We start from the raw sequence: 211759 nt of genomic DNA, 5'->3' as shown, positions 1-211759 counted from the left end.
TCTTTGCTATCATAAAAGCATATATTTTGGGACATTGTTGGTTTTTTTGGTTTTGTTTTTCTTTAAAATTTTTAAAAATAATTATTTATTGTTGAAAGTATTACGTATGTCCCACTTTTTCCCCCATTGACCCCCTCCAGCCTACCCCTACCCTCCACCCAAGGCCTTCACCACCCTATTGTCTGTATCCATGGGTTAGGGGCATTGTTGTTTTTATACCTGATAGAATCCTGGTCTCTTGGAGAGGATGGATTGCAAATTCACAAAGCTAATTTACATTGGCAGACATTCTCCATACTCATCTTAAATTCCATGTGTCCTCTAGGAACCAAAGTTTTGGGAATGTCAGGATGAGTTTATCATCTGATAAGGTATGGAAATAAAAACAAAAATTATAAAGTCAAAAATGGAGAACTGGCTTAGACTGAGGATCTCTTGAAGTTCCTTTCACCTCATGTACCCTGATAATAGAATGGAAAAACTGACATTTTTGGGTATCTACAGAGTGCTAACCAATGTAGTGCAAACTTTATAATTGTTTTCCAGTTTATCCTCACAAAACTCTAAGAAGAAGATAGTATTAATCTCATTTTACACTTGAGGAACCTAGCCTTTCAGGAAAGTAAAGGATTTGCCCAAGGTTGTACATATTACCAAGGCCTGGATTGAAATTCATGTCTGGCAGACAACAGAGCCCCGGAATTTTCCACTACACCACCACAAGGCCTCTCAGCAAGAAGCTGTCCCTTCTCCAAAGAGTTTTATAATCCAATGATGACAAATTTCCCAACAGATTTATTTTCAACTTAGATGATAAAGTGGATCATAAAAATCTGTGGAGAAATAAGTGATCTCTCTGTTTTGAAATTTCCCCCTATGGAGGCATTAGTATTTTTAAAAATACTCTCTAGATACTTCTGATAACCTCCCCACCTGCCTTCCAATGCTCTTCTCCCCCCTCTTCACCTGGTCAATTCTTACTCATCTGGACACAACTATGGTAAATATCATCATTTCCAGAACTTCTCTGGCTGGTTAAATTACCCTCTTCACTCTTCCTCATGCATGATTCCATCAATGAATTCATCACAATGTTTTATGATTACTTATTTATGTGAGGTTTTCCCCCTTTTAGACTGTGGTGAGCTTGTTGAAAGCAAGGACTCTTTTGCGTTGCCTTCAGTACCTAGCACAAGGTCTCATACAATAAAATGTTTCAGAGCACTAAATTAGTTTTAAAAAAAAATTCAGAAACACTTGTAAGTAGTTTAAGAAAAATAATCAAGTTTGTTTTATTGTTCTTTGCACCCAGGGGATTAACTGAGTAATTCAATAAATATTAAACCACAATACAATTTTTATATGTTCCAAGTGTGAGACATCATCCTTGAATGCGGAAGCCCCCAAAGAAAACTACATTTCCCGAAATCCCTGAGCCCGAGTCGTAGTTGGTTTGCTGACTGTTGTTGAAAGCCAGTCGCATCAACCAATCCTGGGATGAGAATTTCCCTAAACGGTGCAGAATTCGGCCAATCATAAAGAAGAGGGCGGGCACTTCTGAATTGGGTTGGAAAACCCCGAGTAGCTCTTCTGCTGCTCCTTGCAGGACCCTTAGGGGCGTGGAAGTCAGGAATCCGGAAGAGTGTCCTTCCTCCCAACCCCTACCCCACGAAATAGAATTAGTCTTTATGAGCTTCCACATTTCTTGGTTTCCAGTTTTTCCACATTCTTCCTAGTCAAATACCTCTGCTTCCCTTCTACCTTTCTTGTTGAACGCACTCTCTGGGAGGGTACTTGCAGCTTGAATCTCTCTCTACCTTTTCAAACTCGAAGCAGACATTTGTCTCCAAGCACCCGAGCGAGATTGTGTGTGAGAAGCCGCTGAAGGATCTGAGCGAAAACTTCATCTTTCCCTCCTCGCCCTTGCAAGAGTGGAGAGAGAAGCTGCTGGGGATTACTTAACGAATAATCAGTATTAAAGGAGATTGAAGGTTCTGAAATGAGTGACAGCTCATTGTTTACTTGCACCCTCATTCCCGCCCCCATCCACACCCACCCTTGCGTGCAGACTGGATCCAGGGGTGGCGGCGTGTCACAGGTCGCGGCAGACACCCAGCCCTGGAGCGGTTCCCCTTCGGTAGCTTATTCCATTCTAGCAGCTACCAGCCAGGGCCACGCTTTCATCCCACCGGCAATTTCAGGAAAGAAATGATTCCCGCCCCCCGCGCCCTTTAGGTTTATCTCCTTTCCTAGTACATTTAAAAGTCTGCCATCCTCTTGCCACATAATCGTTGTCAAGTCGCTCTTTTTCAAATACCAAATCCAAATCTATGCAAAACCAAGACCAGCAATAAAGTAACAGCAATCATATTGCAGCCAGCAGCCGGGGAGTGTGTACCTCTTTAAAGGGTGAGAGCCTAAACCCCGCTTTAAAGACCGAATTTGAAAGAAAGGTTTCCTGCTGCTTTTTAATCGTCAACATTTTTACTATCCCAGCTGCAGGGGCAGCAGCTGCATACTCTAGCGGGGCGACTGGGGCGGGAGAAATGTAGCTGTGGTCTGGGATTTTAGCAGAGGATAATTTAAGCCCCAGCTCCACTCCCGCGGGGGGGGGGGAGGGGGGGCGTGCGCATGCTCAGCAGCCCCGCTCCGCGGAGGCCCAGCTGCCGCCACCGCCGGCGCCGTAACCGCGGCTCCGCTGCTGCTCGGGCGGGCGTTGGTGCCGTGTGCCGAGGCTCCCAGTCGGCGAGAGGGAGCGGCCGGGCGGGAGCGCGGGCGGCACGGGCGCCGGAGGCAGGCAGCCGGGCTCTGAAGGAGCGAGGGCGGGACGGTCCAGCGGCGGACGGGCGAGGCGGAGCGAGGCGGAGAGCGCGGGGACCCACCCCGGGCGCCCTGCGTGCGATGCCGGGCGGGCAGCGGCGCTGAGCGGCGGGGAGGCCGAGCGGCTGCTGCGGACAGAGAGCCGGCGACCCCCGGGAGGAGGAGGAGGAGGAGGAGCGGCGGCCGGAGCGAGAGGCAGCGCCGAGGGACAGCGGGCCGGGGCGGGCGAGGAGCGGGGGCCGCGCGGGCCATGGACGCGGCGGCGGCGGGGGCGAGCCGGGGCGGCGGCGCGGCGCAGGGTCCGCCCGCGGCCAGGTGAGGCCGGCCGAGCGCTCGGGGCGCCGCCGCCACTGCGGGGCCGCCGGGCCGCGGGGCGAGGCGGCGGCGGCGGCGGCGGCCTCGGAGGCAGAGGGTCGCCGCCTGGGGTTCTGGCGGCCACGGCTCTCGCGCCGTCGCAGTATTTCCTGTTTGGATTCTCTCTTGCTTCTCCGCAGCTGCCTCCTTCCCCTCACACTCCCACTCACCCCCGCTCCTCCTCGGGCTCCTCCGGGGAAGCTGCCCTCCGCCCGGGCTCGCTCCTCCCGCTCGGGGACGCCCCTGGCCGCCCCTCCCGGGCCGCGGGGCCAGCCCCGCCGAGACCATGAGGAAATTCAACATCAGGAAGGTGCTGGACGGCCTGACCGCCGGCTCGTCCTCGGCCTCGCAGCAGCCACAGCCGCAGCAGCACACGCCTGGGAACCGGGAGCCCGAGATCCAGGAGACGCTCCAGTCGGAGCACTTCCAGCTCTGCAAGGTGAACGGAGCGTGCCGCCCGCGCCATCTGGGGTCCTTTTCTGGGGGCAGCTCGGGCTTCGCAGGGGCAGTGCTAGGGGACGGAGCGCCAGTAATAATCATGCCTCCGCCAGCAAACATTTGCTTGATGGGTTTTTTTTTTTTTTTTTGGAGATTTACATCATCTTACACCTTTTCCTTGATATTCCTTCCCCCCCGCTGTCCCAGGCAGCAGTCATTCAAAGGCGGTTTCCAGCCTATTATACTGATCTTTAATCCGTATTCTTAATTAGCAATCTTACTTAAAATTCAGGCATTTTGATGTCATTCACCAACTTCGAAGTTTCCCTTGGAAGCAGTGTCCGATGCATGTTGTTTGTCAAAAAGCCAAACCTGTTCAGCGAGATATTTGCTCATCACTTTTCTCCCAGAATATTGGTAGGAGGCTTTAAGGTGTGAAATCACAGGGTTTTCTTATGTTTGGTGAAAAAGTTAGTACTGTGATTTTTGCCTGTTAATGGCACGGCAGTTGCCATAGCGGTCTGTAATTCAGAAAGAATGATGCAGCGAATTAATTCAGCAGCTGCTCAATGAGAAATACAAACTTGTCTTGGTGTGAATGCCTGCCTTCCTGATAAATACCGTGCGATCAAATGCTCGAGTTTCTTAAAAGTGTGTAGGAACATTTTTTTAGCCATATTGCCCTGAAATGAGTAAGAATTTAGTAGCAAAATGCAAAAGTCTGTCTTCTGTTAGAATTGCAAAAATGTTGGGATAGATGTTTGAGAATTGCTTTACTGAATCCTTGACTAGCTTATATGACAGCTTTTCCCAGAAGTACTTGCATTAGCATTCAAATAAGCTAATGATGAAGTTATCACACTTGAAATAAAACATGAATTGCCTTTTTAAATGAATTTGCAGAATTTTTGACCACTGTGAACTTTAATAATTTGGTCTCAGATATAATACTATAGACTATCAGTAAGAATTTTTTTTTTCAATAGAATATCAGTATTATGGAAAAGCAGAAATTAAAGTGTAATACTGGGATAGATTTTGTTTCAGGTTCTACATGAATAAGTTTTGTTTTTTAGTGTACATTTCCTAGTTGTTTTTGTTTTTTTTTAAAGGAGTAAGTACATGTATATGTGTTTTTGCATCTATTAAAATTGGTTTTAGATTCTAATGCCTTTATTGACTTTTCTGTTTTTAAATTTTGCTTGCTGCTTTGGTTGGTGTGATGTCACTTGCCCATCCCTAGACTGTTCGCCATGGATTTCCCTATCAACCCTCAGCCCTGGCCTTTGATCCTGTACAGAAGATCCTAGCAGTGGGAACTCAGACTGGTGCTTTAAGGCTGTATCCTTTAACTTAATTTCATTTTTTAAACTTTTATTGTATTCTCCTCAGTCTTGCTGTGTTGCCAATCAGTTTTTCTTACTGTTTAATTAAAAAAAAAAGATCTGGTAGATATTATGTGAAATCGTGTGTGTTGGCTTTTCTCTAGATTATACATATATTCAGGTTATAGGTTGCTGTGATTTTTCTCAGCTCTCAGTTTATAGTAGCTAAACATGTATCCATCCATATAGAGTTCTAAAGTTTTAGTGTCTTTGCAAAGAGATAGAAGTTTTTAAGGGGACATATATTTACTTATACTACTAGTCTATTGAATGGAACATGTTAAAGACCAGGTTTAAAGACAGTAGCACAGGGTACATTTTTAATTGCTTTTCAAAAATATTGTGCGTGGTTGATATTGAACTTATGACCTATTATTCTAATGAATTAGAGTTTAAATTTAAATTTGGCTATTCCTGACTTGTCCCTCTAGAAAAATGATTGGAAGACAAATGTCTTCACTTTATATAACTGATTATAGAAGGTTGCTATTTCCAGAAGTTTTAGAGCATTGTCTTCACATAATGCAAATAGAAAAGTACACTCTTTTGATGTTTTCCTTTTGTAGTCTGCATTTATTATATCTATGTAAAAACTGTTAGGTTAGCAGAATTCTGAAGTATTTGTATAGAGAATTATTTTTCCTGGTTATGTATAAACTATAGTAGAAGTTTAGTCATAGCATATTTTTTAAGTACCTACTTAGTCGTTAAGATAATTTTTTTTAGTCTGAACAATACAGAATACCTCTCATTTCCTCTTTTAAATGATTTAACTTAAAATAAAATTTTGTTTGCTTTTACTATGACATTAAACCATCTTAACCTAAATTCCCTTATTTTAAAAGTTAAATGTAACGTTTTTTAAAAGAAATGCTGTGTTCGGTCATCTGTAAGATACTTGCTCCCTACATATTATTGAAGTAATGTGTTGGTAATAAGTAGATAGAAAATCACTAGACATAACTATCATCAAAAACAAACAAACAAACAAAGAAACGGAGGAATGGGAGCTTTACCCCTCACATCTGGCTCCTGATAAGTGGGAGGGGAACTTGCATTTGCTTTTTCCTTATCATTTTTTAAAATCTTCATTTCAAGGAAGTACGATATATGGTATCAGGATATGCCTCAAGTTTCATTTGATATTAGTGTGCAATCTTTAAAGTGATCATAAAAGTTTTTTCAGATGGGCCATTGAACTCTTACTAAGTAAAGTCTACCATTCATAGTAAATATCAGTAATGCACTCATACCTATTAAAATGGTCAAGTCTGACCAGCCAAGATCCAATTTCTGTGAATTTCTAAATTTTTTGTATAAAGGGCTCTTGCCCAAATATCTGGATAGTTCAGTCTAGAATATTTTGGGCTTCAGTTGTCCTGAGATTTTTACTCCTAAACACAATGATCAATTCCTTCTAGTTTAGGGTTGATGGGAATAGAATTAATTTCTGACAGTGTGGGTGTTAAGTGTTCAGTAAAACTCTGTATAGTGACAAGAATAGTGCTTTGTTGGATCTAGATGCATTGTTTAGAACTGAAAGCTGATTTTTTTTTTCTCAAAAGAGTATCGTCACTGGACTAAAAAAAAAGTTGAATTAAATCAGTTATTTTTAGATTATTTTGCTTTTCTTTTAAAGGGGTTGAATTTTAACTATTTTCCCAGTACACTCTTAGTTTTCTCATGGTAAATAAATTATTTTTTTTTAACAGCCAATCTGCTCCCTTTTGTAATTTAATATAATTACAAGGAGTACTACCAGCAAGGATGAATTTTATAAAACGAAGTATTTTTCTTAGACAAGACTTTTGCCCCTAATGAATTTGAGTAATTAGCAAGTTGACACAAGGGAGGATTAAAAATATTAGGCCTACAGCTAATTGCCAAATAAAAGCAAGGATCAAGTGTCCAAAATCATTACTTGTGTATGATTTTTGCTTATACATATTTTTAATAGTTAAATACTGTATGAGTGTAAATAAATCTGTAATTATAGTTTACAAATTAGACTATAAATTTTTTTTAGAACCTGTTTTACTGTATTTAGAATGAAGTCTGGAAAACTGTTTACCAAATATATTTCTATTTTCCCTTTTTTTTTTTTTAGGTTTATATGAATGGTAAATTGGTGTGTCTACCAGTAATGCCACTTAATCATTCCTTCTGTTAAGTTTAAGTAGCAAATCAGCTTATGAGCTTTATTTATTATGGCTTTGACTTATAGGAAATGACTAAGACCTTTTTATTTTTACCTAATTTCTGCATATGTGTTTTAAGATGTTATTTTCTCTGAACTTTATTTTCAAAAGTAGGTTAAATTTTAGTTCCTAATTTTACAGCTTTACATTGATATAATATGCAGACTTATTACAAATTAATTCTGCTGCTCTTGCTCTTTTATATTTTTTACTGAAATTGTTTTTTTTTTTTTAGTCCTGTCTTTATTTTCTCCTCATATTAGACACTGGTAACCTGCAAAATATTTGTCTTAAAAGGTATCTTTAGAACAGAAATACACTTCTAGATAAAGTCTTTCCTTTACTTGTGGAGCAGAAAGTAGGAGATATATTCAGAAGTAGAATTAGGCTATTGGAATTTGAAATGTATATCTGATTTGAGTAAAAGACGGTCTTCCTAAATGTTGGGGGACTAAACTATACTAATCTACGTTGAAGTTAAAAAAAGAAAAACAGATGAAGAAAGTTACATATGATATCTCATATATTTATAGACAATTAGTGAAAATCTGAATCCTTATATAATATCTAGTAATGAGACAAGATAAATTTATGTATTTGCTGCATTAATATATAGCAAATAACTGATGATGCCACTTATAAACGCTTTATGTTCAACCTTCTTGGCTTCTGGAGAGAATATGTGGTTGGAATGTACTCATTGATAGGAAGCAGGAAAGCATATTTTATATAATACATCATATAGTAGTGATGTGATTTAATTATATTAATTCTCTTTTTGCCATATAGAAATAGCAACAGTTTGATTTTTACAAGTAATCTAGAGATCAAAACTATTGGGATAATGGGTAATATAGTCAATATTATTGTAATAGCTATGTATGATGTCAGATGTGGCTTGTGGGGAGATCACTTCATAAGTTGTATACCTGAGACTAATATAATATGTCAACTGTAATTGAAAAGAAAAAAAACCCAAAAAAACAATAAACTATTGGGATAAAATAATCTTAATTATCTATTCTCATATGAATAAGTAAAAAGGGTAAACAAGGTTCTAGCTGAAGAATGAAAGTGTTTCTAGTAATGTTCCTTGGAGTTTGTTTAACAAGCATTATTAAGTGTTAATATCAGATTACAAATTGTGATCTGAATTCTGGTTCTCGTCACTAAAGAATTATGTGTTCTTGAATTAGTTTTTTTCCCCACTTTTAAAATGAAGGTACAGCCCTCGCCGGTTTGGCTCAGTGGATAGAGCATCGGCCTGTGGACCAAAGGGTCCCAGGTTTGGGGTTTGATTCTGAACAAGGGCATATATCTTAATGCAGGCTCCTCCCCAACCTGGGCCCTGGTCCAGGCTCCTGCAGGAGGCAACCAATTGATGTGTTTCTCTCACATAAAAAAATTAAAAAATACATAAAATAAAACAAAGGTGCTGCTCATGATTTCTTCAAGAAATAATGCTGTGATTCCAAATAGCTCTATTATATTGGTCTATGTGAATATTCAGAAGAAAAGATTATGTGATTTTTACCTTCAATAAGTTTCTAGTCCTAACTGTAGGACTAGAACTAGATAAACGTAATTGAAGTTAAAGTATTATTTAGAGGTCTACTGACATTACACAAAGTTACATTACAGGTAAATTCATTGTATTTGATAACATCTACACACTAACAAGTATTCTGAATAGCAGAGAAGAAGGAATGGGAAAATCATTCTAGGCAAACTGTGTTGTCAAAAGTAGAGAAAAGGGAATTATCATGGTAATTTAGAACAGTACTAAAGAGACTCCTTGAAATAGTGGTTCTAATTGAGTTGGGGGGGAAATAAGGAGACAGTTGGTGGAGAACCTTGAAAGTTACCACTGTCTGAGTGTTGTTCAGTGAGGAATCGTTGTAGTTAAATAAGGAGATGCTGACAGGAAGACAGTATGATTTTTAGGATGATTAATGGGGTGGTGGTGCCAAGGAGGAAAAGAATAGACTAAGTGAAACTTCATATGTAACTATTAACCCATATAGGTAGTAAATTGGATATAAAACAGGGGTAGTAGAATGGGAACTAGAGAAGGACTTGATGACTCCTTTCTATAACATCTTGGAGTAACTAAAGATGATTATAAAGTTTTGCAAATATACTGAGGCAATTACAAGACAAATGGAAAACTTGGTAAAGAGGGTGCCAGAGTAATGTTTGCAAGTATGTCATCTTTTTTGTTATATTGCCATTTTGAAAAGGTAACCTAGACTACTTACGTTAGTATGAGAATTTGATAAGCTTTTATATGTGATTTTCTTTTGAGTGGGTCCTGGTGATTTCCTTGATTTTGTTATTGAATCAAACTAGTTTAAAGACACTATTAGCTCTTTGGCTCTGTCCATTTATCCTCAGTAAGTGTCTCTCAGTAGTGGTATAGCATTTTGGGCTGGATTATTCTGTGGGTTTGTCCAGCACATTGCAGGCTATGTAGTATCCCTGGCTCCCACCTACTAAATGCCAGGATTGCCTCAGCTGTCAGTGTAGCACCCCAAACTTCCCCAAAGACTTCCAGGAGCTCCTGGCCGAGAACCACTGCACTTAGCTGTTACAATTTTTGAGTAAAAGGTCTTAAAAAGTATTGGTTTTCTCTTAAAGTGTGTCTTAAAAATGGTATCATTCTCAATCACAAGTTTACAAAATTTCTATTTAGATGTAATAAAATCATATGTGTGAAAGTTTGTTACACATAGTAGATGATAATGATTGTTTAATGATTTTGCAGTTGTAAGATAGCATTAGAATGTGTGAATGCTGCTTATTTTATTTTAGAAAACAATTAAAATAGAAAAAAGATTTGGAAATATGATTCTTGTTCAAAGTAGTTAAAAGTGAAACAATTAATGTGGCTTGAATTTAGCCAAATTTTTAATCTAGTCTTCTTCCCCACCATTCTTTTTGTTCAGAGAAGAATTCTAGTCATTTGGAATTCTAGCTAAGACTTTGCATTACTTTTACTTTTCTATTCTTAGTTCTTCATTTAAGAGGGCTTTGAATAAAAGGAAAAAGAAGTACTGTGTCGCTAAAGGTTGTGATTCTTAGCATGGATTACTGCAGCAGGAGGTGAGGGTTAGACACGTCGTACTCGAGAAACCACCAGAAGTAATGTCTGTGTGGAAGCAGTTATTTTGCAATGAATTTCTTGTGGAGGGAAACAATGTGTGATAGAATCTGAATGGAATTGAAAAGGTATATGTTTGTTATTAGGGAACCAAGTCTGTGCTTAATAAGCCTTTCTGCTTTAAGTAAAATGAGTTTTTATTTCTGCTTGGCATTCTCTTCATTTTTTTTTTTCAGTATAATTTGCTTTTAAAATTATATAACCTAACATTACCATCCTGAAGGGAAAAGGTAAAAAGATTTTGGAAGGATTACTTTGACATTAGATGATTTGTGTTCTAGTCTTCAGATTAATTTTGGATAAGTGAAAAATCTCGGGGCTTTTGTTTCCTTTCCTGTAAAATGAGGAAATTGGGATGACTGATTTCCAAGAGTTCTGACATCTCTGATCTTGAATTTCTTTTTCTGAGAAGGGTTTGGTATGCTCTGGACCATCTCTGTCTAGAGTAGTCTTTTGATTGGTTGTACTGAGTACCTGTTAAAGAGGATGAAGTATTGGACTCCTTCCCACTGTGGGAAGGCCCCTTTCCTTTGTGTCTGTTGACTGCATTCATAATCCAAGTTAGGTGCACAAGTGTAAACCTTGGTTTATAAAAGGGAACAGGAAAAAGCATGTGAAAAACGCATTTTTTGTTGTTGAAATAGCAGCTCACATTGAATACTAAGATGATGGGCTGTTGCATTTTCTTTGCACAGTAGTCACCACTTATGCATAAGAGATGCATTCCAAGACCCGTAGTGGATGCCTAAAACTGCAGATCATTCCAGACTATACTATGTTTTTCCTATCCATACATACCTATCATGACATTTAATTTATAGATTAGGTATAGTAAGAGATTAACAATAATAACTAATACTAAAATAGAACAGTTATAACAATATACTGTAATAAAAGTTAATGTGAATGTGGTCTTTCAAAATAACTGATTGTACTGTACTTACCCTTCTTTTTATGATAATGTGAGATGATACAGTGCCTAGGTGATGAGATGAAGTGAATGATGTAGGTATTGTGCAAAATTTTATCACATTCCTCAGAACAGTGCACTATTTAACATTTATGAATTGATTATTTCTAGAATTTTCTATATAATATTTTCAAACCACAGTTGACCATGGGTAATTGAAACCATGTAAAGTGAAGCCATGGATAAGGGTGTACTCCTGTTTAATAGAAAAGGTCTCATTATGACAGGAAACTTGGGAGATTTAAATATAATATTAACCAGAGTTTTCTTTCTTGAGTGTTAATGGTCAGAATATCAAATTAAAATGAAATTACTTACAAATAATACGTACTGGGTTTCTAATCACTTGATTTTAATAATTTTGATGTAAGAGGTTTAGTATTGTAACTATCTTTTTTGAATTGACGGTATATGATTTCATGCTAAATTTGGTAATTGTATAATAACTGGAATAGTAGTAACTGGCAATGCACATGTAAATAATTGGTCTATAGGAGTGAGTATTACTAAAAAAAAAAAGATAAAGGCAAATAAAGACAAAGACAACCAAAGCTTAACTTCAAGCATTGGAAGTGACACATTGTTTACAAGAAGAAAATTAGTAACCGGAGTGTCAGTATCGATTTGTTTTGTAATATTTAAATGAGAATTGCCTGTCCTGGTTTGGCATGTCATTACTATCAGAAAGTATCAGTATTTTAGGATTGCAGATTAATGAAATGTATTTGGCTTGACCTAAACAGATGTCTCTCTGTTTAAAAATATAACAAAATGAGATAGAGAAAGGAGCATTTTACTATGTACTACCTTGTATATTTGAATGCCTTTTGTTAAGATAGGTTTTAAACATAACCTAGTACTACGGAACTTTTTAGGAAGCAAAACAAAGTGATTCTTGATTTGATTGAATGGTACTTGATACTTCTCTCTTCCCTTAGTCACATGTGAAGTAGGTCGTTCTAAGGAGAAGAAATAGTGTCTTCCTATTTAATTACTCAGACTTCTTCCTATAAAGATACTCAGGTTTCTATATGATCATTTCGTATGTTGGTTTGAATCTATTTTTAAGTTTTATTTGCCACAAAAAAGACATTTAATGATCTTAATATATAATGTCATAATTTTTAACGTTTTTGAAGAATTTGCTATCAAGAAATTATCCACTTTTGGATTTAGCAATCCCGTTTGCTTTAATCTTTCATTTTCTTGTGTTTCATTTGAAAGAAAATTTGGATAATAGTTCTGTTTGTTGTGTAGCCTTTTTTTCTTCTTTATGGAATATGTATGGAAGGTAGACTGAGGGAGGTGGTAGAGGAAGAAATTGTTGACATAGTTTTCTCCTCACTACTCAGTGTCCCACGTCTTTAAAGAGATTTTCTTAAGTCTAGAATACATTTTTCCCTGTTAAAATAATTCTCATCTAAATCCCAGTGCCTTTGTGATGCATTTTTATTTGAATTCCATCCCTACTTCCACCCATGTGGCCATTTTTTTCTTAATTTAGCTTTTAAAATCTAATATATTATTCTTTATAAATAATATCACAGATATTAAATAGCTAAAATTAGATCTTTTAGAAATTATAGCTATAATATTGAGTGGTATTTTAAAATGAACTGTTAGAAACATTACAGCATATGAGAAGATGCAATGCAACTTCAGAATCAACCAGTATCCTCTGCCGTGTCAAGAGTCCAGAAACCGGACAGTAGTCAGTATATCATTATAAAATCAAAACTAATGACTGCAGATTCTTAAATGATCAATTAAATATGTCCTCTACTAAAGATCATATAGACGAAGGGTGGGCATGCTTTTAAAATAATGAAGATCTTAATCTGTAGTTCAGTAGTCGGCAACTTTTTCTGTAAAGGCCTAGGTAGTATATAGCTTGGCTTTATAGTTTTTGATACAACTATTGAACTCTGCCAGTGTACCACAAAAGCAGTCATAGACAATAATGTGAAGGAAGGAAGGCAGATAATTTCAATAAAACTTTATTTATAAATTCAGACAGTGGGCTGGATTTCACTCTCAAGCTCTAAATTTGTCAATCCCTGCTTTAGTTTACCAGTTTGTGTTGCTTTCTTGAGTGTTGTATGGAGTCCTTGCCGGTTTGGCTCAGTGGATAGAGCCTCGGCCTGTGGACTGAAGGGTCCCAGGTTGAAAAGTCCCAGGTTTGATTCCAGGCCAGGGCACATGTTTAGGTTGCAAGCTCAGTCCTCAGTGGGGGGTTTACAGGAGGCAGCCGATCAATGATTCTCTCATCATTGATGTTTCTATCTCTCTCTCCCCCTTCCTTCTTTGAAATCATTAAAAATACATATTTTTTAAAATTGTGTGTGGAGAAGAAAGCTTAGGAAGGAATTACTACTGATACATTTATAGTTTCATAAGTTACACTTACACATCAGTATAAATTTAACTTTTCTCATAAATAGAAAAATATTTTAAATAGAATCAGTAATTTCTTTTTTTTTTGGTTAATCTTCACTGGAGGATATATATATATTTTTTCATTGCTTTTACAGAGAGTGGAAGGGAGGGAAAAAGGAGGGGAGAGAGAGAAACATCGATGTGAGAGAGACACATTGATTGGTTGCCTCCTGCTCCAGCCTTGACCGGGGCCTGAGATCGAACCTGCAACCCAGGTACCGTCAAGGGCCAACTAACCATTGAGCAACACCAGCCAGGGCAGAGTCAGTAATTCTTCATGCTACATACTACCACTGTATACCAAGTCAAAATTTCCTAAGTGTTTTTTGATCCTGTTAAAGGCATTATTTTTGTGTGTGTGAATTCTAATTAGTTTAATAATAAATTTGGTTAGTTAGGCATTCTTTGGAAGCAGTTCAGTGATTAATTCTATTATTGAATTATTCAGTTTGTGACCTTTACTTCCTAGTTTTAATTAAAAATATATTTGTATTTGTAGATTATTCCTAATATTTTCATTAATATTACATAAAGATATGCTGATCTAGTTATAATTCACTTTCATCTTTAAGTAAGCATTTTATTAAATCATTGTGATTTTTTAGATTTTTGCAAATGTTGATAAAATAATTCATTTTCATTTGTAAAAGAAATTGACCTGAAAAGTAAATAATATATTTTTTAAAAACACATAAAGCGCCTAGAAACAAATTCAGGCACATGATTACCTTCTTTAGAGTCAGATATATTGCATTTCCCCTTTGAAATGAATGTGCATGGTACTTTAATTAGAAACAAATTATATCCAGTTTTTGAAAAATTTTTATAGTTGTTCACTGTTTGCATCATTTTCCAGTAGCAGTAAATATAGATACAATTTTATTCAGTAGGTAAGGCTAATTTCTGCTTGATTCCATTTCTCCAACTGGTATTAGTCCTTTTGGAAGTTATATCCTATCTAATAAAGAGGGAATATGCTAATTGACTGCCATGCCCTCAAAGATAGCAGCGCCCACAGCCACAAGATGGTGGCACCCAGTCCCCTCAGCTCCTCAGCTGCCCAGGGCCGGCCCGAGGCACAGGCAAGCCTTGGATGTCGGCTGCCCAGGGCCGCCCTCGGCTCAGGTAACGAGGGACGGCCGAGGCTTGCGCTGCTGGCAGTGGCGGCAGCAGAGATGTGATGCTGGTGTCGCCTTCCCCTGATTGCTGGGTCGCCTCCCGCCCCTGAGGGCTCCTGGACTGTGAGAGGGGTCAGGCCGGGCTGAGGGACCCCCCCCTCCAGTGCATGAATTTTCATGCACGAGGCCTCTAATAAGATAAATAAATGAAAGATGACATGCTGAGCATATCTCTTTATATTTATTGGTGCTATGATTTAAAAAGAAGCATTGTTCTACAATAACTCAGATTCATTGAAAATAGGGGTGAATATAAAGGTTTTTAAGAATAGCTGATATTTTTGTTTTTATAATCATCTTCACTTGAAAATTAAGATACGCTTAAAATAAGGTGTTATTGGCAAAACATGTAGTCTTAGAAATTATATGGTAGTTCTTGTTACATACCAAGGTTTTGATTTTTAAATTAGGGATTTTTTTTTTTATAGTACTTTCTGTTCATGTGTTTCTTTCAGCAAATGCTATCTAGAACTTGGACGCTTTTCCTGGTGAAGTTGTCTGTTGAAGAGTGATTAATCCTACCCTTTCTTGAAAGTACATAATCTTTTCTTGTAATAGCAGTACCTCTGCTTTTTCATGGCAGTACCCTGCCAAAGGTGACTGTAAATCTAGTGGCATCAGCTATTACAGTACTTCTGCTAAATTGCTTTCCTTTTGTATATTTTTCCTTTTTGTCTTTTGAAAAGGAGAAAAAGTGTTGGAACAGATTTTTTTCATTTACTCAGTCTTTAAACTCTTATTTTTTATAAAGTGTTGTATTTTTCTTTTAAAATTCACTTTATTATTCTTGAGGAAAGAGCTTAGCCATTAGCATCTGAGAGTGGACGCTGGGGTAAAAGATTGTTTTTACTTGACATGTGAGAATGTATGTTCCTTCTTGTATCTTTAACCCAGACCACTGTTGTTTATTACTGTATTTCATAGTAGATTGAGCAAGTGGTTTATTTAAAAGTATATTTATATATCAAAAGCCATTCTAAAGAATTGCCAGCAATAAATATAATTCATTTTGATCCCTTTAATCCTAACTCCAAAATTGTAAATAATAAGGTTTTTCAACTATTCTTAATTTATTCATAAATAATTAAAAAATCTTATTCAAAATAATAGTGGAAGAGGTAACTAGAGGCCTATTTCAACCCCGTTAATATTATAATGATGTATCAGTCTATATGCTGCAGTTACTTTTTTGTTTCCATATTCATTTCATATGCAAAGAGAGCAGTTGATTGACATAATTTTAGATACCATTGGGCATTTACTATTGAATGTTAAAATTGTGTTGCATTAAGGAAGTTTTAAATGTTGACCTATGCATCTTTCATGGTTAATTTTAGCATTTTGCTAAATTTTTACTGCAGAAATAGTGCATGTTATAGTTTTGCTTAAATAGCAGACTGGTAGAATGTTAAAATTGTGAGTCAGCAATAAAAATTAAGTATGTCCACAGCTAGATTCATTTCTTAATATATTAATTTTTAATGGACTTTATTTTTTAGACAGTTTTGGGTTCACAGCACAGTTGAGCAGAAGCTGCAGAGATTTCCCATATATCCTTATTCCCACTTGTTATAGTCTCTCCCATTATTATCATTCCCCACCAGAACAGTGCATTTGTTACAACTGATGAAACTACATTGGCAAGTCATACCCATTCAAAGCTCATCATTTACGTTAGGGTTCACTCTTGGTATACATTCTGTGGGTTTTGAAAAATGTATAATAGGTATCCACCATTGTAGTATCATACAGTATAGTTTCATTGCCTTAAAAAACCTCTACTGTTCCACCTATTCATTCTTCCTTAACTCGTAGTAACCACTGATTGTTTTACTGTCTTCATAATTTTGTCTTTTTTACAAAGTCATATAGTTGAAATCATAATAGTGTTTAGCCTTTTCAAATTGACTTCTTTGACATAGTAATATGCACTTAAAAACCTTTGGGTTTTTTCATGACTGATAGCTCATTTCTTTCTAGTGCTAAAAAAATATTCAATTGTTTGAATGTACCACAATTTATTTGTCCATTCACTTGCTGAAGGACATGTGGGTTGTTTCCAAGTGTTCACATTTATGAAAAATGCAACTATAAACATCTATGTGAAGGTTTTTGTGTGGATATAAGTCTTCAACTCCTTTAGGTAAATTTCAAGTAATGTTATTACCAGATCAGATAGTAAAAGTATGTTTAGTTTTATAAAAAACTGCCAAATTGTCTTCTAAAGTAGCCATACCATTTTGCATTCCATGAGCAAGGAACAAGAGTTCCTATTGCTCTACATCATCAGCAGCATTTGGTGGTGTTAGTTCTGGATTTTGACTATTCTAATAGGTTTGTAGCAGTATCTCCTTGTTTTAATTTGCATTTTCTCAATGACATATGATGTAGAACATCTTCTCATATGCTTATTTGCCATTTGTATATCATCTTCGGTGAGTTGTCTGTTAAGGTCTGTGGCCCATTTTTTAATTTTTGGTTTGTTTTCTCATTGTTGAGTTTTAAGAGTTCTTTGTATATTTTGGATGACAGTCCTTTATTAGTTGTGTCTTTTGCAAGTATTTTTCAAAGTCTATGGTCTTTTCATTCTCTTGGTACTGTGTTTTGCAGGACATAAGTTTTAAATATTAATGAAGTCCAGCTTATCAATGAATTTTTTTCATGGATGGTACCTTTGGTGTAGTATCTAAAAGGTCAACAAGGTCGTTTAGGTTTTCTCCCATGTTATCTAGTAGGAGTTTTAAAGTCTTGTTTGACATTTAGGTCTAAGATCCTATTTTGAGATAATTTTTTGAAGAGTGTAAGGTCTGTGTCCAGATTCATTTTTGGTGGTAAACTATGAGTGGAGGGTCAGTGTTCTATTGCCTATTACTAGGTTTTATTCTTGTAGTGAGCCTGTGAATTTCACAACTGTTTCTCAGTCCTTTCCTATCCCTCCCTCCAGGTGAGTTAGGATGGCTAGAGTAGGTTGGAATTGGATATTTCCTTTCCACCAGGTTAGTTACTTGCTGATAAATCCCTAGCAATTTAGACTGTGGTTAGTTTCTCCTGAGGGCAGATCTTGTTAATAACAGAATGCTCTTGTATTTAAAAATGTTTGTTTTATTCCTCCCCATGCTGGAAGGAGGAGGGGATTTTTCTCAGATAACACCTGGTGGAGCTCATGCTGTAAAACTCAGTAAAGTGTGGGTCCCGCTGGAGTTTCTGACTTTCAGATTTCTCTTCTTTAAACCTCCAGCAATTCATTAATTTACAGTTTAGATTTTCCTACCCATGCATTGATTCCTGTAGCAGTATCTGCTGGTTGGTTTATTTGGGTAAGCTATGAGTATTTGTATTGGCCTGTCTGTCGTTGCAATGTGGGGGGGGGGGGGGGTGGGCAATGATTTGCTTTGTGACCTCACTATGGATTTAAAAAGAGTTGCTGATTTTTAGTTTGTCCAGCTTTTTACTTATTGTTAGGATAGCATGACAACTTCCAAATTTCTAGACCAGAAACTAGAAGTCTAATTAATTTTTATGGCTGAAAAAATCTTCAAAATGAGATTAAAAGTTGATGATTGTCAAATAGGGGAAACTATAGAATAGGGGTGCTCAACTATAAAAGTATAAATAATTGTTAAAGGGTTTGTATTGCAAATACATTCATAAGTTATAAAGTACAAAATGAAATACTCTTCACTATGTGAAATTTTGGTAATGACTTAAGATCTTGTTTTGAGCACATTTCTATCAAGTTAATTAGAAGCTAGTTCAGATAGAAGCAGCAAATTATTAGAAGTTTGGAAAACAAGACCTATGATATTAAAGAGATTCATGATGGTTCTATTTAAGAAAGATAGTCTGAGAAATTATTAAATGAAATATATATATATATATATATATATATATATATATATATATGTAAATACATTTTATGGAAGGTAATGCTTAATTATTCTTATGCCTATAAGGTTTTCCAGTTTTTTCTCAGCCATGGCTATACATTAGAATAATTCATGGAGCTGAAAAACAAAACAAAACATACAAATAATGCCCAAACTTATACTTGGATTTCTTCTCTAGATATTCTGATTCAGAGAGTCTGGCATGGGGCTTGACAAATCTGTAATTTCTTTTTATATTAAATCTTTATGGATGCTAATAATGTAGAACCAGAATTGAGAAATATTGGGTAATATTCAACAGGCAGGGTAGCACTATTCTTAGTGTGGCAGATGGTAGATAATAAGCATGTTCAATACAATTTGTGCAGAGAGGGTGCCATTTTAAAGTAAATCATAACATCTTGAGAGGTGGTACAAGCTGACACTTTGCTCTGCCATTACCTTTAGAGACAGGGCTGTGAAACTGATGTTTGAAATACAGTATATGAAGATGGAAAGAAAGAGAAGTTCCAAGTTTGAGTTATGGTGTTTTCCTTTCATAGCAGTGTATCTATCACTGGATATGAGAACGGGCAATAAAAAAAATGACCATGTTGAAGTCTAATTAAGAGGTTGAAAAATCTAGTTTTAAACTTGTAGGTGATCCTCACAACTGACCAGGTGAAAGAAGCAGGTGAGGCATTTCACAGATGAGAAAACTATAGCACAATGCATTGTCTTAGTTATCACAGATCATTTTCCATATTTCCATTTTTTTTTCCTGGTAATCTGCTACTTTAGCTATTTTTTTTTTAACAGGCTGTATTATCTTGTGTAGGATAAATAAGTTGGTTTGAGACTAAAGCCTATCCTCTTTTTATTTTAAGAGTGCTTTCATCAGTATTTCTTTTTATTTCCGTTAACTTTTTTTATGTAAGTATAGTTGGTAAATAATATTATATTAGTTTTAGGTATATAATGTAGTGGTTCACATTTTTATACCTTACAATGTGACCACTCCACTAATTTGAAAAGATAATGCACCCCTATGTTCATTGCAGCTTTATTTATAACTAGAGGCCTGGTGAGGGAAATTCATGTATGGGGGTGGGGGGGTGTCCCTCAGCCCAGCCTGCACCCTCTCCAATCTGGGATCCCTTGAGGGATGTCCGACTGCCTGTCCACTGGGATAGGGCCTAAACGGACAGTCGGACATCCCTCTCACAATCAGGACTGCTGGCTCCCAACCGCTCACCTGCCTGCCTGCCTGATTGCCCCTAACCGCTTCTGCCTGCCAGCCTGATCACCCCCTAACCACTCCCCTGCCAGCCGGATTGCCCCTAACTGCCCTCCCCAGTAGGCCTGGTCGCCCCCAACTGCCCTCCCCTGCTGTCCCAGTCACCCCTAACTTCCCTCCCTTGCCAGCCTGGTCCCCCCCCCAACTGCCCTCCCCTGCAGGGCTGGTCCCCCCCATCTGCCCTCCCCTGCAGGCCTTGTCCCTCCCAACTGCCCTCCCTTGCTGGCCCGGTCACCCCTAACTGCCCTCCCTTGACAGCCTGGTTGCCCCTAACTGCCCTCCCTTGCTGGCCTGATTCCCCCCCACAACTGCCCTCCCCTGCAGGCCTGGTCCCCCCCAACTGCCCTCCCCTGCAGGCCATCTTGTGTCCACATGGGGGCTGCCATCTTTGACCACATGGGGGCGGCCATCTTGTGTTGGAGTGACGGTCAATTTACATATTACTCTCTTATTAGATAGGATAGCCAAAATAGGGCAGCAACCTAGGTGTCCATTAATAGATGAGTGGATAAGTTTCCACTGTGACATATCAGTATTCTTTGACCGCATCGTGGTAGTATTTAGATTTTAACTTTGATATTGAAAAATAATTACATTATGGCTAAATCTCCTGAAGACTTAAGCCATTCTATATGTATAAAAGCCTAAGCGACCATTATGACAGAACGACCAGAATGACTGGTCTCTATGATGCACACTGACCACCAGGGGGCAGATGCTCAACGCAGGAGCTGGCCCCAGCCCGTAGGCACCGATCGCTGATGGGGCCTACTGGCCAGTCTCCTGGTTCCTCCCCCCAGCCAGCAGGCCCTGGTTGGTCGGCCACCCGCCTGTCACGGTGGCAGTTGGCCCCTCCCCTGTGGTGGCAGCCCCTCCCCCTGGCCAGCAGGTCCTGATCAGGGGTCGGGCCCCGGGCTGGGACGGGGAACTGGGGGTGGGTGGTGGCGGATGCAGGTGGTGAGGGAAGGAGGAGGCAGGGAGTTGGGGAACCTGATCGGCCCTGATCTCTGGCCAGGCCTAGGGACCCCACCCATGCACAAATTTCATGCATTGGGCCTCTAGTTAAAAATAAAAGTCATTGATGGACCTTTTATTCAGAGTCATAAGCCACTTCAGAGTACCAACACCTTGAAGGTTTACTAGAATACTTCGATGTGAATTACCCTGTTTGCTGAAAGTATAAGAATGTTCTAAAAGAAATGATAACAGAAGTTTTTAGGGTGTTTGATGGATTAAGATTATGCTCTTGAGTTTACTATTTTTCTTTTTTACTGAATCAGAAAGGACCAATTAATAGTCTTTCTTGGCTATAAGCGTGTTCAAAGAAAGTTACTTTCACAGAATAGTATGTGATTAAATGCTTAATACTATTGTGTAATTTATCAGTCAGTTATCTATATTCTCATCTTTAAACTTTGCAGTATATAAATGTATTTGCAGAAACTGCACAGGACATCAAGTTCTTCAGGTGTTTTCCATTTTATATGTACTCCAATCTTCCATTTCTAGGTTGGAAAATGGAAGAATATGTCACTTCTCTAAAGGTTGGAATAATGTTAATACTTTGCCTTTTTACTTGTGACAGGAACTGAACAGATTCTCTGAGAAAATATATAATCTTTTAAAAATTTAATAATTCACTAAGTATCTACCAGCCTTCATATTATCCTTCATAAAAGTACAGATTGTCAAAATATGTGTATAATACACAATGGTAGTGCAACAGTTAAAACTTGCCTAGGAGTTATACTTTCAGAACTTACACTGCGGGGGTCCCATTGCCTTCTTTTACTATTTTTTTAATTCTACCTTGCTGACAATACAATAGAAATCCAGCAGGATAATAAGTAATAAGAGGAACTATTGCTGTGATTGTAATACCAACCTAACAAATGATTGGAAGGTAAAGTGACAGGCTAGAAAGCTAGATTCATGGAATTGTAAGATATGTAATGCACACCAGAGACAATGTAGTCCAGTGTCCTGATAGAGGCAGAACTAGAGCATCTTTCTACTACGCTGTACATGTTACTGGCTTTCTGGGAATTGAGCTAATTATTCCTAAGAAGATATGACTGGACATGTTTGGATTTTAAGCCATGCGGTAAGGAGTGAGCAGGTGGGTGGTTAGGAGCAAGGAGTTCCGAATTGCGAGAGAGATGTCCAACTGCCAGTTTAGGCCCGATTGAGGGGTCCCTGGCCTGGCTGAGGGACCCCTTCCCCCTGCACAAATTCATGCATCAGGCTTCTAGTATGCATATAAGTTCTTTGGTTAATCTCTTCCCACTCCTTCTCTCCACTTACCTATGAGTTTTGTCAGTCAATCTGTTCCATGTTTCTATGCCTCTGATTCTATTTTATGCATCAGTTTATTTTGTTTATTAGATTCCTTGTTCATTTATTTTGATTTTTAGATTTAATTCTTGATAGATACGGATTTATTGCCATTTTTGTGTTCATATTTTTTATCTTTTTTTCTCCTTCTCCTGCACCTATTTATCTGTCCTGCATACCTTCTTCTGATTATTCTTGATTGCTAGTTTCATTATCTCATTTTTCCCCCTTAAATATTTCTTTTCTCTGTGTTGCTTACTTAGAGGATCCTGTCTAAATTCAAAGACTTGAATTCAGAGACTTCACTCCTAGCCTGTTTTATCCTTGCCTTCTGCAGCTCCTCTTCAGAAGTTACGATGGTGATTGTCTGGACAAAAACCATGAGTGTTAGTTGTGTAGGAAATATCTGGCATATGTTGTGGGTCAGATAAACTAAAATTACTCTAGAGACAAAATTGGTTAGTAGGATTAGGTAGATACCATAGCTCTTGTAGGTTAGTAGTAGAAAAATTCAGAGTAAAGATAACTAAGATAGAAAGATTGCACCATTTTTGAAATAATGCATTATTGGAGTTCAGAATTAGAAAGTAAGATACATTGACAGCAAGAAATATTCAGTGTACCCTTAAAATTTTGGCTTTGCCTTGTAATTGATTCATGCATATATAAAAGAACAGACATCAGAATAATAAATGAATATTTCTCCATTTAGCAAATACCTTTGCATAATTGCTCAATGTGTAATCTTCTTTCCCTTTGGATTTTCTTTATTTTAATTTCTGATCATTTGTATTCTCATTTAATTGTGAACATGGCCACAATAAATGGGAATCACTTACCAAGCAAAGTTTTATTAATTTTTGATCACCCTATATAATAAAAGCCTAATATGCAAATTGACTGAATGGCGGAATGACCGGTCGCTATGATGTGTACTGACCACCAGGGGGCAGATGCTCAACACAGGAGCTGCCCCCAGCCCGCAGGCCCCAGGCCAGCCATGGTGGGTGCCAGCAGGGGCCCCCCGGTTTCCCCGCTGGTTGCCCCACAGATCAGGCTTGATCGCCAGCCAGGCCTAGGGACCCTACATGTGCACGAATTTTGTGCACTGAGCCTCTAGTTTTCTAATAAAACTGTTAACTCTCAGTAAAGACAGTATCAGGAAGAATCATATATGCAAGAGGCAATAATCATAGGTATGAAAGGATATGAAAATTTGCATCTATGATATACTATTTTGTAATCTAATATGGTCAGAGTTGTTATTTTTTTACATTATGATATATCCATTGTATGGTAATGTTAGTTTTTGTTAAAGTAATGAATTTGGACAACTGTAAACCTACAGTTGCCCTACCCTGTATGGGTAATAACTACCTTTCAGAGTTACTCTCAGGAGTAAGTACAATTATGTATTTAAGACAGTGCATATTACTTAGTAGATATTCAGTAAGTAGTTCTTATATGAAGAAAATATGTCATCTTAGTAGAAATAAAATGACTATATTAATATTAATGTCATAAAAAAGTACAGTTTTGTCTGGAATAATGCCATACATAGAGTAAGAATAAAACTTTTATTGACCGTCAATGTAACTGAATTTCTGCACTTTACAGACACTTTTCATTCTCTTTGAATAAAATGTTGATTGATGCCCATAACATACTGGAGTTTTAAGAATGGTAGGCTATTTCCCAGGAGTCCCAAATTAGTACAGTTGTTTGCTTATTCTTTATTTACCAATAATAGTTTTGTGTATTTCCAAATCTGTTTGTGTTTAGTATATTTGATATAATCAAGTAATTCACTTTAATAGTATATAAGTTGATGAAATATGAAAGTAAAATGAGAGTTTCCATATATAAAAATCTCCAATGAATACTTTGGAAAAAACTTCATGAAAGTCACTTAAAATTTCCTGTCTGATGCTATGTGGATAAAGTAACAGTAGATGGTTGGAAAAGAAATAATAAGACTACATGAATGCTCTACTTAGATTGCATTGCCAATATCTTTAAAGTTCCATTTAAAAAATTAAATACAAATCTTCTACCAGGTTATTTATAGTTATGTTTTTTATTCAAGAAAACTAGTTCTGGCCCGGCCTGCATGGCTCAGTGGTTGAGCTTTGACCTATGAACCAAGAGGTCATGATTCAATTCCCAGTCAGGGCACATGCCCAGGTTGCAGGCTTGATCCCCAGTGTAGGGCGTACAGGAGGCAGCTGATGGATGATTCTCTCTTATCATTGATGTTTCTCTCTCTCTCTCTCTTGCTCTCTCTCTCATTCTCTCTCCCCCTTCCTCTCTGAAATCAATACAAAATATATTAAAAACACACACACATAAAAACCCAGTTCTGAACTCTAGTTTATTAACTAAAACACATTTAAAGAAAATGTCTTTAGCTAATATAAGATTAGCAAAGTTACGTTTTATGTAAAAATAATATGTTAGGTAAGTAGAATTTTTATGATTCTCCACAGTGGCTCACATTTTTTATGAACTTAGTTATCAGTCCCGATCTCGTCGTATAAGAGGAGCTTTACACCTATTCATATAAAATGGGTATTAAAGAGTGTGGTAATTGGTACCAGAAAGAATAATTTATCGGGGAAGATTTGAATTAGACTCACTTTGCTGACCAAAAGGGCAAGGTCTTTGCTGTCATCTGAGAAAAGAAATGATGAACAGAAATGAAGACATTTCTTTCCTTGGCCTACTAGATACCACCGAGGGCCAAAGTAACAATTTGAAGACTAGTTTTCTGTAGTCGCGTTTGGGTAATTGGTATAGCAAAAATACTACTGTTGATGATGACAATAATAATTTCAAGGTGTTAAAGAGTAGGGTACTATTGGCTAAACAGGCTCAATTAGTCTATTTATAAAATAATAAAAGAGTTAATTATTAGTAATAAAATGCAAAAAAGTCCATGGAATGTAAATATTACCTAGAAATATTTCTAGAAGTCAAAAGAAAAAAATGGATAGAAAATGAAAATTGTTGCAATTATTTCTAATTAAGAAGAACCCTAGGACATGGGTCAATGGAATGTATAAATAGTCTATACACCTGAATGTGAATTTGTATAAAGAATGCTGTAATTTTATTAAATCCTATCAAATTTGATTTTTAGATTTGACTTTTTTATGTCCTATTAATATTTAGTAGTGAAAAGTAGATTAGTATAGCAGCATATTAAAATGTCTAGCTTCTTATTTCAAGGTTATGAAGGTTAAAAGCATAAAACAATGTCTGGCACGTAGTACATTCTATAAGTATTTGGGATTTTTGTTTTGTTTGTTCTTTACACAGCATACCTTATTAATGAAGAGTGTAGACTGGAGCCAGAGTGCTTATTTAGATTCTACCTCTGCTACTTTCTAGTTGTGTGACTTGGGGCAAATTACTTAATTTCTCTGTGCTTCAGTTTCTTATCTGTTTATATGGGGTGAGACTGTATATAAACTATATAACTTGTTTAATATAAAGCCTTACACAAAAATGCTGTATGTTTACAGTTATTATATGCAAAGTCATAGCAGTTTGCATTTTAATCTATCTTCAAGCCTGATGTAAAAATTGATACATTTATTAATGATATAATGTCATGCCACAATTACCAACATAGTTATGTGGCTCTTCATTATATTTTTAGTGTAAACTTTTAAAATGACATTACAGGAATGAAAAATGCCTGTAAAAAGATTATTTACGAGCAGTATTCCAAAATTAATTTGTTTGCTTTTCAGATTTGTTTGCTAACTTAGGCAAAATTGGAAGCTCTACCTTTATTCCTCTTTTTAAGTGAAAGAAAAAACTTGGGCCAGGTGGAAAGTATATATTGTCTTGGTTCTGTATATTGCTGGGTTTTGTTTTTTTTAGTACTGTTATTTCTTTTAGACCTATAATTATTGAGCATTCTGATTTTCAGCAGAAACTACCTGATTAGGTTGATGTATAGTAAACCTAATGCTAAATCTCGACCTCAGTATCTAGCGTGTATTGAATATCAGGTCATTGGAATATTTATGAGTCTGTTATATAATTTACCAGTTTCTATGAAAAGCCCACACATAGCATAAACTCCTTAATGGAATTAATGACAGCTTTGGTCGTCCAGGAGTAGAATGTTATTGCCAGCATGACAGTGGAGCTGCAGTCATCCAGCTCCAGTTCCTGATTAATGAGGTTAGTGAATTGCTTTAATATCTCCTACTTACATACGAAATAGGGCCACATCTCGTCTTTCAGATTTCTTCATTTATATTGACATATGTGAACAAAAACCAATTTCTTATAAGTTAGAGATAATAGTAATTCACTCTGAGACAGGAGTGGGGAACCTTTTTTCTGCCAAGGTCCATTTGGATATTTATAACATCATTCACATGCCATAAAAAATTATCAACTTAAAAATTAGCCTGTTATATTTGGTCAAACATTTAATTAACTCACCCTAATGCTTTGGTAGGGCCAGACCAAATGATTTCGTGGGCCTTATACGTTCCCCACTCCTGTGTTAAGGCATCTTTGTGGATAGTTACATAAATAATGTAAGATGTTTCTCAAAACAGTGTTACAAATAGAATGGTATAAAGTAAATCTTTTCAGTACAGGGTGCTGCATTTAAATTTTATTTTAGTGATATTGAAAGTTATAGAACATAAAAATCTATATTGAAATATTTTTTAAAGATGGAGCTTATTATAAATAACAAAATGTACTTCTTGAACGAGTTGTTTTGAAATACAACCAGGAAACCAAAATACATTAGAAACTGGTTATTGTCCAAAGTTCTTGTTGTGTCACTTATTGGTTGAAGTAATTGGTGATGCCTTTCTCTTTGATAGACTTTGAAGTTTAGAAGGAGCTAGAGAAACCAAACCCCATTTTATCAGCAGAGTAAACAATGTGTTTGCAGGTTTTAATGTATGCAGTCTCTGAGAATAGTTGTTTTCTGGAAGTAGGGACAGGCAGAAAAAGCTGGTCATAAGAGGAAGAAAGAGACATTACTCCAGAAGGCTCTGCTATCCTTAGATAGAAGGATAATTTGTGAACATTATTTTTGCCCCTAAATTCTTAAATGTGTATGAGAGACAAAAATTACTCAGTACCTCTGGCTTTTGATAAATGTTTTTGTTCATATCAGAGGATTTAAAAAGGCATCATGGATGCGGAGATCTAAAGATGACAATAGAAAACAGCAAAATTATGATCCAAATAATATGTAATTGTGTAGATTTTTCAGGGTCAAGGAAGCATGTTTTTGCTTGTTTGTTTTAAACTTCAGGGTTCTACATAGATCTGCATTATAAATTGTTTAAAATAATCATAATATAGAAAGTTGCCAAACCCATATATGAGGACTCAGATTACTTTTTCTTTTTAGAAAAATTTTTATCTGTAATATTAAAACCATAATATGCTAATTAGACCAGACGTCCTTCCAGACAACCTTCCAGAGGAAGCCGGGGCTGCAAGGGAAGCCCAGGTCCTGGGTGCCAGAGGGAAGCTGGTGCCGGCAGCCGGGGGAAGGAAGGCCTACTCTAACTCAGATTTCGTGCATCAGGCCTCTAGTTTTGAAATAATTCGACTGGTTTTGATTCAAAATAGAGAGGCCCGGTGCACAAAATTTGTGCACTATGGGGAGGGTTGGGTTCCCTCAACCCAGCCTGCTGCCTCTCACAGTCTGGGCATCCTACTGATGGCTTAGGCCTGCCTGCTCAGTGGATGTCCTACAGACTGCTTAGGCCCGCTCCCCTGCGATAGGCGACCGGGCTGATCAGGGGAAGGCGCCACCCCCATCACCCCACTGCTGCTGCCACTGCCGGCTGCCGCAGCCGCCAAGGTGTTTTCATCAACACGGACTCCAGTCCCTTCACCATGAAAAAATGACAGCTTTCTTTAGGCATTTTCAAGATGTCTCTTTCATAGGATCTGACATTTCTTTTTTTTATCCTCACCTGAGGATATTTTTCCATTGATTTTTAGAGAACGTGGAAGAGAGAGGGAAAGACAGAGAGAAAAATCAATGTGAGAGGGACACTTCACTTGGTTGCCTCCTGCATGAGCCCTGACCTGGACCCCGGCCAGGGAGGAGCCTGCAACCTAGGTACATGCCCTTGACCAGAATCAAACCCGGACTCCGGTCATCAGGCCGAGGTTCTGTCCACTGAGCCAAACTGGCTAGGGCAGGATATGACATTTCTTAGCCCCATCCAGCAGCGGACCTTTGTTTTTTCCTCCAGGTGTGAGGTGGAAAAACCCTAGATCACCTTCTTGGATTCTTATTACCCAAGTTACCAAGAACACTGTGAGAGGTGTACAGAAGCTTAGCCAATGAGCGGTCAGAAAAGGTGTTTCCTCTGCAGCTCACGCACAGAGGCAGGACTGCTGGCACACAGTGGCTGGAGCAGCCCCAGGCCCCCCTGTCAGTGTTGGCTCTGGGGCGGCCTGAGCGGGCACGGCGACTTGGGCAGGCCCCCCTGTCTCTGTCTCCGTTTCTGCTCTGGGCCTCACCTGCGTGCACAGCCTCCTCCTGACTGGTTGTGACTGTTACCGTGTCCTGGTCTAATTTGCATATTATCTCTCTATATATATAGATAACAGTAGTATAATATTAAACCTAAAAATGACATAAAAAACAGTACTATTGAGATTACAGAAGACCTTTAGATTTCATCCCCAGTTTATACATGCACTTGTGTGTGTGTGTGTGGTTTCCTGCCATTTTAACACACAAATAGACTCATGTAATGACCACTATTGACAAGGTACAGATCACTTCCACCACTGTAAAGGAATGTCTTCAGGTTCCTCCTTTATAATCACACTCCCTCCCCTCCTGCTCTCAGTCCCTGATTCCTTGCAACTTCTCACCTATTTTCCATCTTTACACTTGTGTTAAGATTATTTGATTATTTTTCAAAGCAGTACATGAGCCAATCTAAATAACATATTGCAAATTGATTACCTATACACATAAATTTTAGAAATCTTAAGTAGTTTATGCTATCATTATTTATATGAAAAGATTCTTTTCTCATCAATAGGATTTATCACAGTTCTGTGATATGACTTTTGTTTTATTTTCTATGCTTAAATGCTATCTTTAAGTACTTAACATGGCATTGTTTTAAAAAATGCTTAGTAAAACATGAATATTTAAATGAGTATGACTATGGAAATCTGACAGTTGGGAGTAGCTATTTGCTTTTAGTTTGGGAAAATTATAAATAAAGGAGCCACAATAGAAGGAGGTCAGCTGTTATTGCCATTTTGACTCTGCATCTTCCCTTCTTCCTTGAGATTTTAAGATGGGACTAACATCTTGAGAAAGAAGATGGCATAGTCTTAAACTACAGTGGAAATAAGAATGAAGATTACAAATCTTTGATAATTTGCATCCTTTGAGTTTTTCTGCTTCATAGTGATATAGATAAGGGGATGCTTTCTGGTGAAAGTGAGAGTATGTGGACTTTACGTATTTCTGCTTTCCAGTAGTCATTGTAGCACTAGGAGTTACACAACAGAGTAGCCCTCTTAAATTCCAAATGTGGAAGAGGATTTGGAGAGATCACTTAATGTAAAGTTTGTCTTCAGAGCTATTTTAATTTTCTTAGATAAATGAGAAACTCTTCTAATTTTAAGAAGAAGGTTTTAAGATTTCTCAATAATCTGAAGGATTTCAATTACAAATCTTTTTTGAAGTTAATATAAATTCTTCATGTTGCTTCTTTTGTCTTATTCTCTCAATATAGAACAGTATCTTACTCTTTTGAGGAAAAACATATGTCTTAATAAATCAGTCTAAGTCTATTCACACATCAGAATCACTTCTGGAAACTTTTAAGAAAACTACACCTGCATAGGTACTTGCTCTAAAAATTCTGATTTGTCAGATCTGGGATGAGACTGAGTGCCCTGCATGATCTTCATATAATGCCATCGAATTTTTTTCTCCATACTTAATAGTATTTAATAGTACTAGATGTTTTAACTTTCTAAATTAGTTCGCTTTTTTTCAACCCTTTGGACATTGAAATTACAGTGTGCTGAATGCAATCTTTATTTTCCTTATTTTAGTAGTAGAATTATGATCTAGGCATAGTACATTCATAGGATTTGTCTTAAGCCAAATAAAACTGGGAGGTTACCTCATATCATATTTTGCTCTTTCAGTCAAGGAGATATGTATAGTAGTGACCAAGTAACTTATAGTCTGGCCTCTAATTTTATATAACTAGTAATAAACCATAATATCCAAGTAGATCCTACTATACTTTTAGTTTGCAAGATAATAAGTTATACTTTATTGAAGAAGTTAAAACTTTTTTTACACATATTGTGTGCATAAGTACACAACACACAGTTTTGCATCTGCTGTTTAGAATTTGAGTGAGGCAAATGTTTGTCAGAACTAAATCTATTTGCAGAAAGTTTAGAAATTTGGGAAGGAGATTTTTTGGCAGCTCCTTAGTACCTTTAATATTTGTAAATTGTGTTCTATATAAAATATATTACACTTTATTTTTAAGGGAGCTCTTGTGAGTGCCTTGGCTGATGATACGTTACATTTATGGAATTTACGTCAAAAGAGACCTGCCATACTACATTCACTTAAATTTTGTAGAGAAAGGTAAGAATCTCTGTTTTCCTTTATATAGGATATTTGTTATTTTCTTTGAATTTTATTTTTCTGTGATGGACTTGACGCACAATCTAAAAAATAATTAAAAACTTCAGAGGATATCCAGTAAAAACAAGTTGGTTTTTTTTTCCCTTTTCAGACCCATCTTCCTTTCCAGAGGCAACCATACACATTTCTTTTGGGTCCTTTTAGAAATACTGGCAGTCTATTTGCATAAGCAGAGATGTCTGTGTAGCTTCTGTTTTTGCATAAGCAGGAAGATATTGTATATTTTTTCTGTAACTTTCTCTGATTGATTGTTTCATATTGGTACATTTAAATCTTCCCTAGTCATTTTATAATTGCATGATACTCCATTTTATGGAAGTACCATAAGTTATTCAGTCAATCTTTGTTATTAGTGGATTTATATCATTTTCTGTCTGCTATTTATTTTGCTGTGTTGCAATATTGTTACATATAAGTATTAATCCACATTTATGAATATATCTATGAGATACATGTAGAGTTGAACAACTTGATCACAGAAATCTCTCATATGACTTGTGTGTTTGTGCTTTGACTAGCATGTAGCTTATTGTGCCAATTACTAGGTTCTCTCTCTCTCTTTTTAGGTTTATCTCTTATTAGGGATTTATCTGTTAATACAATTTAAACCATAAGAAATAATTTGCCAGTAGTAGTAGCTACATCATCTAAATCCTCTGCAACATTGGAGGCATGGCCTTTACTGCCCCATCCCCTGTTATAGATTGAATTGTGTCCCCCAAAAGATGTATTGAATTCTGAACCCCCAGTACTTGTGAATGTAATCTTATTTGGAAATAGGGTCTTTGTGGGTATAAGCAAGTTAATACGAAGTTATTAAGGTGGGCCTTATCTAATATGAGTGGTGGCCTTATAAGAAGAGGAGAAGAGAGACAGACACACAGGGAGAACACTGCAGGATGACAGGGGTAGGGATTGAAGTGATGCATCTACCAGCCAAGGCAATACCAGAAGCTAGGAGAGAGGCATGGAACACATTCTCCTCCCTGAGCCTTCAAAGCCAGCGTAGCTCTGCTGACACCTTGATTTCTGGTGGCTACCCGCTGGAACTCGAAGAGAACACATTTCTATTGTTTTAAGCCACTTAATTTGTGGTAATTTGATATAGCATCCCTAGGAAACTAATATGTATTTCCCTCCTTGTTGCTTGATATTGGGGAACCTCGTTATTATGCACTTTGGGTTTATACCTGTAAAGAAGAGGTTGTTTATCTATGTTGAAGTTTAGAGTTTGGCAAGCAAATTCTGTCTGGTTATTGCCTTATTAGATCATGCTTCATTTGGCTACTACTTTATTTTTCCCTTTAAAGGAAGTTTATTTGGGAGGAAGTCATGGGTTAATAAGCACCTACAACTATCTGCTAGTCTTTTTTCGTTACCTTGAGTTAGAATGTTAAATTTTTGCATAACAGTTTTTAAATAACAATATATGAAGCATTTGAAGGCTGAAGACTTAATTATATATGTGGGCTTTCTCATTTAAATCCCACTACTATACTCTGATAATTATATCTCTTAATTATGTAATTCCTTATTAATTATAAAGCACTTTCACATAAATTATTTATTCTCAGAGGTCAAGAAAAATTTCTCTTTGTGCAATATCAGAGAATAGAATTTTTTCACCATAAATATGTTAGACACCTGAATATCTGAATCTACATTGAAATTAATATATTCATTTTAAGGACAAATATTTTTCCTTTATTCTAACCTTGATTTGCAGTTTATTTATAGTACTCTGATTCACAGCTCTTTTATTTGATAATAGATAATAGATATAACTATTTTAGCCTATCTAATAAAAGAGTAATATGCAAATTAACCATCACTCTGCTACACCCACAAGCCATGCCCACTAGCCAATCAGGAGCGAGTATGAAAATTAACCCAACCAAGATGGCTGCGGCCACGGAGCGAGCAAGAGGCTTGGGTTTCCCCGGCAATGGAGGAAGCCAAGCTTTCCACCTCCCTGGCCTGCCTTGGCCTCCGCTTAAGGCCACAAAGTTTCAATTATAGAAGATAAATAAATCCCAACAAAAATGGTGGCAGCCCCAGAGCTGGGCTCCCCATGCCCCAAGGGACCCCCCACCCTGATCCGGGACACCCTTCAGGGCAAACCAGCTGGCCCCCACCCGTGCACCAGGCCTCTATGCTATCTAATCTAATCTAATAATAGACAAATATGCAAATTGACCATACCTCCGACACACCCAGAAGCCACGCTCACAAGCCACGCCCACCACCCAATCAGAGCGAGTATGCAAATTAACCCAAACCAAGATGGCTACAGCCACAGAGAGCAAGGTTTCCTAGGTAACGGAGGAAGCCAAGCTTTCTGCCAGCCGTTGCAGGCCTAAGCCTCCACTCAAGCTACAAAGTTTCAATTATAGAAGGTAAACAAATTCAAACAAATGGCAGCAGAATGGAGCTCGAGAGGGCAGGCCAGGGTTGCAGCCGGCAACAGGGGAAGCAAAGCTTTCTGCATACCCTGGCCGGGCCCACCCGCTTAAGGCAACAAAGTTTCAATTATAACCCCAACACAAATGGCTACGGGCCTCGGAGGGAGCCCCAGGCTTGGCCCTGCTCCAGACTACAAAGTTTCAATTGTAGAAGAAAAATAAATTCCAGATACCAGGGCCTCTGCTTGCGTTGCCAGGGGGTGTGGCCTGCCTGCAAACTACCACAGGCCCCTCGCTCAGGCCGCCCCCACCCCAAGGGAACCCCACCCTGATCAGGGACACCCTTCAGGGCAAACCAGCTGGCCCCCACCCCTGTACCAGGCCTCTATCCTATCTAATAAAAGAGTACTATGCAGATTGATCATCACTGCAACACACAATATAGCTGCCCCCATGTGATCAAAGATCCTGCCCCATGTGGACACAAGATGGCCACCACAAGATGGCCAGCAGGAGAGGGCAGTTGGGAGGCACCCGGCCTGCAAGGGAGGGCAGTTGAGAAGGATCAGGCCTGCAAGGGAGGGCAGTTGGAGGTGATCAACCCTGCAGGAGAGGGCAATTAGGGGTGACCAGGCCGGCAGAGGAGGGAGGTTGGGGGCAAACAGGCTGGCAGCAGAGTGGTTAGGGGGTGATCAGGCTGGCAGGCAGAAGCAGTTAGGGGCAATCAGGAAGGCAGGAAGGCAAGCAGTTGGGAGCCAGCAGTCCTGGATTGTGAGAGGGATGCCCGTTTAGGCCCGATCTCAGGGATCGGGCCTAAACGGGCATCGGACATCCCTTGAGGGGTCCCAGATTGGAGAGGGTACAGGCTGGGCTGAGGGACAACCCCCCTCCGTGCACGAATTTCGTGCACCGGGCCTCTAGTAAAAGAGTAATATGCAAACTGACCATCACTCCAACACACAAGATGGCTGCCCCTATGTGGTCAAAGATGGCTGCCCCCGTGTGGACACAAGATGGCCAGCAGAGAAGGGTAGTTGGGAGGGACTAGGTCTGAAAGGGAGGGCAGTTGTGGGCCGATCAGGCCAGCAGGGGAGGGCAGTTGGGAGGGACCAGGCCTGCAAGGGAGGGCAGTTGTGGGCCGATCAGGCCAGCAGGGGAGGGCAGTTGGGAGGGACCAGGCCTGCAAGGGAGGGCAGATGGGGACGATCAAGCCTGCAGGGGAGGGTAGTTAGGGGTGACCAGGCCAGCAGAGGAGGGAAGTTGGGGGCGACTGGGCCTTCAGGGAAGGGCAGTTGGGGGGGGGGACCCAGGCCTGCAGGGGAGAGCAGTTGGGGGGACCAGACCTGCAGGGGAGGGCAGTTAGGGGTGACCAGGCCTGCAGGAGAGGGCAGTTAGGGGTGACCAGGCCTGCAGGGGAGGGCAGTTAGGGGCAATCAGGCTATCAAGGGAGCAGTTAGGCATCAATCAGGCTGTCAGGGGAGTGGTTAGGGGGTGATCAGGCTGGCAGGCAGAAGCGGTTAGGGGCAATCAGGAAGCCAGGCAGGCGAGCAGTTGGGAGCCAGCAGTCCTGGGTTGTGACCATTTAGGCCCGGTAGGATCGGGCCTAAACGGGCAGTCGGACATCCCTCGAGGGGTCCCTGATTGGAGAGGGTGCAGGCTGGGCTGAGGGACACACACCCCCATGCACGAATTTCGTGCACTGGGCCTCAAGTTATATAATAAAATGAGCATGCATGCATCATGTACTTATGATTAAGAAAATACAATATTACATGGAATACATTAGTGATCAAAATTACATCCTAATTAATGAAGCATTAATGTCCAAAGACCTCTTAAGAACAAAACTGTTTGGCAAATGGAGCACTTCATTCAGATACCTACACAGCAGTGGGGGAGTTGGTGCCTACTAGTATAAGGCACTTCCCTGGCATCAGATTTTCTTAGTAGCATAAATAAGTTAATGTAGGAACAGAAACTAATTTATTCCATTATACTCTAATTATAATACTACCTAAATATTGTACTTTGCATATGTATGAAGCTTATAATTTGCACAGTGCACATGAATAGAGCATAGCTGTAAAAAAGTATTTGGCTAGATACCAGCCCTTAGCAATGTATACAGGTCTTCCCAAGATTTTGAATTAATTCACTGCACATACTTCTGTGCAAGAAAAAAATTAATCATAATATTGAAACAAATCAAGAGACCTAGAATTACAGTTTTTGTGCTAATTGAGTCACATCAGCAAAATATTTTTCTTTGAAAGCAGCGTAATGACAAGTGTACAAGCATTAGACATGAGAGCAATTTGGTGGGAAGAGATTCAAGTCTGGAGCACAGGAATAGAATGGTTTCCAGGCCTGGTAGGAAGGTAGACAGAGGGATCTATTTCTCTGGACCTAATTCTAATCTACAAAGATAATGGGTTGGTGATATGGAAATGATGAGTCACCTTGGGAATTCTAAGTGTAGAGAACCATGCACTGAGACAAAATTTAAAAAGAAAAAAAATTCTGTGTTTGAGGAAAGACAATTGTGATTTGATGACCTTGAGACTGTAAAAGGAAAGATGGTTAGGAAATGTTCGATAACTTCCTAGAATAAAATTATACGTAACAACTAAGCAATTCTGACAAGGAAATTGGGAGAGACATTCAAAGAGATTAGTCTTGTTGCACAAGGGCCTTAAAATGTACTCAGGTATAAAAGGGTTATATGGAAGGAGGGGTTATATAATCAAAGATGAATATAAGAGCAATTTAGCTCTGCCTGTCAACAGGAGCTAAGGCTTGTGAAAAACACTAAAGACAAAGTAATGAATGGAAACACTTTGTTTTGGGTAGGAAAACTAAGTATATTAATTTTAAATAGAGGTAGGGCATATAGGGCTGGACAAAAGTAGGTTTAGAATTATAATAGAAATAAATCATATAACAATGATAATATAAGAATAAACTGTGTTGCATGTACCCACAACTGTAAGCCTACTTTTGCCCACTCTTATATTTTGTTCCTGTAACTGTATTAATGCAATACTGGCTCAGACAAATTATGTCTTAAACTGCTGAAAGGAATATAAAATCATTGGTTGACTTAGGAGGAATATGGAATGGAAGCAGTGCTTCACATTTGGAAATGAAAAAAAATTTAGAAGGTAAATTCAGTTCACCAAACATGGGATATCTTCTGTGTACCAGGGATTATGATAGGGATTGAGATAACAAAGATGAAAAAAATGCTTGAATAATTTATGTTAAAGCAAAGAGCCAGACATATCCTATCCTATATAATAAAAGTCTAGGTGGCGTTATGCCCTCGCGCAACGAACTCGTGTGACGTCATCACAAGATGGCCTCCGTGACGATGTCACAAGATGGCTGCCACAAGATGGCCACCACAAGATGGCCGGCAGAGGAGGGCAGTTGGGGGCGATCAGGCCGGCAGGGGAGGGCAGTTGGGGGCAAACTGGCCAGCAGGGGAGGGCAGTTGGGGGCGATTGGGCTGGCAGGGGAGGGCATTTGGGGGTGATCGGGCCAGCAGAGGAGAGCAGTTGGGGGCGATCAGGCTGGCAGGCAGGCAAGTGGTTAGGAGCCAGCAGTCCCGGATTGTGTGAAGGATGTCCCAGATTGGAGAGGGTGCAGGCTGGGCTGAGGGACACCCCCTCCCACCGTGCACGAATTTTGTGCACCGGGCCTCTAGTAATAACTATAAACAATATGGATGGATGTCATTTTAGAAGTTTATGTTAAAAACACATGATAGAATAATTAACCCCATCTTTTTCAACATTTTATTTTTTAATATCCTGGCTTCTTTTAAAAGAAGACAGTAGTCATCAGGAAAATGCAAACTACTAGACACACTAATATCCATCAGAATGGCAAAAATGTTGGCTTGAATGTGACACCACTGTAACTTTTCATAACCTACTAGTGGAAGTTTTAAGCACTATAATCACTTTGGAAAAATTTTTGGTAGCATTTACATATATCATTACAACTCAACACATCTATTCCTAACTATATATGTGTGGTAGGCTGAATCTAAAATGGGTCCCAAAATTTCTGCTTCTGGTTATTCAAACAAACACTAGTCTAAAGACATTTTGTAGATTAATTGAGGTCTGCATTAGTTGACTTTAAGATTAGGAGATTGTCCTTAGTGGGCCTGACTTAATCAATTATGCCTTTAAAAGGTCCTACTCTCTTCATGACAAAGGTTCAGAGCATGAGAGGGATTCACAGCAAGGAAAATTCAGTCTTACAATCTCAAGAAATTGAATTTGATTAGAAGCCTGGATAAGTTTGAGAGCTGATTCTTCCCCAGATCTTCAGAAAGTGACGCTGGTTAATAACCTGGATTTCAGCCTTTTAAGACCCTGAGTAGAGAACCCAGTCATGCTTGAACTTCTGACCTACAGAAACTGAGATTGAAAAGGGGGTGTTGTCCTAAGCTATTAAGTTAATGGTAATTTGTTATTCAGCAGTAAAAATCTAATATAGATTTTGGTACCCAGAACTGGGATGCTGCTGTATGAAATACCTAAAAATGTGGAAATCTCTGCAACCAGGTCATGGCTGGAGGTTGGAAGAATTTTGAGGAGCATTACAGAAAAGCCTAAATTGCCCTAAATTTGAACAAGTGTTTGTAGGACACTTGACATGGAGATTGCTGCCAGTGAGAGCTCAGAGGGAGAAAGGAACATGTTTTTGGAAACTGGAGGAATTGGTTCCTTGTTATGTAGTGGCAGAAAGTTTATCTAAGTATTTCCTGCACAATATGTAAGTGATTAACATATTAAGATCTCCAAGGAGAGGGTTGAAGGTACAACCTGAATTTTTCTTTTGGCTTTATAATAAAATGCTAAAAGAGAGAAAAAATTGAGGGAAGAATTATTAAAGGATCTAAGACTTTTTATAATTTAGGAAATTCTCACCCTGATCTATCTCGCAAAAAGATTGCTTCTGAAAATGTGGCATAGAGGAAAACATGAGTGTGTGGCCGTACAGTGTTTTACTAAAAATCTAAAGACCAAAAGGTCAGAGTGTTTAGTCACACAAAGGACTCTTTTAAGAGGTTATGTGTGTGCCTCCACCGATCTTCTCAACCATACCAGAGAGCCTCTAGGAAGCTTAAGAATATCAACCTTCAGGTCTCTCAGTAGGAGACAACATACAGAAGAGATTATCTCAGGAAGATTTGTGGGTGTGATTTTTGTCTAATAGAGTAAAACCCAGTGAAATTTAAGACTCACAAGTTTCTTCAGAAAAATTTATAGCAGAAACATTGCTAACTCTGGTTTTAAAGAGCCAGAGAGAGAACAAAATGAAAGGAGGCTGCTACCAGGTGCAGGCTGATAAAAGTCCTCAGCTGCAAACAAATGCTGCCTTTTATGAAAAAGGAAGGATGATTAAGAGCATGGAGCTGAGAGCCACACAGGATTATTCCCAGGTCTTGAAACCTAATTAAGAAAAACCCAACATTTGCCCAATTTTATTTCAAAACCGTTATGGACCAGTGACTTCTTTTTACTTTCCATTTTTCACTATTTTGAACAGGAATTTCCCTTCTCTGTCTGTTATGAGCCTCTACCCCTGTAATCTCCAGGAAACCAACCATCTGTTTCCTGTTACAATAGATAAGTTTGCATTTTCTATTGCATATAAATAATATATAAATGGAATCATGCAATACATCCTTGTTTTTCTGGCTTCTTTTAATTATCCTAAAAATTTAGAAATTCATCAATGTTGTTGCATGTATCAGTAGTTTTTTGTGTTGTTTTTTTTTTTAACCTGTGAATAGTATTCTAAGTATGTAACACAGTTTGTTCACCCATTTACTTGTTGATGGACATGGACATTTGGGATTGTTTTCAGTTTTTGGCTATTACAAAGCTGCCATAAACATTTTTATATGTCTTGTTATAGGCATTTGCTTTCCTTTCTTTAAGTAAAGACACAGGAATGGAGTGGTCTGATCATATTGTGGATGTATGTTTACTTTTTAAAGAAACTTTCAGTGGCTATAGTTAATAATACTGTATTGATATATGAAAGATGCTAAGAGAATACATCTTCAAAGTACTCATCCCAAGCAAATGTCTAACTGTATGTGTGATGATGTTAGCTAGACTTATTGTGGTGATCATTTCACAATATACACATACATAGAATCATTATGTTGTACATTTAAAACTAATATAATGTTATATGGAAATTATATCAATTAAAAAATAAGCTGTCTAAATTTATATCTCAAAAATGTTCACTGTTTATGAGATGCTAGCCCCATATTTAGTAATATATAAAATATGGATTATGTACCTTTCTAAAATCTAGAAAGTTCTGAATTCAGAAACCTAAATAGCCCTAAAGTTTTCAGAATGATACTGTGAACTTACTACTTTGTGAGGTAATAAGGTACTATAAAATTATTTTTCGAGTCAGTAGGCATTTCTGTGCTCTGTTAAATATACATAAGTCCTTTAGAAAAATGACTTTATCTTATAAAACATCCAATAGAAAATAGTTAACCTTAAGTATTTATTTAAATGAGCAGTACCTATAGAAAATAGTGAGACCATGAGTTGCATGTATGTTTATTTGATAAATGTTTTCACCTAGAAAATTCTTAGGAATGAAATTGTGTGTTAATGGGAACAGCAAATCTTCTGTATGCTATATCTTGCCTAATACCTAGTCTGAGTATTAACAGTCTAGCAGTGATTATTATCAGTGTCTTATTCTAAGTGCTATTCCATCGAAATTTAAATAGTCTATTTTGAGAGACACAATTAGATTCTGAAAAGATGAGCATTATATGGTTTCATAACATACTACCCCTTTTTTGAAGTACTACTAAAAAGACAAGATTGTTTCCATTCTTTGCCTTTGAAATCAAATGAGCTGATATAGAATATGTTTTAAATTGTTGGGATGATGATAAAATTTAATACATGCATGTAAATTATTATAATTTGTCAATGAAGTCCTCTCATATAATTAGGACATAGGGGGTGATTGTTCAGATAGTATTGTCTCAGTCTGATCACAGAGGATATCTGCCCTTCCAGGGGCTTACAAATTAGTGAAGAGAGTAAACCCTCTTACAAGGCAAGCCTGATGGACATGGGGAAATATTGGGATATCAATTTGAGTGAAGGTGGTATTTGAACTGAAGAAAAACATGGGAAGACCATTTTGTACGGATCCTGAGAGATATGAGTGTTTAATAACTCCTGAGGAATATAGTAGTACGTGGGGGTGATGTGGGTATTATACTGATAGTTTGTTGCTTAAAGGTTACATCTGGATGTGCCTAAAGTAGCAGTTAGTGGATGACGTGGTCAAATTTGAAACATATAGTTGGCCCTATGTATCCATAGGTTCTGCATCCACAGGTTTTACATCTGCAGATTCAACCAACCGCAGATCTAAAATATTCAGGAAAGAAAAAGGCCTACAATGGTTGTTGCATCAGTACTGAACATGTACAGACTTTTTTTCTTGTTATTCTCTAAACAATATGGTATAATCGCCATTTACAGAGCATTTGTATTGTTAAGTATTATAACTAATCTAGAGATGATTTAAAATATACAAGAGAATTGTGTAGGTTATACACAAATGTGCCATTTTACATAAGGCCATCCATGGATTTTGGTATCCTCAGGTAATTGGTTACAGGATCCTCAAGGATACTGAGGGATAACTGCTTTATCTTCAAAATTTGTCTGCTTTCTATCATGCCATGCTGTCTATTTACTGTAAGGCCTTTGACTAAGCATAAGTTTAATTAGCATAATTAAATATTAATCACAATGAGTAAATTTGATGTTTTATCATAATATAATTAAATATTAATCACAATGGTGTATCATATTTGCTTTTTGTAAGTTACATATATCATGATTAACTCTTTAATACAATTAATAAAATATACCAGACATCTTTAAAACATTTTTTTAAATCTATGTTCTCTTGCAGGGTTACATTTTGCCATTTGCCTTTCCAGAGTAAATGGCTCTATGTGGGCACTGAACGAGGTAACATACATATTGTCAACGTGGAGTCCTTCACACTCTCAGGCTACGTCATTATGTGGAATAAAGCCATTGAACTGTGAGTTTGAGCAAATCTTATGTATCTAAAAGTATAAGTACCATAGATGATATTATATAATAGCTAATCATTAAATTAATATTGAATTAAATATCTGTCAGACCTTCTTGATATTAAATATAGATTAGTCTTTTGTAAGTATTGTCCTGTTGGTACTTTGTACATTTAAATGCTTTATATACAGGGGTGGACAAAAGTAGGGTTATAGTTGTGAGTATATGAAACAAAGTTTATTTCCTTGTATTATTATTTACTAGAAGCCCAGTGTATGAAATTCACACATGGGGGTTGGTCGGTATCTCAGCCCAGCCTGCACCCTCTCCAATTCGGGACCCCTTGGGGGATGTCCGAATGCTGGTTTATGCTCAATTGCCTGTCTGCCTGCCAGATCGCCCCTAATCACCTCTGCCTGCCGGCCTAATGCCCCTAACTGCTCGCTTGCCAGCCCGATGCCCCTAACTGCTCGCCTGCCAGCCTGATCACCCCTAACTGCCCTCCCCTGCCGGCCTGATCGCCCCTAACTGCCCTCCCCTGCCAGCCTGATTGCCCCTAACCGCCACCGCCCTGCTGTGTGGGTCCTGGGTGCGGGTATCCGGCTCCCTCCTCCCTCCTGTCAGAGTCTGGGGTGCGCCGTGGGACCCAGAGTCAAGTCCCCCCCCACCTGCTCGTGCCTTGAAATCATGCGAGACCCAGACCCGGCCGGCCCCACCCCCATCAAGCCCCGCCAGCATATCATGTCCCTGGCCGGTGCTTGGCGGGGACACACTTATTATATATGCATGTGTTCACATATGTATAAACTGTAGCACAGATTTAATGAAAAAATTATTATTAGGTGAAAACAGTCTTTTTTTTTATATATATATATATTTTATTTCTTTATTGATTAAGGTATCACATATTTGTCCTCATCCCCCCCATCCTCATCCCACACCCCTCCCCACACATGCCCCCACAGTCTTTTTTTATCTTTTTTTTCCATCACCATTTATCCCCTCTGCCCTCTTGCATCTCTACCCAATCATGTCCATGTCCATGAGTGCTCTGTTTTTTTAATCTTGTAATTCTTTTTATTTCATATGCTTGTCAGGCCCCACTAAATTGATTTTATGACTCACTAATGCATTGCCACCAGTGTTTGTAAAACACTGATCTAAACTACTACTGGATATATTTTAATAATTAGCAAATGTAGTCTAAATATTTACCATGTAACATTACAAAATTCACTTGACAGTTTTCCTTAATTTTGATATAATGATGATTGTTTTCTTTTTACAATTAACAACAACAAAAACTGGATGAGCTCAAGGGCTGTAAGGATTTTAACTTTTAGTTCTAACTTTTCACTCTTGTCTTAGAATCTTATCTTTGCATCTTATCTGTTTTGTTCTTACATAACTTAGACATAAAAATTTAAGAAAATCGGCAAGATTCATTTTCATTTTGTTTTGTTTTGTTTTTCTTTTTAAATAAGTAGATCTGAATTTTTATACTCCACAACTTTATATCACTTTGACATGGTGATAAATTTGTGCCATCTCTCTTAAGTAGTGTGTACAACTGTAATAGCATATCAAGCTTGGTTTTGATTTTTGTGACAGGAACATTATTATCATACTAGAGGCCCAGTGAATGAAATTTGTGCATGGGTAGGGTCCTTAGGGCTGGCCAGCAATCGGGGCTGATCAGGTTCCACCTCCCCACCTCCCTGCCTTCCTACCTCCTTCTTTTCTCATTGCCTGCGTGCCACTGTGCAGTTCCCTACCTCCCCACCTCCCCGCCTCCTCCTTCCCTTGTCACCCTCGCGCTTCTGCCACTGCACAGTTCCCCCCGCCTCTCTGCCTCCCCTCCTCCTTGCCTCACCACTCACGCACCATCACCACATGATTCCCCCCGCCTCCCCACCTCCTCCTTTCCTTGCTCCCTCAGCGCCCTGCCACCACTGCTGGTCACCCGCCATGTTCTGTGCCAACCCCTGCTGATCAGCGCACATCTAGGCGAGCAATCAAACCCTTGGTCTCATGGTTGAACTCTCGCGGGTACACTTTGCATATTAGCCTTTTATATATATAGATATCAGTCCTTTGATACAAGGTGTGGGTTTTCTTGGTCTGTTGTTTGAGTTGATCACAGCATCTGGTGGGTATTTCTGGTGTAGGTGTCTGTGTGGTTTCACAAATGTCTCTCATGAAGTGGACTGGTCTTTTAGTCTATTCAGTTTATGAATAGATAAGTGCTTATTCATGCAGTATAAGCCTCAGTTCAGCTACATTTTTATCTGCATGACTTATTTTTTTCTGAGCAAGTATGGTGGCATTACTTTTGTAATTTGTTTTTTAAGATAATACAATTTTTTCTATTTTTTGCGTGAACTATGGAACTGGATAAGATGCCCTAATTGGAGGCTAGATTTAAGTAAAACAAGATTGCAATATTTTAGATGCTGCTTTATTTAAAAATATCAACTCTGAGAATTCTACCATGAGAATAGATTTTCTGTGCTATAATACTAAGTTGAAGGTTCTTTTCTATAAACAAAGTACTTACATTTATCCAAATTAATTAATTGTAAGTTTTGCTTACTTGTATCAACTTAACAGTCACTATGTTTTTCTGATTTCTTTTTTGATTCATATTAAGAGCTAAATATCTGTAATTGATCACTTACTGAAACATTTATATCTTTTAAAAATATATCTTTATTTTTCATTCATTATTTTTATTGTGATGAATATATAATTGTATTGAAAATTTTAGCTGACACAAAAAGTCTTACTAACTTTTCTTTTTTAGGTCATCTAAGTCTCATCCAGGACCTATTGTCCATATAAGTGATAATCCAATGGATGAAGGAAAGGTAGAATTTTTTCTAAAACATATATTTATTAACCTAAATGTATGAATTTTGGTATTTTTTTAATATACAAACTATTCAAGACACACCTTGCAAAGTTGCGATTACTAACAAAGGTTATAGCCCTTGTTTATACATTATGAACAACAAGTGAAAGAATTGGAATCATTTACAATTTTAAAGAACAACAATAAAAGAACCCTAAAACAAGTTAAGTTTAATAGAAGCAATTAAAAGTTATTAACTTATTTTTGACTTATTTAAAATATTTTCCCAAATTTTCTCATACTCCTCACAAAAACTGTTTTCTTTTGGTTTTGAATTCTTTTTAGCGCTTTAGTTATACAGTTTTTGTAGTAGTTACTATAAAATCACATGTTAGAGTTGTTTCTATATCTTATCTTCCCTAAATTTTTCTTTATGAATAGCTTAGATTGTCTGTGGTTGATATCTCCCCTTCCCCCCCACCCTCCCCTGCCTTCCCTATGAGGTTTGATGGTCTGATCGATGATTCTCTGTCTTTAGATCTCTTTTTATTCAACAGTTTATGTTGTTCATTCTATTCCACAAATGAGTGAGATCATGTGATATTTGTATTTCTCCAACTGATTTATTTCGCTTTAGCATAATGCTCTCCAGTTCCATCCATGCTGTTGCAAAAGTGGTAGGAATTCCTTTTTACAACAGCGTAGTATTCCATTGTGTAGATGAACCACAGTTTTTTAATCTACTCATCTGCTGAAGGGCGCTTAGGCTGTTTCCAAGTCTTAGCTATTGTAATTGTGCTGCTGTGAACATAGGGGTGCATATATTTTTTCTGATTGATGTTTTTAGTTTCTTGGGATATATTCCTAGGAGTGGGATCGCAGGGTCAAATGGGAGTTCCATTTTTAGTTTTTTGAGGAAACTCCATACTGTTCTCCATAGTGGCTGCACCAGTCTGCATTCCCACAAGCAGTGCACGAGGGTTCCTTTTTCTCCACATCCCCTCTAGCACTTGTCATTTGTTGATTTGTTGATGATAGCCATTTTGACAGGTGTTAGATGGTACCTCATTGTTGTTTTGATTTGCATCTCTCGGATGATTAATGACTTTGAGCATGTTTTCATATGTCTCTTGGCCTTCTGTATGTCTTCTTTCGAAAAGTATCCGTTGCCCATTTTTTGATTGGATTGTTTATCTTCCTTTTGTTAAGTTGTATGAGTTCCCTGTAAATGTTGGAGATTAAACCCTTATCGGAGATAACATTGGCAAATATGTTCTCCCGTGCAGTGGGCTTTCTTATTGTTTTGTTGGTGATTTCTTTTGCTGTGTAGAAGCTTTTTATTTTGATGTAGTCCCATTTGTTTATTTTCTCTTTAGTTTCCATTGCCCTAGGAACAGTATCAGTGAAGAAATTCCTTCGGCATATGTCTGAGATTTTGCTGCCTGTGGATTTCTCTAAGATTTTTATGGTTTCCCGTCTTATGTTTAAGTCCTTTATCCATTTTGAGTTAATTTTTGTGTATGGTGTAAGTTGGTGGTCTAGTTTCATTTTTTTGCATGTATCTCTCCAGTTTTCCCAACACCATTTATTGAAGAGACTGTTTTGATTTTATTGTATGCTCTTGCCTCCTTTGTCAAATATTAATTGAGCATAGTAGTTTGGGTTGATTTCTAGGTTATCTATTCTATTCCATTGGTCTTATGTCTGTTCTTGTGCCAGTACGAGTGGCTTTGTAATACAGCTTGATATCTGGTATTGAGATCCCTCCTCCTTTGTTCTTCTTTCTTAGGATTGCTGTAGCTATTTGGGGCCTTTTTTTATTCCAGATGAATTTTTGGAGAGTTCGTTCTAGGTCTGTGAAGTATGTTGTTGGTATTTTAATGGGGAGTGCATTGAATCTATAGATTGCTTTGGGGTGAGGGCACCAGCGGGGTTGGGGGGCGGGTGGGAAGGGTAATGGGAAGATAAGGACACATATGTAATACCTTAATCAATAAAGAAAAAAAAGAAAAAAATTTCAATTGACTATACCAAATTAAAAAAAAAATTGTGAGAAGAAAAAAATAGCTTAGATTAATAATGTAGAAATTTTAAAAAATTTTACGTAAGTTTTTATATACAGAAACCAGTTTTATGCAAGCAGTATCTAGCTATTGTTAATTTAGTTTTGTTAAATATATTTAAAAATAATAAAAATTCCTTTTCCATGATTTCTACTTCCTAATCCAACCAATCTTTCAGATATTTCTATTTAAAGATAGAATGTCTGTGTATATAAATTTATGATGTTAACCTATGTAAATACCAGGAAATTTGTCACTCTCAGAAATCAGTGAAATGAAATTTAGAAATTTTGTGAAGCACTTTACCCAGGTTTTTCCGTTCCTCAATTAGTGGGAGTAGTCGAGCCTATAGGTTGTTTAACACTGTTCTCTTATTTGTCACTGGGAAAACAAAAGGGTAGCTGTACTATTTAGAGTTAGCTTATATTTATATATAAAATTGTATGTTTTGAGAGAAACTACATGAAACATGTTACAGTAACCTGTATCTTCACTTTATTTTCTTTGGTACAAGATACTTGTTTGAAAGGTAAGCCTTTAGGTGAGAGGCAGGGTGGGAGAATTGAAAACTTTCCTTCCTTCTACTTTGAATTGGTCACTAAATCATTTAAATTTTTCCTTTGCAGTGTCTCTTTTTTATTACATAGTATTATGGCCAAGGTAGTTAAAGGCATTCTAACTCATTCTTGAATCATTTCCTGATCAGTCTTCCTCGAGTGCCATTTTAATCTTTCTTCTCTCCTGTTCAAAAGCGTTCAGTGGTTCTACAGTATCTAACAAAAAGAGTTTCTTCAGCTGTAGCTTTGGGCTTCATTATCTTTCAGAACTTCTTTACCGGAATGCTATACTGAAGCAAATAATTATTGTTTCTCATTGTGAGTGCTCTTTGCTGCCTCCATGCTTTGTTTATGTGAGTCCCTCTGTTAGGAATTCTTTTAGGTAGTTCTATTTAATGATATTCTCTCTCCAATGAATTCCTACCCTCATTTAAAAAAACATTTTTTTTATTATCAATGATTTTTAGAGAGAGAGGAAGGGAGTGGGAGAGATAGAGATATCAACAAGAGAGAGACATCATCATTGGCTGCCTCTTGCACGTACCCCACTGAGGATCAAGCTTGCAACTGGGGCATGTGCCCTGACTAGGAATCCAGCAGGCTACCTCTTGGTTCATGGATCAACACTCAACCACTGAGCCACACTGGCCGGGTCCTACCCTCATTTTAAGACTCAGATTAAATTTTTTTTTTCATGATATTTCCCCAGATAATTCTGAAATAAAATGCTTTCTCCCACTTCTAAATTCGCTAGCACCTTATTTGTGTATGCTTTACAGTATTTACCACATATTGCTTTGTATTAGAAATGTGTGTATATGGAACTCAAAAAAGCATGAACACAGAGGTAATATTTATGCGGATTTACATTTCACATCATACTCAGAATACAGCAGGTCCTCTGGTTACATCGGAGATCCATTCCTACGGCGCGATGTAACACGATTTTCGCCGTAGGTTGGAACCCACCTACCTACATAAGCACCTACGTCACTCACATGGAGCACATACAGTACACAGCAGTAATGAAGTGAGACAGTAAAAAAAAATTAAAAGAAAGATAACAATTCCTGACCTTTACTTGTGGTAAATAAATAATAAAAAACATAAAGCACATATGTACATACGTCGAACTGACGGAACTATTTTTTTTAATAAATAAATGGGATATGGCGACATAACCACGAAACACCGTACATCGAGTCTGATGTAATCTGATGGCTTTTTGTACAGTATGAATAGTAACTGCTCAATATATTCTTAATTCACTGCGAAAATAAATTATGTATAACTGTTTATATCATCCTCACTTTTTGAAACTTGCATTATATTAATTCTCCTTAGTTCCCAGAGTTAATCTCATTCAACATCTTTGAAACATTAAGATGTTAGGATAGATTATATTGACTGCCATTTATTGAATTTTACTTTGTGTCAGGCACTATATTGACACATTATATACACTGTTTCATCTGATCCTCTCAGCATATTTTAGTGAGATACCTTTCTTGTTTTACAGATGATCAGGCAGAGACTTGAAGGTATTATGTGGTCAAGAAATACAAAGTTAGATATTGGTGGAGCTGGGATTTTGAACACTGATTTCTCTGATTTCAACTCCAGAGTCCTCTCCATTGTACTGTATTTTCTCTGTAAGATATAGATCAGTTATTAATGTAGAGAGCTGTATGCGTAGTCATTATATGCACTGATGCTTTTTATGAGAGAACTAGAGGCCCAGTGCACGAATTCGTGCACCAGTTGGGTCCCTCGTCCTGGCCTGCGGGATCGTGCCGAAAACGGCTCTCTGACATCCCCTGAGAGGTCCCTGATTGTGAGAAGGCGCAGGCCAGGCTGAGGGACCCCAGTGGTGCCGATTGGGGCTGGGTAGAGACATGGGAGGTTGGCCAGCTGGGGAGAGACCGCCGGAGTGCTCCAGGGCATGTCCAGTCTGTCTCGCTCAGTCCTGATCGACCAGACCCCAGCAGCAAGCTAACCTACCAGTTGGAGCGTCTGTCTCCTGGTGGTCAGTACATGTCATAGCAACTGGTTGACCGGTCTACTGTCTGCCCCCTGGTGGTCAGTGCACATCATAGCAAGTAGCTGAGCGTCCTTAGCATATCATTAGCATATTACGCTTTGATGGGTTGAATAGCCGACCGGTCGACTGGATACTTAACATACTAAGCTTTTATTATATAGAATAATTAAAAGGAAACTAGTCAACACTACAAATAAAGTTTAAGTACTGTACTTTTAAGTTAGCCCCTCTATTTTTTAATATTTAGGAAATGATGGGGATTAAAGTCTAACCAGTTGGCACAGATTTCTTACTTTCTTAGGATGTTAGATCTGACTCGAAGGGTTAAAGTTTACTATAACCCTTTAATGCTTCTAAGACCTGGAGGGGTAACATTATTAAAGTTACATGGCCACTAAATGGCACATCTAATAGCTTAGTGCTGAACAATCCAGTGTTGTTTACACTGTACATCAGTTCTTAAGTTTTATCTTTTTTCGTCTCTTTTTATTTATGAATGGTTATCAACTACCTACTAATTATGCATTTATTAAACAACTAGTTGAGTGTCTAACATTTATTAGGCCGCTATTAGAGACAGATGAAATGCATGTACTAGTATAGGAGTAGTTGCATCTCTGTTTTTCTAGAGGAATTGGGTAGGCTTATCCAAGGAAGCAACTAAACTGATACTTAAAAATGAATAGAACATTCTTTAGTAAATAAAAGGGGGAGGAGGTTGAAGCAGAGGAAATACTGAAATTTGGAAAATACTAGGTGGACAGCAGATGTTGGATAAGTGGCGGACAGTTTATAAGGCATGAACATGCATTCCATTCTAAAATTTATTCATTTACAAAGATTTATTAAGTATCTACAATGGATCAGTCCTTGTGTCTTACATTAGAAGTACAGTGGTGAATAAGATAAAATCAATCCTTCCTTAAATAGACCAGTGTCATTGTCTGAAAGAGAATTCAGATAAGACAAGGGCCATTATTATATTGTGTGGTGACCCTTCAGATTAAAAATAGTACAGAGTACCGTCGGGGCACATAGGAAAGGCATTGACTTACATTTGGTAGGTCAAGGAAGGCTTCATAGAGGAAGTGAGTGATAGCTCAGAGGATATCTGAAGAGTTAGTAGGATTAGTCTGGCAGAACATGACATTCAAGTAGAGTGGCCCAGGTAGAAAGACAGCATGTGCAAAGGCTCCAAGGTAAGAGAGAGCATGAATTAAAAGATGGACTGGTGTGTATTGTGTACTGAGTGTGTGGTAATGGATAAAGCTGGAGAGGTAAGCAGAAGACAGACCAGGATGAATCTTGTAAATCATATTTAGTTTGGACTTCATCCTAAAAAAGTTTTAAATAAGAGCACACATGACATGATCAGGTTTGCATTTTAGAACTATTACTCTAACTACAATATGGAATGGGTTAAAAAGGGGGGCAAGACTTGGAATCAGGGAGAATAAGAGACCAGAAAAGAGATCTTTGTGTCTTGTTTTCCAGTTATAGTTGACATACAGTATTATATTCATTTAGTTTCAGGTGTACAACATAGTAATTCGACTTTTACAAACATTATAAAGTGATAATCCCAGAGATCTTGTGTCTTGGAGTAAGGTATTGGAGGTGGAGGAAAGTAAGTTAGGGAGATGATAGAATGTAATTTTAAAATTATTTGATGATTTTACCTGATGTGCGGGGGAGTAGAGGACCCAGAGTTAACATGACCCCCAGGTTTTTGCCTGAGCAACTTAATGAATGTTGAGATAAAGAATAGTGAAAGAGACACTGCAACAGAGAATACCAGAGGAGGGTAGGGAAGAAAATAATGAATTCACTTTGGAAACACTTACTTTGAGATTCTTCTTGAGTAGATAAGTGGAGATGTGGCCACTGAAATTATGAGTCTAAATCTCATGAGAAGGATCTAGGCTGGATATAATTTAGAACTAATTAATATGTAGATAAATAAATGAGATTACCTGATAATGTGTTGAATTAGGAAAGTTTGTGAACTTTAAAGCACATAAAAATGTTAACTTGTATTACTAATTTATTATATTAATTAAAATGTACACTGAGGACTTCAAAATGGTAGTTTTCTCTCAAAAAACTTGTATGATATATATTGAGTCCCTAATCATAAAAGGCATGTAAATATGAAATATAGTATTCTCATTTGTGATCTGTGTGATTAGTAATTAGCAATGCAGATGTTTAATTACATTATAATTTTATATTAGATGCATATTAATGATAATTGTTATCTTTCTTGTCAGAAAATAAATGCTTCATATGATTACTACTATTCCTAGGTAATGTGGCATTTTCTTTTATTACAGCTTTTGATTGGCTTTGAATCTGGAACAGTAGTTTTATGGGACCTCAAATCAAAAAAAGGCGACTACAGATACACATATGATGAGGTAATAACATTTTTGTTAATCAAAAAATGTTGTCATTTCTCTAGTTCAGAGCAGCTCTTCTAAGAACTTAATTGCTGATTTTAGTTTAGGCAACCTTTATAGCTGCAATAAAATACACCAAATTTTTTCCTATAATAGATAATATATTTACATAGCTCAAAAGATATAAAAAAATCTCTTTTCCACCCCTGTCATTTGGCCATCCAGTCTCTTACCCCAGGTACTAGTATTACCAATTTTTCATGTATTTTTGCAGTTATTCTATACATTTACAAGCAAATTAATAAACATTGTATTTTTATCTTGTACAAATGATCGTAATATGCTGTAGACCAAGCATGTCAAACTCAAAGGCTAACATGAGCCAAATAAACAAGATTTAAGTTTATGTGGGTCGCAAAAAAACAAAAGCTTCAATTTTAAAAAAATATATATATTTTATTGATTTCAGAGGAAGGGAAAGGAAGAGAGAGATAGAATCATTAATGGTGAGAGATAATCATTGATCAGCTGCCTCTTGCACGCCTCCCACTGGGGATCAAGCCGGCAACCCAGGCATGTGCTCTTGACCGTAATTGAACCCGGGACCTTTTGGTCCTCGGGCTGATACTCTATCCACTGAGCCAAATTGGCTAGGGCAGAAGCTTCAATTTTCATAGAAACATAGGTTTATTTCGATAGAGACATGCTGTATACATACACAGGGCTGAAATAAATGAGTAATCATTAACGTAAAATAATAGATCATTTTAATAAAAATTAATATTTTTTCTTGAACATTAATTTACCAGACACTGAGTAACTGCACAAATTAATAAGCGTAACGCAAATAAACCTATTTTTCTTGTTCTCAGAAAGCAAAATATTTCCTGTTGCGCACACCAAACAAGTCAGTACAAGGCTAATGATTTGGCAGTCAGCTGCTAAAATATTCGCTGCTAGTATTAGCGGAGAGAAAGGGTGTGCTTGCGTGTAAGGTGCATAAGGGAAATGAATGCAACATGATTATAGTAATCAGTCATTAGCGAACTTTGTAGTTTGTTAATAACTAGAGGCCTGGTGCATGGATTTGTGCACTGGTGGGGTTTCTCGGCCTGGCCTATGGGGATTGGGCCGAAACCAGATCTCCAACATCCCCGAGGGGTTCCAGATTGCGAGAGGGCGGTTCTTGGGTGACACACCCAAGAATCGGCTCCCTCCTCTCTGGTTCTGGGTGCATCACCCAAGAACTGCAGCTACCAATTCACAGCAGCTCGGCAGCTCCTGCATTGAGCATCTGCCCCCTGGTGGTCAGTGCACGTCATAGCTACTGGTCGGATGGTCACTTAGGTTTTTATATATATAGATTATGTATAACAGGATATTGTAAAAATTAAGTTATGAAATTTTTATTAAAATGTTTCTTACATACTGTTATAATGGCTGGGCCATTTGACATGCTTGCTGTAGACATTTATTGTTGCTTGTTTTAAGACCCAAATATAGATCAATTGTGATTGATTGATACACCTTTTAAGTCTCTTTTAAACTGTAGACCTCTTCTCTCTCTTTTTTTTTTAATATATTTTTATTGATTTTAGAGATGAAGGGAGAGGGAGAGAGAGGTAGAAACATCAATGATGTGAGAGAATCATTGATTGCTGCCTCCTTCACGCCCCCTACTGGGGATGGAGCCTGCAACCCAGGCATGTGCCCTTGACTGAAATTGGACCTGGGACCCTTCAGTCCACAGGCCGATGCTCTATCCACTGAGCAAAATCAGCTAGGACTCTTCTCTTTTTTCACTTCCTTACCTCATTTCTTCTTTTTTGGCCATTTATTTCTTGAAGATAGTCTCTCAAAGAATGGATTTTTCTGGCTGCATTCTATTGTGTTTAACCTTTTTTTAACCCTCATATATCCTATAAATTGGATAGTTTACTGAGACTTGATTAAATTCAGGTTCATTTTTCACTTTTAGCAAGATTACTTAATAGATAATGCTGTTGTTGTTCTATCTGGTGGAATGTTAGTTTGTGTGATGTTAGAAGTCAGTGACATTCAAGGTCTAGATATATTACTGCAGAGTGGTAATTCGTGCCTATTTAAAATCTTAATAGAGAAAAAAACTGTAAATCACTTAATGTTCAATATGTAATAATTTTATCAACTATCTTACAAAATGTATTTTTCAGTAATTATCTTGTTCAATTATACAGTATTACTGTTGTCTCCCATCTGTAGTGGAAGTAATATTAAAATGTTTAAAAGTTAAGATACTAGGGCCAAAACTATACAATTTAATGGATTATTCATAGATTCCAGAAATAATTCATTCAGTGCTCTAAGCATTTACCTTATTATTTAATTACATGAGAATAATAAACAAAACTAGAGTTTTTCAATATTGAAATCAAAGTCTACATAATAAAATTAATTCTTTTTATCATTTTGTTCATATTTTTCTAAGGGTTTTAGTATATAATTAACACTAGGAATCAACGTTGCTTTTGAATTGAATATTGAATAAATTTTATTTTCTAGGAGAACAGAAATTGTTTTTTGTGTAAGTCTGCTAAAAATGTTAATCAGTATATGTATAATGTAAGACCAGCTATACCATGATATATAAAACTTTTAGTGTTAAGTGATTCTAATAGTACTGATTAATTTTCACAACCAGCAGGTAGGGAATTTATTTAATTTTGCCTTTATTTTGAATTAGTGAGTGTAAAATTTGATAAATAGCCAGTTCTCTTTCTAGAATATTATTTTTCAAAATGCCCTCTTATTTTATACAAATAGGATAAATCATCATATGTACTACTTTTATCAAGCCTAATAATTAGGTATTACTTTTTAAAGAATGTTTCAGAGTAGATAGTTCTTTTTTTTTTTAAATATTATCAAGGATAAAAACACTGAGGTTCTTAATTTATTAACTGCTTCATGAGTTTTTTTATAGTTAAGATTTTTTTTTTTGTTAATACATCTTTTAAAGAACTTTTGGAATTTTATATACTGCTCCTTTGTGGCTTATTCCAATAGCTATATCATCTTACCTCCTTCTCTCCATTTTTGCCCTCTACCCTGAATTCATCTTTTCCAACAACTTTTGTACATCTCTCATTTATTTGTTCTTCTCCTTTCCATTTATTCTGCACTTGAGCTCTTTCCTTATCCATTGATCTTAATCATCTCTACCTCTAGTTTTCTATTTTATCTTTTCAAAACCAAGTTACCTGCTTAGAATCTCCTGGAAATTTTATATTCTCTTGGAGAAAAAAAAAAAAAGCCAACTTACACACAAAATTCCTCAACCCCACGTAATCCTTTCTACTTTATATCTCATATCTTCTCCAATGAATTATTCAGATTTGCTCCAAATTAATCTTTTAATTCTGAATATGTGACAGATTTGGTTAGTGAGATTTGTTGTTTCTACTTTGTTAACATAGATTACTACCTAATTTTTCTAAGAACACTAATGAAAAGGTATAATTGTATGATTTATACATATACAAGAGCCCGGTGCATGAATTTGTGCACGGGTGGGGTCTGGCTGGCCAGCCCCTGATTGGAATGGGAAAGTTGATCAGGGCCAGGCTGGCTCGGGGGGAGGGCCCATGGGAGGTTGGCCGGCCCTGCCCCTGATTGGGGTTGGGGGCTGATCGGGGGCCGGGCCGGGCCGGCCCAGGCGGGGGGGGGGGGGCGTGGGAGGTTGTGGGGGCCGATCCAGTCCCCCGTCGGGCCGGTTGGCCACCACAGTGCAAGTCATAGTGACCAGTTGTTCTGGTCGCTTAGCTTTTATATATATAGATAATTTATGTGGCATTTATTGTATACATATACTTTGTGTGTGTGTGTGTGTGTGTGTACTTACTCTATTAAAATCTTAATAGAGAAAAAAACTGTAAATCACTTAATGTTCAATATGTAAAAATTTTATCAACTATCTTACAAAATGTATTTTTCAGTAATTATCTTGTTCAATTATACAGTATTACTGTTGTCTCTCTCTCTATAATATTACTGTTATATATATTACATAAGAATATATAATAAGTCCTGGCCAGTGTTACTAAATGGTTGGAGTGTCCACTCCCAGACCAAAGGGTTGAGGGCTTGATTCTAGGTCAAGGTCATGTACCTGGGTTGCAGGTTTGATCCCCAATCCCAGTAGGGGCCCATGCAGGAGGCAACAAATTGATGTGTCTCTCTCACATCATTGTTTTTCTCTCTCCCCCCTCTCTTTCCAGCCCTCCCTCCCTCTCTTCCTCTTCTCTTTCTAAAAAAATCAATGGAAAAAATATCCTGGATTGAGGATTAGCAAAAAAAATAAATAAAATAATTTAAAAGAACCCTAGCTGGTTGCTCAGTGGATATAGCGTCGGCCTGCAAGACCCAAGGGTCCCAGGTTCGATTCTGGTCAAGTGCATGCACCTCAGTTGTAGGCTCCTCCCTGGCCCGGGCTCTGGTCAGGGTACGTGCAGGGGGCAACCAATCATTGTGTTTCTCTCACATTGATATTTTTCTCTCTCTGTTTCCCTCTTCCACTCTCTCTAAAAATCAATGGAAAAATATCCTCAGGTGAGGATTAAAAAAAAAAAATTAAAGTAATATATAATAAAAACTTATACATATACTTATGTACATACATATGTAACATGTAGTATTATATATAATGGCATTAGAGCAAGAGTATTAGAAACAATGAGATCATGTATCAAGTTGGATTTGTATTTAGAAAATTGCAGAAATAATAGAAAAACTTGTTCAGGTTTATTGCACATAAAGTTCATTTTGTTTTTTTCTTTAGTGGGGTATTTTCTATAATATTTTTCTCATTGTTACTCAAAATAATTGGGAACCACTTGTCCCTGCAATTAGTATTTATTTTGGAATGTTTAATAATTTACTGTCTTAATAAATAAAAAGTACTTTTAAATAAAGATGTACAGTAGGTCCTTGGGTTATATTGGAGATCTGTTACTACGGTGCGACGTAACGCGATTTTCACCATAAGTCGGAACCCACCTACATAAGCACCTACGTCACTCACATGGAGCACATACACAGCAGTAAAGAAGTGAAACAGTAAAAAAATTTAAAAGAAGATAACAATTCCTGACCTTTACTTGTGGTAAATAAGTGATAAAAAACATAAAGCACATATGTACATATGTCGAAATGACGGAACTTTTTTTTTTTAATAAATAAATGGGAGATGGCGACGTAACTACTAAACGACATATGTCGAGTCCGACATAACCTGAGGACTGCCTGTATTTTGTTTTCTTTGGCAAGTTAAGAGTATTAGTTTTCCATCTATTTATTTAAAAGCCTAAGCGACTGTTATGATGGAATGACCAGGATGACCGGTCGCTATGACGCTCACTGACCACCAGGGGGAAGATGCTCAATGCAGGAGCTGCCCCAACCTGCAGGTCCTGATCGCCGATGGCGCCTGCTGGCCAACCTCCCAGTCCTTTCCCCTGGCTGGGCCCATGGGCTGGGACGGGGAACTGGAGTGGGTGGCGGCGGATGCGGCCCCTTTTCCAGGGTGGTCAAGGGCCAGCTCCCTCCTCAGGGCTGGTGGCCATCCTCCTGGGTCCCACCTTCTGTCCCTCCCCCGGCTGGCAGGCCATGATCAGCCCGCCACCCGCCTGCTGTGGTGGTGGTTGGCCCCTTTTCCCGGCCGGCAGGCCCCAATCACTTGATCGGGGCCTGCCAGCCAACCTCCCAGTCCCTCCCCCCGGCCAGCAGGTCCCAATTGCCTAATTGGGGCTAGGCCCTGGGCTGGGACGGGGAACCGGAGGTGGGTGGCAGTGATGTGGGCGGTGAGGGAAGGAGGAGGGGGGAGTCGGGGATCTGCGCAGTGGCAGCGCGCGGGTGGCGAGGAAAGGAGGAGGTGGGGTGAAAGGAGGAGGTGGGGAGGCAGGGAACTGCACGGTGGCGAGGAAAGGAGGAGGCGGCGAGGGAAGAAGGAGGTGGGGAGGCAGGGAACCTGATCAGCCCCAATCGCCAGCCAGGCCTAGGGACCCCACCCATGCAGGAATTTCGTGCACTGGGCCTCTATATATAATATGTTTATGAAAATGTACATATTAATATACTAGAGGCCCGGTGCACAAAATTCATGCACTCAGGGTGGGGGTCCCTCAGCCTGGCCTGTGCCCTTTTTCAGTCCTGGAGCCCTTGGGGGATGTCTGACTGATGGCTTGGACCCACTCCCGTGAGCCTGGCTTCTGGCTGAGCAGTGCTCCCCCTGTGGGGGCACACTGACCACCATGGTGCAGCTCCTGCGTTGAGCATCTGCCTCCAGGTGGTCAGTGTGCATCATAGTGACTGGTTGTTCTGCTGTTCAGTCAATTTGCATATTAGCCTTTTATTATATAGGATATATACATAACTAGAATTTTTTAAATTTATTGGTTTTAGACATCACTGTAGATTGTCTTATATTTCCCTTATCACTTTAAAAAATAAATTTAAATAGCTTTGTGAATAGCTTCTTACCACTACTCATGTTTTGCGGAAATGATTTATCTTTAAGAGATTGCTTAAATTAAGATTTGGTTTGTGGAATTGCATATGTATTTTGAAATAAATTTGTCATTGTTTTAAGTTTTTATTTATAATTTTTTTAGAGATACTTTACTTTTTAAGAAATATATTTTTATTGATTTCAGAGAAAGGGAGAGAGAAACATCAATGATGAGAGAGAATCACTGATTGGCTGCCTCCTGCACACCCCCAACTGGGATTTGAGCCCATAACCCAGGCATGTGCCCTGACCAGGAATCAAACTCTGACCTCCTAGTTCATAGATCAACGTTCAAATAATTGAGCTACACCGGTTGGGCTAGAGATACTTTAAACATAAAACATTGTGCTAAATATTGGCATTTAGAAGAATTCTGATTGTCTTTATTCATTGTCATTTAAATTGTTAAACCTGATCCATAGTATTAAATTGTTTCATTTAATTTAAATTTATAACTATATGAGGAACTCAAATGAATGGACATTGAATGAAATCATAGTAAATGTTGACTTTGTATATAAATGGAACTAAGTTTTAGTTACATGGTTTTTGTGCTGTACTCTGCAATTCTGACACCCTAGTAGGCAGATTTTTTTTTTTTTACCTCTTTCATAACTTTAAAAAAATATATTATTGATTTCAGAGAGGAAGGGAGAAGGAGAGAGAGATAGAAACAACAATGATAAGAGATAATCATTGATTGGCTGCCTCCTGCACACCCCCTACTGGGGATCGAGCCCACAGCCTGAGCATGTGCCCATGACTGGAATCGAACCCAGGACCTTTCAGTCCGCAGGCCAACACTCTATCCACTGAGCCAAACCAGCTAGGGTTAGTAGGGTAGCTTTTAGAGTCAATTGAATATTAAGAACAGTAGTATATCAACTTGAGCTAAAAATAAGTAATTTAAAGAACCTAGGAGAGTGATAAAAATATTTTTACAGGCAAAAAATTAAATAATATTAGAACAAAAAAATGGAAGGCAAACATATTTGGTTATATAAAAATATTTTAAAGATTCTTTTTAGGTGCCTTAAAGTTATAAAATAAATTTCTAGTCAAAAGAGGGTCTTTTCAGATTTTAAAAATTGCTTCAGTACTTACTGTGAGAAATGAATAACATGTTTAAAAGGTCAACTTGAGGTATTTTTAATTGATTTTAATTCCAAATCTAGAAATTTATTTTATTAGAAATTCAGTTAATTTAAAAAATTTGTTCTATGTCAATGCAACTAGTTATCCCATGAAATATTGGTTGTAATTATTTTCTTGGTAATTTGTTTAGGTATAGTTTATTCTAAGTATAAAAATACATTTTGTTTTTCTGAACTTAAAATTTTATATATATATATATATATACATATATATATATACTGTATGTGTGTGTGTGTGTATATATATATATATATATATATATATATATATATATATATATACACACACACACTATTATAGCTTCCTTATGCTGGTTTAGGGAGTAAATAAAGTAAAAAGAGCCAAAATAGTGTCAATACTAAATTCTCATTTGTATTACTAGAAGATTAAATGACTATGGGAATGTAAAGTTAATATTGTCTTCAGATTTGGAAATATAAAAAATACTTTTTTGTTTCTATATTTTTTTTGTTTGTTTTTTAAAATTTTTATTGTTACAAGTATTACATATGTAATCCCCCATTGATTCCCATTGACTAAGTTCTTTAGCTTATCTCTTCCCACTCATCCACCCAACCCTCCTTCCCTCTGAGATTCGAAAATTAATTACAATACCAATTATGAATAGCTTGATGTTTAAATAAATTTTTGTTTTTAAAATGGAATTTTTTATCTCTTTTCTATAGGCTATCCACTCTGTGGCTTGGCATCATGAAGGAAAACAATTTATTTGCAGTCATTCCGATGGCACCTTGACTATATGGAATGTGAGGTCCCCTGCTAAACCTGTACAGACAATCACTCCACATGGTAAGAATGTATCACTTTTAAACACTACCTAAATTGTGATGGACAATAAACTGTTTTGTGTATGCATTTGGATTTGTTTTTCTGTTTCTTTATGAGGAAAAGGATGGGTCTAATTTGGGTGAGTTAGAAATAATTAAACATACAGAAAAATATATAGCAACCATGTACTAACATCTCAAATTAACTATATTTAAAGTTGAAATAGCTAATTTGAACTTTGAGAAAATGAATGTTAAATTATCTTTTGAATATTGTTTTAATAGTAGTTCAAAAAGTAAATAATTTTGTGAGTCACATAGGGTTTACTTTTAAGCTTTTGTCATCTTAAAGTAATCAATTTACAAGTTGTTAATGTATATATAATAGTTCATTGAAATACTTGGAACATTGCAGAAGGAATTTTATACATTAAAGTAGTATAGAGGTACCTGAAGATTACCCCAAGTTTGATGATTCACTAGGAAAACTGACAGGACTCAGCAAAATGATGCAAAGCAAAATAAGTAAACAGAAAAGGCACATGGGGTGAAATCTGAAGGTCCAGTGGGGTCACACGCGACATGGTTTATTCCTCTAGCAAAGAGTTATTATCACACGTCTGAAATGTTTTCTACCAGCGAGGCTCCAGCGTTCAGTTGCCCAGAGTTTATATTGGAGTCAGTTCATAGGCACCTTCTGCTTTAGCATATACAAAAATTTCGGACTCCCACAAGGAAAGCAGGGATTCATCATAAACTACATTATTTGTACAGACAACTCAGGCACAGTGTGCCACTCTCAGTCTGGGAAGTGGTTAAGAGCTGACTCAAAAGCTTAGTGACCAGATACCAAGGAAGAGCTAACCTTGCAAGCCCACACAACTAGAGATAGCCGACTCAGGCCTACTCTATTAACTCTTTTCTGCACAAGTAGTATTTACAAAACCTAAAAGTAGATTTTATTGGAGGGTTTATTAAAAACAGATTATGAAGGCCTTCTTTGAATTTTGGGTGGAGCCCAGGAATTTGTATGTCTTTATTATTCTGCATTCTTCAACTCCATCTTAAGAAATTCTTACCCAGCAAATTCAGGGAAATCATATTAAAGAAACTGCTTTTTAAAAATGGTAGTATATTAAAGAATATACTTGTAGATATTGCCAATATTTAATTGCTTGCTTTAAAATAGGAATACCTACTTTTTAAAAAAATTGGTACATTCTGAAATATTACAATGTAGAAATTAAAGAAACAGTAACATTTAAAACATTTTATCTAACTGGCAGAATGGGCTTTTAGACTTCTCTATTTTCTGGTAAAAGTAACAGTTCTTGAAGCTACATATTGTGATATACTTTACCACTGCTTTGTGGTATCTTTCTGGAAAAGCACATATTTTAAATTTGCTACAGATCTATTTTTACATGTATCCAGAGGATAGCCTGAATGGTAATAGGTTCCATATTTCCTTAATATAGTTCTTTCTTCCTTCTGTTAGTCCTAGTCTCTAATCTTGGTAGTACTTCTGAGAGTTCTCATAAATCTTGGTCTCTCCCAAGCTCACTAGAACCTAGTTCTCCAAAAAAACAACAAAAAACACCCAAAAGTAGATGATTATTTTAGAAACCTGTCAGATCCAGAGGAAAATGGAACTAATATTGAAAATAGTAAAATAATTAATATTAGTTTTTCAGTTTGGTAAAAATAGTACAAACGTATTTTTTGAGCCATTTGAGAGGAAGTTGTCAAATTACTGCCCATTCGTCCCCAAATATCCTATATAATAAAAGGCTAATATGCAAATCGACCGAACCGCAGAATGACCGGTTGCTATGACGTGTACTGACCACCAGGGGGCAGACGCTCAATGCAGGAGCTGACCCCTGGTGGTCAGTGCGCTCCCACAGGGGGAACACCACTGAGCCAGAAGCCGGACTCATGGCTGGCAAGCGCAGGGGCAGTGGCAGGAGCCTCTCCCACCTCTGTGGCAGCTCTAAGGACCCCTAGGGGAATGTTCGCCTGCCAGCTTAGGCCCGCTCCTGTAAGCCAGCAGGCGGACATCCCCCGAGGGGTCCTGGACTGTGAGAGGGCACAGGCCGGGCTGAGGGACTCCGCATCCCCCAGTGCACGAATGTCGTGCACCAGTCCTCTTGTTCCAATATATATTTCTTAGACAAGTACATTTTCCTGTATCACCAAGGTTTGCCTTTTATCAAACGGATCTATATGTAAATTAGATTTAGTTGTCATGTTTCTTTGGTCTTCTTCAATCTGGAACCGTTTTTGAGCCTTTTCTTGACTTTCGTAATTTATAAATTTTGAATATTCTGTAAATAAGTTATTGTATAGAATATACCTCAATTTTTTTTTTTTTTTTTTATGTTTCTTAATGATTGGATTCAGGTAGTACATTTTCAGTAGGACTATCCCGGAAGGATTGATGTGTTCTTTTGAATCCTTTCAAGTGGAACTATTTTTGATTTGTCCCTACTGGTGTGACCTCTTCATTAAGTTTCTGTCTGCTAGGTCTCTCCGTTATAACATTATTCTTTGTCCCTTTGAAATTAATAGTGTTTTTTATTTGTATTTGTAATCAATTAGTACTCTGATTTGAAGGAGTACTTGGCGACTATAAACATACTGCTTCTCATCACACTTTATCCTCTGATTTTAGCATCTGATGATATTTCTTGGCTGTATTATTACTGTGATGGTTCCCAGATGGTGATTTTTCTATTTAATCTTGATCCCATTTTATACTAAAAATGTATTTACTTGAAAGCCAACTTTTAGAAGTGGCATAAAGTTTGTACGGAGTTTGTAGTCTCTTCGCAAAAGAGGATCACAAGCTAAAATCATTTTTAAGCAAACAAGACAAAGAATATTAGAAAAAAAACAAAATGTAAGTAAAGAAAATTTTTTCTGCGACAGGTGTCTAAAAGTATAGCAGTCTAAAAATGTAGGTGATCAGAAGTGTTCTTTATTTATAAAATACAAATTATTTCCAACAGTTAGTAATGTTTAACTGGTATTGGTAGGTAACCTACCAAAGTTAAATTGTGTTGATAGCTGAGTTTAGTGGCAAAACTAAGTGCATTTGTATACATTAAAGTAAAAATAAAATATTTTTATATCATAAGGTATTACATATTATATGTATACCATATTTGTTGTATATAATTTTCAGTATACGAAATATCTGATTTGATGGATCAAAATTTAGTTTTTTTTTTCATTATTATTTCTAAATTTAGGGGTTTTTCCCTAGTAATTAAAGTGTTGTGGTCTCTTGCTCTTATTTTTGAGCAAGCCGTTATGGTAAGTTACTTTAACTCTACTAGACTTTTAAAATTTTGTCCAATTTGGGTTTTTTTCATGTTTAAAGCCATTCAATGGTTAAGTATCTTATTCTTATAAAACATTTATAAGCATTACCTTGATAACCAGTAACTGATTGTACTTTAAGACTACTACCAGTATGACATTCAATATTAAGATTGCCTTATGATGTTCTGAACTCTATTTAGAAGCCATAATGTTACACCAGCCTGACATGGAGTTTTGAAGCCAGTAGACTTGTGGTCTAGCCCTGATTCCATAGTTTCTGATTCTGACTTTGGAAAGTCAGTTAACATTTCTGAACCTCAGCATTGTCATCTATACATAGAGATAATAATTGAAATGAAAGTACCTTGAAATTATGATGTGCTATACACATGTGATTATCCTATCTAATAAAGAGGGAATATGCTAATTGACCATCACACCCTCACAAAGAGGGCGGCGCCCACAGCCAATGAGGGAATACGCTAACTGACTGCCACGCCTTCAATGATGGCGGTGCCCAGTCCCCTCAGCCCTGCTGGGATGGCAGGCGTGTGGCACGGCCGGGCCCACCCCCAGTCGGGTTTGGCCGCTCCGCGCATCTGCCTCTAGAGTCCCCCAGTCCCCTCAGCCCCCCAGCCTCCCAGGGCCGGCCCGAGACACAAGCAAGCCTTGGATGGTGGCTGCCCAGCTGCCCAGGGCCAGCCCAAGGTGCAGGTGAGCCTCGGATGGCGGCTGCCCAGGGCTGGCCCGAGGCTTGCCTGCGCCTCGGATGTCGGCTATCCAGCCGATGCCCGAGGTATGGGCAAGCCTCAGATGGCAGCTGCCCAGCAGCCCAGGGCAGCCTGAGGCCCAGGTAACCAGGGCCGGCTGAGGCTTGCGCTGCCGGCAGTGGCAGCAGCAGAGGTGTGATGGGGGTGTCGCCTTCCCCTGGTCACTGGGTCGCCTCCGCCCCTAAGGGCTCCCGGACTGTGAGAGGGGGCAGGCCGGGCTGAGGGAACCCCCTCCAGTGCATGAATTTTCATGCACCGGGCCTCTAGTAGTAAATATAAATCTGGATATGGTATTTACTTTGTAAGGTTGGACTGTAAGTTAGATTAGGGTAGTATTCCCCAAAATATATTTCAGAATTACTAACTTTTTAATATTTATTACTTAAATTAGTTTATCTATTCATTTATTTTATGTGGCTTTTCCCAAATGTATTTGACTTTAGTATCTTTTATTCATAGAACGTGTTTTGGTTTTCTCATGTCCCATGAAATACACTTTGATAAATGATGGCCTAGTGCTGGAACTATAATTGAATTATGAAACAGTTATCCAGATTTGCTAGTTATGTTCAGTCTTTAGCCTTGAATGACATCCATCATTGATAAAATTGTTTAATAGTGGACTCATTCTGAGGGACATAGTTATTTAGATAGTGATAAAAAAGCCAGCAAAGGAGAGTAATTTGAATTCATTTAAGAATTCTCTGATAATGATGTAGGATAATTTTACTATATGTATCAAGATGGTTTATAGTAATATTTTTGAAAGTGTCAATATTTATGTCTAAAATTACTCAACATGTGATATTTTATTAATTGAAACAGACAAAAATGTGATAGTTCCCTTGAATCTAGTTTTTATGAATATCAGAGAACATTTCCCTGGCAATCATACAACCTAGAATGTAATTCTAGTTTTGCTTTATGTGAAAAACCTTGTGGAGATCATTACTGATCTCTGGAACTTAATTTCATGATATGTAAAATGGCAGGATTGAATAGATACAAAGTTTTGTGCATATATGGAAATTAAGCCATATTTGAGTCCGTCTGTTGACTCTGCAAAGTCATTTCATCTTGGTGGTTTGTAAATCTGTATTTCTGTATTGGGAGTGGAGGGAATGAGCTCTGTTACCCTCTCTTGGCCTGTTTCTTTTCTATGACAGATGGGATTTCATTGTTTAAGAGGGAAGAAATTTGATACTTACCGTTCACATGCAGTCATCATGGTCAAGTGGTTTGCTGGCTGAAGGCTCCACAGCATCTGCCCTGTAACCCTGTGTGTGTGTGTGTGTGTGTGTGTGTGTGTGTGTGTGTGTGTGTGTTTGAGTGAGTGTGTTTGAGCGGGGTTGGGGGTGGGGGGGGGGGAGAGAGAGAGAGAGAGAGAGAGAGAGAGAGAGAGAGAGGTATATATTGCAGTGCTGGGCCCAGAGGATCTCCCCTGTAATCTTGTGTGTGTGCATGTATGCATGATGTGTTGCAGAGTAGATTTTCTGTGATTTTCTTCACCAGAATCAGATGATTCTCAAAGGAAATGGAGGTGCTAGGTGATTAAAACTAATAGGTGTCCATTTTAGGTAATGACATTTTAAAATTTAGTTTCTGGAGCTTATTCATCAGTACAATCAAACTTACAAAGAAATAAGCTGTGATTGGGGAGCTTTTATTCTATTAAGGGTTGCTGAAGGAAAAATAAAATCAAAGTTCACACAAACATCATTTTAATATTTTAAGCATGTGACATACAAATAATTCTACTAATCTCTTAAGATTACCTAAAGCATAAAAATTCAATGAATAATAAAACCAACTGGGCCAGTGTGGATCAGCATCTCAGTGGTCGAACATCAACCCATGAACCAAGAGGTTGCAGATTTGTTTCCCTATCAGGACACATGCCCAGGTTGCAGGCTCGATCCCCAGTAAGGGGCATGCAGGAGGCAGCCGATCAATGTTTCTATCTCTCTGTCTCACCCTTCCTCTCTCTCTAATCACTAAAACATATTTTAAAAACAACACAAAAAAAACTTTAGTTCCTTATATATTTCCATTGCAAAGTTTACCCCAGTTTATATATTTGAAAGGACTCACCAAACTCCACAGAGCAATCTCAAAGTAAGGTTTTATTTAAAGTCAAAGGATGTGCTGCAGTGGGACAAATAAGGCAGGCAAAACTTCTAACAGATGCCCATATGCAAGCCATATGTGCACATATGGATTGTGCTGAGTCTCCTAGCTCCAGTCACCAAGATCTGACTTCTAGGAAAGCAAAGAGAAACTAGCAAGGAAACCCTTTAAATAATAAAGCCATTCTTGCCAAACCAGTTAAACCAATTCACAATCTTCAGTAAAGCTACTGTACTGGGGTCACAAGGGAAGTTTGGGGAGTTTTGGACCTTAAACAAGCACATCATAAATCCCACTGCATTTAGCCAAGAGTCAAACACCAGATATGTACCCTGGCCGGTGTGGCGCAGTGCTTAGAGCGTCAGTCTGTACACTGAAGGATCGTGGGATCAATTCCCGGTCAAAGGGCACATACCTGGGTTGCAGGTTCCATCTCAGGCCTGGTCAGGGCACCTACATAAAGCAACCAATTTATGTGTCTCTCTCATATCCATGTTTCTCTCTTTCTCCCCCTTTTTCCCTCTCTTCCACTCTGTCTTAAAAAAAGAAAAAGGAAAAAATAACCTCAGGTGATGATAAACAAGAACAAAAAGGCAACCAGTTATGTATGTGTATCTAGTCCAACTGTACATCAACTCTGTCATTACATGAATTAAGAAAAGAATATCCTCCCCATTTCAGACTAGTGTTAGTAACTCATTCTGAGTCATTGTTTTTCTTAGAACATCGATGTTCAATAGAAATATATTGTGAGCTGTATATATAGTTTTTAAATTTATTAGAAATCATACTAATAGTAAAAACAAACAGGTTTTTCAGTTTAGACCCTCCTTTTGACCTTCCCTAGAGATAATATGTAGGCTCAGTTGTATTTCAGCTTCAGGCCCAGACAAGCAGCAAAATCTCAGGACCAGCTGCATTGGATAATAACCCCTGCCCTGGTGCCAACCAACAAATCAATTAGTGGAGACCCTGGACCCTTAAAGGACATATCTAGAAAGCTTCTGAATATTCTATTGAGGTCTCCCTCTGGGACCTCCCCTAAAATCTCCATCCTTGAAACTCACTGCACTCTCCCTCCTCACCATTTCCTCCTCCCCTCCAGGCATCTCACCTTTACCTTCCTCACTTCTAAGCTCCAAGAGCCCTTCCTTTGCCCTATAACTTGTTTCCTACGCCCATTTCTTCTATGAATTACTTCTTCTACCTCTGTGGTTTTCTAAATGTCCTCTTAAAAAAAAGGTAAAGTTAATTTTATTTATTTATTTTTAAATGTGTTTATTGATTTTAGAGAGAAAGGGAGAGGAAGAGATAGAAACATTGATGAGAAACATCAATTGGCTGCCTCCTGTACCCCGCCCCTCCCTCCACTGGGGATTGAGACCGGGCATGTGCCGTGACCAGAATCAAACCAGTGACCTCTTGGTACATGGCACAGTGCTTAATCCACTGAGCCACACAGGCTGGGCAGAATTAATTTTAACAATAAAATTATTATTTAACCCAAAATATGCAAAATATTATCATTTCAATATGTAATCAACATACAAAACTGAAATATTTTACTTTTTTGTGTACTCTTTGAAATCTGGTATGTATTTTATACTTATAACACATCTTAACTTAGACTACATTTCAGTGCTCAGTAGTCACGTGTGAGTGGTGGACATCAGCTGTAGCCTGAGAGCATAATTGCTGCACACAACTGTATCAGTTAGAAAATGTGCTCTGCATTCTAAATGCAAAATTAAAAACTTAGGAAGCATTCATTTTTAATACATCTTCATTCATTCATTCAATAGACATTTACTGATCACTTCCTCTGTACCTGAGATTAAATACTGGATATATATTGCCCTTGAACTCATAGACCAGTGAATAAAAATGATCTATAAAACTGATAACTATTACATTATAATAAATGCTGATAAAAGCATGCATAATATGTGGAAACAGAAGTAAGTTTTTGGATAAAGAGTATGTAGGAAGATTTCACAAATTCAGGTTATATGAGCTTGATCATAAAGATGAGTGGGTGTTATGAGATAAAAAAAGAACATAAATGGTCATTTTAGTCAGGCGGTACAAAGACATAATAAAAAACACAGTGTTCTTGGAAAATTGCAAATAGTTTAATATGACCAGAGTTTAAACTTCCTTTGGGAAAGTAGCAGGAAACACATAGAGAGACACATATCAAGACATGAATGTATATCATAATATACTAAAGAGTTTGGCTTTCAGGATGGTGACCCGGTAAATGATTTTACCATGACAAATGTGACATTTACATTTTGGAAATATTACTTTGCTGGTAGTGTATCTGGTGAGCTGGGGGCAGAAGTGGGAGGCCAATTAGGGAACCATTGCATTAGTAAACAATAAATAATGAAGAGTTCATTTGTGACAGCAAATAGGAAGAACTGGACATACCTGAATAAAATTTTGGAATTAGAATCAACAGGACTTGGACCAATTAATTTGCTGTGGCTGGGTGGCTTACGGGAATGGGAAGCAGGGCATAGTAAGAGACAAGAAGAAATCATACGTTATGTTGAGGTTTATGTGATTTATCCAGTGAAGTTTTATAATTAACTAGATATTTTCAACAATTTACCAAGGTAATTCACAGGCAGTTGAAAGAACAAGCACAGATTTTTGCTACTCAGATGGCATAGCAAGTAAGAAGTAAAATGACACCTAGTGGTGAAATCTGGTGATCTTGTAAGCATCCTTTAATTGATATATGCTTTATAAAATATTAGCTACTGCCTTATTGATTTGATTTAGAAAGTGGTTAATCTTGGATTACTGATAAATAAACCTTTCTGAAACATAAGCAATAATTGGTGAAATACTTTTAAAGATCTGAGTTGGGGGTGGGGGGAGGCGTGGAAACACATTATGCACATCGAAAGGACTAACTACCAAGCAGGATTAATGAAGATCACTATAAAAACTGCAACATTTTTGATTTACAGAGATAATGAAACTATGCTGTTAGTATTCTAGCAGGGGATGGAAAAACGTTTACTTATAAAGAAATAAAAATTAGACTGCTTTAAACTTTATTATAAGTTTAAATGCTAGACACAATAGAGCAATGTCAAAAGACTACTAAGCAAAACAAAAAGTTAAGAATTTTGTACCTAGCCAAGTTTTATGTAAGATATATAAGCTCAGACTTGAAAAGGTTTCAGCAAATAAAATACCCAATATCCTTCTTTAAAAATTGTTCTAGCCACTGAAAGGTTACCAGCGAATATTGAAATAAGTTAAATTGAGTTATATCTGAATCATTGTTTTACTTTATTAAAAGTATGTTACAATAATTTTTGAAAGCAAATGTAAAATTTGCATCTGTAATTCCAAATTATATCAGTCTGATACTCCCATTAGAGCTTTGGGTGGTAGGAGATAAAAGTCTGATGCTGGCCTTCTTCAGAGTCGAAGAAACATTTAAACATTTAAATGCTTTACTTGGAAGGTCCTGTCTCTCAACAGATTGAAATAGAGGTTGATGTTCTTACATTTCTTATACAGCACAAGGGACTTCTTTTCATATTTAAATTTCCTTTTTGCCCTCATACCTTTCTTGTTTCCTCAATTCCCTCTTCCACCTCAACAGTCTAGTCTTCTCTCCGAGCAGTCCTTTTCAGTCCCTTAGTCTGGTGTTTCACTTCGTGGTTCTTACATGTTGGGGGTTTAAGATTCCACTGCAGGTTATAAATACGTGCATGCCAACTTGTATTGGAGCATCTAATCTTGCCTTAAGATCCTAGGGGATCATCCTAGGGCATGCCAACTTGTATTGGAGCATCTAATCTTGCCTTAAGATCCTAGGGGATCATCCCCTAGGATCTTAAGGCAAGATTAGATGCTCCAATACCAGTTGGCATGCACGTATTTATAAAGATTTCATGTAATAAAGGTGACATTTTATATTAATGGGGAAAGCTATAATGCTACACTTTAGATATGTGCACTTTATTCTCTGGCAGTTATAGCTCAAAATATTAAATTTTCACTGAGATGACTGATAATGTATTAATTAGAGGAAAAGTAACTTCCCTATACCAAAACATACTTTGGAAATCAGTAATTAAATATAACAAATGAAATATAAAGCAATTACAAGAAATTGTAAAGAAAATGTATATGATTTTTATGTGGAGAAGGACTTCCTAAGCAAGTAACCAAAGATGGGAAAGACAAAAAAGGCTGATAGGTTTTTGTAGACATGTAGACATACACGCGTACCTCATTATACACAAATGGGATCATACCATACAAGTCGCTTCTCCCTCAACCTTTATCCACATTTGCAGCCCAATCCCCTTTCCTGCCCTAATAGCTAAGCTATATTAAAAATTGTACAGGTGTTCTTCTAAAATATATATATTTCTAAAATCATACATATTAATAATTTATAACCATGATTTTTGGTTATTGTTTTACATAAAGTAGAATTATATTGGGATTCTTTTGCATCTTGTTTTTCTTAATCCACTGTACTTTAGGAATCTCTTCCATGTCATCTGGCATAACTCTTAATTTCTTCATTTTAATGGCCATGTAATGTAGCCAATTTATTCAGCAATTACAAATTAATGGGCATTCACTTTGTTTTCAGTTCTTGATCCCTACTGATGATGTTGCCATTACTATCCTGTACACATTTTATAGAAATTGTTCTCAATTCCTAATAAATGTTCTCAGACTGCTTTCAAAAAAAGGCTGTGCCCTCTATGTTTCTACTAGCCATGAGTTTCTCTTTTCTAGTGTTCCTGCCAGCAGTAACTCCCATTTAATTTTGTAACTTCCTGTTTGCTCAAGGTCTCAAAGTTGTCCAGAGATGAGGACAAAGTTGTGACAGGGACCTTGGCCTTCTCCTTTCCCAGGTCTTTCCTGGGCATGAACACGGCCTTACACATGTGTGCAGCCTTTTTGATCCCCAGGAATATGTGTAGTTTTGGAGGATTTTCTTTTAAATTCCTACCCAGGCTCTTTCTTATGTGTTTCAAATGAAACCACAGCCTTAGGCAGCTGGATATTGCCAGCAGGTTGCTATTATTTCTGTGATGCCCTACAGGGTAGGGTATTTTGTCTCTCTGAGCTGATGTCTCTATCAAGTAAAATTGCACAGCACCTTGGGAGTATAGTTTTCCAGGCAGCTGCAAGTTGGGACAAAATGTTAATTGTGCTCCTGGGAAGCTGGTTTTATTGGAACTGCAAAAGAAAAGAAAAAATAAAAAGAGTCCTTTGTGTTTGCTGATACCTTTTCCTATCTCTACCTGGCCACCTAGCTAGGAGTGAATGGGATGGGAATAGCACTCCATCAAAATGTTTCAGTCCTCCTTGTCTCTGAGGTGCAGTTGTTTTTATGAAGTAGACAATGTTCCACTCGTTTTGTGGCTTTGGTTAATTTCCAGCGTTTTGAAGAATTTAACTTTAGTTGTTTTGCTAGTATTTCAATTTCTGTGGGAAAGTGAGATCACGGAGGTCCTTACTGTCATTCTGGAAGTTAATCTCATTTTCTTGTTTCCTTAGCTGTTCATAGGCATTGAGTCCACAGTGTGAACTTCAAAATCATTTTAATCAAATTCAAGAAAGGCTTTGGGGATTCTAATTACATTACATTTATAAATTAATTTTGGAAGAATTGATATTTTGGGATTTTAAGTTTTCTTAACTGGAAACATGACAAGACTGATAGATTTCATTATTTAAATGTGTACATTTAAAAATGTACAATTTCTTAAAACTGCTAAGAATTCAGTTACAAATGACACCAGGGAAAATATTAGCAATATATGATAGGTACAATGTTAATGACCTTTGAGCATTAATTTATTTTTAAATATGGAGATTACATACAAACATGGATAAAAGATATAAGCTATTTTTAAAAGAAGAAATACAAATGACCAGTAAGCCTAAGAATAGTTAGGGATTAAAAATACAAATTAAAATGAGATTCCCTTTCCACCTATCAAATCAGAAAAAAATAATGTTTGGGTAAGGTGTGGCAAAATACTACATCGCTGATGGAAGTATAAATTGGTACAGTCTTTCTGGAATACAGTTCTACTCACATGTCCTTTTTTTAGGAATTAATCCAAAGGAAAAATTATTAATTATTCATTTATTAAATAGTTACTGAGCACCCACTGTATGCCAAACAATGTTTGTCACCAGGTATATACATCAACAGAAAGCATAGAAATCTTTGCCTTCATGTAATTTACATTCTTGTTGGTGAGGCAAACAAACAAATGAAATATAAAAGTCTCTTAGAATAAGATAGGTACTATGGAGATGGGGAAACTGAAAAGAAAGATAATTGTTGGGGTAGGAGTGTGTGTTTGGGATCTAAGAAAAATATTGTTTAAAATGATTAATCTCTAAGAAATGGGCACAGATTTCTTATTTTCTTTATGTGTTTCTAAGTTGTTTCTATAATGAACTTATAGAAATACATAACAAAAATCAACAAATATTTTTTTAAATACTCAGAACTTTTGGACAGTATGAGTCCCTGACACATTTTCTAGCAGCCTTCTAGATATTACAACAGATGGATTTTTACTTCAGGAGAATAAATATAAATGAATTTATTAGCATAGGGTTTAGCCTGTCTCACTTGGGTAAAAATCTGATTTATATTTCTTTTTCTCATATTTGGCTGTCTTAAAACTTGAATTAATTGACCAAATTGAAATTTTATTTTTCTTTTCTGAAATTAAGGACATTGGGAAGATTGTCAATTTCTCTTACTAGAATTATATTGCATAAGTGTTGTTAGAAAATTATTCATTTTATTTACTTTTTAGCACTGAATTTCAAGCAGTAAATTTACTTGGTTATTTAAAATATTTTGTATTAAATACTTCTACCAGAATCACTTTTTAATGTTTCATGATGGATTTCATTATATTTCACTTTCATTTTATAAGCTATCAATGTAAGAATTTAGAGTAACTTAGAATTTTAGAATTTAATACAGGAAAATATATTTTAGGAAAACAGTTAAAGGATGGGAAGAAGCCAGAACCATGCAAACCTATCCTCAAGGTGGAATTCAAAACGTCTAGATCTGGGTAAGATTTTATTTCATTGCCAATATTCATTGTATATAATTGCTCAAATAGCACTGAAGGCTAAAGACCTACTTTAGAATGGTCTATCTCTGTCTTAAATTTTACGCTTTCTTTATTTCACAAAATAACTAAAATTGGTAAATTTAGGATAAAATCCATTTTTGTGTTTTCTCTGTCTTTAGCAGTTTTGCTATATATCCTGAAAAGTATGAATTATTTTTCATATCAAACTTCATACATTCTGTTAGATGAGTCTTCAGTTAACATAGAGTTTATTCACTACTGAAAATTGCAAAATAGCAATGAAGAAAAAAATGATTTAAAATTAACCTATTTATATTATATATATTAATTGTGGAAATTTTATATGTATTCTTCAAAACTTAAATCTCATCATAAAAATATTTGGCAGTTCCAAAAATAAGTACAGTTTAATATTAAAGGAAATTAGTTGAATTTGAAGACATTGATTGCCTCTATATATAAATTAAATATAAGAATTAAATGGTTTTTACACTTTATATACCTTACATATATTTTTTGTTTGCACCAAATGTTATATTTTAAAATATAATTTAGGAAAAAAATTTAATTTATTTTTTTAATTCTACATCTCTTTACACTTTAAAGCAGTTCTTTTACTTATGTTCTAGTTTCCCAGAAAAAGCATATAGTTTTACTACTATAGCTATGTAAGAGAGTGAACTTATGTAGTATATAGTCCAGCGGGTCTCAAATTTTGGTTCTTAGATTGGTATTTTTCCCCCTTGATCCTGTTTAGCCTTCCTCTGGAATCCAGCAGATATACTGTGTTCTGACAATAGGTTGAATGTACTTTAAGAGTAGTAGCATTGGCTTAATTGACTATGGCATCCCTTACTGTGTGACCTTTGGCACAGAGCTATTTGACTTTGTGCTTTAATTTCCTCATTGATGACATAAATGTGATAATAGGTCAAATTGTTGTTGTGATAACTTGAAATAATTGTGTATTTAAAACATTTCACACAGTGCCTACCTAGCACATAATAAACTTTCGATAAATGGTTGCCCTTATTTTTATTAGGAAACTTCCTACTATCAGTTGTTTCTTTTATTTGCTACATTTGTCCACTGGCAAAGGAACATAAATAGTAAAAATATGGCAGGAAAGGAAGTGAGGGGGGAAATGAAACAGAAAAAAACCCTGTATTTATAATCCTATATAATAAAAGGCTAATACGCAAATTGACCAAACGGCAGAACAACCCGGTCACTGGAATGACCAGTCGCTATGATGCACATTGACCACCAGGGAGCAGACACTCAATGCAGGAGCTGCCCCCTGGTGGTCAGTGTGCTCCCACAGGAGAAGCACCGCTCAGCCAGAAGCCCTGAACCAGGCTCACGGCTGGCAAGTGCAGCAGTGGTGGCGGGATACTCTCCCGCCTCTGTGGCAGCACTAAGGATGTCTGACTGCCGGCTTAGGCCCACTCCCCCAGCCCCCTGCCCCCGCCCCCCCCCCATCACCTAAGACGTCAGTCAGACATTCCCTGAGGGCTCCCACACTGCAAGAGGGCGCAGGCTGGGCTGAGGGACACCCCCCACCCCAGTGCATGAATTTTGTGCACCAGGCTTCTAATACAACATAAAATGAATTGTCTAAACATTTAAACTAACAGTCCTAATTATCTTCTAAATTATCTGTTCATTTTAACAGATATTGATTGGCAACAAAGGCAAAAGTCCAGGGAAGATTTTTTTTTTAATCTCCTTTTGTTCCCATTTTCATTCCTGAATAATGGTAATATTTATGAGTTCCCAGTTTCTTCCAGGATGGCAGCAATACTTTTTTTTTTTTTTATAGGATCTAAAATGAAAAAAAAAAAAAATCTAGCTGTTTTGTGTGCATTTGTAGATTCTATAAAACAAATCAATAGGATCATCCTCTTATAACAGTCTTCTCCAGCTTTCCAATTTCTTTTTCCACCTTATGACATTCGTAAGTTAAACGGTTTCTTTTTTCTTATTCCATTGCCTCTTTCCTTGACATAGGTCCCTAGAATTCGAATATGTAGCCATTGTTGACAAATTACTGCACTCCCCCTCCCACCTAGAGTAGAATAACCCTCAGTTGAGTCAGCTAGACTGCTCTCACTTTTTTCCTGTTCCTAGCAAGTGTCTTGGGCAGATGCCAACAGAATGTGTGTTATATTAGTTCCTGTTGACAAATTACCAAAGTTTATTAGAAGAGCCATTCTTCCCTTATAGGATCTTCTACATTTTCTTCTCTTTACCTGGAAATCATTCTAGGCACAATTCCCTCCCATCCTTTATAGATCAGCATAAATGTTACTACTTTAAAGATGTTTTGGCCATGTTGACTAGGTTGGGTCCCCCAGTAGTACACTCTCAAACCTCGCTTTATTGTTCCTTTCTAGAACTTATTTTGGTGATTAATAATGAAAGTATTTCTTTAATGTATGTCTTCAGCTCAATGAAAGCATGGGACATAACTGTCTCACTTGTAATTATCCAGCTCCTAGCATAGTGTTACTGAAAGTGAGGAAGAAAATGATAGGCTGGTGTGTAGAAAAACATATCCATAAAAAATTAGCTTTTACCTGTTCATGGTAAAGCATAGTTTAACTCTGCAGCATAGGTAAATTCTGATAAAAAAATGGAATCAAGATGGGTAATTTTTATTTTCTAATAAAATAAATAAAGTATATGTTATACCAGGACAGATCAGACATCGGGAACAGTGACAATATTATTAATATAGCATTTTAATACTCTTGTTATTAAAGATATGGCTATATTTTTTACATGGCCAGTGCTTTTTAAAAAGTCAAAAGTATAATGTTGATTCTGTTAAGGTTGTTTCTTTAAAAAATGAATGTGACTTGGGTGTGAAGTGCCCCAAAGAATGGTGCTAGAGCAGGGTGATTAAGAGAGTGAACTCGAACTGAACCATCTGGGTCTCAACAGCTCTTCACTCATTGCACAGTCTTGGGAAATTAACTGAGTTTTCTGTGCCTCTGAGAATAGTGATATCTATCTCACAGAATTGTTATGAAGATTAAACAAATTTATATAAAGCATTTGGAACATACTCTTTAAACCAGTTGTCTCACATATCAGTTGTCTCAAAATAGCATTTGATAACCTCTAAAAAACTTCTAAAATGTAATTATTCTCTGATTTTGCATTCACAAAGCAGGTGTCTGAGTGGCAAGGTTGACCAGCCTTTATAATAGTTAAAGAACCTCATTAGCATTCTTCCCAAGCTTGAGAAACACTGTGATTTAGGGCAGTGATTTATTTACTTATTTATTTTTAGATATCAGGTAATTGTGTTCAGTTAGTGGGTTATTACAGACTAGAATAGGAAATAGCAGAGTGCACTATACATTTTAAGGATAAGTATTGGTTCATGAAACTTTTGTTCAGTTGTATACATTTATGTATCTGTATATTGTGTTATGAAGTAAAATGCACTGCTTACAATGCATCATAATTATAATATTTGAAAACCCCTGAATAGTGGAAATAACTCAGGTTTTGGGTCCAAATCTCAGTTCTGCCACTTACTGTATTCAGCAAGTTGCTTAACCTCCTTGACTGTCTCTCCTTACCTCAGTGATATAGGGATAGTAATCCTAGCTTCATAACATTGTTGTGAAGAACTCAAAGAAATACAGTGTGTTTGGCACATGGTAGGTGTTTGATTAAATTCTAGTTCCTTTTCTCCTCTACTTCTACACTTTCTTTTCACTTGTGGACAACACAACAAGTAGTAGGCAAAGCCAGATTTTCAACAAGAAGCAACTCTGGATGGATTCAAGTTTTCAAGCAGGTACTCCATTGAACTCCTGGAAGCTCTGCACTACATACAGATCATTAGAAGAGTGAGTTTCTAAAGACCACCATTAAAGAATCACCAGTTTTGGGGGAAGCATCTCTGTTAGGGAACCTAAAAGTGTGTATAATCATAATATAATTTGGCAATTTAGTTACATTTGGAAAATCACAACTAAGAGATTAATTTATCCCCTTTTATCATAACACTTGCTGTGGCAGACCTTATCTGTATGGAGCCAGAGAGTATATATTTTATGCCTTGAAGGCCATATGGGTGTCTGTTACAACTATTCAACTCTGCGTTTGAAGTGCAGTAGCAGACATAGGCAGTTCATAAATGAATGAATGCAACTGTGTTCCAATAAAACTTTATTTACACTGAAATTTGAATTTGATATAGTTTTCATGTATCATGAAATACTTTTCGTTTGTGTATTTTTCAACTATTTAAAAATGTAAAAGCCATTCTTAGTTTTCAGACCATACAGAAATAGGCAACAGGCCATAGTCTGCTGAGCCTTTATATGCACACACATACGCACACATGATATATGAATTTAAGTTTATCTTTAAGGAAAACTTTTGGGGTTTTTGTATTTCCCTCACCCTCTCTGGTGCCAGAACGTGGTTTAGAAGATAAGATGATTTATTTTATTTTAACTTTTCTGTCATCTTTCTCCCGTCTATGCCCTTTTCCACCTACACCCCCTTCTCCTCGCACTCACAACACTGTTTTCTTAAGTTTTAATTTTACATGTGAACTAAAAGCTGTAGGTGGATTATCTATATAAGAATAAGAAAAAAACACAGACTGAAAACTCAAGGTACATTTGTGATATTCTGGTTCTGAAAATATCTAAGTCTATTTTAATAACATTCTCCAACTTGCTACAAATTTTCTCTACTGTTCCTGGGGCCTTGTTTCCATTGAAAGAATCCCAACTTTCTGAAGCCCCAAAGCAAACACCCTTCTGTACTAAGATTGTTGTAGCAGATGAGGACATTGAAGCAGAGAGGTTGAGCAACTTGTCCAGGGTCATGCAGCTCATAAGCTGAAGAGCCCAGATTTAATTAAGCCTGTGCTCTTAACCACACTACACTTCCTTTTTAATGAAACCTACTCTCTGTTTACACTTACCACCAATCCTCAAGATTAGGCCATAGCAGCAAGAAGAGAAACTCATTCGGACGCCATGCCTGCTTTCCGAAGCAAAAGCAGTTTTCTTTTGCATTGTCTTAGCAATGCTCATGACCTTATTTGAGACAAAAATAGCATTTAATATCTTGAACTCAAGACCCTTACTTAAATGGCTTGGTTTCCAAGCACCAAGAAGAAAAATATTCGTAGGTGAAGTGAACATCCATTATATGCCAGGTAGTCTGTTTTGCAATTTGAATTTGTTGTCTTTCATAATTCTCATAACTGCACTGTGGAATGGGTACTTTTATTGTCTCCATATAGATATTGAGTCATAGAGCGCTTAAGTTAAGTTAGCTTGCCCTGAGAAGTCACGGAGCTGGAATTTGAACCCAGCTTGTCTCTGGAGCTGGAGTTCTTAATCAGGACACTGAGTATTCTCACAGATAGTGTGGGCTAGGCTAGAACTGTCCTAACAATTCACAAGTAACTCAGTTTGCCAAGAACTGGATTCGCTTTTAAATTTCCTAGTTCATCAGAACGTCTTTAATTTAACATTAATTAAGTCATACTCAGTACACGTATTCCCACTGTTGTGAACTGAGAGGTCTATCTATGCCTCTGTGAGGCTGGATAATTAAATGAAGTAACCCTAGCTACTGAGAGGAGAGCTTCATAGATCATTTCCAGGATACAAATTTAATTCTAAATTGATGAAGTCTAGATTAGATTTTACGGTATCTCCTTGGATCATGATACTTGGTCTTAGATACTGTTCAGGAAAAATCCACAAGAAGATTTACAAATAATTGCCCCTAATGGGGAAAGACCTCTTTGAGTCCATAGATTTAAAATTTCAAAGGGCTCATGAGATAACCTTCCCTGTTTTCATATTAATTTTACTATGTTAGAAAGTTTCTACCTTAAATTCCTAATTCTCATTTTATTACTGTCTTCAGAGACAGTTATTCTTAAGATTCTCCCAGATTTATTTTTACTATCTTCATTCTCTCAAAACTAGAACAGTTTCTCCCAGTCTTATTCTTCAAACCTTATACCTATTAAGGATAAGTTACTCACTTTCTTAATTGTAAGATAATAATTGACTTAAAATAACATAACATATTTATGGTATAATTCACATAACTCTAAAACTAAGACGACTAGATTGAGAGCTCTGTCTTCTGACATTAGAATACCTCATTTAATACCAATATAAATTATGTGGTATTTACTGAGTTTTGTCCACTGCTTTTTATCAGTTGAAAGTGCCGAGATCCCTCTATTGTGTAAAACTTTCCTATATTATTTTTTAATTCATTATTACTAAATTAAAACTGATATCACATATTTTAAGTATACTGGTATAAAAATTATTTTTTAGATCATTGGCAAGTTTCACTTGTTAACTTTGTTTGAACCCACAAAGTACATTCAGCCATTGGTGGTTGCTACAATGGAGGTGATGTGGCTTAAGTGTAAGAAAAATGAGCACATACAGAATCATTCCCTGATAGTTCAGAACCGTTTAGAGCCAAGGCTCCCGGGACTGTTATTTTATCCTGAAGATACCAAAATAACGAGTTAGAAAGGAGGATTAGTAGATTCTGAACCGGAAAAAAAAAAAGGAAACATAGGATATCATGTCCCAAAGTGTTTATAGAGGATAAGTTAAGCATTGCTATAGAAAGATGATTAGAATTATAATAGAAGAAAGATTAGAAGATATATATTGTAGGAAGGATTAATTTGTAAGCGTACTTATTAACCTCATTTCAAATGTAAGCCAGGATGTAGGGGCATTCAAGGAAAAGAAATGGTGGTTTCACAATAGAAATTACTAGATTAAAACATGTATTCAGTGAATTCAGCAATAGATGTAAGTAGCAATTATGTGTCACAGGAAGAGTAAGACGAAGATTTTTGTTTTTACTTTAAGAAAGACCTCTGTATGACTAATGGCAGAAAAGAAAGAGCCGTTGGTATCAGAGACACTGGAAATGAAAAGGGAATAATTTTGTGAGAAAGTCTTTGAGTGAATTTTTACAATGAATATAGAGTACTAACAGAGAAAATAACTTCCTTTTTTAAATACTAAAGGTATTGTCATGTGATTATATGGTCCAGATACATTCTTCTAGAAACATTTTTGGCCACAGAACCAAAAGTCTTAGGATTAAGATAAGTTTGGGGTCCTGATATGGAACACTGAAGTAGGGGAAGAAGATGCAAGAATAAAAATGTCATAGACGAGAGTGTGCTGGCTATAGGATGGAGTGAAGTGGGAGAATTAAATGATGGAAAGTGAGACTTTTGGCCTCTGCTACAATGAGCAGCACTTAGTATAAATGCTTGTTGAACAGGTGAGTCACTTAATTTAAATAGTTATTCTTGAGTGCCCTAGGAAGCAGAAAGTTCTTCAGAATAAAGTACGTTTTAGCAGTGCTTGACTACAGAGTGTAATGACAAATATGGAAATATCTTTAAAACTGGCAAACTATTTTCATGGTATTTCAGAGGAAAATGTAATATTTTAAAAACATATAATTTATCTCATGTGTAGCCAGCATTAATATTGTATTCTCTGGAGTGTTTTTGGAAGTATCCAGGTGTTTTCTTTGTGTGTGTTTTTTTAAGTTTAATAAAATTCTCACAAGAGAAGCATATTACCTGTAATTCCACTATTCTAAAATAATTTTTATCATTTGTTCATTTTCCCTGAGTTTTTCGTTTTTTTGTTTGTTGTTGTTTTTGGGGTTTTTTTTTAGCTACACATCCCACTTTCACTTGATTATATTCCTAGAGCACATTCAGTTTGGTATTTTTTTCTCCATTACATTTTTAAAGTATTACTAGTTTTTACCAGTTGTTTTTCAATAGTTTTAAGGGCTGAGTACTTTAATATTATAAATAAAAATATAGTAGTGAACAAATTCTTTTTATAGTGTAGAACAGTAGTACAAATCTTCTGTTCAATTATTTCTTTACAGGAAATTTCCAGCTGTGAAATTTTGAAGATAAAAGATTTTTATGAATCTTGACAAATTGCCACATTACTTTTTAAAAACAACTGTGGACATTTTAAATAACTGAGTATAAAATAAAACATTTTCACCAGTCTTATCAATGTGGGATGATTTTCATTTTATTTTATTCACTAACCTTAAAAATCAGCACTCAAGCTTTAGAATTATCTTAGATTCTATAGCCACAATGTGAACTCCTAAATGATTGCTCTTACTGGAAAGGGCGCAACCTGCTGTGATAATAGGGGGTTGAAGTTTTAATTTTTATTTATTTTTTGTATATGCATGGAAAGCTGCAGTGATTCATAGAAACTTTCCAATTTAATTTTATGCAATCAGTCACCCAACTAAGTATTGATGTTTTGGCAGGACCAGAAATTATGTGTATGTTTGTCTTTACCCCTCTATCTAGAAATTGATGCATGAGTTTTAACAAAATTAGTGTTAATGGTTGATATTCACTTGATAACAATGCTTCCATTTCTAAAATCCTAGAATATAATTAAAAGCCTTACATATATTTTTTAAATGTGTATTATTTGTAAAAGGGCACAGTTTATTTCAAAGCTAATTGTTTTCAAATTGTTTCTTATTTGATAAGGCTATTCAGATATGCCCTTCTTATACCGCCTCTATTTTATTCATCCTACTTTTCCTACTACTGAAGTTTATCCTTAGCTTTCCTACAATTTATTCTTTCAGAGCCATGCCTCTTCATCATCTAAATTGGTTCTCTGGCACATCCTTAACGCTTAATGGATTGTTCAGCTAATTTAGATTTCTCATCATTATTCATCCTAATCTACATTTTTTTCCATCCCTAAAAATGCTTTTGCTTATGATCTTTACATAGACTGAATATCTTAGTTATGATTCACTGATTTTTAGTACCTTCACTTGGCTGCTTATAATATATGTTAGTACCATCTAGTATGATTCAGATTATATCTTTCTAGAGGATAGGGATCAAATCCATGTAAGAACTTGTCTGGATTAGCAGACATTTAGTTTTGTCCAAAACATTCCCAGAGACATTTGGTTATTGCTAAAAAGTCCTTGCTAAGCTGGTGTGGCTAAGTGGTGGAGCATCAACCTATGAACCAGGAGATCATGGTTCAAATTCCCAGTCAGGGCATGCCCAGGTTACCAGATCATGCCCGGGTTATGGGATCAATCCCGAGTAGGGAGCATGCAGGAGGCAGCCAATCAGTGATTCTCTCTTATTATTGATATTCCTCTCTCTGTCTCTCTGTCTGTCTCTCTCTCTCTCTCTCTCTGTCTCTCTCTCTCTCTCTCTTTCTCTCTCTCTCCCCCCCTCCCTCCCTCCCTCCCCCCTCCCCTTCCTCTCTGAAATCAATAAAAAATATTTTTTTACAAAGTCCTTGAAATTTGGTCATATCTGCTCCCATGTAAAAATGTCCATTGAGACATTTGGTCCATGATTTGTTAAGAAGGGTTGTTGTTTTTTAAATTAAATCTTTATTGTTGGAAGTATTACATATGTCCCTTTTGTTATTGTTTAATGTATTACATAAGTCTCTTTTTTCCCCCACTGACCTCTCCTCGGCTGCCCCCAACCCCCAGCACATGCCCTCAACCCCCCACCCCCTCCCCGTCTGTGTCCATTGGTTATGCTCATATGCATGCATACAAGTTCTTTGGTTGATCTCTTACCCCCTCACCCCCCACCTTCCCTCATAGGTTGGACAGTCTATTCGATGTTTCTATGACTCTGATTCTATTTTTGTTCATCAGTTTGTGTTGTTTATTATATTCCACCAATGAGTGAGATCATGTAATATTTATCTTTCTCTAATTGGCTTATTTTGCTTAGCATAATGCTCTCCAGTTCCATCCATGCTGTTGCAAATGGTAATTCCTTCTTCTGTGGAGAACAGTATGGAGTTTCCTCAAAAAACTAAAAATGGAACTCCCATTTGACCCAGTGATCCCACTTCTAGGAATATATCCCAAGAAACTAGAAACACGAATCAGAAAGGATATATGCACCCCTATGTTCATAGCAGCACAATTGACCATAGCTAAGATTTGGAAACAGCCTAAGTGCCCATCAGCAGATGAGTGGATTAAAAAACTGTGGTACATCTACACAATGGAATACTACGCTTCTGTAAAAAAGAAGGAATTCTTACCATTTGCAACAACATGGATGGAGATGGAGAGCATTATGCTAAGTGAAATAAGCCAGGCAGAGAAAGATAAATATCATATGATCTCACTCATTTGTGGAATATAATGAACAACATAAACTGATGAACAAAAACAGATCCAGAGACAGAGAAACATCAATCAGAATGTCAAACCTCAGGGAAGGTAGGGGACGGTGGGGGTAAGGGGGAGAGATCAACCAAAGGACTTATATGCATGCATATAAGCCTAATCAATGGACACAGACAACAGCGGGGTGGGGGCATGAGTGGGGGGTGGAGGGTAATGGGGGAATAAGGACACATATGTAATACCTTAATAAAGAAATTAAAAAAAAAAAGAATTCCTTATTTTTTACAGCAGCGTAATACTCCATTGTGTAGATGTACCACAGTTTTCTAATCTACTCATCTGCTGCTAAGATATGTCCCTTTTCCCCCCGCCCTTGATCCCTTCTGGCCTGCCCCCATCCCCACCCAGGCCGTTACCACCCTATTGTCTGTGTCCATGGGTTTTGCATATATGCCTACAAGTTCTTTGGCTGATCTCCCCCCACTCCACCCTGCCCCACTTCTCTCTGAGACTCCACAGTCTGTTCCATGCCTCTGTGTCTTAGATCTATTTTGTTCATAAGTTTATTTTTTTCATTAGAGTCCGCATATGAGTGAGATCATGTGATACTTGTCTTTCTCTGACTGGCTTATTTCACTTAGCATAAAGAGGGGTCATTATTGGTAATATAGCCACAACACAATTGTTGGACCAATAAAAGATGATAGTATTTTTTAGGTATTAGTTCTGTAAGCCAAAAGTATAAGTAAACATTGCAGACTATTTGAACCCCAGGGGGTTTTGGATTTTCTGAGTTTGGATGTTTTCGACAGGATCAGATATCAAGGACCTTTTGGTTTTGGTGTGGATCAAACGTCTTCATGGATGTTTTTGACAGGACCAAATATCCTGCAAGGCCTTGTCTGTAGTAAATGAGTTTGAAACTGTGCAATGTTCTCTCATAGGTAAACTTTGAAATTATACTTGTTACACACAAACCTCATTTGCAGTCTATTTATTCACAAATTAATCCCACATGGCATTGGCAATATTGAGATTTTAGATTTCTTTTGAAACAATGCCTAATTGTTACATATTTAAATTCTTTTATTTTTATTGATACTTGAAAGAACCCACAGTAATGGACTAATATGAATTACTATTTTGTTTTTATAAGTCTCATGCATCCTAAACAGCCTGTATATTAACACTATAATGCATCGAAGTCCAAAAGCATATTTTTTGTGCAATTGTTATGGTTAGGATAGGTCTACCAAACTCTTTTTCTTACTGACCGGTGAGCAGTAGATTTAGTGGTACTTAAAATATATATTTGACCAGCACTTTTAGGGATACCCAGCTAAGGCAGGGAGTGCAGAGGTAAAAGATACATTCTGTGTCCTGAAGGAGCTCTCATTCAAAGGGGACGTAGATAAACAATGACAACTAGTTATGGTAAATGCTGGAAAGAAGTATACAGAAGGTGCTTAGGAACATAGGAAAGACACCCAACTCCTTCAGGGTGAATAGGTCAGAAAAGGTTCTTCTGAGGAGGTAATAGATGGACTGAGTTTTAAAGGAGAAGTAGGAATTACCCAAACAGAATGAGGGCAGGTTTATCTCAGACAGTGAATAACTTGTACAAATGCTATTGTAATAATGTAAGCTGTACGTTATTAAGGCCAGAACTAAAGTAATTGTAGAGATGAAATTGAGGAGACAGGTTTTTGAGACCCTAATAGAGTAAATAGGATGTGTTTATAAGATTTGGGGTTGTGTCATATATTACTATGTATTACTTTACTCACTATGTTGCAGGCATAGTGGCCTTCTAGTTCCTCAGATACACCAAGCTCATTTCTAACTTGGGGTCTTTGTAGTGGTTATTCCTGCTGCCTAGAATGTACATCCTTTTTCCCCCAACCCCAAGATCTTTGAGTTGCTGGCTCCTCTTTATTCTGGTTCCAGCACATCTGTCATTACTACAGGGGCCTTGCTTGACCACTCTTATCTTATAGTAACCTCTCTAGCCTCTCCTGCACATTCAGCTTAGGACTCTGTCTTATTTTATTCATAACACCATAATACATTCACTGTTTGTTTAGACTAGACATGAGAGCATTGTTCTCAGGGAATAGAGGTGCTCAAAAAATTTTTGAGTGAATGAATGGGTAGTGTTATGGAACCGAGTTAAGCAAATGGATTATACAAATGGCTTTTTGGCAAATTGGTTATACAAATGGCTTTTTGGGTAAAAGTGCCTTCTTTAAGTAAAAAACGCTTCTTATAGAAACACAACTTTAGCCAAAGCTGTTGTCAAGGTCAGCTTGGGGAGGTTAATCAGAAGAAGGAAGTATATATGAAATGTTTAGCCTCTTAAAAATTGCAATCAAAATTATAAAATGTCCAAACTAAACAACTTCCTAACCTGGATGTCTTAAAAACTGAAGGACTTTTACTTAAATTATATTTAAAATAGTGGAATAAAATTATATTACCCCTAGACTTTATTATAACATCAAAAAGGCTAACCTTTCACTTAAAAAAAAGAAAATAGATTCTTCACTTTCATAATTCACGTATTACCCTAGAAATAATCTAGATCCCTTGAACATTTAATGTAATTCCAAATGCCAACAAAGACTTTGAATTATGTAATTCTACTGTTTAGTGTTAAAATACTTAGCTTTATTTTACTTACAACTAATTTCTTATAAGATGTTTACTTTATGAATATTTACTCTTCAGGTTTGGGGGCATTAAAATGAAAAAAAAAAAACACACAACAAACTTCTGGCAATCATAGTTTAGGTGATTTCTGTCTTGCAATGCAAACCTTAGATGATTTTTTAAAAACAGCACATAAAATAAGAAAAAGAAAAATATATACATATATGCACTTATTGCTGGATTGCGGAAACTTATTATTATGAAAAAGAATGTTCCCCTAGAAAAAAAGAAAAAGAATGTTCCCTTGGTATACCTTTCAAGCTACTTCTTATCCCTGTTTTTTTATTTTATACTTTCTCTCCTAAATTTAGTAAAGAAGTTCAGCCAGTTTAGAAAGCCATTGAGCACTTAGTTGCCTTTTGAGAGTAAACTTAATCTAATTGTGATGGTGTTATTTGATACCTTGTTAATAGTTTAACTGCCTAGTAACTGGTCATCTGCCTGGCAATCCCTTCCCAATATCCCCAAGGAAAATTGATTATTTTATGTTTAACTCAGCATCTCCCTGTTCATGATTCTTATATTCATAATACTTATTTTTTTAAGTTATCTATATATATAAAAAACACACATCAGATTATTCTTGAAATAGTATGTATGAAATAACTTGCCCAGGTTTTCCACTGTATAGAAGTTTAAATTGTTGGACTCCTCACCCTTCTTCATAGTATTTTATATTCAGTTGTATGCTATATTTCAAAGTACAGAAGAGAGAAGATATATTCTATATGTGATAAAAAGTGGAAGAAAATTAAATATTATTTCCTGACCACAGTTTTCATGATCACAGTATGCTAAGATATTAAAATGATAGATATAGGGCTGTAGTTCTGTTCAGTACAAAATTTTAAGCTCTGGTTACTATCATTAAGCTGAAAAAAAATAAGATCACCCAAATTAGGTTAATGGTGAAAAATCTAAATGATAGTAAGCTACACAGTGGTTAGGATAACATATATGTCTATTAATTCATTTATTTACCTATGAGGCACTATTTTGGATACAGTAAGGAACAAAACAGGCAAAACACCTTGCCCTTTTGGAGCTTACATTTTTCATGAGGTGAACAGTTAGCAAAGAAAATAATTTAGTCTTAGTAATGAGTGCTGTGAAAAAAATAAAGCAAGGAAGGATAGGAGGGACAGGAGGGTACAGGTTTAAATTAAAAAAAATATGTACAAACGCATATGCACGATACATTTATATAATTTAAATAAGTAAAATGTTTAAATATAAAAAACAATTGAGTTATTTGACCTAATATTTATATTTACTTATAAATTACACACCTGTACTACTGCTATTCTTAAGTAAATTTTAGTGGATTTTATTTATTGTTTTAGATAAAAATAAATATAATTTAGAAATTTTATTTTTTCCCCTCCACATATCACAAGAAGAGAACCTTTGATAGTGAGTTATAATGATTATTGGATGATGACAATAACATTAGGTAAATTCTTACTAAGGGTGTAGTGTGTGCCAGGCATTGATCCCAATGCTTTACATATATTAATTCAATAATTATCTGAGGATACTTATCACTCTGTCTCTATTTTATAAATTCATAAGCTAGGCACAGAAGTTAAGTATTCTGTCCAAGATCATACAGAAAGTAAACCAGAGTTGAGATAAAAAATGCAGGCACATTAGTTCCAGAATCTGCTCTTATAACTATTGCATATTATTACATACTGCACTAGATGTCAAGAGGAAGCAGATAGACATACTGGCCATAGAGTAAGCATTAAGAAACTACCTAGAAATCATAAATTAAGAGATTTAAGATAATCATATACAGAACATTTTTAATCGTCTATATAATCCTATCTAATAAAGAGGGAATATGCTAATTGACCATCACACCCTCACAAGATGGCACACCCCCACAGCCAATAAAGAGGGAATGTGCTAATTGACTACCATGCCCTCACAAGATGGCGGTGCCCACAGCCACAAGATGGCAGCGCCCAGTCCCCTCAGCCCTGCTTCATCCAGCCTCAGTCCCCCAGTCCCCTCAGCCCCGCCTCATCCTGCCTCAGTCCCCCAGTCCCCTCAGCCCCACCTCATCCAGCTGGAGTCCCCCAGTCCCCTCAGCCCCACAGGGGAAGGCAGTTGGGGGCGATTGGGCTGGCAGGGAAGGGCAGTTGGAGGTGATCGGGCCAGCAGGGGAGGGCAGCTGGGGACAATCATGATGGCAGGGGAACAGTTAGGCGTCAATCAGGCCAGAAGGGGAGTGGTTAGGGGCTATCAGGCTGGCAGGCAGAGTGTTTAGGGGCAATGAGGCAGGCAGGCAGGCAGGCAGGCAGGCAGGCAAGTGGTTAGGAGACAGCGGCCCAGGATTGTGAAAGGGACGTCCGACTGCTGGTTTAGGCCCGATCCCCCGAGGGGTCCTGGATTGGAGAGGGTACAGGCTGGGCTGAGGGGACCACCCCCATGCACAAATTTTGTGCACCAGGCCTCTAGTTAAATATAATGACTAGTAGGGTGACAGAGTTTTAGGGCTGATTAGAAGTGGCTAGGTGGCAGTTGAATAATGAGCTTTGGAGCTGTGGTTTGAGAGCAAACCAGCCAAGGTTCCAGGAGAGAATTAAGCCCTGCAGAAAGTTTTTGAGTGACTGTTTTCTCAGCTTCCTCAAGGGTGATTTGTAGCTACTATACTCTTGATGCATCAGTGGTAAGTTAATTAATTATGTATCATGGATGCCTTAGGGCATTAACATTCTCTTTTGAAAGTCCTGGCTATTAGGATTAGAAATAATGGAAGTCCATTCAAGAGACTTAGCAGAAACAGAAAAAGAATTTTGACAACTATACTATAAAAGGATAATGGAAAATATTTTAGGGGGCAAAATGAGGTTTGAGAGTCAAATGTGATCAGTGTTCATTCTTATTATAGGTTCCTTTTCAGGAATCCACCTGGGTCTTTCTTAGTACAATTAAAAATCCACATGCAAGTATTAAATTAAATGATGCATAAAAGTGTTGGAATTTAAGATTTGATTATTTCACTAAGTAAACATTTATGATATAGCAACATAATTAGACTCTACCATGCTATTTATAATCCTAACTATGTATTTTATTTCCAGGGAGCCTTTTATTATTTTATCAGGAGGTTTGTCATATGATACTGTAGGAAGAAGACCTTGCTTAACAGTTATGCATGGGAAAAGTACTGCAGTGCTAGAAATGGACTATTCAATTGTTGATTTCCTAACACTGTGTGAAACACCATATGCAAATGGTAAGTTTTGCATCTTTAAAGCTCATTCTCTACATTCAGAACAAAGACCTATATATTATTTTATTAGTTTCCTTATTGTATTGTGTTCATTCTTCTGGGAAGAGATGCTGCCTTCATAACTGAAAATTTTATTTCAGAAGTTAATTCTGTTTAGTATTACATATTAGTAGTAAGTGTCTTTGTAGGATAAACAAAACTATACACATTAAGAAACATTTTAGCCTTGGCCAGGTAGCTCACTTGGTTAGTGCATGGTCCCGATACTCCAGGTTTCGTGTTCAATCAAGGCACATATAAGAATCAACCAATGAATGCATAAATAAGTGGAACAACAACTTGATCTCTCTCTCTTTCTCTCTCTCTCTCTCTCTCTCTCTCCCCCTCCTCTCCTTCTCTCTCTTTCTCCTTCCCTTGGTCTTTCTCTAAAAATAAATTAAAAAAATTTTAAAAGAAACATTTTAATAACCTGTAAAATACAATACAAGCTTCTTCAGGAAAACACAAGCCATTAGAAGTGGATATAAATACAGATAGAGAGAATTTAAGGAATTGGTTCATTCATTTGTGAAATCTGATAAGTGTAAAATTTATAGAACAGGCCTACAGCCTGAAAATTCAGGACAAAGTTGATGTTACAATCTTGAGTCCAAATTCTTAAGGCAGAATTGCTTTTTTTACCCAGAAAACCTATCTTTGTTCTTCTGGCCTTTAACTGATTGGATGTGGCCCACCCACATTATGTAAGATAATCTGCTTTGCTCATAGTCTACTGATTTAATGTTAATCACATCTAAAAAAATACATTCACAGCAACATCAGACTAATGTTTGACCAAACAATTGAGCACCACCTGAAGACATATCTATCTATAATAATAAAAACGTAATATGCTAATTAGACCGGACAGCTGAATGACCTTCCAAACGTTCTTCCGGATGACCTTCCGGATAAAGCTGAGGCTGCAAGGGCCAAGGCAAGCTGCCATGGCTGCGAGGGCCGAGCCCCTTGCAAGAATTTCGTGCATTGGGCCTCTAATTGACAAATAAAATTAACCATCACAACTTGCATAAATTTCAATAGGAATTTAAATCTGGATCTTTTTTACTACATGTGAAGCTAATTGAGATGTAAAGATGTAATGCATTTTGCAGTCAGCAGGCACAATAAAATATCTAAGATAAGGATTATGATATTATAATAGCACTCTATTGAGTTCCTAAGATATCCAGTAATGAGAGTTCTTATGGATATTCAGATTTAAATCTTGAGTTTCTTGGCCATAGCCCTGCCTTGTAATTTGTAGTTCCATAGAAGTTACTGTGAGCTTCTTGTCTTACCATTACAAACTGAGATAATTTTGTATTGGTTATGATATAGATTTATTTCATTTAGGAAATACTAGCCTTAAATTATATTAAGTACAAGATGAGAATGTTAGATACTTGACAAAATGGAACAAAATAAATACCAAGCAAAAATATTCATTATGTAATGTGTAGTCTTCTTGCATGTTTATTATTCATGCATTATTTTCCTATTCCAGATTTTCAGGAACCATATGCTGTTGTTGTTCTTCTAGAAAAGGATTTAGTACTTATAGACCTTGCACAAAATGGGTAAGAAATTAAATTTGACAAGCAATTATATTTGTATGTGGTGAAAAAGATTCTTTTAGCATGCATTTCTTTGAAATCGCATTTATAGCTATAAGCTTGACCTCTTCTTAGCACTCCAGATGCACATTTCTAATTACATACAAATTTTCTTTAGTATATTGATTATATAGAGTTTTCATTTTTAAGTTAAAATTTGTTGTATTTCTGAAATTTCATATGATTCAATCTAATACTTGTGCCCTGGGGGCACATAGAATCACCACATCCAAAATTGATCCCATTACACACTTTACTTCCAGATAAGCTCTTGTCATTTCTCCAGCCATATTCACTCCCTGTTGCAGTGTGTCATGAATGCCATTGTCAGATTAATTTTCCATGCATCACCAATCTTGTAACTCTTCTCTTTAAACCACTGTGTGTTTTAATTTAAAAACATCTTCTCAGCCTGCTACTATACACATTTGGAATTCAGGGTACCATTCCAACCTGATTTTTTACTGCCTTCCTGCAGGTGCCTTATCCCTAGAACACTCAACTGAGTGTTAAACAAGTATCACACTCCCCTGTCCTTTCTTAAATAGTTTCCAGCTGTTGAAACACTCTGCTTGTTTCACTGGCATCAAAAATCCATATAACTTTCAAAGTCAGGCTTATTTTCCTCTTAAATGTTTTCCTGTTCTTTCTTTAGCAGACATTTCATGTCTAATCTGTGAATTCCCATCATAGCTTCTTTGCAACTTTTTGTGGTTATTTACCGTATTTCTGCTTTTTCCAACTTAGATAATACTATGTTTAGTTATAAGTTCTTTGACTAGAACATTGTACTACTTATGTCTCTTGAGAAATAATCATTAAATATGGTTTTAATTAAGTTTACCCATTCATTATGTCAGTATTTCTCAACTGGGGACAATTTTGTCCCCCAGGAAATACTTGGCAGTCTACATAGACACTTTTATTAAGGGGAGGGGATACTACTGCCATCTAGTGGTAGAGGACAGGAATGCTGTTAAACATCCACAGTGCACAAGACAATCTTCCATAATAAAGAATTACCTGATCCAAAATGTAACTAGTATTGATATTGGGAAACCCTGAAGTATAAAAGTGAAGTGTATTATTTCTCTTATTTTAAGGCATCCATAAATTCATATCAACTTAATTACGTGCTACCTATAATAATCAATTGTGGGGGTTTTTTGTGTGTGTGTTTTTTTTTTCTTTTCTGAAAGTAATACTACTATTGTGGAATAAAGGACTTTTAAAACAGTATTTCTAAATGACAGCCCTAGAATAACTTTTTCTTAATATGATTTTATTTTTTTTTTAGTTAGGTAAGTTTTAGAACATGTGCTTAATACTAATATATATTTGTTAAAGAACACATTGTGCAAGTAACCTTTGAGTAGGCATTTTATTGAGCAGATGTGTTAGTTAAATGTGTAGTGATAAGAGAATTATTAAGGATTATATAGTGTGTTTATAAAGATAAAAATTGCCTGTCAATTTTTAAATGCACCCGTTGGTTTGAGTTTTATCTTCTGTTTTTTTTTTAATGTATGGTTGAGGAAGGAGTGATGACAGTTGGTTTCATTTTGAAGTCTAGAAAGGAATTTTCTGAAATTTTTTTCCTTTAACTTTTTAATTTTTGTCAATAGTAGACTGATCAGTACATTTATTTTTGCAGTTGCTCAAAGATAATGGTAATAGCCACTCTGAACTTTTTAGACTTTTTAAAGCTGGTTTCTGGTTTTTCAGATATTTAAGTAATCATTCTCATTTCCAAGGACTTTAAAATCAGTAAAGAGATATTTTGATGTTTTAGATAGGATTTTACTTTAATTTTATTACTTTTATAGCATTTTTTGCTTTATTTAATATAATTTTATATCTAGAAAAAATTAAATATATAATTTAGATTACCACTAAAACTAGAGAACATTTCTAAATTAAATATTGCACTGGACATTACATGGATGGAGAAAAAAGGAGGATTGAACATTTGTATTAGCTCTACTGATATAAGAATGAGGCATCTGTTCATTGAGAAACTATGGCTTAATAGTTAAGAGCACTTTGAATTCTGCTGCTTCTTGCTAGTTCGCTTGCCTTTGGCACATTACTCTTCCTAAGTCTTTGTTCTTCAGTCAAATCAGTTTGGTGCAAGAATAAATAAGTTAAATGTATATAAATCACTTAGTCCAGTGTGTGTACATGTGTGGTATATAGTACCAACTGTCGCTTTTCTGTTTACCATTCTCTTTGAGCAACTGTCATTATAAAAGATTTTTTTACATATATGCATATAGTAAATATGTTAAAATCTACTAAATGTGGTTAATTTCTAAATTCTATAGACTAACCATCCTATCCTAATAGATAAAATATAAATTCAGACAACATGTTATGCAGACCTTTATAAGATGTTAACTTTAAATTAATCAAACTAAAATTATTTTTCATTCCAAAGCTGTAAATATTTAAGTTTTTCATTGTCATATTAATCATAAGTAATAATTTGTTAAATTAATAAATATTTTTCTTTTCCTGTTGTTAAAGATATCCTATATTTGAAAATCCCTACCCTTTGAGTATACATGAATCCCCTGTTACATGTTGTGAATATTTTGCTGATTGTCCTGTGGACCTTATTCCTGCACTTTATTCTGTTGGAGCTAGACAGAAACGTCAAGGTTACAGCAAAAAGGTACTGAACATGAGTTTTAGTGTTTAATGTTACATTAATGCATCAGTATTTTATACTTATCACCTTGAAGTGTTTGGTAACACTGAATCCTTTCCTAGAGAAAATATAAAGAAAATCCTTCTTAGAAACAAAGTATGTTTACTGTTGTCATAGATATATATGAAGATGTATGGTATGCTTGGAAGTTGTTTTATATAATAACCTTTTTTTTCAGGAGTGGCCCATCAATGGAGGTAATTGGGGTTTGGGTGCTCAGAGTTACCCAGAAATAATTATTACAGGGTAAGTAAAAGTTTGTTTCACCAAATAAAACAGTAATAGCTAAATATAATTAAGACTACATGAGCATGACTAAAAGTGCTTTCCTTTATACTGTAACATATAGTAAGAAATAAGTTATTGTCTGTAACCTGACGATTTACCCTGAATTTTATCTTTTTTTCTCATCTTGGTGACTACTTTTAAAATAACAATATATTTCAAAGAAAGTAAAGCTTTAATTTTTTTCCCCATCGCATTCTTAACTCATTTGCTTTTCATAGGCATGCTGATGGGTCCGTTAAGTTCTGGGATGCTTCTGCAAGTAAGTATTTTGAATATTATTGATATATATTACTTTAATATTATATGTTATACAGTCTTTACTTTTATACCACCTGTATTGTAGTAACTACATAACCAACATTTAATTTGAAATTTGAAGGCTATAAATTTAATGCCTATTTATCAAGTATTTGAATTTAGGATTTTTAATAGACTGAAGATATTCTTAAGGATATTAATTAGCATTTCTTAACATAAGTACTCACATTCTTTCTTCAAAATTTCTTCAGACCATCTCTTCCTAACTAACTCAGTGATAGGAGAAGCAGGCATATGTTTTAAATCAGGAGAAATTTGTAGAATAATTTTAATGCCTGATTCTAAACTTATGCCACAAAATTTGCATTGTCTTTTTGAGATATTTATGGTGGTTATATAATGGCAAAAAAGGAAATGATGCTTTGAATGACTGATGTTTATAAAATATACATAGCAAGCACTCATAATCCAATTAACTCCAGATATATTATGCTTCATTTTACAGTAACATTAGATTATCTTTTGTAGAGAAAATATTATAAAATTATTTTAGGAAGCAAAATGTTCTTTATTATTTTTATTCATGTTTTACAAAATCCTTTTGTTACTCATTTTTTTTCGGGTTATCTAAATTCATCATGATGTTGATTTTTTTTTCAGTGAATACAATGAGTACATTTTTTGTGTGTGTCAATGAGAACAGTGAATGTATTATCTAAATGTATAACAGAGAAATGTAGACCTGGAATAAAAATATGGTTCAAAGAAATATATACTATTTCCTTACATAGTATAACTGATTAAATATTACCTTATATTTGTTCTTTTTGTATTAAATTATCTAACATATATTATATTATCTTTTATCTAGTAACTCTACAAGTATTATATAAACTAAAGACAGCTAAAGTATTTGAAAAGTCAAGAAATAAAGATGACAAGCCAAACACAGACATTGTAGATGAAGATCCGTATGCCATTCAAATCATCTCCTGGTGTCCTGAAAGTAGAATGCTATGCATAGCCGGAGTTTCAGCTCATGTCATTATTTATAGATTCAGCAAACAAGAAGTTATTATAGAAGTCATTCCGGTAATGCTCTCAGAGTTATTTTCATTGTCAGATGTCTGACGTTTTAAAATTTTTGAATTATTTAGAAGATTATTTACAGTCAGATTTGTCTAGAATTTTTAAAAACAGATCACTGTTTATATTGCCATCTTCCTTTTCTTTTGAAAAGTAGTATATTTTTATGTATATCTTCTTACTGAACATTTAAATCCTTAAATATATTATATGTTTCACTTGAAGAAAGCTAATCTTTGTATGAGCATACTCTAATTTGGTATTAACATAGTGCCATAAATTCTAAAATCATAATGCATGTGTATGTGTATACTTGCATACATACACACCATTTTTAAGAAGCTGAGTTAGAAACACTTTTTTTGGCTAAATCCTTCTTTTTGGAAATCTTGCTAATTTTTACTTTTAAAAATGTTCTTTCCACTAAAGTGTACCTGTGTATATAAACTGTAATAAAATGAACCATATTTATTGGGAGTAAGTAAGGTACCTCACTTTTACAACAGATGCTTGAAGTTCGATTGTTATATGAGATAAATGATGTGGAATCCCCAGAGGGTGAACAGGCGCCACCTCTGTCAACACCAGTGGGGGCTGCCAGTCCTCAGCCCATCCCACCTCAGTCTCACCCTTCCACCAGTAGCAGTTCCTCTGATGGCCTTCGAGACAATGTCCCTTGTTTAAAGTAAGTTATAAAAAAATTCAGATGTTTTGGAAATTACCTTTTAATTTAGATAAGTTATATGCAATTTGTAAAGTTATGGTAACATTTTTCTGTGTTGGAGTAAAATGGTATAAGAACAGGTCTATCTGTGCTTTATTTTGATTGATCCAACTTATTTTTCTGTGACTTCAGGAAGAATATGATTGTATAGCATGATTTTATCCTTAAAGTACTAGGATTTTATCTTTTTTTGTGCCATTTTCTTTTAATCTTTATTGTTGAAAGTATTATATATGTCCCCCTTTTTCCCCCATTGACTTCTTCTAACCCACCCACCCCAGGCCTTCACCATACTATTGTCTGTGTCCATGGGTTATGCATATATGCATACACGTTCTTTGATTGATCTCTTTCTACCCACCCATCCTCCTCTGCCTTCCCTCTGAAATTCCACAGTCTATTCCATGCTTTTCTGTCTCTGAATCTATTTTGTTCATCAATTTATTTTGTTTATTAGATTCCAAATATGAGTAAAATCATGTGAGACATGTCTTTCATGTGATACTTTCCCTTCTGGCACTCCTATTATGCAAATATTATTACATTTCATGTTGTCCCACAGCTCCTGTAAGCTGTCCTCCTCTTTAATTGCTTTTTCTTTTGGTTTTCTGAGTTATTTTTTTTTTTTCTTCCCTGTCTTCTAATTCACTGATCTGATCTTCAGCTTCCTCTAAATCTGTTGTGTATTCCTTCCACTGTGTTCTTTATTAGTGCTGTGTCATTCTTTATTTCCGACTGGTCTTTTTTCATAGTCACTATATCTTTACTCATGCTGTTGACATATTTGCCATCATTATTCTGAACTCGATGTCTGATAAATTTCTTATCTCCATTTCATTTAGCTCTTCTGGAGAATTCTCTTGTTCTTCCATTTGGGGCTTGTTTTTTTGTCTCCCCATTTTGGCTGCCTGTTTGGGTTTGTCTGGGTATTAGGTAGTTTTGCTATGACTCACAATCTCTAATCCAGGACAATGTCACACTCTGTGACTAGCCCTGAGTACCCTGTTTATAGATTCAGTACAGTAGGCCCTCAGGTTACGTCGGAGATCTGTTCCTACGGTGTGACGTAACACGATTTTCGCCGTTAAGTCGGAACCCACCTACATAAGCACCTACGTCACTCACATGGAGCACATACACAGCAGTAATGAAGTGAAACAATAAAAAAAATTAAAAGAAAGATAACAATTCCTGACCTTTACTAGTGGTAAATAAATAATAAAAAACATAAAGCACATGTGTACATACGTCGAAATGACAGAACTTTTTTTTTTTTTTTTTTATAAATAAATGGGTGATGGTGGTGTAACCACGAAACAACATACATTGAGTCTGGCGTAACCCGAGGACTGCCTGTATTCTACAGCTTGTGGCTCCCTTTTCTGGGACTGGGTACCTTTGGAAAGGACCAAGATGTGCATTAGAGTCTGCTTTTCCTAGCCTCAGGCCCCAGATTATATCAGGCAAAGACTCAAAGCCTCTAGAGACCCGCCTCTACCTACAGTCCCATTGACCCTCAGTCTTGATTAGCCTCAGGCTCATGGCCACAGGGTGGAGTGAGAGATCTTCCAACAGAGTGGGGCAACTGCCTCACCCCTCCAACCCTGGCAAAAGCCATGTGGATAGCAAAGGTTCACTGGAGAAAGATTTCCTTCACAGTGTGAGGGAATGACTCAGCATAGGAAATCAGGGTGGCTGCCCTCCAAGCTCCAACCCCAGGGCCCTCAATGCTGACTGCTGCTTACACAGCTCCAATTCACCCTGCTGTCCATCTTCCAGAGCCCAATGTGAGTGGCTGCACACGAAATTTTGTGCGTTGGCCCTTTAAGAGAGTGTCTGCATTTCTAGCCATCTCTACCTGGCAGACAGCAACCCTGCTGCTTTTCACAGCCAGATGTTATGTGGGCACCTTTCTCATTTCTAATGTTCTGGGCGGGGAAGCCCAGCTTGTGGATTAGACCCCAGAGTTCTCAGTGGGAACTTCCCACAGCTGAAATATCTCCCTGAAACTTCAGCTGCTGTCTGTGGCAGCCTGGCCAGCCCTTTCACACCTCCACCCTCCTACCAGTCTCTATGTGATCTCTAGTTTCCATCCTTGGTTATCAGGGTTCTCTCCAGCTTGTCTTCAGTTGATTTTTCAAGGTGGTTTTTCTGTATTTTAGTTGTATTTCCAGTTTGGTCCTGGGAGAGTATCAGTGTAGCTTCCACTTACACTGCCACCATTTTGGAATCTTAAGATTTTATCTTTAAACAGTGCACTAGTATGGTTCTTTCCTCTCTGTCTATAGCTCAATCAAACCATCAATGTTTTTTAGTCTGGATTTATATGTGGATAAAATATATGTTTAGACAGCTTTCTGCCATTCTGTTTATTTAGTCTTTTGAGATTCAGTTGTTTTGTAATAATTTTCTTGTCTTTTTCTGAATCTTTTCAGCACCACAACATTATTTAAATGCCTTTATTATAGCATTTCAGATTTGAATACATTGTTTTAAGTCAATTTTAAGTCAGAAATATAACCAAATTGATGTTACAGTAACTAATACGAGATTTTTTTAATACAAAGTGTCTTTGTACCTAATTGGCTTTTTTAGAAGAAAACTTTTAAAAACAGCTATTTCGCTGATAATGTTTTATGTTATTACTTAAGTATTTTAATTTTGCTTTTGCAAGGCATTTGTCCAGAGATCATTGTTTTGCAACCACGAAGCGTCCAAACATTATTTTAACATTTAAAATATATTTGTTTAAATTAAGGAACTTTTTTTAAAAGTTCAACCTCTTGTCTTAAAAAGTAAACAAATTGATTTATATGTATCAAAGCATTAGATGATAACTTGCATGTAATCATTGTAGACATAAAACATAACAACTAGTCTCTCCCCATTTTATATTTTTAAAATCTTACATATTCTGTAATTTCTTGATCTGGATTCTAATTTTTTACCAGTTGTAGATTGTGCAGCAGGTTTGACTGTCTTATTTTTGTTTAAAATTTTTTTTTCTTCATACTGGATAAAATAAGAATTTCATGAGTTTTGTATCTTCATCACGTAAATCTTCAATGTGCCAATTTATGTACTTCTAAAATTATCCCTAATGGCTATTACTGCTCTTGAGAATCTATTGTAATGCACACATTAAATAAGCCAGAGGGAAGGTGGACACTTTCTTGAACCTCACCTAATTCATCCAAGGAGAAAATAACACACTCAGACTCGTCAGTTTATGCTCATGTCAACTGAGGCTGTTGTTGCTGGCGATGAAATGCTGCTCAGTCTTTATTTCTGTGTCAGGAGATGGACAGCTGCAGAATAGTGGGTGTTTCCCTGGGAAAAAAATCAGAACTTCTGCCTCTGCCAGTGCACAGTTCTGAGTGTTTTGCCTTGCAGACTTTGCATAGGTAGAAATGACTAACTCAATTAATATTAGGAGTATCCTTAGTGATTCACCTTTACCCTGAAATTTGGAGAACATACTGACCCTTTTCTTGTCCAGAGTGAGTCTAGCAAATATCACAGTAAAAGTTCTGGTGTCATGGTCTTCTTTACTAGACGTGCCAACTAAATGATTCAAAAAGGTTCTTACCTGGGAGTTTGGTGTTAGGAGGTTCAATATCGAGTAGTCTTCCTGCTGTTCTTCTTTTATACACTGTTATTCCAAGACAGAATCCTCAAAATGGTTGAAGCAACCACGCGTTGCATGTTTCAAAAGAGCAGATATTGGAGAAAGAATTTTTGTAATAAAAAATGTTCTCACTTAGCCCTGGCCAGTATGGCTCAGTTGGTTGGGCACCATCCTCTGTACCAAGAGGTTGCCTGTTCAATTCCTGGTCAGGGGCACATGCCCTGGTTGCAGGGTTCAATCCCCAGTATGGGGTGTGCAGGAGGCAGCCGATTGATATTTCTCTCTCATCCATGTTTCTATCTCTCTCTCTCTCCCTCTCTCTTCCTCCCTCTCTAAAATCAATAAAAACATATTCAAATAAAGTATATTTTTTTGGTAGAAAAAGTCACATACAAAAATAAATTGCTCATGTTTTTCCCCCCTCATTCTTTAATTTATGTTTTGGGCCAGTTTTCATTTAGTTAAACCATATTTTTAAGTTTTAAGTCTGCTTTGGCAACTTGCATTTTTCTTCTTCTTAATGCCTGGGCTGCTGCTTCTCATTCATCTCCCCAGCTCTTCCTGTCCTCCTTTCATCCCTCCCTCCCCTTCCGCCCACTTCTCCCCCTTGCTACCTCCCCAACTTTATATGTGTGACTTATATGTGATTTTTTATTTTCTTTACTTATATACATGTTTGATCTCCAACTAGATTAAATGCTTCCAGAGGATAGAATTCTGATTTTTACTTTTAAAAATATCTAGTACAAGTTATTTTGTATAGGTATTTATGCATGACTCTCTAATTACATAGGCTAATAAGATATAAAATGTAACATATTTTTCCTTATTACAGAGTTAAAAATTCACCACTTAAGCAGTCTCCAGGTTATCAGGCAGAACTAGTTATTCAGTTGGTGTGGGTGGGTGGAGAACCGCCACAACAAATAACCAGCCTGGCAGTCAATTCTTCCTATGGATTGTAAGTATAATTTATGTGTTTCTCAGTCTCTTCATAGTATTTCATATATTTTAATAGAAATGATGACCTTCTTTATAGTATCACTTAAAAAGTTACTATATAACTACTTTTAGACCAAATTCGGTGTTTATTTGGAACATAATTCTGTTCTGAATTAGTTATTCCTGGTATGTTTATATTGCTTCCTGATATTAAATTAAATGACTCATGGACCAGTGAATTATTTGAGATAAAGGTTTAAAGTCACTATATCCTCTCCTGGATATACTCTCAGAAATTTCTTATGATTAGTCGGTATAGTAGAGGTCTAATAGCATCGACTCAGAAGACTGTGTATTATAAGCTGAATCTATAAATAGTCAACCACAGCTATATAATTTGTTCTTTCTATTTCCAAAGTTAACTTGCATAGATTATAAAACCATTGTAGAAATATTTTAACAAAGTATTCATCTGTAGTACCAGTATACTTATTAATTCATGCCTTCAAGTATATAATGTTAATTGTATATACTTTCTATTATAATGTCTGTTTTAAAAGCAACATTGTGATATGAGAAACCACATACTAACTGTTCAGTCCCGGGGCTATTTAGCATGTGTAGGTCACTGTCTCCTTCCTTGATGCTAGCCCTAGGGACTTATTCCTTCTTCTTCTTCCTCCTTGTAGCTGTTACACCTACTCTATCTCTAGCAGTTATGCACCCAACTAAGACTGGCTATAGTCTGCAATAGTTTTCTTTCTTTTTTTTTTTTTTTTTTAATATATTTTATTGATTTTTTTACAGAGAGGAAGAGAGAGGGATAGAGAGTTAGAAACATCGATGAGAGAGAAACATCGATCAGCTGCCTCCTGCACACCCCCCACTGGGGATGCGCCCGCAACCAAGGCACATGTCCCTGACCGGAATCAAACCTGGGACCCCCGAGTTCGCAGGCCGACGCTCTATCCACCGAGCCAAACCGGTTTCGGCAATAGTTTTCTTTCATGTTTTTTTTTTTTTTTGCTGTCCCACAATGTAAGGACACAAACCTTCTCCTTTTTAATATTTTACTGCCCACAACCATAAAGGAAACAAAGAGAGAAAAAGAAAAAGAAACAATAGGAAGTTTCAAAAGAAGTTGCAATCAGTTGATCATAGGCCTCATTTGACTCACGGTTGTATTTTATTTAGCCTTTTTTTTGGGTATTTTTAAAATTTGAACTTGTTGCCAAGATTATTTACTCTGAAAATCTATATTTAGAGTTTCCACTGAAAAAAATCTGATTATCTGAACCGTTTGTCCATTGTTGCTTGGCAAAAGTCATTTGGAACCGAGTTGAAGTTTTTCCTCTTCATATGGGAGGTAGTACACTATCCAGTTCACCACTGTCCTTACCTGCTTGTTGTACTTACTTATATAGCCCCTCTGTACATTTCAGTTTTCAACTCCTGGCTAAGGATCTTAAAGGAAAAAAATTTATTCATTGTTGATTAATGAATAAATCAAAACTTTTTCAAAGATACAGTCCCCTACTTTCTCATTGGAAAGGAGTGTCTTCCCTGAGAGGCTCAAAAATAGATGTCACATTGTCTAGCATAGGGATTTATGTCTCTGCTCAAGTGCCAAATTATTTTTTGTTAAAATTTTTTAATGATATTAATTTGTAATCATTAATGTCTGCTAAAGATCTACACAGTTCCATGAGAAGCTGTATATCACCTGTATTTTTTTTTGTCTGTGAAAAGCTTTTGTTTGAAGAGGAATATTCTCTAAGACCCTTCATGTTCTCTTTTTAGCTTTATAGACTACATTTTCTTGTACTTCTCATTTGTGCTAAAGTATTTGCTCTTTTCCTGTTCCAGGGTTGTTTTTGGCAATTGTAATGGCATTGCGATCGTTGACTACCTTCAGAAGGCAGTACTCCTCAATCTGGGCACTATTGAATTATACGGCTCCAACGATCCTTATAGGAGAGAACCTCGGTCTCCTCGTAAATCTCGACAACCTTCAGGAGGTAAAAGAAAAAAGTCCTAAGTTTTAAGATTTCTATAAATGCTTAGCTACTTCCGTGAATATAAGTACTTCTGTTAGTTAAGTATCTTGTCTGATTTAGTCTGTAATATTAAACTGTCAAAAACTAATAAAGGTTTGAGCCTCTTTTTTTTGTTTTGTATTATTAGATTTTGCTTTTGTTTTTAATATTCTAGGATTTTATTTAACATTGGGGTAGTGACAGGAAATTTTGTCTCATTATTATAGACCAAAAGTGTACTTCAAAGTTTTCCCCCTTTTATTGTTGTCATTGTGAGGCCAACAACTAATTTTTTCAACTATTTAATTAAAACGAAGTATTTCCCGTGGGAAAAAGTACATGCAAAAGTGAATTTCAGATCTTCAGTCTAGTGTTCTCAGATAGCCTTGATTCAGTGCAAACACAGATCCATTAAGAATTCTTTTTATAGCATTGTTTTGTATTTGCTAGATAATTAGTCTTAATTTTAAATGTTTTAATAGTAATAACTATGGAACACATAGATAGTTAGCTGTCCTTACAGTACTCCTCACCTTTTTTTTCTTTAACCTCAGTGCACACACAGAAAATTGCATTGGATCTTTGTTACATTAAGGGTATGTTAATGAGGTCTCCAACAGTAACTGGCCTGCAGGCTCCTGTCTCCCTAGGACCTGCCTTCCTGTACCAAGGATTGAAGGGAACTCTGTATTGGACAGATTTAACCCATGTGTAGAATGCCAGTGCACAGTGGAAATCTCTGGTCTACACTCCCTAACTCAGTCCTGCTGAAGTAAAATTCTCTCTGAGATTCATTTCTCAGTTGCTTTCAGGACATTATTGGCTAATACTACCTGTGTCACAATTCATGAGAGAAGGAAAAAAGGTGATGGAATGTAGACCTTAGTATCTTGTTGAATTTCCCCCCCCCCCCCCATTTTTGTTGGTGTGTGTAATCCTTTTGTCATGTGTTGTCTTCAGCAGAAACTGTCCCAGACATACCATTCTAGTATCTTTGCCCCTTGTTTCCCTCCCACCTTTCATTGCTTGGCCAAGGTGTGCTGATTGTGGCTTCTTGCATGTGCGGCCTTTCTAGCTTTCTGACTCTGAAAAAACTCCATTCTTCTTTTTTAAGTAAGTTATTTATTCCTTGTTGGTAAAATCATGGCATATTTACTTTTGTCTATAAAATTGTTGTTTTTTTCCCCCATTTATTTTTTGAAAAGCTTATTAAATAATATCATGACTTAAATTCATTTCATAGTATGTATATGAAAATGGCTATTGAAATGTTTGTATCCTAGTCCAGATTCTTTATGCAGAAACTAATATTTAGTGTTACAAAGTTAGAACATGGTCATGAGAGAAGTTTTTTGGAGGGAGCCAATACTTTTAACAATTTTACCACAAACTCAGAAAAGTTTTATTACTCCTAAAATTAATTTCTATTTTCCTTGATAGCTCATTGTAGTTTACATAAAATTGCTAGAAACCAAATACTTAAATGTATCCAGGGATAAAGACCAATTTTACAGTGTAATTTTAAAAAATTTTTAATTAAATTTTACATCATTCTACTTTATTCTGTAGTAAACCCTATATTATTTGTATTATTCTTTGATTCACTTTATGATGAAGGGTTAGTCCTCCTGTGCCTAAAGGTCTGAGTTTTTCTTTATCAGTTTTAGATATTTAATTATTGTCACTTGCTCACTTTAATAATATTTAGGATTATATTCTTGGATTCACTTTGTGTTGAAGAGTTAGTCCTCCTGTGCCTAAACATCTGAGTTTTTATTTATCAGTTTCAGATATTTAATTATTGTCACTATGCTTGCTTTAATAATATTTAGGATTATATTTTAAATTAAATGAAAGTTATTTTAAAATATGCCTTAACATTAAGAGTATGTTTTTCTTCATTTTAAAATTAAATGAATTGGTACTAAAATTCTTTAATTGCAATGATACAAAAATGATAGTCTTATTAAAGTGTATATTTTATAATATTTTCTTGAAGTGTAGCCCAAATATTGTCAAACTGTTCTTCTGTCTTTTTTAATAGATCAGTTTGAATAGAGAAATTTTTTCTATCAATAGATGCTAATATATTTTCATAAAGAATAAGGTGTCACTTATGAGATTATTTTAGAAGATAAAACATTACTGTTTAAGTTTTAAGTATTTCATAGCTGTATTAAATATAATTGAATCATTGACTAAAATATATAGAGTGTTTTTATAATAAAATTTATGAAACTGTCACATGGACAAGTCCTGTTGAAGTGTTTCAACTACCCATATATTTGCTAGTCTTAATTCTACTAAAAGCGAAATGTGATATGTGTCTAATTTTGCTGCCCACTTTTTCACTCCATGAAGGACACAAAAGAAAAATTTCTATTCTGAATATATTCTAAACTCCAAATACATTGAATTAGTAATGTGAAAGCAGTAGACTTATGAGAAAATGTGCTTACTTGGTCTTGGAAGTTGATAATTATAAAGATGGTAATTAGCTGGCTATATCAAACTATATATAAACTTTAGGGAGGATATTTCCAAAATATATGAGAGGAAGCTCTAAAAATGAAGTTTTTGACTATGCAATTGCAAGTACTTTCAAATAGGTTCAATATTTTCAATAAGATAGAAAAAGATCTGCTCTCTGAGCAACTTTCAAATATGCCATATAGTATTATTAACTACTAGAGGCCCAGTGAATGAATTTGTGCACCAGTCGCATCCCTCAGCCTGGCCTGTGGGATTGAGTCGTAACCGGCTTTCCAACAAGCCCCCAAAGGATCCCGGATTGCGAGAGGGCGTAGGCCAGGCTGAGGGACCCCACTGGTGCACGATCGGGGCCAGGGATGGATGTGGGAGGTTGGCCAGCCAGGGAGGGTTCCAGGGTGTGTCTGGCCCATCTCGCTCAGTCCCAATCGGCTGGACCCCAGCAGCAAGCTAACCTACCAGTTGGAGCGTCTGTCCCCTGGTGGTCAGTGCACATCATAGCGACTGGTTGATCAGTCGACTGTCTGCCCCCTGGTAGTCAGTGCACGTCATAGTGAGCGGTTCAGCGGCCTTAGCATATCATTTACATATTACGCTTTGATTGGTTGAACAGACAACTGGAAGACCAGGCACTTAGCATATTAGGCTTTTATTATATAGGAGGATAGTCAGTATGTTGTATATTACATCCCCATGGCTTATTTTTTAAACAGGAAATTTGTATCTTTAGACCCTATTAACCCATTTGTCCCATCTCCATATCCCCTCACTTCTGGCAATCACCAATCTGTTTTTTTCTATCTATGAGCTTGTGGGGATTTTTTTGTTTTGTTTTAGTTTTTATTTTTTTGGTTCACATATAAGTGAAATCATAAAATATTTTGTCTTCCTCTGTCTAACTTATTTCATTTAGCATAATGCCCTCGAGGTCCATCCATGTAGTTGCAAATGGCAAAATTTCATTCTTTTTAGTGATATTTCATTTTTTTATCCTATGCATTCATCAACGGATACTTAGGTTATTACCATATATCACTACTATTTAAAGACGTGCCATCATTTATATATAAACAAATATTTTGTCAGAGATTAGATACATATCTATAATTTATCACTTCAGAACTATAAAAACTAGATTTTCCAGAAACACTAGTTTGATGAACTTTGAAAAGAAAACTGATTGTCATTCAAAAACTTTCTACCCAATGAAGACAAATAATATGTTCAAAATAGAAAACACTTCTAATAAAGTCAATTCAGTACTCAGTGTTTTCTGAAAATATTACTGTAAGAGCTTTCTTGGTGACTGTAGACATTGTGGCATCATGTCTTTTACCAAAGGAATGGAAAAGCAGATACTGATCATGTATCTACATCAGCGATTTTCAACCAGTGTGCCGCAAGAATTTTTAAAACATGCAATACCTGACTGTTTAGTTAGGGTCACTGACCTCTTTCCCCTTAGATTGTAAAATAATAAAATGACAACAGCTATCACAACAATAGCCATCAGGTGTGAATGAATCCAAATACACCTATTTTTTTGTCAGATCCGCAAAAAATATATATTTTGGTGTGCCACAAAATATTAGTAGTTTATGTGTGCCAATAGATGAAAAAGATTGAAAATCACTGGTCTGTATGATACCTAATTTTTTGAGAAGCCCAGATGTGTGACCTCTTCTCTCTTGCCCAACTATGCCAAACCTTTGATGGGTTTATTTGTAATTTTTAAAGAATATGCAGAAATTCTTTTCATTTAAATCACCAAGCAAATTAATATCCATACGAATTGTTTACTTTGCATTTGCCATGTCTTGTTTTGTCTTACTGTGTTTTCTCCTCTGAATTTAGGCCATGCTATAGATAGATTAGTTTTATATAATTCACTTATACCTGCAAAAAGAAAGTAGTTCTCTAGAGCTTTTTTAAAAAGGTGCTGGCATAGTTTTTAAGAGGTGCCACCTTGCAAAATAAGTAATGTGCACTATTTTAAAATTAAAGATTTGGAGGTACAAAATATATGTTTAATTATTTTTCAAAAATGTAAGAGAGGTGTTTGAACCATACATAGGGGAAACCACTTTGAGTTGAGGGTCCCTATGATGTAACAATCACCAGACTTATTACCAGTATTTATTCTTCAAGATGATTGCTGTATTAGGTTGAGGTGTTTTAATATCAAGATTTTCTTACGTTTCTATCTCAAAACTATTGAGCATAGTAGCAGGTGTTTATTAATCTGAGTTTTTTTTAAATGGATAGTCATTTAATGTGTACTACAAATAGTAGATAAAACTGCATTTATATATAAATTTGTGATGTGACTTGGTTTTTGGTTTTATTTTTTAGCAGGTCTGTGTGATATTAATGAAGGGACTGTAGTCCCAGAGGATCGCTGCAAATCTCCAACTTCTGGTAATTTGAGTTTTATTTCATTAATAATTATAATTCTACAAAAATCAACATAACATGTCAGTATTCCATTTTATAGGTACGGATTTAAAATACAACTACAAGGAGCTTTGGTGTCGAATATTCTGAAAAATCATTTCAGTATTTTTTGCTTTTTCATTAAGTGAAAATAAATGCCCTAGATAAAAATCTACAGTTGTTACCTATTAAGAGTCATATAACTATTTACTTAGATTTCTACTAGTTATACATTTTTTAGAGCAAATAGATTTTACTTTTTACCAGTGAATCAAATGGTTTATTTATCTAACCTTGTCTTTGCTTTAGGCATGCCTATCATCATTTGGTAGAAGAATACTCTAATCCTCCAGTAATGTCCAATTAAATATGAAATATTTTTAACATTTGTACTCTACTGGTGACTGTCGACAATTACAATTGTAGACTATTTTATATTTATTCTTATTTTTTTATCAAAGTAATGTTTAATATAATTTTATAGCTATATTAAAGCAGTTGCCCTTTTTATGTATATATAGGGCTTTATGTAACCTATTTATATATTGGTATTTTAGGGGAACTTTTAGTAGCTTTTCAGTCTCCATAAGATTAAGAGGATCCTGAATTTATTATGTTTTCAGTGGATTGAAACTTTGCTAATCTTTAATAAAGTTGACTTCATAATTTTAACTATCATATTTATTAAATCATTAAGAGGTGCCACCTTTCTGGCTGGAAATTTTCATCAACTTTCTACTAGAAAGATTGTTCTTAGCATAAGGTAAATTATTCTTAGTTCTGATCCTTAGCTTGGTTCTACTACATCAGAATTCTAAGACTGGGAAATATTGAGAAGTATATTTTACTTTACTCTCTAATATTTCAGTTTAGCATTTTATTAGTTATAGGACTGCAAAAGGTTTTCTTTTTAAAATTGTATTTTCCTGATATCACACAAGTGAACCATTCCTTAAAATATATCTAACTTCTGGTATTCTTGAATCTTTAAATTTCATATTTAAATTCACTTATCAAACTAATGAAATATATTGAGCCATAGGAATCATTCACATAATTAGCACCTAATACTAAGTCTGAGCATTGATAGAATAAAATATGAATGGATGATATGGAGCAGGTAACTGTATTTTCCACCTTATAAGACTAGAGTTATTTCAGAATAAAATTCTGGAAACCTACCCCTTTGACACTAAATTGTTAATAGCTTGTGTCTTCTACTGCTTGTCTGTTTTTAAATAGTTAACAGCAGTCTTTGCTACCTATCATAAGCCAGTTGTCTTACTATTTGTACATTTGTAACGTTTGCCTTCATTCCTATTAGCATTCTAATATGGAAATAAAGGAATAATTTATTATCGTTTTCATGAACACAATCCTGCTAATTTAGGATGATCAGAAAAGAAAAATGGCTGGAGTGAGTTTGAGGTGAATGTAAAGAACCACAAGGGGATCATGTTATTAAAACCCTGGAAAGTAATTAAATTACTAGCTTCAAATACTTTCTGTAGTGCAGTGGAAAATAAATAAGACAAATAAATAGTTAAATGATACAGTATAGATTATTAAAACCAATATAGTTAATAGAAAACTCTTTGTATCAATGAGAGAAGAGGAAATGTATAACAGTGGGTTGGAAGTTAAAGTGAGCTCCTCAAATACTAAGGAGGACCAATATTATAGAAATTAATATGCCCTTTATCAAAACCAATGTATTTACTCAAAATATAACTTTGACACTGACTAAACTGTTGATATCACAAATCTTGACCAAGAGATTTAAAAACTTTTCAAAAAAGTTCCTCTTCATTTATATGAATTGTGATATCAACAGTTTAGTCAGTGTCAAAGTTATATTAAAAATAGTTTGCCTTTACCCATTTTTAAATAATCAGTCTCTGAAATATAAAATTAATTCTGCCTTCCTGAATTAACATTGAAAATTATTACTTCCATCTCTTTGATATTTATTTTTAAAAACTCACATTGCTTCACTGAGCACTTTAGTAGTGTTGGAATTTTTATTTTAGCACTGCATTCAAAATTTGTGTGAGTGTATTTATGTTAAAATTATTAAAAAAAAAAACACATTTGTTAGATTACTTCAAATTGTAAAAGCCACACATACCATGATATAAATGGTGCCTTCATGAATTGCCATGTACCCTAGAAAAAAGAAAAAAACGCTCTGTATATTTTCTGTTTATTTAATCATAGTAATTTGGTAAATGTATTCAAGTAGGATACGCTCAAAACAATTTTGGAACTTTTTCATGAGATATCACGGAAGTATGATAAGCAGTGGTGGGCATTTTTAGTTAGGGGGGAAATCTATAAATCTGCTTTTGAAATTTACAGTTATGGAAATACTAGACATATAGTTTTATACTTATGTTTAGATATATTATCTTGTTACTGCTCTACTTTCCAATATATGAAAAAAACAAGTATTAATAACTTTTGTACATTCATGTGGCTGTAGTTAGTATCAGAAATGACAGTGATATTATCAAATATATAGTATCGTATCATAACCATATTCTTCTTTACATCTGAATTATATTTACATGAAAAACAAATACGTTATTTCTATTCCTAAAAGTGTTACTGAGCTCAATATTACTTACATGAATTTTTTTATATAGGATTTATGAGGACCTATAAATGCTATTTAGCAAAAGTACGTGGTTTTTAAAGAGTAATCTTTTAAGACTATTATAAAGTGATTGGATCCTGCCATTGTTGGCAGGTTTTACTTGGTCTGTGAAAAGCCACTTCACAAGTTTTTGTCACGAGGGAAATTTTGACCTTATTTGTTAAAGTTCAGTACTTTCACTGGGATAAAAAAGGAAATAAAAACTGAGAAAAACGTTTTTATTTATTGCCAGTTCTATTTGGGATATTTGCTTCTAATAGAAAAGTTTTATTCTTTCAGCAAATGTTTACTTAATGGTTTCTAGAGGTAAAAATTGTACTGAGTGCAAAGGGGATGCAAAGATAAATCAATTGGGGGACCAGTTTTTCAGAAATTCAGTCCAGGGGAAAGGTCATATGTGTGTAAACTTAAAATACAAGGTATTAATTGATTAACGTTAGATAAAAGTGTTATGGGAATTCAGAGGAATAGGAGTGATTTATTTACAGCTGAGGGGATTGAACAATTTAATGGATGAGATCATTTTAACTGTTTTATAAATAATAGTTTAATTCTAATAAGAGTCAACTAGAATACTACTTAGGAATGCATTTATAATAAAAGATATGTGTTCGAAATTAAAGAAATAGTATGAAAAATTAGAAACACCTTTTTAAAGAAAATGACAAATAAAATCATAATTATAAAAATTACTAGACCTGGCCAGATGGCTCAATTGGTTGGAGAATTGTCCTGCACACCAAAAGGTTGCAGGTTTGTTTCTCAGTCAGGGCACATACCTGGATTGCAGGTTCAGTCCCCAGTCAGGGCTCAGACAGGAGGCATGGATGTTTCTCTTTCTTTGTCTCTCCTTCCTCTCTCTCTTAAAAAATAAAATAATATTAAAAGTCACAGCTGAAATAAAATTTTTTATGTCTTAACCTTATAAATTTAAATAAGTATTTGAACATAGCTGAACTTATAAGTACTATCCTCAGTATTTTAAAGGTCTTTATGGTAATAATTGAATTTGTATATTCGCTTGAAGTTTGTATCTAGAAAGCTAACCCTCAATTTTACCAGTATAGTACTTGTACAGGATTCTGTGGATATCTTATTCAGTTAACTAATATCAAGAACTTTACATTTTCTTTCAGAAACAGTTAGTTAACTTCTACTTTATATTTTTCTTTTTTTGTTCTCTAACATACAGTATTTACCAAAATTTTGCCCAATGGATGTAACTTATAAAAATATTATAAATTAGAATTGTTATTTATATATACTAGGGATTGGTCTACCATGAAAGATAATGCAATATTGATTTCCATTCTTACTGTAATATTATAATTCTTGTTAACTATATACATGACATTTCTTTGTGGCCAATCATGTAGAAACTTGTTTTAGAGGTTACCAGATTATTTTGTTTGTATTTTTCCCTGTGACAACTCAGTGCTTGTGACTGACTGTTTGCCTGTTCCTTCCATTGTCTTCATTTGTGTAGGTTCTTCATCACCACTCAATTCAGATGATGAACAAAAAATGAATAATTTTATAGAAAAGGGTATAGTATCTTTATTTTAAAGTATTTATTTTAATTATGTTTAATTTATTTAGTTTATGTTGACTAGATTTTGACATTTTATATCAAAATATTATTTTCAGTGAAGACCAAAAGCAGAAAGTTTTCCAAGATGGTAGCCAGTGATATAGGTAGGAAATAGAAATTTCTGTTTTGTTTCTAATTCTTGCTATATGCAATGTTAACTCAATACCGAAAAATTATCTAATGCATTGCATTTGTATATATTAATTTGTTATTCCTGTGCTAAACAATCTTTTGGGCTGTGTTTCTTCTGAACTCAGGGCAATAATTATTAAAAATCAGTTAAATTGGATTGCAGTTCTTCCTCTGACTTGTGTGAATTATTCTATTAATTTTCATTTTTGCTCTACTTTAAAATAAAGCAGGGTTCAATTTATGACATAAGTAGTATAATTTTATACCCTGAAGTTTTAAATATCTTAGAGTTTTATTTATATTTTTCTACCTTTATTCCATTTTCCTCATATTATCAAGACCCTAAATTTCAAGGAAATGCTTCTCCAAAAGACTGACTCTTTTCATCTGTAATCTTCACTATCCTTGAGTTATGAGAATTTTCTAGGACAACCCCTCCCCCCATTAAAAATGAGTGATGAGAAGAGTATTTTATATTAATCACTTTGTCTTCATGAATGTCCTTTGAAATGAATTGCTCACTCTAAGGTTTTCAAATTTTAAAAATGATGAACAAATATATAACTAAACTTTGGGGGCATAATCAAATGGGTTTTTTGATCATAAAAATTTGAATATTCTCTGAAATTTTTAAAGGCTTAAGGAACACCATTTTTTGAAAAGAGAATAAATTTAATGTTTTATTTAAATCCAAAATTTTTATTATACTGTTACTATATTACTTATTTCCTCCAAAATTTCCATCATATAGTTCTTGAATTGTATTAAATTGGATGACTTTCTAGGCAACTGAAATAGATTTATTTTTTCCCAACTGATAAAGTTTACTATATAGTGAAGTTAAGTTGGAAACATTCTTAGAAGTAGTGTCCATATTGTCAGCATTTTATAAATTGAACCCTGTTTAGTCATATTAACGTTGGCTGATTTAGCACCTCTGGTCATATTTTAAATAAGGTGGTCTATTCTTGGGCAAAGGACTTTTCATTTGTGGAGAATCAATTATTTTACCTCTTTGTATTTGTGGGATTTTAGTGAATCAATGGGTAATAGTTAAATCATTTAAATTATGTACTAACACTACAGCATAATACTTTTCAGCAAATTTTCTTTATAGTATATTCTATCTTAATATTTTAGAGCTTATTTACTGTTATATAATGTAAACAGTTAGAAGGGACTTTGCTACATATAATTTACCAAAGAACTTTTAGAATTTCGTTACCTAGAAATTTTACCTTGCATGAAAGTGACTGTACATAATTAAATTTTTGGAATAATTTCTATGTCTGATTTTTTATTCTGGGGTTATATTTCCTTTGTTCAATATAATGACTACCTTTCATTTCCCCCCATATTTTGAATGGAATATGTATCATGGAATGTCTGAGCTTGAATATTTGAAAGACATCATTTAACAAATTTATTAGGACTGAGAACATTATTGAAAGGATACTTCTTTGATAGTGGTCTCACTTTATTTTTATGTTATTAGCAAGTTTTTCTTTTTGTCATGCTAGTTTTTATAGTTATATTCATTGGGAAATGTTAACCTTAATTATCTTTTAAAAATTTGTTGGTTATGCAGTTATACATAGTTATTTTTTTATCTTCAGAAACCACTGTTACATTTTCTATTTTATATATAATTTTGATTTTGGTTGGAATCTTTCAGTGTCTTTTTAATCCCAAGATATATCCCAAGGTATATAGAAGAAAGGCTCACTTCTAAATTTTTTCTTCATTCAAATGGAGACTGCCCATTTTAGACTATAACATTTTTGCCGTTTAAAAAAATGACACAATTTATCTCCCTACTTTAACGTCACGTTTTGTAATAAGACTTAGCATAAGATATGCTATTGAAGAAACACATAAAATGTCAATGAAACATTGGGAAAAAATTCATAGGATCTCCTGAAGACCTCTCTATGGAAATGTGTTTTCCATGAGAAGCTTATGGTGTCAAAAGTGTTAAAACTCCTTGGGCATTCTTAACTCACTGTTTCCTATCATCCAATTTCATACTTGCTCTGTAGTATCTTGAACCTCATAAAATGATCACCTTTCTCTTTCTCAATCTACAAACATTTATAGCTTCAGCTTTAGGCAGTTATGCAGTGACCTAATAAAGGAAGGCGTAAGAATTAAGCCTAGAACACCCAAGGTTGGCACTGGTAAGAGAACCACCCTGTGCGAAAGGCGGACAGAATATCTTGGCTCTGAAAATTTGTCCCTTAGTTTCACCTACTCTTTGAAAATAAGGGTAGTTGCTGTCATACTGGAGAGGGTGGGGAGAAAAGAGTGGGTTGCAGAATGCCATTCTCGCTTTCACAGTCTAACCCAAGCATGGAAAATGAACCCTGTTTTTACTGCCCGACATTCAGCCTAGGTAGCTGAAATGATAACAATAATTTTTTTTAATATACTTAACAATTAATTTAATTTACTCTGTAACTTCAACAAGTTACTTGCTCTTCTTTTCCTATTTGACAGATGAGGAAACTTGAGAGTTAGAGCCTATTGTTATACAACTAGCCAGGATTTACACCCAAGTAGTCTGACTCTACTTTTTGTCCTCTTCGACACTATACAACCTTACTTCTTAAGACAATTTATTGAAGGATTCAAAAACAAATTTATTGTGTGATTTGCAACTAGATCTTCTGGTTATGACCCTGTTCTATCTGCATGGCTCGTATTAGGTTCTGTCCTAGCACCAGATTATGGAGGCCATCTTGGTACCCATCACCCAAACAGAATGTACAGTGTCTGGAAGTCTACTTTCCTCGAAGACCAGACTCCAAGGAAAGTAGAGCAAACAGTACAGTCCCCTAACCCATCTACCCATAGCCTAGCTTCATTGTTCGTTTCTTGACTGATAAATGATACTGACAGTGACTTTGTTGTTCATGCATAAGAGCAGCCTTATAAGACATAACTTCAGTCTTGTGACTTTAACAGCAAAAATATAGCAGAATGTAATGCAGTGGCAGCGTTCCTAAAGAAAGGTACATGCATGTAATACATATACAGTGATTTGTTTGGCCTATTCATATCTTACGATTAATTTTTGTCAGTAAAAGTTTAAAGAACATTTTCAAAGTCAATAACTTTCGTGTAGTGTTAGAAATTTCTGTAAGTCATTTAGAAAATAAGGTTTGTTACCAATTTTTTATCTGCTCGTTATTTAAATTTTATAAAACTTTGGAAGTATGAAAGTTTGTAATGCTTTTTGTTATTTAAATTCATATAAAAATAGTCCTAAAATATTTATCATTGTTAAATTATTAATCCAGTTTATCATGACATCCTTATGCATAAAATATGATGTAGATGTTTGCTAGATTTTGACTGCATGATTAACCTTTCCTAAAACTTACTAATTCTATTCCATGATGATTTGGTTTTATTCTGAAAGATTTCCAGCTGGATTCTGTAGGCTACAACCCTGCTCATGTCTAATTTTATTACTAATTTTCATATAGAAGAAATGATTACCAAATCGATTACATGATGCTATGAGGGGGAAATAATACTAGAGGTTAAAGAATAAAGATTCAAAAGTATAGTGACTTGGGTGCTGTGATAAAACAAATAGAAATAATAACTCTATTTAAGAAATGCCTCCTAAGTTCTAGGCACTATACTATATATTTTTATATGGTAGTTGTTAATATAATATAGGCAACATTATATACCTCCAAGGCCCTTTTTATCTTTCAAATTTCGAGTTAGCAATTAATTGGGTAATATTGGATTTTCTTTCTTAGCAAAAATTTTGAAGTTCATATAAATGAAGATAATTTTCATTAGTCCAAGTGCTATTTTTAGTAGTTCTCTTATACATGAGTCCCAATGATTTTTTTTTAATTAAAGTGTTCTAACTTAAATCTGCTCTTTGTCGTTATATTCTAAACCACTAACTCATTAATATTATAATTTTAAAGCAGCTCAAGCCCCTTTAATTGTCATGAAAGAAATTGTGTCACAAAGAAGTTAAATGGCATATCCAAAGTAATGTCCCATAGTAATGACTTAATCAGGACCAGAATCCAGGACTCTTGACAGCTGTTTTACTATAGCTGTCTCCCCTCTCATGGAGTCTTACTTGTGCGGTCTCCCCAATTCTTTTATATTTAAAAGTTGAAAAACAAATTCTTAGAAGCCCATTTGCAGGTTGCTATATGAATGAAAACTATGTATCAAATTAATTTAGAATTTTAAGTTATAAAATTATTTCAGTTCATTTAAAAACTCAAATTAGTACTGACATTTCTACTTCATATTCCCCAATATTTAATCTAAAATGTGGCTGTTAATGTATAGAAGTTTATATTTAATCCATAATATGGCCATTGAAAGAATAAAAGCTCATCTTGAAAGAGAAGACAAGTCAAATGTGCAGTAATGCCATTTTACAGGTAATGTCACTATTTTCTACTTTGAAAGATTATTAGTTACCCTTAATTGGTCAAGAACTAAATTTCACAGGCATATACTTTAAAACCATTATATAAATCTGAGTCCCTCTAATGAATTCTTTTTCAGGATGACTAAAATCTGAAGAGTATGGCATATTTTGTATTCACATTTTAATTGTATTTCTGATGTATTTTCTGACAAATTTTATAATAAAATCTGCTCAGCAAAGTATGTGCTTTATATCTTAATACTTAACTGTATTGTTTCTCTCTTTATAGAAAATCATCTTTTTCTTACATCAGAAGGATGTACAATGATCTTTCTAAAAATAGCTTGCTATTTGTTTTCTGACATAAAGAAAATTAGTCCAGATAAAGTAAGATTATTGAAATAATTTCTTTTCAACTATTGTTTGAACAGAACTATTTTTTTGAATGTATTTTATTGATTTTTTACAGAGAGGAAGAGAGAGGGATAGAGAGTTAGAAACATCGATGAGAGAGAAACATTGATCAGCTGCCTCTTGCACAGCCCCTACTGGGGATGTGCCCGCAACCAAGGTACATGCCCTTGACCGGAATCGAACCCAGCCCCCTTGAGTCCACAGGCCGACGCTCTATCCACTGAGCCAAACCAGTCTCGGCATTGAACAGAACTATTAATGTGGCAATTTACGTTCTGCCATTAGTTTGCTATGGCTACCATAACAAAAATAATATATACTAGGTTGCTTAAATAGCAGAAATTTATTTTCTCTAAAGTAGTTCTGGAGGCTAGAAGTCCAAGATCTAGGTGTTGACTGATTTGGTTTCTTCCGAGGCCTCTCTCCTTGCTGATGGCTGCTTCCTCAAAGTGTCCTCACTTAGTCTTTCTTCTGTATAGCTGCATCCCTGGTGTTTCTTTGTGTCCAGATTTCCTCTACTTATAAGGATTAGGGCCCACCCATAATGGCCTCATTTCAATGTAATCACCTCTTTAAAGGCCCTATTTCCAAATAAAGTCACATTTTGAGGTGCTGACGATTACAGCTTCAACATAAGAATTCTGGGGGCAATGTTCAGCCCATAATCCTACCTAATAAAAGGAAAGTATGCAAATAACCATCACTCCGATAGGCTCATGATTGGGCTGGCGGCAGGCTGGGGGCGGGACTCGGGGTGGCCAATTGGGCTGGCACGAGGAGCGGGGGGCGGGGACTCCTGAGTTCCTCCCGCTGGCCCCAATGGCCGGCACTGCGGGAGGACCGATGGAGCTGGCGGAAGGTGCCAGTGGCGGAACTTGGGGTGGCTGATTGCGTGGCTGCCAGCACCAGTTTTCCGCCAGCACCAGTTTTCCTCTGGCTACCCGCTGATTGGAGCGCCTCCCCGATCGGAGTTCCTCTCGGGGTGGCCGATCTCGCTGGCGGGAGGCGCTCCAGTTGGCGGGTGGCCAGAGGAAAACTGCTGCTGGCGGAAAACTGGTGCTGGCAGCCAGGTGAAGGAAGGTCTATTGCACGAAACTTCGTGCAACGGGCTTCTAGTACTTATTATATTAAGTGTATATAATACCATGTATTCTGTAGAAAATGAACTTTGAGGTGTTGCAGAGTTTAACTGGTGATATCCTAGACACTAAGTTTTATGAATTTATGGAAAACAAACAGAGGATAGAAAAATAATGTAGACAAAAGCTCTAGAAATTCAATAATTAAAAGAACTTGTTACTGTCAAATATTTGCCACTCAGGTATTAGCATCCCTTTAAAGATCGCCCTTCATTTCAGGTAATAGATATGTGCTCTGTATTTCCAAAACTTACCTTTATGATTAATAGCCTTGTACTTCAGTTGCCCTCTTTTTCTCTTCATTTCACTTATGAAGAAATTTATCATTTTTCTATAGAAGCACAATTCCAGTGACAGTTTTTATTTATTCATTCATTCATCACCATGTTTGTTGAACACATATTAAATGCTAGATACATATATAGATATAATATTTTGTAAGATAAATTCTATTCCCAAACTAATGGAATATAAATGTATTGAACTAATGCTATTTACATTATTAATTCAAATGGCTATTAAAATAATGTGTTATAACTAATAAGAGAATTTCTACATTCTGGTCCCACTTCACCCCTTGGATTTTTACCCTATCCGACAAGCTGACTTTTAGTTGTTTTATTATTCTGATTGTTTTTATTTAATGTCATATATTTCAACATTATCCTTGAAAGTAGTATTAGGTCTCTGTAGGTGGTGAGAAAAGTGATATTTTCACTTTATTGTAATTATTGAACATCTCTCAGTATACACAAAATTCAACTTGTGTTTTTTTTCTAGCATTTTCTTCATACTCTCATAATAATGATCTTTTACATTTTAGAATTAGTATGCTGTTTACTGTTAAAGTCACATTCTAAACAGAAGTTATGATTCTGTTTTCTTTTAAAAAACGCTCCTTATAAAAATAGGATGTGTAACACAGGGGGTGGAAAAACTGAAAGAAAATTACCAAGCATCTGTTTAATTTCAAGAAACAATAAGAATCTCAATAATTGAGGAATTTTACAAAGATTTCTACAGTTGCAAAGAACTAAAAATAATCAATCGTGATGAAACTGTCATCTATGGCATAATGGTCCAAGTAATCCTCTTGCCTTGAGACTTGCTTTTCTTGAACATCACGCATTTTTCATTGGTATTGAAACTACCGCTGCAGACATGATGGTTGTGATCAGATATAACTTCATTATTTCTGCCAAGCAAATGCAGCTCTTTACTGCTTAACTCAGCCAGCCAGCTTGATATCCTCATTCAGGTTTAGAAGAAGAGAGAGCAAAGACTCAAGTTAACAGCCTTCTGAGGTATATCTCTGATTATCAGTTTTCCTCAAACTGAAGAAACTTCTTTACTACCATTCCCTTTGTTGCTGCTGTGGACAAAGGCATAGAAAAGAGAGAGCTAGTTCATTCTCTCTACTGACAAAGGATTTTAAAACAAGGAAGATACTGAGTGCAAGGGACAGGAGTTAAAGAATACACAGTTGAAGAAGAGGGGGAACAAAAGACTGTCTTCTAAGAACTCTTGTAAGTCTTATGTCTCCTGTTTGAAAGCCTGGATGGAGTTTGAATAACGTCACAGCATGAGCAGAAGACTCTTTACAAGTACAGTGAATTCAGCTGACAAGTAACTGGGTTGGCAAGTGCTTCTGAGACTCCTGAGAAGTAAAAATCTGAGCATCAGAAAATTGCTGGATAAAGTCTGCAACCGCTTCATCGTAAAATTAATAGCAAATTACAGGGTTTAGTCCCAGCGGACTGACTAAAGCTTCTCTAGAAGTGGATCTGCCCTCAAAGAGGTAGACTAAACAGAGCTGAAAACAAGTATATCCCCCAGAAGTAGTCACAAAAATTGAAAGGTAGGAGCATTTAGCCTAAATTTCAACGTTAGACCTTAGGTTTGCAACTTAGCCTCCCCCTATAAAACTAGTCAAAATACATGAGGCTCTTTCCAGGCACTGAGCAACAAGCAATCCTGGACTATCATCCTTAAGAGAAAGGAAAAATATAATGTGAGTCTCACGGTCTTCCCCAGCTTTCTGCCACAAGACACTTTCCTACAGTACAGAGTGGGTAGAACCCAAGTGGAGTTGCAGTTTCATTAAGATAAGCAGGCAGAGTTTGAAGTTCTAGGCTGCTGAATTGATTGGAATTTGCGAGGAAGGGTACTAGAGAGGAACTTCTCAGATGGGAATTCCTGGAAGTCTTGTATGGGGATTCAGTGCAGGTCCTTGCCTCAGAGCTGATTCTACAAGGCCTGGTGGCAACCACCTGCTTTGAGGCTGACAGCTGACCTGTAATACAGCAGTCATTCTGTAGTGCTAGGAGTTGTTGCCCTTAGACTTTGCTGAGCACCTCAGTTATTCTGTTGTCACAAAAAGATCTCTCAATAGTAGGGATCACTTTTAGCTTTAAAGCCCTAACCTAAAACTAAATTTAAACTGAAATAGACCCACCCTAACAAAGAAAAAAACAAGCCTGATAAAACCAAAAGGATCTGGTAATTTATGGCACAACAACACTCAACACCTATTAAGGTTGACAATGTAATCCGGACTCCCTTCAACGTATTATCCACTATGTCCAGCATCTAGTCAAAAGTTCCTAGGCATGTGAAATAAGATTCACAATAAAAAGGAAGATATGACACATAGTCAAGAATTTAAAAATCAGTAGAAACAGACCTGAAGATGACTTAAATGTTGAAATTAGCAATCAAAGATTTTAAAGCAGTTGCTATAATATGTTCAAGTACTGAAAGGGAAAAAAAATAGTCATAATGATTAAACAGATGGAGAAAATAGAAACTTTATAATGAATAAAATAAAAATGTTAAGGGTAGAAGAGGTCACTGGGGAAAAAAGGGGGACTTATGTATTAGTTTCAACAATAAAGGTTTTTAAAAATAAAAACGTTAGTACTGAGAAGTTTGATATCCGTAATGATAAATTTACTGGGTGGAAATTTACAGAAGAAAGGGTTATGGAACCTGAAGACAGATAAATACAAATTATACAATGTGAAATGCCAAGGATTTAAACCCTCCCATACCATCATCCTTCTTCTTCCTCCTCCCTCCACATAAGCATCCATGAAAAATAGACAAGTTATATTCAAAGGTAGGTGATAATCTGGCTTCAGATTTCTCGGCTACATTTAATATGATAAAAATATGGGACAGTTTGAGTTTCAAGGAGATATAGTTGTGAGCTGGGACTTTCGTATATTACTAGATTTTCTCTGATGCATGTTTTTCTTTATTTTTAGCTAAACAAAAGTTTGTGAAATATTTGTATATTATAGTTCATCTCAACTGTATAAATAAAAATGGATTTTGAAAGGACTGGCAGGAAGTATACAAAAATGTTCTTGATTATGGACGTTCATAAGGACCTAATCTTCTGTTTCTCTGTATTTTCCAAATTTCTGTAAAGAACACATAATTCAAAAAAGCTTAAAGATGAAATGCATGAGTGTAGAACAGAAAGAAAATGATAATCTGATACTGCCTATGAATCTATTAATTGAGACTGTTGTTTTTCATCTAATCTCATTCTATGCATTGAAAAATGAATTTAACCTTTAAAATATTTTGGAAAGAAGATTAAAAACATCATCCTGAGTGAAAGATGCCTTAAGAGTTTATACCATGATTTCATGTATATGGAGTTCTAGAATAGGCAAAACTGATCAATGGTGGTAAAAGCATCAGAACAGTGGCTGTTTCTGGGGACAAGGGCAAGAATTGGTTGGGAAGGAATATGTGTGTCCTTTTTGGGGTGATGATAAAGTTATATATCCTGCTATGATTTTGAATTACAGGGTGTATCCATGGTTAAAACTTAGTGAATATACATTTAAGATTTGTGCACTTACATGTAAATTTTATATCGAAAGAAAAATACTGTCAACAAAAATGTTTGGCAAACATATTGTTTTGTAAAAATGTAGGAAGTCTAAACTATTCCTTGCTGGCTTTATCTTAATAACCCACAGTCTTAGCATAAGTATTCCAGCCAGAGATAGGTATAAATTAGTACATTGTGCTTGCCTCTGTTAGTAGTACTGGCAACGTGGTTTTAGAGTTATTTGTTTCCTGTAATGGACTGTAAGCTCCTGGAGGGCAGGAAATCCTTGCCTTCTGACCAATTCCTGGCATGTGCCCAGTATTTAATAGATCAATAACTTTCACTCTGCTCCTCAAAACTCTTAGTTCTGTACCTATTTTTATAATATTTATCAATAGCTAGAATTAACACTAAATAATATAGGTTAATCTTTTAATTTCAAGTTCTATATTCAAGGAGATTGCTTACAATTATATGCAAACATAACAGCAATGTAGCTTAACCCTTTGCACTAGCTTTTTCTCGATTCCTGCTACCGATGCTAACCGTGTCGAGTCACACTCGACATCCGAATGCAAAAGGTTAAATGTCTTTTGACTGATTGCTGTGATTGAGTTGGTGGTCTGGTTGTGGGTCTCCAGTTGCAAAGTGTTTTATTAAGAAACTAGAGGCCCGGTGCACGGGTCCCTCTGCCTGGCCTGCAGGGATCGAGCCGAAACTGGCCCTCCGACATCCCCCAAGGGGTCCCGGATTGCAAGAGGGCAGTTCTCGGTTAACGCATCCCAGAATCAGGCTCCTTCTCTCTGGTTCCAGGTGCGTCACCTGAAAACCGCAGCTGCCAAGTCACCGCAGCTTGGCCGCTTCTGCATTGAGCGTCTGCCCCCTGATGGTCAGTGCACATCATAACTACCAGTCAGAGCATCTGCCCCCTGATGGGCATTGCATGTCATAGCTACCAGACTGTCAGAAGGTTGCTTAGGCATATATATATATATATATATATATATATATATATATATATATACACACACACACACACACACACACACACACACTAACAAAAGAGAAAGATGCAAATTGACTGTACCTTCACGATGCCCACCAGCCAATCAGGAGTGAGTCTGCAAATTAACCCAACAAATATGGCGGGTTAATTTGCATATGCGGGTGCCGAGCGCCCAGGGGCAGGACACTTGCGTCGTCGCCATGGCGATGATGCAGGCGTTCCACACTGCCCCAGCCGCTCCGGGCCTCTGGGCAGCGTGGGAAGGCGGAAAGGCGGCTCCGGAGCGAAGGCAGAAAGGCGGCTCCGGGCCAGAGCGAAGGCAGTGCCAACAGCCAAGCAAAGGAAGGCCCATTCTTGCACGAATCTTCATGCATCGGGCCTCTAGTATATATATAATGGACTTTATAGTTAAATCATTTTGTGACATTTATATTAAAGTTACTATGTTCAAAAAACGTGCCTATTCATTTTTGTGTGTGGTCTTAACCTCTAAAATGTTGAAAAATAAGACCAACTGAAGTATTTGAAGGCTGGTTAGTTGTATTCCATTCTTTACATGTTAGAGAAACAAAGTGGTGCTAGACCTAAATAAATAAATAAACAAACAAACAAACCAAAAAAACTTTTATGGGGAGGGTTAACTTAATTTCTTAAAATACCTGAAAAATTATATGGAAGAATTTCTAGTAGAAATCCTAAAGGAGATTAAAAGCATATGCTTAGTTATTTGGAATATTACCATAGAATTAGAATAAAGTAACATTGGGTTATTTACAATGTCATATAAATTGTTCATCTGTATAGCATTTTATAGTTTATGAAAAAAAGTATATTCCATTTGCTTATTAAATAATAACTAACATTTATCAAATCCATACTATAATATATTATGCTCAGTGCTTTGCTTTCATTATCTTATGTACTCCTCAAAGCTATGAAATGAGCCTTATTCTCTACATTTTACAGAGGAGGAAATTTAAGGTTTAGAGAGGCAGAGTGATTGGCTTAAGGTCACCTACTTACTAATTGGTTGAAGTAGATTCAAACTCAGATTTATTCTGATTCTAAATCTAGTTCTAACTGCTACACTTTACACTTCTACCTTATTTAAACTAGTTATTAAAATTTGTTCAAGAAATGCTTGTTGTGGACTTAATGTACATACCCTCTGAGTTAATGAATTAGTCCTGTTTCCTATCCTGAAAGTGCTTTCAGTTTAGGGACCTTGCTGCTCTAAGTGTGGTTCAGAGACCAGCAGCAGCAGCAGCATCTTCTGGGAGTTTGATAGAAGTGCAGAACCCCAGGCCCTCGCCCAGGTACAGGATCAGAATCTGATTTAACAAGACCCCCAGCTGATTGGTGTACACTTCCAAGTTTGATCAGAACTAGTCCAGAGACTTAGAATAACTTCATCAGATCAGCATGGTGGGGTCCAGAGAGGCATCCACATCATCTGATTCTAACAAGAGCATCTTTAGACTGAACCAGACTTATTTTTCTGCTTCACATAGCATGTGGATGATATTAAGTGAAAACGTTGAAATTCATTCAAAACGTTTAATATTGCATTTTAGAAGATGGTTTGGGGGTATAATGTCTTCTAATTTTAATGGAATTGGATATTAAATACAATAGCAACCATTTATATGAGGTCAAGTAACCATAGATTTCATTTGGCTATTTTAGTTTTCTATTGCATTTTATTTTTTAAATGAAATTACGTTGGGGTGAATATATATATGACCCATTGTAGTTTTTTAAAGGATGCTAATTAGATTATGAAGTTTAGAAGTGAAAACTATTTCCCTCCCCCCCCCCCACCACCCGCCGCCATCCTTTCCCAGTTTCCCTAATGCCTCTTTCCTAACACTGGATTTGTCATTTTTTTAGATGTGGAAGTTATGTTCTATGACTGGATTTCTCTTTGTTTACATGGCGCCCTTGTGGACTAGCAGGGTCTGTGCTTTAAATATCTCCTAACAGTCCAAAATTTAACCTGATATACGCACTCATGTATTAACAAACATGCTTTTTTAAAATTTCACATAGGAAGCACTATTCTGTTTCGCATGCACTGGCACTAACGTAATAGATACAGTTAAACAGCTCCTAACTTTAAATCACTTCCTAGATGAATGCAATAACTAATTGTGAGGATGGAAAGTGAATTTCAATAAGTTCATACGCAGGCTTTTCTATTATTCTAATACTAAGTAGAAATCCAAATATCTGCAGTTTACGTTTTTGTAAATACTATAATTTTAGACTGAGCATGACTTTGTTTTGTTTTGGGTTTTTTTAATTTTTTTTTATTTTTTTGCTGAAATGTAAATAGAGGTGTTAATTTATATCAAATGGTTGACCCGAACATTTTATAATGTAATCAAATGCCTTCATTTGGTTGTACATACAGATTTGTCCTAGATTCTAGAAATTAACCTAAAAATAATGAATTCAATAGCTATGAAGATGAGATAGAGCAATTTTATTACATCACTTACCCAAACTCAGTCTTATGCCTCTATTGTCCTTACCTTCCTTCTGAGAAATGACCTTGCTTCTCTTAGAAAAGCCTCTTTCCTTTGAGCCTAAGGAATAATTAACAGAATATAAAAGGCTTCCTTGTTGAAGTAAGAGCTTCAAACATGAAAAGATATTATAGCAAGTAAGTACATACTTTTTAAAAAGTTGAAAATAAGATTTACTTTCCACCCATAATATTATTAATCATTTCAATTATCTTAGCGTCTAGATTTAGTAATAAACATTTGCTTCTATCTTCAAGAGCAGTTGGTATTAATAAATATCAATCAAAGATTGTTCAGAAGTTTAAAAATGCATTTTATTTTTCAGCAAAGATGTCAAGGAAGTTAAGCTTGCCTACTGACCTAAAGCCTGACTTAGGTAAGTAAAATAAATAAAAATCCATAGTTAAACTCCCTTTAATTGGAAGACAAGAAAATCAGAAAATTTAAAATTATCATAAATTATATTTTCATCAGAAATCAAATTTAAAATGACTAAGATATTAAAGAATTGGTGGCCTTTAAAAACCATCAGTAAATTATGAAATATAATTATGAAATCAAGTAAAATAGAATAATACATTTCCTTAGTCCTCTCATACTTCATATCTAAATAAAATTTAGTATAAGATTAAGATTTGTGCAATTTCAGATTAATTTCTATTAAAAGTTGTTACATCACATTTAACCACCTGAAAACTTAATTTGAATTCTACAATTTCTAAATTTGATAAGAATTTAATATTTTCAAAATAAATTATAAGGTTTTTGTATTATAATAACTCATATGAAGAACTTTTTGTTGATAATAAGTTGGGAAATATATCTTTTTCTAGAGCACTTTTTCTAGTCCATTAAGAAGGCAGAGTGAATATGTTCACAAATTCCTTTTGCTTTATATGCCACTTAAAAACAGCTCCCTGATTTCCCACAATAGGGACAAATGAAATTTCAATAAAGATAAAAGTAAGATTTTATGTAATAAATATAAAGCATGGTTTCTTTTTAAACACATTTTTTAATTTCAGAAATTTGTATTGCCTTTAATTGAATAAGTATGACTGTATAAGGATGATATCACCCATCTTTGTCTTGGAAATAACTAGGTTTTTCTTCTTTGAATTTGCTCACCCATCTCATCTTCTCACTATTCTCTAGATTCCTTGACTATCTTTTTATGCATAATACAAACTTAGGTATTGCTCAGTTTTACCATACTAATTTAATATCTTCAAATCATAGTCTTATATCAGTTACACTGATAGGAAGTATGTGATTATGAGTGAGTGGGCATAGATCTTCTGCTGTTGTTAGTAAAGGGTTCCATGCCCGAACATAGGAAAAATAATTTAGTAGAAACCTGTAGTATCACTGATGTTTAGGGAAACATGAATTAATCCTAGAATGTATGGTAACATATGTTTTGAGAAGGGGACAGTTCCCTTCACTATAAAAATGAAGGATGTAATTTGAACCCAGTTGTACCTGAGGCTTATAATATACTTTTTTTTTTTCAACAAGAGGATCCAGAGTTTTCATCAGACTCTCAAAGAGGTCCATGATTTCAATAACATGAAATACCACTAGTTAAAATACCTTTTAGTTTCTTAAAAACTGAGAAAAGACATATGCAAATACTTTTAAATTAGTAAAAATATCATAATTATTTTTGGAACATTGTTATACCTTATGTAAATAAGTTAATCTAAGTGTTTACTCCATGCTTTTATAAGTCATCTTTAGTTTGTTTTAGCTTGTGTGCCCATATATTTAAATTCCCTAAGCCAATTATAATTTTGATTGATATATGCCTTGAAACAGTCTCCATGTTGCCTAAGTAATTTCTCTTCAAGTCATTGTGCTGCTGAACTATTTTTTGATAAAGATTCTTAGCAGGTAATTGTTTATATTAGCTGGGAAGTCATTGGGGAAAACAGCTATAATTGATAGGTTCAAGCTGCCAGGTATTGCTGAAGCAGCCGAGGCTGTTGGACTGTCCTTCAGCTCTGGAAGCTTCTGTGAGTAGAATCCACTTTGGCTTATGGGGAAATTGTGAACACTACACTTTCACTATAGCCTCATCACTCCACATTCCCTGGCCCACAACTCAGGAACCATGCATGATATTGTTAGACTTCTGATGTCACTTTTCAAATGTCAGCCACAGGAGGCAAAACATCAAATTGTTGTATACCTTAATGTGAATTAGGAATTAGTTTTTGTCCTAATTTTTACTCTGAACAAATTTACCTCTTGGCATTATGTTTTGATTTGGGGATATAGAATTTTTTTTTGCATTAGGCCAGTGGTCGGCAAACTGCGGCTCACAAGCCACATGCGGCTCTTTGGCCCCTTGAGTGTAGTAGCTCTTCCACAAAATACCACGGCCTGGGCGAGACTATTTTGAAGAAGTGGTGTTAGAAGAAGTTTAAGTTTAAAAAATTAGGCTCTCAAAATAAATTTCAATCGTTGTACTGTTGATATTTGGCTCTGTTAACTAATGAGTTTGCCGACCACTGCATTAGGCTCTTTGTGGGGAGGAGAGGATGCTGTATACAAGTAATGTTCTGGGCATCGGGAGAAACAGGAGAGAAACAATTTTATGACACGGTGTTATCTGCTAGCCCTGGGTCAAGACCTTAAAGACAAATTTTATCTGAGTTTAGGTCTGCCAGAAAGACCACGTCATCAAGGTGTTTTGTGTCTGTGTGTGCGTGTGTGTCTAAAGACTGAACTTTAATACTCAATATTAACCAAAACCTTCCACTTGTATGCTGTGTCTTGGTGATAGGACTAACCCATGTCTATCGGGAGTTGTCTAGTAGAAAGTTTTGGACATGGGCACAAATCCGAACTCTTCCATTAAATAGCTTTGTCATACTGGGCAAGTCATTTAATCTGTCTGAACCTCTGTTTTATTATTTGTTAAATTATGATGATAATACTTTTCAGGGTTGTTATGTGGATTCAATAAAATGTAAAGCTCTGTGATAGCATATAGCACCTGGTAGCCTTCTTTACTGGTAGTTATTTTCATTTCTGCTCTTGTTACTAAAATTTAAATTTCTATTCCATGTGTTTATCTTGCCCAATTTCTAAAATTCAAGCCACAAAGACTCACAACATGTAACTAAATAGCAGTCAGAAGATGTTGTAATTCATGAACTGCTAGAAATTCTTGTATCCAAACAGTTCTAGGCAGATTAAATAAGCAGTCTAATTCTGTAAGTTCAAAGTTGATCCTGATTCACGTTTTCCCATTTGATCTAGCCTTAGGCATTCCTTTGGTAATCTAATTTTTAAAGAGAAGTCATAATACGTGTGAATTTGTAGTTTATGAAATTTATATGGTTAAATTAGTTTATTAATTAAAACTGTTTATTTGGCCTACAAATTAATATTTGAATTATAGATTGTTGCAAGTCATCTATGTAACTTTAATAAATATCAGAGTTTTCATATAGCTTAATTTACATTGAAATTTATATTATCAAATTTTCTTGTATCATTGATTTCCAGTTTTATCACTAGGTCACAACTGAAAATATATGTTCATTCATTTTGTGTGTATATTTTCATTAAAGCAACAAATTAAACATTTTTATTATTGCAAAGTAAATTTAAATTTTCTGTTATTTTATCAAAATAACTTTGGAAACTATTAAGATTTAACATTTGAATCAGTATTATATTACAAATTCCCAATGAGCTATTGTTTATGGAAAGTTGTTTCATTTACAGTAAGTTCTTTTTTACTGTGTCATAGTCTGTAACAGGAATTATAATCTCAGGCAAAAGAAAGACATTTTTAGAAACTATATTTAGAAATGTCCTATACTGTTGTCATAACTAGTAGCTTTATTGTTTTCAGAGGCTAGCCAAAATCAAATTGTTGTATATCATTATGATTTGGGGGAGTATTTTTTAATCTGTGAGTCTAAATTTGATTATAAAAAGCTCTTGGCATAAATAGGATTCAATGATATCTTTTTTACTTCATAAAATACAACTTAGAAGACGAACATTTTTTTTTTTTCATGACATGACGAAGTCATTTATTTCATGGTAGTATTGAAAGCATGTGATTTGAGGAATGGTTTATTGTATGTAGGCACTACTAGAAATTTTAATACATCCCAATGTGCAGCAGAAATGCATTGGTTTACATACTTTCAACTATAGATATATGTTCAGCAAGTATTTATTATTTTCATATGCAAGGTATCAAAACGTCACAGCCCTTACTTATATCAGGAAACTTACCGTCACTTTAGAGTGAGGCCTCAGACAAGTCAGAAGTATCTACAGAAAAATGTACTATTAGTGCAATAGAAGAGATAAAAAGATACCGAGATTCAGAAGAAAAACTATATGGTTTTAAGAATCAGGATAAACTTCATGAAGATTACGTTACCTGAGAAGGAGAATAGGCACAATCTTGAAAGATAAAGAAATGGTGAGGCAAGGACACAATCACAAGCAAAAGTGTAAATGTAAGTGCAGAGTGTGTTTGGAGAACACTGAATGGCTCGATTTGTTTCCCACAATAAACTGAAGCAGTGCAGCATTAGAAGATAGGGCTGGGAGGGTAGGTTGGAGGTATTTTGTGGAGAGTCTTAAAAACTTGAATAAGATTATAGGCGTGATCAGTGAAGAGGAACCGCTGAAGATTTTAAAAATAGAAATGATAGAATTGCAACTGTACATTAATATCATTTAACTGGCTTGTGTTGGAACAGTGATAGTGCAGGTGGGGAGATTACTTGGAAATTGTGCAGTAGTCTATGAAGGCCTGAACTTCTAGTAATGGGAGTTGATTGATTATAGAAAGAGTAAAAACAACATTGAAATAAAAACAACATAGATGTTAGCAAACCATGGATATATAGGTAAAGTGAAAGGGAAGAACCAAAATTGCAACTCATTTAAGTGTTGTTCCCTTGGAAGACTGGTGTGTTGTTAACATAAGTAATGCTATTAGAAGAATTTAGAGTTTTAGGGAAGTGTTGTGTTTTGATTTTGCATAGTGAAACATAGAAAAAATTCCCATAAGCATTTCAAAATGCATTTCCTAGAGATAAGAGGCCAGGACTTAAGACAGACTTGAGATTGGCCTCAAAGAAGAAGGTGGCTAAAATCAAGAGAGGGTGTATTAGTATAATTTACAAGTATCCCTGTCATTACAGACAGCTGGGAACAGGGTATATACCTGATACCAGTTACACATTGTGATGAAAAATGCCTTAGATGAGTGTGGAGTACATTTAAAATGGCATTCAAGAAAAATGAAAGCTAAATTTTATGCATAAAGGCTTTCATAGGGACAGATTTGGGGAAAAATGCATCATATAATAAATTTGAAGGTAGAATCAGAGTACTTCTAAATGCATTTTTAAATGTAGAAAATTAAAGATACCGCCCTAGCCGGTTTGGTTCAGTGGATAGAGTGTCCGCCTGCGGACTGAAGAGTTGCAGGTTCGATTCTGTTCAAGAGCACATGCCAGGGTTCAGGCTTGATCCCCAGTGGGGAGCGTGCAGGAGGAAGCCGATCAATGATTCTCAATGAAGTATGGGGTTTTTCCATTTGCCATTTTATATTTGAGCAAATGAAAAAAATTAGTAGCATAAAAGTAAATAGTTTTCTTTCCAGTTAAAATATTAAAATTAAATGTGTTGTCTTTTTGCAGATTAACTATTTAGCCAAATTTATACCCAAAAAAATGATATTTTATAATTTGAGAACTCTCACATTTCAAATCACTTTAGATGTGAAAGATAATTCCTTCAGCCGGTCCCGGAGTTCAAGCGTAACCAGCATTGATAAAGAATCTCGAGAAGCCATCTCTGCTCTCCATTTTTGTGAAACTTTTACTCGAAAGGCGGATTCGTCTCCTTCCCCCTGCTTATGGGTGGGTACTACACTGGGGACAGTGCTTGTCATTGCACTGAACCTTCCCCCAGGAGGAGAGCAAAGACTTCTTCAGCCAGTAATTGTGTCTCCAAGTGGTAAGTCTGCTCCAGTGCTGCACTGATATTGAACTGAGTTTGATTTACTATAATATAATAGATGCCTTTGCTTTTCATTTTTGAATGAATCTAATAATTCTAAAATATAATAATTCTAAAATAAACTAAATGGGGATAGTTACATTACAGTCTTATGCTTTTAACAAAGGAATACATGGAATAAGATTGAAGACTATCATTTAATACTACAGCTGTTCAGGTTTTGCACTTTTTAAACTCTAAGATCATGTCTAAAATTATTTCTAGCTAAGAAAATGGGGAGCCCGGCCAGGTGTGGTTCAGTGTTTGAGTGTCAACCCAGCAACCAAGAGGTCCCAGTGTGATTCCTGGTCAGGGCACATGCCTGGGTTGCGGGCTCCATCCCCTATGGGGGCGCGTGATGTTTCTATCCTGCTCTCCCTTCCTCTCTGAAAAGAAAATTGGGGGGGAAGCGGGGAGGGACTTATTCTGATACATTCCAGAATACTTGAAAATACATGTTCTATAAGCACAAGGTTGTTACATATTTAGGAGAGAAAAACATTATATAAACATTTTTAGATATTATAAATCTATTTTTTAATATATTTTTATTGATTTCAGAGAGGAAGGGAGAGATAGAAACTTCAGTGATGAGAGAGAATCATTGATCGACTACCTCCTACATGCCCCCTACTAGGATCAAGCCTACCACCCTGGCATATATCCTGACCTAGAATCAAACTGTGACCTCCTGGTTCATAGGTCGATGCTGAACCACTGAGCCACGCCAGCCGGGCATAAATCTGACTATTTTTAACCTCTAAGTATGAAGTTTTAAAATAGATTATTTTTCTTCTTTAAAGTATTAGGGAAATGTGACTTAATAGCAAATTTTAAGAAGAAAAAATATAGTCTTCATATATTGAAAATGAGATTAAATTTTACCAAATGTATGTGGAGTCTACATACAGGTCTGGAAATAACAGAATTCTGGTTTCCATTGCTAGTTAATGCTGATCTAGATAGGAAAAAATGTGATCTTGCTCTTATCTCTTGTTTATAGAGTGGACTTTAATAATATTTGGAATTTAGAATTAAAGTGTAATTATGTGTTAATGTTCATTTTTGAACTATCTTTACATTAAAGGAAGTTTGATTTATACATTCAGCTCAGTAAATACTTGAGTGTATACTACTCCATGCCTAGTTAGAAAAGTTTACATAATGATAATATTCTTGTTAATCTCATTTTTATTAGTAAGCAACAGCTAAGTGTATAGAGAAAAAAAATTGAAAGATAAAAATCAAAATGTTAATAGTAATTATCACTGAATAGTGGGATTGTGGATAATTTTTATTTTCTTTTTACTGATTAGTCATTTCTGAATTTTCTACAACAAGCATGCATTAGTTTGTAATAAGATATAAATATTCCCAATAAATAAAAATGAGAGAAGGACTAAATATAGATAATGTACTATTAACTACAAAAATATTTAAGGTATTTTTCAACTTGCAATAAAATCATATTTGCTGTTAATTTACTTTGATATAAAAATAATTGTCATAATTAAGAGGAAATCTTTGAGTTCATTCTCAGTGGTGGAATCTTGGAGGTTTATTTTTTAATGAGGTACCAATTTTAAAATACAACAGACATTCATACCATGTTATCTGTGAGAAATGAGGTATTTTTTAAGCAGATGGGTTTCTCTACTTTGTTCCATGTTTTGTTTTGTTTTTTCCTTCAAGAGGAGAACCCAATAATTACTAATACTCTGCTGGAAAACATAAAATCCTGCTAACTATAGGACATGCATATATTTAAATATTATCTTGTTACATTTTTTCAGAAAAATCCACATACTGGCATTACTATAGCTCATATATGTTCATATGTGTTAAAAACAATTCCCAAATTAGCACACTGTTTAAAATAGTTAAATTGTCTACTTGCCAAATTTGGGCTATACACTAAGATTACCAGACTTAGCAAATAAAGTGCAAGATGTCCAGATAAATTTGAGTTTCAGATAACCAGAACTTTTTTTTAAATTTTATTTTATTGTTTAAAGTATTACATATAGTAGTACATATATCTCCTTTTTTTTCCCCCATAGACCTTCCCCCAGCCTCCCCTACCAGCTGTCACATGCCCTCATCCCACCCCCCACCCCCCCAGGGTCTTGTGTCCATTGGTTGTGCTTATATGCATGCATACAAGTCCTTTGGTTGATCTCTTTCCCCCCATCTCCAACACTCCCCAGCCTTTCCGCTGTAATTTGACAGTCTGTTGGGTGCTTTACTGCCTCTGTGTCTATCTTTTTGTTCATCAGATTATAATGTTCTTTATTTTCTGTAAATGAGTGAGATCATGTGGTATTTTTCTTTCATTGCCTGGCTTATTTCACTTAACATAATGCTCTCCAGGTCCATCCATGCTGCTGCAAATGGTAATAATTCCTTTTTTATAGCAGTGTAATATTCCATTGTGTAGATGTACCATAGTTTTCTAATACACTCATCTGCTGATGGTCATTTAGGCTGTTTCCAAATCTTAGTTATGGTGAATTGTGCTGCTGTGAACATAGGGGTGCATATATCCTTTCTGATTGGTGTTTCTAGTTTCTTGGGATATATTCCTAGAAGTGGGATTACAGGGTCAAATGGGAGTTCCATTTTTAGTTTTTGGAGGAAACTCCATACTGTTCTCCACAGTGGCTGCACCAGTCTGCATTCCCACTAACAGTGTATGAGGGTTCCTTTTTCTCCGCATCCTCGCCAGCATTTGTCATTTGTTGATTTGTTGATGATAGCCATTCTGACAGGTGTGAGTTGGTACCGCATTGTCCTTTTGATTTGCATCTCTCGGATAATTAGTGACTTTGAGCATGTTTTCATATGCCTCTTGGCCTTCCTTCTGTCTTCTTTCGAAAAGATTCCATTTAGGTCAGTTGCCCATTTTTTTTATTGGATCATTTATCTTCCTTTTATTAAGTTGTATAAGTTCCCTGTAGATGTTGGAGATTAAACCTTTATCAGTGATAACATTTGCAAATATGTTCTCCCATACAGTGGGCTTTCTTGTTTTGTTGATGGTTTCTTTTGCTGTGCAAAAGCTTTTTATTTTGATGTAGTCCCATTTGTTCATTTTCTCTTTAGTTTCCATTGCCCTAGGAGCAGTATCTGTGAAGAAATTGCTTTGGCATATGTCTGAGATTTCTCTGCCTGTGGATTCCTCTAGTATTTTTATGGTTTCCTGTCTTATATTTAAGTCCTTGATCCATTTTGAGTTTATTTTTGTGTATGGTGTAAGTTGGTGGTCTAGTTTCATTATTTTGCATGTATCTGTCCAATTTTCCCAACACCATTTATTGAAGAGACTGTCTTGACTCCATTGTATGTTCATGCCTCCTTTGTCAAATATTAATTGAGCATAGTGGTTTGGGTCGATATCTGGGTTCTCTATTCTATTCCATTGGTCTATATGTCTGTTCTTGTGCCAGTACCAGGCTGTTTTGAGAACAGTGGCTTTGTAATACAGCTTGAAATCTGGTATTGAGATCCCACCTACTTTGTTCTTCTTTCTCAGGATTGCTGTGGCTATTCGGGGTCTTTTTTTATTCCAGATGAATTTTTGGAGAGTTCTTTCTAGGTCTGTGAAATATTCCATTGGTATTTTAATGGGAAGTGCATTGAACCTATAGATTGCTTTGGGTAGTATGGACAAGTTAATGATGTTGATTCTACCAATCCATGAACATAGTATGTTCTTCCATCTGTTTACATCTTCCTCTATCTCTTTTTTTAGTGTCCTGTAGTTTTCTGCGTATAGGTCTTTTACCTCCTTAGTTAATTTTATTCCTAGGTATCTTAATTTTTTTGGTGCAATGGTAAATGGGATTGCTTTTTTAGTCTCTCTTTCTGTAAGTTCACTATTGGTCTGTAGAAATGCCATAGATTTCTTGGCATTAATTTTGTATCCTGCTACATTGCCAAATTCATTTATTAAGTCTCATAGTTTTTTGATGGAGTCTTTGGGGTTTTTATGTACAATATCATGTCATCTGCAAATAAGGACAGCTTTACTTCTTCTTTTTCAATTTGGATGCCTTTTATTTCTTCTTCTTGTCTAATTGCAATGGCTAAAACTTCCAGTACTATGTTGATAAGGAGTGGTGATAGTGGGCATCCCTGTCTTGTTCCTGTTCTTAGGGGAAATGGTTTTAGTTTTTGCCCATTGAGTATGATGTTGGCTGTGGGTTTATCATATATGGCTTTTATTATGTTGAGGTATGATCCTTCTACTCCCACTTTGCTGAGAGTTTTTATCAAAAATGGGTGTTGGATATTGTCAAATGCTTTTTCTGCATCAATTGATATGACTATGTGGTTTCTATCTCTCATTTTGTTTATGTGATGTATCACGTTTAATGACTTGCGGATATTGTACCATCCTTGCATTCCTGGGATAAATCCTACTTGGTCATGGTGTATGATCTTTCTGATATACTGCTGAATTCGATTTGCTAGAATTTTGTTGAGGATTTTGGCATCTATGTTAATGAGGGATATTGGTCTGTAATTCTCTTTCATAGTGTTGTCTTTATCTGGTTTTGGTATTAGGGTGATGCTGGCTTCATAGAATGAGCTTGGAAGTGTTCGTTCCTCTTGAATTTTTTGGAATAGTCTGAGGAGGATAGGTTTAACCTTTTGCACTCGGATGTCGAGTGTGACTCGACACGGTTAGCATTAGAATAAAGGAATCGAGAAAAAAGCAAGCGAGTGCAAAGGGTTAAGTTCTTCCTTGACTGTTTGGTTAAAACTCCCCTGTGAAGCCGTCTGGCCCCAGGCTTTTGTTTGCTGGAAGCTTTTTGATGAATGCTTCAATTCCTTTCATAGTTATTGGCTTATTGAGATGTATAGATTCTTCCTGATTGAGTTTTGGAAGGTTGTATTTTTCTAGGAATATGTCCATTTCCTCCAGGTTGTCCAGTTTGTTGGAATAGAGTTGTTCATAGTATTTTTTAACAATCCTTAGTATTTAGTTGGGGTCTGTTGTTATTTCTCCTCTTTCATTTCTGATTTTGTTTATTTGGGTCCTCTCTCTTTGCTTCTTGGTGAGCCTTGCTAGAGGTTCATCAATCTTGTTTATCCTTTCAAAGAACCAGCTCTTGGTTTTGTTGATCTTTTGTATTGTTTTTTTGGTCTCTATGCCGTTTATCTCCGCTCTGATCTTTATTACTTCCTTCCTTCTGCTTACACTGGGCTTCTCTTGTTGCTCTCTTTCTAACTCTTTGAGTTGTAGGGTTAGGTAATTTATTACCATTTTTTCTTGTTTTTTGCAGTAGGCTTGTAGAGCCAAGAACTTCCCTCTTAAGACTGCTTTCGCTATGTCCCATAGATTTTGGATTGTTGTGTTTTCATTGTCATTTGTTGCCATGATGGTTTTTTTTTTATTTCTTCTTTGATCTCTCTGTTAACCCAGTCATTGTTTAATAGCATGCTATTTAGTTTCCATGTATTTGATTTTTTTTGGATTGTTTTTATTGTAGTTGATTTCCAGTTTTATGCCATTGTGATCTGAGAAGATGCTTGATATGATTTCTATCTTGAATTTGAAGAGACTTTGCCTGTGACCCAATATATGGTCTATCTTTGAAAATGACCCATGTGCACTTGAGAAGAATGTATATTCTGTGGCTTTAGGGTGAAATGTTCTGAAGATGTCGATTAATTCCATCTGGTCTAGTGAGTCATTTAGGATTGATGTTTCTTTGCTGATTTTTTGTTTAGAGGATTTGTCCAATGGTGATAGTGGGGTATTAAAGTCCCCTACTATGATTGTATTGCTGTCAATCTCTCCCTTGATATCCTCCAGGAGTTTTTTTATGTATTTGGGTGCTCCTGTATTGGGTGCGTATATGTTACCAGAGTTATTTCTTCTTACTGGATTGCTTCCTTTAGTATTATGAAGTGGCCTTCCTTTTCTCTTTTTATGTCCTTCACTTTGAGATCTAATTTGTCAAATATAAGTATTGCTACCCCAGCTTTTTTTTTCATTTCCATTTGCCTGAAAAACCTTTTTTCATCCCTTCACCATCAGTCTGTTTGCGGTTTTTTTTTCTGAGGTGGGTTTCCTGTATACAGCAGATATATGGGTCATGTTTTCTTATCCACTCAGTTACCCTATGTCTTTTGATTGGGGCATTTAATCCATTTACATTTAAAGTTATTATTGGTAGGTACTTGTTTGCCGCCATTTTTATTCTTGACCCCTGTGTTCCTTCTTCACTTCCTATTTCATCTTTTTACAGCAGACCCTTCAGCATTTCTTGCATTGCTGGTTTGGTGGTAATAAACTCCCTTAGTCCTGTTTTGTCTGTGAAGCTCCTTATTCCACCTTCAATTTTGAATGATAGCCTTACTGGGTATAGTATTCTTGAATTCAGTCCCTTGCTTTGCATCACTTTGTAAATTTCATTCCATTCCCTTATGACCTGGTGTGTTTCTGTTGAGAAATCAGTTGATATTCTAATAGGAGATCCCTTGTAGGTAACTTTCTGTTTCTCTCTGGCAGCCTTTAAGATTCTTAATTTGTCGTTGGTGTTTGCCAATTTAATTATGATGTGTCTTGGTGTCGGTCTTTTGGGGTTCAACTTGTTTGGGACTCTATGTACTTCTTGGACTTGCATAGTTTTTTTCTTGCCAATATCAGGGAAGTTTTCTGTCATTATTTCTTCAAACAGGTTTTCTATTCCTTGCTTCTCTTCCTCTCTTTCTGGTACCCCTATTATGCGAATGTTGTTTCATTTTGTGTTGTCCCAAAGCTCCCTTAGGGCTCTCCTCTTGCTTTTTAAGTCTTCTTTTCAGTTGCTGCTGTGTTTGTGTGTTTTTTCCTACCTCGTCTTCTAATTCACTGATGCGGTCCTCAGCCTCTTCTAGTCTACTGTTTAAGCCTTCCATTGTGTTCTTTATTGCAGCTATGTCATTCTTCATCTCCTCTTGGTTCCTTTTCATGTTGGTGACATTCTCATTCAGCTCCTTGTAGTTCTCATTGAGTTGTGTGTATTTGTCATCCAGCCGTTTAAACATCCTTATAACCATTACTCTGAATTCTTTTTCTGATATGCTGCTAGCCTCAATTTCATTTAACTCCCTTTCTGATGATTCCTCTTTTTCTTTCCTTTGGGGATTGCTTTTTTGTCTTCCTATGTTTTTCTGTAACGTTTTAATTGTAGGTCCGATTGGTTTGATAATCAGGTTCTTTTGGGGATGGTGCTACTGGTGTGATCTCTCATGTCTCCTGGGCTTGGTAATCTAGTGTAGCTCCCTACTTGAGCTATTTGGGTTCTCTTGATGTAGGCCTGTGAGCTGGAAAGGTACAACTGCAGTGTCTAGAAGTCAGCAGCCGTGGAGGGGGGTGTCCCAATTTTTGCTGTCTTGTGCCCTTGATTGAAATTGCATGTGTCCAGTGGGGGCTCACAGTGGTACCCAGGAACTGTCTGTTGGGGTGATGGGTCTCAGGAGGCCTGCTTTCTGGAAAGGCGTGACTGTGGTGTCCAGAGTTCTGTACTTGTAGGGTGAGCAGACTCAGCTTTTCTGCTGCACCTGTGGTGGATGTGCGCTCGCTCCCAGTGGAGGATCACAGGGGCACCCGCGGTGCATTTGCCAGCGAGGGGCGCTGAAGTACTCTGACGGGCCCTGGCACTGAAGCCGTGTAATTGAGGCATCTGTGTGCAGGTATCCAAGATGAGTGAATTCAGAATTTCTACTGCCAGGGGGAGTGCGCCCCTGTTTGTCCAAGATCACACCCAGCAAGAACTCACAGCAGCTTCCACAAGCACCCTGTGGATAGATGGGCTCAGGGTGCCTGCCCATTGGAAATGCGCGCGGACTGGCGGTGCGTTTGCCTGCGCAGAGCTGACTCACTTTGAGGGGCCCTGGCGCTAAAGTTAAGCAGCTGGGGTGTATGTGGGCAGTTATTCAGGAGGAAGGAGTTCAGAGATTTCTACTGCAGGGCAGCGCGTCCTTGTCTGTACAGAATCACACCCAGCAGGGGCTCAAAGCAGCCCCCCAGAGGACCCTGTGGATATATGGGCTCAGAGTGCCTGCCCTTTGGAAATGTGCACATCTGTGGCAGTGAGTTTGCTGGCACAGAGCTCTGACATACTTTGAGGGGCCCTGGCACTGAAGTTACACTGCTGGGGTGTCTGTGCAGGTGTCCAGGATGAGTGAATTCAGAATTTCTACTGCCGGGGGCAGTGCGTCCCTGTTTGTCCAAGATCACACCCAGCAAGGACTCAACAGCAGCTCCCACAAGCACCCTGTGGATAGATGGGCTCAGGGTGCCTGCCTGTTGGAAATGCGCACGCGGACTGGCAGTGCGTTTGCCTGCGCAGAGCTCTTGACTCACTTTGAGGGGCCCTGGCGCTGAAGTTAAGCAGCTGGGGTGTATGTGGGCAGTTATTCAGGAGGAGGGAGTTCAGAATTTCTACTGCGGGGCAGCACGTCCTTGTCTGTACAGAATCACACCCAGCAGGGGCTCAAAGCAGCCCCCCAGAGGACCCTGTGGATATATGGGCTCAGGGTGCCTGCCCTTTGGGAACGTGCGCGTCTGTGGCAGTGAGTGCCGGCGCCGAGCTCTGATGCACTTTGAGGGGCCCTGGTGCTGAAGTTACACAGCTGGGGTGTCGGCGGGCAGTTATTCAGTCAGAGAAAATTCAGAATTTCTACAGCGGGGCAGCGCGCCTTTGTCTGTACAGAATCACACCAGCGGGGGCTCCCAAGGGCTCCCAGTCGCTGCCTATGGAGTGGTGTGCCCTGGATACCTGTGCTGCTGGGAACGCGCGAAAGAAAGAAAGAAAGTGGTGTCCGGAGTTCTGCCGCTGGGGAGGGGGAAGAGGCACTTACTGCTGCGGGAACGGTGCACCTTTGGAGGTGGAGGTCCCAGGGTCCGCGGGTCTGTAGCTGGGGTAGCAGGATTGTGGCTGGAGTGGCTGCTGGGTCGTGGGCAGTTCCATGGCCTGTCTGGTTGGTGGTGCTGATGAGTTCCTAGAAAAAGCCGCTGTCCCCTTCAAGATGGCGTGGGCTCCGTGCCCGAGTCCTGCAGTCCAGGGAGTGCCCACAGCGGTAGTAGTCTCTCCTTGTCCAAGAGAGCCTGGTCTGCCAGCCTCTGCTGTTCCTGTGAGATTTAACTGTCCCTCACTCACTCACACACACACCACACACATCCACACACTCGCCTTTCATACCCTCACTCACTCACTTCCTCTCCCTCACCTCTGTCCTGCCAGCCGCCATCTTTTTCTGAAACCAAAACTTTTTAACATAAGTTTTGCCCCATGCAGAATTTGGAAATATAATGCCGTATTTGGGACATACTTATATTAAAAGTACTCATTATGTATCTGAAATTCAAATTTAACTAGGTATTCCCCAAAATGGGACTTTACATACTTTAACAAGTCATAGCTCAATTTTGAAAATGAAATGTATTTTAATAAACACTGCCTTTATAACTATTCAAAATGTGTGTATACATTTTTTGGGATACTATATATGTGTGTGTGTGTGTGTGTGAGTATATATATATATATATATATATATATATATATATATATATATATATGTAAAGAAGATAGAAAATAATATTTTGTCTTCTAAGAAGGATTTTGTTCCTCTTAAAAACAAAAGAAGATAACATACGAAAATTTTCTATAAGTATAAAGTAATATAACATGAAAAATCTTTTAAAATAAGTCAATTCAACACCTTCCCTTCCATTGGTTTCCAAATCATTAATATTAATGCTATCTTTTAGCTTACTTAGGAATGAGCATAAAGCACATTTTCATTTCCAAGTATATAGGGGAAAGGGAGTCCCATTAATTAAAACAAGTAAAGAAATATTACCCCTAGATTAAGACTATAATTTGACCAAAATAATACCTTGAATGCATTTGACATTTACTGCTAAATAGTTTTAAAGGTAATTCTGATTTTGTGAAGTAATGTTTAGAAATATGTGCAAAATTTTTTCTCATTGGCTCTGTAGATTACCACTGTCTATTCATAATGCAGTATGAGCAACATAAAGAATTTTCAGTTGTCTAATAGTCATATTAAAAAAGTAAAAAACAGGTGAAATTAATTTTAATGACATCTTATATAATCCTGTATATCCAAAACACTTTAATTTCAGCATATAATCAGTATTTTTAAATTATAGAGATATTTACTTTTAATTTGTTTTTGTACTATAGCATGCCACCATTTGGACAAGCAACATTTTAAGTGCCCTATAGCTGCATGTGGCTAGTGGCTGTCTCATTGGACAGTGTAGCCATTTACTTGCTCTCACACTCATTGGTAGTATATTTGTCAGGTATGAGAGAAGACATAGGTCCAGACATCCCAACATTTATCTGTTTGGTGGCACTTATCTGTTTGGGGTATGTGATATTGATATCTTTTCCAGATTCAAATATCTTAATTTTGGATCCAATTTCAGTTTAGTATCTATAATAATAAAAGCGTAATATGCTAATTAGACCGGATGTCCTTCCAGACATCCTTCCTTCCAGACAATGCTGCAGCAGGCTGGGGCCAAGGCAGAGGTGGCAGAGGCCCCTGACAGCGGCGGCGGGCGGGGCCCAGGGCCAAGACCCTTGCACGAATTTCGTGCATCAGGCCTCTAGTATATTCTATATATGTTTAGCGTCTACTATGTATCAGTGTTGGAATAAACATATTTACTGTATGGATTAAAATACTTGTTATTTACTAAAATGATGTATTTTAGGTACTATATTGAGGTTAAAAGGGGGGATCCTGAGAATGGCATTCCTGGACACCACAGGCTGCTTAGTGCCACCTGCCTATGAATCCTGGAGAGAACACAACGTTCCTGAAGAAAAAGATGAAAAGGAGAAATTGAAAAAAAAGCGGCCAGTCTCTGTATCCCCTTCCTCCTCTCAGGAAATTAGTGAAAACCAGTATGCAGTGATATGTTCTGAAAAGCAAGCAAAAGTAATCGCACTGCCAACTCAGAACTGTGCTTATAAGCAAAACATTACAGAGACCTCGTTTGTTCTTCGGGGAGATATTGTGGCATTGAGTAACAGTATCTGCCTTGCCTGCTTCTGTGCCAATGGACATATTATGACTTTTAGGTAAGAGTTAGGTTATTTTTTAAACACATCGTATTTCCTCTCTCTAAACAGCGTTACAGAATGATAGTCAGTTTGAAAGAAATTATTTTATTTATTTACAGTCTTATAAACTGATAATTTAATTCCATTCAGTTAATAGTGATCAAGTATATGAAGAAGACAAATTAGTTTTATCTCCCACTCAAGTGCAATAAATCATAAGGTTTATAGGGTCCCTGCCACTTTTCCCTTCTATAATACTTTGTTTAAAACTAAAATCTACCTTGTTTATTATTAACAAGTTTTTAATTTTTTTCTCAAGTTTGCCAAGTTTAAGGCCTCTATTGGATGTGTATTACTTGCCCCTTACCAATATGCGGATAGCCAGAACGTTCTGCTTCACCAACAATGGACAAGCATTATATCTTGTTTCACCTACAGAAATCCAGAGACTCACTTACAGCCAAGAGACCTGTGAAAATCTTCAAGTAAGTAACACAAATATTACTATAGTTTCTTCCAGGGTGAAATATTCTCTAAGGGCCTTTATAATATACCTTACACTTACAGGAATGTACATATGAGCCTGTGTGGGAACATCCAAAGCCTTTATCAAGACTTTCAGAGCACATGTGATCAAGTGTCTTCATCAGGCTCTTGTTATAAGAGGGACTTCATCTCATTGAGCCATATTTTTTTTTCTGCTGTGATGGCAAAGATATATATGAAATGTTACATATGTTTTATATCTACTCTCTACATAGGATAAATATCTATTATACATATGCACCAAAAAAAGTTCTTTTTAAGTAGGTATTGCTAATGTGAAAATAATTCTGTTTTAGGGCAAATTGTGTCATCCCTTCTCTGTAGTTGCAAGAATGTGAAAAATAAGGTTTGATAGTTTTCCTCTGAATATTTTTGCTGATCTATATGGTATCCCCCCAAAAATGTATACACACTTTGAATAATTATAAAGTCAGTGTTTATTAAAATACATGTCATTTTCAAAATGTAATAGAAGCCAGCTGTTAAAGTCTGTATACATTTTTTGGGACACCCTGTATTTGTGAGAGACTACAAACAAATTCTTTAAATATAAAACCATGTCTTTTTCAATTATTTAAGTTCCTGTGTGCTTGCTTATATATTAGAAATGATTATTTTAGCTTCACCATATAAAATAAAATTGCTCTTGAAATATTGAGCTACAATATTAATTGATATTTGGTATTTAGGAAAAAATTATCCTGAAAGTTTTTGCAATTAATTAGCCCTATTTTACTTGTTAGTAAATTGGAATTTGTAGCTTATTTTTAGATCATGAGCTTTAGAGTCAAGAAAACTGAATATAAGTCCCAGCCTTGCTAATTACTGAATTATGTGACCTTAGACAAGTAACTTACTGGCTCTGAGCTTCATCATCTTTAAAATTAGGATAAAAATAATATCTATCTGCACAGCAAAAGAAACTGCCAACAAAACAAAAAGACAACCAACCAAATGGGAGATGATATGTACAAACAACAGCTCCTACAAAGGGTTAATATCCAAACTAAAGAACTCATACAACTCAACACCAAACAATCCAATTAAAAAATGTGCAGAGGATCTGAGCGGACACTTCTCCCAAAAAGAAATACAAATGTTCAACAGATATACATATAAAAAAATGCTCAACTTCACTAGCTATTAGGGAAATGCAAATCAAAACTACAATGAGATACCACCTCACACCTGTTAGAATGGCTATTATCAACAAGACAAGTAATAAGTGTTGGAGAGGTTGTGAAGAAAAGGAAACTCTTGTTCACTGCTTGTGGGAATGTAAACTGGTATAGCCACTGTGGAAAACAGTTTGGTGGTTCCTCAAAAAATTAGGATTAGAGTTACCATATGACCCATCAATCCCTCTTCTAGGTATTTACCCGAAAAACTTAAAAACACTTATTCACAAAGATGTATACACCCCTAAATTCATTGCAGCATTATCCAAGGTGGCTAAGACATGGACACAACCAAAGTGTCCTTTGATAGGCAATTGGATAAAGAAGATGTGGTGCATATATACTATGGAATAGTACTCAATCATAAGGAAAGATTAAATCCTTCCACTTGCCACAGTATGGATCGACCTTGATAATATTATGCTAAGTGAAATAAGTCAGTTGAAAAAGCTAAATACCATATGATTTTACACAGAAAGAAACTCTAAAAAAATAAACACTTTAGCTCCAGCTGTAATCATGTAATTCCACAGTCCAGCAGGACTGGTACTGGGAACCAGTGTGTTTGTGTTTTTTCTCTTCATTGCAATCCCACAGTCTCACTGTACTTTTATTTTGCTTCTGGAGCTTTTCAAAGCTGCATTGTAAATATTGTTGCTACTACCCTTCTCTTACAGACACTCCTCTTCCTCTCTGTGTTATCTACAAAGTTAGTAACATGTTAGTAACATTTCTTGTCTCCAGCCTTTGCCATTTCTGTGCTCAGAAGAACATTGATAGTAATTCCAACAACTGACAATATAGGAAGCTTTCCCATCTCCCAGCCATATTTCTGAAATTCTGTGTGTGGGGGCATAATTCTCTTCCTAGCATATGTTTATAAAAAATAAGTTGGTGTATCTTTCTGAATTACTTATTTTCTGACTGCTGGAGGGTAGTAATTCCAAAACTGCATTTCATCATCGTTACACTAGGCTTTTAACTTGTTAGTCTTTTCTTTTTTCTAATGGAAGAGAAACTAAGTATTCAGTTACCAATTCCTAACTATAAAAGTTATGTGAAAATTTTGTCAAAAGCTTGGAATCTTCTAGTTTAAGCAGGAATATTATCTTTGCTTGAAATATAAGTAAAGTAAACTAGCCAAAATAGCAAGTCAGTCTTAGTCAATTTTGTTTTAATAACTTACTGTTTGACTAAGTTGGTATGTATTGGGTCTGATATTTGAAATGTGCTCTTGTTTTTAAATCTCAGCAGATAATGTTACACGATTAAGTTAAAGAGATTACAGTGATAGTTTCGTGAAATGTAGTTTAGTTTCCCTGAAACTTTAACAATTACAATTTGTTTGGATTTTAAAGGAAATGTTGGGTGAACTCTTCACTCCTGTAGAAACACCTGAAGCACCAAACAGGGGATTCTTTAAAGGCTTATTTGGAGGTGGTGCACAGTCTCTTGATAGAGAAGAACTATGTAAGTTGATTTATTTAATTTGGGTAATATACCTTAAAGCATAAACATTCAAGCCATATAAAATTTTTTACATGTATATATTCACCTTTTTCATCTTTGTCACAACAATTAACATATTCATGTTTTAGCAGTATACATGAAATTATTTTCTGTTGCTCTAACCAAAACCAGGAACTATTTTACTCAGGGAACCAAAATCAGAATAGCTTCTGGTAGCTAAAATGAGTATTCACAACTTGATATGAATAATTTAGAAAGTATTCTTATTAAATGTGATCTTCATTATTATTTTAATTCTCTAATTGACTTTAATTGATTACCTTAATTTTGAAAAAGTTTTAACTTAAAACATTTATTATCTTAGAAAATCTCCAGAACTATTCTTCTTACACTAGAAGGTTATTTAAAATAGCAAGATCTGGTTCATTTACTGCCTTCCACATAATTGGGAACAAATTAGAAATTGGTCCTTGAATGAACTAATGAATCAATGAATTTTTTATCATATCTTTCAAGTAGTAGGAACAATTATCTATCCTCGGATTTCATTTCTTTTATTCTCTTTTTTTTCCTAAAATATTTTAGAATTTTGCTTTTGTGTTTAATTAGAAAGTCTGTAAGATTAGATACCAGTAAATAGCAGTGCAGTGCAATTTTACATTTAAAAACTTATCAGATGAGTGAGGATTAGTCCATTTTAAATTCATTTTTTAAAAAAAGAGGAAGACTATACTTCAAGTCATTTAGGATTGCTAATCTACCTAATAAAAGAGTAACATGCTAATTGACTGTACCTTCACGACGCCCACCAGCCAGTCAGGAGTGAGTATGCAAATTGACCCGACAAAGATGGAGGGTTAATTTGCATGCACGAGCGCCAAGCGTCATGGCGACGACGCAGGTGTTCCGCACCACCCCAGCCACTCCAGCGTTCCGCACCACCCCAGCCACTCCAGGCCTCTGGGAAGTGAAAAAAATAAATGGAAAGATACATTATGTTTATATAGTAGAAGATCCACTATATATATATATATATATATATATATATATATATATATACACACACACACACACACACACACACACACACACACACACACATATGCACACTTCCCCCCCTCCCAAATAAAATTTTGTAAATTATGCTAAATTTTACATGGGAATTCAAAGGGTCTCACTACTTCTATTTAACATTATACTAGAGACTTTAACCAGAACATTAGGCAAGAAAAAGAAATAAAAGGTATGAAGACTTGAGTAGAAGAAGTAAAACTATCCCTATTCACAAATGACACGTTCTTGCATATAGAAAATCGTCAGGAATACACGCACAAAAAAATTATACTTAATACACAAGTTTAGCAAGATTGCAGGATACAGATCAACATAATAAATTGCATTTGTATATGCTAGCAGTGAACAAACCAAAAACTAAATTAAGAAGACAATTTTTAATAGCATCAAAAGATAAAATACTTAGGAATAATTTAGCAAAAGAACTATAAAACAGACCTGGCCACTATGGCTCAGTTGGTTGGGCATAGTCTCATGCACTGAAAAATTGCCGGTTTGATTCCCAGTCAGGGCATATGCCGGGGTTGCAGGCTCAATCCCCAGTAGGGGGCGTGCAGGAGACAGCCGATCAGTGATTCTCATCATTGATGTTTCTATCTCTCTCTACCTCTTCCTTACTCTCTGAAGTCAATAATATATGTGTGTGTGTGTGTGTGTGTATACATTTTATATATATATAAAATAAAATAACAAAGTTGTACCCCAACCTCATACCATACACAAAAATTAACTCAAAATGGATTAAAGACCTCAATGTAAAGAGTTAAAACTATAAAACTCTTAGAAGAAAACATAAGTATAAATCTTTGTAACCTTAGATTAGGTGATGGTTTCTCAGATACAACACCTTAATCATAGCAACTGAAGAAAAAATAGATAAATTGGATTTCATCAAAATTAAAAGCCTAAGAACACTATCAAGAAAGTAAAAAAAACCCCACAGAATGTGATAAAATATTTGCAAATCATATATCTGATATATGTGATAAGAATCTGCTATATAGAATATATAAGAAACTCTTACAACTCAATAAAAAGACAAATATATAGCTTATTTTTAAGTGTACAAAGCGTTTGAATAGATATTTTTCTAAAGAAAATATAGAGATGGCCAATATACACATGAAAAGATGCTGAACTTCATTTGTCATTAGGGAAATGCAAATCAAAGCCACAATGAACTGCCACTTCACACTTACTAGGGTAGCTATAATCAAAAAGACATACAATAATGAATATTCTTAAGAATGCAGAAAAGTTGAAACCCTCATACATTGCCAGTGAAAATGTAAAATGCTATAAACTCTGAAAAATTCTGGTAGTTCCTCAAAAAGTTAAAGTTATCATGTGACCCAAAATTACGCTCCTAGATATAATATACCCAAGAGAATTGAAAACACATGTTCACACACAATCTTGTGGGAATGTTTATATCAGCATTATTTATAATAGCTGAAAACTATTCAAAATGCCCATCAGCTGATGAGTCGATAACCAAAATGTCATTAGTTCATACATTGGAATATTATTCCATCATTAGAGGCCCGATGCACGAAGATTCGTGCAAGGATGGGCCTTCCTTACCTTGGCTGTCGGCACCACCTTTGCTCCAGCCCGGTGCCGCCTTTCTGCCTTCCCACTCTGCCCAGAGGCCCCGAGTGGCTGGGGCGGTGCGAAACGCCTGCATCGTCGCCCCCAGCCGCTTGGCGCCTGTGAATGCAGATTAACCCGCCATCTTTGTTGGGGTAATTTGCATACTCCTGATTGGCTGGTGTGCATTGCGAAGGTATGGTCAATTTGCACATTTTGCTTTTATTAGTGTAGATTTAAAAGGATAAAGTACTGATACATACCATAGCATGTTTGAACCTTGACAACATTTTTTTTAGTGAAAGAAGCCAGACCTAAAAGACTACATATTGTATGAATTCGTTGATATGAAGTATTCAGAATATGAAAATAAATAGAGAATTGATTACCAAGGGCTGAGAAGAGAGGAAAATGGAAATTGGTTGCTGATAAAGTTGGGGTGGGTTTTTTTTTTTTTTTGTTTTTTGTTTTTTGTAGTGATGAAAATGCTCAAGAATAGATAGATATTGATGATGGTTGCAAAGCCTTTTGAATTAACTAAAAGGAACAGTTTTTATGGTATGTGAATTATATTGCTAAAGAAAGAAATGTGTGCTGAGGGAATAGGGACTATGACATCAGATTTTAACAGAAGTTAAGACTTGCAGTAATCTAGGTAGGTAGGGGCTGGCTAATGAAGGGAAACGAAGCAATGAATGCCTGAGATCTTTTGAAGGGAAAATTTGATCTGTTTGGTAAGTGACAATATAAATGGAGAGGAAGAAAGGGATGTAATATATCTATAACTTTTGGAGCCTAAAATAGAATACTGAATAAATTCTTTATTTTTCTTTACTTCTAAGCCCTTAAGTATATATAGTATTTTAAGCATGGAGTAAATAAACTAAATCCGTATATTTAAAACTATGTATTTGAATTTAGATATCTTTAAATTAATTTATGTTCAGTTTTTTTCACACTTAAGAGTAATTTTTACTGTTATATAAATTGGTGTCAGCATACCCATTATTCATTTCAACAAAAAAATTACCAGTCCCTTCTTTGCACAAGTCCTGTTATGTATAGAGTAAAATATTTAAATGTACATTTGTTTTTTGCATGTTTCAAAAAATATCTAAAAATTAAAACCATCATAATAAAAGAAAGACATCTATTAATTATGAAGAGAAATATATAAATACTAGAAGCCCGGTGCATGAAATTCATGCACTTGCGGGGGGGGGGGGAGGGTCCCTCTGCCCATCCTGTGCCCTCTAGCAGTCCAGGAGCCCTCTGGGGATGTCCAACTGCCTCGGAGGTGAGAGAGGCTCCTGCCACATCCGCTGCGCTCACCTGCCGTGAGCCTGGCTCAGGGCTTCTGGCTGAGCGGCTCTCCCCCTGTAGAAGCACACTGACCACCAGGGGGCAGCTCCTGCATTGAGCGTCTGCCCCCTGGTGGTCAGTGCGTGTCATAGCGGCCCGTCATTCCGCTGTTTGGTCAATTCGCATATTAGCCTTTTATTATATAGGATTTCCATTATATTGTCATTCAATCTAAAAAATTGTTTTAGTGCTATCAGGTAGTAGGACTTTTTAAAAAAAATTTTTTTTAATATGTTTTTATTGATTTCAGAGAGGAAGGGAGAGAGAGAGAGATCAAAACATCAGTGATGAGAGAGAATTATTGATAGGCTGCCTCCTGCACGCCCCCTACTAGGGACCAAGCCCGCAACTTGGGCATGTGCCCCTGACCGAAATCGAACAGGACCCTTCAGTCCACAGGCTGATGCTCTATCCACTGAGCCAAACTGCTAGGGTTAGGATTTTATATTAGTAAAATTTTCATTTTTTTAGTTACTCTTTTGTTTACCAATTTGTTCAGTTGGAGAATCGTCCTCAGGAAAGGCTTCAAGAAGTCTTGCACAACATATCCCTGGTCCTGGTGGCATTGAAGGTGTGAAAGGAGCAGCATCTGGAGTCGTTGGTGAATTAGCACGAGCCAGGTTGGCACTGGATGAAAGAGGGCAGAAACTGGGTGACTTGGAAGAAAGAACCACAGCTATGTTGTCCAGTGCAGATTCATTTTCTAAACATGCTCATGAGGTACGTCCAGCAAATATTTAAACAAACAAACAAACAAAAACACCTCAGTAAAACAAGTATGAAAATTACTTTTTATAGCTATTTTATATCTGCACATGAGTTTTTGCATATCCTCTGTACAATGGGAAATTCCTGATTTTTGCCACCAGAGGGAACTATTACAAGAATATGTCTCAGTAGCTTTTGGTCTTTTACTGCAGTTTATAAATCTGAGGGACCTGTAGACCTTTTCTCTGCAACCGTTTCTTAGGGAATGCAGTAACACAGCTAACTTTCCTAAATGCCTCAGATTCTACTACCAATTTCTCCGAGAGAAGGAAATAATTTTCCTCTCTAGATTCTTTAGGTAGATCTAAATGACTAGTATTGGCAAGCACTTTTATTCAATAGACAATACTAAATCTGTCTGTAGACCAATTCAGACAGAGAAGTAGTAAGATGCATTTTTGCAGCGAATTCATCTTGAAGAGCTAGGACATCATTGTGGAGCTTAGAAAGGGAATCGATAAAGTACGCTTCCCAGCTGGTCCTCTTACAAATAGGCTTTATTGGCCAGCATAGTATACTTTAAAAACTGAATATAGGCTTTTAGGTTCAATACACTATTTTCATTTTGACATACAAGTCTGCCATTCCTTGATGCTTTACACTGGGTTACTTCACGCATTCACTTCCTCACCTATACCTTGAGGACATTTTGAGTTTGTTGTCTGAAAAATCCATATTAAGGTTTTATGTTTGAATACCCAATCTGCCAGCAAGAGATCTGTAAATTTTCAATCAAAAGTCATCTCTTTTTTTCTCAAGAATGCTGTCACCTAGAATGCATAGAAGAGGTAAATTGACCTGGAAAAGATTTGTTCAGGGCTTCAAAGAGAATCAGAAGTGCTTTGTCAGTCCTTGTACTAGGCCAACACACCTCAGATATAGTCTAGCAGCCTTTGATCTAGGGCAAGAATTTTCTTGACATAACTGTGCACCTGACTGTGATCTCTAAAGCATATAACACTTCAGAATATATTTCAGAATATATCTACAGCCAATTTCAGAATATATCTACACTAAATATTTAGCAAAGAGCTCAAGCTGGTAGCTTTTCCTCCTGCCAAATATTCTTGAGTCATATTTTAGAGTCTAAGGAAGAAAATACATTGAGGTGGCTAAGATCATAGGTTCCTGAATCAGACTATGTGGGCTCAAACCCAGTTTCACCATTGTATTGTTCTGGGTAATCCCTTTAAGCTTCAGTTTCTTCATTTATAAAATGGGAGAATAATAATGCCTGATGCCTAAAGTTATTTTGAGAACCAGATGAAATCATATAAGAAAAGTGTATCATGCAGTGCTAGCTCAGGAAATTTTAGATGGCAGTAATGGTAGAATTTTGAACCTTTTGTTCCCAGGTTTGTTTGTTTTTAATATATTTTTATTGATTTCAGAGAGGAAGGGAGAGGGAGAGAGAGCTAAAAATATCAGTGATGAGAGAGAATCATTGATCAGCCGCCTCTTGTGTGCCCCACACTGGGGATAAAGTGTGCAACTCGGGCATGTGCCCTGATCAGGAATCAAACCATGACCTCCTAGTTCATAGTTCAACGCTCAACCACTGAGCTACGCCAGCCAGGCCATTCCCAGGTTAAGCAATATTTCTAGTTAAAATCAGAGAACTGAAAATTAACTTACTTGTATTAGCTTAGGTCACCAAAGAGAGCACTGAGCCAAAATTTTATTATGTCATGTGTCTAAGAAATGTGAGGGTATTCTAGTCTGGTTCTTAATAGTTATGGACTTTTTTTTCTAAGTGAAACAGTTCTTATCGCTTTCATTATAAGTTAATTTGAAGTAAATACTAGTGACACTAGAGAATGTTTCAGAATGGTAAGTTTTGGAAAAATATAGTAATCAGTTATAGCTTACAAATTTTGTTGTTTTGACATTTTTTAAACATGTTTTTCATGTTTTCTCCCATTTAGATGATGTTGAAATACAAAGATAAGAAGTGGTACCAGTTCTGACCACCAGAAATCCAACTAAGTTCAACTTCAGCCAAAAGGAAAAAGAATTTTCCTTTTTCATTTCATTGATTTTACTTTAGGAAAGTTAACATTAAAGGATGTTCATCACTGGATACTGTTCTTTCCTAGCACAATTATGCACTGTTTTACCTCAGTCATGTGGCTTTACTGAGGAGTGTCCACATGCTCAGTGTGGAGTGTATGGTCTGTGCCAACTGTGAGATGACCGTTTGGGAACTAAGCAGGTCGCACATTACAAAGGAAGAAACCAAGAGGGATGTTGAGGAGCCGTGGCAGGGACTATTCCTGGATCATTCCTGTGTTAAACTGTCATATGCCAAAAGATTTGTGCTGTTGCATCTGCCATCAGTGTTTGACCTCTGAGGGAGAGGCAGTAAGTTAAAGCTCTGAAGCAGAAATGGTTATGTTTGGTCTCATTGACTGAATTATAAACAGCTGTCTTGGACTTTCCCTCCCTTAAACTGACTGGTCCTCAGTATCATTAGTGAGAAAGAAACAAACTGTGTGTTACCAAATCTTTACACAGATAAGCTGAATGGCGGGCTTTAAATAATAAAGACATACACATGGTTGACTTGTGTATGGGCCACTCTTGGATTCTTGTCATTGTATACTTGTGTTTAGTCCATATTTTGTCAAAAACAAAACAAGGTGATACATCACTTTTCATTGAAAAGAAAAGTGTAGAGCATGACTGAACTGCTCATCATCCTGGGAGTTTCCATGTAGTGGCTATGCAGTGTGGAAAGTGAGAAAAACCTCCATTGTGGTGAGGAGAATACTTCAGTGTCCTTTGTCCTCATTCTCATTAATTCAGCTAAAGGTGGATTTGTCCAAAAGAGTTACTGGTTAAATTTGTAAAAACGTTGAAATTGGCTAAGTTTTTAATTTTGCTTGAATTTTTATAAAATGTTTAACCAAATGTACCTTTGCATTATTTAATTAAAATTGCTTAAAAAATGTTTCATTATTTCAATAAAGTGCTCAGCTCCCTTTTTTAAATGTCCCTGATTTGCTAATAGTTCCAGTACACTCAGGTGATGAGCCAATTAAATCTTAGTGCACATGCTGTCGCATGGAAAACTACAAGCATCTGTTGTCAATAATTATCTGTAAGAGTCTAGTCTGATGATGTATGAAATATTTTCTGTAGACGTATACTATACATCTGTACATGTCCTTTCAAGGTTTTAAAAAGCCCAAGGAAAGGAAAATATGTGCATTTTTGTAACTAAATTATATCTATATTGGAATGTAATGCCAGTGAGACCATCAGTGGACAGCAAATGATGGGTTCCTAAAATAGCATTGCAGACAAAAAGGAGACAACTCAGTAGACCTTGGAAGTAAGTAATCTCATAACGCCGGCATCTGAGATTATTATTGATTGTTACTAAAGCAATGAAGGAAAAGCAAAATAGAAGCATTACACTTAATGAAATTTAAATATTTTTTTCTATAAAAATTTGTTTAAAACCAGTTACTTTTTTCATCGAGATAATCAGAGCACAAATTGATAGCAAACATGCTGGTTGTTTTTCTGTTCCATGTGATCATTAAAGGTAAGGTAGAACACCTTAATTTCATGCAGTCTGTTAGGCATCGTTTCCTCTTTACGCTTTTCATTCATAAAGCCTTTTGTTTACATTTTTATAATGTGCACTACGGGATACAAAAGTTTACATTAAAATTTACTTTAAATATCAGAGAGGGACTAAATATATGTGATAGAGATAATTGACTAAGCCAAAAGAAATGTTTTAAATATACAGTACTTTTCACAAGCTTTTGAATTTGTAGAAAGTATCTATTGATAACATATTTCTGTTTTGTTAATGTCAGCTGTATGATGAACATTCAGCCGTTTACAAATTGTTTAATTTTTATTGTACATTATCTAATAAACCCATTGTCCCATATGTCACAGGAAGTATTAGGCCATTTTTTAAAGGTATAGTTACAGATTTTGAAGTTGAGAAGCACTAAATAAAGTAATATAATGGTTGGTTACCCATTCATGTGGAAGGGCATATTAACTCTACTTAATTTACTGTATTGTGTTAATTGTATATCCACTTCATTTTTTACTGTTGTATATAAAATGAACCAATCTTGTAATTATTTTCGAATAGAGAAGTAGATACGTTTACCTGAGATGGATTTTATAAGAAAATTTTAAACCAATATTTTGGGTTACTTTATTTCATTTTTAAATTTACAAATTATGCACAGCACACTAGAAACTTAGGATTAGAAAGCTTGAAGTATTTTTGAAAATAGGAAATAAGCTTCTCGAAGTTATACTTGAGTCAGTCTGTAGATAAGAGACAGTCTGCAGGAATAACTAACCCAGGGAATTTATTGTAATTTGAGAGATAACATCTCTATTTTTTTTCTTTTTAAATGCAGAAATAGTCACCAGCAAGCCAAGAATTCAGGAAAACAAACCAAAAAAAAAGTCAAAGTAGAAAATGTTAGAAAAATGAAAGATTGCGTGTGCTTCCTTCATATCCTCAAACATTATTCTTAGTTGCATTTGTCCTTGGCTCTAGTCGTTGAAGTATTCATTGATTAGCAGTTTGTGAATAGGAAGTGGTTTCCCTATATGTACCACATATCTTGTTCACTTCACTCTTCAGACTAAAATCCATATGTATTTGCTTAGAAAGTTATTTGAAATCTTATATTCTGACAAATTCTGTGTATTATAGCCATTTGAAGTTTTGCATCAACTTAATCCCTTTGGTTTGCATTTCAATTGTACAGAGTGTTTCCAAAAATGGTTATAGATATAAAACCGAGCTATTGCTAACTTAATTTGATTTTTATATGGATGTGAAAAAATGCTGCTACTTGTCTATGTTATGTGTAGTATATTACAGTTTAAGTAAAAGTGTTTCTTTTGCTTAGAACTTAATTGTAGGTACCTCTGAAGTTATTTCATGTAGATATGTGAGTGTTTTTAAACAAGTCTGAAAGTGTTACATACTTTTAGGTTATAGGGGGCAGTGGGAAGACAGCTGAGGAAAGGAAAAATATGTGGAAGACACCATGGAGTTTAAAGTTCACCCTGAGTTTTATATTCCATATACGTTTTACTTAAGGCATTTTCTCATGTGACATTAGAAAAGCTATATCCAAAGGTAACTTTTTTGTGTCAAAGATTTATTTTACATTTTAACTTTTGGGATTTTTTTTTTTTTCCAAAATAAAGAGCACTGAACTTAAAACTTGAATTTTTCTGCACTTTTTTAGGTAATGAAAACTTTTTATCATTTAATCCACATTCTCAGTTCAAATCAAATGATACGTATGTATAAAAACATACCAAAATCATGAGTATGCTGCTAGCTGCACCTTAAACAATTAAACTGATCATAGTTTTAAAACCTTTAATAGGTTTTATACAGTTTTCAAGAATAAAAAGTAAAATCATTTGCTGTGCGTTTCAGTGTTCTAGGTTTAAAATTACTGCAACACTTTCAGATTTGTTTTAAGATCATCCAGTAACATGTTATATTTATACATACTGCTAGAGAATATACTTTTAGTTTTAAAATGGAATTTTTATAAATGTACTCTTTAATTTTAAAAATGGTGAACTTGTTAAGTTTAAGTCAAAGTACTTAAAAAGTATGTATATTTTCCATACAGAAAGTTATGTTTCACGCTTATAATAAGAAATACTGGTATCTCATATCGAGATACAATTAATTTTAAAGAATCATACATCATTCAAAAGTCTTCACTCATGACAGGAAAGAGATTTATTTCTTTGTAAAACCCTCTATTGAGCATTTTCAAATATTAACTTTATTTTGGAGAAAATGCCCACAACAATCTTTGCAGGATCTTTCTCAATAGCTGCAGCTTGCTAAGTTGGATGCCTACCTTAACTATTGTTTTAAAATATATATATATTTAAAATAGTTTTCCAGGTATTTTCTTCTACCTTTTTTAAAAATAAATTTCCAAAAATGAAAACAGAGTTTATGTATTTTTGTCAATGAAGGTTTTTATTTTGTAGTTTATAGAATTTGTTGATCAATATTCCTAGAATTTTTAATCTGTATTTAGTTTGAAAAAGAGCACTCCTCTATCTTAATTGTCCTCCGTTTTTTCCTTTCCCCTTTTAAAGTCTCTGTTCTCTTGAATTGATATTTATGCCCATCTTTTTTTCTCATTTAAAAATGAATGTGAAGATACTGTTTACAGCTTTTGTTAATTACACTGTAATTACACAGTTTCATCACTCTGATCAATTTCTTATTAAGTACTATGGGGATTATTTTTCCTGTGAATATAAATGATCTTATGACTGTAACAAGTTTGAAAGGTTCTGTGGGCAAAATAGTTGTGACCAACAAAAATTAAAGGGGAAACTTTAGCTTACCTTTCTCAGCTGAATTAAATGGGTTTTAATAACTCCCCAGTTATCAGGGTTTTCCTGTTGCTTTCTTGGGTTATTAATAGTCTTAAATTATTGGGCACAATTCATTTACAAATTGAGTACAGTACTTTAGGGCTACATTTAATTGCTCTTTTTATTACACTCTTTATGTCAGAAAAATCATGAATATCAGTTTTGCCAGTATTTCACAATGAGGCTCATAGTTTAAACTAAAATTTTATAGTGTGAGATGTAAATAAATCAGTATTTATTGTAGGTTATTTTGCTCAGGCATTTTAAATGGATATAGGCTCATGGCAATGGAATCCTATTTATTTGCAAGTTGTTGTTTTTATACTTTTGCTATGTGTTTTGTGTTGTTTAAACTTTGCTTCAACTTAAGACAATGTAAGGAGTTGACAACAGACTGATATCAATAGGAAGCAATACAAAGAGGGTAATTCATGTTTTATTTTTTATTTTTTATTTTGTAAATAAACAGTACCGTGATACTTTAGGTGTGACCTCTGCTTTACGTGGTAGTTAGAACCAGAAAAACATTTTGCTTTCTAGTTAAATTGTTGGTTCATTGTAAATGAATGCATCACCAGAAATTATTAAAAAGAGCAAGATGAAGTTTTTCTCTCATTCAGGGGCCAGCATGCTTGTGTGGCGCTCTAGCTTGTGTCGACCTTAAACTGTACATGCAGGTAGTGTTCAGTTGCTGCACTTCCTTTTTCTTTTTTTTTATATCTTGCTCAGTCAGAGGTGATTGCTGGAATATGCATTTGAAATACGATTAAAAAACAACTCATCTCTGTGTACTGTTTCACCTGAAAAAGTCAAAAAAGCACTATTGCAAACACGAAGTGTGTTAAACTTTGTAGTTATTTTGCATTCCTGTACTTTACAAACTGTCATCACAGCAAAAGGTTTAAAATTAGGTAATGGGATATTTTTGTAAATAAATACCATTAAACTGGTATTTTAAAAATGTATTATAAATTAATGTTTCTGGAAAATGTTCATATATATGTATATGAATGTCTCTTTATGCTGAAGGGCTCTGATTGGGCAAAATAAAATACTCTCATCTCTCCTGAAACTAAATAAGCCCTTTTTTTTCCTGGAAAATTTGTTTTAATTTTTTTCTCTGAATTGTGGAATTAATCCATTAATTTGACCTAAGCAAAGGGAACATCAAGTTAATAAAGTAATTCGATTAAGACAAGCTGCATTTTTCTTAACTATCTGGACTTTTTGGTAAGTCACCTGCCCCTGCATTGGGTGGGGGCACAATAGGAGATGAGAGTCAAGGAGGCAGGCGCCGCTGTAGATGACACCGGCCTGTAGTGTGTACAGGTAACCCCTGGGCATCTTCGGGGATGCAGATTCTGATTCAGGGCATGTGGAGTCTGGCTCTGCATCCCTAGTAAGCTCCCAGATAATCCAGATTCTGCTGGTCCGTGGGACATACTGGTACTTGGAGTAGCAAGACTTTTGCTGTTAATAAGTATCAGTGTGCAGCAACTTGTATCAAAAATGAACATCGCATTACTGGATCTAAAATAATTAAACTTAAAGCAGATTTTCATTTTTTTATTGTTTTCATTGCATTTCAGAATAAAGAATATGGTAATTCTCTTATGGAATGTTTATTTAGTTTTGAAGTCTATATACTATTTCTGCCCACACGGTGGCAGTCATGTCCCACCACATTGTCTGAGCACTGTAAGAAGGGAGAACTTAAGGTCTTGCAAAGGTTCATTTTCGTAATGGATAAAGCCTTAGGTATGAAGCAGACAGTGGTTAGTATATTGGAAAGTTTACTCCCTCTGATAACCAAACTCAGTGAGGGACTATTGGTTAATTGTCAGGCAAGTGTTACTGCCTTTTACTTTTAATTTTATTGTAAGTGGGCATCATATGTAGCTCCTTTTAAATGCCAAGCACATTGGCCTGAGTTGCAAGGCCAGAATTCTGTCTTTAAGTTTAGTGCTAGCCATGCTGGTGTCCTTCCCAAGGCACTCACCTCTGTTTGCCTTTTAGCTTATGTTTAAAACTGGGATCTAAATATTGGCCTTACCTACTTCACAGTACTAGTAGGGTTAGAATAAAATAACCTCTGGAAATGGTTAGAAAACAAGATTAGCACACAAACACAAGGCTGTGTGATCTTAAAAATGCTGGTTCCTTAGAGACTGGGTCAGAAATAGAATAGGGAAGAACAAGTAACAGGTCTTGTATCAGGATCAGCAAATCAGGGAGTTTTAAAACTGCTGTAATTAGGATTAAAAAAATTGGTATATTGTCTTTAGTAAAGTAATTAATGGAGATCAATGAACTTAAATGTGTTTGAATTTAACAAGCATCTTTGGTTTCCAGTGAATTTTATCTCTGATGTGTTACTTCGGGAGCCAACTCAGGATGCATTTATTGCCAACTATCATCAAGATATAAGATCTTATTAAAATTAATATGTAGTTGCCTTTCAAAATAGAACAATCAGAATCCCAGTGCCTGCCAATTATTTTTAAGTAAATACATTCAGATTTATAAATGTTAATGTTTTCTCTCTGGTGAATAGAGTAAATACATTTTGCTGTTTGGTCACAGTGTAGTTAACTTATTTTTCACAAATCATTTATAAAATGTCTATAAATAAATATAAAAATTGTCTGAACTTAGAAATCAAACTCATAACCCCAAACACTTCTCATAGATCTTTTGCTTTTGAATTTTTAATCACTGCATAGTCTCTGAAGACTTGAAGATGCCCAAACCTTCAGTATGCTCTCTCCCCTCTCTTCCCTTAGACTCTGGTTCCCAGATAGCCATTAAGAAGGAATGACCTAAGCTCTCTCCTTCCTGAGTCTCAGGTAAGATGCTGTCCTGTGTCACTGGGTTGTTGGACACTTGGGGAGCTCTCTCAGGCCCCTCCCTGGCCAGGCCATCCGGGCATCTCTGCTGTCACGCCATCATGGTGTGGGAAACTCCTCTGAATGCCGAAGGAAAGGGGAGCCTCACTTCTCCCTCTTTTCGGCCCCCACACTTCAGTGAGCTCCATCAGTCCTCCACCCTCCTTGGAGCTGATCCCTGCAGGTGTCCGGCTCAGAACCAGTCATCTGTCTCCACCCCAGCCTGTAAGAGTTTCATCCCGTGTGTGCAGAGAGGAGATCATTCTATATGCTTTCTGTTTAGGCCTGAACCTCAGCTCTTGATGATGCAACCTAAGCTGCCATTTAATCAGAAACCCTTTTTGGCCTCAAAGCTATCATCTATGCCATCAGCTCCAAAATTCTGTTTTGAAATTCAATGTCAGCTTGTTTTTTATTCAGCAGGTCTTTATGGGACACCAGGATGTGTCTGATTGTATTCTGAATACTGGGGATAGAACAGTGAGCATGGCCATGACCCTGCCCTGGAGTCACACCCAGCGGCAGGCAGTGACATTTCCTTTGTTTCTTCAGTAACAACACTAATGTAAGGACAAGGAGGGTCAGTGATGAGCCTTTGCTACCTGAGCAGGAATCGTTATGCGTGTGGGGAGAGGAAATATGTCATTGCACACATCAAACCATTTCCCCACCTTAGATATTTATGAAGTCCCTTCTTCCTCAATGCCCACATCTACTCCGTAATCAATGCATCCTTTTTACCTCACAAATGATACTCAAGTGTGTTTTAATCCTCACCTGAGAATATGTGTATTGATTTTAGAGAGAGAAAGGGAGAGAAACATCAATGTGAGAGAGAAACATCTAACAGTAGCCCCCTGACTGGGATCGAACCCACAACTATTTGGTGTACAGGACAGTGCTCCCACCCACTGAGCCACCCGGCCAGGGCTGATTCTCAAATGAATCCTTTCCTTCTTCCTGCTCAGAGACTGCCTCTGCTTCGGCGCCTTATTACTGATAACACTCCTAATTGCCTCCCACTGTCAGTCGCCTCTCTCCCCAGTATATTTTATTCCAGCTCCAAATAGGCTGTTCTTTTCTTTAAACTTTTCAAAGGCTCCCCCAATAACCTATACTAAAGTTCAATGTGTTAACTTGAATATGGCTCCTTAACCATCCACCTTCCACATTCCTCTATTCTGGCACCTTGAACCATTCCAAACTCATCCCCCTCACGTCCCTCCTTGCCCTAATAACACGTGCTATTGATTCTCCATGCTCTTGTTCCTGTTTGGAGTACCCTTCATTGCACTCTTAGCAGAGAAAAATCCCACTGGTGCTTTATGGCCAAGTTGAAATGCTATTTTTCTCTTGGAGGCCTTCCTTGCCCACAGGAATAATTCATTGCTCCCTCCTCTCTGCTACAACAATCATTTCCTCATGCCCCTAGCTGCATTTCAGCACAATGTCCTCCAGCATCCATTTCCTCTCCAGACGAAGAGCTCCTTGAGAAAAGAGACTGTCTTATCCATCTTTGTAATTCCAGTGTCTGGCATAATACCTGTCAAGTAGGCAATGCTAATTAATATTTGTGAGACCAGTTAGGAGTATAATATGTATATGAAGCATATATTACGTATTTATACATGTGCATAGGCTTTCATATATAACCACATGCACATATACTTTTTATACATTTCATATTTTGTCTAAATTTCAATATCTCTATATTTCTGTCATACCTATTCAGTAGTTGCTGATATTTCTTTTGAAATTTCTCCATAACTATAAAAAATAAAATCCATTTTTATTTTTAAGGGACTAATATTTTATTTGTCCTTCTATATTTCTGACAGTTCTGAAAATTTGACTGGTTTCTGAAAGCTTATCATTAACTGTGTAAGACTTTATACTCTACTGTGTATCTACATTTAATACTCTGTTTAATTTAAATAAGATGGCCTGAGTGGTAAATAAGACACAGTCATATGTGTGAGTCAGAGGGAGGGATCGGGGCAATGGAAGGAAGTCAAGTCCAATGATGGTTTGAAATAAGTCATCAGATTCTCATTCTAGTTCATGATCACCAATTAATTACTCAGAGGAGAACATTTAAATTCAGCTTTTTAGATGAAAAACTGGAGTATTATAATCCACAGGTGATCGTTTTAGTCTTATGTCTCTTGTCTTATTTCCTCATTAGTCCGTGAAATAGTTTCACACATTAAGACTTGAAATCCGTACTTGAAACTCTAGTCGAGAGAAAGGTGGAAATTCCTCAGTTGAGTAAACTAATAAGAAATGGGTATAGTGTACTGATTTAAAGACCTGGAGCAAAGATAATCAAGGATCAGGAGGGGTATTCCATAATCAAGAAGTTAATTCTCCAAGAAGACATCACACCCTGACCAGGGCTATCTCAAAAGCAGGAGACATATGTAATATTTTCAACAATAAAGAATTTAAATTTAAGAAAGAAAGAAAGAAAGAAAGAAAGAAAGAAAGAAAGAAAGAAAGAAAGAAAGAAAGAAAAGAAAAGAAAGAAAGAGAAAGAAGAAGAAAAAGAAAAGGAAAGAAGAAAGATTACCAAGAAGGAAATAAAAGCAGGTCATATTGCCTCCTTAACACACCTGCCCTTTTGTTTTCTTTCCTTCCAACTTGGGTCAATTTGATGACATGGGGAACCATCCAAAACTGCCTGCAGGCCTCCTGACGCGGGGCTGCGCAGTGATCTCTGGCCTCCCGGGCTCTGTGCAGAGGAGGCGCTGCTGCTCTTGCTGCTCCCATTGGTACTAATACTGGAAAGGGGGCCACACGCGTGTGTGCCCCGAAGACACGGAGTTTGCGGTAGCAATGGCTCCTTCCTCTTCTTTGTGCCGTCCTGAAGGCAGGTTCTGGTACAGTCCTCGGGGCCAGGAGGAAGGTCCTTCTTCGGATGGGAGGGAACTCTCTACCTGGTGTGTGCTCCTCTCTTGAATTCCCAGACCATGACCATAGCCCATCATGCAGCTATGACTGGGGAAATCCAAGAGCAATAGTGATCAGGTTTCTCTCTCATTTTTAAAAGATAAAGTAGAAATCATGCCCCAATCCTAATATTCAGATCAATTACCAATACATTTAATTAGGCTTCGACAACACCATCGATCCAGTTCATTGCAGCAGTGCCCTTGGACCCCACCTGAAGCCCCCTGGCCTTTCTGTCCTCTGACTGTGGAACCACACATATCTTCAGACTCACCTGGGAGTTCTGTGCCCGGCCACCCTCCTAACCCTCCCCCTCGCAGCGGTCACTCTGACTTTGCCCTGAGCAGCCCTCCCTTTCTCGCATGGGTCACTCCAGCCTTAATATCTGGTGTGGGTGCCGCTTCAATTTCACTTTCCCAAATGAATTGCCCTGGTATGAAATAGAGGTGTATGTTTAGCTTCCTCTGCACAATTACCTCTCCGATGCCTCTTCCTTCATGCTTCCCTGGGCCTATCACTCATCCTCCCACCCCTGTCCTGCCAGCGGCCCTGAGAGCTCCACTGTCCCCCGTTCGAACTCATCTCAGAACATTCAGTGGCTTTTTCTAACGTTATTCCTTCTGTGGGACCCATTTGTTCTTTCTTTCCTGTTTGCAGTAAGTGTTTCCTGAAACTTCCATGTTCAGAACAGAGACGAGAAGCCAGCTCCCCTTTATTATGTGCCGGATGCTTTCCAGTGTCCTCGCCTAATACTCTGCACTCTTTTACAAGAGAGAACATATTGAATGGATGAGGAGCCTTGAGGTTGAAGGAAGGAGATTTATTAACATGTCCAGGGTTGCCTAGCTAGTAAGGGACAGAATTTAGATTTAAACACAGAATTTAGACGATTCCACAACTCCTGTGGTCTTTCCATCATACAACCCTGCCTCCACATAAATAGCATTTTTTATATTAACAAATTGAATTTTAAGTAAAAGTATTTCAAGATGTGACTGTGTTTAAATGCTATTGTTAGTCCTCTAAACCAGTTGACTCCTTAGCAACCAATTGCTTAGAGTCCAAAAGTATGGAAGTGGGAAGGAATGGAGAGAGCATTCCATCTCTTTGTCTTTGAGACACTGGGAGCCCCCAGGGGACTGCATGGCAGCCAGGCATCCTGAGAAGGAGAGTGATTCTGTGGTCTGTGAGCACCAGGCAGGCCGCAGCTCTGGAGGGAGAACTCGGTCCAGTGGCCCCATACCTGGAGTGGAGCTGGGCCGGTGGCCTGTCTTCCTGAGACTCTGGGGTGAATCCATCGCTCCAGCCTTCCTCTCCTCCCTCTGTGGCCACATGATGACAGAGCCAGAGCACCATGTCACCAGGACTCTATTTCCACAGTTCCTCCCCCATTTCTCCCTTATACACCCCCACCCAACACACACACACCTTCCCAACCCCTCCCACTGTGTCCCTAAATCTCCCAATTATTAGCAAATGCCACTGCTCTCCAGTGGGTTCAAGCCCATTTTGTTGCCCTAACTGTGCCCTGATGACACTTCTCGCCGCAACCCTCTCAGTAGAAACTCCTTTTCCCCTCATTGTTCCAAGTACCCAAGAGCCTCCAAATGGAGTGGGCATCCTGCTTCTCTCCTCACTTCCTTCAAAATAAGAAACTAGTAGATGAGGACTCCCTCTTTGTTCCTCCACAAACTGACCAGCCTCCCTGCATCTCACTCACTCATGTTCCCTGTTGTCCCCTCGCTCACAATAGAAGCCGAAGGCTCTCACTGGGCCACCTCCCACTTGTGTACCAGATTCTCTCTCTTCTTTTTCTTGAAAATGCCAAGTTCATTCTGCTTCATTGTTAACTGGTTTGTCTTTCTCCTGGTAGAAGGTAAGTAAGTGTATTAGTCTGTTTGGGCTGCTATAAAAATATCACAGACAGAGTGGCTTATAAACAACAGAAATTTGTTTCTTACACTTCTGGAGGCTGGGAAATCCAACATCAAGACACCAGCATGGCTCTCTTCTGGGTGGTACACTGCCTACTCCTCACTGTGTCTTCACATGGTGGAAGGGGCTAGGGAGCAATGTGGAGTCTCTTTTATAAGAACACTAGAGGCCTGGTGCACGAAATTCATGCACAGGGGTCGGGGGGGGGGGGTTGTCCCTCAGCTCGGCCTGCCCCTCCCCTCCCTCCACGCAGCCTCCAGGAAGATGTTTGTCCTGGGGCCTCCTCAGGGCCCCGGCCTGTGATACCCAGCAGCTCGGGTACTCAGGGTCTTGGGCTCCCAGGTCCCACTTCCCCGCCGGAGTGGTGTGCATTAGCTGCCATGGGAGCAGCGCCTCAGGAGCCACCCCCTCAGACCGTACTACTTGCGTGTTTGGGGGGAGGGGGGGCGGCAGTGGTGGCAGCACTTTGATGTCCGTAGCGTGCCCGCTGGACACCCCCTGCCATGGCACCACACTTGTTGCATCCGCACTACAGGCAGGGGGCTTCCAGTCTGCGACTGGGGCTGCCGGGCTGTGACTGGGGGCTGTGGGCGGAGAACCCTGGCACTCATAGGGCTCTGTCAGTATCAGGAACTGGGAAGATCCATTTTTCTGGGTCCTCCCCTCCCTCCACACAGCCGGGGTATGGATGCTGGGCTCGCGTTGCCCCCGGTGCCCCTGGCCAGAGGCCCCTCCCCTCCCTCTGTGGCCGAGGAGCAGATGCTGTGCTTGCATTGCCAGGGCAACACCGCCAGCGTCCACCCCGGCCGTTATGGGTGCCGCCATCTTTGTTGTGGAGAGACAGTTAATTTGTATATTACTCTTTTATTAGAGAGGATTAACCCCACACATAGTGGCTCCACCCTCAATACCTAGTCACCTCCCAAAGGACCCACCACCTAATACCATTACATTGGGCATTAGAACTTCAGCAGGTGGATTTTGGGGGAACACAAACCTTCACACCATAGCAGTAAGCTGTGGAAGCAGGACTTACTGGTCAGGCGTAACCCTGCATCTCCAGTAACTACAAACTCCCAGACACACAGCGGATACTAAATTAATGTGTTAAATAACTGAATAAAGTCCACAGTTCTTTCTGGCTTTGCTTTTTCACAATAGCAGGGACTATAAGATAACAAAGCTGTACATCCTACTTCAGACTAACACAGAACTTAATTTCCAGGTAGATTTGAGTTAAATCTAAAATAATAAACAGACAAACATAAATACATATATTAGCAGAGGATTTAAAATGTCTACAGTTACAGGGTTATTAATATTTTCCTAATCAACGAAGAAAATTAAGGCCATGAAATAATAGACAGACAAAATTGTATTGCACACACAAAATTTTATTATACAGCAAAGACACCATAAAACAAAGTCAAAATTATATATATATATATATATATATATATATATATATACATATATATATATATATATATATATTTGTAACATGTATGACAGGATGAGAAGTGACATTTCTAATATACAATAAATTCCTACTAGTTATTAAGAAGATTAAAAAAAAAACCTATGAATAGGCGTTTCCTTGAAGAGGTGACTCAGGTGGCCAACAGCCACATAAGATTCCGTCTTCACCTATCCTCAAGAGCAATATAAAAGTAACAATGACTTGCCAGTTTTTACTTGTCAAATTGACAGAACTTTTAAAGAATGATAAGATCTAAGCTGAGAAAGATTCAGAAACAAGTTACCTGTTCCCTGCCCAGATGTGTGAGTGATTTCCTCCCCCTCCTCTTGACTGGGCGCAGTGAGTTGCTTGACAAATAGAATACGGAGGGAGTGACTGAAAGGGATTCCATGTGCTGGGCTGTAAAGAGCCTTGTAGCTCCTGCCTGAGCCCTGAGCCGGCCCTGGGGAAGAGGCCTCAATTTTGGAGATGATAGGGAGAGGCCCTGAGGATATAGGGAGAAAGAGAGAGCTGTCTGGCTAGCCCTCCGCTGGTTAGCCCCCCAGACCTTAGCTGTGGTCTCATATACATGTAGATCCAAAAGCCAAATTATCCCCTCACTGAATTCCACTCCAACTGCAGACGCATGAGTAAAGTAATAGATTGGTGTTGTCTTTAGCCACTAAGGTTTGGGCTGGTGGTTGTGCAGGAGTGAGGATCCAGAACAGCAGTAAATTGCTACTACCATTATGTAAAGTAATCTGATAACACTACTCAAGTAAAAAATCTAACACCTATTAAGCTAGAAATACCACTCCTTGGAACCTGTCCTGAGGGAAATAAAAGCACTGGTACATGGAATATATAAGCAAGAATGCTTATTCCAGTATTTTTGTTGTCAAATTTTTTTTTTAATGTTAGAAAAAAGACAGATAACTATCAGTAGAGAGATACTGAATATATTATAATACATGTTTTAAAAGTATTAGAGTTTCTTAGAAGGATTTCCACAAAGTAAAAGAGGAAAAAAAATGTAGAAAAAGATAATGTAAAAGATAATCTTGTTTTTTTGTAAAGAATGAGGAAAAAGGTCCCATGTATATATATTTTATTAAGTATAAGACCGTAAGACATGTCGCAATTTCAGAGATGTTAAATTGTGAAAAAAAAAGGTGCATCTCAAATCAGATGTGATACAGTGTGTGTAGGAAGTACATAGACTGAATACAAACAGAAAGAGACCCTAGTTTGGTAACACAGCCTAGAGTCCTTGTGTTTGGAGTAAAGGATGAGAAAAGGAGGAGGGAGACAAAAAAAAAAAAAGACAACTTTAAAAACACACACATGGTAATATTCCATTTATATAAAATGTGTGTTTACAAAGCAACTAGACTGAAAAAGATACCTATGTCTAAGATTAACTTGTGCAAATGCCCATGGGAAACTGCCAAATATAAAAAGCAAATTATAGAGTAACCAGCATAGCATGATTCTGTCTGAGCAAAAACAAACACCTACATGTATGCCTACATGTATGGGCCTGGAAAAGGTTGTGGAGACTCCAGATTGGATGTGTTTATTCTTTATATTAGAGGCCCAGTACATGAAATTAGTTCATGGGTAGGGTCCATAGCTCTGGCTGGCGATCAGGGCCAATTGGGGCCTTCTGGCTGCTGGCTGGGGCCTTCCTTTGTTCCATGCTGCCCCTGGTGGTCAGCACACGTCATAGCAAGCGATCAGTCTCCTGGTTGAACTCCTGTGGGAACAATTTGCATATTAGGCTTTTATATATAAAGATAATTGTTATATTGTGATATCTTTAAAAATCAATAAAATTAAAATGGACAAAATTGAGGGGGAAAACTATGCCATGTAGTTAAAAATAAATTTGGTACTTTCATTTATATTTCAAGTATCCTTGTTAATAACCATCATTACTATCATTCCCATCTCTGGGTCGGCCAGGCAGTCCACATGTTTTGAGTATCCCACTAAATTGTCAATATTCTTGTCACCATAATTTTTTAGTTCAAGTATTTAAAATCCACCATTGATTATGCAAAATAATTAAGGGCTTTATTCATAGCTTAACATTGAAAAAACTTAATGCATGTTACCATTAAGAAAAGATAAAGAAAACTAAATCTGTCCCCAAGTGCAACTTAATATTTTTCTTCACTCTTGGGAGGTAACCAAAAGACTAGAACTAGAGTCAAGAGAACTGACTGAATTTGACTTGAATGTCTTTCTAGCTATGTGTGCCCATGAACAAATCATTCAGTTTTGCTCATTTATAAAAGAGGATCCAAAATTCTAACCACACCTGTTTCAATGACTAAATGAGAAAATGTGTGTGAACACATCTAGATTATGTCCACCACGTGAGTGTACTTGCAAGATTCCAAGTGTCTTGTTGAAGATACTGTGGAAGGAGAAAAGGCGGGAGCATCCGAGACCAAAGGTTTCTTCTGTCACTGTCTAGCTGGGCGACTGTGGCCACTCCAGGTCACTGCCCGTGGACTGAATTTCCCCAGTCATCAAATAAGCTGATGATGAGACCTGGTTATCTTTTCTAGTGCTTTATTTTTAATATTTATAGAAAAATCCAATTCTCACACTTACAAATTTAGATTTTTTTAAATAAATTTTTTATATATACAAATTTATATATTTGTATTTCTTGGGGTGAAGAGAAGAATTCCTAAATTCTCTAGCTATCCCCACAAAGCTAAGTATCATTTTGACTGAATGTATTTCCTGCACATTAAGGCACCAAGACTATTTCTTTAGTACTAAATGATAATGAAATGTATTTCACAAGGTCCAGATAACGAATGAAGACAAATGTTTCTATAAACCTCTTTCCATAAAAGTACACAATCTTCATTTATCTTCAGGGGTGACATCTGTTCCTTTAAAAATATTTCCTTTATGAGATGCATTTTAGTGTCTGACCGTGCCTCTTGACGATTCTTACATCTATTATACACTGTCAAGCCTTCGAATCTCTCAGCCGAGACGCTTGTGCTGACTTCCCGCACTCCTCCTGCTGATGGATGGGCCTCTTTCTAATGGAGCCGCCCACAGAACAAAATGCACGAATCGTCCTTTGCCCCTATTATGATTAAGGCCCAACAGAATTCTTGTCAAATACTCCATTGCATTTCTGCCTCTACTCACAGAAATGCATGATATTTATAATTAATAGTGTGTTTTTAAATGAATATATAAGTAAACTATACTTGCATTCTAGCTAACGTTTGAGTTTTTTGTTTTGTTTTTAACTAATTCAACATCTTTCTTGGCACAGGTTTCTATTTATCATTCATCAGCCCAAAATATCCAATGGCTCAGATCAGAGATCTCTGTGAGGGTTAATTCTATGTGTCGACTTCATGGGTCATGGGGTGCCCAGGTATGTGGCCAAACATTATTCTCGGTGTGTGTGAGGATGTTCTGGTTGAGGTTAACATTTAAGTTGGTCAGCTGAGGGAAGCAGAGCATCCTCCCCAATGTGGGAGGGCCTCATTTGGTCAATTGAAGACGTGAGTAGAACAGAAAGGCTGAGTAAGAGGAACCTGCCTGCCTGGCCGTGTGAGCTGAGCTGTCCTCAGACTGGAGTTTAAACCATCAGCCCTCTTGGGTCTCCAGCTAGTCAACTAGTCAACCTCAGATCTTGGGACTTCTCAGCCTCCATAATCATGTGAGCTAATTCCTTATTTTATATATATATAAATAAAGTTTATATACACATACATATATATTATATATTTCTTATTTATTTAAAGATATATCTTATTGGTTCTGTTTCTGTGGAGTACCCTAATACAACCTCCATATAATCCGAACGATCTAGTTTTCGATGTTTTTCTTAATTTGACCCCACCCTAACATCCAGTCTCATTTCAGAAGGCTATTATATTACTATAATAACAGCATGCCAAGCACGGGGCTAAGCACTTTGTACGCGTTACCGAAATCTTTATAACAATGCCTGAAGGTAGGACTCTTTATTTTCGTTTTACAGATAAGGACGCTTAGATTCACAATAATTCTGGGGATTCAGCCCAAGTCAGCCTGACCCCGAAATCCACATTCTTAGGTGGGTGCACGCTATCTCCACCACTTGTTAAAGGAGCCTTTCCACAAGGAGGCCACCTCTTTCCATTCATGTTGGCCTTGTTGTCTGAGAAAGATGATCATTGTTAAGCTTTAATGCATAACAGAATCACCTAGCAATAAAAGAAAATCTAAGTTGCTCAGTCGTAACCTTCTGAGCTATAGGTGCGCAGTGGTGTGGTTCAGGAATCTGCCTTGAAAGTGTCCAGGTGATTCTCGTGGGTCAAAGCACAGGTGGATATTTGGGACTAAGGGCCTTCCGTCCGTGTGCCAGTGAATCGCAAACATTAGCGCACACCAGAGCACCTGGAGGGCATGCGGAGGCTGCTGGCCCCGCTGCAGTGTTTCTAATTCAGTAGATTTGGGGGAGGGTCCAATAATCTGCATTGCTAACAAGTTCCCAGGTGAGGCTTCTGCTGGTCCGGGACCACTCTGAGAACCATTGGGTTCTGCAATTCTCCTTGCTTCAATAGTCTCCTTTGTACCTAACATCTAACCCAAATTTCTGCTTGTTCTTCGTAACACTTGTCTGCGTCAGCTCTTACCTGCCTTCCTCTCCCGGGTCCTGTGCCATCCACGCTTAGTGGGACCTGGCAGCTCTGGTGAACGCCAGGATAAGAAAAAGGCACTGTTTCTGTCCTTTCCTGCAGTTGTAGGACTTCCAACCCTACAACTTTTCTTTCAGAAATGCCCAGTAGATATGTTTAGGGGTCACCTGGGGTGTCCACCTGCCACTGACTGCACCTTTCCTGGCCCGCACCCCCTCCATCTGCTCCAGTTCCCTCTGATGACGCTTACTGTGAGGCTGTCCAGGGAAGGTGCGAGAAGCTGGTGTGAAGTCAGCAGCAGCCCCTGGACTGCCAGAGTTCCCACAACTTTGTTTGAAGCTGAGAGGAGTGCAGCTTAATTAATCTCACAGTGGGACTGAACCCGCACATGTACTACTTAATAGTACTGTAAAAGGAAAACTTCTTAAAGTCAAGGATTATTCCTTACAGGATAAACTTTTTGCTGCTTACATTTAGCCCACAATGCCTAGAACTGTGTTAAAATAAATGTGGTGACCTCAGCACACATCCCCAACTTATCACCAGCAACCTCCCCAATACCCTCCATCCAGGTCCCTCTACCGTGCCCCCCCCCCCCCCCCACACACACACACAATACACTTTGTACTCTTCCACTCCTCTTCCAAGGCCAGCTCAAAGCTGGCTCCTTTAAGCACCTGTCTCCCCCATCCCCAGCCCACCCCCAATAGATTTCAGCTCCTAGGTTGTAAGTTTCTCTTTCTTCCCATCAGGAACAGCCAGAGGGAAATTTAGGGGCCTCTTCTAGCACCTGGTTTTCACCCACCCTAACCCTGAGCCCATTCCTCCCCCGGCTACTCCCTGCTGGGAGCCCATTGATCCAGACCAGTTCCTATGCCCCTCCCTCCTCACCCAACAGAGGCTGAGCTGGGCTGGTCCCTGGCCTAGGGGAAGCCCCTCCCCTTCTTCCCTCCCCTCCCCTGTACCCCATATCTGTGGACTGAGCCTGAAACACAGAGACTTGGAGGAAGTTGGGGAGATTCTCCCTCTCTCACGTCACTACTACCTCAGGCACTCTCTTGGGATCTCCTTGACAGTTGCCAGCCCCTGGAGGCAGAGCCTTCACTCTGGACCAGATAGATGTTTTGCCACCCATACACCCTTCAGACCCTTCTTTGGGCCCATAACTACTGGGGCATTCATTTCTGTTGGGTCAGAACCCTCAAATCCCCAAGTCAAGGGTCAGCTCTGCCAGCTTGTGCTCCTTGCCACCAAGTTCAAAGACTTTTATAACTTCAACTAGAAGCCTGGTTTATGGATTTGTGCACTGGCGGGGTCCTTCGCCCTCTCCAATCTGGTACCCCAATCCAGGACCCCTCAGGGGATGTCAGAGAGCCGGTTTTGGCCTGATCCCGCAGGCCAGACCGAGGGACCCCACCGGTGCACAAATCCGTGCACCGGGCTTCTAGTATACATATGGATCTTTGGTTAATCTCTTCACGCCCTCCTCCCCTCCCCACTTCCCTCAGTGATTCATCAGTCTGTTCCATGTTTCCATGCCTGTGGTTTCTGCACCTGTGGTTTCTGCTCCTGCATTGAGTGTCTGCCCCTTGGTGGTCAGTGCACATCATAGCTACCGGCTGGTCGCTTAGGCTTTTTTATATATATATATATATATATATATATATATATATAAAATGTAAATATATATATATATAAATGTAAATATATATATATGTGTGTGTGTGTGTGTGTAAATATATATATATATATATATATTACATTTAACATTGTTTTGCTCTGATCTTACCAACACAGTTCAATGCAGAGTCTGTGTTTGTATACATACAACATATGAAGAGATATCAATGTATATGTATAGCCAACAGCCAAGAGTTCAGTGCATTGGCTATTCATATTAGCAGTAGATAGAATATGCTCATATTTTTTTTAATTGAATTGGGTTTGCTTCACTTAACTTGTAAACTTCTTTCCTTTACTTCATCCTTCTGGACATAACTATTTACTTTGAGGGCTAGTAATTGTATCCAGTTATGAGACTTAAGTTGTGTACTTCTCTATTGTCTTTCCTGCTTTATCATCAAACTTGGGTGTCTTCAGATTTTAGACCTCTGTGTTTTGTAATTATTTTTAATTCACAGTTCCATTATTTGCAATATGACTCAAAATTTAAAAAGCACCATCATGCTCAGGATTCTGAACTTGCACCCTGAAACTGAACAAGGAAGTCTTAAAGTCTTAAAACACGCACATCCAAGAGGTTCTTTGTTTTTCTTCACCCTAACTTCACTTGACTGTATCAGAGATGGGATGAAGGATGACAGCAATCTCAACTCATAAAACTGGCTAGAAATTCAGAGACTGTGAACTCTGGCTATAGCTTTGCTGTCTGCATACTTATAACCCCAGGGAAATTATTTAAGCTTTTTCTCTGGTCCATGACACACTTGTCAAATCATGTAGGGTTTGTGATAAATGTCATGTGTTCTCTCTGACAGATACTGGAAACTACACACGGGCTTATCTCTTTAGCAGGACAGAACTTAATTAGCAAATTCATTTACTACAACAGTGGTTTCCAAACCCTAACAATGAACAGAATCACCTTTTGGACCTTGGAGAAATTCAGATATCTGAGTCCCACCCCAAACCCACTGCATCTGATTTTTAAGTCAGTCTCCTGATGCCTGGCCGGGCTAGAGGACCCCTGGAGGACAGGCTCGGAACTGCTTCGGCAATGGGTTCTTAACATCCATTTTACCGTGAAATTAGTTCACATTTTTGCCTTCCTGCCTAACTTATCAGTAACTAACGAAAGATGACCATGTTCGAACTCATGCTGTTCACAGCAAGATCTAGACCGTTAGTGTGCTCGTGTATATTTTTACGAAACCAGACATGGGGATTTTACTCAAACCAAGTAATGATTAGTCTTTATTTAAAATGAAACTCTAAATAAATAGAAAGAAGAGGATGGAGCCAATGTTTTCTATTGTATACGTTTCTGTTGTCTATTTCAAGACCTCAAAAATGTTGGATGAAGTGAAATTTAGCCAAATTAGTACACCACCCAAAAGGAGAATCTTTAAGAAAGAACCTCGGGTGTGGAAGTGTGGCTTTGGGGATTAGGACTTAATGTGCATACTCAGCAAATTCACCACCTCTTAGATAACTTTCTCCCAGAAAAAATAGTCACTGCCCAAAAGCAAAAAATTTTCCCCAAAAGATTTTTTTTTTTTTTTTTTTTCAAGAAGGTATGCCCCCCTCCACATAACCTATTATTTCAAAATAATTCTCTGAGTTAGTGGCTTAAAGGAAACCAGGGATTTGATCTCTTCAAATACAATGAATTGTGTGTTGTAAAGATTATTTATAATAGGCCAATTTAGCTGGATCAAACCTCTCAGTCCTTCTAATCCCCCTTCCAAAATCAAAGGTTTATCTTTCAGAAACTGTTCCTCTAATAACTGTCAGTTAGGCTGTGTGGAGAGTGGCTACCGTGTTTGGACAGGTTCAAGCCTCAGACTAATGAGAAGGCACAGCCCTCTCATGGCCACGTGCAAGTCCCAGCTTGGAGGACAGGACCCTCCCAGCTCAATTATAGCCAACAGCTATAGTTGTAAGCTTGAACCTATGGTCCGAACATGTGGCCCCACATGCCTGAGTGAGGTGGGCTTGATAGAGTTCAGGTACATGTAATTGAGTAGGATCAAAACCCACGAGAATGTTGTAAACATCTTGACCACACCCTTACTTTGCCTCGTGGAAATCTGGCTGTAAAATAAAGACACGGCTTGTGGGCACTGTCGCTGTCTCTCAGGGAAGCAGTGTCCCACCGAGACCCAGCCTTCATTCTCTTGTCTGTCTTTTCTCAATCCTTCACTGCCCCCACTCAGGGTCACCCTTGGCCGTGCTGGCGCAGCACAAGGCTGGAACTTGAATCTATCCATTGGCTTATAAGCAAAACAGTTTCTCAGTGTCTTAGGAATTTTTATTGCAATGTTTCTTTGGGTTCTGTTTTATTGGTTACTTCTTAAATATCCTTAGAATTCATCTTTTCATCTCCTTTCCCTATGTGCCTGGCTTGCTTCAGACACCCCACCTGGCTTATAATGACAGCTTTCTAATATCTTGTTATCTCTAGCCATCCTGTATTTAATATCCAAAGTGATCTAGCATCTTCTATGCAGGGCTAGTCCTTCCATAAAATCATCTCAAAAGCCAACTTCTCACAGCAAAGATTTTCAATAGGTTTCATATCCCAACACACCTAAGGGAAAACATGTACACTTGCTAATAACAGTCACATAATTTCAGTAAAAATGATCAAAAAGATGTGTCCCAAGGCAGAGCAAGTGGGGTTGAAAAGCTCCACCTCATCTCAGGAATTCAGAACAAGATCCCTGTTACGCCAGCCCACACTCTTCCCTGTAACCCCATCCCCTCAACAAGGCGTAAATACCAGTACACACTCACACAAGGAATTCTCTGGCAAGAGGCAGGCCTTCCAGACGTCTGGGTCCCAGTTCGTGGAGGGCATTCTGTTCCATGGAACACCTGCAGGGCTCGTGGTGAGTAGCGTGGAGCAGAGTCTGCGTGTTGTCCTAGGCCGGTGCTCATTCTCACAGCCCTCCTCTCCAGCCCTCCACTTGTAGCCACAACTCAATCAGATTTTAGGCTCTAGGGATGGGCTTGCTGCGATACAGGAGGTTTTCAGGAAAACTGATGGGTTAGAGCAGGGGTCCTCAAACTTTTTAAACAGGGGGCCAGTTCACTGTCCCTCAGACCGTTGGAGGGCCGGACTACAGTTTAAAAAAAACTATGAACAAATTCCTATGCACACTGCACATATCTTATTTTGAAGTAAAAAAACAAAACGGCAAAAACACCCGCATGTGGCCCTGCGGGCCGTAGTTTGAGGACGCCTGGGTTAGAGGCTAGGACTCTTTCCCATAGAGACTACTTTAAGGTCAGCAGAATAATTCAGGGCAGGATTGTGTGATTTATTTTGGGATCTGGAAAGGGTGTTGGTAGAGCTGAGGGGGACTGGGAAGAGGACACATAGACTGTATTTGGAGATGGTTTCATTTACACCAACTTGCCATTTAAATAAGGGATTTAGCCCTGGCCAGTGTAGCTCAGTTGGTTGGCTATGCTTCGTCCCATGCATCATCACCTGTTCGATGCCCAGGGTTGCCGGCTTGATCCCCAGTAGTTCTCATTGATGTTTCTCTCTCCTTCTTTCTCAAATCAATAAAAACATATATTTTTTAAAAAGATAAGGAATTTAAAAATAAGATAAAATATTAAAAGGGCAAATAAAAGTAAGACAAATATAGTGAAAACTAAATAAGATAAAAATGTTTATACATAAAATAATATACATATAAGTCTAGATATGAGATAATGCCAAGCAATCTGTACCCCGACTTAAATAGCTTAAAGTTACTGATAACTGCTCTGGGAATAGCGGTTACCAGGCTGGATGGATATTTTCAGGGAGAGGTTGTTTAATCTGGTGGGGCTGCTCTCAATGAGAATACCTACCGTATTTTCTGGCGTATAAGACGACTGGGCGTATAAGATTTCCTGGGTTAAAAAGTCGTCTTATACGCTGGAAAATATGGTATATTGGACTGTATTGATGGGATTAGATATAATGGATTAGATATATTGGACTACCGTATTTTCCGGCGTATAAGATGACTTTTTAACGCAGGAAAATCTTATACGCCCAGTTGTCTTATATGCCGGAAAATACGGTAAGTAGTTTCAGAAGAGGGAGGGCCTGTGGCATCCCCTCCCACCTCCTCCCTGAGGCAGCCTGAGGGAGCAGGATGGGCCCTGGTCCACACTGTGGCTGCTCCTGGAAGCAGCGGAGGGATTCCTGGGCCTCCTAGACCAGACAGAGAAACTCAACTACTTGCGTCACCACCTGTTCGATGCCCAAGGTTAGGCCCTGCAGGCTCCTGGCAGTACTCCTGTCACCATTGCTCGTGAGACTTCAGGCCCACTTGAGAGCTGAGAAATAAAGCTTTACTACCTCCACCCCACCAAGCCTAGGGAGAGTGGGATGAGGCCTTCAAGGTCTCCTTGGTTTTGTGCATGCCTGTGAGTCAACCTTCTCATTGAAAGTCCCATTATGTATGATTTTTAAAAAAGATCTGTACTTAGTTCCACTTTTGGAACTAGAAAATTAATCTTTAATCGGATTAAAAATAAAGGTGCAGGGTGCGGTGCTACTAACAGCAGTCATAAGGAGAACACATTCTCACATTGAACTGGATGAACCAGACCAAAAGATTATATATATATATATATATATATATATACACATACACATACACATACACTAGAGGCCTGGTGCACGAAATTCATGCAAGGGCCTCGGCCCCACTGCGCCTCTGCCTCTGCCTCAGCCCCCTCCCACCGAGGCTTTGTCCAGAAGGAAGGACGTCTGGTTTAATTAGCATATCATGCTTTTATTATTGTAGATATCTGAGTCATCTGGGATCTGACAGCACTCCTCCAGGCCTAAAAAAGGCCTTGCATGGTCTGTCTTTATATAACGACTCTATTTTTGTTCCTCTTGTTGGTCCCCAACTAGTTACTGAAGAACACCACTTTTATTCTGTTCCTTATAACTTCATATAACCCTGATAGAGCCAAGTCCTGTGACCTGCAGATGCGCTTTATAAAAGTGCTCTGTAGAAAGTGAGGCCAGGCTGTCTGCGGGGAGAGGGAGGACCGGACTCTGTGGGAGGGGAACAGGTAGAGACGTGGGGTTGTCCATTTAGACCTTCCTGGTTCGAATCTCCAGGGAAGGCGTTGGGGGATTTGAAAGAAACTGGGACTCGAACATTTTCCTTCTCTGTGTACATGTTCTGTTTCTCATCAAACTTTCACCCACCATGTTGAACATCCGCTGATGCTTTAACCCAGATCCATTTTTCGCTATGGTGGGTGTCAGATGGTGAGCCTGACCTCTCCATAGGATTCCTGAAAAATGAGAGGTTCTAAGAGAAAGAAAAGGGTGATCTAAGAATATTACAGTCAACTTGCCATTAAAACAAAAATTACAATAGGTGACTAGAAACAGGGTATGTATAGGTTCTTCAAAACAACAAAACACAGCTACATAAAATCCAAAACCTGACCACATTCCACTCATTTATGCTTTCAGACTCCCACCCTTTGGCAGTTCCTAGGCTCCCTGTGCCAGCCCGAGTACCCCTGCACGCCCTCCCCCACCCCATCCAGAAGTAACTCTAAAGCCTCATGGTTTCAGGATCATTAGAAAACCATTCGCGAGGAGGGATTGCTGGTTTAAATTAGAATGACACTGCTTGGACCTATAATTAGTAGAAATGAAAATTGTTAATTAAAACTGTAGCTTATTTCCCCCTGGTGTGATCTCTGCTTACCATTTGGCTTGAATAAAAATCAAACCATCTGATAGAATTTGTCAACCCCAAACAAACATTCAAAAAGTAAGAAGAAAACATGTAAAAGCCTCACTTTCTAAAGCTGACAAACTACCTCCTTCAAAGCTCATGTTTAAATTAGATTGCTGTGTGTTGATTTTTTAAAAACTTATTACAACATTTCCCACACGTAAGTGTAGATCGCAATGAATTGTGGAGGATTTCCCGCACGGATACACGGTATCTTTATAAGAGGAACGGCACGGGCTGACCCACAGAGCCTGGTTTGGAACCACAGCAGTGAGCTCCTCATATGTGCCGCATACTCGTGGCTGTGCCTTCATATAGACATCACTGTGGCCCGTGTCCTTGCAACCAAGAGACAGACAGAAGAGCACCTGCTATAGGACCGAGACAGTGACAAGCCCATTGTGCGCAGGCCAGATTCTGAGACAACCAAGCATTGACTTGCTGTCTTGATGGAGAAGCAAATTAATTGATTCACATAATTAGACGCCCAGGAGTATACTACAGAGGTTGACTTAACCAAGTAGTTCCAGCTCCATGTCTCCATAATTTCCTTGGCTTTCTCCAACTCCATGTATTTGGTCATCCAGCTGGGAGCCAGATGACCTCAGCGTTTCCCAGGCTCCTATCTATTCACAGGGGCTTCAGGAGGCCCTCTCAAGAGGGAAGAAGGTCCTTAGTCTCAGCAAACACCTCATCACATCTCATTAAGTCATGCCTGTTCCCAAGCTAAAGTTTATCATGGGGGATGGATTGTTCTTAGACCAATTGGGTCCATCCCAGTGGATAAAGTCAGCTTTCCCTAAGGAAACGTGGTATGAGATGGAGTGAAACCAAAAGCCTTTCTCTTAATAATAAAAATGCTGCTCAGAGAAGAGGCTGCGTAACATGAAGACATTCTGAAGTCAAACAGACATTGTGTTCTCTGGAATAAGCGCATGGACATCTCTGCCCTGGGATTCGGACTGAGAAAGGTGCCTGGAATGTTGGACCAACTCAGAAACTCATTACATTAACCCAAGGTCCTTTGGCTCAGTGGACTCGGAAGGCATGGCTTTGTTTGATTGCTTTTCAGAAACTCTTGGCACTTATTTAGTTATAGAATAAGTGGGACTTGGCTTTGGCCTGCCTTCAATATTGCTTCCAAAAGAATTTTTCAGTTCTTTTTCCCAAACAACATAAGCTCATTTCCTAAGAAGGTCTCATTTTATCTACTCAACTAGAGGCCCGGTGCACGAAATTCGTGCACGGAGGGAGGTTGTACCCCAGCCTGTACCCTCTCAGCCCAGCCTGTACCCTCTCCAATCTGGGACCCCTCAAGGGATGTCCGACTGCCCGTTTAGGCCTGATCCCAAGGATTGGGCCTAAACGGGCAGTCGGACATCCCTCTCACAATCCAGGACTGCTGGCTCCCAACTGCTTGCCTGCCTGCCTTCCTGATTGCCCCTAACCGCTTCTGCCTGCCTCTCACAATCCAGGACTGCTGGCTCCCAACTGCTTGCTTGCCTGCCTTCCTGATTGCCCCTAACCACTTCTGCCTGCCAGCCTGATCACCCCCTAACCACTCTGCTGCCAGCCTGTTTGCCCTCAACTTCCCTCCTCTGCCGGCCTGGTCACCCCTAACTGCCCTCTCCTGCAGGGTTGATCACCTCCAACTGCCCTCCCTTGCAGGCCAGGTGCCTCCCAACTGCCCTCTCCTGCTGGCCATCTTGTGGTGGCGATCCTGTGTCCACATGGGGGCAGGATCTTTGACCACATGGGGGCAGCTATATTGTGTGTTGCAGTGATGATTAATCTGCATAGTACTCTTTTATTAGATAGGATAGAGGCCTGGTACAGGGGTGGGGGCCAGCTGGTTTGCCCTGAGGGGTGTCCCTGATCAGGGTGGGGTACCCTTGGGGCGTGGGGTGGCCTGAGCGAGGGGCCTGTGGTGGTTTGCAGGCCGGCCACGCCCCCTGGCAATGCAAGCGGAGGCCCTGGTATCTGGAATTTATTTTCCTTCTACAATTGAAACTTTGTAGCCTGGAGCAGAGCCAAGCCTGGGGCTCCCTCCGAGGCCCAAAGCCATTTGTGTTGGGGTTATAATTGAAACTTTGTTGCCTCAAGCGGGTGGGCCCGGCCAGGGTGTGTGGAAAGCTTTGCTTCCCCTGTTGCCAGCGGCAACCCTGGCCTGCTCTCTCAAGCTCCATTCTGCCGCCATTTGTTTGAGTTTGTTTACCTTCTATAATTGAAACTTTGTAGCTTGAGTGGAGGCTTAGGCCTGCAACGGCTGGCAGAAAGCTTGGCTTCCTCTGTTACCTAGGAAACCTTGCTCTCTGTGGCTGTAGCCATCTTGGTTTGGGTTAATTTGCATGCTCGCTCTGATTGGATGGTGGGTGTGGCTTGTGGGTGTGTCGGATGTATGGTCAATTTGCATATTTGTCTATTATTATATAGATGGTTAGCTGCCTAAAACCTCAGGTTTCTGGGGAGCAAAGCCCCATACGTTCCAGAGCTTCTAAATTCACGTTCCAGCGCTCTTTCTGCCATACTTAGAAGGAAACATAATCTAAGTATTTTATCTGGGGTAAAGTGTGAATTACTTCATAAAAGTAACGATTCCCTGATTTTGATAAGCTTCAAATATTATAGTGGAGTTTTACATGTGTTTTTTCGCTTTATGCCATTTTAAGGCTGAGCAAAAGAAAGCTCAGGCAGGTTGAGCAGTTTGCCCCAAACTACTTAGTCTGGAAATGTCAGAGCGAGACTGGCGCCCAGGGATTTGTGTTCAGTCCGCTTCTCATGACGTCACCATTGCCCCCTAATGCTTCATCTCAAAATAAATGACAAAGCCTGCATTCTGAATAAGGCCCATCCACTGTGACTCAGAGAATGGGGATTGTTTCTAACCTCTGAATTAGGCTCAAACCCATTATCTTCTCCCTAATTCTTTCTGTTTCTTCTTTCTTTTGAATCGTGTTATTTTTCTCTGGCATTTTCATGACTACTCCTGCTTTTCGTCTCATCTCCACAGCAGTAAAAGCATCTCATCAAATAAGAGTAGTAGGCCTAATTTAGGAAATTTCAGCCTGGGCTGCACATCTAGTTTGAGAAGCCCTCATAGAAAATTAAACAAGTTCAGAAAAATCTATTTCGACAGAAAAGCCTTTTCTTTATCCGACCCCTTCCTCTGAAACTCCTTTTGTAATGGAACTTAACGTACTCAAAGATTCTCGCATAAAGGTTTGTTTGGATTGTTTCTTTGTTTCCAAAACAAAGGACAGGATGCAGTGACACAAGGCTCTTCAGCAATATACATTAATCCAGTCAATTTGTGGTATTGTTAACCTTGATAGCTTAGTGTATTTCAAACCAATTTTCTGCTAAGAATTAGTTGGCATGTTTGCATCAAGTGCAAAATTCTTGGGTTCAACTCAAGACTTTCAAGATCAAAATATCTGGGAGAGACCTAGCTCGTTTGGCTCAGTGGATAGAGATTCCAGTCAAGGGCACATGTCTGGGTTGTGGGCTCAGTCCCCAGTAGAGGGGTGTGCAGGAGACAGCCAATTAATGATTCTCTCTCATCATGGATGTTTCTATCTCTCCCACTCCCTTCCTCTCTGAAATCAATAAAAATATGTTAAAAAATAAAAATAGCCATCATATTGAGTATGAAGTTGTATATCATTACTGTTTTGATTTCCATTTTCCAAATTCTATAGTGACTAATGATTTTTGTTAAGAATCTTTTCATGTGTTTATTGGCTATCATAAGCCTTCTTTGAAGTAATGTCTATTCAAATCATTAGCCCATTGTCAGTTGACGTTTTGTTATTGAGCTGTTGTGTTCTTTATACATTCTTGATACAAGTCCCTTATCAGATAAGTGATTAGCATTTTTTCCAAAATTCTGCAGGTTGTCTTTTCATTTTTGTAGTGACCTTTGAAACACATAAATTTTTTTTAATCTTGATGAACTTATCGATTTTTTTAAATTTCTTTAACTTATCTATTTTTTTTCCTTTGGTTGCTTGTACTTTTAATGTCACATCTAAGAAACCATTACCCAAATGAAGGCCATTAAGCACTGTAACTGTATAAAAGTCATTCTAAGACTTTTATAATTGTTGCTCTTACATTGAGGTATTTGAACCATTTTGAATTAATTTTTGTATATGGTATAAAATAGGAGACTATTTCACTTCTTTGCATTGGATATCCAGTTGTTCTGACACTATTTGTTGAAAAGACTGTTCTTTTTCCTTTGATGGTCTTGGCATCCTTGTCAGAGATCAGTTAACCTTCAGTGTGAGGATTTATTTCTGGACTCTCAATTCTATTCCATGTCTTCCTTTATCCCAGTACCACCCTGTCTTAACTACTGGCGTTTGTAATAACTTTTGGAATCAGAAAATGAGAGTTCTCTAATTTTTTAAAATATATTTTTGCTCTGTTCTAGGCTCCCTGAATTTATGTACAAATTATAGGATCATCTTGTTAATTCATTCAAAGGCGGGAGCCATACTTTTGATTGTGTTGAATCCGTAGATCAATTTGGGAAATATTGCTGTCTTACCAACATTAAGTCTTCTGAACCACTTATTTAGATCTTCTTTAATTACTTTCACCAATGTTCTATACTTTTCAGTATATACGTTTTACACTTCTTTCATTAAATTTATTCCAAAGTACTTTATTTTTTTATGCTATCAGAAATGGAACCTTTTTGCTTAATTTCATTTCTGCATTGTTCATTGAATCTATTGAATTTTAATGTTAAACACTGTATTTTTAATTCCTGGAAGTCCTGTTTGTATCTTTTTTCATATTGACCTAGTCATTCATGCTTTAATATTCTTTTAACATTAAAAAAAAATCTGATCCAGAACCATCAGATGCAGAACTTATTTTTTATATTATTATTTCAATATCCAATGTCTCCAAAGGTATGTTTTTCTCACTTGTTCCCTTCCATGTCTCGCTTGTGGAGATGTCTTTCCTCCTTTGCTTGCTTCCTTGGAATTGTAGAAAGGAAATAAGGCTTAGTTTGAAGGTGATCAGAAGGCATGTGGGTTTGCTTCTGCCAGATCCTTGCAGAGACTGCCAACCCATGATCCCTTGGAACTAAATTCTCATGTGAAGTTTCACCACACAGGAGGTATGTATTTATGTTCCTAAAATACCTGAATGTTAGGAATCTTCTGGGAAACCTGTATTTCTTTTACCACCCAGAGCCAAATTTGAGATGTTTCCTAACTCTCTTCGGGTGGCACTAATCTATATATATAAAAGGCTAACATGCAAAGTGTCCCCTTGGGAGTTCAACCATGAGACCAGGAGTTCGCTCGCTCACTATGATGTGTGCTGACCACCAGGGGGCGGCGCAGAACATGGTGGGCGACCAGCAGTGGTGGTGAGGCACTGAGGGAGCAAGGGAAAGAGGAGGCAGGGAGGTGGGGAACCTTGCAGTGGCAGCATGCGGTGGTGAGGGAAGAGGAGGCGGAAAGGTGGGGAGGCGGGGAGGTGGGGAGGCGGGGAGGTGGGGAACCTGATCGGCCCTGATCTCCGGCCAGGCCCAGGGACCCTACCCATGCACAAATTTCATGCACTGGGCCTCTAGTTTTCTATATTACCCCATTGCTGAATTTGTCATCCTTTGTAAGTTCCAGCTTTTTGTGGGGTCAACTCTTCAAATCCCCACTCTGCTCAAGTGTCAGATGTTGTATGTGACTCTTTAAATCCCAAGTTTGTGGCCTCCCAGGATTGGCAAATACCATAGACAAACACCAGTACAGCACTTACGTGCCACTCTGTATTTGTACTTTCTATCAGTTTTGCCTTTATAAATTGTTCTTTTCTGCCACCTCAACCATGCATTATAAAGCACTTAAGACAAAATTATACCTCATTTTTCCTTTCTCTTGAACGTGTAGTCTAAAATGTTGCCTGCAGTGGAACCTAATTAATGTCTTTTTAATTTCACTTCAGTTGAAGTTAGAAGGTGTGGAATTTGATTCTGGTTCTAGCAGCACGACCTTTGGCAAGTCTTTGATTCTCTCTCGGTGCCTAGTAACTGCATCTGTGAAACATGAGGAGATTGGACTAAATTATCTTTATGGGCCCTTTCAGCTGTAAATGTTCATGACTCTTAGATGCAATAATTCCTAACTGAGCAGGAACTTTGGTAGTTATTAATCACATTCAGGGAGTTGTTTTATATTGTCAGGTTGAGATATTTCTACTGAAAAGTATAGCCTTTCTCTGACTGAAGTGGCTCATTTATTTTCTCTCAGATAGTGGGAGTTCTTCTTATTTTGTGACCTGTACAGCTGATTGATGGCTATTATTATTCCACTTCAAAATGCTATAAGAGTAACACCAAATATCCCAAAGTAAAAGTTTTTTTCTTCACATAGATTTTAACAGCATGCCCCAAAAGTAAAATAACAATGTTGCATCCTTGAAAGATATTCCATAACTACTACTAATGTGTTTTTTTTGTTTGTTTTAAGATGTAGTTTGGACTTCTTTTATTTCTGTTTTAATTTAATTTAATATTATTTCCCACACCATTTATTGCCTCCAAGCCCTCTTCATCTCCACCCTGTCATCACCACACTGCTGTCCATGAGTTTGGATTTCTTTTGGTCATAAAAATTCTCCTTAAATTTCTGATGACATTCAGAAATAACTATATTTTTAGCAGATTCAACACTTCTAAAGCCCTTCAAAAAACAAACCATAAATCGGCAGCTGGCTTTGCAAAGGAAAAATCCTCTTGAAGCAAATGCTCTGTTCACTGCTGAGAACCATGAATCATAGGGAACAATATACCCCCAAAGTGTGTTTTCCTTCTGCGATTTAAAGTTGCAGGAGTGCCCTAACCAGTTTGGCTCAATGGATAGAGTGGTGGCCGTTTGGACTGAAGGGTCCTGGGTTCGATTCTGGTCAAGGTCATGTACCTCGGTTGCAGGCTTGATTCCCAGCCCTGGTCGGGGCAATAGTGGGAGGCAGCCAATAGATGTGTCTCTCTCACATGGACGTTTCTCACTCTCCCTGTCTTTCCCCATCCCTTCCACTTGCTCTAAAAATCAATGGAAAACTATCCTTGGGTGAGGATTAACAAAACAAAACAAACAAAAAGAAAGAAAAAAAATGTTGCAGGAGCGAACCTGTGGCCTTGGAGTAATGAAATGCACAGAGACAGTACAAAAATACATTATTCAGTTCCTTGCTACTGAATGTGATTTAACTTGTCTTTTGTTCCATTGTCCTCAGCTCGTGGGCACTTAAGTTGAAGCAAATGAATGAGTATTTCATAACTGACAAGTGTTCCTCTCTCACAATGGAAGGAACATAATTTGTGGGGTAGGGCTGGAGGATGGGAGGCTTTGCTCTCTGTCCACATGGCCTCCCCTTCCACACCTCTGCTTCCCACAAGCCTATGACTCCATCAACTTTAAAAGTAAATTGGAATCTGTTCTCCTTAACTGTTCTCACGTTGCTGAAATCAAAAGCCACTTAATTAGTTTGCTTCTAGGATATATTAGTATAATAGCATCTAATGTAAACAGTCTAACATGACGGTCTAAGAGTATGTGGGTTCAGAAGATTCCGAACCTGAGTTATGGTCAATGCCTAAAGGACATCCTGGACCAAGTCTATGACTCTGTCCTACATTTGTAAGATGGTCACCCATTATAAAGCCTTAAAAGGCCCACGTTGCCATGTTCAGTGTGGTAATGTGTCCTTGACAAAAGTAGAAGTTTGCAAGTTCTTTTCTCCACAGTGGTTATTCTAAACAGATCTGAGGGACTCTGGAAGGAAAGTGATTTATCTTCTCCTCCCATGCCTGTAAAAGCCCACACCCAGCACTCCAGGCACTGAGGACCCCGTACCCCAGCTCACTGAGCTACTCAAGAGCTGGCACAACCTTCAAAGTGTGAGAATGAGATACAGGTGGCTCTGACTTTCAGAAGGTTGATGTGCTTGTGTTTCTACATCACATGATAGCTTAGGGGGAAGCCTGTGGGCATTTCCTAAATGCCATCCCTCTTTTCCCAGATTTAGGACAAGGATATAGGTCCTGCTGTGTATTTCCCAGGATGCTTTAGTTACTCAGAAACCAGGAAAGGAATTATATCCAGAGAAGGGAGTGTTTCACTGCATTGAGTGATACCAAAGACAGAAGAGCCTTGGAATTTGAAATCTGAAAGTTATCAGTGACCTTTCAAGAGGGTAGAGAGGAAAGAGGTTTGACTGGGAGGGGCTAAGGAGAAATGAGGAAATAGAGACTGTGGATAAAGATGATTGGTAAAGTACCTAGAGAGGGTCATAGGGGTTCTTAAGAAGAGAAATACCAGAGAAGTTAGTGTGCAGATGAGAATAATCCAGTGGAGATGGAGAAACTGATACAGGAGGGAGAAGGGGGAACTGCAGGAGCAGAGTCATGAAGAAAGTGGAGGAGAGGTGTTACCGGAAAGGGGATGTGATCCAGAGCGGGTCTGCCTAGGACCAGCCGGTAGTGTGTAGATTCCTGATTTCACGCAGGAAAGATTTCACAATACAAGTCCAGATCATTTTTAGAGGACGTTTATTAAAGCTGGGGACAGTGAAACAAGGAGGGCCTAGGATAGAAGAAGCCACAGCAGAGAGACTAGGCAAGGGGAAATGAGCCTAGGTGGACCGCTTTGGTTCACTAAGAAGTCAGAGGAAAGGGAGCCTTGGGGGCAGGTTTAGGGGGTTAGCCTCATAAGCTGCCACTGCCCATTGCTCCCTGGTTACAAGTCTTGTGGGGTCCCTTAGAGTTTAGGAGACGTGCCTGTGGGGGAAGAAGAGGGAAAGAAGAGGAAGGAAAAGGCTTGGGAATGCTCCAGACTTTCCTTTGGAAGGTTTTTAAAGGCTGGGAGTTTAAAGGCTAGGACCTAGGGAAGGTCTTAGGGAAGGATCTTAATAGAATAGTCATCAGTTTTATGCTGATGTGACAAAATGAGATTTATTCCCTTCATCTGTTTTTGGGTGTGATTGGAAAATGGTACTGATTGGATTTCTGTTATCTATCTCCCTGAGTAGGGTCATTTAAGCTATCTACCCTCTAGTTGGGAAGAAGTGTGAACCATTTACTCTCTCTCTTTTTTTTAAAAATATTTTTATTGTTGAAAATATTATAGGAGTCCCTCTTTCTCTCCCCCATTGGTCCCTTCCACCCGCCCCCCCCCCCCAGGCCTTCACTGCATTATTGTCTGTGTCTATGAGTTATGCATATCTCTCTATATATAAGGCTAAATGTCCATCCGTCCAATTAGTAGCTATGACACGCACTGACCACCAGGGGGTAGACGTTCAATGCAGGAGCTGCCATGATGCATACTGGTCATTTAAAAATAAATGGCACCACGGACCTGGCGCCGACAAACCAACACCATGCTTCCCCCAAGTGGGACACAGGCCCTCCCACCACCCTGGAGCAACGCCCCACCAAATTGCAGCCAATGCTGCCAAGACCCCATGGCCCAAAATGCGGCCCACAGCCCAGCCCAGCCCAGCCCAGCCCAGAAAGGTGGCTGTGGGCGCCAGGTAATGACGTCATATAGCAATGCCCAGCTTCCTCTCCCTAGTGACTAGCATCCTTGGAGTTTCTTCAGCCCAGGAACCCAACTTGCTTTATAGTCAGGTGCAAACATTTTACAGTTTAACCAAATGTTTGTGAAGCATTTTCCTGTGCCTCATTTGATCCTCATAGAAGTCCTGGAGTAGGTAGATAGGAGACTGGGTATAATTCTATTTTCTTTTCGTTAGCAAGATGAGAATAGCGATATTAAAATATTTCTTCTAATTAATTTCCTTTCAATGTGCATGAATCCGTGCACTGGGACACTAGTATGCATATAAATTCTTTGGTTAATCTCTTCCTGCCCTACCCCACTTTCCCTCTGAGATCCATCAGTGTCCTTAGTTACAAAAGATAGGATTTTTCGATTTACTAGAGGGTGTAAACTGCTTAGCCATTTAACTATCTGTCTCAGTTTCTCTATTCCACTTGTCCTGGCTTACTGCCTGTCTCAAGAGGGTCTCCATTGCTCTGGGGAAGAGGTGGGTAGAATTTTGGGCATGAATACTTCTACTGAAATTGAAGGGCAAGCAGGCAGGGTTGTAAAATTTATTGTGTGGGATTTGTCAGCTAATTGTATATTTTCACCAAGAATTAAGGGGAACAAAGAGTACACTTACCTTATTGTTGGTACTTGATGTTTATAACAGAAAAAGAAGCTTCTACTTAAAAAGGGTTCAGTGAGACAATACTGAACTGGGAGAATTAAAAATATTAAGTAATATGGTTACTATGATGGCAAATAACTCCTTTTCTATATGCAAATGACTGAGGGGAACAAAGAAATGAATGAATTTGAGATAAAATCATAAGAAATAAAGGCATAAAACCTTGCAAAGAGTGTCTCCATAATTATTTTAATTAAAGAAAGTGGTTGAGATGCAGAAAGTAAACTAATAGTCAGTGTCAAAATCAAAAGAAATATCAAAATAAAGTAAAAACTAGAGAAATCACACACAAAAAAACGAAGAGAATCAGTGGAGATAAATGGCCTCTGTGTGTACTGTCAGTATTTCTGTGGACCCACTGTGAATAGGAAGTTCTTTTGGGCTAAAGAATCCCCTGAACACTCAAAAAGTGATCATAATTATTATCAAAGACATTAAGAAGGAGTTTCAAGTTCAACGATACCCTCAATGTGGTTGGTAGTTAAGCAGTCTTTTTTTAAAAATATATTTTAAATATATTTTTATTAATTTCAGAGAGGAAGGGAGAGGGTGAAAGAGATAGAAACATCAACAATGAGAATGGTTGATCAGCTGCCTCCTGCACTCCCCCTACTGGGGATTAAGCCTGCAACCCAGGCATGTGCCCTGACCGGGAATCGAACCATGACCTTCTGGTTCATAGGTCAACACTCAACCACTGACACAGGCTGGGCAAGCACTCTTAATAATGTCACAATCTATTGTACTATTTCTTTATAGAAGTCTTATGAAATATTTCAGATTTCTCTCTGACATTATAAAGACATTTGCTTGGTTTTTGGTTACCACACTGGAAATCAATGCTCAGAAAAATAATACACACATGTTATAAATTTGGACATAACTAGAATTTTAAAAATACAGCTCCTGCTTTGAAGATATATATAAAAAAATTCCATTAATGAATGCCTTGTGAATCTTTTGAAGTACAAGAGAATAAATACCTTATGAAAAATAAAGTAACAGATCCTGTTGTTGTAGTAAGTTATGTACCCAATATGACATCTTCCTTCTTTAATATTTCAAGGAAAAAAAACAGTTATTCTAGAAAATAATATGAAAAATAAATTAAATCATTGTGTTGTTTGTGAAACCATTTATAATAGAAATAAGTCTTTTAGATGTTTTGGGCTTATTTTACATTTTCAAAACAGAGTATATAATAAATTAATTATATACAAGGATAAATTACACATTTGTATTCTACCTATTTATTTTGTCATCTATTTGACTAGATTCTAATTATGAGCTTTAAGCTGGACAGCCTGCATATGGTAGAACTATTACATTTCAGATATTAAGAAAAGTATTTCTTGCCTGGCTGGTGTGGCTCAGGGGTTGAGCATCGACCTGTGAACCAGGAGGTCATGGTTCAATTCTGATCAGGGCACATGCCTGGGTTGTTGGCTCGATCCCCAGTGTGGGGTGTGCAGGAGGTAGCTGATCAATGATTCTCTCTCATCATTGATGTTTCTATCTCTCTCTCTCTCTCTCCCCCTTCCTCTCTAAAAATCAATAAAAACATATTTAAAAAAGAAAAGTATTTCTTAAACATTTGGTTTACACACTTAAATTACCATGAGGCATTTTATCTTATTATAATTCATACACTTAATGTAAATATAATAAATCAATTTGACTGAATTGTATATTTATATGTCATGCTTGTAGGTCTAGTAGTAAGGTAAGCAGTTACATTTTAATTTTTATAAAAATAAATAGGGCCTGCAAATTTTATTTTTCAATCTTTAAAATTATATACTAGGTTTTGGGCTAAATATTATTTCCTTAAAATGGTGAATGTAAAATATTGAAATTGTTTTACACCCAAGCCTTTGGAATGCTTTGAAAAATCAGTTTATTTCAGGTGCTTTGGTAATTTGTGATCAAGGATCAAATAGTATGTTAACCTAATGCAGTGAAAAGAACATATAATTTTAGAGCTATGGGATATGGGGTCAATAATCCTTTGTCATTCACTTAATAGGTATGTGACTGAAAATGACCCACACCCTCTCTGAGCCCTGGTCTCCACATCTTAAAGTGATAAAAATACTTATTTCAAGGCTTACAGTGAATGAGGTGCACAAAAGATAAAGTTCTCAAAGGTGCTTTGTACAGTGAAATACTAACACTATTATTTTAAACTGGGATGTTCCTGACTTGGTCTTCCCCTCCTCCTAGTGTCCCTGAGGTTTTCCACATCTATAATTGAATCTGCTATTTTCACTTTGTTAATATTCTAAGTTTATGCTAAAACCGAAGTGCCACCATGCTCGGGAGCCCACACATTAGTCCCTTTTCTTTCCCAGTTTATCTACAGGGTGCAGGCACAGTGCTAGGCAGGGAAGCATGCAGTGTAGCACTCCAACGTTAACAATGGAATGACAGAGAGAAATTAGAAAACTGTCAGGAAGAGCTAGTAAGAAGGAGACCGGCTTTCGTTTTATTGGAAGTTCTTTGAGGCTGCTATAATCATTCTGCTATATATCTATCAGCACAATAGACGCTGAGTTACAAAGTAAAATAGTTCAGAGGAATAGGCCAAGAGAGCCAGATAACTTAGATGCCTTTAAAACTTCTAAGAAGTGTCTTTGAATTCTACTATGTGTCTGTTTTCAAATCATGTACATTACTCCAATAATATATATTACTCCAATTAATGTACATAACGATCGTATTTTCTTTCCCAATACTTTGTAGAAATTAGGCAAACTCTTTAAAACAAGCTTGCTCGGTCTAAAAGTGCCCTGGGGATTTTTCTGCCAACGAGGTCTTTACTGATCTTTTTAAGAATATCTACCACTGCTTATCATTTTGTCATTCATTCCAAAATATTCACTAAACACCTACCATGTGCCAAGCAGCATTCTAAGCAATGGGTACGAGCAGTACACACAACAGCCACTACCCCTCTCCCCAAATGTCTGCTCTCATTGAACTTACGTTACATATTATGTTAAATACGTGGTCGGCAAACTGCGGCTCGCGAGCCACATGCGGCTCTTTGGCCCCTTTGAGTGTGGCTGTTTCACAAAATACCATGGCCTGGGCGAGTCTATTTTGAAGAAGTGGCGTTAAAAGAAGTTTAAGTTTAAAAAATTTGGCTCTCAAAAGCAATTTCAATCGTTGTACTGTTGATATTTGGCTCTGTTGACTAATGAGTTTGCTGACCACTGTGTTAGATCAGGGGTCCTCAAACTTTTTAAACAGGGGGCCAGTTCACTGTCCCTCAGACCGTTGGAGGGCCGGACTATAGTTTAAAAAAAACAAAAAACTATGAACAAATTCCTATGCACACTGCACATATCTTATTTTGAAGTAAAAAAACAAAACGGCAAAAACACCCGGCGGGCCGGATAAATGTCCTCGGTGGGCCGCATGTGGCCCGCGGGCCGTAGTTTGAGGACGCCTGTGTTAGATCATAGTAAGTTCAAGGAAGAAAAACACAATCAGGGAATGGAGCAAGCTGTGTGTGGGAGGGAGAGTTTTTTATTTTATTTCTTTCATTTGCTTGCTTTTTTTGTTTGGTACTTTTTGTGTGTGTGAAAGCAAGCAAGAATTTATTGACTTCAGTGAAATAAGGAAAGGCATAGAAGACATAACATATATATATATGCCCCTAATTGAAAATATACAGAAAAGTATAAAACAGAAATTAAAATTTATTCATAACCTCACCATCCTGAGATAATCTTGGTTAACATTTTTGTGCAGTTCCTTCCTGTCTAGGTTTGTTTGATAATTAGAAAAAACAAATCATGAAAATAATAAAAGGATTTTTTTCTACTGTATATTTCAGTACATTTACCTTTTTCTCAATGAAATCTTGATATACTTGTTATTTTCCAGCTTCTTTATAGAAAAAGTAACACTTCTATTCAGTTTTACTTACCGTCTCTGGTGAGGTGAAGTTTTTTTAAACATAGCAGAACTGAAACTGCTATACTTTTAAGAAGTTTACAAATCTATATATTTTTTGTGTTAGGGAAGTGTTATTCATTTTGCTGTCAAGAAACTGTTTGAATTCAAACTTGACCTTTTCTTTTCTTTCCCTTTAGTACAGCTAAGAATCGCCAAAGGACCAAACAGCTCTACCCCGCTCCACAAAGAATACTATGTACATTTGGAAAGCCACGTTCTTTTACCACTTCATCTTTCAGGTGCTTAAAGAACTTGTCAAATTCAAAGGGACAAGCACACCTTTTTTATGTTTAAAAAATATCGAGGAGGGTTGACAATGATGCTTTAAAGACAGAGTGGGTTTTCTTTATTCCTATAACTCTCACTTTTCAAATTCCTCACTGCTATCATTCAAATTATTTTTCATTGCCAACACTCAGGGGCAAATAGGAAAAAGAATTCACTGTCAAATGTTACCTATCACCTATTCTTCCTATCATATCTATTTTGCTGCATCCTGTTAGTGACTATCAATGCACATAGTCAACTATGAAATAAGTCAGCCCTGTCCTAAGGCAAAGGTGGGCTTTGCAAAGAAAAACAGATGTGCAAGGACCTTGACTGACCTTGACTGACCTTGGTTCTCAAGGTAGTTCTCAGAAAAATCCTCTTATGTCTTGTGGAAAGAAGGCTGGCTTTGGATCAGGTTCACATACAGGGTGGGGCAAAAGTAGGTTTACAGTTGTGAGTACAGGAAACACAGAATTTAGTCTTTTATTATTACTTATTAATTATTGTATTATTTTCCATAGGAACAACTGTAAATCTACCTTTGCCCCGCCCTGAACTTTCACTTCATTGACAGTAGAAACATTTGTGTGAAGCATATAATACCAGTGTGTGCGGACTGATGGGCAGAAATCTATTTTAGTCTCTGCTTTGTGGAATCATAAAGCAGAGTACTTTCAGATATTTATCCAGAACACAAAATTTAAAACATTTCCCATCTGGCCCTTTACAATAAAAGTTTGGTGATCCCTGCCTCAGTTGCCCATGTTCACACAGAGAGAATTGTTTATGCCAAAATGTATTGAAAATTGGTAGTTAATATGGCATTATAAATTACATGGATTAATTTAAAAGTAAATTATCAGTAGTTAGTGACTCAAGAAATAATGATGTTATAACCATTGTAAGAAAGGCTAGGAATGGTAGTATTTTGGGACAAGGCAATGGAATCACATCTATATATACAAAAGCCTAAGCCACCATTATGACCAAGTGACCGGAACGACTGTTCAACCAGTCGCTATGACGTGCACTGAACACCAGGGGGCAGACTCTCAACACAGGAGCTGGCCCCTGGTGGTCAGTGAGCTCCCACAGCCAACCTCCTTTGGCCCTTCCCCTTCCCCCTCTTCTTCCCCCCCCACCAGCCTACTGATAGGCCTTGGTTGCCGGCCAGGCTGAGGGACCCCACCCATGCACAAATTCATGCACCGGGCCTCTAGTGGTATATAAAAAAACATGACTTTAGTAGAAAGCATGTGGCCTGTTGTTTAACTTATTCTTAAGGCCTCATTAGTTCTTACACTGGAACTACATTGTGATAAAAAAATAAGCATAAATCCTATATACACAAATAAGTTTCAACTTCATTAGTTGATATTAAGTGAACTTGGCTTGGTGCTATGTATGCAAAAGCTATAAAAGTCTAGTTTGTCACTCAAGAAGCTAAATAATAATAATAATAGTAATAATAATAATAATAATGTTCATCAACATTTATGGTGCTCTTACTATGTGGCAACACCATTCTTTTTTTTAAAAAATATATTTTATTGATTTTTTACAGAGAGGAAAGGAGAGGGATAGAGAGTTAGAAACATCGATGAGAGAGAAACATTGATCAGCTGCCTCCTGCACAGTCCCCACTGGGTATGTGCCTGCAACCAAGGTACATGCCCTTGACCAGAATCGAACCCGGGACCTTTGAGTCCACAGGCCAACGCTCTATCCACTGAGCCAAATTAGTTAGGGCAGGCAACACCATTCTAAGCACTTGACCTGATTTATCTAATTCAATTCTCCAGCATCATCTCATTTTAAAGAGAAAATCCAATGGCTTTGAGAGAGTCCATAACTTGCCCAAGGCCATGCAATGTAGAGATTCAGAATTAGGACAATAAACTAGGCAGTGTAACTGAAAGGCCAGATACTTAACCATTTTTAAAAATATTTTTTTATTGATTTTTAGAGAAAGAGGGAGAAAGAGAGGGAAACATCAATCAGCTGCCTCCTGCAAGCCACCCCACCAGGGATCAAGCCCACAAGCCAGGCATGTGCCGTGACTGGAAATTGAACCAGCAACCCTTAGGTGTACAGGACAACACCCAACTAATTGAACCACACCAGCCAGGGTGAGACACTTAACCATTTTATACACCACCTCCCCAAAGATTCTGCCCTCTGTGGTAGATGGTCTGATGAAGGATCAATAATAAAATGTTGTGGAAAGGGGAGGGTTTCTGGAAAGGAATCCCCAGAGAGCAGACCCTGGAATGACAAGATTTGGTGGTGGCAGTGGGAGGATACATTTCAATCATCTTGAGTAATTCTCAGCTGCAGACACTGAAGATTTTTGGCCCTCAGGCTTCTCTGAACCTAGTCCCACACAAATCTTGGTCAAGTTGGAGGATTAATCAGGAGCATAGAAGCTTCCATTTCTTCCCCCTTCTATTCTAAGCCTATATTAGAGATGTCAAGCTGAAGTTTCTCTGCCCCTCCCCCTCTCCCCAATTCTCATGTGTACCTTCCATTTGGAATGGGCCCCTGCATTCCTAGTTCCTTGTTTTGTGTTCCCTCCATCACACATTCTAACTGATGGCTGCTACTCCATGCTGTGCACCTGCCATGTTTTTACCTACCCACCCTCCCAGTGAGGAATAACAGGTTGCCTCTGAGGCCCTATCACCACAAATAACATTGCAATGAACCTCCTTACAGACCTTTGTGAGAATGTTTAGGATCTGTACACTGGAGTGGAATTGCTGAACCTTTGAACCAGTCTGTACCACATCCCCCAGCAATGCATGAAGTCTTTTATATACCGATATGAGCATACCTAATAACAAAAGATTGTATAGGTATTATATTTGGCAAGGTAATGCTTGGCATTTCCAGCTTATTCTTCATATTGTCATCAGTGTATAAAACCTCAAGTCAGATAGCTCATCACTATCTACACTGTAGGTCCTACAGGCTGAAGGCCCAGCTGCTCAGCATGAAACTGACTAGGCACCTCCAGCTCTTCATTCTATGATCAGTCAGTGGAGCATCTACTTATGGGGTAACTGTCAGTGTTTAGGCCTCTGTGCTTCCTGCTGTGTGAAAGAGCCTCCAGGACAAGGAGTGAGTGCCCTTCATGTTCAGAGGCCCTTTCCCAATGCCTGGCATAAGGGCACCAAGTACAAGGTTTGTTGACTTGAAAAAAACAGAAAACAGAGGACAAAAAACCAACTTAAGAAGGAATGCCAGGGTTCTTATTCCAGCATTAAGAAGGGTTCAGCAATCTGGAGAAAGGCTGTGCATAGATTAAGTAAGAGTCCAGAGATAAAAGATAATTTTGAAAGGCATTGGGGGTCAGAGGAGCTTTATCTAAAGGAGCAAAGTTCTCCTTGTCTCAGGACCCTTGCTTTTTATTAACACAATTTGTCCTAAGGCAAGGTGGAGATAATACACTTAAAAGGATGTCGTACAGAAGCATTGTCATATTGGGGAATAGCCTATGGCTTTTCAGGTGTTTGGCCAGTAGGAGGCAATAACATGTAGATTAAGATGCCCTGAGCTGTCTGGCAGCAAACAATCATCCTGTTCAGGTTTGGGGGAAATGCCTTTAGCCATTCCAACAGGTGACAACATATGTGACTCAGCCCTTGTTGAGTCCCCAAGTTCCATCATCCTTTTGATGAAACTCTTGCAATTATGACATGCTGGAATTGGCTTCTGGCAAGGGAAGATGACTCTATTTGGGGAGATGGAATTAAATGATCAATGTAACTGGTAGAGAGGCATTCATGTACTTTGTTCTTCAAGAAATATTTTAGCCATGGACACTGACAATAGGGTGGTGAAGTCCTGTGGTGGGGGCAGGATAGAAGGGGTCAATGGGGGAAAAAGGAGGACATGTGTAATACTTTCAACAATAAAGATTTAATTTAAAAAAATCTTTTAGAACTTTGGGCTTAAAGCAAAAGAGAGAAATTAGCTGCAGCTGTAGTTTTTGAGCCATGATAAGTGAATTGCATGGGGAAGAAGAACTGTATGGCAAAGACTTGTGGAAAACAGGCTTGTTTAGCAATCAGAGAAGGGTGATCATCCACCAAGTTGGGCCCAGAGGACGAGGCTCAGTAAGAAAGGTTTAGCAGCAGGAAGGAAATCCGTGTGGTGTTACCAAGGCCACGAGAGGTTTGGATGGCAGAAGGGACCAGTAGGGTCAGAATGAGACTAAGCATGGGGTGCTGGGTCTGAAAATTTATATTTTAACTAGAGGCCTAGTGTGCACAAAATCGTGTGTGAGTAGCTCGCTTCTGCTTGCCTCAGCTGGCCGCCCCACCCATTGCTGCTAGTAGCTTGCGCCCCACCCGCTGTGAGAGCCGCTGCTTGTTTGGTCATGATGGCGTGATGGCGTCACGGCCACAGGTCTTTTATTAATAGAGATGGTCTTTGATAGAGCCCAGTCATTTTGTGTTAATATTAAGAAATAAATGACCTTTTTCCCTATATATCTACAGAGGATATTTTCAATTTCCTTTTGTCTTAACTTGATTGTAGGACACTTGAAATATGTCCATGAAAGGGAAATTCACAATGCAATATACTATTACAGGAAAATATTGAATTTTATTAAAAGAAGTAATGTTAAAATATTTTGCTTATAGATTACTCTGGACTGTGTAAGGCACTTTATTTTTTAACCATTAGGTAATTCCCTTGGTTCATGATATTACATAAAAGTGCATTTGAACATGTTGGAGCTGTATGTTAAAGACAGGCACAACCTTACTACCACATACTAACATTGATATGATTTGTGTCTGAGAAATCCACCTTTACCTAGAAATTTCACAAGGAACTAAAGATGTATGGACATAAGTTTTGTAAGGTCACAGAATTTATCATTGTAGTCTTATTTATCATTTAGTATTTTCTTCAGAGAGTTTCCATTTAATGGACATCTTAAGATTTTTTTGTCAAAAATTTAAACACTTCCACCATTAATCTCATAGAATTTTGTGGAAAACATAGTCTTTTCAAAGATCTTAAATTTAGTCCTCTTTAGAAAAAGTCTACTTTATAGCTTTTCTATTTTATAAATATTTCATGGTGATCTTTCTAAGTTATATCTGCCTTCCTTCTACCAATCCAAAGCACAATATTTCAGAATTTTCTGGAAAGAAAAAAAATGGCCATAAGCTATTTTCCATTATTTCTAGGTATAGAATTAATGCAATAAAATTTAAAGAAACTCTTCCTTCCATGTAGCTTTTGTACTCATTTATTTTATTTCCTTTGAACTTGAAATTTATATCTCCCTGTGCTCTTGCTGACTTGTAAATCATACTTCCCTATCTACACCACTGCTCTCAGACTGTGGAAAAAGATTTTGGAGTCCTGTGATTTCCCTTCCTGCAGCATTTTCAAGGTGGTAGGTTATAGTAAGGCGATTTCAATTAGAATATAAATTGGGTTACCTGGAATTCTATCAAATACAGTCGTCCTTTCCTCATCTCCCTATTATCAAGCCTGGTACCTCTTTCACTAGTACAGTCATTGAGGCTCATAATTATAACCCCAAGCTACCACGTTGTCTTCTGAATCAAGAAGGTTGCCAGTATGGTTTTAGTATGTATTTTATTTATAATAATCCTTTAAAATGTGTAATCCTATAAAAAGAAGTTTTTAATAGATTATTTGATTAACTAGATCAATTCTTTCTGTGGTTTATGCTGGATAACAGAAAGACTGTCAAGCTTCTAAGTTTCTTTGTTTGATTGTCTCAGTTTCTCATTTCTTATATGTCAATTCTCTCTTGCATCTTACTCTGGCTTTTTTTCTAAGTCAAAGTTTGGTTAAAGTAAACTCTGCACCTGTACCTGAGCATCTCAATGCTACTGAAGGAGAACAGTCCTGCTGACATCTTATTAAATTTATGGCCATGAGCCTCCAATGTGACCCCGGGATTCCTGGCATCCCTGATCTATTTCTCTAGTCAATTCCATCTCCCACTCTCTAGGGTGATTGTTTCTGCACCATCTCATATCCCTTGCTCTCCTCCTCTTTCTGATTGATGACCTCCCCTTTGGTTATCAATCAGAATAGAACTTCACATCCTTCCATCACCAAATCCACAAATATACTTGTGTCTGGCCCCACAGACTCACCAGTTACAAATAAAGTTAACCCACTAGGCTTCTAACCAAGACCAGACTCTTTACTCATACCTGGACTCCATCCCCTTCTGGCCACCCAAGGACTCTATTTCTTAACACCTGTTGCTCACTCTTCCTGGATCATTCCCCTCTATAGCCCCACATACAGTAATTTTTCCCATCATTAAAAAACACCCTTCCTTTTACCACTTATCCATCTCTAGCCCTTGCCCCATTTTTCTCATTCTTTAGAGTTATACTCCTTAAAGCAATTGCTTGAATTGTCACCTCCAATTTCTCCCCTCATTCTCTCCTGGGCCCACCACAGCTGACACTGCTCCTGAAGAGGCCAGAAACTGACCTCCCTGCTGCCCAGTCCAAAGTGAGTTTCAGTCCTCATCTCTCTGGACCCCTCGGCAGCGATGCTCATTCCCTTCCTGAAGCAGCTTTATCCTCAGCTCCCGCATCCCTACTCCCTGGCTGCTCCTCCTCATTTCCTCCTGTGGCTGCTCAGAGTCCCTTCCAGGTTCTCCACATTCAGGTGCCCTGAGATTTCATCCTTGGCCTTCTTAAAAATCTTAGATTTTATCCTGTAACTTCTAATACCAGCTGTATGCAGAAATGTCCCAAGTTTATATTTCTGCTGTACTGCTCTCCCCTAGCTACAGACTCATCTTGACAACCCACTTAGATAACTGTTAGGCACCTGGAACTTGCTATGTCCAAATGAAGGCTCCTGCTTTCTCCCCATTCCCATGGCCAAACTTTCTCTTCTCCTTTCTTCTTCATTTGAGAATGTGGCAACTTGTTCACTCAATTGCTCATGCCAAGAATTTAGGAGTTGGTTCCTCCCTTCCTCTCAGTCCTCATCCAGCAAGTATTACTAGTACATCATAAATTCTGAATTCTTCTCACCACTTTTGCAAATATAGCGTGAAAGTCCAAGGCCTTGCAAGGCCTATTGAAGTAGCTTCCTAAGTGATCTCACTGGTTCTACTCTTGGTCCTTGGTCTCTGCTCCATGAAGCAGCCAGCCTAGTCCTGTTAAATTATGAATCAGCTCATGTTCCCTGCTCAGAACCCTTCAGTGGCTGACACATGTGGAACAAGTTCCAGTGTTCTTTTTTTTTTTTTTTTTATAAATCTTTATTGTTCAGATTATTACAATTGTTTCTCCTTTTTTCCCCCCATATCTCCCCATCACCCGGTTCCCTCCCCCCCGTTGTCCTTATCCATCGGTGTATGATTTTTGTCCAGTCTCTTCCCATACCCCCCACACAGACACCCCTTTCCCCCTGAGAATTATCAATCCACTCCCATTCTATGCCTCTGATTCTATTATGTTCACCAGTTTATTCTGTTCCTCAGATTTTTAATTCACTTGATTTTTAGAATCACTTGTTGATAGATATTTGTTGTTCATAATTTTTATCTTTACTTTTTTCTTCTTTTTCTCTTTTTAAAGAATACCTTTCAATATTTCATATAATACTGGTTTGGTGGTGATGAACTCCTTTAGCTTTTTCTTATCTGTGAAGCTCTTTATCTGCCCTTCAATTCTGAATGATAACTTTGCTGGGTAGAGTAGTCTTGGATGTAGGTTCTTGCTATTCATCACTTTGAATATTTCTTGCCATTCCCGTCTGGCCTGCATAGTTTCTGTTGAGAAATCAGCTGACAGTCGTATGGGTGCTCCCTTGTAGGTAATTAACTGTTTTTCTCTTGCTGCTTGTAAGATTCTCTCTTTGTCTTTTGCCCTTGGCATTTTAATTATGATGTGTCTTGGTGTGGTCCTCTTTGGATTCCTCTTGTTTGGAGTTCTGTGCGCTTCCTGAACTTGTAAGTCCATTTCTTTCACCAGGTGAGGGAAGTTTTCTGTCATTATTTCTTCAAATAGGTTTTCAGTATCTTGCTCTCTCTCTTCTGGCACCCCAAAAATTCGGATATTGGTACGCTTAAAGCCATCCTGGAGGCTCCTTATGCTATCTTCACACTTTTGGATTCTTCTTTCTTTCTGCCTCTCTGGTTGGGTGTTTTTTTCTTCCTCATATTCCAGCTCTTTGGTTTGACTCTTCGGGTGCAGTGGTCTACTCTGTATATTCTTTATTTCAGACAGTGTATGCATAATTTCTGACTGGTCCTTTTCCATTTGTTTGGTATTCTCATTAAGGTCCTTGAAGGTCTCTTCAAGTTTCTCAGCGGTTTTTAGAAGATTCTTGAGTAACCTTATAAATATGGTTCTGAACACTGTGTCGTCCATTAGTTTGCTTTCATCTATTTCTCCTACTTGTGACATACTTTGGTGTCTCCGCATTTTGGCTGCCTCCCTGTATTGATGGAGTGGCTTTGTGTGGTCGGTGACCTATAGGGGCCGGTAGCTCAGCTTCCCCAATCACCCTAGGTGGTCGCTCTTGGTACTCCCCTTTGTGGGCTGAGTGGAAAGTCTTGGTGTAGTTAAAAGCCCTGATTGCTGTTGGTACAGTGGGAGGAATTGACCTCCGGTCCAGTTGGCTGTGAGGGCCTGCTGTGTATATAACGGAAGAATTGTTGTGCTGGAGACACAGTAGGGCTTTGGTGCTCACTGAGTCTGCCTCTTGAATGTGTCCCTTATGAGAGTGGTTGAAATCTGGTGTCGTCCACACCGACAGAAAAGTCACTCTCACTCTCCGACCGGCCGAGAGTCCCTCCCGTAGGCGTCTGGGTCCCCCGTGTGTCCCCAGAAACTGGAGTTCAGAGTGGTTGGGATTGTTGGTATCACTGGCGGGAATTGATCTCCAAGCCAGTTGGCTGTGAGGATCAGCAGTGTCTCCGCTGGGAGAGCTTCTGTGCTCAGCTTGGATGGGGCGGAGTCTCAGGGTGGCGCAGACAAGCTTTGGTTTCCCGTGTGCTCTGCCCTAAGAGGGGCGGTTTCTCCGTGCCCGAATTAATGGCTGCGCGCCTCTGAGAGAAGGCAGCTTTCGAGCCTCTCCCGCTGCCTAACAGACCAGTTTTTCCCCAGCTGGGGCTTTGTTTTTCTCCCGAATGAGAAATCCAGTCACTGGGAGGGCTGTGCTCAGCTTGGATGGGGCGGAGTCTCAGGGTGGTGCAGACAAACTTGGTTTCCGTCCGCTCCGCCCTAAGAGGGCCGGTTTCTCCGTGCCCGAATTAATGGCTGCGCGCCTCTGAGAGAAGGTCGCTCTCAAGCCTCGTCCGCTGCCAAACAGCCCAGTTTCTCCCCGACCGCAGCTGGACCTCAGTGCAGTCGGGCGGCCCTGCTTTTCTCCCAAACGAGAAAGCTAGCCACGCAGCGTCTGCTGCCCTCCCTCTGCGCGAGGTGCGCACGCACGCTGCAAGCAAGCCTACCAGGTATTCAGCCGCCCGCCCTTTCCGCGCTGATGGATCTCTGCACCTCCACAGCTCCTGAGGATCAGCGTCCCCCTCTCTGTTTTTCTCTAGTTGTGGGTTTTCCACTCTACCAGCTTCCCGGTGGTTCTGGACGGTGTGCGCTCTGTTTTCCAGTTGTAGTTTCAAAATTGTTGTGGTAGGCAACAATTAGGTATTTACCTTATGCCGCCATCTTGGTTTCTCAAGTTCCAGTGTTCTTATGGCAATTTGGCCCAGCCTCTCTCCCTAATTCCAATTGCTACCACTTTCCTGACTCTCACTTAGCTCTAGCACACAGGCCTTCTTGCTCCTCCATGATCATGCCACACCAGGTGGTGCCTCGGTACCTTTGTACTTGCTGTTCTCTTTTCTCCCAGGTATTTCATGACATTTTTTATTACTTCCTACACTTCCTTTTTCTTCATTTTTAAATCATCTCATAAAATAATATAGTTATTTATTTAAGCTCCATGAGGACAGCAACTTTGTCTCTCTGGGGCACTGCTGTATCTCCATTCTTCAAACAGGGCCTGAAACATAACCATATTCAATAGATATTAAATGACAAAAGCAAAACAAAACAAAATCAATCAATGACATAAGGTATTTCCCAATTACTTGATTCTAGTTTCATCCTTCTGTGCACTGGACAGTGATCATGTTCTTTGATACTTTGATATAGAGCTCCATTCACAGTTCTAGTTCTAGCAGCCCTCTGTGACCTCTACATATTATCTCTAATCTATGCCATTGTCAAGCTCATTCCCGGAGACATAAGCATTCTGTTTTAGTTACAGTGGGCAATCCTGTGTCCATCTACAGAATAATGTGGTGTTTGTATCACCTATTGTATATTTGTTTAACTTGTTATGATGGAAATTTGCAAACATAAAATAGTAAAGAGAATAGCATAATAAACCCAATTTAATATCGCTCAGCTTTAACATTTAACACATGGCTAGTCTTGTTTCACTCATTCCCACTTCTTACTTTCACAGATTATTGTGAAGCAAATTCCAGGCATGATATTATTTCATCTGTAAAAATTTCATCTCTAAAATATAGAATATAGCCCAGCTAGTGTGGCTCCAGTGGTTGAGCATTGACCTATGAACCAAATATTAACATTAAAAAAGAAAAACACTCATAACTACAATACCACACCTAAAAATTATTGATAAATTTATAATATTAACACCTAACATTTCTTCTCATTATTCATATTTTCTAATAACAGTTTTTAACAATGTTTGCTTGAATCAGGTTTCAGAAAAGATCTATATTTTAAAATTGGTTGCTCTGACCTTTATGTCTTTTGTCAAAGTTCTCTCTCTCTCTCTCTCTCTCTCTCCCCACCTTTCACCATTTTTGTTCAAGAAACAGATCATTTTTTTTTCTGCATAGTTTTCTTCAGTCTGGATTTTGCTGATTGCATCTCCCACATCTTTATTGTTGTATTTCTTATAAATTAGTAGTAAGATGTGGAGCTTCGATCAGATTCATTATCAGGCTCAATATAATTTTGGCCAAAACTACTTCATAGGTAGTGCCTACTTTCAACAGCAAGTGATAATGTCTGAATTTTTCTCATTTTTATGATATTGTCACTCATTGATATTAATGAGATCAGCAGTTATCAAACTTTTTGTCTTATAAAGATATTACACTCTTAAAAATTATTAAGGATCCTGCAGAGCGTTTGTTGTGTAGAATTTCTCTATTGATATTTATTATATTAAGTATTAAAACTGAGACAATTTTAAAATATTTGTTCAAAATAACAATAACAAACTTTTACATGTAGACATAAATAATGTATTTTATGGGAAATAACTATTTTCAAAATAAAAATTCATAAGAATAGAAGCATTATTTTACAAATCTCTTTAATGTCTGGTTTAATTGACTATAAGACAGCTAGATTCTTCTTTCTGCTTCTGTATTTCAATCTGTTGCTTTAGCTGAAGTGCATCAAGAAATTCAATATCACAAAGATGTTAATTGGGAGTGGAAGGATTATTTCTTTTATTATTATTTTGTTAATATTCACTCAAGGATATTTTTCCATTAATTTTTTTAGAGATAGTGGAAGGGAGGGGGGGGGGAGACAGAGACAGAGAGAGAGAAACATTGATGTGAGAGAGACATATTAATTGGTTTCCTCCCACACAGGCTCTGACCAGGGCCAGGGATCGAGCCTGCAACTGAGGTAAGTGTCCTTGACTGGAATCAAACTCAGGACCCTTCAGTCCATGGGGCAATGCTCTATCCACTGAGCCAAACCAGCCAGGGTGTGGAAGGATTATTTTAATACCCTTTTAAGATACTTGTAGATAAACTTATTTGATACTATATTAAAACTTGACATATGATAATTTCTTAAAAGTTAGTTGCAGTGTGAAATCTAAAACCGTGCTAATGAACTTTTTCTATTCTGATACATTAAATTCCATTGGCTTATCTTGCTGTTTCAATAGATCTCTTATATATGTATGAATTTGTGATATTATTTGGAAAATATTGAGTTACTGATATATGTAGATCTTTCACATGTGGACAATTTCATTATTCAACATCAAAAACCACATTCATTAATAACCATTTATACTATTTTTTAAAAAGCCTATAAGTATTGGGAAATTGTCTAGCTCATGGTGGCAAGTTCAAATATTCAAAAATTCAAATTTTTGTTTGAAAATTTGAATCTTACCACTGGCAACAGATACTGTCAAGTGTTTACTTGAAGTTTCAGGTTTACTTCATTCATTTTCAAGAAAATATCTGACAAATACCCAACTCAGAACAACCATAATTTTTCTGCCAGTCATTCCCTAAAGTGAAAACTGTGTTCCATGAAAAGTGGCTAGTTTAGCATGCAACTCAATCACACAGTTGTTTTCAAAGAGATAACCATCAGAAGTCAATATTCAGCATAAATGTTTTACATATATTCCCATTTTATCACCCTAATAAAGAGTCTAAATTCTGTCTTGGGTGAAACTAAGCTGAAAAGTTTTAAAGATTTATTCAAAACATTTACCACTCACCCAGCCAACATGACTCAGTGGTTGAGCATTGACCTATGAACCAGGCTGTCACAGTTCGATACCAGGTCAGGGTACATGCCCGGGTTGCGGGCTGATCCCCATTGGGGGGTGAGCAGGAGAATAATTAATGATTCTCTCTCATCATTGATGTTTCTGTTTCTCTCTCCCTCTCTCTATGAAATAAATAAAAATATATTTTAAAAAAACAAAAGAAAAAACAAAAAATACATTGACTATTCCTGGGTTTATCAAACACACTTCTAGGAACGGGAGTTTGTTGGTCTAAAGATCTGATGCTCCGCTCAGGTGTTGGGTTGACCTCTACAAAGAAGGTCTGAGATGTCACACATATATCAAAAGTAAACTCAAAGGTCACAGGAATTTGCAAAACTGTGATACACTCTATCTGCCTCTCAAAAAGCTGGAAAAGGCACAAGACCTTGGGCTTTCATAAGACCTCTAATGGCATTCAGGTTCCTTATCAGTTAAGGGTTGAAGAGTTATAGAGTAAATATTTCAATAGCAAATGTAAACCAAATAAGAAGAAATGAAAAAACTTTAATAAACATAAAATTGCCTTAATTCAAAAGTAACAACCTTCAACCTCTTGGCCATCAAAAGCCAAATCGATCTCGGGAATAATTTATCCTAACACCTAAATGGAGACAAACTGTTAGATGGGAACAATGAACATTTATTATTCAATTTGGATACTTGGTCATAAATTGAATAATTTCATGGTTGTGATTATGCAAATAACTTGCACTTGCCTGAAATAGCTTTTGTCAATATCACTTTACTTGTATGAGGTTACATAATCTGTCCTTCAGGTTCTCTCTCTCTCACTCTCTCTACACACACACACACACACACACACACACACACACACACGTGATACTCCTAAGAACTGCTTAATATTATTTAACAAAATACTCCACCTGCCCTAGCTGGTATGGCTTAGTGGATAGAACATTGGCCTACAGACTGAAGGATCCCAGGTTCAAGCTAGTCTAGAGCACATACCTCAATTGTAGGCTCAATCCCTGGCTCTGGTTGGGGCGCGTGCAGGAGGCAAGCAATCAATATGTCTCTCTCACATCGATGTTTCTCTCTCTGTGTCTCTCCCCCTCCCTTCCACCTCCCTAAAAATCAATGGAAAAATATCCTTGGGTGAAGATTTACTAGTAAAAGAAAAAACAAACAAAAATAACCCCTCCATCTATCATTTTTATCTTAAGAAGCAGTAAACTAATCCTTAACTCCTCTTTATGAGTGCATTTTAAAATATAGAATGTTTGGGAGTTACCAGAGATAAGAGGATAAGAATTTTACTTTCTCTCACTATTAGGCTTTTGCTTGGCGCCCCCACCCCTTCTTTCTCTCTCTGTCTCTCTCTGTCTCTCTCTCTCTCTCTCTCTCTCTAAGATTCTTTTTGTATTCCTCACTCGAGGATATGTTTTTATTGGTGGTTTTTAGAGAGAGAAAGGGAGATAGATATATGTAGAGAAACACCTATCAGTTGCCTCTCATATATGGGGATCGAACCCACAATCTAAGTATGTGCCTCGACAGGGAATCAAACCTGCAACCTTCTGGTGTATGGGATGACATGCCAACCAACTGAGCCACCCAGCCAAGGATTCATTATCTTTCTTTTAGTGACCTTCAGGTCTCTGACTTTTTGAACATTTTTTTTTCTTTTCTTCCTTAAAGAACTGGCCTATTGTACTAAATAATAGCAATGAATAATCTATTGGCATCCTGCTGCTACTCCCTACTGTTCTTTTTCTCTCCTTCTTTCATATACATGTTGTCACACACAAGTATAATGTATACAGCTCAGACATATTAACAGACGCCCCACCCAGCCTGCTCCCAATCACATTGCCAACCCCATGCCTCCTGCCCAGTCACTGGAGGACAGAGTGCCTGTTCCATCACTCAAGTCCATTGTTCTCACTTCTCCCTGTGGCCTAGGTTCCTTCTAGATGCTTTTTGTAGCTCATGGTAAACAGAAGCAAGACATATTCTGCACTGTAAGATTAATATTGTATATCTTTGACTTTTACAAAGCTAGGCGCTCTGGAAACTGATGTTTAATAGATGTTAATGGAATTTAATTTTTATACACCCTATGTGCGACCATTTATCTTCAAAATAAAATGGCACCAAGAAAATTTCAAAACAAATTACTTTCCACTCTATATCCTTAAATCAAGTTACAGAGTTTGAGCAAAGTAGAAAAACTGTTTTTTTTAATATTTAGATTTTAAAACCTGAATGTAATTATCATTAATGTATTACACTGAAAGTATCAGCAGGCATTTTGCCAGAGTTAGTACTACTACAAAATAGTTCTAAAATGATGCCTGAAGAAAATATTTCTCCATAACCCACATACCCATTCATTTTCAATAGGCAAGAAGTCCTCTCTCAGAAAAAAAATATATATGGCCCCAAACATATTAAATAATAATTAGCAGGATACATGTTTTGAATATTTGTATAAAAAGAAACAACTCTAATAAAGCAATACAACTAAAATATACTTGTAATAGTATAAGTACTTGACAATGTGTGTTGAGTAAATTAATTTGTGTTTTAAGGCTTTGCCTAGGAGTATAATAGCAACTTGTTTTTTAAAGTACACTTTGGATGTAAAATATAGTCTCATTATAAATTTTGCCTAATGTTATGGTTCACACAACTTGGATAACTAATTAAAGATAGAAGAAAATATCACCTTTTCATCTTCCTACTTCATGAACTAACATATAAAGCAATCAGTTTATTCTCTACTTATTTAACATGCTGAGATTTTTCCAGTTCCAATTAATGCAGAAAAACTCTTTTTGCTTCAATGCCTGGCACTGAAGTGCCTACTTAATAAACATTTGATGAGTAAATGAATGATTTTGACAGCAGCCGGGCACTTAGAGCAAAAATGAGGCAATGCAGTGCATTGTGAAGAGCGTATGAGGAAACAGATCTGGTTCTGTCCCAGTTCTGCCATGAACTGGCTTTGTGACCTTAGGGAAATAACGATCCTCCTGAGTCTTGGCATCCTCCATGTAAGGCGGATGCTTGAGATGATCTTGATGGCCTTCTAGCTCTAAGACTCTAGCTCTGAATCTTAAAATTAGCCAAGTGTCCTTGCCAGTTTTACTTTGGATTTGCGCCATGGAGAGAGAGGCACATTTAGGCTATAAAACTTCTACGATCTCAAATGATTATCTGGTGTAGTCTCCAGAACTAAATCTATTAAAAGGTTCGATATGCAAAGGCAAGCCGTGGAAAGACAGAAGCCTGAGGGTTTGAACGAATGTGGGAGACAGAGAAGCAGAGGGACAGCTGGTAGACAGTGTTTTCAGAGCTCACACTAGTGAAGCCTAGGGATTAGCAGGATGTGGCAGAGACTAAGTTTTGTTTATGACCGATGAACAACTGATGAATTTATAAAAGGCTTCCGAAGAGAGCACCAGGGTGCGTTCTGTCCTAATGGGACAGTGACATTGCACATAAATAAAGGAGAATCAGTGCTGCCTGTTGGGGCGACACGACACTTGGGACATGGCAGGCTAGCTCTCCTCTCCGTCTTGATTTACTAGATGACCTTGGGCAAGTCATTCATCTTCCCCCAAACCAGTTCCCCTAATTATAAAATGGAAATAAAAATACTTGCTGCCTTGACTGAGGATTTGAGACAAGGTGAATGTCTAAGCTCCCGGAGGGGAAAAGCCCGTATAAAAGCAAGCTAGGAACTGGGAAGTAGCACTGTTGGACTTTTCGTACAACTTGGGAGAGAAAACAACACGATAATAAAACCTGGAGCTTTTCGTTTCCTACTCTTTAAAAAAGAAAAAAGAAGAGCACCTTCTTACAACCAGCCCAATTTCTCTGGCATTTGCTCCACAGCACACGCTGGAGACTGGGAGGTTGGGAGCTGCAAGCCAGGCACTGCATTTATCCCGCCAGAGTTCCGACCCTGGCTGCACCTTGCACAGTGATATCTTGGGGCCAGATTCGTGTTTGGGTGCCTTAATTTCTTATTCTGCAAGATACTGGATAACACTACTACATGCCATATACATTATATATGCTATACACACCGGGTGCAGATGAAATCTAATGGAGTTGCACACTTGAAACCTGTATGGTTTTGAAAATCAATGTCACCCCAATGAATTCCATGAAAAAAAAACAAAACACTAAAGAAGAAGAAAGGCGGGGTTAGGTAAACTAATGTAATGACTTGAAGCTCACTCACTTCCTTGGGCTGAGTAGTCTGTGGTACTTGGACACCGCCTTTTAAAATGTGCTCGCACGATCGCGAGGGGGCACTGTGAGTCTGCTTTGGCCAGGGAGAGAGTGGGAGCTGAGCCGGGCGGAGATGGCCGTGTGCTTCCCGCCTCCGAGCACCGACCTACCCACCTGCCTGCGGCGGGCAGCGACCCTAGCTCGGGTTCCCAAAGAGTGTGACTGGGGGAGGGGAGAGAGGCGACGCCCTGGTGGCCCCACACCTTTTTGCCCTCACCCCCCTCTCCCCCCGATCACCAGGTTCCTTCTGCCAGCTGTTCTTAATTTGGGATCCGTGAGTCCGGGACTTGGGAACCCAGACAGCCTCCCCGCTCCCGCACCCCCTGCCCACTCCATGCCTCCGGAACTGTAGGGAATATTTTTGGTGCGCTTATATCTGGTGTGGTCCTGGGCAAAAGGAGACAAGCTGTCATCTGATCTTCAGGGTATCTGCGCCCCCAAAGGGGTTAACGTCTTTTGATTTAGGGAAAGAGGGACCTCCCTGTCAAGGGCCAAATGCTCAGGACTAGAAAAAAGCTCAAGGTTAGGGCTAGCCAGCGGCTGGCACATCCCACGCAGACTCCTTCCAGAAAAGTCCAGTTCAGGTCCTGGAATAGCTCAGGTGAGAAGTTGAACAGCCCTTCTGCGAAAAGGGAGGAGGAGACAGTGAACCTGCCCAACGGAGTACCTAGACCAAACTCCTCTTTGCCCCCAAAGAGGTCAGATGTTCAGGGAAATTTATACGAGGTCCCGGGTCTGTTCCATCTGCAGCTCCTGTCCCCACCCCCAGGCGCTTGCTCAGGCGTTGCACTCGATGATTTTGTTATTCTCTAGAGAAGTGCGGCGGGCGGGGACGGCTGAGCGCCCCGGTAACGCAAGCTGGCTGGTGGGGTATCCATGTTCACACACCTCGGGGTCAGGAAGAGAGACATCTGCGCCCGGGCTGCAGGGCTGAACGCCCGAAAGAGTCCTGGGGGCAGAGCCACCCGGGGCGCGAGGGCAGAATGCAGGGCGGGGGGACTGGAGAGGAAGCACCGCGGAGGCGAGGCTAAGAGGACCCGGCAGAAAGTCTGGTGGAGGGCCGTGCGGAACGTCAACAGAGAGGACAGTACAGCCCACCCCAAACTTTCACAGACCCGCGGGCCTAGGAAGGGCGAGCCAGGCAGAAGCACCTGCCACTCCCGCAGCCCCGCGCGCCCAGCTGCGGCGAGGAGGGGCCGCACGCAGCGCCGGCTGGACGCCCGCGGTCCCCGCGTTGCTCCCACCCGCGGGGCCAAAGCGCCGCCGCTCCGGGCACTGAGCGCCGTCCACGCGAGCAGCCAGACCTCGGGGCTCCAATCTGCGCGCAGGCTGCGAGGAAGGGGGGGGGTCCAACGCGGACTGGGAAAGGAGAAAGGAACTTGACCTCACAGCCGCGCCCAGCCAGGTGGGGCGGACAGGACATGCCCTTGGGCAGCCCGAGGGCGCGCAGGCTGGAGTCGGGGAGGCTCCGGAGGAAGTGAGCGCAGAGATCTCCACGGGCTGGAGAAATCGGATTAAAAAGAAATATGAAAAGCAATCCAAGCAGCCGCGGGAGCCTGGCAGTTTAGAAGACACCCCTCCCCACCAGGAGGACGACAGTGACACGCACTCGCGAAGACGAAGCGCGCCTGGGCGGCCGTGGGGCTGCGCGGAGGGAGCCTCCTCCCCAGCTTGGGGCGTGCGTCCAGACGCCAGCAGCCGCCGCCAGAAACCGGGATGCGCCGCGCAGCCCCGGGACGGCCCCGGCTGGGGAAACTCCGGGGCGGCGCCGCGGGCCGCTGACCCCGCGCGGGTCCGAGGGGTGTGCCGCGGCCCCGCCCGCCTCCGCCCACTCCCGCGTCCGCCGCGCGCCCCTCCCCGCGGCGGCGGCGGTGGCGGCAGCGGCGCTTGCTGGGGCGGCGCGGAGCGGCTCGCCCAACCGCCGGTGCCTGCGAGCTTCAGGCTGCTTGGGG

The 211759-nt window shown here is 37.7% G+C and overlaps 1 protein-coding gene across 14 annotated transcripts; it reads left to right on the top strand.

The window, feature by feature from the left end:
- Positions 1 to 2605: 2605 nt before the first annotated feature.
- STXBP5 (syntaxin binding protein 5) lies at positions 2606 to 153644 on the top strand. Of its 14 annotated transcripts, XM_008160716.3 has the most exons (28): positions 2610 to 3613; positions 4856 to 4953; positions 26549 to 26630; positions 30980 to 31080; positions 41538 to 41672; positions 44469 to 44532; positions 51511 to 51594; positions 59962 to 60085; positions 73309 to 73387; positions 89437 to 89591; positions 91135 to 91207; positions 93770 to 93917; positions 94132 to 94199; positions 94460 to 94500; positions 95371 to 95591; positions 96092 to 96270; positions 100773 to 100898; positions 102746 to 102897; positions 107758 to 107823; positions 111981 to 112040; positions 112142 to 112189; positions 125891 to 125941; positions 131329 to 131568; positions 142355 to 142724; positions 143026 to 143191; positions 145789 to 145900; positions 150426 to 150646; positions 152620 to 153644. In XM_008160716.3, the coding sequence occupies exons 1-28, from the start codon at positions 3461 to 3463 to the stop codon at positions 152659 to 152661; spliced, it is 3459 nt and encodes a 1152-aa protein (XP_008158938.1). In that variant the 5' UTR covers positions 2610 to 3460; the 3' UTR covers positions 152662 to 153644. The 14 variants fall into 14 exon arrangements, with proteins under 14 accessions (XP_054578492.1, XP_054578493.1, XP_054578491.1 ...); XM_054722511.1 differs by lacking the exon at positions 150426 to 150646 and having other exon boundaries at positions 2608 to 3613; XM_054722515.1 differs by lacking the exon at positions 142355 to 142724 and having other exon boundaries at positions 2609 to 3613; positions 143145 to 143191.
- Positions 153645 to 211759: the final 58115 nt, after the last annotated feature.

Source organism: Eptesicus fuscus, chromosome 10, assembly GCF_027574615.1.
Source record: "Eptesicus fuscus isolate TK198812 chromosome 10, DD_ASM_mEF_20220401, whole genome shotgun sequence".
NCBI classification, from domain to species: domain Eukaryota; kingdom Metazoa; phylum Chordata; class Mammalia; order Chiroptera; family Vespertilionidae; genus Eptesicus; species Eptesicus fuscus.
The sequence above is the reverse complement of the archived record's forward strand: the minus strand, read 5'-3'. Positions and strand labels throughout refer to the sequence as shown.

Bases quoted from the DNA above. Each gene is read 5' to 3' on its own strand.
- STXBP5 (XM_008160716.3), top strand. From the start codon at position 3,461: ATGAGGAAATTCAACATCAGGAAGGTGCTGGACGGCCTGACCGCCGGC. The intron at 125,942-131,328 runs GTAAGTAAAATA...AAATCACTTTAG, and splicing joins TGACCTAAAGCCTGACTTAG to ATGTGAAAGATAATTCCTTC. The intron at 143,192-145,788 runs GTAAGTAACACA...TGGATTTTAAAG, and splicing joins AGACCTGTGAAAATCTTCAA to GAAATGTTGGGTGAACTCTT.